The sequence below is a fragment of the Capricornis sumatraensis genome, chromosome X, assembly GCF_032405125.1.
Source record: "Capricornis sumatraensis isolate serow.1 chromosome X, serow.2, whole genome shotgun sequence".
Taxonomy (NCBI): Eukaryota; Metazoa; Chordata; class Mammalia; order Artiodactyla; family Bovidae; genus Capricornis; species Capricornis sumatraensis.
The window spans coordinates 44,270,991-44,500,362 of NC_091092.1; the positions used below are offsets into that span (position 1 = coordinate 44,270,991).

General features: G+C 41.3%; 3 protein-coding genes and 1 non-coding gene across 9 annotated transcripts in view; 1 reads left to right on the plus strand and 3 right to left on the minus strand.

Moving 5' to 3' along the window:
* CD40LG (CD40 ligand) overlaps positions 1–7,811 on the plus strand; it is an 11,720-nt gene extending 3,909 nt beyond the window's left edge. The window contains exons 3-5 of the mRNA XM_068963016.1: positions 2,722–2,779; positions 4,675–4,737; positions 7,435–7,811. Of these exons, the coding sequence (XP_068819117.1) occupies positions 2,722–2,779; positions 4,675–4,737; positions 7,435–7,811 (498 nt within the window). The remainder of the gene's footprint in view (positions 1–2,721; positions 2,780–4,674; positions 4,738–7,434) is intronic.
* A 10,503-nt stretch (positions 7,812–18,314) lies between these two features.
* On the minus strand, positions 18,315–134,954 carry ARHGEF6 (Rac/Cdc42 guanine nucleotide exchange factor 6). 5 transcript variants are annotated; one of them, XM_068962591.1, is made up of 22 exons: positions 134,790–134,933; positions 133,502–133,585; positions 103,146–103,230; positions 100,854–100,978; positions 99,054–99,255; positions 87,018–87,088; positions 73,013–73,107; positions 69,830–69,925; positions 67,903–68,025; positions 42,613–42,751; positions 39,811–39,870; positions 37,694–37,840; positions 34,144–34,230; positions 33,269–33,347; positions 32,147–32,292; positions 30,705–30,830; positions 29,104–29,124; positions 27,905–27,998; positions 26,721–26,810; positions 24,404–24,503; positions 22,325–22,379; positions 18,315–20,685 (listed from the first exon to the last, which is right to left on the minus strand). In XM_068962591.1, exons 5-22 carry the CDS (start codon positions 99,250–99,252, stop codon positions 20,545–20,547), a joined length of 1,869 nt encoding a protein of 622 aa, XP_068818692.1. In that variant the 5' UTR covers positions 99,253–99,255; positions 100,854–100,978; positions 103,146–103,230; positions 133,502–133,585; positions 134,790–134,933; the 3' UTR covers positions 18,315–20,544. The 5 variants fall into 5 exon arrangements, with proteins under 5 accessions (XP_068818692.1, XP_068818693.1, XP_068818695.1 ...); XM_068962592.1 differs by lacking the exon at positions 29,104–29,124; XM_068962594.1 differs by lacking the exons at positions 133,502–133,585; positions 134,790–134,933 and adding an exon at positions 124,433–124,551.
* Positions 134,955–203,233: 68,279 nt separating this feature from the next.
* Positions 203,234–208,231, minus strand: RBMX (RNA binding motif protein X-linked). 2 transcript variants are annotated; one of them, XM_068961885.1, is made up of 9 exons: positions 208,102–208,231; positions 206,677–206,805; positions 206,370–206,476; positions 205,768–205,939; positions 205,104–205,256; positions 204,710–204,824; positions 204,491–204,616; positions 204,307–204,389; positions 203,234–203,677 (listed from the first exon to the last, which is right to left on the minus strand). In XM_068961885.1, exons 2-9 carry the CDS (start codon positions 206,783–206,785, stop codon positions 203,367–203,369), a joined length of 1,176 nt encoding a protein of 391 aa, XP_068817986.1. In that variant the 5' UTR covers positions 206,786–206,805; positions 208,102–208,231; the 3' UTR covers positions 203,234–203,366. The 2 variants fall into 2 exon arrangements, with proteins under 2 accessions (XP_068817986.1, XP_068817987.1); XM_068961886.1 differs by having other exon boundaries at positions 208,098–208,212.
* On the minus strand, positions 206,557–206,628 carry LOC138072077 (small nucleolar RNA SNORD61). The gene has a single exon (XR_011144228.1). It is a non-coding gene; the product is annotated as a small nucleolar RNA SNORD61 (small nucleolar RNA).
* Positions 208,232–229,372: the final 21,141 nt, after the last annotated feature.

The following is a 229,372-nucleotide window of genomic DNA, read 5'->3' on the forward strand; positions in this document are numbered from 1 at the left end:
ACTCTTTACATGCAAGGCTTGGAAATGATTTGAGTTTCTCTGGTTCCTTGAGGCTTCTGGCCAGTATTACAGAATATTGGAAGGTGTTGCAAATTTAAATGTGAATAAATCCACTTTGAGATCAATGCTTAGCATATTAAATGTGCTTGACTGTGTGATCTTGAGCAGATGACTTCACCTCTCTGGGCCTCATTTTTCTCAGTTATCCAATGAGAGGGCTGAGATGTTCCGCCAGGCACTACCAGCTTCGACATTCTATAATTCTGGGATCAGTGGCCAGTTCCCCCAAAGGCATTGAGAATGGTTGTTGGTTTCTTTCCTCCCTCTTACTGAGAGTTTTATAGTTGTATTACCAATATCTCATGGCTATATTTCCAGTCAGATATGCAAAGCTTCCCAAATCAGCTACCAGGAGAAAAGCAAGGAAAAAGTCAGTTTGGTCTCTCTGCTTATACTTGCATGAAAAAAGTGGCAGCTCCCAAGTTTCATATTCTGAAATGGCAGACCTTCTCAGGCATGTCCACCAGAGTGCCTCCTGTGAAACAGAGGAAGCCTCTTGCCTCCACTGCTGCGGAGTAGAGTCCAAGTCAATGTCATCTGTATCTCCGATGCCCACGACAGTCAGACCTAAAATACTCCAGCTCCTCCTCCTCTTCCAATGACTGACCCCACTCCAACATCCATGCCATGAAACTTCTCATTCTAAAACAAAATATTTTGGACTTTTTTTTTAACCCAACAGGCCAACAACAAAATAATCCCAAATTGGATCATTTATATTCTTAGCTAATGTTAACAGGCTTCCCTTCTGGGTCACAATCTGACTATTCCAGAGCAATCCAAAGTTTAAATCTCAGGAAGGGATGTTCAAATTCATCAGATCCAATTATCAACCCAGAGCTGCTGCTTCTCCCCACAGTCTCTACCCAGCAGTCCCTCCATCTCTGTTGGAACACCTTTAGGGACAAGGAACTAATTACTTCCTGAGGCAGGTAGAACCGAGCTGTCACTCTGGGCAGAAGATGGGATTCATGGTTGACATTAGGCAAATGGAGGCAGCATTTTAACTAGTATAATTTCACATTAAATCTTCCTCCCCACCAACCGCCTGCTAGAGTGATCAGTTCCATGATTGTCTGCTGGCCAGTGCCCACGATGTCTTTGATAAGGTCAGAGCATCTCCTTTTCAAGTTAAAGATCAACCTATCCAGCCCTGCCAATCGAGTTCCCACTAAGAAAGAAATAACTCCTTCCAGATTTTCTAAAATCAACTTTAAAAAGTCTGTCAGATGAGGTGGGGAGTGAAGCAAGAGAAGGGGGAAGGCTCTGGGGCGTGTGGCTGGGGGAAAGTTCACAGAAAGGCAAGGCCGGACGCATAAAAGACAAACTTTGCTGACTTCACATTTTCATGTTGGCCAAGCCCTGACACCAGGGCAACCACCTAGTCTAAAAGTATCTCGACTTCGATCATCACACTCCATCTTTTGAAAAGACACGAAATACTCCTTTGTTGGCTTATTATCTTACAAACATTTTCCTGTCGCCGCACTTTCAAGCCACCACCCTTGAGCTCAAGTGGAAAGTTGAAGCTCTGAGCCCCGTGCAAGCATTTTGAGGTGCAGGTTGCCCATTAGGCTCCATGACTTATACTCTCACACCTGACACCTGAGCCCCTCAGCAGAAACAACATTAATTCCTTTTAAGGGAGGAAGAAAAAGGAAGGGTGCTGTGGAAAATTGACTCCAGTAACGGGAAGGACCACAAGCCTTTGATTATCCAAAGATGTGAAAATATTATTGCCTTCCTCCTTTGTGCTCAGAGCACAGGATGATGGTGTGGGTTAAGCCCTGCCTCAGAGTGTGATCTCATAGTTTCTACTCTCGGCTTCAGCCTCAGACTCCTTGGGTGACCTCATGTCTGCCAGTTAAGCCCACCAGACCTTTTATTCAGTATCTTTAAAATGGCAACAGCAGCCTTTACTACCTTCCAACCTGTGCAGATGATACTCTCTGCTAGCTTTCGTAAGGGCCTCTAACCATCCTGCAGTTGCTAGTGAGAAGCAACCCCTTAAGAAGTACCGTGTTTGCCTTGGAATCTCAGCTGCACTGAGAGATTACTTAGGTTTCTTCTATGTAGATTATTCTAAATAAGAACAGGCCACATGAGGCAACCAACAACAAGAGAATCTCTTCAGCCCATTGAAATGGACAACAAAATAAAAAAAAAAAGTCTGAGGGTCTTTTCAGGGTCTGGGATTTCTTCCCAATATCAAATTTACTATTTCCGTTTCCTAAGAGGTTTCAGACTAATTTTATTCTAATAGATACACACCATGTTTTATGTTTAGTAATATTCTATCTACCAGTTCCCAAGGAAGAATCAGCTCCCCATTCAGCATTATTTGTCAATATCTCTCAAAGCTGGGGAGGTTGGGGTCATAAGAGGGGTAGGGATGGCAACCTCTGGCCTGGCACAATAACAGAGCCCAAATTCTGTTTCCAGGTCTACCCCTGGGCTTTCTGGGCTGTCAGCTCATCTATCAAAGCCCTGGGCTCTGAATTACAGTAGGATGGAATTAATGACAAGATCAGAGTCTATACGATAATCCTCACCAGAAACAGACAACAGAGTAATGACAGATGTCAAATGCATGCAGCCTCCCTCTAAAGGCCCTGCCAGAGTTCCTGTAAAAATGACCTTTTGCTATGATTCTTATTTTAGGATATAATGCAAAACAAAGAAGTAAAGAAGAAAGAAAAAAACTTCGAAATGCACAAAGGTAGGTTGCTCTTTACCATTTCTATGAATACTTAAAAGCAAAAAGGAAGCTTTAGGCTGACTGTATTGAACGATGCCAAGCTGAATCAGGGAACCTTTAGCCCTGGAAATAAAGCAGGAACACGGCTGCGAAATCAACACCTTTGTTGGTGCCTGTTACTTGTAAAGGATTTGTGTGGACATATTTACAGGGAAGGCTGTGCTCTTTTAGTGCTGACAATACCAAGTATGAGGAAATTGTATTATTTTCAACACCTTACAGCAACCATACAGCCTAGTGCCACCTACGGAGGATAAGATGACCAGTCAGCATTTGGTAGTGGTGTCATTCATCACTCAACAATAACAGTTTTTCATGGGGAACCACAGCCAGTAGAACCTCAGGGATCAAGAAGTGATTCAGTATGACAGCCTTGTCCTTTGCTCTGTTCTTGATGTCCGAGCATCTCAAACATCCCAGAGTTGAAGGGACCTATTGACTGTCCTCAAATCTCACACCATCCCCAGGTCATGAATCTCCTTCACACTAGCACTAACCATCTTCCCTCTGAACAAACATGTCTAGACACCTTCTAGCTCATAAAGCAGCCTGGGCCATTTTTGAATGACTCTAATAATTAAAAGAAGGTTACTATATACTCAAGAGAAGTCTTTTCTTCTCTGGAGTTGAAATTTGTTCTTGTAATCTCCATTCACTGAATCGACTTGTGATCTTTGGGGCCATACTAAGCAAAATATATAATTTCTCTTCTACACAGCAGCTGTCCAGATGTTGAAAATGGCAATAATGGCCCCTGAGACTTTTCTTCTCTAGGATAAACCTCCTCAGTGTCTTCCACTGTTCCCCCTTTCCAGGATTTTTCTGTCCTTTTCTGGACACAATGACTTCCCTTTTCCTATTAGAATGTAGCACCCAAAACCAATATAATAATTCCTGGGGTGACCTGAGCAGCTGAGTACGGGAGAAATGGAATGTTGGTAGATGGGTGTTGTTAGAGAGACTACTATATCACAAAGTCAGTGTAAAGATGGTATGGCTTATACAAATTTAATATACACAAAGATATGCATTCATACATTTAGAGATACAGATACTGTTCTCTGAGGCAAAGAGCTTGCTTTAACTGTTGGTCTGAATGCAAGGGGTTGCCTGATTTCCATGAAGGCTTTGCTTTCAGAATGACTGTAAAATATGTTGAGTGGTACCAAATTGTCTGTTAATCGCCATGAAATTTGAGGAACCAGTTCATGCGGGTGCTGCCTAGCAGCATTTGAGAAAATACATACTTAACAAACCCAGTCATTTAGGTCACACAACTTGACTCAGTATTTATAGGACACCTACAAGGTGTCCAGCTCCAAGCTCATTACTGGAAAAAAAAAAAAAAGGAACTTCCACATCATGTCTGTACTTAGAAGATCAGCACAGCTAATTAAGGAGCAAGTCTTTTACACAAGCAATGGTTGGAAGTAGATATACTGTGGCCAGTGCTTGACCAAATCAGACACCGTAAGCATCTTACTAGCTAAGTGTGTAGGCATGACCTTGGGGCTCACGAAGATGACCAATGGATGGGAGCTTTCTTCAAAGTAAGATTCAAAATGTGTTTAAAGAGGATCACTTATCTTTAGCCTGTGTCAGTCTATGTAAAGCGAAGTCAAGTACTGAACTTCTCTTGGAAGAATTGGGCTCAGTGGAAATAATCAATTCGATTGTTTAGATTTTAGAAACAAACTTTGCCCTCTGTGGGAGGGATTTCAGGCCATCTTATGCTTCCTTTCACATAACCTGTTTAAGTACAGTCTCTGTGACCCAGGTGCAGAACTAGACCAAATTGTTTGGTGGCCAGTTTCGTGTTTCTTTGGCCTGACAGTTGGCCTTTGGTTTCATTTCAGGTGATCAGGAGCCTCAAATAGCAGCACATGTCATCAGTGAGGCCAGTAGTAAAACAACCTCTGGTAAGTCCAAAGCATCTGCGCATCAGTCATCTGAGTGAGGGGCAGGCCAGGAGGCTACAGTCAGGCAGCCTAACGATTAGGCTCCTCTCTTCCTTTGGGGCCCAATTTACAAAGCTCCCCAGACACGTCTCACACGCTTGCCTTTGTCTTCAAAGTGGGCTCAAATGCACAGATGGGACTTGAAGGGACAAAAGGCAGTGGAAAGCAATCCTGATGTTCTCATTAGGTTCTTGCTCTGTGGCTGATTCTGAGTGATGAATTACTGGGTGGAAGGACCATTATGCTGATAACATAGAAGAGATGGCAGGTAGTGACCTCTTGACTGGGAGCATCCCTCATTCTAACCCCTCTTCACTGTGTGTAAATGGGCCTCAAGGGGTATTTCCTGCCATCTTCCAATCCCTGTATGATTAACCCCCACCTCTTTGGGGCCAACCTTAGGGAAATTAAAGGTAAAATCATTCTGTAAAGATCAATAGGTGCCGGGACGTTAGATTTTCCAATGAAGTAACAATAGATGACATACTGGAATCTTCTCAACTCTGAATGATTTTTCTTTCCATATATGTTCTTCATGATTCTAGCCCTCAGATCTTTTTTCCCAAATCTGTACCTCATACCGGCTGGTGTTGGAGAATGTGGCCCATCTGATAAACGGATGGAAATATACACACTAGCATAAAATCTCCCATCTACATAAATGCAGGCCAAGAGCATTAGAGCAGTCTTTGAAAATTTCAGCACAGTGCTCTGGAATGGAGTTCTAAGCAGTGTGTATGTGTCTATGTGTGTGTGTGTGTATGTGTGTGCGTGTGCGTGTGCTTATGCATATGCATGTGTGTGAGACGCAGAGAAACAGATAGAAACCGAGAGACAGGAGATACAGCCTCATCTCTGAGGTGGCTTGGGCTTCTCAGTGGGTGTAACACATAGGTAGTTATCCCAGATCATGGTACAGGAGTAGGAGCGCTGGATAGAAAGGTTTTGAACACTAAGGTCTAAGAACCATGACTGCCACTTGCTAGGTGACCTTGGGCAAGTCCCTTTACCTATGCAGCAGTTTCCTGTCTCACTTCCTTCACGAGGTGACTCTGAGCATCAGATCAGCTAATATGGAAGAAAGTTATTCTGTCAAGCACTGTACAAATCTTAAGTGTCATTCCTTAACTGACTTCCCTGTAGCTGTCAGAAGAGTAACATAAAGCCTTTTTTGAATAACACTTACTCCCACAATGTTTTGTAATTCTGCCAGTACCCCTTTCTCAGAAAATACACTTAGGGGAGAATATCACAACCATATCGACATGTCCAGGGTGGTCATCCACGTGATACCCTCTCATCCGGATTGGATGGATGCCAGCTATAGAGACACCTCTTAGATGAATAGCTTGCCTTGGATAGATGTCACAGTGCTCCCACGTTCTGTCAAAAGGTCCATGATGGCTCTTGATCCTAGCGTAGTTGACAGTCTGCAACCCGGTAGGTTTGCAGAGGATCAGATGAGAAGAGAGTCACATTTCTTACCCCACCCCAGCCACAAATCTCTCAGACCTACTTGGTCATGCTGCTTTAATCCTGACCTACCTCTTACAGCAAGGACAAAAATTAGGTAAGGACTTGATAACAATAAACCTTGTGGATGGGAAGATAGGGAAATTGCCCATGTTTTCTCAATCTGATAGTCTAAAAGTGAACAGATCATAATGAAGCCTTTCTAGAGTGGTCTGGAAGCCCAAGCAATGTCAGGTATTTCAGGATGCCTTTCCTGATTACGGAAGGGTGAGTCTGAACAGGTGGCTTCTTGTACCCTGATAGGCCTAAGACCACCAAGCAGGAGTAAAAAAGAAACAGCTCAAGGAAGTAAATGCCTCAGTACTTTCAGTTCTCCCCACCCCACCCCCCCCAGCCTCGCTCTCTGTGGGAGCTGAGATTTGAAATCGGCTGCACACACTACTTTGAACCCACTCAACATCTCAGCCGAGAAAATGGCACATTGTTGGTGGGTACTCTGGCTTAGCCACAAGAATACAGGCACTTTCAAGTTGGTGGCGCCCACTACAATGGGAAATCAAAACACACAGTGAAATGACAGGTTTATTTTCATACTTCCTTGCCTAATTTTAGTCGTTGCTGTGGGAGGCAGATTGGGTTTGCAAGAGCCTGATCAGGTAGGAAGAAATGGGGGTCTTGTCTTTGCTCTATGCTGTGGCTGAGTGAGAGAGATCAGCAAGTCTTTGACTTTAGAAACTTCAAGGAAAGCAAGATATGAAAGTTGATATTAGCAAGGCTTTGAGCATTTTGGCATGCATGATTTATGACATGGGATTTTTTAAGTCATTTGCACCGTCTGAAATTCAAGGGTCAATTGGCTTTAAGAGCTTTTAAGGGGAGAAGGAAACTCCCTGTGCTCTGTTACCTGAGTTAGTCTGCACAGCGAGTCTCAGGGAGATTGACTTGCCCAAGCTTGAATAAGATCTGGATTGGAACCCAACTCTGTCCAACAGTGCAGCCCAGGCTGATTGGTCAGCCGTGGCTCCTCCATAGTCTCTGAGGGCTGGAGGGATCCTTTAGACTCCCTGACACCGAAAACTTGCCTTCTTGTATGAAGCCAGTATCCAGTATGGAACTCTATTGTCTGTGAGAATCTGAATCATGTATGCACAACCTCACCACGGCTTTCCCCCTTCTCCATTACAGTTCTCCAGTGGGCCCCCAAAGGATACTACACCCTAAGCACCAACCTGGTAACCCTCGAAAACGGGAAACAGCTGGCCGTGAAAAGACAAGGACTCTATTACATCTACACCCAAGTCACCTTCTGTTCCAATCGGGAAGCTTTGAATCAAGCTCCATTTATAGCCAGCCTCTGCCTGAAGTCCCCAAGTGGATCGGAGAGAATCTTACTGAGAGCTGCAAACACCCACAGTTCTTCCAAACCATGCGGGCAGCAATCCATTCACTTGGGAGGAGTCTTTGAATTGCAACCGGGTGCTTCGGTGTTTGTCAATGTGACTGATCCAAGTCAAGTGAGCCACGGGACCGGCTTCACATCATTTGGCTTACTCAAACTCTGAACGGTGTAAGCCGGGAGGCTGCGGCTGGGCTGATGCTGGTGGTCTTCACAATCCAGGAAAACAGTTAAGATAACTCCCCCGTTGAACTGCCTATTTATAACCCTAGTATCCTCCTGACGGAGAACTATTTATTATACATCCTAAGGCATGTAGGGCTGCAATGAGTAAATTACCAGGCAGGGGAAACCCCAACAGGCCCTGATCCATAAGAGCTTATATTCTGAAGCAGCAACTCCACTGACACAGACGTTCAGAGTCCTGTGAAAAGACACCATTATGCACAGCTCGAATTTGAGTAAACAGCAGAAAATTAGCCAAGTTTAGTTTTGTTTCTTTGCGTGCAGTGTCTTTCAGTGGAGGATGTATTTGATTTCTCAGTGAAGATGCTGAAGGGAAACGGGGAGCTTCAGCTCACATTCAATCATGGTGGATTCTGGGTCCCCAGGGCCCTGGTGGAGGTGGGGCAGACTTCAGGAAGTATAAGACAGTAGAGAACCAAAACCCTGCCCCCACCAGCCACCCTGACACTCATTCTCATCCTCTCTTTCTCTCCTACATACACACACACACACACACACACACACACACACACACTGAGTCAGGCTGTTGCTCATCAAGTATCTTATTTCAACCCTGTTCCTGTCTCCACTACTGTTGATGGGGTGGGGGGTGGGGGGGAAGAGAAGTTGGCTCTGAGGCTGCACACTCCTCCCTGAGAAATGACTGTATTTAAAGGAAACCTATTGTATCTACCTGTAGTCCTCATTGTTTCCAGAATGAACTTGTGATTATCTTATTTATTTTTTGAATAATAAAGATCTCTTAACATGATTGTTGTTACTTAGCATCTGAAGCCCCAGGCCAGGTTGCGGGGGTGCGAGTTTCGCGGAGAGGAAGAGTGTGGTGTTTTCAGAAACTTGGTTCTGAAGCTTGTGGCACCACAAAATATCTTGGTGACAGTACACTCCCTGGGGGGCTGTGATAGCCTCTGATGGATGACAGGAGAGCTTAGCCAGTGAGAAGCTTGCTCTGGAAACGTTGCAGGGGATTGCAAAGAGGCTGGGTTTTCTTCTCGATTAGTCACAGCTAAGTGAAGCTTAAATGAGAAGCAGTTGCTTATCTTTTTAATAGCTGTCAAAGTGGTTGCACCTTAGGTAAGAGGGCATGGAGCAGGGAAGCATTTGTCCCTCGGTCTTGTCACCTCCAATTGAGGGGGTTTTCACACAAGAAGCCCAGAGCGGCTTCATCTTCCTTACCAGTAGAGGGCCCTTCCTCTGGCAAATACAAGCAGAAAAATATTACTGTAGCAATAAGAATGAGGCTGAGGAGAGGTCGGCACAGTTCTTGGCTGTTGGTCCTGCCCTTTGGTCCTCTGGACAGCACAATCCCTTCTTGGCTGAGTGACTCAGAAGGCCTTAGAGCATGAATTTCTAACATGAGGCTGAAGAGTTGCTGGGCAAACTTGCTGGCTTGTGTACTTTCTCCAAGAGAAGTTTGGTCTGAGCCTGGGTGACATTGTAGGTTCAGAGATATGTCCACAGTGCTATCTTGTCCTCCAGAGTGAAGATCCTTCTACAGTGTCACTCTCACATGGGAGACTTGAAGGAAGAGGGGCAGCAGCTGTGGCAGCAAGAAGACCCTGGTCATGATCTTCTCACACAGAGGCCAGGCCCCCATCTTGCTGACGGGAAGGCTTGGCCCAGTCCCAAGAGAAGACAATACACCGGCCACGACTGTCCTCGCCTCACGGTTGCTGAGAACCCACTGTGGAGCACAGCCTTGGGTGGGCAAGAGGGTCATTAGAAGGAAATTCATGTCCAGGCCTTTCTACCCTCACATCCTCTGATTGAAACCTTGTCCCTGAACTTCACCCTGCCTTCTTCTTCTTTGGAAACCATGATGTTCCAGGCTATCTCCACCTCTGGGAACTGAGTGGCTAATAAAATCTGTTGTCAGAAGGAATGCTGTAGACACAGAACCTCAAAATTTCTAGGCTATCTCCACCTCTGGGAACTGAGTGGCTAATAAAATCTGTTGTCAGAAGGAATGCTGTAGACACAGAACCTCAAAATTTCTAGGCTATCTCCTCTGCTGCTGTGCTTCCTGCTGCTGCTGCTGCTGCTGCTGCTAAGTCGCTCAGTCGTGTCTGACTCTTAGCGACCCCATGGACTGCAGCCCACCAGGCTCCTCCATCCATGGGATTTTCCAGGCAAGAGTACTGGAGTGGGGTGCCATTGCCTTCTCTGGCCATGCTTCCTACTGTCCTCTAAATGCCACCTCCCACAGCCCCAGCCCAGAACTTTCTCCTAAGTGTCAGCCTCACAATCCAAGTGCCTTCAACCCCTCAGATGGCTTCCACCTGAGGTCAGCCTTACCCTTGCCAAGAACTCAAAGGCCCATCCCTTCCTGTTCTCCTCCTGTTTTCCTCCTGTTCTACCTGTTCACAGGGGGTCATCTGTCCCAGCTAAGGGGTCGAATAACCCCCTTCAGGCTACTAATGTCATGCCTTTGGTCCTGACCTGCCCCCCAGAGTGTGTCCCCTCTGCTCACATTTCCAAACGGTGGGCCCAGGGGTCAAAACCGAGGTATCCATATGGAGTCCTTGATCTTAACCCTGCACGATGGGACCCACTTTTAGCGTTGCCCATTCCACTCGGGACAGCCTTACCCCAGTCTGCTTCCCGAGCCACCAACCAGGCCTGACTTCTCACTGCACTCAATCCCACATCCCGTTCCCCCAACCCAACACGTCAACCTTATTTCTTAAATAGCTCTTAACCTACTTTTTTCTATCTCTACTGCCAGGATCCTAGTCTGAACTCCTACTGTCTGTCTTCTGGAAGTTACAACAGCATCCTAGACTCCCTGCCTCCACGCCTGCTCCCTCTCATCCATTCATCCTTCTCATCCATCATTCAGCAGCCAGAGGGAATTCTTAAATACAATCCTGATGCCCACCACTCCCCTCCTTTTTTTAAAAAAAAATATTTATTTATTTGGTTATGCCTGGTCTTAGTTGGAGCATACAGGATCTTTAGTTTTGGCATTTGAACTCTTAGTTCTAGCATGTGGGATCTAGTTCCCTGACCATGGATTGAACCCAGGCCACTGTATTGGGAGTGCCAAATCTTAGCCACTGGACCACCAGGGAAGTCTCATGCCCCGCTCCTTCTTAATAACCTGAGAATAAAGGCCAAAAATAATGAACTGATTTTTTTTATCCTGCCAATGTCTGTCCCAGTGTAAGTGCCAAACCTCAGCTCCTCTGCGCAAAGCTACAAATGCTTTCCTGCCTTAGGAGATGGGAGTGCAATTTTCTCTGCTTGTGACCCCATTTCCCTCCCCACTGTCCCCTGCACTGAGGCTCACAGCACTTACAAGATTAAGGCGTTTCCTCCTACGTTGGGAGCTGCTTAGGGACCAAGACTTTCTCTGTGACAGTAAGGAAGACTTTTTCCAAGACAGTAACTTCGGTGTCTACTGACGATCTGGCACAGAATTGGTTCTTTATTCTTTGTGTGGGAAGGAATTAGTGAATTAGTGCATGTAGCTGCTTCCAACCCAGGAGTCCATGAAATAATTCTGTGTGTTGGTGAAAGCAAGAATTTGCCATACTGTAAAAACCTTCATGACATCAAAAATATCTATAGGATGAAAATATACTCAGGGAGGAGAGAATGACTGAAAATTATACTGTCAATAAAAACAGATAATATATTTTTATTATATTTTGCAAAATAGTACATGATCATTGGCAAGATAGTCCATGATGTTGGTTACAAACTTCATGTAATATTTTCAAAGTTGTTCCAGTAAATGACAAGGACTTGGGTCCATTTCTGATCTACCTATATTAATAATATCCTGATCATAAATTATCAAACTGAATTTATTTTTGTAAATGTATCAGTCTGCATTCTCGCTAACGAATGGAGAGAGGAATGCTTGAAATGATCAGTGATTTTTATTTTCAGCAAAAGAGAAAATAAAGTATGAACAGGACTGTCTGTGTTCCTTGATAAGAAGCAAATGTCTACAAAAGGAACAGTGTGCCCCGGCAAGCTATCAATACAGGGGCCCCAGTTAAAAAGAAACAACATATAGATTCCTGGGCTCCAGGAGGGAAGACATTTTGTGTTGAATCTGACTATTTCCAGAGGGCCTGACCGCATTGTTAGAAGTCGCACTGCCTTAGGCCTTTAGAGCAGTCTGAAATACTTTGGAGACACCAAAAGGGAACATGATTTTCATTATTTTTCTTTTGCTCTGTGAAGCACATCTCCATTTTAAAAAATACCGGAAATCCTCAGTGTAGTGCAGTGGTTAAGTCTGGAGTCAGACAGAGACAGTCTTAATCCAGGCTCCACTGTTTTTCCAACATCATCACCACAGACAATTCATTTCATCTCCTCTGGGCCTCGGTATCCTCATCTGTAAAATGAGGAGATGCTAAAAATACCTGCTTTGCAAAGTTGATGAAGATTTGATGAGACCATTCTCAGAAAGCCCCCAGCAGAGTCTGCTCTCTGGAACAGATCATCCTATAAAGAGCACCAAAGGGGGTCCCCATGTGGTCCCCAGCCTGCATCCAGTGGCATAGGTAGACAGGATGGCACCTTAAAATGTTTGAAACTTCCGAGACCAAGGTGAATAGCAGCCCAGGTACACATGAAAGGTCTTGCCATGTAGTAAACCAAAGACCACACCCAATTTGAAGCAAAGTGAAAGCAAAAAAAAAAAAAAAAGGCAAGTCTAGAACAAGAACATATACCGAATACTAGAGCAGGTCTGTGTGTAGCAAAGACTTTCCTATAGTTTCATTGTCAAAAATGATTAACAATCAGAGGCTGAGGGCTGCCAAACTTTTCAGTAGTCTTAAGCAGTTCCAAGTTCCATCCTCAGGATATTTAGGAAGATTTTTTTTTAATCATTGATTCCCAATATAAAGTATGTCAGCTTATAAACTTCCCCCTTCCAAAATAAATGAGGTCCTACTATGTAGCACAGGGACCTATTAGTATAGTCAATATCCTGTGATAAACCATAATGGCAAAGAATATGAAAAAGAATATGCATATGTATGTATAACTGAATCATATATACCAGAGACTAGCACAACAGTGTAAATCAACTGTGAAGTGAAAGTCACTGAGTTGTGTCCGACTCTTTGCGGTCCCATGAACTATACAGTCCATGGAATTCTCCAGGCCAGAATACAGGAGTGAGTAGCCTTTCCCTTCTTCAGGGGATCTTCCCAACCCAGGGATCAAACCCAGGTCTCCCACATTGCAGGAGGATTCTTTACCAGCTGAGCCACAAGGGAAGCCCAAGGATACTGGAGCAGGTAGACTATCCCTTCTCCAGAGGATCTTCCTGACCCAGGAATCAAACTGGGGTCTCCTGCATTGCAGGCAGACTCTTTACCAACTGAGCTGTCAGGGAAGTCTGTACTTCAATAAAATTATTAATAATAATAAAACCTCCTCCTTCCATACCACACTCCTCTGAGTAACCCTAAGAGGCAATTCAGCAACTCTCAAGAAAACCATTTAAATATATAGCTGCTTTCCATTCTTCATTCCTGGAGTTCCACTGAGTTATCCATCACATTTTCCTGCTAATGTAACTCCACTTAAAGCCCAATAATTTTGGTCACTAAACTTATCTTCTGTACCTCTCTGATGGTAATTGCATGTGTTTGTGCATGCATGCTCGGTTGTGTCCATCTCTTTTCGACATCATAGGCTGTAGACCGCCAGGCTCCTCTGTCCATGGAATTTTCCAGGCAAGAATACTGGAATGGGTTGCCATTTCTTGAAATCCCACATGAAACCTTTAACACAACTTCAATCTGATTCACATTTCTTGTTACTATGAATTAAAGATGTGTATTTTTTGAAAGATTTTTTTTTTAATGTGGACCATTTTCAAAGTCTTTATTGAATTTGTTACAATATTGCTTCTGTTTTATGTTTTCTTTTTTTGGTCACAAGGCATGTGAGATCTTAGCTCCCCAACCAAGGATTGAACCTGCACTCCCTGCATTGGAAAGTGACCACCAGGAAGTCCCAAAGACTTGGTTTTTTATCCATCCACCCACCCATCCAACAGTGAGTGGTATGATAGGTTCTGTGCTTTGCATGCAATGGATATGACCCAGTCTCTGCTGTCAAGTAGCTTACAGAATTTTGCATCACAGGTGTGCAAACGTTGAAAGCCCACCATGAATGCTGCAACATGGGTCAGAATCAGTGTTACAAGGGATGCACGGGAAGGACATGTAACTAGGACAAGTGGGGGAAGGTGGGTTTCAGGAAAGGCTTTCCAGGACATGTGGCACAGATCGAGCCTTAGGGGATGCTGGGGGAGAGGGACCACATGGAGGAAAGGAGGGCCCAAAAGATAGAGTGAATCGCGTAAAAGCAAACGTGTGACGACAAATAAAGCGTTCTGGGGAGCAGGCAGGAGGAGTCAGCTCACAGCGGGCCTCATGGGAAAAAAATATGTTGATATACTGGCCTAACAGCACATGCTGAAGCCCAATCTAGAAGAGCATTTGTGCTCTCCTGGCAGAGAAAAACAGCTCTTTGAGCTCCTTAAATTCTTTTGTTCCCTTTTTTTTTCTTTTTTTTGGTTCTGTGGCATGTGGGATCTTGGTTCCCCAAACAGGGCTGGAACTTGTGCCCCCTGCAGTGGAAGCACAGTCTTAACCACTAAACCGTGAGGGAAGTCCCTAAGATTGTTCCTTATTTTGAGTTTGTCTGATATTTCCCCATGGTTAAATTCAGGTTACACTTTTTGGATGGAAAACTACACACCTGATGTGTTCTTCTCGGGTGTCCTATTTGGAGGCATGTGATGGTCATTGGACTCTCATTGTTGATGTAAACTGTGATCCCTCACTTCAGGTGCTGTCCAATATCCCCACTCTATCTAGAGTTACTATTTCCTACCTTGCAACTAGTAAGCACTCTTTGGGGAAACACTTAAAGACCATGCAAGTAATTTGCTCATCATCAAAGTTTCCCTCTATGTTTAGCATCCAATGGTAATTTTGGCCTGAATCGGTCTTTACTACGATGGCTGCAAAATGGGGATTTTTCCAACTCCAGAGTTCCTTTCTTGTTTACCAGTCAATACTCATGGTACTATAAACAAGAACCTTCCGTTTCTCCTCATTTATTTATTGGTATAGACTCATAGATTTCTACTTTTTCCAGTGTTTTCTAATTCATTACTGTATTCTGGTGCTCAAATTTTCCCTAGTTTGGCCAGTAAGAGCCTCTTTAAGTTCACACCTGGGTCTTTCTCACATGCCCCTCTCATATTTCTGAGCATCACTTTCTAGCAGAACAAGACGTTCCAGGCTCATTTTGTACCTTTCCTGCCTCAGACACAGAATCAGCCATTTCTCCAAGAAGCTCTTCTTCCTTTCAGTGCAGAATATAGTGTTTAGAAACCAAGTTGTGGGCACTAGGTGTGTCCATTGTATTAAGATGTCACTTCTCCTAGGAAATGTATGCATTTAGATGTACATGTATATGCACATACATACTAAAGCTGTCAGCCTTAGCAAATAAAAACTCAGGATACCCAGTCATATTTGGATTTCAGGTAAAAACTGAAAAAGTTAGTATAAATATATTCCATTCAAAATTTGGGACCTGATATATACCAAAACATTATCTGATGTACAGCTGAAATTCCAATTTAACTGGGTATCTTGTATTTTCTCTGGCAATCCTAATACATACAAACACACACACTACATGTACATAAATGGACACATACACATGCAGAGATATATATGCATATGCATTTTGGAAATCATGAATTCATACAGATACTTGACCTGAGTCTAAATGGAAAATGAAAGAAGTTGTTTGATGTACAGGGATGGGAAAGGGATTCTAGACAGGACAAATGGCATATTTGGGACTTAAGAGAAATTCAAGGAGATCAAACTTAACTGAGTGTGGTAGAGGCAAGACACCACATTTTAAAACAGATCAAAGATATAGTCAGATCTTTTAGATAATCATTCTACTGGCACTAAAGAGGCCAGACACCAAGAGGCAAAGAGATGCATGAATCTGAGGAAGAGATGACAAGCACCAGAAATAGGCAATGGAGGATGGAGAGAAATTCAGGGGCTACTGCAGAGTTAAAAATGGTAAGACTTGATGACTATATGTATAAAGGGTTAATGTATACATTTATACAGGGTTGAGGGAGAGAAAGGAATGAAGGATAATGCCTATTTTTCTGGTTGGGGCAACTAAGTGGCCATGGATGCCATTATTGGGATAGGAAACACTGGAAGAGCAGATCTGGGACTACAAATGAGGGGTCCAGTTTGGGACATGCTGACTCTGAGGTGCTGTAGGACATCCAAACTGAGATGTCCACAAGGTAGCTGCCATCACGGGTCTGGAGCTCAGGAGAAAGGTCAGGATGGAAAAATACGGACAAGGGAGTCATCTGTACTTTGATAAATGAAGTTATAGGAATAGACAAGATTGTCCAAGAAGAGGCAATAAAAAGAGAGAGAGGAAAAGAGCATTAAGGATCAGCAACATTCATGGGGCAGGCAGGAGGCAGATTCAGCAAAGGAGACTGTGGGGTGGTCAGAAAGATGAATGAATGCCAGGAAAGTTGGGATCATGAAAGCCAAGGAAGTAGAGATTTAACAAGGAGGCAAGGGACAAAGGTCAACATAGTGAAAGCTCTGGTTTTCCCAGTACTCATGTACGGATGTGAGAGCTGGACCATAAAGAAGGCTGAATGCCAAAGAATTGATGCTTTTGAATTGTGGTGTTGGAGAAGACTCTTGAGAGTCCCTTGGACTGCAAGGAGATCCAACCAGTCAACCCTAAAGGAAATCAACCCTGCATATTCATTGGAAGGACTGATGCTGAAGCTGAAGCTCCAATACTTTGCCACCTGATGTGAAGGGCTGACTCACTGGAAAAGACTCTGATGCTGGGAAAAGTTGAAGGCAGGAGGAGAAGGGGATGACAGAGGATGAGATGGTTAGACAGCATCACTGAATCAGTGGACATGAGTGTGAGCACACTCCAGGAGATAATGAAGGATAGGGAAGCCTGGCATGCTGCAGTTCACAGGGTCACAAAGAGTTGAGATGATTTAGCAACTGAATAACAAAGGATCAGATACTGAAGAAAAGTCAGGATGGATATTGAAAAGTGCTCCTTGCATTTGTCGATCAGAGCTCATCAGTGACTTCAGGAGAGTAGATGGCCAAGGTAGAAGCCAACCTGGCAAGTGTCATGTGTAGAAGAGGCAATGCGGTAGAAAGAACATGGATCCAAGAGGCAGACAGACCAGGGTTTCAAATCCCTGCTCCACACACACTAGCATATTGTTCAATCACTGTACCTTTCTTCACTTGTAAGACAGGTATATTAACAGTGAATACCTAATAGGGTTGTTTTGAGGGTTACAGGAGTTTAACCACGTAAAACAGTGCTGAGCCTAACACACAGGAGGTATCGTGTTATAGCTATTGCTTCAGTGTAGGAAACATAAACCACTGAAGCGATCTCAAGCAGAAAAGTGGTATCAGGTGCCTACAAAATTGATGACTACAGAAGTGGAAGTCAGGGGGCTTGCATTAGACTAATGGCTGTCAAGGTCATAGCACAGTGGTCGTGATCCAAATCTAGTTTCAGGGGATATGGCTCTTGCTAGAGTCTGTCACTCACAAAGCTGTGAGTACGTACAGAATGTAGTACAGAAGCCACAGACGTGTCCTTGGATCTCCCTGCCAGCCACCAAGCCCCGGGGAAGAGAGGCTCTGCCTAACTGAAGCCTTTCAACCTTGTGCAAAGGCATCTCCTTGGCAGAACTGAAAATGTATCAGAACCCACACTATATCCAGAATCCTAGCTGCAAGGGAGTCTGAGATAGTTATTTTTTAGCCTTGGGGTAAGGTAAGGGGAGGAATGAATGCTGAGTAGCAACCAATAATACCCAGTGCAGCTATCTTGTTTGGGGGTAAATATTTTCACCCTGACTGCTGAAACTGGCATTCCAACTGTGGTCAAAATAGAGCAAAATTGGCAAAATCCTGCTAAATATACAGAGAGATGGAAACAAGACTGAAGATCAAGGGATAAGTTTGAAGAGGAAGGTGAATATCTCTATCTCTAATATTGAAGAAAAATGGCAAGAAGAGGTACAGACAGTTTATAGTTTGGGGCCAGGAGGAGAGGGGTGATGAAGTTAAGGGAGGTTTTCCCTCAAGAGACATATTATCTCTGCAAAGTGGGGAACAAATATCATCTGCCCTGAGTGAAAAAGATAGAAGCTAGTTCAGGGGCCTGATGAGCATGGATAACTAACGAGGGAAACAGGAAAGGAAGCTAACACAGCATGAGAAATCTTTCCACACACCAGCTAGCAAATAAATAAATAAATAAATAAAAGAAAATAAAAAGAAGAAACACAGCACTTATTTTATAAAGCATTGTTATTCTTATTTATTGAAAATGTCCATTTTAAAAGTCTTCAAAATAAAAACAAGTTAGAAAATTTGAGCTTGTGTAAGAAGGGACATGACAGAAGAGGAACTGAAAGGCCTCGAAGGGTAGCAGTTTAACTACAGGGTTATAGGGACCCATTTATAGAGTATTGTAAACAACACAACTATGGAGACACTGCTGTCAGGCTAACATGGCTTCATTTCCTGTATAGGATTGTTGAGTGTGAGCGTGGACACCACTCTGCAAAAACTACATTACCCAGAGTACCCAGGGCCTCTCATCAGAAGGGCCACACCCCCAAAACATGCATACGGACACGTCACTTTAAAATAAAGACCTGTCAATATTTTAAGCAATCCTATATACCTTATCAACTAAAGTATTTGTAATCACAAAAAATGTTTCCTACAGATATCGTTTGCACATTTATTGCAAGCCATTGACTAACCACAGACAGGGCAGATGCTACGATCTGTGTTGTTGTTATTGTTGTTTTTCTTCTGGAAGTGAAGGATGGCATCTCTAAATCATTGGGCTAAAAACAGAACACAGCCATTCCAAGAAGTCTTCTTTGGTCTTCAGCTTCCAAAGACGGCTGTGTGTGGTTGGCTGAGATTGGTCTGCAGGAAAAGTCCATTTCCTGTGGATGATGTAATTTCTGCCATGTGGCAAGCAGTCAACAGCCCCATAACAAGTAGCTATGGGAGTTGAGACCCCTCCCCACCCTGTACTAAAAAGGAAAAGGGCTTAGCAAGCTGGGGAGTTCAAGTTTGGTTTCTAAACAACATTTGCAAATTATAGGTACCTACTGAACATATCTGGGAGACAACTTTGATCTGTCCATTGGTCCTTGACCTCTCTTTCCAGCGATCTCCCCCATGTGGTCAAATTGCCTCTCTTTGGGAGAGACAGTGGCAGGTTGCAACTTTCAACTGTGCTGGATTTGGATGTGTGCTGCTCTGCCATGACTGCCTTCTATACCTGGTTTATCACAGTTCTAACTTCTCAGATATTAGAAACCCTCAGCAAGGGTTTGATTCAATGAACAACTTGAGTAAACCAGTTCCAAATAATCAGCTTTGCTAGGAACCAGCACACAGCTACTAGAGGGGCCCTTTCCTTCCAGCTGTACAAACTGGCCCAACAGCACATATCTGCAAATCATGCTTAGAGTCCTACTCAAAGAGGCTGATGACTATTACAGCATCTCACAGCATATATGGGAGGACAATCAAGGGAATTAAAGCTGTCTGCTAGGGCGCCACATCACCTCAGTGTAGACTGAAGGATGAGAAGTTGCAACTTGAGTATGTGATGTAGATAAAAGGAACTGCTCACAGTCTATATTTTTAAAAAGCAAAAGCACACACAAACCAGTTTACACACTGATTGGGATGGTTGGCTTAAAGCACTGGGGAAATAGAAAACTTCTACACAAGGCAGAAGGCCAGGGACAAAACCTAGCATGCATTGGCAAGAGATGGGCAAGTCGGCTACTGAGGGGAAGATGCTCCAGTGCAGGTTGCTAATGGATTTGGTGTTGGCATGGGTGACCAGAGCTTCTGCCCCACAGAATGGAAACATAAACCAACATGAAAGGAGAAAGGGTACTACAGTTTTCTTGGTCTTATAGACAACACAGGGTAGTCATTTTAAAAAGCGGGTATTGAGGGTGGCACAGGCTGTGTCAGGGAAGGGCAGCTGGATCACTGGGCAAACATTTGCCTTTCACCTTCCCCAGTCAGAGTTCCAGAAATGTTGCCTTCAGTAAATTAGGTACTGAGAGGCTGCCAGGTAGAGGGAAGCATTAAGGGGAAAGTCAAGTTCACATTTTAATAAGCTGTGGCCAGCCACTTGGGGAGAGCTGCCAGCCCAACAAGAGTGACCCAAGGATAATGGCTGGTAAAGAGGCACTATGAATTGAAGGCCATCTGAAGACCCTGTGAGTCATCTGCCTACAATAGCTTCCCTTTGCTTACTGATGGAAAAGACTCTGGGGAGACTTCTCCCACCCCCTCTTGCTTTTTTACTCCTGTCAAAAAAATAAACAACCAATCAATAAGCAAACAACCACAAACACTCATCCAAACACACACACACACACACACACACACACAGAGACTAAGATATGAAATAAAAACCAGAGAAGTGAGCAAACTGAGTCAGATCACTCAGCTGGACATTTCCTGACACCCTACAGGCACCCTCTGCCAGCCGCACAGTGATGGTTATGGGAGAATGGAGGTCTTGCTACTGGACTCGGCCCGAATACACTCATCAGTTTGCTTCAACAGCCTCCGGACCAGCTTCTCTAGGTCCCTTCTTGATTTCAACTCTTCCTCCAGGCATTGCTTCATTCTTTTATTCTCCTACGATGGGAAAAGGCTGATTGGTTACCAAACAAACAGTCCCTGCCACAGGGCTCCTCATGCTCAACCTCCTAGCAGCCTTCACCACTGAGGACACTCTCCCTCCTCAAACTCCTCTCCCTCAGCAGCTTCTGGATTATTCTACTTCTCACTGACCAACCCCTGGAATATCAAGACAAATATTCTCTAGGGCTCTGGCCTGGGCCCTCTTCTGACTCACTCTTTTCACTTACTGTTTCTTTTCTTTCAACTCAAGTATCTATGAAGAGGCCACCCCAATTCTCTCTGGCACTGACCTCATCTCAGCTCAGGAGCACCAGGTCCACAGTCCCCAGGGCCAACTTGATATTTCCGCCTACACTTGTTATAAGGCCCTCAGGTTCATTATGTTCTAAAGTGAACCCAGTATCTCCCCCAACACCCAAACATCTCTTCCTCCTGTAGTTTCTGATTTTCAGGAAGGACACCACCATATCAAAGTATATACCCAGATGAAAAAGTTTCATCTGCCATCTCTGTCTCTTTCTCTTTTTAAAATAATTTTATTTATTTACTTTATTTTTGGCTGTGCTGAGTCTCCGTTGCTGCACAGGCTTTACTCTAGTTTTGGAGGGGGGGCCACTCTCCAGTGGTGGTGCACAGGTTTCTCATTGCAGTGGCTTCTTTCGTTGCAGAGCATGGGCTCTAGGCATGCGAGCTTCAGTTGCTGCGGCACATGGGCTCTACAGCACCGGCTCAATAGCCGTGGTGCACAGGCCTCGCTACACTGGGCCATGTGGGATCTTCCTGGCTCAGGGATCAAACCCATGTCTCCTGCATTGGCAGGTGAACTCTTTACCACTGAGCCACCAGGGGAGCCCTCTGAGTCTTTCTTAACTCCCACATCACAGCACCATTTTCCGCAGGCTCTAACTCGGCTATATACCTCCTTTACTCCCCGTCCCTCCTCTGCAGCCTCAGTGGCTCTCTCTCCTCAGCTCAGGACTTCATCACGTCTCACCTTGAGTTCTGTAATAGCCTCCTAAGTGAGCTTCCAGCTTCTGGTCTCTCTCCTTACAATCTAGCCTTTACCCCATCACCAAGTACAGGCAGTCCTCAAACTCAAGGAAGAGTGCCAGAGGAGCCCACAATTCATGACTTATTGGTTCTATTTACATGAAGTCACTCAGTCGTGCCCGACTCTTTGCGACCCCATGAACAGTAGCCTGCACCAAGCTCCTCCGTCCATGGGATTTTCCAGGCAAGAGTACAGGAGTGGGTTGCCATTTCCTTCTCCAGGGAATCTTCCCTACCCAGGGATTGAACCCAGGTCTCTCGCATTGTAGATAGACGTTTTAACGTCTGAGCCACCAGGGAAGTCCCATGAATGACATCTTTTCTTAAATTCTGTTTGCAAATGTCAGGGAACACGAAAATTGTAACCAAGTTTGGAACCCTATTTTAAACGCTAAATAGGTATATAAGCAAGCCTCAGAAATTGAAATCCAAGGCCACATGGTAAAATCGACAAAACTCACCTGGATGACACAAGGGAAATCCCCACCTCACCACCTTGTTCCTGGGTTTCTCCTGAGGGTGTTTACCCATGTGTGGTAGGGAAGAGGGAGCAGGCTTGTTAGGATCTGAGAAATTTCATTACCTGTTTCAGCTCTTTGACCTCATCCTTCAAGGCATAAACAGTATCGACAAGGCTCCTAGAACATAAAGTTTAGAGATTAATAGTTGGCATCGAAGTATTAAGTGATACTTAAGAAGAAAAGCAGCTTTATAGAAATACAGTTTCTGAAAACCAGTGACCTTTCTGGCGGACCTTTCTGGGGAGAGATGCTGCTATGAATGGCCCCTGTGTCCCTCATTTTTATGGGCTAACAACCACCATCACACCAGCTCGTTCCAATGCCGAGTCACCACACTTTTTCTATTACCTCTCTCCTCCACTGCTCACTCCCCAGCTCGGGTGAGTACGGAAAAAGCGACTAGTATATTGTACACCTGTAACTTATATATTCACTCAGTCATGTCCGACTCTTTGTGACCCCATGGACTGTAGCCTACCAGGATCCTGCGTCCATGAGATTTTCCAGGCAAGAGTACTGGAGCGGGTTGCCATTTCTTCCTCCACGGGATCTCCCCGACCCAGGGATCGAACCTGGGTCTCCCACATTTTAGGCAGACAGTTTACCATCTGAGCTACCAGGGAAGTCCAACTTATATGTTATTGTATATCAATTCTACTTCAATTTTTAAAAAGAAAAAAGTAAAAAAGAAAAGAAAAGAGACTAGGGCTGCTCGTAAAGTTTTGATTTCTCCCTTGGGGGAAGGAAGGTGCATCACCTGACATTCTGTAATGAGAGGTGGCACCAGGCCCTGCCTAGCCGATAGTATCTGCACGAGCACATTGCCCTTCTCACCAGCATACGTGACACAAAGTCAGGGCATTATTTCTGGAAGATTCCACATATTCCAAAAGGGATAAAGCACCTTGGCTGAGTTGTAGAAGAGTCATTTCCTCTCTCACTCTTTCTCCCTGGACAAGGACTTTGGAGATCAGAGTTCCACTTATTCTACAACTTACCAGTCCTCTAAACCTGGGTAACCAGTTTTCTTTTCACCCTCTCTTGGTCTCATTTTCTTTACATACAAAATGGGGATAGTAACCCATTCCCTGAAAGCCTCATAAAGTCGTTGGGTGGGTGAATGTAGCCATAATGATAGTAATTAAAGTATTACTATTATTGAGTTATTAACTATTACTATTGAGTAAATAACTATTACTATATGATCATCACTTATTGAGTGATTATCATGTGCTGAGCCTTTGTACTTCTTATTCCATTTAACCTCACAACAACCCTGAAAGTATTATTAATAATAGGGTTACTATCCCTATTTTGTATGTGAAGAAAATGAGACCAAGAGAGGGTGAAAAGAAAACTGGTTACCCAAGGTTAGAGGACTGGTAAGTTGTAGTTTATAGATGAGGAAACTGAGGCAGAGAGAAGGGAAGGAACTTGTCCCAGGTCACACAGCTAACAAGTACCAGAATCTGAACTTGAACCAGGGCTGTTCTTCTCTTGAGCCCAAGCGCTTTACCATTTGGCCATATCACTTCATACACCAGATGGAAAAATATATTGACGGTGCCAAGTGCTATGAAAAAAGCTGTCCTATGCAAATTTAGGCCTGACTTCAGAAATGACTCAAGTTTAAACAAGTATTTAACCTGATTTTCCCCTGGTAGGTCACCCTCATTACTGTGCAAAGGTAGGTCAAGGACATAACTTTCTCGAATCACAATTTTCTCATCTGTAACGGTGGTCAATCTCAATGGTGGTGTATCTCACTGGATTGCTCTAGGAGTTTAAATGAGGTCAAGTATTGAAAGTCCAGTGCCTGAGTCCATAAATGTGAGGGGCATTGCCATGGGCAGGGGAATTGGTGCTGTGGCCTTCCCAATGCCTCCCAAACCCATCTGGAGCAGTATTCCTTTCTACCCTGAAGTCCCTTCCTGTCCGGGGAGCTGGCTGCCGCCTCTGCCTCTCCTTTCTCCTTCCCTTTGTTGTGGGAGCAGCCCTCCCTGGGCTCCCAACTGTACGATCAACCAAGAGGGCCTCATGCTCTGATGAGGAGGGTCTGCCCTTCAGTGCTAGCTTGGTCTGCCGGAACCTTCTTTCCAGCCCCTGGAAACACCAGAAAAGGTTTAGCCAGCTCTACTCACTTTTCTTCAATGATGGTCTGGCCGTTGCTTCTGGTTTCTTCAACGATGAGTTTCTCCTCCTCGGGGAGTAAGACTTGGGGAACGGAATCTTTGCGAGCACCTACAGACAAGGGTAGCCAGAGGCAGAGGAGGGGGATTACTAGAGGAGACTATTTATTGGGGGTTTGTTCCTTTCTACGATTGTTTTTGAGGGGTCTTTGTTGACGGCATCTGGCTGACTGGCACCCCAAGAGCAGTCACATTTTCTGACGAAATCTTTCTGACATGAGAAATGAAATGGCCGAATACATTGTTTCAGCCCTGGGGGCAGGGGCACATTTTGTATCCAGAAACACTGTGAAAAGGCTGCTGAGAGATTATCCTCAACCAAGGCTCCCTCCTTTCCTGTTCTGCCTCCTCCAAAGCAAAAAGCTGGCCAGCAACCATTCCTCCCTGCCCATCTCTGGGGAATGGCACACCACACTCTGTGTGTTTTGTATTTTAGTAAAAATCATGCAGAACATAGCACTATATGGGGATGCAACATGCTTAAAAAGTCTTCAGAAGCATCATTCACCCCATTTGTTCTCCACCTTACAGGGTGACGCAGAGTCAGTGGAGACTATTTTGATCAAGGGTAGAGTAGGGGTGGGGAGATGATCACAACAGCTGCAAAGATGCAGGCGTCCTGACCACTGTCTGCTCACCATCTCCCTGCTCTGGGATGGAGAAGGTGACAGAGCAGCCATGGGACCTGACCAGACAGCTCTCCTGCACCTCCAACCTCCGCCTCCTTTCTGTATCCTTCCTCTGAGAGCTAGATCCCTTAATCTTCTGTCTCCTTGAGCCACTGGCTTCCTCTCTTCTGAGCCAATTCCCTTCAACTTCTGAACACTCACTGCCTTCACTCAATCTCCATGCTTTCCTCGAAGGGGATCTGTCTCTGTCTTCTGCAGGGCCCAGGACTTCATAGATGCTTAATAAGTGGGTAGCAGACTGGCTGACTGACCAACCAACTGGATGCAGCAAGAAACAGTAGGGATCAGTTTTAGGGGAGCAGAACTTTTGGCTGGAGAGGGATGTATGGTGTCGGTCACCATGACACCATGATGCTAAATGGCTTACTGCGTGCCAAGCACTGTGCTAGACACTTTCCACACATAAAAGGGAGGCCAGGGAGGAGGAGAGACAGTGTGACTCTTGAGGCCAGAATGCCTGCCTGCACCTCTGAGCAAATTTCCTGTGTCTATCAGAGTGAAGACAGGAGGAGGAGGCAGGAGGTGAGGTCAGATATCATAGAAGGGCTGCTGCTTCTAGTGTCTCCTTGTGTCCCTCTCTTTCCTGGTTTCTATGATAAAAACTGCTCTCACTTGCCTTTCCTGGCTCCTGGAATCTTGTTATTAGGGCTAGGCATGCCCAAAGCTGCAGCCAGGTTGGGTCTGAGAAGCACAAGGTGTGACACTCTCCCCTTCAAAGTCAAATGTATCAAAGTCCACATAGAATGCTTTTCCCATGATGCCCTTAGAGACATGTCACTTTGACAGCACCCCTCAGGGTGGTTCACTGAGGAAGCCCTGCCCACGCTCAAGCATGGGCTCAGTGGCTGTCCCAGTGGAGCCTTAGGGAGACCTCATGGCTTCTGCAGAGGCAAGACCCTGACACCAGGTATCCTTAATGTCTCTAATAATGAAAGGCCAAGGACATAAGCCATGTGACATGTCGTTTATAAAAGCACAAGGAAGAATCAGAAAACATCATCTCACTTTCAGGCTGGGAGAAATACCCTCAGCTAATAGGTCCCTGATAAATTGTAGACACTCTCAACAGGCCCTGCTAAGCAGCTACATTTCCAGATTTTCAGAGCAACTCTGAAACTTGAGCTTGGTGAAGCTCTGTTTGCTTAAATATGCAGCTGATCAAAGATAATATTTTGACTTCCTTTCCAAATCTGCCTATAAGAAGAGATTAGCATCAGTTCACAGACACAGGAACCCTTTGGGCTCTTTAATTCCTAACTAGTGTTGGTGAAGGTATTTGTGTACTTCAAAGGAAACTGACTTTAAAAAAAAATTTTTTTTTCATTTCTATCACCTCCAACTTTTTTTTATTCTTGCATCTCTCTTTCTCTCTGGGTGAAAAGAAATAGTGGGTAAACAAACCGCTTGGTAGCTAAAACCAGCTTATCTGAAAGATGCAGCCTTGTACCCACTCCTCTGCTTCAAGTCACCTGCTTTCCACGCCCTGCAGCCCATCTGGGTTGCTTTGCTCTTTTTCCAAGAGGCAGTGAGCAGTAGTGAAGAAACATCACTCATTAGAGAAAGTGGCTGGGGGGACCTACTTGAGCCATGGCCTTGTGGAAAGCTTGCGCTGGTACAGTAGGCTTCAATCACCTTCAGAATCTGAGCATCTTCTTCCAGAGCAGCCGTACCTGTCAAATGTGATGAATTGTGACTTTTCACAGAGATACACACCTCTGGACCCTTGAAATGATGCACGTGGGTGCTGGGCACTGGCCTCTCTGACCAATGGTGTTCATGCAAGGCAGGAGAGAAAAGCTGACCAGCTGTCATGGTGGAGCAAGAGTGACAGTAGCCCCAGGGAGCTCTGCGGTCAGCACCAGTGAGATCAGCACCGAGAGCGGTCTGCTCTGGAAGCCACTCAGAACACTAAATTAGAGGGTCTCCCAAGTGTCTCAGAGGCTTCAGGGCCAGCACTGGGCTTGGCGCTGGCCTCAGTTCTTAGCTGACACACCACACCCTTCCTCTCTATCAAATTTCAAGGCTCACCTTCTCTAAGGAAGCTTTCCACCAGTAACATAACACAATTTTTTCCCAACCAGCCAGGCTAGTCATTGATTCTCCCTCTCCTCTCCAAGCCCCTCCAACTCATCCTAGAAGTGACTATTAACACGCTCCTGTGCAGACCTAGGAGTGGGGTGGGGGATGGGGGATACAGAAGCTAAAGTCTAGCAAAGGTTTATCCAGACTATCTCTGACTGATACGCACAGCTCTGTCACCCATTTAGGAAGCGTCACTTACTCCTTCATATGTGTCCCAGAGTGCCTTGTTCCCAGCAGCAGAGGCAAATGTGTATGTACCCACTGGCTGACCGACTTTGCAGTCTGTCTCTAAATCCAGCCCTGTTTCTATATGACAGCAGGCAGATTCCTTGACTAACTGAGAACATCACTGAACATTAAACTCCCTTCAGGTCTACTGAGTCAGTCTCAGTAAAGGCAAATATCTCACGCATTCAGAAACTAAGAACGGAAAAATGTATCCACTGCAAATAGGTCCCTTTAGTATTTCTAAACCAGGTAAGGCCAAACAGTCAACACAAAAACCATACAGGTGAAAAGCAGCCGGAGACAGCTTATTTCAAAGTCTTAGAGGAGGCTAAGCCTTCACATGCGTTTTTCCCTATGGGAAAGATGACGCTGAGAATATACTGCTCAAATCTTCTGCTTTCAAAAAATTCCTCATCTATAATCAACTTTCGAAAAATAAAAAACACATACATACTTTTCCGGATGACATATTCCTCCTCTGATGGTTTTCTTTCAGTCTTTCTTTTATGAAGAAACTTCTTCATCGTTTTGGGGCTTTTACTAGACTCCTATAAGGGTAGAGATTTCTTCATGAATTAAGGTTCTCGCCCCTCCCACCCCCCGAAAAAAAAAATTAAAAAGAGCAAATGAAATTAAGTAGAATGGCTCTCTGATTTTTACAGTTTCATTTAGGAGGGAATCAAAATTTAATACTAGACACAGTAAAAGTGGCTCCAAGAATGGCATGGTCCAACTGCAGATGCAGGAGGCAAAGTGCCTTTAGGACACAATCTGGAGAGATGGTGATGGATGCCATTCCTAGAGAAATAACACTGCTCCTAACTGGGTTTATACTTCCCACTGATACAGTTTTAAAGGAATGAAATATCAATGATAACTCTTAGTGGGGTATAGACCACTTTTCAAAGAGCTTCAAAACTAATAAATTCTCCTTAGCCACAGTCCCACAAAGAAGAATATCAACTTCCACTTGCCAGACAGGAAAATTAAGGCAGAGAGACTAAGTACATTCCCTGTATTCAGAGAGAATAGCCAAATGAAAGATTTCCTGATAAATAATGTGGGGTTACACGTATGTACTGACAGCCAAGCAAGGCATATTTTTAATTAGCAGATAAAAGATATATGAATTGTTGGATTTGCCATATGAATAACCAGAAAGTCTAAAAAGTGCTCATTAAGTATCCGAGTAAACAGTGATCATCTTATTTCAACCTTCCATGCAATGTATATACAGGATGAATGGATAACAATTGCTACCTTAAAAATAAATACGACAAAGAATTTAATTTCTTCCTATTAGCCTCAGTGATCTCCTTAGAAAGCAGATAGACATGAAAAACTCACATGTGACAAAAATAACAGGAAAAATAGAAATAGTAAAAAAAAAAGCCCATGGAAAACAGACATTTTACATGCTATTTCTATTTTCCCTGTTACTTTTGTCACACGTAGTTTTTCATTTTTGTTCATATTTCCCAAGAGCCTACTTTTTTGAAGAAAGTACTTACATGTCAGAAATGTATCTTCATATTTTAGCTACCAATTGTAAAAAGGGACAAAACAAGCATAAAGGAAAGCTTCATTCATCAAAGATTACAGCACAGCATTAAATGATGTCACTGTACACCAAAGATATTGTTCTACCCTTACCTTTAAGATATAAGACATCCTCTAAAGTGAATATGTAAAGAAAGAGAAGATGAGCGTGAGAGGTCGATGGTTATAGTGACCAAATCCATTTATCAATAATTCTAAAACAACATTTGAAATGTTAGTGTTATCATAAATTACACAGAGAGAATATCATCATGTTTCCCACATTAGTTTCAGATGCCATATCGTCATGCAAAAGCCCAAGGAATACAGTTCTGTGAAGAATTACAAATGCTGAAAATTACTGAAATACACACTATATAGTAAGAACTTATTAATAACTCACTTCTCCCAGCAGAAACAAAGTGATCATGCCTTAGTTTTAATGGATTAGTTCTGTGAAGGATTAAGTCAACTTTACACTTCAAAGCTCACCTTAATTTGAATTTAGTAACTGACAATTACAAAATATCCATCATTAAAAAGGGGACTTAGGTAACTATGAAGTGGCACTCCTGGTTAAGGTAATCAGAGGAGAAAATTGGATGATTGCAGGAATCACTGATCAATTTCCAAAGCCAATCTCTGGGGCTGTTTTCTGGCCAAATTCTGAATAGAGGTACATAATAAAGATTCAGCTCAAGGATTATTTTCCTATCATGTCAGGTTGAAAAGATCAAAAAATCCTCTTGTATCCAAACATTGTTCTACTTTTACTGCACTAAGCATTGGAGGCAACAAGTGAAACAATGGCATGGTGTTTTAAATCAAAACAAACTCAAAACTGAGCTAAGTCTGCGTTACACATCAAAAACACACATTTGGTACAAAAATATATGCTGCCTTGGCACCATAATTCTGAGACACATCTCATAACTGTCACAAACTTAAATCTTCATGCGTTAATACCTATTTAAAGAACAGTTGCTAATAAATGAGGATCTTTTCTGAAAGCTGAAATGATGAGAACCATGCTAGGGGAAAAAAAAGTTTGGATGGAAAAGGTAACACTCCACACAGTTTCAGAAGATAGTGACTGGCATTTCCTGACTGCAACTTCGAGACAAGAAAAAAAAAAAAAAAAAAAAACTTGAAATCCCCATTCTACCCAAATATCAAATGTCCTCTAGGCTTGTTGCTTAGAAGCCTCTTTTTTAAAGACACTCCTTTCATTAAATTCTTTCTTTCCAACTGCAGCAAATAATTCAGACTTTCATAGTTCAGACCCAGGGTTTGGTCCCATAAAACTTTTACTGATTTGGTTTCATAGATCAAAATGATTAAAAATGCAGAACTGGGTCTGCTTGGTTAGCAATTCCACGCTAATGAAGTGACTTTTGTTTGAGATGTGTGTACATCATGACCAATTTATAGAATTATCATATCATCATAAAGGCAAACCAGGGGCCCTTCAGGAGGAGACTGGAGAAACTCAGGCAGTGCACAGAAAGCCTGTGGGTATTTAAGATATATGTGTAGACGGACAATGGGGAAATGAAAAATTAAGAAATTTAAAAAAAAATCACTGAGTCTGGCAACTCAAGACTGACTGACTGTATCACCTACCATCAATTCTAGCACATCCCCACAGAACTATTTTTAATAAGCTACAAAATCAGCTTGTCAGAAGCATTTTATACCATATGTAGCAAAATTACCTCTTTATAACCTAGTGCTGCTGATGGTCTAAGTGGAGGTGCAGGTCGTAGACAACTTAAGCTCCACGGTTTTATAATTTGAGGAGGCTCCAAGGGTCCTCGGGGCTGTCCAGTAGAGCTAAAAGACTGGGAAAATGTCTGATGAGATGGGAGCAATTGGCCATATGAACCCAACCCTGGGCCACACACTGAAAGAACAACAATAGCGTGGTTGGATCTGAAAAGCCAGGCCCAGAAAGGAAAAGATGGGAAAACAAGTCTCCAGTTGGAGAACTGGCATTCTCCAGTCAAGACCTGGGGCCTCAAAGGAACAGCACAACAATGACTCCACATCCCATGAGCCTGCCCTCCCTCTGTCCTGCAATTTCATTCAAGTCAGATGTTTTCTTTTTCCCCTGAAAGGGAGGAAAGTGGAATAACAGTCAACATTTAATGAGTTCAGTCATGTGTTTGGCACTCAATTAGGTGCTTACATAGGTTATTTTCAGAAAAGCTTAAGGCAAAGTTTAGCAAAGCGAAGTAACCAGTCAGCAATCGGCAAAGTCAAGATTTGAACCCAGATCTGATGCCAAAAGCCCTTTTTCTTCTCACGACACACTATGCTCAAAACTGGAATTTGGGCATCACAGGTTTGAATGTTAACAGACGACACAGCACATCTTCAGTCTCAGCAAGTACAGTAAAATCTCATCAATTCAAATTCTGTGAACTCTGTGATAAAGCAGAAGGAGGCAGCTCTCAAAGTTTACCGTTAAAGGTTAATGAAGAAATGTGATAGCATAGATGAGATTGCATGGAGATGTTTCAGTACTTAAGAAGGTAAACTATCTCTTTTGCCTTAGCACATTATCAGTATAAGCACGCTGTTGTTGTTCAGTTGCTAAGTTGTGTCTGACTCTTTGCGACCCCATGGATTGAAGCACCCCAGGCTTCTCTGTCCTCCGCTATCTCCCGGAGTTTGTGCAGATTCATGTCCATTGAGTCAGTGATGCTATCTAACCATCTCATCTTCTGTCACCCCCTTCTCCTTTTGCCTTCAATCTTTCTCAGCATCAGGGTCTTTCCCAATGAGTCGGCTCGGCGCATCAGGTGGCCAAAGGATTGGAGCCAAAGCATTGATAAGCATTAACGGTTGGTAAGTAAAATAAATCCTGTTTATCACTAAAACATCTTAGCAGGACTTCTGGTTAGAAAAACTTTGCTAGCAGTTCAGTTGGAGTATAACTGTCAAATAAGGCTGCATATCTCAAACTCTGTGTTAATTGGGATAGGCCTCCCCCATAACAAGAAAGCAGAATTAATGAGGTTTGACTGTACTTCTAATCCTACAAATCCAAACTATCCGAAGGCTAAGGGCATGCTCACCACTCTTGTAAGTCCTCAGTAGGCAGGATTTGACAAGAGACTCAATAATCCCTGGACAGGACAGACACGCTACTTACGGAGTGAGCACTACAAGATGACGATGATGTTTTGGATAATGAACTGCAAGAGGCAGGTCCTCTGATCAGCCTGTACAGATGCTCCAGCCAATCCTGGAAGTCCTGGTTGTTGCCGCAGTGGACCACAATTCTCTCTACTGTGTTACCTGGATCACCCGATTAGGAGCATTTGGAAACAAAAGACAAGGAGGACCTTGAGCTTGCCTCATTCATAAACACACTTCGTGCAGCTAGGACTTGGGTGTCTATCTTGAGAAGTTTTAATACCTATGAGTTAACCCTGTTGAAACTCTTCTATCAGGAACAGATAAGCCATGATAATAAAGATATAAATACTCGTATTTGATTTATAAAAACCATCCTTGATTTCTACTGCTTATAGAATCTTGGAAGTAATATAAAACTTTACTCCAAACAAACTCACAGTCCCCAAATTTAAGCACAGGGCCCATCTAGTTCATAGTCTAAAAGGAGAATAGCATACTGCTTTACCCAATATCAAAGATGAAGCCAGATCCAACTAAGACTGGTCTTTAGGCCAATACCAAATCTCGGGCTCCCTATTGGGCAAGAAGGGGTTAAGGTCTGGGGCCAGGATCCTAGTGTTAGCCATTGAGTTGTATCAGTGAAAAACGTGCAACCATTACATCAAACAGGTTTGGGAAAAGGGACAGCAGGCCAGTTGGGGGGGTGTGACCAAGGTGTGGCAGATTGCTCAATTTGTGAGGAAAGTTTCATGGCTTTTCAGCACTTTTTAGAAACACAAATCTTGCTAATTCATAGGCTGATGATAAAATTTTGATAAAAGTTCACATCTTTGGCTCCTCTGCCACCAGGGAATAGATGACAGAAGGGAGAGAAAACTGTATTTAAATCAGTCCATCTTGTTATTTCGTAGCTCTTATGCAAGAGAAGATTGAAACTAATGGCCAAGCTGAGGCTCATGAATTACCACGAGTCTTCCCTCCTCTTGCTGTAACCTAATTATCCAAGGAAATGGAATATACTTTACCATGTCCATGGAAAACTTGCTCATGGACTATATAACAGAAAATAATACTGTTTATTTATTTAAACCCCAGTTCATTTTGAAAAGCATTTGAAGAAGAGAAAATTACCTACCTGTGATTTCAAATGTAGAGTCATTCCCTTCAATTTCATCTAATCTAGTCACCACCATTCCTGCTATTGGTATTTTTCCCTACCAGAAAAAGAACATCCCCATTAATTCTGTGCTTATACATGTCTCTGTTTTTGTTGGATTTTCTGACCCTCTTAGGAACCACTGCTGAATTATGGTGAGACATATTTCTCCGGTGTGTCAATAGATAATGTGTTTCTCTGCTTTAAATTTTAATCAGACAAGAAAGCAATGGGAAAATGTGGGTTGTGTTTTGCTAACACACCATAAGTCATGAGGTCAGGATTAAATCACAGTTTACGCTTCTAACAGATTTTCAGGAGAGTCCGTCAACAAAGCAAAAACTCAAATTTCATGAAAATTAGTCATTGCTAGAGCAAGATAGGATAGGCAACAATAACTTATAATACTCAGTGTCTTGGGAGTCAACTGAAAGAAGCTGAATTTCCTAAGGAGTTGAATGACTTCCATCTCAGAAACTTGGGTCATATAACGTGACTATAATAAGACAATCACAGAGGCAACTGTCAGCTTTATATCTTCTCAGCAATAATGATATGATCTAGGCCTGGAAAATGCTGCTGTTAATTTACTTAGTTGCAGACTGTGATTTCTGTTTACACATTCATGACCTATCTCATAACCAGAGCAGTGGAGGTTCAGGATAAACTCATTATGCTAACACAAAGGTCTGTGTTCAAAGGAATATCTGCTCTCATAAATTGTTTAATTATACAAAGGGTCAGAACATTCTGCCTTTTCTGGCTGGAGCTCTTAACACAGACTGGAAACAGTGCATCTAGATGAAAACCTATTTTCATTATCTGTCTTGTTGCTCTATATGAAATCTACTAACCTGATAGATAAAGCCACTCATCCGAGGACTTGCAGATAACATTATCAAAACACTTGAAAATAACATGAGGTACCGCTCCTCTTTTTCCTGAAGTGGAGGCAGAAAGATTACATGTAAACAGAAATTGCACATTTTGTTTATTAAGAATTTCTGGAATCGTTTTTGTAAGATAGATCTTATATAAGGCAATGAAACACAAATAGTGATTTTTTTAAAAAAGATACCCAACTTAAAAGTACACAACTCGTTTAATTGTACTTTGAAATGTATATAAATCCAGTTTATCTGTCTCCTTCCTATACACAACGTGTGTGCTCAGTCGTTCAGTTGTGCCCAACTCTTTGTGACCCCGTGGACTGTAGCCCACCAGGCTCTTCTGTCCATGGAATTTTCCAGACAAGAATACCAGAATGGGTTGCTATTTCCTTTTCCAGGGGACTTTTCTGACTCAGGAATTGAACCCCCATCTCCTGCATTGGCAGGCGGGTTCTTTACCACTAGTACCACCTGGTAAGTCCATCTATACATAACAGTTAAATACAAATGACCATGCTTGTTTCCCAAGCATGAAGCCTGAAAAGTCACACTGTTAATGCCTTCTTGCCCATGATGCAACCATATAGCACAATATAAGTCTTGAGGTTCTCAAAGTGAAAATGATTTTACTTTGAAAAGTGGCCAAATAAAGGGGTTCAAGTGATAAGAAATTTATTATGCTCTAACACAAGGATCAACCTCTGCGATCTAATGCCTGATGATCTGAGGTGGAGCTGATGTAATAATAATAGAAATAAAGTACACAATACATGTAATGTGCTTGAATCATCCCCAGACCATCCTGCCACCCCTCTCCCATTCGTAGAAAAATTGTCATCCCCAAAACCCATGTCTGGTGCCTAAAAGGCTGGGGACCACTGCTCTTAACCCATGTGTTAAAGTCTTCCTAAAATTACTATTAATCAGTAACTACACAATAATTATTAAACCCACATAAAACAAAGAAGGAAATAGTGGTCATGTATGGATGTGAGAGTTGGACTGTGAAGAAAGCTGAGCGCCGAAGAATTGATGCTTTTGAACTGTGGTGTTGGAGATTTTTGAGAGTCCCTTGGACTGCAAGGAGATCCAACCAGTCCATTCTAAAGGAGATCTGTCCTGGGTGTTCTTTGGAAGGAATGATGCTAAAGCTGAAACTCCAATATTTTGGCCTCCTCATGCAAAGAGTTGACTCATTGGAGAAGACTCTGATGCTGGGAGGGATTGGGGCAGGAGCAGAAGGGGATGACAGAGGATGCGATGGCTGGATGGCATCACCGACTCGATGGACATGAGTTTGGGTGAACTCCGGGAGTTGGTGATGGACAGGGAGGCCTGGCATGCTGCAATTCATGGGGTCATAAAGAGTCGGACAGGACTGAGCAACTCAACTGAACTGAAAGGAAATGTTGGACACAAATGCTTCTCTGAACTCCTTGAGCAGATATGCAGTGAGTAAATGCCAAAGATGTTGCTGGGCTTGCACGTCCAGCCATTTTACCTACAATTATCCTCAAGCCCAGTTCCATCTCCCTCCTGCTTGAGAAGAGCAACGTTTCAAGGCTAATTTTTCTAACAAGTGTTCTGCGTTCTCTCCCATCTTTCTCTTGGTTGGCTTCCTTCTACAGACATCTTATCTCCTGCTCCTGCTTCCAGCCACTTCTCTTGTCTAACTCGCTTTTTCTGCTGCCTTTAGCATATGAAATGTCCTGTCCATTTCATAGGCTTTCATCTGCCCCCTGTGGCTTTATTTCTTGACGTTTTATTGCCAAATTACTGGCTGCTTTCTTTTTCTCCCCATTGATCCCTCCATAACTGCACCCTTGTCGCTCTCTCAAAGTCATCAATCACTGCCTTTTTGTGACATCTCATGGCTTCTTGGTCTCCATACTCTGAACCTTCTGCAGCCCTCAGCAGTCTGACCAGTTTCAAATGTTCTTTCTGGAATTTCCATGACAACACACTCCCCTAATTTCCCTCTATCTTCCACTTTCTTTTTCTGGCACTATTTCTTTCTTGCTTTACCCAAGAGGTTTATCCCAAAGGTATGAAAGACTGTTAGAGTCGCTACATTAACTTTCCCCAGGGTATCTGCATTTTACATAAGATTGCTTATTTTTCTGCTAGTGTTTTTTTATTGAAGCCTAGCTGAGTTACAATGTTTCAAGTGTATGGCAAAGTGATTCAGATATATATATTTTTCAGATTCTTTTCCATTATAGGTTACTACAAGCTATTGAGTATAGTTCCCTGTGCCATACAGTAGAATCTTGTTGTTTATCTGCTTTATGTGTTAATCCCAGACTCCTAATTTATTCCTCCCCACTTTCCTCTTTGGTAACCACATTAACCCAAAGTAATGAATCTCTGACACAGACCTGTCAGGGAGTAGAAGAAGATATTTAGGGAAGGAGAAGATGATTGTAGTCCCCAATAAATCATGCCAGATGATGTAATCAACCTTCTTCCCCTACCCTGCCCCCTTCCTAAAAGATATAATCCATCTTCAGGCCTTTGTGCTTCTCTCCGGACATTTATTTCCTAAGAAAGCATATCTATCAGCGACCTGTAAGCCTCTGCCTCTAATTCTGACCTCCTACCCACATTTCTATACCTTTTCAACATCTGCCTACAAGTCACCTCCATCTGTATACCGACCACCACGTGAAAGTTACCAGGTCTGAAATGACACCTGTCATCTCTTTTAGCCCATGGCTCCCCACTTCCTATAGGCTTCCAAGCAGGTCTCAGACTTGCCCCTTAAGTTTCATTCTCTCCACCATCACCTTCTTGGTGGGGGGGGAGATACTTACCACTTTCCAACCCAGCTGGCCTGTCTCCAGCCCCATCCCCTCCAGTTTAGTGGACAGTACGGCTGCCAGATGGCGTCATAAACAGCCCTTTCATTGTGTTTCTCTCCCAGTCAGGTCTGGCATGGTTTCATGCTGCCTGTTGCATCCATCTGAACTGCCCTTGCCTGACATCTGACATTCTTCACAACCTGCCTCTCAATCAGCTTGCTCTTGCACTCTGCCTGGGAGGTTTCCTCTGCTCCCAATCAAGTGCCCTGAAGAACAAAGGCCACCAAGTTCCTGCTCTCTCCTGAGACAATAAGAAACTCTCCCTTACAAAAATTTCCCCTCTTCTCTTCACGGCCCCCTCCTCGGGTCCTGTCTCCATATAGTCTTTCCTTGCTCTTTCCCTTCTCTGAACTTCTGTGGAATCTACTGCTGGGATGTCACAATCTGTCATGGACTATTTTGATTTGTTTTCTAGTTGCAGTTTGGGTTTTCATCTGTCTCTAATGAGTACTTTGAAGGCACAGATCAAGATCATGGCTGTTCTTTCCTCCTACCTCCCTCCCACAGCACCAAGCAGAGGGCTGGGCAAAGAAGAGGTCCTCAGTTTGTGATGCGAAAGTTCGAGTGTTTGACCTTGATGGGAGAAAACATAAAGGAAGAAACATATGGAAGAAGAGATGGAAGAAGTGGTATTGAGCTGTGAAACCTCTTACCTCACTTGTTCCACACTGCACCATGACCTGTGACATAAAGATCACATTTCCCAAGGTTTTAATATCCTCCCCTTCCCATGCCTGAATAGGTTCCGAAAGGATCTGCAGCTCCAGCTGTTTTCTCTTTCTGAGATCTTGGCACTGCCCCTACAGAACCAAAGCAGAACATAATGGAATAGGAATCTTCCGAAACAGACCTAAAACAAGACTAAAATAAGATGTGGTTTTTGACTCTCAGATTTCCACTGAGTCCCTGTTCTTCATCGCAAATCCCATCACCAGCTCCATTCTGGACAGGCAGAAAGGTCTACTACGTTAAATCGCTAGCCTTGAGCCCCCAAACATTTTGTAAGAAAGAGCTACTTCTCATTTGGTCAAAACATCAAGATAAACTGGTAGAAGGGGATTGCCTCTCCCTCCCCGCAAGGAGTATGGGAAAATAAGCAGAATTACATCAGACAGGGACAGCACATTCAGATCTGCTGCTTGGCATTCCTGTTGGCTCCACCCCCCCTCCATCTTGTCTATCTTTGCATAAATAGTGCTTTGAGTTACAAGGCAATCTTATTTTTCTAACTCAGTTTCCAACCAAATAACATCTTAATTTATACAATGACTCCAAGAGTTATTGCAAAAGAGAAAATTAAACTCTTTATGCCACAGTGACTCAAACTGATCTTATAATGAAAAATGTGCACTGTGCTACACTTTGTTTTGGGACCAGTAGTAGGTTGCTATAAAAAGCACTAAGTTCATTTTTATCCTTAAAAGGATTAGAAAAAGAGATACAACTGAATCGCACAAATACAAATTGAGAATACAAGCCAAGAAACAATATGTAGGCTATAATTACTATATATATATATATATATACACACACTACTATATTACTATATATATATATCACTGTTTCAGAAAATGCAGTTATCTTAATTTAACAGTATTCAATCCAAATTGAATATGAAAATAAGCATATGATTAGTCATATTCCTATTTCCAAATGACTGTCATAGCATTTTGGGATGTGTTTTCTATAAAATCTCTGCTGTCCCTTTCAGGTAAATGGAAGCTTGAAGAAATAAACTGATACGTTTTTGAAGCACCTGGAATGGGAATAAGTATACTGTAACTATCAAAGCAACTTGTACAACATGTAAAATGATTAGAATTAATTTGTTTTCAAAAGAGACATGTTATATTCAATCTACACAGGAAAAAAGAAAGGGGACACAAAGAACAATAACAAATGCCACAGGTTTCAGTGGCCTGTTCTATTAGGTTGAACCATGTCAAACTGCCAATATTTGACCATTTTTTGTCTACCACAGCAAATTTAAACTGATACCTTACGCTCTGGTCTTCAACTTGTTGTTTAACTGTGGACACGTCAGGTACAGATCTTTCAACAGCAACAAAAATGAGGTGACGGTGAAAGGTGCATAATAATCTTACAGCAAGAATCAATAACTGAACATTGATCCCATCACTTGGAATACTACGGAAATGTCTAAAATGAAGCTCAACTTAATCAATCACCCCAAATAACGTTTACTTTCCTCCTAAAATGCCACCAAGCGGTTTTACATCAGTGGTTTCAAGAGGACATTAAGCCATCATGCTCGAGATTTAAGATAAAGGTATCTTTGATAGCAATCTGTATACGGCAATTGCATTTTAGCTGTTTTTTTTTTTTTCCTTTTAGATTTGATGAAGGATTTCTTTTTCCTATGCAAAGAATAGACTCACACCTTTTGGCATAAGTAGATGAATCCAGTATTGATGCCAATCAGTGAAGGACGAGTTGCACAGACGTAAGGTGAGCAACACAGGGGTAAAGACAAAGAGACAAAAGGAAACCCCCCACCTACACAGCCATGCTTAATGTGGCAGAGACTTCAAATGTGAGTACTTTACACCCTCAGCCTGGCAACCTTTCACAGGTAAGCATGATGTTTGGAAGACAACATTAAATGACACAATCACTGCAATACGGTCACTAGAGCTTACTGTTTCCACTCCAAAGACCTTTGCAAAAGGAAAGAAACATTACACACAAGTCACTGTTTTAGAAACAAAGACTACGAAATAGAGAATAATAATTTTAAAGCATCACCTACCATGAGAGTTTTGAATGCTACGATTGCTTTCAGAATATCCTGGTGATCTGGATGCGTATCCTATCAAAGGAATACATTTTAAAACAGTATTAAAGGAGAACAGATCAGTGGTTGCCAGAGGGTGGGGTGGGAGGAAGGTGTGGCTGCAAAGAGATCAAAAAAGGACATTTTGAGGGATGATGGAACTGTTGTGTATTGCATTAGTGATGGTGGTAACTCAAATCTATACATGGGTTGAAAGTCATAGAATTGTACCTCAAAGAAAAAAATCAGTTTTGCTATATGCTAACGTCAAGATTAAAAAGTAAGACAGCACTTGAGCATTTGGAATCTCAGCACCTTTAATGATTAGGTGATGAAGAAATTAAGACAGTTTGGAATACATTATATATTTGGTAACATATATTTGGTTATTGAGGCAAGAGTTTCCATTTCCCCTTTTGCTATTATACTGTGGATAATAAATAATAATTATTTGGGGTCATCATTAGGTCATGTTGTTAGTAAATGATAAGAGGTAGGGAACTGTAGAAACTGAGTGGTGCTCAGAGAAAAATCAATCCAATCTCATAAGCTAAACCTCCTCCATTTTCTTTTAGCAGACTAAACCTGGAGGATGGGAAAAAATTCCAAGTTTATACCATGTGCTCCTTCTTCAGCAAGCTTATTTGATCTGCAATTTCACGGGACTTACAATCCCCAAAAATGAACAGGTTCAAAAATGGTTCTGAGGGGCTTCCCTGGCGGTCCAGTGGTTAAGACTCTGTGCTTCCAAGGCAGGTAGCAACAGTTCAATCCCTGGTTGGGGAACTAAGATCCCACAAGCTGGGTGGTACAGTCAAAAAATGAATTAGCTTCAGAACGAATAAACAGCCATTTTTTTAAAAAATGGCTTTGAGGGGTCCGCACTTGCATAACTCTTTATGAAAGAAAGTGGAGCTTCTTGGGGAGGGATCCAGCTAAGCTTTGAATTTCAGCTGGAGTAATGGGAAGATATCTGCTGTGCAACCAGCCTCCAGTGATAAAATACAGAGCTGAGTAGATTACAGGTCTAACCCAAGCCAAGAACAGCACTGCTTATGAAAAGAAAGGTTGTATTCCTTTATAAACTCATCCTCCCCCAAATCAGCTGACCACTGCGAAGTTCAAATATTACTCTATCATGAGCCGGCAGCCATGCTCAATGATCAGAAGGCTGGATAAAGTGTCTTACCAGATGGTGAATTTATACTTGGGGTATGTATAATCTCATAGTGGGAAATGAAAGGCAGCCAAAGGCAGGGGACCACCAGCACACGGAGAAGGAGTGGAAACAGGCTCCAAGACAGAGGATCCAGGCAGGAGGAGCACCTGGGATTTTATCTCCTCCAGTGAAGCGTGTATTAATATTTGCACTTCAGCACTGAGCAGTCACGGAACCTGAGGCTGCTCATTTCTGAATTTTTGTGAGAAACCAGGAGGGGCCAACCTCAAACGATTCAGCAAATTGGTTTAGCTTTTGGAAGGCCATCCAGGGCTCAACACCTTGCTGGGCTCTAACTGAAATTTCATTCTGGCTGGCATTACTCACTGGCTCCCCACTGCCTGCAGATTTCTGGCAGGTCAAAGAACCTGAGAATGTGGTTTCGCTCAGAGTACACACTTTCAATCCTTACAAATGCTGACATGACTGGCAGCATGCAACCTTTTTCTTTAAAGATATTCAAACCCTTTCAAACCTCAAAACCTTTCCCCAGACACAGGAAGAACAAGTAGGGTAAATGCAGCCTCCAGGCCCCCCTCACCCACCCACAGCCCCATCCCCCAGGCTCCTGCACACAAGAACCACTCAAGAAGCTACCCCTGTTGACTGGCTTTTAATAAGAGGATTTGGGCTCTTGAGGCAAAAAACGCAAGAGGACTTTGATGGAGATGTCTGGCTGCATAAAGAAAGAAACTGAGAGTGGACCCATTTATTCTTCTTTCAAGAAATACCAGAATCTTCCACTGTAATCTAGCCTCAGAAAGCTGAACGACTGCAGCGACCTAGGGATAAATGCTCCTGTCTATAATAATAATTAAAAAATTTCTGTGCATTTTCTGATGCTGTTTTGCTTTGTTTATCTCCCACAAGAAAGTTGGTTCATATATCAGAGCAATAGAAGATTTCTTGGTGAAAGATCTCTCTGTAGAACCACCATCTGAGTCAACCAGTGAGCAAGACCGAGGCTGGGAGAAGGGAGGGGAGGGAGAATAACCATGAATATTTAATAACAAAGAAGGAGTATCTTTCAGTTTTTAGATGAGTAAATCTGGGGGATCTAATGTACAACATGGTGACTATAGTTAACAACACTGAATTGTATACTTGAAAGTTGCTAAAAAAAAAAAAGACATAAAACGTTCTCACACAAAAAAAGTGGATGTGCTAATTAACTTGATTGTATGGTTATCATTTCACAAAGTACGTGTATAATGAATAATCACATTATACACCTTTTAAAAGTCACGTTATACAATCTAAATGTATACAGTTTTTATTGGTCAGTCATACCTCAAAAACAAAGCTAGAAAAAATTAATAAAAATAAGTCCAAAAATTTAAAAATCTTCAGAGAAAAAAAAAAAAGTCCCCTTCTTATCTTGCTGCATAAAGAGGAAAACTAAAAGCCTGGGAAGAGGAAAGACTGGATCAAGTAAATTTTGAAACCAAGATTTTTCCTGAACTCCTCACCAAGGCTAGTTTGGAGGCGGACTGGCTGCTGCCTCCATAGCAGAGGCCCATATTTTGTATGAGAGCTTAAAACAGTTCACCTTCCCTTACCTCCATATGCCGTTCCAACTCTTGCAAGAGTGTAACATACTTTTCCAGTCGCATGAAAGGTTTGCTGAGGCTTGTTGTTAAAATGAGGATGCCTGGACTGGATGCACCTTGATTTTCCATAAATCGTTCCAGCTCATCACTGGCAAAAGGACGAATATAGTTTTGTTATTGCTTAATATTCCATGTAAAGAGCTATGGACTGAACATGATTTTCCTGTATTTCACAGCATATAAAACCAAATAAATTTTGTGTTACCAGCCCAAATGCTGTCCAACGCATTTCAACTCAATTCCATCAGCATGGCACACAACACTGGGTATAGTGGTGAGCCAGGCACCCGTGACCCCTGGCTTCGTTTCCTCATCCAACAATTATTTATTGACCATCTACTAAGTGACAAGCTCTGTTTTCTGTTGGGAATACAGCTGTGAAGAAAACAAAAATCTCTACCCTTAAGGAAGCCTACACCCAGAGTCATGGGGTGTACAATCTATCAGATGATCTCAATGTCAGGTTCAGAAAGTCTTTTCTGAGTCACTGCAAACATTTATCTACTGGCTGGTGAGATGCCAAAGAGAATAACTCACCAAGTGCTTTCCATCACCAGAACATCACTTGCAATGTTCCAGAATCAAGTCCTAAATTCAGACAACAGCATGTCTCCACGACTAATCACAAAGTCACTTAGTCTAGGATCTGAAAACATGAAGCAGGTTACCCAAATAACTCGGCCAAAAATAAAATAAAGGACTGTAGGGAATTCCCTGGCAGTCCAGTGGTTAAGACTCCGAGCTTCCCTGGCAGGGGGTATGGGTTCCATCCATGGTTGGGGAACTAAGATCCCACATGTCAAGTGGTGGGGCCAAAAAATAAACCTCTTAGGAACCATGTCCTGCCAATGTGTAACCTTGGGTTTTCCCTGCCCTTCAGCACATTCTAGATTTTCTCCTTTCCTCCATCAGGATTCTGAGTCCTAGGGCTGCAAGATCATTATAGTTTACATTTCTGCAAAATAGAAATGAAGGAAATCTGCTTTATCACTTGACCCCTCTCCTTCCTTGCTCGCCCATGCATATCCAATCCATCACAAGCCTTCTTGTATCTGTTCATTCCTTTCCATTCCCACTGCCACTGACCTGGTTCAGGCCTTCATCTCATTCAGTCTAGTTCACTTCAATAGTTCAGTGGATCCCCTGGCTTCCAGGCTTTCTGGCTTCCGAAACCTCCTGCAGACCACCATTTCACTCCTGCTGCTTTCCTACTTAAAAACCTCCAATTGCCTGTGAGATCAATTCTTAACTTTTTAGACTCCCACTGACCCCACCAATCTTCTCATCACTCTCCAAAAGGAACCCTGTACTACCAAATGACCTATTTATTCGCCCTAGAATACATCTTACACAGCACTTTCTGACTATGGCATGTTGGAAATAAGTTGTATTGTGTTCAAAGAAACTCACTATCAGTGATAACATGCTAAGGGGTGGGGGTGGGGTGGGTTGCAGGTTAACCCTACTATAAACACTCTCCCTCTCCCTGAGCTTTTGCGACCAGGAGAGAAAAGAATGGAGTTTCAGTTGTTAAACAGAAACCTTGGATCACACAGAATTAAAGGAATTGTCAGAGAAAAAACAACTGGGAACTGCTACCTCCACGGCAGCTAGAGCTCATCTGAGTGCTCACACCTAACCATCAGTGCTGCCTGTTTTATTAGTTTCTGCAGTCTTGGTCCAGAAGCAGCCAAGGAGATGGAAGTGCCCTGGACTTGAAATCATAAAACAAATTTGGTGACCCTGGATCAGTTACCAACCTCAGCTGACTCATCTGTAAAACAGGGATAAAACCTACTTCCTACTAAAATCGTGAAGCCTAAATATTGAGGTTTATAAGGCTATTGCTTCATGCTAAGTCTTTGCATGCATTTGTTCTTGTTTAATATTAACTACAACATTTTCAAACAGGTGTTATCTTCATTTTACAGATGAGAAACATAAGACTCGGGAAGGGTGAGTGAAAGCAAGTAAATAGCTAAGTTGGGGTTCATACCCAAGTCTGTTGGAAATCAGTACCATCTGATGCTTGATGTGGAACACAGCAATGGCATGGGCCATATCTGAGGTCTAAATCATGAATAAAAGGAGGGTGGGGGCTGAGCTGACTTGAATAACACAGGGAGAACTTCTGTAAGAAATAGTCCTTTGGACCTAGAAATTATAGTACTAAGTGAAGTAAATTGGATAGAGAAAGACAAATATCATATGATATCACATACATGTGGAATCTAAAATATAATACAAATGACCTTGTTTACAAAACAGACTCACATAGAAAATAAACAAACTTATGGTTAAGCCATGAAATTAAAAGACGCTAACTCCTTGGGAGGAAAGTTATGACCAACTTAGACGGCATATTGGAAAGCAGAGACATTACTTTGCCAACACAGGTCCGTCTAGTCAAGGCTATGGTTTTTCCAGTGGTCATGTATGGGTGTGAGTTGGACTATAAAGAAAACTGAGCACCGAAGAATTGATGCTTTTGAACTGTGGTGTTGGAGAAGACTCTTGAGAGTCCCTTGGACTGCAAGGAGATCCAATCAGTTCATCCTAAAGGAGATCAGTCTTGGGTGTTCTTTGGAAGGAATGATGCTAAAGCTGAAACTCCAGTACTTTGGCCACCTCATGCAAAGAGTTGACTCATTGGAAAAGACTGTGATGCTGGGAGGGATTGGGGGCAGTAGGAGAAGTGGACGACAGAGGATGAGATGGCTGGATGGCATCACTGACTCGATGAACTTGAGTTTGAGTGAACTCTGGGAGTTGGTAATGGACAGGGAGCCCTGGCGTGCTGCGATTCATGGGGTCACAAAGAGTCGGACACGACTGAGTGACTGAACTGAACTGAACTGTTGGTTACTAAAGGGGTAACAGGATGGGGGAAGGATAAATTAGGAGTTTGGATTAGCAGATACAAACTACTATATATAAAGCAGAGGAACAACAAGGTCCTACTATACAACACTATATTCAATATCCTGTGATAAACCTCAATGGGAAAGAATATGAAAAAGAATATGTTTCTATATGTATAACTGAATCACTTTGCTGTACACTTGAAACGAACACAACATTGTAAATCAACTATATTTCAATAAAATTTTTTAAAAAATAGTGCTTAATGCAAGTCACTAGGGAAACACCTAGGTTAGCCTGCCTCTGGGTCAGATTGGCTTAAAATTAGAAAAAAATCATCACATATAAAATATAATTAGGAAAATAACTCGAAGTGGGAGAGTGCATTTGAGTAGAAATGTAATTTTGAGAAAATCGCGTTCCTAACTTCTTTTCAATTTGGTAAACAAGTCTTATTTTTCCTTTCCATGACTAAATAACTACCGCATCCTCAATGTTCTACTCAAATTGATACAAGAGTTACAATTAAAAGCAAATGTCAATGTGTATTTTACTACTTTCCATGCAGCATTCTAACTTCTAGGCTTGTCAAATATTACAAAAGAATTTCTTTAATTTTTCCAATATAACATGAGATCGCTATCTCAGAATAAAACACTGGTTATTGGGGGGAAAATAACATTTGACTATTGCAACAAAAGAACAAAATTATCTTAAAGCCACTGCCCATTATGATAAATAGATCCTCAAAGACATATTTTACATAGCCAAATAAATTTAATGCACAAATTAATATCATTATACACAAATATAATATGCAAATATATATCACTGTACCAAAACACAATCTGTCTTTCAAATACAGCTTTTAACTTTTATATAGCCTATTTGAAATGTCTTTTGAGTTTAACATGTTCTGTATTTGTGATGTGATACAACAGAAGCAGTTTTCAATGTGTGAATGTTGTTTGCAACTCAATATAACCTTATCTCTCAGAATGCACACAGTGGATGGGGCTTTGGCACATTCTGGGTTGGGCTGGAAAACTCAAGAAAATTATTGTACATTATAATAACAGTACAGGGCTTAACTATCTCATCTAACAGTGTTTCTGTAGAATCTCTGCATAGATTTCTACTTCAAATGATGATAACTCCATCTAAAGCAGCTAGAAAAGGGTCAGGCTTTTCCCCCTTTTGGCCTCACTCTCTTGCACCAGCCTTTCTTGAGAATCGCTGTAATCGGGAAAGTGGTGATGAGACATGAGGAGCTGGGAGGCTGGGTCTGGCCAGTGGAAAGTCCCAGGGATGCCACTCCCACTGTGTTGGGTGGATCTCACTTAGCCCTTTTTTCACTGATCCAGTCCCAGAACCTAGGCTGCCTGCTTCTTTTCTGTCCCCACCACTTTTTGTTTGTGATTAGTCTCACTTGCTCCCTTCCTTGGTTCCTCAAAGACAGAACAGAATCTAGTCTCAGAATTTTCCCTATGTTTTATGTCCCGGAAGCAAGTACACAGCTCTGAGCTTTTCTCAAAGTCTTCACTGCTGACAACAATGGTAAACAAGAGAGTGAATAAAACTAACAAGAGGAAAAGGACACGTGGTGTTTGTGGTAGCTGCCGCAGTCGAGCCGGAAGTGAGGTCCAGATCTGCTTCCATGCTCTCTCTTCTCTCCCTACTCTGTCGTTTCACACCGGGTCGCTCTCCCTCGTGAAAAAGAATGGATGCCACACTGAAGCATGGGAGAGAAGCGGGTATTTTTGTAAGGGTGAAGTTACCTCCCAGAAAGAAACAAGAGCTACAATAGGAAGCCAGAAGGGGAGAGAGAGGGGAAATCCCAAAAGACCTCACCCAGGGCAGAGCAAAAGACCGGGGCAGTCATTCAAATATATGTAAATATGGGGAACATATCAAGGTTGGGGTCTGCTTTATATCTCGAAATCCAGAAAATGGCTTACTGTACTTTTCACAAGGTACCAACACACGATCATATCATTTTAAAGCTGTTTGTGTGCTCTCAGTGCCAATCGTCATAAACATTTCTAGTATGCCACTGCCACCTGCCGGCAGAAAGAAAGATGTTCACCTGACTGGCTTGCTCTGACTCGGTGATAAGCGAGTGAAACTGAAAGTCGCTCAGTTGTGACTCTTTGCGACCCAGCGGACTACATAGTCCATGAAATTCTCCAGGCCAGAATACTGGAGTGGGTAGCCTTTTCCTTCAGGGCATCTTCCCAACCCAGGAATCTGACTCAGGTCTCCACGGATTCTTTACTAGCTAAACCACAAGGGAAGCCCGTGTGATTGTCCAGCTGCTAAATATCTACAGCTTTAGCCGAAATAAAACAATGTCCCTATTTCAGCTGAAACCTTCATGTAAAACAGGATTTTAATCTGAATTTTCATTCAACTATGCTTTGCCTCTAGTATGTCAGCATAAATTACCACAGGATGCCTAAAAATATAGCTGAGATTATACTAGAAACACCATTGAGGATAACCCCAAGTATTTTAATTTTCATTCCTTACATGTAAATAAGTTACTAAAATAAAAATTCAGTTCTATTGGACTCCAGTTAGGTCTTCCATCAATTCAAGGGATATTATAAAATTCTCAAAAAAAATCACTGAACTCAAGTTGCTCAGTCGTGTCCAACTCTTCATGATCCCACGGACTGTAGCCTACCAGGCTCCTCAGCCCATGGAATTTTCCAGACAAGAGTACTGGAGCGGGCTGCCATTTCCTTAACCACATGTAAAATAGATAAACAAGGAGCTATGATATAGCACAGGGAACTATATTCAATATCTTGTAATAACCTATAATGAAAAAGAATTAAAAAAACTATATATATATATAAAAGGCTTCCCAGGTGCCCCAAGTGGTAAAGAAGCTGTCTCCCAATGCAGGAGACGTAAGAGACTGCAGGTTCGATCACTTGGTCAGGAAGATCCCCTGGAGGAGGGCATAGCAACCCACTTCAATATTGTTGCGTGGAGAATCCCATGGACAGAAGTGCCTGCCAGGCTACAGTCCATAGGGTTGCACAGAATTGGACATGACTGAGGTGACTTAGCACACATGCGCATGCGTGCACACACACACACACACACACGTATATATGCTGAATCACTTTGCTGTAAACATGGAATATTGTAAATAACTATACTTCAATGAAAAAAATCATTAACCAAAATCAAGCCAATAAGATACAGTAATTTTCCTCCCAAAGTTGAGAATCTTTATATTAACTGTGGAACAAATTTTAAATCATAATGTTTGAAGGAATCTCTACTGTTATTTATATTTTAAACTCCTAACATGGATAAATACAGACTCAGAAGCATTTTAGCACACAGAAATACAACAGAAAATTCTTCAGTTGTGAACTTTCAAAGATGCGAACGTGGAGCTTACTAATGAAGACCTGTTGGAAATGCGGGCCAAGAGAAAGGATGAAGGGAGACAAGAGGAAGCAGAAATAACTGCAGAACTGAATAATTTCACGACGCAGGAAAAGGCAAGGGGATTTTCTTTATTTGAAGAGGCTCTGTTAGTCACAGGACCCAAACGCAGAACAGTAGACAAAGGTTGCAGCAGCTGTTCAGACTGCAATCCAGTGCTACCGCGGCATCTCTGACGAGAGGAAAAAAGAGCTGCTAGCCAGACATCACTGGATTGTTTTTTCAAGAGGGTGGATAGAGTTAAATCCATCAAGGATCCAGAACCTGTGCCATCAACATCAGGCATGAGTGAAACTGCAGCTTGCCCTCCGTCTCCTATTGCTCTACCATCTCCCGCCTCCTCTTCGTCCTCCAGCCAGGAACTCATCTTGCCTGTTCACTCGATGCCAGCTCCTGTATGCCAGCTGTCGTACTGTACTATTGTGCTTTTCAGAGTACTGTACTATAAGACTTAAAATGTTTTTATTTTTTGTGTTTGTATTTTATGTATTGTGTGAAATGTATTATAAACCTACTACAGTACAGTACTCTATAGCTGATTGTGTTAGTTGGGTACCTAGGCTAACTTTGTTCGATTTATGAACAAATTGGACTTACAAATGTATTTTCAGAATGGAAGGTGTTTGTATGTAGGGGACTTACTGTATCATATAATATTGCTTATATGTTAAATCTAGAAAAATGATACAGATGAACTTATTTGTAAAGCAGAACTAGAGACAGATAAAGAGAACAAACAAATGGGCACCAACAGGGGAGTGATGGGTGGGATGAACTGGGAGGCTGGCATTGACACATATACACTACTGATACTATGCATAAAATAGATGACTAATGAGAACCTACTATATAGCACAGGGAACTCTATTCAATACTCTGCAATGGCCTCTATGGGAAGGAAATCCAAAAAATAGGGGCTATATATTTACATGTACTTGATTCACTTTGTTGTACAGCAGAAACTAACACAACGTTGTAAAACAACTATACTCCAATAAAAACAATAATAAATAAATATAAATAATTTTTTAAAGACAGAAAATTCTCTAAACACTACAAAAATCTGCCATCTGAGGTACACCATTTCTTTCTGGTATTTATTCAGGATTGCTATTCTTGGATCAGAAAAAAGAGAATATGTACTCGTATAAATGGCAAGCTAACATGATGGGGATAAGTATTAAGAAATTTACCCTGTCTACACAGGATGTTTAAGTATCCATCACAGGAAAAATGCCTCTGAATCATTTTGTCTTTATTGAAGATAAGTAGTAAAGTATGAAAATATTCCTGGAAATAATGAAAACAAATTCAAGACTGGCGTTCCCTTGGGCAAGGGAGCAAAGGAGGAGCAGGAAATATTGGAAAGTGTGCACAGGACTCCAACTGCCGCTATAATTTGTTTCTCAAGCTGAATGGTGGGAATGTGGGTGTACTTTATTTTCTCTCTGCTCTTTGTGTGCTTGAAATATTGCATGATTTTTTTTTCTAAAAAACAACAAGTAGCTGGTAGAAGATGAATAAAGTACAAATGAGGAGTGACAGCAGCTACCTTGCCGGGTACTTTATGCACACTGTTTCATTGACTTCTCACACCAACCTGGCAAGGTAGGTGGCTTAATTTTCACTTTACAAGTGAGTAAACTAAGGTTTAAAAGTGAAGTGAATCCTGTTTACAATAGCTAGAACATGGAAGCAACCTAGATGTCCACTGGCAGATAAATGGATAAGAAAGTTGTGGTACATATACACAATGGAATATTACTCAGCTATTAAAAAGAATGCATTTGAGTCAGTTCTAAAGAGCTGGATGAAACTGGAGCCTATTACACAGAGTGAAGTAAGTCAGAAAGAAAAACACCAATACAGTATATTAACGCATATATGTGGAATTTAGAAAGATGGTAACGATGACTCTATATGTGGACAACAAGAGACACAGATACAAAGAACAGACTTTCGACTCTGTGGGAAAAGGCAAGGGTGAGATGATTTGAGAGAATAGCATTGAAACTTGTATGTGAAACATATGTGAAATAGATGACCAGTCCAAGTTTGATGCATGAAACAGGGTACTCAAAGCCAGTGCGCTGGGACAACCCAGAAGGATGGGATGGGGAGGGAGGTGGGAGTGGGGGTTCAGGTCAGGGGGACACAGGTACACCCATGGCTGATTCATGTCAATGTATGGCAAAAATCACCACAATATTGGGTGCAATTAGCCTCCAATTAAAATTAATCAATTAAATTTCTAAAAAGTGAAGTGAATCACCCTGGATAACACAGCTTTAAGTAGCAGAACTGTAAACTGAGACAATATAAAAGTGGGAAAAAGTTTAGGATTTAACAGCAAGGACCTAACAGAAGCAGAAGAGAATAAGAAGAGGTAGAAGGAATATACAGAAGAACTACACAAAAAAGGTCTTAATGACCCAGATAACCATGATGGTGTGGTCACTCCTAGAGCCAGACATCCTGGAGTGTGGAGTCAAGTGGGCCTTAGGAAGCATCGCTACAAACAAAGCTGCTGGAGGTGATGGGATTCCAGTTGAGCTATTTAAAATCCTATAAGATGATGCTGTTAAAGTGCTGCACTCAATATGTCAGCAAATTTGGAAAACTCAGTGGTGGCTGCTGCTGCTGCTGCTGCTGCTAAGTCGCTTCAGGGACTGGAAAAGGTCAGTTTTCATTCCAATCCCAAAGAAAGGCAATGCCAGAGAATGTTCAAACTACCATACAGTTGAGTTCATTTCACATGCTAGCAAGGTTATACTCAAAATCCTTCAAGCCAGGCTTCAGGAGCATGTGAACCAAGAACTTCCAGATGTACAAGCTGGGTTTTGAAGAGGCAGAGGAACCAGAGAGCAAATTGCCAGCATTCGTTGGAACATGGAGAAAGCAAGGGAATTCCAGAAAAACATCTACTTCTGCTTCACTGACTATGCTAAAGCCTTTGACTCTGTGGATCACAACAAACTGTGTAAAATTCTTAAAGAGATGGGAGTACTAGCCACCTTACCTGTCTCCTCAGAAGTTCGTATGCAGTACGAGAAGCAACAGTTAGAAATGGACGTGGAACAACTGACTGGTTCAAAACTGCAAAAGGAGTACAACAAGCCTTTATATAGTCATCCTGCTTATTTAACTTATATCCAGAATACATCATGTGAAATGCTGAGCTGAATGAATCAGAAGCTGGAATCAAGATTGCTGGGAGAAATATCAGCAACCTCAGATATGCAGATGATACCACTCTAATGGCAGAAAGTGAAGAGGAACTGAAGAACTTCTTGATGATGGTGAAAGAAGAGTGAAAAAGTTGACTTGAAACTCAACATTAAAAAAAACTAAGATCATGGCATCCAGTCCCATGACCTCATGGCAAATAAATGGGGAAAAAATGGAAACTGGCAGATTTTACTTTCTTGGGCTCCAAAATCACTGCGGACGGTAACTGCAGTCATGCAATTAAGACACTTGGTCCTTGGAAGAAAAGCTATGACAAACCTAGACAGTATATTAAAAAGCAGAGATATCACTTTGCCTACAAAGATATATATATAGAGAGTCAAAGCTATAGTTTTTCCAGTAGTCATGTATGGATGTGAGAGTTGGACCATAAAGAAAGCTGAGTGGTGAAGAATTGATGCTTTTGAACTGTGGTGCTGGAGAAGACTTGAGAGTCCCTTGGACTGCAAGGAGATCCAACCAGTCAATTCTAAAGGAAATAAATTCTGAATATTCATTGGAAGGACTGATGCTGAAGCTGAAGCTCCAATACTTTGGCCACCTGATGAACTGACTCATTGGAAAAGACCCGGATGCTGGGAAAGATTGAAGGCAGGAGGAGAAGGGGGCAAGAGAGGATGAGATGCTTAGGTAGCACCACCGACTCAATGGACATGAATTTGAGAAAACTCTGAGAGACAGTGGAGGACAAAGGAGCCTGGAGTGCTGCAGTCCATAGGGTCACAAAGAGTTGGACATGACTCAGTGAATGAACAACAACAAAAACTGAAAGGAGGCTGGTCCTCTTAATTAAGAGCAACAAGCTACACAAGAGGCCAGCTAGGCTGCTAGAGAGATCCAGGGAAAGAGACAACTAAGGCGGGCCAGAAGAAACTTCAAACACTGGTCTCAAAAAACTATCCCTAGAATGAGACCCCAGAAATAAACCCAGATACCTACGGTCAATTAATCTTTGACAAAGGAGGCAAGAGTATAAAATGGGGGAAAGTCAGTTTCTTCAGCAAATGGTATGGGAAAGCTGGATAGCCACATGGAAATCAATGAAGTTAGAACACTTCCTTATACCATACACAAAGATAAGTCTATATGGCTTAAAGACTTAAATATAATACAGGACACCATAAAACTCCTATAAGAGAACATAGGCAAAACATTCTCTGACATAAATTGTACCAATGTTTTCTTAGGTCAATCTCCCAAGGCAATAGAAATAAAAGCAAAAATAAACAAATGGGACCTAACCAAACTTTTAAGCTTTTGAACAGCAGAGGAAACCATTAACAAAAAGAAAAGACAACCCACAGAATGGGAGAAAATGTTTGCAAACCATGTGACTGACAAGGGCTTAATTTCTAAAATATACAAACAGCTCATACAACTCTATATCAAAAAATCTATCCAATCCAAAAATAGATTTGACATTTTTGTCAAATAAGTAGACATTTCTCTGAAAAAGACACACAGATGGCCAATAAGCACATGAAAAGATGCTCAACATCACTAATTATTTGAGGAATGCAAGACAAAACTGAAATGAGGTATCACCTCACACAAATGGAAAATAACAAATACTATACATATATCCTTATTCCTCATTCTTCTCTCAGTTTCATTAATAGACAGAAAATTATTATACTAATAATAATTATGGGAATGTATTATTGGGTTTATAACATATAGACATGATAGGCATAACAAAAGTAGCTCAAAAAGGGAAGTAGCGAAAAAGAAAAGGAAGTAGAAATAGAGCTATACTAGGAGCAACATTTTTATATCTCCCCAGAATTAAGTTACTGTTACTATGAAGCAGATTCAGGCAAGATGTATATGAAAAGCCTCAAAGCAAACACTAAAAAAATAATTTATGGGGTGGGAGAAGAGATTGACTCAGATGGGCATGAGGGATCTGCTGTGACAGAAATGATTTTGAATTGTGGTGATGGTTGTACAACTCTATACATTTACTAAATACAAGTTAAGCAAACTGGTTAAAAAACAAAATAATTTTAAAAATCATTAAAGGAAATTGGGTTTCGGCTCTGACATCCAAAGAGCTTAGAAGTTATCATTACCATTCTCACAACAAGAAAAACACTGAACAAACTGAAAATCAATTACTTTTCTTAGATCCACTGAGAATTGAGATCACAGGGAAAGCCACCAGCCCAAAATCTAGAAAGACAGTCAAACACAAAGAATTAAAACCAAGATCAACTTCCCTGAGGAGAAGCCACTGGTACTTTTGATACACTGCAAGAGTCTGAGCATGGAACTGGCTTGACAATTAAAAATTCCCAAGGATCCAGTCTTAGGGAGCCCAAAACTTTTGTGTGTTTTGTATCCATTAACCCAAGCAGGCTCTCACAGAGAAAATCAGAGAAAAATCCCTTTGTGTTTCAGAGAAGGGGAGAGAAAAGTGACCGTACTGAAATGCTCCCAGAACATTCTCCGTAACAAAGGCTTGCTCTCCGAAGGAAACTATGTTGTCAGAGACTTATCTGACCCTCTCTAATTGTCCTCTCATAAGTAAGAGGAGGAAAAAAGTCTAAGAAACATTTCTACAGATCAGAGGTCAGGGACACTGGTCTATTACATAAGTAAAATTTATCCATAATATTATAGAATGCATCCCCTCCATTACACCTTATACCAACCACATCAACATGGCTCCAATATAACAATGGTGGATTACAGCTGAGAAAGCTGCAAGATATAGACTCTGTGAAGAAATTCTTAAGAAACACAAAGATACAGAGGGAGGGGAAAAAACAAAGAAACTAGAAAAAAACTAAAGCCTCGAGTACTCACAGAAAGCACAAACAAAAGAAGAAAAAATAAGTAAGTGGGACTATATCAAACTCAGAAACTTCTGAACAAGTAAAGGAAACTATCAATAGAAAGAAAGGCAACCTATGGAATAGGAGAAAATATTTGCAAGTCATAATCCTTTAAGGGGCAATATTCATAATATGTAAAGAACTAAACTCAATAGCAAAAAAAAAATCTGATTTAAAAATGGGTTGAAGAACTGAAAAGACATTTTTCCAAAGAAAACATACAAATGACCAACAGGTATATAAAAAGGTGCTCAGTATCACAAATCATCAGGGAAATACAAATCAAAACAATAATGAAATACTACTCATGCCTGCTAGGATGGTTATTATCAAAAAGACAAGAGATGACAAGTATTGGAAAGGATGTAGAAGAAAGGGAACCCTTGTTCACTATTGGTGGGAATGTAAATTGGTGCAGCTACTATGTAAAACAGTATAGGGGTTCCTCAAAAATTAAAAATATATCTACCATATGACCCAGTAATTTCACTTCTGGGTATATATCCAAAAACAAAACAAAAAAACTCAATTTAGAAAAGATACATTCACCCCAGTATAGCAGCACTATTTACAATGGCCAAAATACGAAAACAACCTAAGTTTTCATGGGTAGATGAATGGATAAAGAAGCTGTTTTATATCTATATCTATATAACATTTCAGCCCATTTTTAAATCAGATTGTTTGGCTCTTTTTTTGCTATTGAGTTGTATATATATATATACACACACACTAATCAGCCATGAGAAAAAGAAATCCTGCCATATGCAACAAAATGGATGGACATTAAGGGCATAATGCTAAAGTGAAATAAACCAGACAAAGAAAAATACTGTATGGTATCACTTACACGTGGAATCTAAATAAAAAGTCAAGCTCAAAGAGAGAGAGAGAGAGAGAGAGAAACTTGTCATATATAATAGAATTCCCATTAGTGGGTCTCTCAGCAGAATCTTTGCAGGTCAGAAGGGAGACGGATGATATATCGAAAGTTGTTTTTAATTTTTTATAATTGAAGGATAATTGCTTTACAGAATTTAGTCACCTAGTTATGTCTGACTCTTGTGACCTCATGGACTGTAGCTTGTCAGGCTCCTCTGTCCATGAGATTTCCCAGGCGAAAATACTGGAGTGGGTTGCCATTTCCTTCTTCAGGGGATCTTTCCGACCCAGGGACTGAACCTACCTCTCCTGCATTGCAGGTCAATTTTTTACTGCTGAGCCACCAGTGAAGCCCTATATTGAAAGTACTGAAAGAAAAATACTGCCAACCAATAATATAATATCTGGCATATTATCCTTCATAAACAAAGGAGAAATAAAGACTTTCCCACATAAACAAAAGCTGGAGACTATATCACCATTAGATCTGCCTTTACAAGAAATTCTAAACAGGGTCTTTTAAGTTGAAATTAAAAGACAATAAACAGCAACACAATAGCATTCTTATTTATAAAGTCACTGGTAAAGTTAAATATATAAACAAATACAGAATACTATAATACTGTTAGCTATAGTACATAACTTGCTTTAATTCTGGCATAGAAATTAAGAGATAAAAGTATAAAAATAACTATAAAAAGATGCTAATGGATATACAATGTAAAAAGATGTATCTTGTGACATCAATAACATAAAGTGGAGGGGAAGTAAAGTGTAGAGTTGTGTGTGTAACTGAAGCTAAATTTTTATCAACTGAAAAGAGATTGTCACATTTTATGTAAGCCTATAGTGATCATAAAGAAAATGCCTATAGATGATACACAAATGAAAATAAGAAAGGAATCAAAACATGTCACTACACAAAAATCAATAAAACATGAAGGAAGACAGCAAGAGACAAAAAAGGCTGCAAGATAAACAGAAAACAATGAACAAAATGGCAATAGTAAGTTCTTCCTTTTCAATAATTACTTTAAATTTAAATGGATTAAAGTCCTCAAAAGATATAGAACGGCTGAATGGATTTTTTTTAGAGACCCAAATACATGCTGTCTAAAAAAACTCACTTTATTTTTAAAGACAAACTCAGGCTGAAACTGAAGAGATGGAAAAAGACATTTTATGCAAACAGTAACCAAAAGAGCACATGGGTGGCCACATTTATATCAGACAAAATAGACTTGATATCAAAAACTGTCAAAAGAGGCAAAGAAGGACAAAAAAGTATCACAGTAAAACGATTAACTAACCAAGAAGATATAACAATTAAAATATGTATATATGCAAACAACATCAGAGCACACAAATATATAAAGTGAATATGAACAGACTAAAAGGAGATATAGATAGCAACACAATAATACCAGAGAAATTTAATATTGCACTATCAATAATGGATATAACATCCAGATAAAAAATGACCTGAAAAATGTAGACCTAGCAAACATATACATATCAATCTGCCCAACAGAGCAGCATATGCATTCTTTTAGTGTACAGAGACCATTTTCCAGGTTAGGTTATATGTTATGTTACAAAACAAAACTTAACTTTAAAAATACTGAAATCATACCAAGTATCCTTTCTGATTCCAACAGAATGAAACTAGAAATTAACAGGAAATTGGAAAATCCCCAAATATGTGGAAATTAAACAACACACTCTTGAACAACCAAGGGCCAAAGAAGAAATCAAAAGGGAAATTAGAAAATATCTTCAGACAAATTATAATAAAAATACAACGTGTCAAAACTTACAGAATGCAACAAAACAATTCTAAAAAGGAAGTTTATAGTGATAAATGCCTATATTAAAAAGAAGAAAGAGCTCAAACAATCTGACTTTACACCTTAAAGAACTAGAAAAAAGAACAACAAACTAGGTCCAAAGTTTGCAGAAGGAAAGAAATAATAAAAATTAGAGCTGAAAAAATAAACAAAATTGACCTTTAGTAGACTAAGGGAAAAGACTCAGATAAAGAAAGAAAATTAAATAAGAGACATTACAACTGATGCCATGAAAATAAAAAGGATCATAAGTGACTACAGGCATGCCTCTTTTTATTGCACTTCACTTTATTGTGCTTCACATATATCGTGTTTTTTACAAATTGAAAGTTTGTGGCAACCCTGCGTCAAGCAAATCTATCAGCACCATTTTTCCAACAGCGTTATTTTTAAATTAAGATATGCACATTTTAAAACGTGTTAATGCATGCTTAATAGCCTATAGTATAGTATAAACATAACTTTTATATGCATTAGGAAAATTTCAGGTGAGTTACTTTATTGCAGTGGCCTGGACCAAACCTGCAATATCTCCAAGATATGTCTATTCTATGAACAATTATAAACTAACATACCGAATAACATAGAAGAAATAGACAAATTCCTGGAAACATACAACCTACCAACACTGAATCATGAAAAATTAAAAAAAAAATTTAACACACCAATAATGAGTAAGAAGATTGAATTTGTAATCAAAAACCTCCCAACAAAGGAAAGCCCTGAACTCAATGGCTACACTGCTGAATTCTATCAAACATTTAAAAATGAATTAACACCAATCCTCCTCAAACTTTTTCAAAAAAATTAAAGAGATAGGAACACTTTCAAACTAATTTTATGAGACCAGGATTATCCGGATATCAGAGCCAGAGAAAACACAAGAAAACTACAGACCATTATCCTGATGAACATAGATACAAAAATCCTCAACAAAATATGAGCAAGCCAAGTCTAATAGCACTTTTTAAAAGCATCATACACCATGACCAAGTGGGAAATATCCCTAGGACACAAGAATGATTTGACATAGAAAAATCAATCAGTGTGATACATCACACTCAAAGGACAAAAGATAAAAATCACATGATAATCTCAAGAGATGCAGAAAAAGCATTGACAAAAATCCAGCATCCTTTCATGATTAAAAAAAAACCAAACCACTAAACTAATCACAAACAGAAGGAAATTGCCTCAACATAAGAAGGCAATAGATGAAAAGCACACAGCTAACATACTCAGTGGTGAAAAACAGCTTTTTCTCTAAGATCAGGAACAAGATGCCTACTTTGGTTACTTCTATTCACATAGTACTGGCTGTCCTAGCCAGACAGGCAAGAAAGAATAACAGAAGGTATCCAAATGGGAAAGGAAGAAGTAAAATGATTTCTATTCACAGATGACATGATTTTATACATAGAAAACCCTAGAGACGCCACCAAAAAAACTGGTAAAATTGATAAATGAATTCAGTAAAGTTGCAGTATTCAAAATTAACATACATAAATCAGTTGCATTTCTAAACATTAACAATGAATTATCCAAAACAAAAAAAAAAAAAAGAAACAGAGTAAGAAAGGAGGGAAAAAAGAAAGTAAATAAGTCTCATTCACAATAGCATCAAAAGAACACAATACTTAGGACTAACCATAATGAAAGAGACCAAAGACTTGTACACTGAAAATTACAAAACATTGATGAAAAAATTAAAGAAGGAACAAACAAATGTAAAGACATCCCATATTCACATATCAGAAGAAATTATTTGTTAAAATGTCTAGACATCTAAAGTGATCTACTGATTCAAAGTTATCCCTATAAATTCTTAATGGCATTTCTTAGAGAAAAAGAAAAAAAAAATCTCCAAATTCATATGGAACCAAAATGGACCCCAAATAAGCAAAAGAATTTTGAGAAAGAACAAAGCTGGAGGCTTCACACTTCCTTGTTCCAAAACATATTACAAATCTACAGTATTTAAAACAGTATAGTATTGGCACAAAAACAGACAATAGATCAATGGAACAAACAGGAAAGCCCAGAAATAAGTCTATGTATATATATTTAATCGATCTTTGTCCAGGATGCCAAGAATATATAATGAGAAAAAACTGTTTTACAAATGGTACTAGAAAAACTGAACATGCACATGCGAAAAAAGAAAGAAAGAAACTGGACCCTTACCTCACACCACACACAAAAATCAACTCAAAGTGGATTCAAGACTTAAACCTAAAACCTGAAACTGTAAAATACCTAGAAGAAAACAGGAGAAATGCTTTACAATATTGGTCTTAGTAATGATCTCCAAGAGCACAGTTAGCAAAAGGAAAAATAGGCAAGTGGAACTACATCAAACTAAATGCCTTCTTCTCAGCAAAGGAAACAATCAAGAAAATGAGAAGGCAATCTATAAAATAGGAAAAAAAAATTGTAATTCATATATTTGATAAAAGGCTAACCTCCAAAACAAATAAGGAACTCCTACAACTCAATAGTAAAAATACTAATAACCCAATTTAGAAGTGGGCAAAGGACTTGAATAGACATTTTTCCTAAGAAGACATACAAATGGTATATGAAAAGATGTTCAATATCACTAATCCTTAGGAAAGTGCAAATCAGAACTATGATGATATTTTATAATAACTATAAATGGAGTATAACATTTAAAAATTTTGAATCACTATATTGTACACCTGTAACTTATATTAACATTGTACAACTATACTTCAATTAAAATATTACATGAGTATTTATTTGAGGAAAACAGATACATGACCCTTACTACATAAGATTGTATACATTTACGTAAAGAACTGGAGAAGGAAATGGCAACCCACTCCAGTACTCTTGCCTAGAGAATCCTGTGGACAGAGGAGCCTGGTGGGCTGCCATCTATGGGGTCGCACAGAGTCAGACATGACTAAAGCGACTTAGCATACATGCATGCATTGGAGAAAGAAATGGCAACCCACTCCAGTGTTCTTGCCTGGAGAATCCCAGGGACGGGGGAGCCTGGTGGGCTGCTGTCTATGGGGTCACACAGAGTTGGACACGACTGAAGTGACTTAGCAGCAGCAGCAGGTAAAGAACTGTAGAAACACACACAGAGATACACACACAATGAGACATTCCCTCACATCTGATTAGGATGGTCATTATCAAAAAATGAAGAAAGAGAACTCTGGTGGTGCAGTGGATGAGAGTTCACCTGCCAGTGTGGGGGACATGGGTTTGATCCCTGGTCCAGGAGGATTCCACGTGCTGCAAAGCAACTGGGCACCACAAGCACCACACCTGAGTCTATGCTCCAGAGCCTGTGTGCCACAACTACTGAAGCCCACGTGCCTAGAGCTGTGCTCCACAACAAAAGAAGCCACCGCTATGAGAACCCTGTGCACCACAACTAGAGAGTAGTCCCTGCTCGCCGCAACTAGAGAAGGCCCACGCAAAGCAATGAAGACCCAGTGCAGCCAAAAATAAATAAATAATTAAAATTAAGAAAGAAAGAAAGACAAATGTTGGCAAAGATGTGAAGAAACTGGAATCTTTGTGCACTGTTGGTGGGAATATAAATTGGTGCAGCCACAGTGGAAAATAGTATGGAAATTCCTCAAAACACTGAAAATAGAACTACTATTTAATCCAGCAATCCAACTTTTGGGTATTTATCCAAATAAATTGAAATAACAATCTCAAAGAGACATTTGCATTCCCATGTTTGCTGAGGCATTATTTACAATAGCCAAGTTGTGAAAACAACCTAAATGTCCATTGATTATGAATGGATAAAGAAATGTACTATGTACATGCTTATCTCTTTAAACAGAAGGAAATACTGTCATATGTGAAAATATAAATGAACTTTGAGGACATTATGCTAAGTGAAATAAGTCAGTCACAGAAACACATTACATGATTCCATTTATATAAGGTATCTACATTAGTCAAACTCATAAAAGCAGGAAGTAAAATGGTGATTTCCAGGAGCTGAGGTAAGGGGGAAATGGGGAGTTACTCTTCAATGGATATAAAGTTTCAGTTACAAAAGATGAAAAAATTCTAGAGATCTGCTGTACAAAATTGTGCTAATAATTAACAATGTTGTTCTGTACACTTAAAAATTTGTTAGGAGGATAGATCTCATGTTATACAGCTGTTTGTTTATTTTACACAATAAAAAAAGAAGGAAAAAAAGTGGAAGCAAAATTAAAACTTTCTCAGGCAAACAAAAACTGAGGGGAATTGTCACCAGTAGATTTTCTATCAACTATTTTTAAGAGAAGTATTTCAGAGAGAAGGAAACTTGGATCTACATAAAAAAGGAAGAGTGTCAGAGAATAAATGCAGGTAAAATAAAATCTTTTTTTCTTATTTTTAATAGAACTGTTCAAAGTAATAATTGGAACAATATATTGAGTGATTTTACATTATGAATAAATGAAATGAATAAGAATAATATGAGATGAGGGGGAAGAACTGATAATACTCTAAGTTACTACTTGTGAAATGTTAAGTGTTATGTGAGTAGTTGTAACTGCTGTCAGAGTAGTTGTAAATGGATATTTCAAGCTCTAGGGAAATCACTAAAATTCTTCCTAAAAGAGAAGAGAAAATGAAATCATACAAAATGTTTAACTAAAACCAGAGAAGGTAGTACAAGGGGGGTAGCAAAGAAAGAACAAGTGCAATGAATAGAAAACAGTTACAACATTTTAGATATTAATCCAACTATAATAATAATCACTTTAAATATGAATGGTCTAAATATGCCAGTTAAAAGATAGAGACTCTCAAAGTGGATTAAAAAACAAGACTCAATTATATATTGTCTATAAGACACAGATTACAAGCGAAAGAATGGAAAAAGACATATTAAGAGTAATCAAAAGATAGCTAGACTAGCTATGTTAATTTCAGAAAAAGCTGATTATCAGAACATGGAAAATTATCAGGGATAAAGAGAGAGAATTACATGAAGATAAAAAGGCCATCTCTCCAACAAGATAAAGCAATCCTTAACACAAATGCATTTTTAACAAAAGAACATCAAAACACTTCAGTGAAAAGAAAGTGATAGAACTGGAAGGAGAAATAGATGGCTCCGCTATTACAATCCATCCCTCTATCAGTATCAGTAAATTCAGCAGGTCAAAAATTGATAAGGATGTAATTGAAAAGAACAATATCATTCATCTAGTTGATCTAATCAACATTTATTGAAAAATTGATTCAACAACAGCAAATACAAATTCTTAAGTTCACATGAACATTTACAAAGAAAGATCCAATTCTGGGACATAAAATACAATGGAACAGATTTATAACAATAGAAATCAACAAATGGTGCTGGGACAATTGGATCAGTTCAGTTCAGTCACTCAGTCGTGTCTGACTCTTTGCAACCCCATGGACTGCAGCACACTAGGCTTCCCTGTCCATCACCAACTCCTGAAGTTTACTCAAACTCATGTCCATTGAGTCAGTGATGCCATCCAACCATCTCATCCTCTGTTGTCCCCTTCTCCTCCCACCTTCAATCTTTCCCAGCATTATGATCTTTTCCAATGAGTCAGTTCTTCGCATCAGGTGGCCAAAGGATTGGAGTTTCAGCTTCAGCATCAGTCCTTACAATGAATATTCAGGACTGATTTCCTCTAGGATGAACTGGTTGGATCTCCTTGCAGTCCAAGGGACTCTCAAGATTCTTCTCCAACACCACAGTTCAAAAGCATTGATTCTTCCACCACTCAGCTTTCTTTATAAGTCCAACTCTCACATCCATACATGACTACTGGAAAAACCATAGCTTTGACAAGATGGACCTTTTTTGGCAAAGTAATGTCTCTGCTTCTTAATATGCTGTCTAGGTTGGTCATAACTTTTCTTCCAAGAAGCAGGTGTCTTTTAATTTCATGGCTGCAGTCACCATCTGCAGTGATTTTGGAGCCCCCCAAAATAAAGTTTGTCACTGTTTCCATCGTTTCCCCATCAATTTGCCATGAATTGATGGGACCGGATGCCATGATCTTCGTTTTCTGAATATTGAGTTTTAAGCCAACTTTTTCACTTTCCTCTTTCACTTTCACCAAGAGGCTCTTTAGTTCTTTGCTTTCTGCCATAAGGGTGGTGTCATTACTGATATTTCTCCCAGCAATCTTCCTTCCAACTGTGCTTCATCCAGTCCAGCATTTCTCATGATGCACTATAAGCAGGGTGACAATATACAGCCTTGATGTACTCCTTTCCCGATTTGGAACTAGTCTGTTGTTCCATGTCTAGTTCTAACTGTTGCTTCTTGATCTGCATACAGATTTCTTAGGAGGCAGGTCAGTTGGTCTGGTATTTCTGTCTCTTTAAGAATTTTCCACAGTTTGTTGAGATCCACACAGTCAAAGGCTTTGGTATAGTTAATAAAGCAGAAGTAGATGTTTTTCTGGAACTCTTGCTTTTTTGATGATCAAGCAGATGTTGGCAATTTGATCTCTGGTTCCTCTGCCTTTTTTAAAACCAGCTTGAACATCTGGAAGTTCATGGTTCATGTACTGTCGAAGTCTGGCTTGGAGAATTTTGAGCATTACTTTGCTAGCATGTGAGATGAATGCAATTGTGCAGTAGTTTGAGCATTCTTTGGCATTGCCTTTCTTTGGGATTGGAATGAAAATTGACCTTTTCTAGTCCTGTGGCCACTGCTGAGTTTTCCAAATTTGCTGGCATATTGAGCACAGCACTTTAACATCATCTTTTTCCTCCACTAGCTTTGTTCGTAGTGATGCTTTCTAAGGCCCACTTGACTTTGCATTCCAGGATGTCTGGCTCTAGGTGAGTGATCACACCATCATGATTATTAACTCTTCTGTGTATTCTTGCCACCTCTTCTTAATATCTTCTGTTTCTGTTAGGTCCATATCATTTCTGTCCTTTATTGAGCCCATCTTTGCATGACATGTTCCCTTGCTATCTCTAATTTTCTTGAAGAGATCTCTAGTCTTTCCCATTCTATTGTTTTCCTCTATTTCTTTGCACTGATCACTGAAGAAGGCTTTCTTATCTCTCCTTGCTATTCTTTGGAACTCTGCATTCAAATGGATATGTCTTTCCTTTTCTCCTTTGCCTTTTGCTTCTCTTCTTTTCACAGCTATTTGTAAGGCCTCCTCAGACAACCATTTTGCCTTTTCACATTTCTTTTTCTTAGGGATGGTCTTGATCACTGCTTCCTGTACAATGTCACGAACCTCCATCCATAGTTCTTCATGCACGCTGTCTATCTAATTCTAATCTAAGATCTAATTCCTTGAATCTATTTGTCACTTCCACTGTATAATCATAAGGGATTTGATTTAGGTCATACCTGAATGGTCTAGTGGTCTTCTCTACTTTCTTATCCACATACAAAAAAATGAAATTGGACTTCTACCTCACATCATATGTAAAAATTAGCTCAAAAAAGGATTAAAAAGCTAATACTATAGAATTCTTAGAAAGGCGTATCTTCATAGCCTAGATTAGGCAATAGTTTTTTAGATGTAACACCAAAATATAAGCAAAGTAGATAAAATAGATGTATTGGACATCATCAAAATTAAACAAAATAAAAATTTTTGTGCTTCAAAAGATACCATCAAGTGAGTAAAAAGAAAACCCACAAAATGGGAGAAATTTTTTGCAAATCACACATTGGATAAGAGTATACAAAGAAGAATGTACAAAGAAATGTTGCCACTCAAAAATGAAAAGATGAATTAACTCACATAAAAAATGGACAAACGATTTGAGTAGACGCATTTCCACAGAAGATATTAAAATAGCCAAGATGCACAGGAAATATCATTAGCCCTTAGAGAAATGGAGGGTGACTGCTACTAGTAAGGGGTTTCTTTTGAGGGTGATAGAAATACTCTGGACCTAAATAGAGATGATGGTTGCACAACATAATATATAAACAACCACTGAGTTGTATATTTTTAAATGGTGAATTTATGGTATGTTAATCATATCTCAATAATGAGACAAGTAACCCAATTTAACAACAGGTGAAGGATCCGAATAGACATTTCCCCAAATGAAGGTGCACCGATTGCCAATAAGCACATGAAAGAGGTTCAGCATCACGAGTCATTAGGGAAATGCAAATCAATATCACAATAAGGTATCATTTCATACCTTTTAGGAAAGCTATAATCTATAGTCAAAAAGACTAATGATAACAAATGTTGGTGAGGATGTGGAGAAAGTGGAACCCTCATAAATTATTAGTAGGAATATAAATTGGTGCAGCCACTTGGAAAAGTCTCACAGTTCCTCTAAAAGTAAAACAGAGTTACTGTATGACCCACCAATTTCACTCCTAGGTATCTACCCAAAAGAAATGAAAACATGTTCACACAAAGACTTGTACATGAACCTTCATAATAACACCATTCACAATCCATATGTCCACAAGCTGGTGAATGGAAGAACAATATGTGGTATTCATACAATGGAATGCTTTTCATTATATGACAATTTAAAAAGCAGTGTACTGATAAGTGCAACAGCACTGATGAACCTTGAAAACATGCTGAGTGAAGGAAGCCAGACACAAAAGGCCATATGATGCGTCATTTCACTTATATGAAATGTTCAGAATAAGCAAATCTATAGTGACCTAAAGTATTTCAGTGGTTGCCTTGGTCTGGCAATAGAGACTCACTGCTAATGAATATGGATTTGTTTGGAGAATGATGAAAATCTTCTAATATTGATCATGGTGATGGCTGCACAACTCTGAATTTACTTAAATTAATTTAACACTTTAAATGGGTGAATTGTAAAGTATGTGAATTATATCTCAATAAAGCTGTTATATTAGAAAGGAAATGGCAATGTTTTATTTCTTAAGTACATAAGTGTTCATTTTATGATAATCCTTTAAATTTGCATTCAGAGTATTCTCTTTGTAGGTGAAACACATGCCTCCATAAAGACATTTTTTTAGAAGTCTGACAGACCTGGATTCTAATTCTGGCTCAACCACTTAACAGTTATGAGTACTTGGGCAGATTACTTAACCTTCCAATGTCTTATCTGTAAAGCAGAGATGGTAATAATAGTAACTCTATCATAGGCTTTTACATCATGCGCTTGGCACATTGTCAGTGTTATTATTAGCTCTAAGCAGTTGAGCCACTTGCCTAAATAATCTAGAGTCATGGCTTCTCTTTCTTTAAACTCCAACGTCCATATTTGCTATTTCATAAAAATTCACAACTTTCATCAGGGAAGTAAAACTGACCTCTAAGGAGGACCTACTGAATTCTACCTTCAAAATGCCCTTATAAAGCCAATCAAGCCCCTCACAAAACAGGACAAAACCAAAGTTTCCATCACTTTCTGAGGGTTGGTGTCAACTAGTGTTCCAGCCTGGCTCTGGGAGTTCAAGTCAAATTAAGAGAAAAGTCTTTTCTGTCTATAGCAGCCTCCAGAATCATGTTGGTCTGAATCTAGACTCTGAGTTCACTCATATGTGTGCCTCTATGTGTTGTTCTTCCTATTGTCCCACCTGGATTTCTAGCACACAGTTTCAAAGTCAAAACTGTCTTCAAGTCTATCCTACAGAATCCTGGTCCCAATGACTATATCAGTGAATGTGTCAAGGATGAGTTGTCAGAGGGTAAGGAAGGGCAGGAGAGACGTGAGCTCAGCTGGATCCCTTGCAAGGACTCTTAAAGGAGACAGTGTTCTGCTGTTCTCCATGAATCCAAAAGCTTATCTTCGTGTATAATTATAATCAGAGATCTTTGCTTAAAGTACGTGACACATAATTTCATGTCTATTTCTCTCAAGAGTCTACGCTCCATGAGGGAAAGGACCTTCTCTTCCTTGTTCACAACTGGATCCCCATCAGCTACTATAGGACTTTGCACATAGTAGGTGCTCAATAAATTCCTTGTTACATGAATGGGCAATAAAACCATATAACAATGAATCAATTTCTGGTATGATGAACAGGGATAATCAAGAGTTCAGAGGGAGACTCTAGATTTCCAAATAGGTAGTCTGAGGAAAGGGTATCATTGCAAAACAGCTTTTGGGGGGAAATGTTAATAATTTACCTGTGCTGGGTGAGCACATTTACAGCTGAAGGATGATTTGCACAATACGCCAGATACATAGATTTAAAATGAGGCATGAGGCTCAGAAGACAACCACCTACTTTGTGTTGGTTTTCTGGAAACCTGTAAGTAAAACAAGTGGAACACACAATGTAATAGAGAAAACAAGATAAAGAAAGATGATTTCTGCTAAACCTGGCAACATGCAAACCTTTTGAATTCTTTTGCCAAAGTTAAAAAGAAACTTCTATATTATAACCATTTTATCTATGAAATGCAAGTTCTTGGCCACTGCTTTAAACCCCAGCCACCAAACATAGCTCCAATACATAGAGTCAGATACTTATTTTGCATTAATAGGGGTTCTAAGATGCTTATTCAAATTACGATATTCAAATTTAGTCAGATACACTAAAAATACTCTTGATTAATTTACATGAAGTTCAAGTACAGATAGTTTAGTTAGTAAAAAAAATCTGCCTGCAATGCAGGAGACCCTGGTTTGATCCCTGGGTTGGGAAGATCCCCTGGAGAAGAGATAGGCTACCCACTCCAGTATTCTTGAGCTTTCCTGGTGGCTCAGCTGGTAAAGAATCCACCTGCAATGTGGGAGACCTGGGTTCGATCCCTGGGTTGGGAAGATCCCCTGGAGAAAGGAACAGCTACTCACTCCAGTCTTCTGGCCTAGAGAATTCCATGGACTGTATAGTCCATTGGGTCACAAAGAGTCGGACGTGACAAAGCAACTTTCACTTCACTTCACTTCAAGCACAGACAAAACTAACTGAATCCAGAAATGACACATCACAAAGAAGTGTTATGTAGTCTTGGTGGCAGTTGCTAGGCAAGGTGACACCCAGATGTTTAAAATTACAAGTCACCTATCTTAGTTTGCAAAAAACTCAGAAAAGCACAAGAAAAAAATTACTTGGAATTCCACCACTCAGAGATATCGATTATAATAATTTTGGCTTATTCTTTGGACTCTTCTATGTATTTCTCTATAAAATGGAAAACAAAGATGACAAATCTAGATGGCAATCTGCTCTTAGTCACCATCTTTCCATACCAATCATCTGGATCCCTATCAGCATTTGGAGTGGCTCTTGAGGTCTCCTTGGGAGGGCTCTCACCAGCTTCCTCTGTGGACAACCACTTGTGCTTCACCAAGTTCAAGAAACAGGCAATTGCCCCCAAGTTCCCTATAGACAACAAAAGTCAGCAATGTCTGAGATCCACCACTTGGACAACTAATCTTGCTCCAGAAGTAAATTGCCTGATGATCATCACAGTTCACTCTGCAGTATGAAGTTGAACACCTCAATGATCTAGCTAGCCTTCAGTGATGTATTGTGCTTCACATAAAGGCATTACTTGGAAAAGTAATTTGCTATGCACGAATTATCATCTAATATCCATAGTCAATTTAGACCTTATTTGTCAATATAATTTTTAAATAGAGCCAGAAGTAATTGACTAGATGTAGAACACTGATACGCAACTAGTGGTCTGACACTGCGAATACCACCACCTAGTGAATTTTCTCTGTTGTTGTTGTTGTATAGCTGCTCAGTCATGTCCAACTGTTTTGTGACCCCATGGACTGTATGTAGCCTGCCAGGCTCCTCTGTCCATGGGATTTCCCAAGCAAGAATACTGGAGTGGGCTGCCATTTCCTTCTCCAGGGGCTCTTCCTGACCCAGGGATTGTACCCCCATCTCCTGCTGTGCAGGCAGATTCTTTATCACTGAGCCACCAGGGAAGTCCAGATTTTCTCTGTATTGGGGCAATTTACTAAAGTTGTAATAAATGTATAAATGCATAAATACAAAGTGCCCATATCTAAGACAACAGTCAAAAGAAAACAAAATGCATATTAAAAAACCCAATGTTGCTAGCTATCTTAATGGCAATGTGAGATACTTACTTTGAACATTCTTCCAAGGCTTGGCAGAGCGTCTGTTGAAATGTACATACTTCCTCAAAGTTTCCCAATAAAGATGTAAACTCCACAGTACTCAGACTGAAAAATATATATATGCAGCTTCAATGAAAAGAACTTGGGGATGACATCAGCTATCTCTCTCTAGTCTGGTTAGGTGATAGTTTGCTAGTAACTGGCACATGGGACAAAAGAAGCAATTCTTATATTTTAACTTTTTCTTCTGAATTGACACCAACTCTGTGGTCTTAAGCAACTTTCTAAAACTTCTTTCTTTGGTTTCCTTTTCTATAACAAGAATAATGATCCTAAAGAAAATGAGTGTTTACAAGGGACATTAGGTATTTTACAAAGCAAGGAGTAAATGAGTAACAAGTGCTTAACATCTGAGCATTGACAGAGAACAGATTGGTGGTTGCCAAAGGTGGGGAGAGGGGGTGGGTGGAATGGATTATGGTGGTCAAAAGGTTCAAGCTTCTAGTTATAAGATAAGGAAGGCATAGGGATGGAATGTATGGCATGGTGACCATAGTCAATAATACTGTACTGCATATTGGAAAGTTTCTGAGAGAGTAGGTCTTAAAAGTCCTCATCACAAGAAAAAAATTGTGTAACTATGTGTGATGATAAATGTTAACTAGATTTATTGTAGTGATTATATCACAATATATACAAATACTGAATCATTACACTGTACATCTGAACTAATATAATGTTTACATGTCAATTGTATCTCAATAAAAAATAAATAAGAATCTAAAGTAGGTAGAATACATCACAGTTGGGAATAAGTGTAAAAACTTTTGAATTCTCTTCCCTAGAGGAGCTGGGACAGTAATTGGAAGATATTATATATGCCATATAAGGCACAAGGAAAAAGAGCAAACTCCAGCTTCTCTTAAATTAAAAGGCTTGTAAATCAACTCAAGGAAATCTGGAGAGGAAGTAGGAGGGAAGAAATAGTACTGATGTGTGTGTTTGTTTTTGGAATGGAATGGAATCAGACAAAGACAAACTGAACAATTTTATCCATCACCTCTGTACTAAGAATTTTCCCATCTTTTCTTCTCCTACCAGAAAAAAAAAAAAAAGGAGCCAACACTAGTATAGTGCTTAACACTGAGGTAAGCATTTTACAAATAACAACTTGTCTTAACCTTACAACAACTTTATGAGATAGATACTATTGCTGTCTCCATTTTACACATAAGGAAACCCCCACACAGAGAGGTTAAGCAAATCAGCCAAAGTCACAAAGCCCATGAATGGTGAAACCAGAAGTTGAACTCAAACATTCTAGCTCCAGAGTAAATGCTCCTAACCACTTTTTTGACAGAAAACTTTTCTGAAGATTGACTGAAAAGGCCAATGTCTGCCACACGTTATTTCTCCTTAATATAATAATACTAGGAGAGGGTTTACAGGAGAGTTATTTTTGCTGACAAAGAAAAGGAAGACCCAAACAGATGTTACCAGGAACCCCTAGAGTATAAAAAGCACCCAGTTCCTCCACTCTGATGCCCTCTTGAACCACAAGCTGAAAAACCCCTCTCCTGGGGGTCAAAAGTGAAACCGTTTAGCCAGCTTTCGCCAGCTTTCCTGGCTGTTGCTCCCCTAGAGGAGCAGGAACTTGGCTGAGCACTTAGCTGGACCCTTCAGGATTAAACAGTAAACAGTCTGCTTTGCTCAAATCATTTCGGGGTCTACAAGGCAGAACCAATGGAAAGTGACTGTAAGTGCATTTTGAATTTCCATGGAACAGTGTGGTTCAGGCTCGGTTCTCTCACCTCCTCTGCCCTGGCTCTTTTCCTTTCCTTGCCTTTGTCTAGTTCTTGATTGCTCATCAATCACTCCTTTATTTGAAACCTTGCCATCTCTGCTGTCAGCTTTAACACATCAGTGTCCCTCTCCTCCTCTGCCTGTCACCTCTAGAACACAGACCCACATTTCACTCAGTGGCAGGAGACACAGCGGGTTGAGTCTGGCCACTGACTAGACCATGTGATGGGCAGGGCAGTGAGCCTCTCTGGGATTTGGTTTTCTTATTTATTCAGTGAGGAAAGTCATTTCTTCCAGGGCACTAGACCCAATGATTCACTGAAGTTCCATTCAGCTCTAAGAACTATGATTCACAGAGCACTTCATATTTTACAAAATAATAACAAAAGCTACTTTGTTGTTGATCATTTAAACTCTGAAAAAACACAGGAGTACAAAATCCTTTCATACTGAAGTAGGATTCCCATAGTGTCATGAAAATAACCAAGTGGGAAACTAAATAGGATATTATGTCTAAGCAAGCATGATTTAGAAAAAGGGAGAAAATAGTGAAATACATCATTAAACTTATTTAAGCTAGAAGCCAACAATTTAGGCAATTGTTTGTCAAAAATATACTCAAACTGAAGTAAAAGAAGAGGGTTTTTGTCCTCCACTCTACTTATCAACTGCTAAATTTTCTATTTGACTTAAATCATAATCTCTAGGAAAGTTTAATCCATTAAAATAAAAACACACAAATGCAGTTGGACATTATTTGTTACATATGCCAGGTCTACAAACACCGAAAAAAAAAGAGTGGTCAACAGTTTTCTTTTGTGAAAAGTAAGTTTGCAATTCAGGCCTTCAGATTTCCATGACCAGAATAAGGTTTGAATATTGGATTGTGAAAAACATCCTAACATCTCTTTCTCATTCTCTTTGGCCTGGGTGAAATACTGGCTTGAATGGCTCTTAGGAACACTCACAAAACGCCACGCTTTTTCCACTCTCAGAGCATGGGAAAGAGTTTCTGCCCTGGCAAGCAAAGGTCACAGCAAGCAGAAGAATTTCCAGTGTCTGTGCTTTTTGCATAAAAACATCAGCAAGTCCTTTTTCTGGAAGGTAAAACCAAATATATCCCTTTAAAAACAGACAAGACAAAAATGGTGACAGACAGAAAAGCAGATCGACTCATTCCCGCCATAGCCAGAAGAGAGAGAAAGTCAAGCTCTCCAAAAGCAACATCTTGCATAATTTCTGTTGCCTTGACCATGTTCTTGGCAACCTGTGATCTGTGGAAATTCTTCTAAAGGGCAAAATCAATTATTCACTGACATAAGAGTAATGACTCCATATGCTGACATTATCTTGCTTTCCTTAGTGAGGGGTTTAAAATATAAAACTTACTTGTTATTGGACTGCAAGGGTCTTAAGTAAGTAACAAGAAGAGACTGAAGTTCTTTAGCATAATCTTTTTCAGTGTCCAAGATATTCTGTAACACCTATGGAGAAACAAAGATCAAGGTATTGAAATTGTCAGAAAAGTCCAAAATAAAATACAGTTTTAGATCTTTTAATCAAATTATAAGAAAGAAAAGTCTTATTTACTCAGGCTAGCACTGTGAGTAAGGAACACAAAATCTGAACGCATTCTAGCAAACTAATAATTGCATGACAACTGGTTATATTGCATAACTCACACAAACATGTTTTTTCAGAATTACCTTTATTTGGAGGGGCCCTATCATTTACATAGTATGGCTCAGAATGCTTTTGTGCGCTTTAAATTATTTTATCCTCAGTAAAAGTCTCAGCTAACAAAGGATCATCATTTCCATTTTATGGTTGAGAAGACTGAGACCAACTACCCCAAGACACAGAGATTCAATGTCAGGATAATTTCATGATAACTGATATCAAACACCAAAACAGATTTTTTTAAACGATGTTTTTGAGAAGATCTTTAGGTGACAAAATCTGAGGACACTGAATTTTTAAACGGGGTTAAAACTGGTTTTTTAATTCAAAGTAAAAAGTGCTAGTATAAACATTTCAAAGAGAAAAAGAAGCTGAAATGTGAGGAATTAAATGATGCTTACCAGTATTATTAATGATAGCCAAAAGAGAATCCTCTAGGCAAAATAATCAATAAATAGGTCCACAGTTTCTCTTCCCCCACCAGCCCTGGAGTCATGCCCCATTTCCCAGCCTTTTGTGGAGGCAGCTACAACCTTCATTACAAGCTCTTAGAGATCTACCAAGCTAATATTTTGGTGTACTTTCTCTCATATCTTCTAATCCATTCAACACAAATTTACTGAGTGTCTATGTGGTGACAGGGCTTCCCTTGTGGCTCAGCTGGTAAAGAATCTGCCTGCAATGCGGGAGAACTGGGTTCAGTCCCTGGGTTGGGAAGATCTCCTGGAGAAGGGAAAGGCTACCCACTCCAGTATTCTGGCCTGGAGAATTCCATGGACAGTCCGTGGGGTCGCAAAGAGTCAGACACGACTGAGCAACTTTCACTATGTGGTGACAAAGGCCATACCTGCCCTCAGGGAGTTTCTACTCTATCTGCAGAGGGAGACATTGAACGGGGTACTCATAAGACCATGCGAAGCATTCTTAGCCAGGAGAAGTCCCTTAACCTACCAACATGCCAGATGTGTACTCACAAGACAGTGCATGATGATCTGCTTTTGAAAGGTGGAATGGAAAAACCACTGGGAGGTCCAGGTAGCTGTGAGTTTTTTTGAAACAACTGAACTGAAGGGTAGTAGTCCAGGCTCTGCTACCAATGAACAGGTTGCTTCAGTTTTAAGGTTTCGCTTGCCTCATCTCAGATTGTGACATCTCACCTACCTCAGGGACCATTGTGAAGAGGTAAGGGAGACACTGTACATGGAGGTGCTGGGTGAGTTGGGAAACAGTCCCTTCCAATTTAAAGGATTAAAAGAAAGGTTCCTCAATGGCAGTTATTGAATTTCAGAACAGATTACTCTTTGTTGTGAGGGGATGCCCTGTGCACTGTAGGATGTTTAGCAACATCACTGGAATCTACCCATCAGATAGCTGCACGCCACCCCCTACCCAAGTATGACAATAAAAAATGTGCCCAGACCATGCCAAATGTCACCTAAAGGGCAATATCACCCCTAGCCGACAAGGACATAGGCTATGGGGTGGCCTCAAAAGTTAGGGCTTAAGTTGTAGCCCCTCCTGCCAGCCACTCATGTCTACTTTCAGTTTCTCTATTCCTTAAGAAGGAATGCCTACTCTAAAAATAAGCGTGCACCTAGGGGCCTGGAGGTACCAATGTGCTGTGAAATTAATCCAATAATGGAATAGAAATGCTACCCCTTATAGGAAGTCAAAGCACAACAAAGGAACTTAGAAACCATCTTGAGATGAATAAAAAAAAAAACACAACATAAAAAACTTGTAGGATGCAGTTAAAATAGTGTTTGGAGACTGCCTACATCAAAAAGGAAGAAACAGGACTTCTGGTTTCCACTCCAGCATTTAAGGCATTTGCTAGTCATCACTCCACCCTTAAAACAAGCAAATAGCTTTTTAAAAAAAATGGGAAAAAGAACTTTGCTTACATTTGTCAGGGAATTGAGGTCACAGGGGAAAAATGATACACTCAAAATTAGAGAAACAGACAAGCAGATAGAGATCATATATTGCTAGAGCAGAAAATCATGAGAAGCCTCCACAGGAATGGGAAGCAAGGTAGGAAAACCTGAACTGTAATTGATGAGTTGCTGGAGGCTCACTTTGCTGTACACCTTAAACTAACAACATGAACACTGTTAATCAACTCTACCCCAATATAAAATAGAGTTTTTAAAGAGATATATTTTAAAAAGTGGTGCTGGGATCACTGGATAAGTACATACAAAGAAAGAATTTGCACTCCAACTTTACATCATATTAAAAAATTAACTCAAAATGGACACTGGAGTTAAAATTACAAAACCCTGAGAAGAAAACAGAAGAGGAAATCTTCCTGACCTTGGATTTGGCAATGGATTCTTGGATGACACCAAAAGCACAAGCAACAAGAGACTAAAGATGGATAAATTGAAATTCATGAAAATTAAAAACGTTTATGTATCAAAGGACATTGTTTAGTCACTAAGTCATGTCCAACTCTTTTGCAACCCCATGGACTATAGCCCACCAGCTCCTCTGTCCATGGGATTCCTCAGGCAAGAATACTGGAATGGATTCATGGCAATGTATGGCAAAACCACTACAATATTGTAAAGTAATTAGCCTCCAATTAAAATGAATAAATTTATTTTAAAAATTAAAAAAAAAAAGAATACTGGAGTGGGTTGCCATTTCCTTCTCCAGGGGCTCTTCCCAACCCAGGGATCAAATCCATGTCTCCTGTGTCTCCTTTGGATTCTTTACCACTGAGCCACCAGGGAAGCTCAGCAAAGGACATTGTCAAGAAAAAGACAACCCACAAAATAGGGAAAATATTTACAAATCATGTATTTGAAAAGGGTCTACTATTCAGAATTTACAACTCAACAATAAAAGTAATCAATTAAAAGTTGGCAAAGGATTTAAATAGACATCTCACAAAGAAGATATACAAATGGCCAATATGCACATAAAAAGATAGTCCACATAGTTAACCACTGCTGCTACTGCTGCTGCTAAGTCGCTTCAGTCGTGTCCGACTCTGTGCGACCCCATAGAAGGCAGCCCACCAGGCTCCCCCGTCTCTGGAATTCTCCAGGCAAGAATACTGGAGTGGGTTGCCATTTCCTTCTCCAGGGAAATGCTAATCAAAACCACAATACTACTTCACACTTAGTAGAGTGGCTATAATAAAAATAAAAAATAGAAAACAAAAAGGGTTGGTGAAGATATGGAGAAACTGGAACCTTCATACATTGCTGGTGGGAAAGTCAAAAACTTTCTATGGAAAGTAGCTACTGTGGAAAACAGTTCGGCAGTTTCTCAAGAAGTCAGACATAGAGTTATCATATGACCCAGTAATCCATTACTAGAAAAAATGAAAAAATATGTCTATGTAAATATTTGCACATCGATTTTCACAACAGCATTATAAATAATAACCCAAAGGTCCATTAGGTGATGGATGGATAAACAAAACCTATTATATCTATACAATGGAAAATTAATCAGTCAAAAAAAGCAATGAGTTACTAAGACACAACGTGGATGAACCTTGAAAATGTTATGCTAAGGAAGAAGCCAGACACAAAAGAACAAAGATTGTATGATTCAATTTATATGAAACATCCAGAATAAGGAAAACCTAGAGAGACAGAAAGTAGATTAGTGGTTGTTAAGGGCTGGAGGGAGTGAGTACTAATGGGTACAGGGTTTCTTATTGAGGTGATGAAAATGTTATAAAATAAGATGGTGGTGATCACACAACTCTGTTAATTTACTAAAAATCAGTGAATTGTACACTTTAAAGTGGTGACTTTTGTGGTATGTGAATTATATTTCATTATAGCTGTTATCTTAAAGTCAAAGGACAAATTTCTCATCTGTTAATGGAAATTTTTCTGTTTTTTCTGAGTTCAAGTTCTCATCCAGTAGAATATCCTTCCAAACTCAATTTGTCCATCCTTACACCTCTCTGCCCAGCTGAGCTGTTGTTCACTGCAGTGTATCAAATAATCACTTTTACTCACACTCAGCCCTAGGATTCATTTTTTATTCTTAGAAATGGAAAGAGCTGCACTAGAATTCAACAGGACCACAGTTATTAAGAGGTAAAACTCATATACAGATTTCCTTTTTAGCAATATTTATTTGTCTACAGTATTCATATTGAAAGAAAGAGGCTGGTGGCCTGACTTCCCACTTATATCCAGGAGAGAATGAAGTCAGTTTATCACTTCCTTTGTTCACATTTTTCTGAAAAGACCATGTCTGGTAATGTACGGTCTCAAATTCTCAACCTTGCTTTCAAGCACCGTTGTCTGAAACTGTCATACTACCCAGATAATAATGTTCGTTAAAAAAAAAAAAAGAAAGAAAAAGCGAAAAAGAAAACAAAACACAATCATTGGCTGAGGGAATTTTTAAATTAGAAAATTTGAAGACATTATTTACATCATAAAGTGTGATTTTTTAAGACAATTAAACATCACTACTTTAACTTCAAGGTTGCTATAATTCAACCTCCCTCTCCCTGTTGAAACAGTTTTATTATTTCAACTTCCTTTAAAATGCAATCATCTCAAGTTCCCTTAAGAGAAAGGACTAAGATTTTGCAAGAAAGGTGCCAACTGCCCTGCTCCAATGGGTTTTTTGGAGTGTGCTAAGCAAAGCAGTATTCCAAGGGTTCTATCTGCGCTGCAATCACTCGTACAGGACCAACAGAAGTAGGAAGGCAGACACTCCTTACTGCCTTTGACTGAGTTCTGGAGAGCTGAATGAAAACATATACTAAACTCATACTGTTGCAAGTTTTGAGGGTGGCTGAATGCTGATTTCATGACTGCAATCACCATCTGCAGTGATTTTGGAGCCCCCAAAAATAAAGTCTGACACTGTTTCCACTCTTTCCCCATCTATTTCCCATGAAGTGATGGGACCAGATGCCATGATCTTAGTTTTCTGAATGTTGAGCTTTAAGCCAACTTTTTCACTCCCCTCTTTCACTTTCATCAAGAGGCTTGTCAGTTCCTCTTCACTTTCTGCCATAAGGGTGGTGTCATCTGCATATCTGAGGTTATTGATATTTCTCCCAGCAATCTTGATTCCAGCTTGTGATTCTTCCAGCCCAGCATTTCTCATGATGTACTCTGCATAGAAGTTAAATAAGCAGGGGGACAATATACAGCCTTGATATACTCCTTTTCCTATTTGGAACCAGTCTGTTGTTCCATTTCCAGTTCTAACTGTTGCTTCCTGACCTGCATATAGGTTTCTCAAGAGGCAGGTCAGGTGGTCTGGTATTCCCATCTCTTTCAGAATTTTCCACAGTTTATTGTGATCCACACAGTCAAAGGCTTTGGCATAGTCAATAAACCAGAAATAGATGTTTTTCTGGAACTCTCTTGCTTTTTCCATGATCCAGCAGATGTTGGCAATTTGATCTCTGGTTCCTCTGCCTTTTCTAAAACCAGCTTGAACATCTGAAAGTTCACAGTTCACGTATTGCTGAAGCCTGGCTTGGAGAATTTTGAGCATTACTTTACTAGAGTGTGAGATGAGTGGAATTGTGCGGTAGTTTGAGCATTCTTTGGCATTGCCTTTCTTTGGGATTGGAATGAAAACTGACCTTTTCCAGTCCAAAATCACTGCAGATGGTGATTGCTGCCATGAAATTAAAAGACGCTTACTCCTTGGAAGGAAAATTATGACCAACCTAGACAGCATATTCAAAAGCAGAGACATTACTTTGCCAATAGAGGTCTGTCTAGTCAAGGCTATGGTTTTTCCAGTGGTCATGTATGGATGTGAGAGTTGGACTGTGAAGAAAGCTGAGTGCCGAAGAATTGATGCTTTTAATATGGAAGAAGCATCAAAACCATCCTGTGGTGTGGGAGAAGACTCTTGAGAGTCCCTTGGACTGCAAGGAGATCCAACCAGTCCATCCTAAAGGAGATCAGTCCTGGGTGTTCTTTGGAAGGAATGATGCTAAAGCTGAAACTCCAGCACTTTGGCCACCTCATGCGAAAAGCTGACTCACTGGAAAAGACTCTGATGCTGGGAGGGATTGGGGGCAGGGGGAGAAGGGGATGACAGAGGATGTGATGGCTGGATGGCATCACTGACTTGATGAACATGAGTTTGGGTGAACTCCGGGAGTTGGTGATGGACAGGGAGGCCTGGCGTGCTGCAATTCATGGGGTGGCAAAGAGTCGGACACGACTGAGTGACTGAACTGAACTGAACTAAATGCTGATTTTACAAGCTAGATTGACAAAGGGGATTAATGAGTCCTTCGTTAAATAATGCAAAATGTGTTTGAATGATGATGTACTAAACAGTATTGCCCTTGCTGCGGTGTGATTAGTAGAAATGCTCATCACGGTGGATGCCTAAAATTCTTTCCCAAATTCACTTGGACTTTTATTGCTTTCCTCAATCTCAATAGACCAACTGATGAACTTTGGAGACTGGTTCTTTATTTTTAAGGCCACAGGGCATCTACTGTAAAAGGATTAAAAATGGAAGCAGACAGAGAAGGCTATGTGTTCCCAAACAGAAGGCCTCAGTGGTGAGTCAGAAGGCAGGGAGTTTGGCAGGCCAACCAACTTCAGAGCAGTACAATCTGATTGAGATGAAATCCACTCAAATACTAAAATAGACTGTCCAGACATTGCCTTTGCTTCCCTGACTCCTTCTTCACAAGGACAACGGAGTGTCCTTTTGCTCAATTAACCTTTGACTAAATTCAGAATAAAACAGATGGTTAGAAGCCATAGAAAAAGAGGTAGAGGCCTTTTGAACCTCATCCTAGGCTATTGATTTTCCAGTAAAATATATTTCCTCCATTTCCTGGAAAGGCTTTAGAGTGAATTCATTTTGATAACTCTGTTTTTCAAAGGGAACAAATCATATAGGTCTGAGGAAATTATTTTACGGGGCTAAAATGCAGAAACAAAGGCTGAATATAGAGATAAGTCCCAGATAAAGGAAAACTATAATGGCCTTAGGAAAACTTAAATCTAAGCCAAACCACTGTGTTATAGGAATTCTGAGATAATCATGATGCCTACAAAAAATGAGTTTGTGTTGGTAAACTACTATGAAACAGGAAAGGGCAATACATTTTGTATTTATACCATATTTGGCTTATATGACAGAAGAGCCACCTGCTTACATTCAAGTGCAGTGGTCAATTTCACTTCTCCAGGTCCTTGGTTTTCACACAACAAGCAGCACCATGCCCTGTAATTGACAGACTCAGCAAAACAGAATTGGACTCTGAAAACTCTCATCATCTCCCCAGCTTCAGGTGGAAAACATAGATGGATGAGTCAAACAGGAAGTAAGAAGGCAAAAAAGAATAGGGCATATGGAGAAGGAATAAATGGATAGATGGGTAAGGTAGTTTAGATTAGTGGTTTAAAAAAGAGAGAATGCACAGAAGTATTTTAGGGCAGTGAAATTACCCTGAACAACACTCTAAAGGTAGATAGATGTCATTATACATTTGTCCAAACCCCTAGAATGTCCAACATCAGGAGTAATGGCAATGTCAACTCTGGACTTTGGTGCTAATGATGTGTCAATGTAGGTTCATCAATTGTCACAAACATACCACTCCGATGGGACATGCTGATAGTGGGGGAGGCTATGCATGTGTGGGGGCAGGGGTATACAAGACATCTCTCCCTTTTGATCAATTTCACCATGAAGCTAAAACTACTCTAAAATATAAAGGTGTTTTTTTTTTTTTTAAGAAGGGTAGATAAGCACTAGAAAGGTAGAGAAAAAAATCTTCCCACCTTTCCTACCGAATGGAGGCACTGAAGACAGACTGGCTAGGCATCTGCTATGCATTACAATAAAGTAGAAGAAAGTTAGAAAAAATAAACAATACTGGGCCTTACTTATTATATTTGCCTATTTGGCTGTAGGGAAATATCTCTACAGATATACAGTTGCAGACAGAGGCAACTTCCAGAGTTTAGTACAGGCAAACCTCGTGTTATCGCACTTTGCTTCATTTCACTTTGCGGACATCGTGTTTTTTCACAAACGGAAGGTGTATGGCAGTCCTGAATCAAGCAAGTCTACTGGTGCCATTTTTCCAACAGCATTTGCACACTTCAGGTCTCTGTGTCACTCTTGGTAATTCTCCCAAGAGTCTACACTTTATTGTTATTATTATATTCATTGTGTGATCGGTGATCTTTGATATGACTACTGCAGAAAGATAACAACTCGCTGAAGGCTTAGATCATAGCATTTTTAGCAATAAAGTATTTGTTAATTAAGGTGTGTACATTGTTTTTTAAGACATAATGCCATTGCACACTTAATAGATGACAGTAAAGCATAAACAGGGACTTCCCTGGAGGTCCAGTGGTTAAGACTTCACGCTTCCACTGCAGGAGGCATGGGTTTGATCCCTGGTTGGGGAACTAACATCCTACATGTTGTGTAGCACGGTCAAAAATTTTTTAATTAAAATTTAAAAATTGGATAGGATTTCAAAGAAAAATAAAGTGGAAACATAACTCTCATATGCACTGGGAAACCAAACAACTCATGTAACTCAGTTTCTTGCAATGCTCTGGAATCAAATGGGTCTTCCCAGGTGGCTCTAGTGGTAAAGAATCTGCCTGCCAAAGCAAGAGACTCAAGAGACATGAGTTTGATCCCCGGGTCGGGCAGATCCCCTGGAGAATGGAACCCACTCCAGTAATGGTAACTGGAATGGCAACCCACTCCAGTATTCTTGCCTGGGAAATCCTATGGACAGAGGAGCCTGGCGGGCTACAGTCCATGGGGTCACAAAGAGTCAGACATGACTGAGCAACTGAGCACTCATGGAATCAAACCTGCAATATCTTTGAGGGGTACTTGTATCAGGTTTACTGTGAGCCTGGCCTATTTGTGGCAGCACAAAGGACCACATTCTTACAGTGGGCCGCACTTGTTGCAATAAATAAGGAATTTCACCTTCTGAGAGGCATTTTAATGGGAATGGAAGAGAATGCAGTCCCTTCTGCAGGGACAGGTTGTAGGCACACGCATTCTTGCTGGGATGAATATGCTCACATGGTTCTCCCTGCCTGACTCCCTTTCCAGCTCTTCTCTGCTTATCTAAGCCCTAACATGCCCTCAACCCTCTCTGCCATTCAACTTTTTCCTGTTGCTGTTGTTGTTTAGTTGCTAATTCATGTCTGACTCTCTGTGACCCCATGGACTATAACCTGCCAGGCTCCTCTGTCCATGGAATTGTCCAAGCAAGAATATGGGAGTGGGTTGTCATTCCCTTCTCCAGCGGATCTTCCCGAGCCACAGATCGAACTCGTGTCTCCTGTATCTCCTGCATTGGCAGGCAGATTCTTTACCACTGATACACCTAGGAAATCCAATATTTTCCTTTATTGATTTTTGAATTTTAGTTTAGTGAGTATCAGAATCGCCTGTGAGGAATGGAGAGAAGGCAGCTGAGGGAACTGTTTAAAAATGCTGTTTACTAGGACCTGTGGCCAAAGACTCTGATGTAACAAGCCAGATGTGGATCCCAGATATCTACAGTTTTAATGGTCTCCCTGGGGGCTTTCAAATGCAAAAGATTTCCCAACCACATCTGGAGCAACTCATCTTAGGACAGTTTGTCACTTGACATCATTGCCTGCCATGTGGCTTACACCACATCGGTCGTGTCTTCCCAGTGAGACCATGGATGCCAAGACCTAAGCGCTGCATGCAAAGGAAGCCTGACAACTAAGCTACATAATTTCTTCTTTCTTTTCTTTTTTTTCAGTTTTATTGCGATCTAATTGACAAATAAAAATTATATATATTCAAGATATCTTACTTGACATTTTGATGTATGCACACATTGTGAAATGATCACCACGATCAAGCTAATTAACACATCCATCACCTCACGTAGTCACCATTTTCTTTTGTTGCTATTGTTCTTCTTTATTTTTAATCCCTCCTGGCACATAACATCAACTTACAATAGGCAAAGAGAGCCACTGAGCAGAAGATTATTAGAAAAATAACTCATAGAAAATGATATGCTTTTGTTCAATGGTGAGAGACGTTTAACAAATGACAGTAAATTTTTAGGACAATGAAGGAACCAAAGTCAGGAGCAGCAAAAGCCTCCTCTAGGCTGCCATGTCCCTAAAGGATGCTAAACTCCCCTTCAAAACAACCGGCTAGGAGAGGCCAAGCCTCAGTGAGATACATTAAACATGCCTCATGGCAGATGTAGGTCTGAGTTGGGCTCCCTAGGTCACTTTAATCATACTGGAGAACTTCTAAACATTTCAGAACTGATGTGCCACCAGAAGCAAACTGAGGCTTAAATGGGTCTGAGATCAGCTGATAATCCCTCAGAAACTTGAAAAAGGTGAAAGAATGTGTGCAGACCTGCAAATTCCAAGAGGTCTCTATCCTGTCCAAGCTTACAGGATGTGACAGTTTTATGTGTCAACTTGGTTGGGTCATGAGATGCCCAGACTAAATAATATTTCTGGGCAGGTCTGTGAGAGTGTTTCCAGATAAGGTGAACTTTGAACCAGTAGCCTGAGTAAAGCAGATTGCCCTCCCCAATGTGCATCATCCAATCTGTTGGCCTGAAGAGAACAAAAAGGTGAAGGAAGGGAGAATTGGCTCTATTTGCTTGAGCTGGAACATCTGCCCAAGGCCTGGAATTTACACCCTTAGCTCTCCTAGTTCTCAGGCCTTTAGGCTCAGACTGAACTACACCACCACCTGTCCTGGGTTTTCAGCTTACACATGGCAGATCATGGGACTTCTCAGCCTCCATAATCACACAAGCCAATTCCTTACAGTAAATCTCTCTATATCTACTGGTTCTGTCTCTCTGTAGAACCTTGACTAATACACAAGACCAAAATAAAGAAAGCATTTAGACTAGCGAGGACTCGCTGAATGCAAGAGCATCAGAACATGTCTGATCACAGACAGTATCGTTAGAGTGTGAGAACAAAAAAATCTCCATGACGGAGAAATAATGAAGACATAGTTCCTGTTTTATTTATAGCTAAGTTTATATTTAAACAGGCTATGTATATGTATATATGTATACACACACCCACACATCAAAGAAAGTTTGGCATCAGATTCAGTAAGATGTTAATGATGATCATCTCTGAGTGGTGGAATTGCAGGTGATATTTATTTTCTTCTTTATACTTTTCCTGCACTGATTTTTTAATCATTATTTATATAATAAAAAATTCTTCCTGTTTTTAAAAAAATGAAGTAAAAATCAGACACTAGTGCTCTTATAGAACTAGCAACGGAAAACATCTACAACTAATGACTCTTAGGAAGAAGAGCTAATGTGAGATGAGATGGGGACACCTTACATATGGGTGAACTTGATTTTCCAGATCTCCAAATACTGTGGGTGAGTACTCAGGTATTCAACACAGATTGGGAGGGTGATCAGAACAATTGGAACATATTTTGAATTTGCTGCTGCTAAAAATTTGCCTAAATACTCAAAAACGTAGATTTTTTAAAAACACCAACAACTAGCCCAAATCCTTTCACATGCATATCTAATTACAATGGTAAGTCCAATTGGCCTCAATAATCTAGCAATATTCATACTACAGCTCCACAGCTCCTTCTCAGGCCATCCTGGGCTCCCCAAGACCTTTTGGGTTTTTAAAAATTAAGTTTGGTTTGAGAAAAAATTTAAATATATATATTTTTTTGGCTCAACAATTTAACTTCTAGGACTTCACCTTACAGATCTTTATACACTTTGCCAAAGTTACACACAGGATGTTCACTGCAGAATTGTTTATAACAGCGAGAAGTGGAAATAAGGTACATGGACTCCAACAGGAGGTGGGTGATAGAAACTGCAGTATATCTTGAGTTGGTATATAGTATAGATAGGATTTGAATAATGCCCATAAACTCAGCAGAGGCAGAGAAAGAGTCAAAGCAGAGTGATTGTATGTTCCAGACCAGCAGGGAGAAGCAGCTATTGTAACACTTTCATTCACCATTTGACTGCACCCTTCCATTAAAAATTTAATCATTGGGGTTCACCTGGAAGCTAAAAGAAATGGTCAGGACCAGAGGTGGGTGGAGGGGATTGTGTGAAGGTGGTCAAAAGGTACAAACTCACAGTTATAAGTACTAGGGATATAAAGTACAACATGATAAATACAATTGACACTGCTGTATGCGCTTTATGACTGTTGTTAAGATAGTATATCCTAAGAGTTCTCATCACAAGGAAAACACATTTTTTTCTATTTCTTTGATTTTGTAACTCTATGAGATCATGGATATTCAATAGCTTACTGGGGTCATCATTTCATGATGTATGTAAGTCAAATCATTATGCTGTACACCTTAAATTTACAGTGTTGCATGTCAATTTTTTTCTCAATAAAACTAGAAGAAAAAATACAAGGCAAATAAATAATTGAAAATATGATAACCTTACATGACAACTCAGAACACAAATTGTATAGATAGCATGATTACAACTACATAATGATATATAGCTATATATGTGTAGGAAATGCATCAAAACATTACCAGTTTTTTAAAACAAGTGATCAGGGATGAAGAGAGAAGGGAGCCTAGCTCTGCTGGGTGATATATTTTAACCTCAGAAATGTAAAAGGAAAATAGTGACAAAATTATCCCCTATGATTACTGTTCATGCTACAATGAAGCATGGTATGAAGTTCCTACCTGATTTTTCACACCAACTACGGTTCATGTTATCATTATGAAGCAAACTCACTGAAGAATGATATTTCATTTTTTTGAAACCAAATGTATAGAAAGATTTTAAAACTCTTGAGGGACTCCTCTGCCGGCCCAGTGGTTAGGACTCCGCACTTCCACCTCAGGGGGCACGGGTTCCATCCCTGGTTTGGGAACTAAGCTCCCACAAGCCACACAGTATGGCCAAAAAATAAAATAAAAACTGTTTACCCATGCACACAATGAAAGGAGTCAGCAGCAAAAACACACATAGTACATTAGGTGAAAAGTGAAACTATATTCCAGCTGTGATGAGGAAGATGACAAGGCTACCAAACGGGGAGAGTTCAGGGTTATGAGGACTTGACCTTTTCATTAGTGACTGGGCCAAGTCTGGAAAGAAGACATGGAGGAAAACAGAGTAGATTAAGGGAAATTATACAATTTCTTTTTCAACAGGAACTTATTTTGAGTATTGCACATGCCCTATTTAGAGCTTATATATTTTGTCATATCTGTGTTCAAGCCAGAGCCATTTCATTCCTCCCTCTGTGCCAAAGGGCAGTCTTCCCTTTGGGCTTTCCTCAAGAACAAGGTTGATAATATTTCCGAGGATATCATAGCAGATTGATTGATTCTAAAATAAAATCACACTATGCAATCATGTAAACTTTACTGCATTAAAGGAACTTGGGAATTCACCTCCTATCTGTAAGGCAAGCTCTAACTGCTGAATTTCCCCATAATGTTGACATATCGGCCAATTTCTCTTTTGTTGCAGTTTAAAAGGCCTTGCTCTGAATCCCCTTGAATTACTCAGTACAGTGGATGTAAAACTTCTAGACATCTGTAAGAAACCTACAAGTAGAAGAGTTCCATTATAATAAAGCTGACATTAGACCCTTGCAATACAACTTTCTCCAGTCTTCCATTGGTGTCGCCTCGACACTTCAGTGGTTCTCCATATAGAGTCAAGAAAATTTTTGTTCATCATCTGAACACTCACCACAGTATAATAATTCTTGGTAAGTGGAGTTGCTTCAAATCCTTTGACAGCCTTGGGGGAGAGAGGTCTCTCTGTGAAAAAGACATTTAAATTATATTAATATCACACAAGTCTAAGATGAACATTTTATAACATAGGTCAACTAACATATTATAAATATTGTCAAGTGGAAGGCTCAAAGGAAATGTACATTTCTAAACAAGTAAAGCTATAATCTTACTAAACTACAGATGGCCAAGTCACAGCTTCTTAATGACAGGGTCAAGGCAAGAACTTCAGATCCAGTTGGGCTGTTTCTTTACTCATCTGCCTCTCCATTCGATTTATTATAAAACAGATAAGCAAAGGAATGCTAACCAAATACGTTATGTTTGTAACTTGCAACTAACCATACAAGAATAACATAATACAGATAATAGCAGCCATTCTTTCCTGGGGCTGGCTGTTTATTGTGCCCAGAATAAAATAATCAGAATCTTGAATACACTGAAAACTAGCAGGAAATTCTTCTATGTATCATTTTAATATCATTATATTGTGCTATAAAATATTGTTTTTCTTTTACAAAGTTTGTCTTAGCTATTAAACTCATGACTAAGAGACATCCCAGAATGCTTTTTTTAAAAAACAAAGAAACCACTTAATAAAAATACAGACAGGGGACTTCTTTGGTGGTCCAGTGGCTAACACTCTTCACTTGCACTGCAAGGGGATCAGATTCAATCCCTGGTCAGGGAATTAAGATCTCACAAGACACCTTGTGCAGCCAAAAGAAATTTTAAAAATAAAAAGTACAAGACAGCAATCATAAATGTTTAACAGTGTCACTACAGACTATCTTCCTTACTCTCATTTTGTCCTTTGTATCATTGCTTTCTATTCCATTTTTGCCTTGCTATATTATATTGTATGCTGCTTTAAATTCCTTCTGAAGTATGGTAGAGTATACATAACCAAGTATTATCATCAGGCCTTGATCTTCCCTTTTCTAAAAGTAATATTTTCTAGTTTTATATCTATGACATTCCACTCCTAAAAAATGCAATATACAGAAAAGAAAAACCAACAATTAACCCATCACCAAGAGCTAACCATCATCCACAGTAACGTTTTGAAGTATATCTTCCTATTCCTTTTATCATGTGTTTGTGAACACACACACACACAGTGATCTTTCTTAATTCATCTACAGCTTAACTCTCCTATTTCATGAACATTTTTCCATTTAACCTTGATTTCTAATAATTTTTATATTTAAAATATCCCTTATGTTTACTTGGCAATTAACAGCTTTTAGGACATTTTATTTGATCTTTACAATGACCCTGTGAGGCAGAGATGATCTTCTCATTTTGCAGAGGTCACTAAGGTACAGAAAGGTGAGGTCAGCTGCCTAAGGGCATGAATTTGGGAAATGGCAGAGCCAAGACTGAAGCCCAGGTGTGTCTTGACAAGAGTCTGTGCTCCCAAGCAGCAGGACGTCCAGAGATGAAGCTACTGAAAGGCCTGGTCGATGGCAGGAGCAGTGGTTCCCCATCTACCTCGGAGCTCAGAGGGGCCATCAGTTCGATCTGGGATGGTCAGAGAAGACCTTGCTGGGCAGCGGGGTATTTGATCTGTCCCTGGATGGGGGCTAGAATTCAAAAAGGCTGAGAAGACAGTAGAGCGTTTTCTCAGCAGGGAAGATTCCAGGAGCACAGCTGTAGAAATGGCAACACTCAAGGCAGGGCTGTTCCTGCGACAGTGAACTGTCTAGCTGGACCAGGCTGTATAAAGTGGAAATACAGCAAAAACGCAGGAATGGGGGCCAATTCTCCCACTCCTCAGCAACAAAAAATGGGGCATATCTAGTTTAAGATCTGCCTGGATCCACATGGTGGCTTCGTGAGGCTTTACTGGATAAATCTGAGCAATTCAAAGCCACCCAGACTATTACTTGAGGTTATAAGTGGCAGAGTCAGGACATGAACCCAAGTACTATATTGCCAAGCTTGGTGTTCGCCCCCCACCACCACACTATGGTTTTTGACTCTTCAGCATACTTGAAATCAACAGTTACCAAATTCTTTTAGTTTTTATTAAGCAAGTTTTCTACAGTATAGCCCTGATGTTACTTAAAACTCAGTTGTTTTGTGTAATTATGACATAAACCAGTCTGATTAAAAATAGAACGTTCCAGAGAAATCAGCAAGATGTGGTCGCCTTTCGAAAGCAAGGCCAAAAGGAAGGGTAAAGAGTAATGGAAAGTCTGCAAAGATGCAGAAGAGGAAAGGAAAGCCCAAAGGAATTGGCCACTGCAACTGAAAAAAAATGGTAGCTATGTAAAGTAGAACAGGGAAACATGAAAGAAAACAGTGACTGCCATGGAGATTGCTGGGTGGCTGAACATAATGCTAAAAGAGCTGGTGCTTTGATGAGATCAATAAAATTGTTAACAAGGATTTACTGAATAGCCCAGGGCACTATATTCAGTGTATTGTAATGATCTATAACAGAAAAGAATTTTTCAAAATATAGAGATATATATATGTATAACCAAATCCCTTTGTTGTACACCTGAAATTAACACAATATTGTAAATTAATCACACTTCAATGAAAAAATTATAGTAAAAAAATTTTAATAAAATAGTCAAACTCTAGAAAGACTGACAGAGGAAAAAAGAGAGAAGATGCATATTGCCTATATGTGAAGTGAAATATGGGATATCACTACAGACTCTAGAGATACCAAAAAGATAAGAAATAGTATGAACAACTCAAAACACATAAATTTGATAATTAGGTGTGAAATGGAGCAATTTCTCAGAAAACCAAAACTACCACAGTTCACCCAATATTAAATACATCATTTGAAGAACCTTAATAATAAGTATGGAAACTGAATTTATAAATTTAAAACTTTGGAAAAAAGGAAATCTCCAGGCCCATATGGTTCTAATGCAGAGTTCTACCAAATGTTGAAAGAAGAAGTCATAGCAATTCTTCTCAATCTCTTCCAGAAAATAAAAGAATTCATTTTATAAAGTCACTATTACACTGACACCAAAACCAAAGACAGTACAAAAAATAAAACTGCAGACCCATATCCCTCATGAATTTCAATGAAAAAACCTTAACAAAGTTTCAGTAAATAGAATTCAGCAATATTTTATAAGAACTTTATACCATGGAATTCATCCCATGGATACAAGTTGGTTAAATATTCAAAAATCAATAGATGAAACCCATGTTAGTAACAGTCTAAAAAGAAAAATCAAATGATAATATCAATGGATGCAGAAAAAGCACAGGACAAAATTCAATACCCATTCAACAAAAACTTCCAGAAAGAAATAGGAATAAAGAACTTCTCCAACTCAATAAAGAGCATCTACAAAAACCTTACAGCTAGCATCTTACCTAGTAGAGAAAAACCTACGGCTGAATGCATTCCGAACCCCAAGATCAGGAACAAGGCAAGGATGCCTGCTCTCACTCAGCGTCGTGCTGGAAGGTCTGGATGTCTCTGCAGTCTGGGTGCAGAATGGGGAATCAATCCCGAGAGAAGAAGGAAAACAGATTTGGAAGGATAACCTTGGAAAGTCTTTAAAAATGTAGTCTTTGCAAACAACCGGCCCCATGAAAAAACTCAAGGGGTGGATGCAAAGAGAAAAACACCAGTACTAGGTTTCAGTGACAGTTCTTGCCTCTTGTTCCTCCTTTGCCCTCTACCCCCCAGCCCACCACTGCCTACTCTTACCACGTGCGGTCTTAGCTGAGACCCACTCTCAGTGAGACACGCAGAGAAGGAATGAATACGTGGAGGTTCAGAAGAGACAAGTTCAGTCCCTGGGGGTGGTTCCAAGTGACAGAAGGGGGGTCAATTTTCCCTCCCCAAAATGTCTCTTTGGCACGTGGATTATATTGGGCTGAAAACAATCAAGGCTCTAAAGACTCAGGAAGTCTTTCTCTTTTTTATTTTTTTAATATAAATTTATTCATTTTAATTGGAGGTTAATTACTTTACAATATTGTATTGGTTTTGTCATACATCAACATGAACCCGCCACAGGTTTTTACCTCCCCCTTAGATGTCTAGAGAATTTAGGTAGAAGGCTTGTTCCCAGAACAGAGCTATCAGCAGAGATAACTGCAAAGAAAGAACATGGGCTGGGGGTGGTGGGGACAACTCTTGGAGATCAGAGTCCACTCTGTGTTCCATGGTCTCTGCAAAGCCCAGCAAACATTTATTTGCCAAACATTTGCTTTTCCATCTCTATGTCAATTGCCTTCCTCCCCTTTGAAGTCTCAAACCACTACCCCCAACACCCTCTTTTATCTTTAGCTGAAGATGGTATTTAAGGTGAACGTTTCACCATTTTGGCAACTTACTCAGTTCCCCTGGGTCTCTCCCATGTAGACAGATTATTAAAAATTTTTTGTGATTTTCACTTGTTGATCTGTCTCATCAATTTCAAAAGAACCTAGAAGGGTAGAGGAAAACTTCTTCCTCCCCAATATAACCTAACCAGAACTAATATGAAAACATAAACCTTTTAGGTGGTGTTTCTAAGGCCATTAAAAACTGGTCAATTCAATTCAATCAACAAAAAAGAAATCAATCAATGCAGTGAAGAATTCAAATGGGTTATTTAGCATAACTCAAACAACAACAGTGTCATATAAGTATAGAGTAAGTAACCTTCCTAGGGCATTATGCTAAGTGAAATAAGTCAGAGAAAGACAAATACTATACTGTACAATATGACGTACACATGGAATCTAAAAAATAAAACTAACTAGTGACTATAACAAGAAAGAAGCAAACTCACTGATACAGAAAACAAACTATTGGTGACCAGTGGAGAGAGGGAAGGGGGAGGGGCAATATAGGGATAGGGGAGTAACAGGTACAAACTATTAGGTATAAAATAAGCTACAAGGATATACTGTACAACATGAGGAATACAGCAAATATTTTATGATAACTATAAGTATAACCCTTAAATACTGTGATCACTATATTGTATAATTTCTATAATACTATACAACTGGGGCTTCCCTTGTAGCTCAGTCGGTAGAGTCTGCCTGCAATGCAGGAGACCCAGATTCAATCCCTGGGCCAGGAAGATCCCCTGGAGAAGGAAATGGCAACACACTCCAGTATTCTTCCTTGGGAAATCCCATAGACGGAGGAGCCTGGCGGGCTACAGTCCATGGAATCGCAAAGGGTTGGACACGACTTAGCGACTAAACAACAATAACAAATATTTCAATAAAAAAAGTTACAAATGCTGGGAAAAAAAGAAATCGTCCTTATTCCTATGTAACAATCCTTTTCCCATTAACTCTCCATTCATTCCTCTCCCTTGCTAAGGTATAGATTCCTATGCCTGTTGGTGGTGACAAGTCAAAAAGAAATCTAGTGATAACTGGTTTTCTCTGGATGTGAAGGATCTGTGTGATACACCCTGGGGATTAAAACAGGAAGTGTAAATATAAAGCCCCATCATGCTTTTGGATTAGAATAAGTAGGAAGAGTCATTTCTTAATCTGCCTTAATACAATTTAATTAGCCATCTACCTAATCCCCTCATTTGACATCTATATTTACCTGCAAAGAAGAAGTTTTAGAAGGATTTATTGACCCTTTAACTGAAACAGCTGAAGAAAACAGAACTTGCTTAAAATATCTGCTCCAGTCATATTTGCCTCAATAGCCAGGAAAATTTTAATGCAAAGTCCTGATAAAACCTTCACCCTTAAAAAAAAAAAAAAAAAAAAACCTTCACCCTTTCTCGGTAACAGACAAAAATTTTAAGGGGAGATATAACCTACTGTGTTACTGAGATATAACTTACTGTGATGTAGTGGCAAACATGATTTTGGTGTATAAACAACAAGGTCATTCACAAGTTACCACTAATTTTGAAGAAAAAGACTGCAAACAGGATAAATGGCTAATTTTCTTATTTATAATGTATCTGGGTCAAGTGAACTGATGGAGAAAAAAGAGCTTCTGTAGTTTATATAATGACTAAGTTATTCATACGTGTACTTTTCAAGAAGTAAGATCCTTGAAAAAAATATTTTTTCCTCAAAATGGGGTTTATTTTTCTCATGTGACAGGAAATTGAAAGGTGGCCAGCAGGACTGGTGACAAGAGCTCCCTAATGTCACCTGTGCCTGAGTTCCGTCATTCTTGCGGAGAGGCTTTCATCATCATGGTCACAAAAAGCTATTCTATCTTCAGCCTTAAACTCATGTTAAAAGGTGTGTGTGTGTGTGTGTGTGTGTGTGTGTGTGTGTGTAACACATTATACTCAAATATTCCATTTCTCAACTTTCTACAGTTTTAGAGTGGTGGTTCTGTAAGTCCTCAGAAATCAACCTCCTCCTGAAGAGAGGAAGAAACTGTCTCCAGGGCTTCGGCCATAATTATCTCTAGACAAAAGTTGCAGAGGATTTCTCAAACTTAAAAATCCATTCCCCAAGTGCAAACTTACCAGAGCATGAAGTGCTCTTGTCAGTGGAACAAAACTCTGCACAGCTCTCCACCGCGGAGCCAGCAGAGTTGTCTGCGGGCTGAGGGTTGCCTGGGACTGGAGTTCCTTTATTTGATTTCTAAGACAAAAGAACCTGTAGCATCAGCCTGAATTGTACCCAGGCTACCGTAAATGAGTATTCCAGAATTCCTGACTCTTCCAGTGATCTCCATGTTACACATCTGGCCCAACAGTAAGCAGATAGAGATCACAGAAGTCCTTTGTTCCATGCCTGACTCAACTTTATAAAGGACCCAGAAGTTGTATAGCAGAGGGGTTGAAAACTCCAAGTTGAAGGTTTCATTTCTTTGAGCTACACATTTAATCTAGAAATCATTTTTAAAGACTCGTTAAAGATAAATGTTCTTTCCTAAGTGGACACATCACTATGGATTTTATGGAAAGACATTCCAAAGATAAGTATTAGTCACTCAGTCGTGTCTGACTCTTTGCGACCCCATGGACTACAGCCCACCAGGCTCCTCTGTCCATGGAATTCTCCAGGCAAGAATACTGGAGTGGGTAGCCATTCCCTTCTCCAGGGGATAAAACAGCATAACATTGAGTTTATATTGTCCCTCAGCAGCCTTCTAAGCAGGTTGTGGCCTTCTTACTGTTTTGTGCAGCAAGATTTGTGTGGTAAAGGATTCAAGCTGGCAAAGAGCTAATACCTACTTTCCCAACAAGATGTTTGCATTACACCGAGTTAATCTCCTCCGCAGTCCCTTAAATATGCTCCACTTGAACTACCACAGATCTTTCACGGTTTTCATTCTCCCCAAATAATCACTACAACTTATATTGTCCTCCACTCTCTTTTGGACCTATCCACACAGCTTCCGTGTCTTTGAGGGTTCAGCTCAAGTCCTATCTCTTCCAGGAAGCCTCTCCCAACCACTCCAGTCGCAGTGTACTCTCTGTCCACTGATGATCTGCTATCTATTGAACACTTCATCATCTACCACTTTGTAGTGTTCATTGGCAGTTTAATCTCCAGCTCTTACCTCTCTCCCATGCTCTAACTTCATCCTGCCAACCTGCTAGAAATCTTCAAAATGATAACCTGCTGGCGCCTCTACTTAACATGTCCAAAACAACTCATCATCTTCCAGTACCAATCACCCACCCCCAACACACACACACACACACACACACACACACAACCTCCTATCTTCTCTATTAAGGGAGTTCAGCATCTACCAAACATTTCCTATGTCTAAAGCACTACAGGAGAAGGCAATGGCACCCCACTCCAGTACTCTTGCCTGGAAAATCCCATGGACAGAGGGGCCTGGTAGGCTGTAGTCCATGGGGTCTCGAAGAGTTGGACACGGCTGAGCGACTTCGCTTTCACTTTTCACTTTCATGCATTGGAGAAGGAAATGGCAACCCACTCCAGTGTTCGTGCCTGGAGAATCCCAAGGACGGGGGACCCTGATGAGCTGCCGCCTATGGGGTCGCACAGAGTCAGACACAACTGAAGCCACTTAGCAGCAGCAGCAGCAGCAGCAAAGGACTACATTAGGCACTATGGACACAGAAAGATATACAAAGATGAATAATTTCTGTTTGACCTCCTTGTCAGGATGAGCTGGGTACCTCTCTTCTGCTCACCATTCTCCAGACTACCTTGTATTTAGAACTTAACATTCGATATGCTAGTAAGACCATCTCCCCACAAGACTATGAACACCACGAGGGCAAGAGGCATGGTTCAGGTTCATGTGCTTCACTGGTTCCCTCATCATAGAACTGATATCCTACTCGTGGCAAATAAACCTTTGCTGCTCAGCTAGGCGGATGACACTGCATGCCCTTAAGGAGCTCACCATCCACCTGGACCCCTAGGCTTGGCATTATGTTCACCTCTTCCTTTTCCTCATAGCTAATCATCAGCAAGTTTTCTTGATTCTGTTTTCACAGTATCTATTGCATCCATCCGGAGAACACAATGGCACCCCACTCCACTACTTTTGCCTGGAAAATTCCATGGATGGAGGAGCCTGGTAGACTGCAGTCCATGGGGTCACAAAGAGTCGGACACGACTGAGCGACTTCACTTTCACTTTTCACTTTCATGCATTGGAGAAGGAAATGGCAACCCACTCCAGTGTTCTTGCCTAGAGAATCCCAGAGATGGGGGAGCCTGGTGGGCTGCCGTCTATGGGGTCGCACAGAATTGGACACGACTGAAGCGACTTAGCAGCAGCAGCAGCAACTGCATCCATCCACTTTCTCTTCTTCTCCACGGTCATCAAAGTCAATTGCTGGGACCTCAGCAGTAGTCTTTACTGCTTTCCCCACATCCTCCTTGATTATCCCCACCACTTCCCTGCCATCCAGCCCCAACATCACCACTAGAAAGATTTCTCTAAACCACATGCAATCCCCTGCTTACAGCTTGTCATTGACAGCCTTCTTAAAGTAGCTCCAGCCACACCCCTTCTCCTCACTCACCTGACCCTCAACCCAAATCCTCCTACCACTCATTCCATGCTTCCCTACTTCCCAGCTTTAACTTAGTAACTGCTTCTATCCTCTGCCCATCAGAAGCCTCTTTTCATCATTCAAGACCGAAGTCAAGTGCTTCTTTCCTCTTAGGTTACTGTTAATCAAATAATTTCTTTACTCTTCCAACAGCTTTGTACATATAACTTTGTGTGACTCTGGCCTAACCTGTCATGTACACACCTATCCTGACTACTGGACTGAAAAGTCCTTGGGGGCAGAGTCCATGAGGACAGATTATTACAACCCCCTTCCCACCAAGTGGGCTTCCCTGGTAGCTCAGTTGGTAAAAAGAATCCACCTGCAATGCAGGAGACCCCAGTTCAATTCCTGGGTCAGGAAGATCCCCTGGAGAAGGGATAGGCTACCCACTCCAGTACTCTTGGGCTTCCCTGGTGGTTCAGGTGGTAAAGAATCCACCTGCAATGCAGGAAACCTGGGTTCAATCCCTGGGTTAGGAAGATCCTCTGGAGGTGGGCATGGAAACCCACTCCAGTATGCTTGCCCGGAGAATACTCATGGATGGAGGAGCCTGGTGGGCTACAGTCTGGGGTCGCAAAGAGTCAGACACGTCTCAGTGGGTAAGTACAGCACAGCCCCACCCAGTACCCAGGAAATACTCAACAAATAAGCTGAACAGAACTGAATAACCTGTCCCACAACATTCATTCATTTTACAAATATTTACCGAGCCAAATCAACAGAAGAAACATCTCTGCCCTTGTGGCACTTATATGCTAATGGTAGAATACAGATGGTAATGAAATAAATAAATAAATATACACTGTTAGAAATAAATGGTAAAAAAAAAAAACCCTACAAAAGGGAAAGGGGACAAGAGTAGTGGCAACAGGGTCCACTTTTCCCCTGGGTGACTGGATAAGATGCTACTTCGAAGCCAACAAGGGAGCAAAGACCTGAAGTAGGTAAGGGTGGAGGGACAGCAGGTGAGGCAGGAACCTGTCTGGAACAGGCAACCAGGAGGCCCGCATGGCTGAAGTGGGACAAGTGAGGGGGAGAGAGGTCAGAAAGAAGGTCAGAGGGGACACCAGAGGCCAATACTGGAGGCCATGTAGACTATTGGGATGACCTTGACCTTCACTGTTTTTGAGCTGGGAGCCATTATAGTACTCAAGTTACATTTTAATAGGATCATTTTAAAAGTACCTTCTCAATCATTTTAATAATGCTCAAGGTACATTTTAAAAGTACCCTCTGGCTATTGAGTTTAAATTACACTATAGGAGTGACAAGGACAGGGGCAGGGATGCCAGTTAAGAAGCTATTGCAATAAACTAGGTGGGAAGTGGTCCATACTCTTCCAGTCCTAGGCTTTCCCTGAGAGGCAGGCCTCCTGACCCCAGTTAGGCAGACCTATTCTTGACAGCTGGAAAAGAGTTTCTAAGGGTTAGGTTCCCCAGGTGCTCAAACAAGAGCCAGAGCTTGCCAAGTGTATCCTTAACTGAGTTGTAAACCAAAGAGAGTTTAGGAAAAACTCAAAGAGAAGGGATCCAAGACCAGGACAAACTTAGGGTGGTTGGTTCACAAGGGAGGAGCCAGACTATATGCTACAAGGCATCTCAGTAAGGGACACTATAAGGAGGGTGGCGTGCTGTCTGTTGGCTACCTACATCCCCTCAACAATGCTTGGGATTCCCAGGCCAGGCCAGGAAGCAAGGGCTGTTCCTTTTACTTTTCTGATGAAGGCATTGAATCAGTGAACAAAGTTACAGTGAATCTGTCAAATTATTTAGAGAGTCTAACAATCAGATTATACACATTGAAAGATGTAAAAGGGGTAAAAATCGGCTGTGAAAATCATCAAAACCAAGGAAATTCCAGGCAAAGCCCATGAAAATACTTCAGGGCTCAACAGAAACTCCTCGATTCCCAGTACTAAAAGATACTAAGACATTTACACACACACACATAATTATAAATCTGTTAGTAAATACTTATTCCACTAAAGGAAATGCTCTACCTTCACCTGACACACAACACAGAAAAGCGTGAAGCTAAATTTCAGCTCAAATACTTTAGGGAAAAGCTCCTAACAGTGGTTATCTGGAGGAGGAGATAAGAGGGGAACTTTCATTGTCTCCATTATCTATTTTGATAAGTTTTAACTTATAGTGAGCCTATAATCTTATTAAATAATAGTATTAATTTTGAGGTATTAAAAAAGCAAAAAAGACATCAACCAAAGGAAAAAATATACCAAGGAGCTAACTACTCAAAAGGAGCCCCTGGGTAAATAGTTTTGAAGCATGAAGAGCAATAATAATGTGAATAACTGAACCTTATTTTATCTGTATTATGACACATTTTTATAATGCCAGGGATTTTTGTTGGTTTTGTAATATAAGCAAGATTTAGTTTCTTGAAGAATAAAAGGCAAGAGAGTTACCTAAGAAAGTTCTAGAATGATTACTGATGAGCGATTAGATTGCATTTCTCTGGGTATCATCATGAAAAAGGGTAAACGGTTAGCAGTGTGCAATGACTTTAAGAGCAATCTTATTCAGAATCAAAGTGGCCAGACAGCTTCCTGCAGCCTTGTGATTGTTATTTCTCCTACATATCTCTGAGACATTTAGACTTAAGTTTGCTCAAAGAGCTTAGGGATAAAAAAAGGAAGCGAGCACATGGCCTCTCTTATTATTGTATTCTGCCATCCGTGATTCTTGGAGTAGCAGGAAGGACTTTATAGATGGGCTACATGGGCTAGAATTAGTAGCAGAAAGGGACATAGTTAAGGTGGAACAGTTGTCTAAGCTTTGAATTCTTTTGCTTTTTTAGTTTCTTGCCGCCTTGATGTAATCTAAATACAACTTGGCTTCAAAATATCTAATCACAGATTTTTTTTACCCCAGTTCTGTTCTAGTCTTTTTCACATATACCAGTACAAACAATTCTGTGAACCAATGAAAACTGCAAGATTTTCTGTCCAAAGACCAAAAAAAGCTTTGAGAGTCAAAAAAGCTTTGAAAAGATTGACTTACCACTGGATTTAATTTCTCGGACATAATTACTAGGGAACCAGCCTGTTCTCCCATTTAATGTGCCTTCCCACCAGCCTCCTTCTTCAACTCTAGTGACATAAATGATGTCCCCTTTACAGACAGACAGCTCGTCTTCATTAGTCTGCTTAAAGTTGAATCTCGCCTTTACTATCAACTGGTGACTTCCATTTTCCGTCATCTCCTGGAGAAATAAAAGTCACACCAGATTAGGTACTTATGTCAATGAGGCTGGGGCAGAAATTCTATGAATTTAGGCAAATAAAGTAGGGTGACCAAGGATAAAACCCCAGGTCTATCTCAGTCTTGAATCTTTAACTTAGGAATGGGCCTAATGTAGGTAGGCCTTGCAGGGGCACAGGCAGTGAGAAGAAGGGGATTAATAAAGCCCTCAAAATTGTAGGCAAACTTTTGCATTTGTGAGAATGTGTATTTTGGAGGGGGTCATGCCTTCATCTCCTTGTCCCCCACCAGTTATCTAAAGATACTACTTTTATTTTTTTGGCCACACCACTCAGCTTGTGGGGATCTTAGTTTCCCTACCAAGAATCAAACCCAGGCTCCCCTCAATGGAAGCATGGAGTCCTCATTACTGGACTGCTAGGGAATTCCTGAAAGATACTTATTTAAATGAGCTAGGAAACAAAGTAGATTAATAAACTATCCCACTCTGCCTGTACCCAACACTCAGACAAAGTCTTACATAATTACATGACCAAGATTAGGTACTAACCTCATCTCATAAAATCTGCCTCCCACCTCCCAATTACTAAGAATATCTTAAATTGGCTAAGGCTTAGTCATATGCAAAGATCAAATATCCCATAGTTATCCAAGTCAGGAGCTCTTAACCTGTCACAGGTCCCTGAGAAGATGATGGCACAATGTGCCTTTACCCAAAACAGAGACTAGTAAGTTCAGGGAGAAGATTTTGCATACAATTGGAGAGGGCCCAAGGGGTATGGAACCATACAGTGTTCATCAGCTTCTGAAAGGGATCTCTGATCTCAAAAGGTTAAGTGCTTTGGAAGTAATTAAAGTACTTTGGAACTAATAGCTCCTGACGGCTTAAAGCAAGTGGGTGGATTTTGACAAGGAATAAAGGTCTCAAAAGAGCAGAAGCTAGGGTGCTTCCTTCCAAAAGAAAGCTCCCATTAAGACCAAATGCAATGATAACTGAGCCATCCCAATACAGGAGCTCAATAGGAATGCAAAGAGAAAAAGAAAATGGCAGTGATGATGATGAGAGCAAGTAATATATATTGATTGCCTGCACTGTGCCAGGCACTATTTAGTTCTCTAATAAGCCGGGGGCGGGGGCGGGGGCGAGAGGTGGGGGCTGGTGATGGGGAAATAACAGCAAACTTCCCTCAGGAAGTTGGACTAACAACTGACATTTGCATAGGGTTCTCAGTTGCTCAATTCTAGAAAGGGATGGGTTTCCCTGGTGGCTCAGAAAGTCAAGAATCTGCCTGCAATGCAGGAGACCTGGGTTTCAATCCCTGGGTCAGGAAGATCCCCTGGAGAAGGGAATGGCTACCCACTCCAGTAGAAAGGGATAGAACTTTGAGGCTTCAACCCTGACTTTCTGACTCTGCAGCCCACATGCCTTTGATGCGTTCCCTTGGGCCAGCCTGAATGGGGGTGAGGTTCCAAATTCATTTTATCACAACACCGCAAACCAACAGGATGGTATGTCACCACCTATGGAGATGTAACCAAGATAGCCATCGAATTTTATGGATTTAAAAACAGGCCAGGGGAAGTGGGGACCATACTTACCACTGGCTTTGACTGCCTTTGCAGTCCTGGAGCTGTGCTAGAAACTGCTCCCTGTGGGTTTGTCTGAGAACTATTAGCAGCGCTAAGAGAAGAGGAACGTCCACATGGCCTTTCTGAGAGCTGATCTGTGAAAAGAGGAAAAGGCACCGTAAAGAGAGCCCCTTGTGTCAGAAAAACGTCTCCAGCAAAATATTATCTTTCACGGGACATTATCAAAGGCAATCTGACCAAACTTCTAACTGTTCCATGATGAACATGCTGAGCTTATTTCATCCCCCCTCCCCTCCATTGCAGTGGCCAACTTCTCTTTCTTAACCTTACTGGCCATTGTTCTCCAGTAGAATGAAAAACAGCGACACAACCACATTTTCTCTTAACCCATTTCTCTACAATACTTTGCTCCTGAACCCGTTGCAACAGTATGCCCTGTGATCCCCAGCAGAACTATATTGGGTACCAAACAGCTGTCTGTGGCTCTTATTACTTTGAAATATTTTAAATTTCTCGCTTTGTTTTTTGGCCCATAACTGAGTGGTTCTTTTCTTCCTCACATGGAGCAATGTGGCACATATAATGTCAAATCTCCCTTGTGCCTGGGGGATGGGAGAATAAGAATGAGAGAGAATGTGTGTCTGGGAAAGATGCAGTCTTGATACTAAAACCTTTTTTTTAACTCAAATTCAAGAGTCTTTTCCTTGAAACCATGTGAAATTCGATCAGCCCAGCGCTGAGTTGGGTGTTTTCAGAATGCCCAGAGCATACTAAAGGGAGGAGTTGGCTTCCTGACAAATTCAAATGAGAGTTCTTTTCCTCTCCATTTATTTTTAAAAGATATAAACTGCAAAAGTCTAAAGCCCAAACATTCCCTAGGCGACAAGCTCAGTATCCAAGTAATCTCCTTGATGCTGTGGGTTTTAACTTTCACCTCCTTGTATTTTATAAATATCTGTGGCAAGGGAAGAGACTGTAAAACTTGCTAGGAAAGTCTGGCAAAGGAACATATAATTTGTATGGCATAATGTTAGAATTATACGATCCTCCCTGCCCAGAACTGGGTAGTTGTCATGTGTGTTAAATATAGTTACTTGAATTAGCTGTACTTTCTGCTATACGCCTTGCAATAGCGCCAAAGCATTTTCTTCCAGAAAGCAAAAGAACAACTTCAGAGAAGTATTTTTACATTTATTGCTATTATATACAGCTCTTTTGACTAAAACTGTAATTACTTGATAGCTTCCAAGATGCCCCAGCCTCTTTGGCACTTGATTATATTGTCTGTTCTTGTTCTTTAATTGTTTCACATGGGTAAGTTGAGTCTCCCTAAATAGATGGTAATTTTCTCCAGGGCGGGGATCACGTCTTACACTTTCTTTGTAGCACCTGGCAGTGCTGGGCACACAGCGTGTTGACTTTTCAGTGTTTTGAGCAGCAAGACCCAAGTTGGAGCGTCGGGGCTCTCGAGTCAGTGAGATGTGGGTCTGAATTCCAGGTCTGCTGCTTACTTTCTGCTCGAACCACTATGGGCCTGACTTTCTTCATCTGTAATATGCACCTACTACTGACACCTAGTCCACCTACTCCCAGGCTTGTTTCAAAGATTGAATGGGACTACCGATGGCTCTTAGGACAGCCATGACCCATGGTAAGGGCTCAACGCATGCTAACTATGGTTATTACTGCCCTGCTCTCAGTAAGATACTGTATCATGGAAGGAATGAAGCTATCCTTTAAGGTTATCATCATTTGGTTCACATGCACTAGGATTTATATTTATTTCATTCTGCCAATGTGATGGGTACTAAACATTTAAATAAATGATGTTCTTTTCTCTCACTATGAACCTGAGGTTTCATTTCCAGTGCGAGGTTACTGAAAGGTTCCTTAACATGGACAAAGACATACTGAAAACTATGAGAAAAAAAAAAATGTCTCTGGTGGGGAAAGGGAAGTAACGGCTGCATTTTGTAAACTTTATGAAAAAAGGAACTGATCTTTTTCCTTTTAATTTTCTGCCTGTTATACTCAGGGGTCTATTTGATAGCTTTGAATGAAATTGTTTCTTGATTCTTACTATATTAAGGGCATTAGCAAAACATCTGTAATAGTTATGTTGAAATCCTAAAGTATGACGAATTAAAGCATCTGGCACCCACTGGGGTTCTTTTAAGGGGAAGAGAGAAATCTGTCTCAAGGGCACAGTTGTGGCCATAGTCGGATCCTAGAGGAATCAGAGACACGTGAACCCAAACATGTCACCCAGCCCCCCCCCCCCCCATCTCAAGCCCTACTTACCTTCTGTTGCTTTGTTGACAGCTAAAAGAGTGTGCAGAACCTTGGAGAAATTGACCCCTGCATAAAGGTCCTCAGGATCAAATATCTATGAGAAAGGAAATTGAAACTGTTAAGACACTGTAAGTATTCAACTCAACAAACCAAAGTATCAGAAGGCTACTTCCTCCAGCTCTCAGGGGAAAATAATGTAAAAGCCAAGACCCAAACCTCTGTACACCGTTGGGAAAAAATGAAAGCGGCAGCAAAGCCGCCTAATGACATATGGCAGCCATCAGTGAGTCAGAGAGAAGCAGTAATGGGAAATGAGAACTACGCTGAGTGCAGCGCCCACCAGGAAATGCACAGACCTGCTCTCCTGACCTGAACCCATCAATACTCTCGGCCCAGTTACCGGAAACCCTGTGCTGGGTTACAGTCAGTGCCCATCAACTACCGAAGGAGGGGGAGCCCTTGTGACACCCTTCCCTCAGTACACTTTATTCACTGTGCTCAGTTGGGCGCTGTCAGCACTGCCTTCCTCACTTCTGCCCATCCTCACTGTGGCCACACACTGGGTCCCAACTTCACACTGCCCAAACTTCCTGCCTAGGCCTGCCTCTTGCTCCCAGCCTCAGTGCCCAGTTTCTGCGGCTTGACCTTGCCCCTCTCAGCTCATCTTCATGGATCTGACCCTTGGCCACTCTGAGCCTCTAGGTTCTTCCTGGCCTTAGGTAACTTTTCCGGATATGACCTCTGCCCTTCCTGGTATTGCTCAACTGCTGGCAGCAAAACATTGAAGAAATACAATATTTCACACGGCCAGTTTCAACCATCATTCTGATATCCCCTGTCCCTAGGGAAGATACCAAGCAGTTACTGTTTTAAAGACAATTGTTCATTTAAAAGTGTATTCAATATCTTTTAATAACCTATCATGGAAGTGAATCTGAAAAGGAATAGATCTATAGATGTATAAGTGAATCACTTTGCTGTACACCTGAAACATTGTAGATCAATTATACTTTAGTAAAAAATAATTTCACAAATTTAAGAAAAAAATTTTAAATGCTTTCAATGTATTAAAGTGTATGGCGATGTCTTCTAGTCTCATAAATGTGTATTTGAAACTAGAAGTCTGCTCAAGGACAGGCTCAACCTATTAATCTGCCAGTCAATGATACAGATCTATATATGGTTTAGTGGCTAAGTCTTGTCTGACTCTCAAGACCCCATGGACTGTAGCCTGCCAGGTTCCTCTGTGCATGGGATTTCCCAAGCAAGAATACTAGAATGGGTTGCCATTTCTTTCTCCAGGGGATCTTCCCAACCCAGGGATCGAACCCACATCTCCTTCATTGGCAGGCAGATTCTTTACCACCGAGCCACCTGGATTCCCAGATCTATATACATATCTATTGTGCTGTGCCATGCTGTGCTCAGTTGTATCTGACTCTTGCTACCCAGGGGATTGTAGCCCACCACACTCCTCTGTCCATGGGATTTCCCAGGCAAGAATACTGGAGTGGGTTGCCATTTCCTTCTCCAGGGATCTTCCCAACCCAGGGATCAAACCCACATCTCCTGCATTGGCAGGTGGATTCTTTACCACTAGCACCACCCTCCAATGCTTAACCAGAGGCCCACTTTCTGGATGGAAATACACCTTAAAACATTTTGTTCCAGGATGTCAAGAAGTTTGTATCCTTTTTTTCCCCCCAGTGTGGTGATGGGAATAAAATGTACCTTTTCATGTGGGCCATGGTTGGTAATGAGCCTAAGATTCTGAAGGATCTGTCTTCCCTGATGGGAAGGTAGAGTCATTTGTTCCATTTCTAATCTGCATGTTTTCTGGGAGCTTTGTCAAAATCCAATTTTGTCTTCTTTGTGTACATATTCTTTAAGACCTAAAATCTGTCTCTTGAGTGAAAATATATAGTATCCATTTTTTTTCCCACATTTGGGAGGGAGGCCATCAGTGTAAACAATATATGCAAATATGGGCCTCTTCTGAGACCCACAAGTCTTTATTAATTTAATCAATGAATGTTTTGCATTCAAACTTAAAATGACTGATGAGCCCAATCACATCTAAAAATGAGATTCTAATATACTTCTAGCAGAGGGGAGATGTCAATATTACTAAAGAGTTAAAGGACACTACAATCCAAATATGTTCCTGAATGCTACAATCTAAAATGCAAAGGTTTCCAGGAATAAATGGATAGGCATTCTATTTTAGTTTGCCAAGACCTGAGTGAACAAGATGCAACAGACCCTAGAGACACTATCAAGTATCCCATGGGATTCCAAACTTATTGTATCTCCCTTAGAAGTGATATCAATGGGAAAGTGTTAATGACATGTAAGGACTTCCCTGGTGGCTTAGATGGTAAAGCGTCTGTCTACAATGTGGGAGTCCTGGGTTCGATCCCTGGGTCAGGAAGATCCCCTGGAGAAGGACATGGCAATCCACTCCAGTACTCTTGCCTGGAAAATCCCATGGACAGAGGAGCCTGGTAGGCTACAGTCCATGGGGTCGCAAAGAGTCAGACATGACTGAGCGACTTCACTTTCAACTTCACTTTAATGACATGTATGCCAAAATGGTAACAAAGCAAAAAACTCCTAGTGGGAGTGTAAGCATGTGTATGCACATGGATGTGTGCATTGGGTAGATGTGGTGGAGATGAGTAGTGTCTAAAATAATAAATGGATGTAAATATTAGCAGAAAAAGGCTGAGAACTGTGATAAAAAACCTCCACCTTTCTTTTGAGGTTGCTCCTTATCCAGGTTAATTGACCTCCTATAGGCGACCACACTGGCAATATTCACTTGTATTAGTTGTTGTTTAGTCGCTCAGTCATGTCCAACTCTTTGCAACCCCATGAACTGTAGCCTGCCGGGTTCCTTTGTCCACGGGATTTCCCAGGCAAGAATACTGGAGTGGGTTGCCATTTCCTTCTCCAGGGGATCTTCTCAACACAGGGATCAAACCCATATCTCCTGCATTGGCAGGCGGAGTCTTTACCACTGAGCCACTAGGGAAGCCCACTTGTGTTGGTACTTGGCCGAATTTGAGAATCAAAACACTGATCAGAAAATGAAACATGCATCAGCAAGAGGTTCTGCATCTGCTTGAGGGAAGTTGCGTGCACTATACACAGTTCCCTTTTTTTAGAAAACCTCAATACACTAGAATTTACCCACAGATGCTGTTCTGAAGCACTCGGAACTACATAGGAAGAAGTTGGAAGCGGCCTCTCTGGACTAGTAGAGAAGGCAAAGCCGGAGGGTTATGATTTCTGAGCCAATGGAAAGTTAGACAGAACCATGTCACCCTCCACTGCACCACACCCTCACGAGCCTCACATGGAATAATACTGAACATTCCGTCCCAGACCTTCTTCCTCGCTCTTGAGATTGGTCACCTACTAAAATGGAAATACTGTCTATAGAAAGTGCAATACTTTGAGCTGCTATCAGTCTTTTACACCTTAGTGGAAATGAGAGGTGTGAGACCAAGTTTAGAGATGATGATGTGGAGAAAAACTAAGGGCACTGGCACCCATCTGGGAAAAAGCAAGGGAGACGCCCCCACCATGGAGAGGGTATGAGGTAAGTAGACTCCAATACAAGTCACTTGCCTAGGATTAATCCCAATCATTTACATGTACAAAATGGAGAACCAATTCCCCTTTTCTATCTGCAAAGCACTGGGATGGTGAAAAGGTAACGCAAATTTCTGCTCAGATGCTATATGCGATTTCCCAATACAATGGCCGGATGACACGCATCTCTGGCTCTTCTATGAAAGCTTCATGCACCTGTTTAGTGTCTCTGGTATGAAACTGAGCTTCAGATTAGCTGAACTTTTAAAAAAAATTTTTTTTGGTCCACACAATGCAGCATGTGGGATCTTAGTTCCTCGACCAGGGATTGAACCTGTGTCCCCTGCACTGGAAGCATGGAGTCTTAACCACTGGACAACCAGGGAAGTCCCTAGCTGAACTTTCTTGATACTTATTTTGGTGCAGAAATTAGCTGCTTAGTTCCAGTTGGATCTGTGAAGGTCGAATGAACAGCAGGATTCCCTCCCTCCATTCACCACTACTGTGAGGCAGACAGGAAAGAAAAGATTGCTTCTTAGACTACAGCTCAACGGTTTCAAGGTCCCAGGCCTGCCATGGAATGAGGCAAGGTTCAAGAATAACAACAACAAAAAAACATTTACTCTACACTGGGTAAGCAATGGAGAGACAAGGAGTAAAGTTCATTAAAGATTTTAAGTATTTACATAGAGCTAGCCTAAGGTCTAATCCTACATCAGCAGCTGAAATCAGACAAGGCCCTTCATTTTTAAATGTTTCCCCACATTTTTCCATTTTGGATATCCACAATGACAGCAAAACCTATTTTCCATCCACTAAACACCAGGTGTTAATTCTGAACCATTGGGGATCTGCCAGTATAAGCTGCACAGAAGTTAATATTTATATGGCTTTACAAATAGATCCTTTTTGGAGGAGTTTTCAGTTTCAACATGTATGCTATTTTATGACATCCTCCCTAAACTGACAAAAGTAAGGAAGCGCAGAAGACACTCCCCCAACCATTTGGTAGTCTTACTGCTACAATTTCCTGACTTACTGAGCCCTTGCTATGTGCTATGGGCTGACACCATCCATTCATTGCCTTTGATCCTCCCAGCAAGCCTGTAATCTAGGTACAGTTATTTTCCCCCATTTTATAGATAAGTAAATGGTGACTCAAAGTAAGTAGTTAAGTCACAAAGCAAGAATGTGATGGAATCAATAAAAATATACAAGAAAGTGCTCTGAGGAGCATTTTAGCCCTGTATGCATACTCGAAGTTTTACTGTGTGTGTGTTAGTTGCTCAGTCATGCACTGACTCTTTGCAACCCCACGGACTGTAGCCCACCAGGCTCCTCTGTCCATGGGATTCTCCAGGCAAGAATACTGGAGTGGGTTGCCATTCCTTTCTCCAGGGGATCTTCCTGACCCAGGGATCGAACCCAGGTTTCCTGCATCGCAGATAGCCTCCTTACCATCTGAGCCACCATGTTTTCCTGACATTAAAAAGATGAGAATGAAATCTGTGAGTTTGTACATGAAAAGAAATCCCTTGCTGCTGTCAATACAAGGAGTACCTTTACCACCCGCAGCAAGTTGGTTACAACCTCTAAGTCAACTTAGTTCAACTAATTGTGACAAAGAGAAATTCACCTGTATGAGAAGACTGTCTCTGCAGGGGTTTGCTTAACTCCTGTGCTGTCTTTCTCATTTCAGGGGGCAGCCCTGACCCAGCAGGCACCTCATCGTGTTTGCCAGAAGGGGTTCAGGGCTGTACTAAGTTACTCCTGTTTGTTCGTCTGGTTCCATCGTCTATATACGTTAAGTGTTGGCTGACGGGGTGGGGGTGGGGGTGGGGGTGGGGGATCCGGCCCATGGTTACAGGACCAAGTGAAACCATTCCTCAGCATCATGCTCTAAGCATCTGCGTTAACCAGTCATAGCCCCCGCCACATCCTCGTTAAGACAAGAAGCCATACCACAAACCAGTTCAGAACTAGGTGATGCCTCTAATGCCATGTGGCTTCAGTACCACTCAGTGCATTTCATTTAAAGCTAATTCAGGGTTTGAGGGGATCACAATAGACTCCATCACTCAACTATTAAAGCCTAATCAACTGCAAAGCAAGTGATTCAGTGAGACCACATGTATATAGCTTATGCTTCAGGCCCATTTAAAAAAAGAAAAAAAACTTGTTTCAAATATTTTAGGAACATTCCATCTCTTCCTTGTTCTTCTTGTTCTTATTGAATAAGATCTTAAATTAACTTAGACCATCTTGAATCACATTCTCTAATCCTCACAGCTGAGCACACTGCCTCTATTAACCCCTGAACTTTGGAGGAAATGTCATTACGTCGTGCGACAGAGCAAGCACATCTGAGCTGCTTAGTCATATTTCACTGGGTGGCAGTGCTCCTGGTTCTGTAGACACGACCTGTGATGCTTCCACCCAGCTCCTCCTGAAAGCAGTCACCCAGTCAGCAACAAATAATCCTCTCATCTCAGAAACTGGACTCACTTTGATACTGGTATTCCACTTACTAGAATACAGGAGTTAGCATTTCTACTCTGCTTGGTTTTAAATGATAACTCTTCCAATTTGATATGGTGCAAAGCCTGCTCGCTACTTCTCTCCCTTATTTCCTTCCTTTCTCTACACTTCAGCCATTTAGAGAACAAGGTCTGACTTATGCATGTAGCTGCAATAACATCGGTGTGCTGAAAAGAACACCGACGTGAGGGTCAGGAAACCTTGACTCTAATCCAAGATTTGTCACTGTGGGGCAGTTGTGAGGACTCAAGGAAAGCAACACTACTTTCTTTGTGTCTCTGTTTCCCATCTGGATGGTGAGAGATGTCTTTGACCAAAGGAGCCCAGTAAAAGGCCTGCTGATTCATCCTCTGAACAGGGGCTCCCAAAGGCAGCATCTTGGCTGGGTCCCCAAGGTCCAGAATCTGGTCTTCAAATCTCAAGGCTCTTGAAAATAGACTCACATTAACCACATTCACAAAAGGCTAATACATAAAGTGAAAAGCCAACGTACTAATTTTTCAAAAAATGAACCATTAAGAGGATTGGATCCTTCCATTTTACGGTCTAGATCACTCTCTCCCAACAGAGAAATCTACATGGTAAGCCAAATTACAATCAGAAATTTGTTGGATAATACAGAATCAGAGCAAAGGGAGTCTGGAGTATCACAGCCTAACATAATTATTACCTGTTTACAGCTGATTTTTTTTTCAAAATGTCATTTTTAAATGGCTTATTTATAAATTCTGGCTCTATCTTCCGGCCAGTGCTTTGTGGGGCTCGCGTTGCAATTGGGGATGGCTTTGACCATCTATGTCCTTTTGTTTCTGTGGACTTATACAGAGTTACTTTAGATAACTAATATGGGCTTCTTGATGACTTGGACCTCATAATACCCAGAGCCAGGAAGTCCAGCTTCACAGAGCTCCTGTAAAATGAGCAAAGGTCTGAGCATAATTGTTACTGCTCACGCCTCATCTCGAAATCCCAAAATTCACTTCCAGATGGCTTCCTCAGCATCACTGACGTCACCACATCCAACTTTATGATCTCCATTCTTCCTTGTGAGCACATGTTTACGGCAAAAACCACTTTCTCCAGGACAGAAATTTATCTTCAGTTGAGTAGCAAGTGTTCAGGAAAGAGGGAAAGGAATGAGGAATGATATGGGCATCCTTATGGAAACAGTCGGAGAAGGCGATGGCACCCCACTCCAGTACTCTTGCCTGGAAAATCCCATGGGGGGCTGCAGTCCATGGGGTCGCAAAGAGTCGGACATGACTGAGCGACTTCACTTTCACTTTTCACTTTCATGCATTGGAGAAGGAAATGGCAACCCACTCCAGTGTTCTTGCCTGGAGAATCCCAGGGACGGCGGAGTCTGTGGGGTCGCACAGAGTCGGACACGACTGAAGCGACTTAGCAGTAGCAGCAGCAATGGAAACAGTGCCAAGATTAAAAAGAGAAAGAGAGAGGACAATTGGCTTTGGATAATCTCACCAAAAAGGGAGTAGACGTGAAAGAAAGGAAAAGACAAAATCTCTCTTGTCAATAGCACTTGCCAAGCCAAGGAGAGAAGCTGAAGACCTAGAACCAGCTGCCGCCCAGCCAGATGGCCACTGTGGCCCACCTCCCGCCCCCCACCGTCCTCCTGTGCCTCTGTCACTAAAGTTACACAAGCTGCCAGTTTTGAAGGGTAGGGCGGACAGACCCTCCAGACCCCTCCCCCCTCCGCTGAAGCATCTGTGCACCAGAGCTGGGGGTGTCCTCCCTGAGCCCTAAGTCCCCACCCCTTCAGAGAAGGCAACTTATTTCTTAGTCTTGCAGATTGGAACAAGGAACATATTTTCCCAGAGATACAGTGTCATTCCCGCCACTTAGTCTCCGTGACATCTGTAATTCAGTCACATTAGTTATTAAACAAGCAGCTGTGGGCCGGCCAGAAAACAGTCACCATGTAGTACCATATTCCTATGGGAAAATCTGCTATGTGTTCCTTACAATAACTTAATAACAAACTTTTGGAAAATCCATTTTTACACTGAAGAATGCCTGAACATGGGGTCCCAAATCAACATCCTCATCCTTTATACTTCTTCCTTGTCCTTTCATGTAAAGGATACATTAAAAAGATAAAAAAAACACCCTAGATATTCCAGGTACTATTTCTTTTAGAACTCCCCATGATGAATCCAGCCATAGGTATAAAGACCATGAGAAGAGGCTCGGAAAGTCTAAGAGCCGAGAGCTCCTGCTGGTTTAATTGTCCAGGCAGTGAAGGAGGGGACTCTCCTGTGAAGACAGGGTTCCCAAAGCCCTGCTTTCTATGATTTAGGGTCAGAGCCTGAAAACCTAGTAGAAGCAACTGCTTCGCAAGAAATTCCATGCACAGGAGAGACTAGTGTTACATGTTGTTGCTCAGTCCTTCAGTTGCATCCAACTCTGCAATCCCATGGACTGTAGCACGCCAAGCTTATATCAATAAATCATCACTCCCTGGTGAACTGGTAAGGTGGACTATCAGAGAAACTTAAATAAGTCCCATGAAGCCAGTTTTTTAAAACATCTTCATGTCTGGGCATTGGGGAAGGATGGACTGAGAGTTTGGGATTAGCAGATGCAAACGATTACTTATAGAATGGATATACAACAAGGTCCTCTCTCATCCCCTTTTCCTCCCGCCTTCAATCTTTCCCAGCATCAGGGTCTTTTCAAATAAGTCAGTTCTTCGCATCAGGTGGCCAAAGTATTGGAGCTTCAGCTTCAGCATCAGTCCTTACAATGAATATTCAGGACTGATTTCCTTTAGGATGGACTGGTTGGATCTCCTTGCAGTCCAAGGGATTCTCAGGAGTCTTCTTCAACACCACAGTTTGAAAGTATCAGTTCTTTGGCGCTCATCCTTCTTATGGTCCAACTCTCACATCCGTACATGACTACTGGAAAAACCGTAGCTTTGACTAGACGGACCTTTGTCGGCAAAATAATGTCTCTGCTTTTTAATATGCTGTCTAGGTTGGTCATAGCTTTCTTCCAAGGAGCAAGGGTCTTTTAATTTCATGGCTGCAGTCACCATCTGCAGTGATTTTGGAGCCCAAGAAAGCCTGTCACTGTTTCCATTGTTTCCCCGACTATTTGCCATGAAGGGACGGGACCAGATGCCATGATCTTAGTTTTTTTAATATTGAGTTTTAAGCCAGCTTTTTCACTCTCCTCTTTCACCTTCATCAAGAGGCTCTTTATTTCCTCTCCACTTTCTGCCACCAGGGTGGTGTCATCTGCATATCTAAGGTTATTGATACTTCTCCCCACAATCTTGATTCCAGCTTGTACTTCATCCAGTCAGGCATTCTGCATATAAGTTAAATAAGCAGGGTGACGATATATAGCCTTTACAAGCACAAAGCTGAGGGAAGGAGGTGGGCAATGAACACAGGAGACCCCCCTCTGGCAGTCTCACCCACTGCCTTCCTTAAAGTCCTCCACCCTCATGCCTCTCTTTCTTCTTGCTGTCTGCATAGATGGCACACACATAAGCTCTCAGTCAACTCCAATGTAATACTCTCTACTTATTCTGCAGGGTTTAAGATTAGCCCTGGTTTTCCCATTGGAAAGCCAACTCTTTGCAGCACAGTGTCCCCCAGCCCTGGTCCAGCATTCAATACATATGAGACACTCAATAAACCACCATTCATTGGTGGATTGGTAGGGTGGACTATCAGAAAAACTGAAATAAGCCCCATGAAGCCAGATTTTTAAAACGTTTTCATATCTGGTTGTGGAGGAGGGACGGACTGGGAGTTTGGGGTTAGCAGATGCAAACTATTACTTACAGAATGGATAAACAACCAGGTTTTACTGTATAGCACAAGAAAGTATATTTGATATCCTGGGACAAACCATAAAGGAAAAGAATATTAAAAATGTATAACTGAATCACTTTGCTGTACAGCAGAAATTAACATAACATTGTAAATCAACTATACTGCAATAGTCTTAAATTTTTTTTTCATCTCTGGATCCTCAGTGTCCAGAAGAGTGTCACATAGTAGGTGTTCAAAAACTGTTTGATGAATTACAGTTTAGAAGCTTTCACCAATTGGTGATTAATTATAATTGAGGAAAAGGCATTGTCAAGATCACAAGTAAAGGCAAAAAGAAATATGATTAGCAAAGAAAAAGAATCCATTTCCATATGACTTTTCAGGAAACATCTGTTATCTAAACTAACACACACCTGTGCTTATCCCCAAACTGAAGCCCAGTGACTGTGAGGTGACTAAAGATGCTTCAAACTCCACGGGGATGGATTTCAGTGATTCATGTGCCCGTGCAATTTCTGGTTTGTCTCAGGTGGTACAAATCTCCTCCCAAAGCACCATGATGTAGGCACTATAGAGAAGGGATGCTGGAAAGAACTGTGAGATGTCACTGTTTGGCTGGCTGGGTTATCTTTTTTTTTTTTTTTTTGAACAGTCTATTGTAAAACAGCTTAAAAGACAGCCACTAAGAGCCACATTAACCTGTTTATCCCTTGCCTTAAAACAGAGTCCAAGTCCCAGCAGGGCACAGTGGGACATGACAAAATATGGCAAAGTAACCCAGGAGAAGGAAGAAGCAGTGACAGGCCATTGGCAAGACCACAAATCACATGCCTGAAGTCCCTCTCACACCAGCTAATCTGGGTAGGAAGGATGTTGTGCCAGTTTCTCCCACTTTCTTTCTTTCGAGATCACCTTCAACAATTCATTTGGCAAAGACTTTTGGCATACTTTGCTTACTTCTCTATGTGGGTCACTTTTTCAAAATTATGCCCTTTTCAGAGATGCCCATCGAGGCCCAGCAGACATCAATCAACCAATTAATGAATAAGTTAATTAGTTTTCCTCCATCTGACCCCAAACAAGATCTGTGTCTAGGAAACCATCCAAACACAGGAAAGTGGGCATTCAGGAGCTCAGACATCCAAGCCAGCATGAACAGTGCTTTCTGTTAAAAGTCACGTCTCTCAGCCTAAGGTAACCTTGACTGTGACTGCCTACAAGATCAAGTCCACACGCTTCAAGCCAGCATTCAAAGTGCTTCTCAAGCTGGTCTCACCACTAGCAAGTATGTCATTTCTTACCATCACCTCTATGTATGCCCCAGAATCCTCTGCTTCCTTCACTGCGCCGCTCTCTGCTAGGCACCCTTCTCTTTATGAACAAGTTCCCTCAATCATCTGAATTGTAGCAGGTCTTCGGGGCCCATCCTCCACCACTCTCCTCCACAGGGTCTTCCTTCAACTCGCTACCTTAGTACACAATGAGCTTCTCTTTCCACTCTGTATTATGCTCTAGACTCTGGCAGCATGGCTACCCAGCCAGACATCCACTGCAAAACTCCATGACTATTTCCCGTACACATGCTGCCTTTTTCCACAATGCTCAGCACTTGCCACACAGACGATCCACAAACATTTGCTGACTATTCCTCTTTCCTTTCAACCTAAAATTTAAGTGGCTATTTCTTCCACCAGAAACACCTGTCCTTTGGGCCTACCTTCTCCAGAAGGAAAGGCAGGGGGAGGTCTTTTTTTTTTTTTTTCTCATAGAACTTGTTAAATCAGGGCTCATATATTTTCCATCACATGGGAAGACAGATGTTTGTTTTTGAAGAATATGATTGAGAGAAGAAAAAAATGCTGATAAAGCATTTATCTCACCCAAAAGAAGTGCGGTTACTGCATGGGACCACTTTGGAGAATCAAAGTTAGAGTCCTGGATATGCAAATCTCACACTTGAAATTGTAGTGAAATTGACAGAGTTTGGGTAACACAAGGAATAAGAAATGACCTGAGGACAGGAAAGGCAGAGAAAGTCTTCCATAAGACACTGTGTGACCTAATCTCTCATGTTTTTCTTTTTCTTTTCTTTTTTTTTTTAACTTTTAAAAACATGAAACAGGTGCTCCAGCTTGGTATAAAGAAACTGAGTAATAATACTGACTAGGAGAGACCCAGTTTTCCTATTAGCCTTATTTTCATCCACTAAAGAGTCACTTCAATAAATTAAGTCAGCTCTTGATAATCTACATATAGGCTGTTAGATATTCAAGCTATCTAAAATTAATTCTTAACAATTCATCCACTCATTACCCATTCAACAAATATTTACTGAACACCTGGTATATGCCAGGTACTAATGCATAAATTTGTTTTAAAATAAGAAATAAAACGGATGCTATATGAAATCTGTCAAGAAAAAAAAGTCCCTACAAGTATACACCAACTGTCAAGCATTATTTTTCATTCTGTTCTCTTTCCTTGAAGGTGATTTTTTAATCCCCAATCCATTCCCAAATACCAGCATATCTTCAAAGAATGCAAGTGGGTTATTTCACAGTAAAAATGCTGATTTACACTATCACAACACACATTTCTCCAAAGAAGTGGTTAAATTTCTTTGGTTAGTAAAATACCAAATTCTCTTGGTTTGCATACATTTCTCAGAAATCATTGGTAAGTAGCCCCAGTTTGCTGGAAACCTAGCCATGAAGAACAGACAAGTTATTAATACAAGACAGAATGTTCCTCAGTGTTGAGGGACTGCTTCACAGGGCCAGCTCTTCATAAAAGCTGTTCACAGCTTGACCCCTTAAAGATGTCTCTTAAAGTAATGCCCGTGCTTCCAAAGGGTAGGGAAACCTTCATGTTTTGTCTAGGGTGAGACAAGCAAGTCCTTATAACGCTTTCACTCTCTGCTTTGCAAACTGCTGCACTTCATCTCACCTTAATTTAATTCTTTCTCTTCCCCATTGCCCTATTCAATCTCTCAGTTGACATGTCTGATCTCTGTAATAATATTCAAGTCCCTAAGAAAGTACAAAGCTGGGATTTTACTCTATTTCTCTAAGCAGAACTTAATTAGGAAGGTAAATCTTCTGCCAAGAAGTCAAATAAAAATGACACGTGACTAGATGTCATCTGAAGCCACACAACCCTCTGTGTGGTAGGGTCCAGTTTGCCAGGGTCTGACAAAGCTGGGAGCTAATTAGACAGATGTCTGGTGTTGTAAGTCTTTCTTCCAGATGACAACAGAGGAAGTGGCAAGGTCAATGTTGAAATGTAGATAAGGAGCAGCCTTCTGGGCTGAGTGGACATACACCTCCTCTTAAAACGGAGCTAAGCAAAGGCCCTAAGCAATCCGGCCAGACCTTGTACTTCCCTTTGGTGCTAACCCCAGTGTCATCACCAATGGCTCTCCTACCTTATGCTGTGTTGGCAACGTCCTCACCTCTCAGACCGATCCTCGGGGGGTCGCCTCATTTATAGCATACAACCAAATTAGAATGGGCTGGAGCAGGGGAGAACTGGCCAAGATTGTGTGGTCTTAATAAAGGCCTGTATTGTGCTCTGTTGCCCCCAGAAACAGCCTGGATTCGAGTCAACATTAAAACCAAATTAGAGTTGACTTAGATTTAATTCCAACAAAATGCCTTCCTTTTGGTATTATCAACACACATTCAATTCAATTCAGAAACTATATGTTTCCTTTTTAAGTATTACATACCATGGGGGTTTTGTTTGTTTTTGTTTTTTGTATAGAGGCAGTTAATTATTTTTCCTCCTCAACTGTGCCCAATTCAACAGGTTTATTACTTATTTCCTGGGAGCAAAGGGGAAAGGTTTTGTCAGTCATCATCAAAAACAAAAAACCATTTGTTGAATTGTTTCATTCAACTAAAACAAGAAGCAAACTGCTCTGGGGTGGATTTTTAAATTTCAAGCTATAGTAATTATAAAAACGAATATCAATACCTTTGTTTTAGAAGACACACCTACTATTTTATCCAGGTAAACATGAGAAACTGAAAATATCCTTTTAAACATTCTCCTAGTTTATGCCTAGACTAGAAAAGAGTGAAAAGCTTTCCTGATTTTTCAGTTCCAAGAGGAATCCGTCCAAACCGTTTCTATTATTAGCACACAAAATGGTAGCTAAAGAAGTTACTGTGGTTAACAACTGAATAATTCATAGTCTCAGAAGAATTCAGTCGCTTTGTCTTCTCCAGTTCCTCTTTAGAACTGGATCCCCAAACATATTTCGTGTCCTGAGTTGTTATAAAGAAACCCATATACAAATTTCTTCTCAGAACTTAAAAATCAACCACACTAAGCACTAAAAACAGCAGCAAGACATTAGGCTGGAGACTTAACAGGAACTTTTATAACCAGTTCATAAAACTCTTAAGATTACACATATATTATCAGAAATTAGAGTTACAGCTTCCAGTTTCTATCCCATGGCTATCACTGGGCTATAACATCACCAAAATTTTAACTGTCTTTATGCAATCTTCCAAATAAAATATGTAAACACAGTAAATATGACCTACAGATAATTTTCAACACATTTCAACACCCTCTAATCTAAAGTCAAATTATTTTCTGTGATGCGAGACACTAAGAATTTCAAGTTCCGAAAAAGAAAAAAAAAAACCACTTCAATTAGTGAGTGAAAGAGGTTAATAATGTTGGCAGGATGGAGTTCTGCTGTTCACTAGGAGAACAGAGGTCAAGCCCACCACCACTTTTCACCGAAAATTCCCAGAAATGTTCAACTTTGTTTTATCTTTGGAAGAAAGATGTTTAGTATTAAAAAATATGTGGGGATTTTAACCTTCAACTTTATTTTCTAACAACTTTTTTCCAAAAACAAGCAATCTCTGTCAAATAAAGCATAGAACTGTGAAACAAGATGGCTGGATTTTCTTTTTCCTGGTTTACATTTCATCCTTGTCTAAATTCTCAGTGGAACAAGTGTAAAATGTCAGAACCCCAGGTGAAGCCATCATTCCCCAGAGGCCACAGTTTACCCTTTCCTGTCTCCAAGGGCTTTTATTTTATTTCATTATTTATTTCTCTGCACTGGGTCTTCATTGCTGTGCAGGCTTTCTCTAGTTGTGGCAATCGGGGGCTACTCTCTAGTTGCAGTGACTGGGGGCCTCTCATTGCGGTGGCTACTTTTGTGGGGCACAGGCTCTAGTTGTTGAGGCCTGCGGACTTAGTCACTCTGCAGTATATGAGATCTTCCTGGACCAGGGATTAAACCCATGTTCCCTGCATTGCAAGGTGGATTCTTAACCTCTGGACCACCAGGGAAGTCCCAAGGTTTTTTTGATGTTAAAATTTCTAAAGCAAATCTTTCTATTAAGCACGATTCCCTTCTTAAATAGAGTTTGCCTAACCTGTCAACAAGAAAGAAAGTGAACCTTTTTTGGATACTGCAATGTGATCATTTGTGAACACTAGTCTACTAGGATATATTAAAATTCCAGGGACTTCTTTGATGGTTCAGTGGTTAAGAATCCACCTTCCAATGCAGGGTATGTGGGTTCAATCCCTAGTCAGGGAACTAAGATCCCACATGGCCCATGCTGCAACGAAGACCCAATGCAGCCAAAAAACTAAAATACAGCTAAATTAGGAACTAATTAGATGCTAATGAGTGTTTACTCAGTGCCAGGCACTAGTGTGAAGTGCTTTACTTCTCTCATTTAATGCTAAGAGGTAGCATATATCTGGAGAAGGCAATGGCAACCCACTCCAGTACTCTTGCCTGGAAAATCCCATGGATGGAGGAGCCTGGTAGGCTGCAGTCCATGGGGTCGCTAAGAGTCGGGCACAGCTGAGCGACTTCACTTTCACTTTTCACTTTCACGCAGTGGAGAAGGAAATGGCAACCCACTCCAGTATTCTTGCCTGGAGAACCCCAGGGACAGAGGAGCCTAGTGGGCTGCCGTCTATGGGGTCGCACAGAGTCAGACATGACTGAAGCAACTTAGCAGCAGCAGCAACATATATCTAATAATAAGAAAGTAATATATATACCTAACATTACCTAACACTACCATGAAGAAAGGGCTTCCCTGGTGACTCAGTTGGTAAAGAATCTGCCTGTAATGCAGGAGACCTGGGTTCAATCCCTGGGTTGGGAAGATCCCCTGGAAAAGGGCATGTCAACCCACTCCAGTATTCTTGCCTGGAGAATCCCATGGACAGAGGAACCTGGCAGGTTACAGTCCATAGGGTCACAATTGAGCGACTAACGCTTTTCACCATGAAGGAAATTGTCATACCTCACAAGTGGCTACCTCAGGTCAGTTCAAGTCTAAAACTCAAGCTCTTAGCCTTTGCACTACTACACGACTTCTCAAGAACAAAGGTTCCCTGAGCAGGAATCAGACCTAGACCAAGGTGGAGAAAGTTAGAAATTCTGACCACTAGACCACACAGCATGTGCTGGGTTACCTGACCCCATGCCAAAAATGCCCGGATGGTTATGTTTGGCAGTCTGCTTTTTTATAGTTTGTGTCTCCTGCTGATTTCATTGCTTCCATGTTCACATAGATACAGACTTTCTACCATCACCAGCAAGTAGAATCTGGAGCAACCTCTCTTCTCCCTTTATCACAACTTTCCATTTAGATGCTGTTTTCCAGTTTACACAGTGCTTCCACATACCTTATCTCATCTAATCTAATTTGCTATTTCTAATCAGTTTGGGGATGAGCAACCAGATTACCCATAATTCCAACAGGCTTCGATAAATAAAAGCAATTAGGTTCTGAGTGAGGGCTTAAGGGAGACTCCTAGGAATGAAGTGCACATGTCCAAGGACAAAGAGCAGGCATCTCTTTTGCAGCCCAGACCTTGCTTGACCACTCAGTCATTCTAGCAATCATTCATTTAATAAACATTTACTGAGCACCTGCTATGTGCCACGTTCTGTCATGACTGCTGGCATTACAAGGATGATCAACCCCTAGTTCCTGCCTTTGAGAAGCCCCGAGACTAGTAGAGAGAGAAATGTAATCACAGATTACCACGCTGAGAATGGGCAGGCAGCAAAAAGGTAGCTGTGCACAAAGGATTATGGGAAAATGGATGCTAGCTGCCCAGTTCAGCAGAGATTTTCTAGACGATCCAAGGCTGATGAGGTTCTCAGCTTGGTGGCAGACTCTAGGGGTTGCTGGACGGCTGAACTCTAAATAAACCAGGGAAATAGTTCTCGACTCTGGCTACACATTAGAATCACTTGGGGAGCTTTCAAAACCAAATAATAAGACCACTTCGGAAAATTTGGGGGCAGCACTTACTCAGGCCAAGCATACACATACCCTATGACCCAGCAGTTCTATTCCTATGTATAAACCCAGCAGAAATGTGTACCAGAAGACATACACAGGGATATTCATAGTAGCATTGTTCATAGCAACCCCAAACTGGAAACAACCCAGATGTCCATCAACAGGTGAATGGATAAAGAAAATAGGGGACATCTACACAATGGAATACCACTAGCAATAAAAAAGAAAGAACAACGAAGCACAGACTCTAGGGCGCCTGGGCTCAGTAGCTGTGGCACATGGGCTTAGCTGCCCTGAGGCATGTGGAATCTTCTCATACCAGGGATTGAACCTGTGTCCTCTGCACTTAGCAGGCAGATTTTTAACCACTGAACCACCAGTTCCAGACGTGTTCAGTTTGTAAGGATCCAATGAACTTTTTACTCAGGACTTGTGCAGTTTCCTGAATTCATGCTGTACGTCAATATAAAGTTTACTTAAACATTAAAAAAAAAAAAGAAGAAATAGTGAGGAAGGTCTGGATCTCACTGCAGACCAATTAACACAAAAGCCCAGTGTGGGTAGACCCCAATATTTGTATTTTTTTAAAAACACCCCAAGCGGCTCTGATGTACAGCTATGTCTGAAAAACCAAGGCTAGATGTTCCCATATTCTCAATAACTCCTTTGGGTTAACAGCTTGGCACGTGGCAAAGGGAACAAATTTTGAAGTAAGGAACATCAGTGATTACATTCTGGCTCTGTTTTGCACTGGAAGTGTGTGGCATTTGTCTGGATCATCCTCAAACCTCAGTTTCCACCAGTGTATAATGGGCACAATATCCTCTCCCCCCTAGGATTGTTGTGAGGATGAAATGAAATAATATACTTAGAGCACCTAGCACGCAACCTAGAACACAGTATGTGCTTGAGAAATGGTAGGTACCCAACTCCTCTCTCTCCTTCAAGTCTAAGTTCCTAAGTCTCAGCCCAGTGATAAGCAGATCGCTGCAGACGAACAAAACTCACACTCTCTGGTTTCTCCTCCTGAATGAATTTCTTTGTAAAGACTGAAGTAATATTATACTTGGGCTAGTGATGTCAAATGAATGTCAGACATTTCTGGGCCCTGGGGGCTCACTCTGTTCAACACTGCTACCCCCAAAGATGATTGGAGAGGAGGCAGACCATAGGTCAATACCAACCACAGACCCTCCTGTGGAAAGCTGACCTCACCTCTAGTAACAGTAACAGTACCAGTCCTGTGAGCTGGCAAGAAAGAACAGAAAGAAACAGTAGCTTGGAAGACATACCATCCACGATATATACCAAATGAGACACTTTTGTATCAAATGTCACGTTGGCATAAACACAAAGCAGAATCATGGGCTGAGAGCAGAAGATTCGGGTGAGAGTTTTGATGACACCACCCGTCAGCTCTGTGACTTTGGATCACTAAACTTTTCTGTTTCTCTGGCCAATGAAAGCAATGCCATCTCTCCTACATCCTTTACAAGGGCACAGTGAGTTTTAGAGAAGATAAATAGAATGTTTTCCAAAACTTGAAGCAGCAAAAGAAGGCAAGATGAGATTTCTAGGCTGGAAATTTACTTTGTTCCAAACTCCAGTCACCAACCACCACCCTCCCTCCCCAAGACTGAGAACTCTCTGATATTAACTGCTTCAAGCACACCCAGAGACTCCACCAGCCTGAAGCTCGCTTATGTAAGAAGAGACTGCAGCACTGCCTGGCATGTAGCATAATACTTTGCTTAAGAGAAATCCTTGGAAATGCCTCAGCTGAACTACAAGGGCAGGCCCAGGCTTTACGTTTTGGAGACAGGCGCTCTCAGTCACGGAACACCAGAACTGTGGCTGGAGCAAATGATGTCATCGGAGCTCTTCTTACCATGGTCAATGTCAAAATTAAGATAGGAAGTTCAAGGACAAATCGTGGGGTTCCCAGGCAAATACAAGTTAGAAAAACAGTCTGAACCTCAGAATCTTGCTTTTAAAATTGTCTCCTCTCCTATAATGGTTTCTGGTTTATGTGAAGCTTTTCTTGACAAAAGGTACATAGTTGCATAGAAAAATATATTCCCTTAGGACTCTATTTTTTCTCCCACTACACATTAAGGAGAGACAAAAAAAAAATCATGTGAGTCACCCCTGTATCCAAAAACAATAACAAACCAAAAATAAAACTATAAGATTTTCGAAGAGACAGATAAACTTAAGGGCTCTCCACTCTAGAGCTGAGAAACGAAATCGCTCAAATACCTGTTGGGTTCCTAAATGACTGGAAAATGAAAACTCGAAATTAACCACAGGTACGTTAGAACACCTTGTAGATACAGGACTTTCCCCATCCACAAACCATTCCTGCGACAGACCTGTGTACTCAACGCCTAAAATATCCCCAAATGTACGGATGCCGGGGACGGTGGCGGGGGGGTGGGGGATGTCAATTAGTATAAAAGAAAAATAGTACTGTTGATTCCTGCCCTGGTTTCAGGGAAAAGAAGGAATCGCGTCTGATGCAAACCTCGCGGCCAGAGCCGGACAACTCGCCCCTAAGTTTGGCGCGTCCCCGCTCTGCGCCCTCGGCCCCCGCCCCCGCTCCCGGCACCCAAGCGCTCAGAGCCCCGCGAGGCCTGGCGGAGGACGGACCCCGCGGCCACGGCCCGGGGAGGAAGGGCGGCTCGTCGCCAACGAGGGTCCTTCGGCCCCACCCCAGGCCCTCGCGCGGTCCCCTTCCCCTGACCCTTCGCCCGGGCAGGTCACCTGGCTTGGCGGCTGCCCTCTGGTCCTCCAGTTTTTCGCTCGCTCTATCCGCGCCGCCGCCGCCGCCGGGAAGCCGCTAGCCCTCCCGAGTCACCGGGCCGGCGAGCGGGCGGCCGAGCCGGTGCCAAGGCTGCGGGAACGGTTCCACTCGGCCGGAGCTGGGACTCTGCCCTGAGCGCGGCCGCCACCAGGGCGAAACTGGAGGGCTCGGCTCGCCGGGGCGGGGAGGGGCGACTGCAACTTTGCTCCTGGACGCGGACGAGGAGGGGGCGCCCGTCTCCAAACTCTGAGCAGCGCCCGCAACCTCTCCAGACCAGGGGTTTTTTTAATTTGTTTTTTTTTAATGCCCCCCCCCCCGCCTTTTTTAATCTAAAGGGAAGCCAGATGCTGGCCCTCAAGTTCTTGTTTCCAAAGCTGCGGGGAGCGCGGGGCCGAAAGCGGGGTGCAGGAGACGCGCCCTGCTGGGTGCGCGGGCGGCGAGCCGGCCGAGGGCGCGCGGGGCGGCGACGGGCGGGCAGCGGCTGCCCTGGGAACCCGCCTTTGCGGCCGCTCCGCACCCGGCTCTCAGACCTCGCCGGCCCCCTCCAGCCAGGAGCCAGAGCCCGGGAGGGAGAGCGGCCTGGAGGGACCGGGCCAGCGGCGGGGAAGCAGTGACCCGGACCTGGATCGCCGAAGTAGGAACTGGAAGTGACAGCGGCGCAGGGCAGAGCAGCCGCCGCAGCCGCCGCCCGGTAGCCGTGGCGGCAGCAGAAGCCACGGAGCAGCGGCGGCGGCCGCCACACTGCGCATGCTGCTGCCGCCGGGTTCAACCCCGAGCCCGGGGCTGCCGCCGCCTGGCCTGCCGCGGGCCTCTGCTAGAGCCTCGGGCGGGAATCCCGGCCTCACTGAGCAGCCCTGCCAGGTGGCCCGCTTCCTCCTCCAGCCCCGGACGCGGCTTGGAGCCCCTAAACCCTGTGGTGAGCCGCTGAGCCACCCCAGAGAGGAAGCGCTCTCCAGCGGCCCTCCGCACCCCTCCCTTCCCCGAACTGTCCTGGATGCCCTTCCCGGACTTCTCGGATAACAGGCCCCACACCAAACAGTCTCTTCGAGGGAGAATGAAAAGGTTCGTGAGAGAAGGCAAATATTTCCGACCTTACTTGAAGTCCAATTTTTACCGAAAAGCAATGGAATCGGTAGATTAGGATGGCCAGTCATGGGTGTCATTTGATGTAACTCACGCAAATTCCAGTAGGAGTATCAGACTGGCTCGACAGAAAGAGGAAAAAAAAAAAGACCAAAAACTTACCAAAATCCTCTTTAGTCTTCTCACTAGCTCAAATTGAGCGGCTAAATATACAAAGCTTTCCCCAGCGGAAACTGATGGAAACGGCCAGTTAAAAACAGTGTCCAACAGTGAGACATTACCAATCCTTACTCCAGTCTCCTCATTTTTACAGATGAGTCAACTGAGGCCGAGAGAAGGGGACTCTGAGTTCTCGGAGAGAACGTCGCCGTTTCAGGGCCTGATACCCACTGCAGCTACTGCTTAGTTGCCTGGCCTCTGCCTCACTGCTCCAGGGAGGCTTTGCTCTCCTAGAGCTCAGATCGATTGTGGGAGATTTAGCCCTTGACTCATGATCATTAGTAGAGCTGCCTTCCTTCCAGAACTGCTTCCCTGTCGAGCCGGCCCTGGGAAATGGCAAATCGTCCATCCCACAGGCCCCACTTTGGGGAGAGCACCCATGCTGTTCCAGTGACAAGGCAGATGGAGTGACTCAGGGAGACAGGAGGCAGTTACGGGTGGGGGCAAAGAAAAAGCCATACTGATACCAGCTGGTGAGAGAGAAGGAGGGAGAAAGAGAGTGAAAGAAGCCCTAACTGAGCTTCATATACGTTCAGTGAAATCCTTCATAAACAAAACGGCGAAGTAAGGTTGGCCCAGGAGCAGAATAGGAGATGGTAGAGTATCCCTGGCAATGGGTTGTTCATAAAAGTGGCAGGTGAAAAAGAAGTGCCTACTGGGGATGAGGCTGGGGGAAGCCTGGCTGAAAGAAAAACCAGAGGACTAGAGCTGGGACAGACCAGTCCTTCCTGGGGCTTAGCCAGGACTGCGTAGTCAGAGGTACCACCCAGGCCAGTCCCAAATGATCATAAGAACTGTATCTGTCCCTGACTCCCAGCAAGTTCAAAGGCAGAAAAAAGACCATAGCTAGGACAGTGCTGTCGAGGGACTTATTGGTCACATTAGTGACACTCTACCTAGACATGAGGATTTTTCCATATGTTCTGGAAGATATTCTCTTGAGGCCTGAGTGTCCTCCCTGCCTTCTCCATTATGTAAATAAATAAGAAAGATACATTTGGTTCACAAAAATGGAAATACAAATAAACAATAAAGGCATGAGAAATGTCCAAACGCACATGGAATCATGAAATTACTATTACAACAATAAAGAAATACCATTTGCACCCAACATTTTAGCCAACATTAATGATAAATAATATCCAGGGCCACCAGAGACATGAGGAAGAAGGCACTTTCTACACTGTTGGTAGGATTAGAACTTCATACAGCATGTTTGTAGGGGAATTTGAGAGTATCAAATTGTAACACAGGTATTCCATTTCTATGAAGAAAGATGCTTCAAGAATAATCACAGAGGTACACAAATCTCTATGTGCATATACAAGGTGACCCTCTGGCATTTATCCCAAGAATACAAGATTGATTTAACATATGAAAATTAATAATGTAATAAACATTGCGGTATAATAAAGGAGAAAATCAATGGTCATCTTAACAGATGCAAAGAAAAGCATTCAAAAAAATCTGGCACCCCTTCATGACAAAAAACACTCAAAAAACTAGGAAAGGAATGGAACTCCTTTAACCTGATAAAGAGCATCTATGAAAACCCACAACTACCATTATGCTTAATGGTGAAAGATCAATTGTATTTCTATGCAATGAACAACCCAAATGTGAAATTAAGGAAACAATTCCATTTGCAATAGTATCAAAAGAAATAAAATACTTTGGAATAAACTGAATCAAGGCAGCACAGGCGTGTACACTGAAAATTACAAAACATTGTTGAATGAAATTTTAAAGACTTAAATCAATGGCAAGACATCCTGTGTTTATGGATCAGAAGACTTAATGTTGTTCAGATGGCAATATTCCCCAAAGCAATATACAGACTGAATACAATCCTTATTAAAAATTCCAGTTTGCCTTTTTGCAGAAATGTACAGGCTGATCCTGATCCATATGCTCACACAAGAGATCCAGAATAGCCAAAATTATTTTGAAAATGAAGAACAAATTTGGAGGACTCATGCTTTCTGATTTGAAAACTTACCACTCAGCTACATTAATCATTTCAGTGGGGGAAAGAATCATCTACAGAAAGCAAGGGAATTCCAGGAAAACATGTACTTCTGTTTCATTGACAATGCTAAAGTCTTTGACTGTGTGGATCACAACAAACTGTGGAAAATTCTTTAAGAGAGGGAATACCAGACCACCTTACCTGCCTCCTCAGAAATCTGTATGCAGGTCAAGAAGCAACAGTTAGAACATTACATGGAATAATGGACTGGTTCCAAACTGGGAAAGGGGTGTGGCAATGCTGTATATTGTCACCCTATTTTTTTAACTTATATGCAGACTCTATCCCATGGATGGAGGAGCCTGGTAGGCTGCAGTCCGCGGGATCGCTAGGAGTCGGACACGACTTCACTTTCACTTTCATGTGTTGGAGAAGGAAATGGCAACCCACTTCAGTGTTCTTGCCTGGAGAAACCCAGGGACGGGAGAGCTGGGTGGGCTGCCGTCTATGGGGTCGCACAGTTGGACACGACTGAACCAACTTAGCAGCAGCAGCATCATGTGAAATGCCAGGCTAGATGAAGCACAAGCTGGAATCGAGATTGCCAGGAGAAATATCAACAACCTTAGATATGTAGATGATACCACTCTAATAGCAGAAAGTGAAGAGGAACTAAAGAGCTTCTTGATGATAGTGAAAGAAGAGAGGGAAAAAGCTGGCTTAATGCTCAACATTCAAAAAACCAAGATCATGGCATCTGGCCCCATCACTTCATGGCAAATAGATGGGAAAAAAGTGAAAACAATGACAGATTTTATCTTCTTGGACTCCAGAATCACTGTGGACGGTGACTGCAGCCATGAAATTAGAAGATGCTCCTTGCAAGGAAGGCTATGACAAATCCAGACAGCATATTAAAAACCAAAAACATCACTTTGCCAACAAAGGTCTGTCTAGTCAAAGCTATGGTTTTTTCAGTATTGATGTGAGACTTGGACCATAAAGAAAGCTGAGCACTGAAAAGTTGATGCCTTTGAATTGCGGTGCTGGAGAAGACTCTTGAGAGTCCCTTGGAGTGCAAGATCAAACCAGTCAATCCTAAAGGAAATCAACCCTGAATATTCATTGGAAGGACTGATGCTGAAGCTGAAGCTCCAATACTTTGGCCACCTGATGCAAAGAGCCAACTCATTGGAAAATACCCTGATGCTGGGAAAGGTTGAAGGCAAAAGGACAAGAGGGCAGCAGAGGATGAGATGGTTGGTTATATACCATCACTGATCAATGGACAGTAATCTGAGCAAATTCTGGGAGATAGTGGAGGTCAGGGAAGCCTGGCATGCAGCAGTCCATGGGGTCACAAAGAGTCAGACATGACTTAGAGACTGAACAACAACAACAAACCATCAAAAATACCAACGTAACATTTTTCACAGAACTAGAACAAATAATTCAAAAATTTGTATGGAAACACAAAAGACCCCAAATAGCCAAAACAATCTTGAGACAGAGCAGAGCTGAGGAATCACACTCTCTGACTTCAGGCTATGCCACAAAGTTACAGCAATCAAAACAGTGTGGTACTAGCACAAAAGCAGATACATTGATCAGTAGAACAGAATAGAGAGCCCAGAAACAAACCCACTCACCTACGGTCAATTAATCTATGACAAAGGAAGCAAGAATATACAATGGAGAAAAGACAGTCTCTTTAATAAGTGGTTCTGGGAAAAGTGGACAGCACATGTGAAAGAAAGAAATTAGAACATTCTCTAACATTATACACAAAAATAAGCTCAAATGGATTAAAGACCAGATACTATAAAACTCCTAGAGGAAAACATAGACAGAATATTCCTGGACATAAATCACAGCAATATTTTTTGATCCATCTCCTAAAGCAAAGGAAATTTAAAAAATAAACAAATGGAACCTACAGCTTAAAAGTTTTTGTACAGCAAAGGAAACCATTGACAAAATGAAAAGACAATCTACTAAATGGGAGAAAATATTTGCAAATGCTGACTAATAAGAGGTTAATATCCAATATATATAAACAGCTCATGCAACTCAACATCAAAAAACAACCCAATTTAAAAAGTGGGCAGAAGACCTGAATAGATATTTTTCCAAAGAGGTAATGCAGATGGCCAACAGCCACACGAAAAGATGCTCAGCATTGCTAATCATCAAGGAAGTGCAAATCAAGTCAGAATGGCTATCACTGAAAAGAACACAAATAACAAATTTGGGGAGGGTGTGGAGAAAAAGGAACCCTCCTACACTGTCGATGGGAATGTAAATTGGTGCAACCACTGTGGAAAACAGTATGGAGGTTTCTCAAAAAACTAAGAATAGAACTACCATATGACCCAGCAATTTCACTCCTGGGTATATATATATAAACACACACACAAAAACACCAGTTCAAAAGATACATGCACCTCAATGTTCATAGCAGCATTATCTACAATTTCCAAGGTATAAACAATCTAAGTGTCTATCAACAGGTGAATGGATAAAGACAATGTGGTGTGTGTGTGTGTGTGTGTGTGTGTGTGTGTGTGTGTGTGTTATGGCTGGAATACTACTCAGCCATAAAAAAGAACTAAATAATGCCAGTTTATACCAACAGGGATGGACACTTGGATGGCATTATGCTAAGTGAAACAAGTCAGAGAAAGACAAATACTGTATGATATCATTTATATGTGGAATCTAAAAAATACAGCAAGCTAGTGACTAAAACAAAAAAGGCAGACTCACAGATATGGAAAACAAACTGCCTGTGGGGAGAGGGAAGGAGGGAGGGGGCAACATAGGGATAAGGGAATAAAAGGGGTTATTATGGGACTATATGAAATCACATGTGTGAAACTTTTGAAAATTAGAAAGCACTATAGAATTTAAAGAATTTTTCATGTAATAAAAAATCATTTTTAGGGACTTCCCTGGTGGTCCAGTGGTTAGGACTCCTCACTTCCACTGCGGGAGGCGGCGGGGGCCGGGTTTGATCCCTGATTGGGGACCTAACATCCCACAAGCCACACAGCATGGCCAATACTAATAATAACAATTTTAATTAAATTAAAAAGAAAGAAAATGGGGAAATATTTTTAGGAAGATGCTATCGAAGTTTGGGAGGCACTTCAGAAACACCCTTGTCTCCCAGGTGTCTCAGCAGACTTCCCTGATCAGTTGCGAGTGGCGTGAGCCTCTAGCGACCCTAGGACACTAAAGCCACATAAGAACACAAAGACGGAGGTCACTTACAGAGACCAGCTGGCCACTCAGAGGGTCAGAAGGCAGCAGCTCTTTCATGTGGTCACCGTGCCCCACAGTCAACACTCAAATTGTCAATGTACTGCTGCGTCTCTGCTTTCATTTTTCTAGATTTCCAAACTGACCGTTTCAAGCTGGCACTCTTTCTGTATATAAATAATAGTGTGTCCTTGGCAACAATCAAGCCCTGCTCTTTTTGCTTTTTAAACATTAACAGTTTCATAGTGTCAACAAAAAAAGTATTAAGTATGCCCTAAGGGAAAGGCTACCCACTCCAGTATTCTGGCCTGGAGAATTCCATGGACTGTATGGGGACGCAAAGAGTAGGACACAACTGAGCAACGTTCACTTCACTTCACTTCAGACTAGGCACTGTGCTAGGTACTTTAGTTCTGAGAGATACTCTACCTAAAGTGACAAGATACAGAAACAATTTGAGTGTTCATCAATGGATGAATGGATTTCAAGAAAAGATGTGGTATACACACACAATGGACTGTTATTCAGCCATGCAAAAGGAGGATATTCTGCCATTTGCAAAAACAGGGATGGACTTTGAACACATTATGCTAAATGAGTAAGTCAAAGAAAAATACTGTATGGTCTCACTTATACATTGAATCTTAAAAAATCAAACAGAAAAAAAGAGCTGTTATCAGGGGGTGGAGGCTGAGGGGTGAAAACTGACATTGTTTAAGTGTACCAACCTACAACGAGCAGTAAATACACCATAGTGGTCTAATGTCCACTATAGGGAACACAGACAACAATATTGTACTTAAGTGATGTGATAAATATCGCTACAATGGCAATGATATTACAAAATATCAATGCATTAAGGTAACACATTGTACACCTTAAATTTATACCATATTGTATGTCAAATACTTTCAATGTTTAAAATAATGTTTTTTAATTTGCAAATATTTGTGTTTAGGTCTATCTTCTAGCTACCTTGGGAACTTGAGACTGAATGGTCAGTATTTTTGGCTGCTGGGTGCACCCTAGCTCAGCTTTCAATCTCATTCCTCATGTATTGATTTTATTAATCTTCCCTCAGGGTTCTAGGAGTGCCTCAGTATGACTGTTATGCACCCCTTTCAGGCATAATTTTGTGTGCAACACTACCCAGTAATAATGGTATGAGTGAACAGCTATTATGCATGTGTTATGTGCAATGACATATGAAGTGCTTTAGATGCATTATTTCAGTTGATCTTTAAAAGAATCCAGTGCAGGGACTTCCCTGGCCGTCCAGTGATTAAGACTCCCTGCTTCCACTGCAGGGGACGAGGGTTTGATTCCTGGTCAGAGAACTAAGATCCTACATGCTGCAAGGTATGGTCAAAATATTAAAAATAAATAAACAAATCCAATGCAGTACCTATTACTCATGTCTCCATTATACAGATGAGGAAACTGGAGCAGAGAGAGGCCAAATAACTTTTCCCAGAATCACACAGAGCCAAAATTCTGACCCATGTCTGTCTGTCAAACTGGAGAAGGTATGTGCTTAACCATCCTGACAGATATTGCCTCCTCACAATATTCATCTGATGCTCAGACCAGCCTGAATTATCCAAAAGAGATCAAAATATGTTTGGCGACCTTCATGTAAGAAATGAAAATTATGTTATACTTTCAAAGAAAGATTTGTGTCCAAAGTGGCCAAAAATATTTTAAGTATGGGTGCTTAACGGAATAAGCATTAGTTATCAGAAAAATCCACTTATGTGAAACGACTCATTCTCCAACAATGCCAGACCCAGGAGGTGTTTCTGTATCACCTAGTATTCTTAGAACCATATAGAAGCTCAATATACCTTCTGACAACTTCAGAGTGCATAAATCATTGGCAACCACACCATGTTTTTGTTTAACAAATGAAAAGAAAATGCCATGATCTGTTCATAGCAGACATCATTCTATAAGGGATATAGAGTAGGTTGCACCTGCCTTAAAAGCCATACACACCATGTGCCCAGGTACACACACAGAAAGATAAAGAGAGAGAGAGGGAAGGAGCTAAAATTTGGCAATACGGAAATCTGGAATAAAATATTCTGAAACAAGCATAGCTTGATGCTATGGCTAACTTTCAGAAGAACTCTGAAGAAAGTAAAGTTTATCTGGGGAAAAGTTACTTGTACTAGTACTACTAGTAGTTAACTAACACTTGGAGAAAACTTTCTGTGTGCCATGCACTCTTCCAAGGATGTGAATTCTTTGAAACCTTATACCAATCCCATGAGACAGGTGCTGCTATTCTTCCCATTTTGCAGGTATGGAGACTGAGGCACAGAGCCATAACATGCCCAAGGTCACAAAGCTACTAGCAAGAGATGACTGAGATTTGAACCCAAGTAGTCTAATATCAGAAGGTGTGTGAAAGTGTCGCTCAGTTGTATCCAGTTCTTTGCAAGCTCACAGGCTGTAGCCCACCAGGCTCCTCTGTCCATGGGATTCTCCAGGCAAGAATACTGGAATGGGTTGCTGTCCCCTTCTCCAGGGAATTTTCCCAACCTAGGGACTGAACTCGAGTCTCCTGCATTACAGGCAGATTCTTTACTGTCTGAGCCTGTAGGGAAGAGTCCAGGCTCAAACCAGTACTAACATTTCTCCACAAGTGATACTACTAATGCATGTCTATACTTCTTACACCCCAGGTCCTGTGCTGAGTACTCTACCTACGTTACTTCATAGATCTTTGGAATTTCAAGCTCTTAGCTCTAAATTATTATGCAGTATCTCATTTGATCCTTAAAACAGCCCCATGAGGTAGTTATTATTGTGTCCATTTTACAGATTAAAACACTAAGGCACAGAGACATTAAATAATGTGACATACAAGCAAAAGTGTCACCTCCTTTTCAGCAACACCCCCTATACTTACTGCAAGGATCCACATAACATAAAAGAATACAGTGTAACTTAATATACAATTTCTACCTCAGGGCCAAGTTCTTTCATGGCTTCTGTTCTAAAGTGTTAGTAGGGAAAAGTGGTTATAATCTTTCCACCCTTCCCAACTCAAAAGGATTACAGTAACCCTCTGCAGCATCCAGTGGCCCACTTTGGGCTCCACTTAGTAGGGACACATACCATACAACCTCTGGCACCAAAAGCCTGCTTTCAGAGCTTGGGAGCTGTGTTTTTTTTTAATTTATTTTTAATTGGAGGATAATTGCTTTACAATATTGTGTTGGTTTCTGCCATACTTCAACATGAATCATACATATGTCCCTACCCTCTCAAATCTCCCTTCGACCTCCCACCCCATCCCTCCCCTCTAAGTTGTCACAGAGCCCTGGTTTGAATTCACTGAGTCATACAACAAATTTTGGGAGATGTTTGTAAGTGGTACCATATTTTGTCTTTTTTAAATTGATTTACAATGCTGTGTTAATTTCTGCTGTACAGCCAAATGATTCAGTTACACATATACAGACATTCTTTTTCTTAATATTCTTTTCCATTATGGTTTATCATAGGATATTGAATATGGTTCTCTGTGCTATACAGTAAAATAAAAGTTACCATATTTTGAATTTTGATTTTGTTTTGCTTTGGAATTGGTTTCCAGAAAAAAAATAAACAAACAAACAAACTAGCAAACCATGACTGGGGACCATCGATCTTAACCATGGTTTCCATAAAAATGCTTCCTCTGTTTAACAGTGAAAATAAGCCTTTTACCACGACACCATGTTCATTAGCAGAGTGAAAAATGACCACAAGGAAGGCAACCTGGGTGGGCTTACCTCCACTTGAAGGGCTTCGCATCCTTTCAGGAAGTCATTGATGTTGTTGGTGCAGTCAGCTTCAGTTTGGGGCTCCAGACAGTACTAAAGAAACACAGTCAAATATCACTTGGAGACTGTCATCCCAAGTGGGACACATCGTTGCATCATTCGCTGATAAGTAGATAAAGTAGGCTTTTTAAGGTGGGGCCAACATTACTGTCAATCCAGGAAGAGAAATTAACCACTGAAGGAAGTGATGCAAAAATCTAAACGGTTGGTCTTGTTCCAAATGTCACCAAATCCTTAGCCCCAAGTCATCTCCACTTATAAACTTTCTCATGCAAAGCATGGTGATAGCAAATTAGAGAGACCCTGCAAGTTTTTTTCATCCTGGTTCCTGCTTTCAACCTATCATTTCCCTCCATCCTCCTCATGATAATGTATTAAAATTATATTTCCCTCTTCGCTGTTCTTTACATTTGATCACATTTCTCGACATTTTCCATTTTATCACTGTTTTCCAAGTTTGAGAAATTATAAGTAAATCGGTATGTTCAATAAAAACACTGCCTCAAGGAGGGAAATGAACTGTACTCAGTGTCTCATTCCCTGCTGACCTTAAGAAAATAATTTATGGCTCCACTTTTAAACTTGATTAAGGTGCCCATTTTAAAAATTATTCTTACTGGTGATCATGGGTTTCCAACCTTCACAATTTTGGATTTTTAAAAATGAGTAAGGTTAGTTTCACTTTGAACACGTGTTGCATTCAAAACATATATTTGGTTTCTATTGTTTTAACAAACCCGTTGTGACATTTTGGATTATTTCTCCTGATTGCTAAATAGCCTCTCTTTCAATGGATACTTTATTTCTTTGAGAAGTAAATCCACAGTAAATTTAGTCATACCATCAATAAGCACCCTGAATATCTGTTACAAATCATCCCATTACTCCACAGACTCACATGAACCTCAGGTTCAAAACATGTCCTCGGTGCACAGGGAGGCACAACACGCGTCTCTGTGGCAGAGCCAGCTCGTGACAGGGGTGTTCTCCTTGTCCCCTGGCACCAGTGGTGTCAAAGGTTTTTACTGTACTAACCTCTAGTGGCCAATCACTAAAGGAAAACCTTTCATTTTCTGACTTTTTCCGACTATGAAAACAGTAAGAAAGAACGGTTAAATCTCAAAAAGAGATGAAAGCAGGAGTGTCCCATGACCCAGGCAACCGAAAATCTCCAGAGTGACATTACCGCTGCTCTCTGGTGGTGAGCAACCCTAAAGATACTGCAAATTTCCCTTACCTTTTCTACAGAGCCAGGCCTTAATCTGTTGATCAGTTTGCACAGCACTACCCCATTTTTCAACGAGGACTTCAAGAACTCCTCCGGATCACAGATGGTCTTTTTAGGGGAATCTAATACTCCCAAGGATATGAGCCAGGTCACGACGCGCTCTTCTGGATTCATTACTGCAGACTGAATGCTCCCGAGCACCTCTCTGGGGCAGCTGCAAGGACTAAGCCACATCCGCGATTGCATCTGCTGTTGTCTTCCTTTTTATGAGTTCTCTTCTCGTGCTTGCAGAGCAAAGCTCTAAAACAACGTTCCTTAGACAACGGTGGAAGCCACTCCAATTCTGGGATTTGAAAACCACAGAGCTCACACTCAAAGATGTAGAAATAGAATGAATGAGGGGAAAATCCGGGATAACACTGGGATTCTTTTTCAAAAGCTGCAAAACAAATTCATTAGGATTTTTTTTTAAAAAAAAAAAAAAAGAAGAAATACATACACACACTCACACCCCTCCCCCCCCTCAAAAAAAAAAAACCAACAGTGCAAGAAGCTGTAAGGGAAGGAAGTGAGCAGGATGCTGGGGAGGGAGGAAAGAGAAGGCAGTGAGCGCTCTGGGAAAACAGAGGCGAGCCAGCACTTCAGGGGACCTTGGAAATGAGATACTCATGGGCCAGTCTGGGAAAATGCTGTCAATAAATAGTCTAGCCCCAGTGAAAATCTGGCTTCTGTCAAGAGGAAGATGCCAACTGGCTCTTAGGTCAGACAGATCTGAGCCTCGTGGGGAGCTGTGCTGGCACAACAGGGCTCAGAGAAGGTAAGCTGGGAAAATTCTTCCAAGAAATGGCCGGATGTCCTCTTACTGTCTCACTGAGATAATGTGTCATGATCATTCCTCTGCAAAACACGTTGAATTGCATGGTGACAACGTGCCAAGCAGATGAAGACTGTGCCTGCTGTCAGCCATCACTCTGTGTAAGCACAAACTAGAAGAATGGCATTTTACTTTGCAGCCAAAAAGCTATGTTTAGGGAAATAGACTAAGGATAACATCTGACATCCTGTTTACTTGCATTCTTGAGCGATTCTTTTTCTGGACCTGGTTCCACTACACAATCCAGCTGCAGTGCCCTTAGCAAAGGCTCAGACACAGTCATATCAGCGAGTAAAAAGCACTTGGAAACAGAATTTTCGAGAACAAAAGAACACTTGTCCTCTGTCTATACTACAGTCTGAAGGTTGATGTTTCCCCAACAAGAAACACTTTGCCTTAAAAATACTGCTCTGGAAAAAAAACTGGTCTATAACAAGAGATATACACTATTCTTAAAACATCTTCATAACCAGTTATAATAGCCACATGATTAGGAAATTTATGATAAGGCCAACAGTATAGCCTGATTTGGGCAAATGCATGGTACTCCCTACCCTCTCCTGATGCATGGGATCATGCTAACTTTCAGAATCTTTTCAATACAGTGACAGGCATCTACTACCAAATAATCAGCTTAGATAATCCTGCTACATGTTTGGGGTACTTTCCTGGCAGTCCAGGGCCTAAGACTCCACACTCCTTATGCAGGGGGCCCAGGTTCCATCCCTGGTCAGGGAACTAGATCCCATATGCCACAGTGAAGATCCCACATACCGCAACTAATACCAGGTGCAGCCAAATAAAAATTTTTTTTAAAATCTGGCTACATTCTTTCAAAGCCTCCCCTTTTTACCTTGTCATAACAGTTGTCCAGACTTGACTATTGTCATTTGTTGATCTGTCTCCTCCACCAGAATGTAGCCTCCACTAAGGGAGGGGTCTTGTCTGCCTTGATGAACACTGTCCCCAGCAGAGTGCCTGGTACACAGCAGACATTTTGACTTAGAACCAACATGTTTTCCTTGCTAATGATTTTTGTACTTTTACTGAGATATAACTGACATAATGAATCACACATGGTTAAGATGTATGATTTAATAGATTTTGACATATGTATACATCCCATGATACAATCATATACACACAATTCAAAAAACTTTTCTGTCATCCCCAAAAAGTGTTATTGTGCCCTTTCAACCCTATCTTTCCTCCCTTCCCTTAAAGTCCCAGACAATGAACAACCTTTTTCAATCCTATAGATTAGTTTGCATTTTCTAGAATCTTGTATAAATGGAATCACACAATATGGAACTTTCTGTTGTCTGGTTTCTTGCAGTTAACATCATCCCTTTGAGTTTCATTCATGTTGTTGTATCTATCAATAGTTCTATAAGAAAGATTTGACCTCCAGATATTCAGTTTGATATAATTATATTTATGAGCAAAAGTATAGTCAATCAAAAGTTTTCATTGACTTTTGATCCATGACCAAATCTATGTAATGGAAATAAAACCAAAATCTATGTGTTGATCGATGAAATTCTTAAATGTAACCTGCTTAAATATACTTTGATATCTCACTTGACCAGTTTTCTCACAAATGCTCATCAGAATTGTATCCTACAAACAAACAAATCCGGCAGTATTATTGAGGTATCACTTACATTTTTTGTTGAAGAATAAAGCCTGGGTAATTTCAGGAACCCAGCCTTGTTCAAAATAGGCTTGAGCCCACTGGGGTTATTGGGGTGAAAATCTGCCTCATTTTAGACATTGGCTATCACAAGTGACTGTAAGCAACAGAGTAAAATCAGAAAGGCAAGACCATCTCAAAGCAGAAGAAATACTTCTACTAGTATAAAGATTGGAAGTTAGGGTTGGTTGGGCAAATGTCAAGAAAGCAAGGCATTCCAGGACAGTAGCAACCATACAGGCGAAATGACTAGCCATGGAACCCAGGGCAGTGAAAAGAAGTTAAGGACCTGGGGGAACAGAGTGGAAGGTTGAAAGACAGGGGATCACAGCAGCACAAAGCACAGGCTTTACATAAGAGTATGAAAAAATAAAATACTATGCAAAAGTTACCTTGTTAAGCTTGCAAGAAGAGAATGGCAGAAGTAAAGGTGGATACATGTATCCAGAACTTGCATAAAATTACCTCACTGACTCATTTAATTCAAGTAGAAGCCTAAGTTTTCTCTTCCATCATATGAATATTAGAGTGTATCCATTTTGGTGAACAACATTATCTGCTCCCCTTCTGCCATACAGAAATCTAGCAATTGTTTTATCTAAGCACACAGTCCAGTTCAGTCACTCAGTTGTATCTGACTCTTTGTGGCCCCATGGACTGCAGCATGCCAGGCCTCCCTGTCCATCACCAGCTCAAGGAGTTTATTCAAATTCATGTCCATTGAATCAGTGATGCCATCCAACCATCTCATCCTCTGTCATCCCCTTCTCCTCTTGCCTTCAATCTTTCCCAGCATCAGGGTCTTTTCAAATGAGTCAGCTCTTCACATCAGGCGGCCAAAGTATTGGAGTTTCAGCTTCAACATTAGTCCTTTCAATGAATATTCAGGACTGATCTCCTTTAGGATGGACTGGTTGGATCGCCTTGCAGTCCAAGGGATTCTCAAGAGTCTTCTCCAACACCACAGTTCAAAAGCATCAGTTCTTCGGTGCTCAGCTTTCTTTATAGTCCAAATATCACATCCATACATGACTACTGGAAAAACCATAGCCTTGACTAGACAGACCTTTGTTGGCAAAGTAATATCTCTGCTTTTTAATATGCTGCTTAGGTTGGTCACAACTTTCCTTCCAAGGAGTAAGTGTCTTTTTATTTCATGGTTGCAGTCACCATCTGCAGTGATTTTGGAGCCCCCCAAAATAAAGTCTGCCACTGTTTCACCATCTATTTGCCATGAAGTGATGGGGCCGGATGCCACGATCTTAGTTTTCTGAATGTTGAGATTTAAGCCAACTTTTTCTCTCTCTTCTTTCACTTTCATCAAAAGGCTCTTTAGTTCTTCTTCACTTTCTGCCATTAAGGGTGGTGTGTCATCTGCATATTTGAGGTTATTGAGATTTCTCCCTGCAATCTTGATTCCAGCTTGTGCTCCTTCCAGTCCAGCGTTTCTCATGATGTATTCTGCATAGAAGTTAAATAAGCAGGGTGACAATATACAGCCTTGACGTACTCCTTTTCCTATTTGGAACCAGTCTGTTGTTCCATGTCCAGTTCTAACTGTTGCTTCCTCACCTGCATACAGATTTCTCAAGAGGCAGGTCAAGTGGTCTGGTATTCCCATCTCTTTCAGAATTTTCCACAGTTTATTGTGATTCACACAGTCAAAGCCTTTGGCATAGTCAATAAAGCAGAGATCTATTTCTACTTTATTGACTAAGCACACAACATGACACCAGATATGAAATCGATTTCATAATAACTTTAGAAGATAGACACTGAACTTTCTGAAAAGATGTTTTAAATCTGAGTTTTCTGAACAGGATTGTAACTTTGAATTTCTATAATCTTGGTATTGTTTTCAAGAGTTATAACCAACCTAGATAGTATATTCAAAAGCAGAGACATTACTTTGCTGACTAAGGTCCGTCTAGTCAAGGCTATGGTTTTTTCAGTAGTCATGTATGGATGTGAGAGTTGGACTGTGAAGAAGGCTGAGTGCTGAAGAATTGATGCTTTTGAACGGTGGTGTTGGAGAAGACTCTTGAGGGTCCCTTGGACTGCAAGGAGATCCAACCAGTCCATTCTGAAGGAGATCAGCCCTGGGATTTCTTTGGAAGGAATGATGCTAAAGCTGAAACGCCAGTACTTTGGCCACCTCATGCGAACAGTTGACTCATTGGAAAAGACTCTGATGCTGGGAGGGATTGGGGGCAGGAGGAGAAGGGGACGACCCAGGATGAGATGGCTGGATGGGATCACGGACTCGATGGATGTGAGTCTGAGTGAACTTCGGGAGTTGGTGATGGACAGGGAGGCCTGGCGTGCTGCGATTCATTGGGTCGCAAAGAGTCAGACACGACCGAGCGACTGAACTGAACTGAATGAATATTGCTCAGATTTGTTAAAAAGTAGCCAGTATGTGCTCTATTTTGCAAACTATATTTTTTGCAGATTTTTCTTTTTTTTTTTTAAATCTTTAATTCTTACATGTGTTCCCAAACATGAACCCCCCTCCCACCTCCCTCCCCATAACATCTCTGTGGGTCATCCCCATGCACCAGCCCCAAGCATGCTGTATCCTGCATCAGACATAGACTGGCGATTCAATTCTTACATGATAGTATACATGATAGAATGCCATTCTCCCAAATCATCCCACCCTCTCCCTCTCCCTCTGAGTCCAAAAGTCCGTTATACACCGCTGTGTCTTTTTTCCTGTCTTGCATACAGGGTCGTCATTGCCATCTTTCTAAATTCCATATATATGTGTTAGTATACTGTATTGGTGTTTTTCTTTCTGGCTTATTTCACTCTGTATAATCGGCTCCAGTTTCATCCATCTCATCAGAACTGATTCAAATGAATTCTTTTTAACGGCTGAGTAATACTCCATAGTGGCTGTACTAGTTTGCATTCCCACCAACAGTATAGGAGGGTTCCCTTTTTTCAAGTTAAAATTATACATAGATTTCCTAAGATAAAGTGGAACATAAATTATAAGCAAATTTTTTAAAAATTATACAGAGTGAAGTAAGCCAGAAAGAAAAACACCAATACAGTATACTGACACATATATATGGAATTTAGAAAGATGGTAATGATGACCCTGTATGCGAGACAGCAAAAGAGACACAGATGTATAGAACGGACTTTTGGACTCTGAGGGAGAGGTAGAGGGTGGGATGATTTGGGAGAATGGCATTGAAACATGTATACTATCATGTAAGAAACGAAGTGCCAGTCTATGTTCGATACAAGATACAGGATGCTTGGGGCTGGTGCACGGGGATGATCCAGAGAGATGATATGGGGTGGGAGGTGGGAGGGGGATTCGGGATTAGGAGCTCGTATACACCCATGGCAGATTCATGTCAATGTATGGCAAAACCAATACAGTATTGTAAAGTAAAATAAAGTAAAAATAAAATTTAAAAAAAAATAAAATAAAAAGATAAAGCAACTATATGCCAATAAAAATTAATTTTAAATTAATTAACTTAATGCCCCCATTTTTTTTGAAATTTGAACAAAAGCTGTACTTTAATTAATAATATTGTACCACATGTTAATTTTCTTTCTTTCTTTTTTTTTTTTTAACAACGTGGTATTTCTTTATATTCTCAGAATTGGATTAGAAGTTTCAAGCCTTATTCATTTTTTTAAAATCACTAAGATAATAAACTTTCTAGACTTTTAGCAGTAATACTAGATACCAAATACATGGAACTGTACCAATATTTTGAGTGAATATGAGTTAAAAATGTAACATTCTATTCATATTAAGTCAAACATATGGAATCAAACTGTCATAAACTTTTTAGCTAGGCAAAAATTCATAATTTTCTAAAATATATATATTATACATATGTTATATATATGTATACAAAAGCTTTTCTACTATATTTGATAGATAAAGGCTTGAGAAAGAACATCAAAAGAAAAAAGAAAGAGACAGAGAAATTGGAAAACATAAACTAAATGAAATGGGAGCACTGAAGTTGATTTTTTCAACTTGAAATTACATATAGATTTCACCTAAAATAAAGTAGAACATAAATTATGAGCAAATCAAATTTTTAAAAAAGACAACTATCCTGTTATAAAAGTTACTTTTAAATTAATTAATTAAATGCCTCCCACAAAATTTTTTTAGTATAGTGCTCTTTTTTCAATTAATTAATTTATTTTGATTGGAGGATAGTTATTTTACAATATTGTGATGGTTTTTGCCATACAAAGAGCAAAGGTTTCTGGTTCTACTTCAGATCCTTAATACCACACACCTTGGGTCACTGAAACTGCCTCATCACTGGCTTTCCCCCTTCATCCTCTCATTTTAATGAATTCCCTTACAGAGCACAGTTTGGTTGATTTTCCAAAAACACCTCTGTAATAGTTTAATATTCCTGCTCAAAAACCCTCAAAGGCTCTGCATCACCTAAAGCAGTCATTTACAAATGACAACATACAAAAATAATCACCTCTTGTGATGGAGGGAGGAGAAAGGCATGAGAGTGGAACTTGTGCTGATTGGTAAATTGGTAATATCATATTAAAAATAAAAAAAAACTACAGCAAATAGGGCAAGTGTTAACATTTGTTGTTTCTGGGTACATTGGAACCCATTATGTTATTTTCTTTACTTTTCTGTGTTTGGAATAATCATAAATGATTTCTGGAATTTTAAATCTAGAGCACTTGTTAAAAAGATTTGGGGCTCAATTCCCTAATATCCCAGTTTAGAGGATCTGCAGTGGAACAAAGGAATCTGTATTATTAAAGTATCCCCTTGATTCTGAGGCAGTGGACCAAGGTCACACTTGAAGAAACAAGTTGTTTTATAACCTTATGCTCCACCAAAATGTCTGCAAACACCAGTGATAATTTCAGTATTCACAAGAACAGCTACCCAACTGCATGACCACTCACTTTCTTGACCTCCTGTAATCGATATAGTACCTCTCAGTCCCTCTTTTTGTTGTGAAAATGGATCTGGGGCCTTTCAGGCTGTGTTCTTTTGCCAGCAGGTTTGATATATGTTATCTAGTAGATGGTGGTGGAAAGACCTGGCAGGAAGAAGGGGCTTTACTTCCTGTTTCCTGTGTGTTTCCTCCATAGACTCCTGGTGAGACCACCCCCTTACCTACCCCACCCCCGCTGACACCTCATCCCCACCCACCCTACCCTCCTCTTTCCTAGCACCCACCTTCTGCACACTGGCTTCCTCAATGCACAGTGAGTGGCAATTTCCCCTGGCACCACCCTTGGGTGGTTCTGTAGCAGTGTTTCTGGTGCGATACCTCCCCTATGAATGGGAAACATCCTAGAGAAGCACATTTTCAGCCAGTTCCAGAGGGTGAATGTCCAGCAAGTTCCTCTGACTCAGCACACCACAGGCAACTTCTCTAACAAGGCCTGGATCTCAGCTATACAGGGAAAGAGAGATTATCACAGCTCTGTGTGTAGTGACTATTACATATTGTTTTTATATTGTCTGCCATTGTATATTATATCTGCTCTTCCTATATTCTTTTAGAGTTCCCTTGACTTCTTACCAGCCAATCTCTTATTACTCCAGTCCCCTGTTATCGTTAGTAATTCTTTATGTTAAACTTTTCCTGTTAAAATCCCCCTGTGCTTTCTCTGTCCTAATTGGACCCAGACTAACACGCTTCATCATCTTCACTGAACTCACCTCCACTTTAGCTAACCACTTGCAAGGTCACACCTTGTACTTGGTCATCGAACAAACTTCTCTGCCTCCTGCATCATGAATTCAAGCACTACATTTTCTAACCACAACCAACTGTCTTTTCAGCTTGTTTATTCAGTTACTCCCACTACAATTAGTCCTTAGCCACATAGCGATCCTCAAAGCATGGTTTTCTAAGATGATTATACAAATTTACATTCCCACAAGCAGGGTATGATTTCCCATCGCTCCATATCATAGCTAACACTCCATATTACAGACTTTTTAATTAAAAATTTTTGTGGGTGTGAAATTTACTCTTGTATGATTACTAATAAGGTTGAGCCTTTTTTTTTGGCTGCACCACACAGCTTGGGGGATCTTAGTTCCCCAACCAGGGATGGAACCCAGGACCCCTGCAGTGAAAGCACAGAGTCGTAACCACTGGACCACCAGGGAAGTCCGGAGAATTTTTTTATATGTTGATTGGCCACTCATATTTCCTCTTCTGTAAAATCTTTGTTCATTTCTATTGCCCATTTTTTACTAGGTTGTTTGTCTTCTTGTTATTGATTCATAAAATTTTGTCATACTGGGACTCCACGCTTCCACTGTGCAATGGGAAGGGGGGCAGGTAAGGGGTATCTGTGTTTGTTCCCAGGTCAGAGACCTTAGATCCATAAGCTGAAGTGTGCAACCAAAAAAAAAAAAAAGTTTGTCACACCTTGTGGATACTAAATCAATGTCAGTTATTTGTTTGCAAATAATTCATTCTGTAGCACATTTTAGGAAACGGAAGTCCTCAATTTTTTAAATAAGATACTTTATCTCACTCTCATATAAAACAAATGCAGAATTTGGCAGTCCAAGGCTAGCATGCAGCTTCCTAGTCATCAGAGATCCAGGATGCTACTTTTCAGTTACTTTGCCATTTTTAGCTTCCCACCTCATAGTTCTAAATGATTCTTTGTGTGAATTTGGATTAAGCAGTGGGTTTGTTGTTGTTGTTGTTGTTGTTGTGGCTGCACAACATGTGGGATCTTAGTTCCTGGACCAGGGATCAAACCCATGCCCCCAGCAGTGAAAGCACAGAGTCTTAATCAGTGGACCACGAGGGAAGTCCCCTCAATGGTTTCTTAGATATCACACCAAGGCCGCAAGCCACAAAAGAAAAGAAGAGATAAACAGGTCTTTCTCAAAACTAAAAATTTTGTCCTTCAAAGGACACCATCAAGAAACTGAAAAGACAACTCAGAATGGGAGAAAATATTTGCAAATCATATTTCTGATTAGGGACTTGTATCCAGAATATATATATATATATATATTAAATTCTTACAACAACAAAGAGACAAATAGCTAAAAATGGGTAAATTGTCTGAAGAGACATTTCTCCAAAGATATACAAATAGCTAATAAGCACAAGAAAGGATGCTCAACATCATTAGCCTTCAGGGAAATGCAAATCAAAACCACAATGAGATTCCAGTTCACACCTATTAGGATGGCTATGATAAAACACACACACACACACACACACACAGACAATAACAAGTGTTGGCATGGCTGTTGCGAAATTAGAGCCCTCATACATTGCTGGGGGAAATGTCAAATGGCACAGCTGCAGTGGAAAACAGTTTTGCAGTGACTCAGAATGTTAATACAGTTATCATATGTGCTAACAATTCTACTCCAAGAGAAATGAAAACATGTCCACATAAGATCTTGTACACAAGGATTCATAGCATCATTATTCATAATAGCCAAAAAGTGAAAACTCAAATTTCTATCACCGGATGAATGGATAAATAAAATGTTACAAGTAAATATTATTCATTTTACAAAAAGAAATTAAGTACAGACACATCCTACACATGGATGAACCTTGAAAACATTATGCTAAGTGAAAGAAGCCAGTCACAAAAGATCATATATCGTATGATCAGTTATATGAAATGCTCAGGATAGGCAAATCCACAGAGATAGAAAGTAGAACAGCAGTTGCCTAGGACTGAGGTGAGAATTGAGGGGAAATAAGGATTGACTGCCAATGGAAATGAGTGGGACTTCCAGGCGGGGAGGGGGAAGTGAAGAAAATATTCTAAAATTGATTTAGTGATGGTTGCCCAACTCTGTAAATATACTAAAACCCATTGAATTGTACAGTTTAAATAGGTAAGTTATACACTATGTTAATCATGTCTCAACAAAATTGCTATTTTTTAAAAGGCCATTGTGGGACTTCCCTGGTGGGCCAGTAGTAGGACTGCACTCTCACTGCCGAGGGCCCAGGTTCAATCCCTGGTCAGGGAACTAAGATCCCACAAGCTGTGAGGTGCAACCAAAAAATAATAATGATAAAATAAAAAGGCAATTGTGATGAGCAAAAAAAAAAGTAAATAAAACAGACTGCTTGGACACTAGTCATGATGTTTGCATTCCAACCAAAATGTCAGGATGGGGGACTAAAACTGAAACTCCCCACACACAGTTTAATAAGGAAAATGTATAACTTACTGAAAGACTGAGGGAATATGATGATCTCCTTTGTCCCCACCATCTAGATTTAATCATTGGAAACATTCTGCCATATTTCACTTGCCTAAATAGGCGCAGTGGCTATATTTTTGTAAATAAATGATTAAATATGTTGCAGACATCCTATCACCCTAAATCACCCTAAATACTTCAGCATGCTTCTCCTCAAATTAAGGATATTTTCAACATAAGCAAAATTCACTAATGCCATCCAATTTTCAGTTCATATTAAGACTTTCCCATTTGTCCCTAAAATGTCTTTCAGAGATTTTTTTTTTTTTTCCAACACAGCATCCGATCAATTTACCCCTCCTCGTGTTATAGAACTGAATTTGCCTCTAGGCAAAAATCTGAGTGACCATAAGGTTCTTCCCCATTTGTTTCCCTTCTCTTGGGGATCAAAGTCCTATACTGCTGGTTGTCTCAATTTCTGGAAAGAGTTGTTTCATATATTCTGACTGGTTTTCAAGTTGTTTATATTGGGAGGACAAGTCCATACCACATAATCCTTCATGGGTAGAAGCAGAGGTTGGCTTAGCCTACTTTTTTTTTTTTTTTTTTTTGGTGTGCACCATTTTTAAAGTCATTATTGAATTTGTTACAATATTGCCTCTGTTTTATGCTTTGGTTTTTTGGCCACAAGGCATGTGAGATCTTAGCTCCCTGACCAGGGATTGGCCTGCACCTCCTGTATTGGAAGACAAAGTTGTTGGGGTTTTTTTGGCTATGCTGGGTCTTTGTGGCTTTTGCGTGGGCTTTCTCTAGTTGCGGTCAGCGAAGGCTACTCTCCGTTACAGTGCTTGGGCTTCTCATTGCAGTGGCTTCTTCTTGTGGAGCATACGGGCGCAGTAGTTGTGGTGCGGGGGCTTAATTGCTCCGAGGCCATGGAATCTTCCCAGACGAGGGAATGAACCCTTGTTGCCTGCACTGGCAGGCGGATTCCAATCCACTGCACCACCAGGAAGTCTCGAAGGCAAAGTCTTAACCACTGGGCTGCCAGTGAAGTCCCTGGCTCAGTCTACTTTTAATTATGTCGTCTATATCATACAAGTGAGACCTAATATAGTTTGTTCTTGTTCACTTATAATCGCTCTTTAGATATTAAGGATATTGCTGCTATTGCTAAGTCGCTTCAGTCGTGTCCAACTCTGTGCGACCCCGTAGATGGCAGCCCACCAGGCTCCCCCATCCCCGGGATTCTCCAGGCAAGAACACTGGAGTGGGTTGCCATTTCCTTCTCCAATGCGTGAAAGTGAAGTAGCTCAGTCATGTCCGACTCTTAGTGACCCCATGGACTGCAGCCTACCAGGCTCCCCCATCCATGGGATTTTCCAGGCAAGAGTACTGGAGTGGGGTGCCATTGCCTTCTCCAATTAAGGATACTAATCTTTTGATATATATTTTTTAAATTGTTTCCTGGTTAGTATTTGCCTTTTTTACATTTTATTAATTTCTTAGCAATTATTATACAGAAATTTTAAATTTATACATAATAAAATATACCAATCTTTTTCCTTTATGATGTACATTTTTTATATCATGCCTAAAGTTCTTCCTCAAGGTCATTTTAGAAACTTATCCTAGGAAAATAATGACAAGTTTGGAAGATTATAAAATCACAATCTACAGAACAAAAAAAGTTAAGAAATTAGGCTTCATCAAAATTAAGAACTTTTGTTCTTTGAAAACCCATTTGAAGAGGATGAAAAGACAGCTACAGACTGAGAGAAACTCTTAGAAATCATATATGTGATAAAGACCTACTATCTAGAATACATATTAAAAAGTCTAAAACACCTTTTAATACGTTTAAAACTATAGTTAAAAAATAAACAATCCAATAGAAAATGGGCAAAAGACATAAACAGCTCTTGAAATAGGACATGTGGATGGCAAATAAACACATGAAAAAGATGTTAAATATCATTAGCTACTAGGGAAATGCAAATTAAAATCACAGTGAGATCTGACTACACACATATCAGTAGAGCTAAAATCAAAAAACAGTGACAACACCAAATGCTGCTAAGGATGCAGAGAAACTGGATCACTCCTATATCTCTAGGAGGAATGTATAATGTTGCAGCCACTATGGAAAAGTAGTTTGTGGGGAAAAAAAGTTGTGTGGCAGAAACCAATATGACATTGTAAAGCAATTATCCTCCAATTAAATATATTTTTAAAAAATCTAAAAAAAAAAAAGTTGTTTTTAGTTTGTTTAAAAACTAAGCATGTATTTGCCATCTAACCCAGCAATTATACTCTTGGTAATCTATTCCAGAAAAAATAAAAATATCAATATCTATACATAAATGTTCAAAACAGCTTTATTTGTAGCAGCCCAAACTGGAAATCAACCAAATGTCCTTCCTTCAACAGGCAAATGGATAAACGAACTGTGGTCCATCCATATCATGGAATCCTACTCAGCAATAAAAAGGAACAAATTATCGATACACACAACAGCCTACGTGGATCTCAAGTGAATGATGCTGAATGAAACAAAAATCAATCCCCAAAAGTTACATAGTGTATGATTTCATTTATATAACATTCTTGAAATAAAAGATACCCACAGGTCTCACAATGCCATAGGTACAATATACACTTTAAAAATATATATATATATTAATTTGGCTGTTCCATGTCTCAGTTGTGGCATGCAGGATCTTTTAGTTGCTGCATATGGGGTCTAGTTCCCTGACCAGAAATCAAAACCAGACTGCCTGCCTTGGGAGCTCGGAGTCTTAGCCGATCCTTCCCTTCGGATCATGAGGGAAGTCTCTGGATTCACTTTAGTATCTCACACCTTGATTGGGTTCTTTAGCACTACCAAGTAATCTTACTATATTTCTCTAGTTCACTTACTGTTTCACTTCATCAGAAGATTATTGAAAACACTGGCTTCTCTCATCAGATCTGCATCTTCCTCTCTATGCTCCTCACTGCCAGATGATAATCTTGCATATTTAACTGAGAAAATTGAACCAGTTATCTCCCCTTCTCCAAGTCAACCAAGCTATCTACATCTGTACTCATCTGCTCTGTCCTCCCTCCTGTTATAATCAATGAACTGTCGGTGCTCCTCGCGAAGATCAACCTCAACCACTCAAAGACTTTGCTCTTGCAATTATCCCCCCATTTCCTGCAACAGTATTATCTTAGTCTGCTACTATAATAAGGAAGAACAAATCTTACTCCATATTGGATCCATTTCTTTTCCTTTAACCTTTGTGTTCTATTGCTTTTGCTATAAGTTAATCACTAAAGAGATGTTGCCTATAGCTTCAGTTTAGTTTAGTTCAGCTCAGTCGTTCAGTTGTGTCCGACTCTTTGCAACCCCATGGACTGCAGCACGCCAGGCCTCCCTGTCCATCACCAACTCCCGGAGTTTATTCAAACTCATGTCCATTGAGTTGGTGATGCCATCCAACCATCTCATCCTCTGTCGTCCCCTGCTCCTCCTGCCTTCAATTTTCCCAGCATCAGGGTCTTTTAAAATGAGTCAGTTCTTCGCATCAGGTGGCCAAAGTACTGGAGTTTCAGCTTCAACATTAATCTTTCCAATGAACACCCAGGACTGATCTCCTTTAGGATGGACTGGTTGGATCGCCTTACAGTCCAAGGGACTCTCAAAAGTCTTCTCCAACACCACAGTTCAAAAGCATCAATTCTTCAGCGCTCAGGTTTCTTTATAGTCCAACTCTCACATCCATACATGACCACTGGAAAAACCATAGCCTTGACTAGACAGACCTCTGTTGACAAAGTAATGTCTCTGCTTTTTAATATGCTGTCTAGGTTGGTCATAATTTTCCTTCCAAGAAGTGTCTTTTAATTTCATGGCTGCAGTAACCATCTACAGTGATTTTGGAGCCCCCCCAAAATAAAGTCTGCCACTGTTTCCACTGTTTCCCCATCTGTTTGTCATGAAGTGATGGGACCAGATGCCATGATCTTCGTTTTCTGAATGTTGAGCTTTAAGCCAACTTTTTCACTCTCCTCTTTCACTTTCATCAAAAGGCTCTTTAGTTCTTCTTCACCTTCTGCCATAAGGGTTGTGTCATCTGCATATCTGAGGTTATTGATACTTCTCCCAGCAATCTTGATTCCAGTTTGTGCTTCTTCCAGCCCAGCGTTTCTCATGATGTACTCTGCATATAAGTTAAATAAGCAGGGTGACAATATACAGCCTTGACGTACACCTTTTCCTATTTGGAACCTGTTGTTTTATGTCCAGTTCTAACTGTTGCTTCCTGACCTGCATACAGGTTTCTCAAGAGGCAGATCAGGTGGTCTGGTATTCCCATCTCTTTCAGAATTTTCCACAGTTTGTTGGGACCCACACAGTCAAAGGCTTTGGTGTAGTCGATAAAGCAGAAATAGATGTTTTTCTGGAACTCCCTTGCTTTCTCCATGATCCAGCGAATGTTGGCAATTGGATCTCTGCTTCCTCTGCCTTTTCTAAAACCAGCTTGAACATCTGGAAGTTCACAGTTCACGTATTGTTGAGCCTGGCTTGGAGAATTTTAAACATTACTTTACTAGTGTGTGAGATGAGTGCAATTGTGCGGTAGAGTGAGCATTCTTTGGCATTGCCTTTCTTTGGGACTGGAATGAAAACTAACGCATTTCCAGTCCTGTGGTCACTGCTGAGTTTTCCAAATTTGCTGGCATATTGAGTGCAGCATGTTCACAGCATCATATAGTTTAAAGTAGACATAATGGTCCATTTCCCAGGACCCTGCCTCCTAAGCAATGAAGTTAAGATAAAATATCTTAGCTCACAGGAAACATTCTGACCAGGCCCACCTGTAAAAGGCTGCAGGAAAGAAGACATCAACACATCTCCTCTGGAGTCTGCCGGAACCAGGAAATATTTGCAACAACTTATTGTCTTTGAGGCTTCCCTGGTGGCTTAGATGGTAAAGAATCTGCCTGCAGTGCAGGAGACAGAGGTTCGATCCCTGGGTCAGGAAGATCCCCTGGAGAAGGGAATGGCTACTCACTCCAGTATTCTTGCCTGGAGAATTCCACGGACAGAAGAGCTTAGTGGGTTACAGTCCATGGGGCTACAGAGAGTTGGAGACGACTAAGTGACTAACACACACACATACACCTCCCCCTCTCTGTACAATAAAAGAAACTAGCATCCAAACCTGGGCAGGATATTTCTTTGGGACACTGGTCCACCATCTTCCCAGCCTGCTGGCTTTCCTAATAAAGCCACCACTGCTTGCCCCAACAGCTTGTTTTTCCATTGATTGACCTGTTGTGCTGCAAGTGATATGAGTTTGGACTCAGTAACACTGGGGTTGCCATAACAAAATACCACAGACTGGGTAGCTTAAACAGCAGAAAATTTATTTTCTCACAATTTTGGAGGTTAGAAGTCTGAGATCAAAGCTTCAGCAGTCTGGATTCTCCTGAAGCCTCTCTCTTTGGCTTACAGATGGTTGCCTTCTTTCTGTATCTTCACGTGGACACCTGGCTGTCTACACACATCGTGTCTGCTGTCTCTGTGGCCTTCTTTTCTCATAAGAACTTCAGTCATACTGGATTAAGACCCACTCTAAAGACTTCACTTTAACTTAAACGCCTCTCTAAAGACCTTATCTCCAAATATAATTACATTCCAAGGTACTGGGGTTTAGGACTTCAGCATATGAATTTTGGGAGGACAGAATTCAGCCCATAACAATCTCCATGTTATCAAACCCAGTGGTCAATTATAAAGACACATTAGTAGTTCTCAGTGGCATTTGAAATATCAGATTACTTTCTCCTTCTTGAAATCAAGGTCACTACGTATTGTTGTTCAGGTTGTCCACTGCACAAGTGCCTTATATCTAAGTAAGTGCCATTCACAATCATAGATATTTTAATTATTAGCAAAGTGTTCATATTTTTACAATTTGAGGACTCTAAGTTTAAAACCTGAAAGCTTTTTTCAACTGGTGATTTCAAAATCCATGTATATGATCAATTCAATACCCTGTTTTCTCAGTTCCTTGAGGAGAAATGAGTTTGGAGAGAATCACAGAATCAGTTTGTAGCATATTATCACAATTGAAATATCACAGTTATCACTATTGGTCATCCACATACAGGTGCCTTTGAAAGCATCGAAGGAACTTAGAAATTGTTTGACAAAAAACAAACCATGATGTTTAAGCCAAATATATTAATGATGCCGAACAAATTGTAGGGCCTATTAAAATTGAGACTAACCTCTTCAGTGTAAAAACATAAAACAGGGAAAGACTAACTCATTTAAACTGTATATCTATGGTGATCAATTTCAAGCTAAGCTTTTGTCTATATTGTATACAGTATCATATTTAAAAGAAAAGTTTACAATAATTAAAGACTATCATGGCTGTATTAGTTTCCTAGAGCTGCTGTAGCAAATTATCACAGAATTTGGTGGCTTAAAACAACAAAAATTGGACTTCCTTGGTGACAAATGGTGATTGCAGCCATGAAATTAAAAGACGCTTACTCCTTGGAAGAAAAGTTATGACCAACCTAGATAGTATATTCAAAAGCAGAGACATTACTTTGCCGACTAAGGTCCGTCTAGTCAAGGCTATGGTTTTTCCAGTGGTCATGTATGGATGTGAGAGTTGGACTGTGAAGAAGGCTGAGCGCCGAAGAATTGATGTGTTTGAACTGTGGTGTTGGAGAAGACTCTTGAGGGTCCCTTGGACTGCAAGGAGATTCAACCAGTCCATTCTGAAGGAGATCAACCCTGGGATTTCTTTGGAAGGACTGATGCTAAAGCTAAAGCTCCAGTACTTTGGCCACCTCATGCGAAGAGTTGACTCATTGGAAAAGACTCTGATGCTGGGAGAGATCGGGGGCAGGAGGAGAAGGGGACGACCCAGGATGAGATGGCTGGATGGCATCACGGACTCGATGGACGTGAGTCTGAGTGAACTCCGGGAGCTGGTGATGGACAGGGAGGCCTGGCGTGCTGCGATTCATGGGGTCGCAAAGAGTCGGACACAACTGAGCGACTGAACTGAACTGAACTGAACTGGTGGCAAAGTGGATAGGAATCTGTCTGTCAATGCAGGGAACACAGGTGTGATCCCTGGTCCAGGAATATCTCACATGCAGTGGGGATAGGGGGCAGCTAAGTCCATGTGCCACAAGTATTGAGCCTGAGCTCTAGAGCCCACGAGCCATAACTAATGAACTGCTGTGCCACAACTACTGAAGCCCAAGAACCATAGAGCCAGAAAGTCGCAACTGCTGAGCTTGCGTGCTGCAACCACTAAAGCCCGTGCTCCCAGAGCCTGTGCTCCACGACAGAAGCCCATGCGCCGCATCTGGAGAGTGACCCGCACTCTCAGCAACTATAGAGAGCTCGAGCGCAGCCCTGAAAACACAGCACAGCCAAACTAAATCAATAAAGCATTGTGAACAGAAAAACAACAAAAAGTTATTCTTCCATAGTCCTGGAGGCCTGAAGTCTGAAATCAAATAGGGCCCTGCTCTCTTTAGACATTCTAGGGGAGAAGCCATTCTCTGGTCCTACCAGCATTCCCTGCCTTCTACCCACATCACTAAAACCTGTGCCTCTATCTTCTTTTTGGCCGCACTGCGCAGCATCCTAGTTCCCCAACCGGGAATTGAACTTGTGCCCTCCCTCTGCAGTCGAAGCACAGTCTTAAACACTGGAACACAAGGGAAGTCTCTGCCTCTCCTTTATAAACACACTTGTATTGGCATATAGCAACCACCTGGAAAATTCGTAATAACCTGAAGGCCCTTAATCACCTCTGCAAAGATCCTCTTTCCAAATGAGATTATATTTACATGTTCCAGGGTCCTGGCTATTCAGACTAGTGGGCTTCCCTGGTGGCTCAGCAGTAAAGAACCCACCTGCCAATGCAGGAGACGAGTTCCACCCCTGGGTCAAGAAGTTCCTCTGGAGAAGGAAATGCAACCCATTCCAGTATTCTTGCCTGGAAAATCCCATGGGCAGAGGAGCCTGGTAGGCTACAGTCCATAGGGTCAAAAAAGTCAGACATGACTTAGCAACTAAACAACAATTCAGCCTAGTACAAATCTGCCTTTTCAGTATTGCAAATAATATATTAGAGAGTAATAATACAAATAAAAAATATAATCATGATTTATACTTAAAAAAACTTCTCCTGCCAAGGCAGGAGATGTAAGAGATACAGGTCGAGAAGATCCCCTGGAGGAGGGCATGGCAAAACACTCCAGTATTCTTGCCTGGAGAACCCCATGAACAGAGGACCGTGGTGGGCTACAGTCCGTGTCACAAAGAGTCTAACACAACTGAAGCGACTTAGCATGCAAACAATAAATATATAATTTATACATACCTATATATATATATATTTGCGATAGTTTGAGCATTCTTTGGAGAAGGCAATAGCACCCCAATCCAGTACTCTTGCCTGGCAAATCCCATGGATGGAGGAGCCTGGTGGGCGGCCATCCATGGGGTCATGAAGAGTTGGACACAACTGAGCATTCTTTGGCATTGCCTTTCTTTGGGATTGGAATCAAAACTGACCATTTCCAGTCCTGTGGCCACTGTTGGGTTTTCCAAATTTGCTGGCATATTGCGTGCACCACTTTCATAGCATCATCTTTCAGGATTTGAAATAGCTCCACTGGAATTCCATCACCTCCACTAGCTTTGTTCATAGTGATACTTTCTAAGGCCCACTTGACTTCGCATTCCAGGATGTCTGGCTCTAGATGAGTGATCACACCATTGTGATTATCTTGGTCGTGAAGATCTTTTTTGTATAGTTCTGTATATTCTTGCCACCTCTTCTTAATATCTTCTGCTTCTGTTAGGTCCATACCATTTCTGTCCTTTATCAAGCCCATCTTTGCATGAAATGTTCCCTTGGTATCTCTAATTTTCTTGAAAAGATCTCTAGTCTTTTCCATTCTGTTCTTTTCCTCTATTTCTTTGCATTGATTGCCGAGGAAGGCTTTCTTATCTCTTCTTGCTATTCTTTAGAACTCTGCATTGAGATGCTTATATCTTTCCTTTTCTCCTTTGCTATTCACGTCTCTTCTTTTCACAGCTATTTGTAAGGCCTTCCCAGACAGCCATTTTGCTTTTTTACATTTCATTTCCATGGGGATGGTCTTGATCCCTGTCTCCTGTACAATGTCACGAACCTCTGTCCATAGTTCATCAGGCACTCTATCAGATCTGGTCCCTTAAATCTATTTGTCACTTCCACTGTATAATCATAAAGGATTTGATTTAGGTCATACCTGAATGGTCTAGTGGTTTCCCCTACTTTCTTCAATTTAAGTCTGAATTTGGCAATAAGGAGCTCATGATCTGAGCCACAGTCAGCTCCTGGTCTTGTTTTTGCTGACTGTATAGAGCTTCTCCATCTTTGGCTGCAAAGAATATAATCAGACTGATTTCAGTGTTGACCATCTGGTGATGTCCATGTGTAGAGTCTTCTCTTGTGTTATTGGAAGAGGGTGTCTGCTATGACCAGTGCATTTTCTTGGCAAAACTCTATTAGTCTTTGCCCTGCTTCATTCCATATTCCAAGGCCAAATTTGCCTGTTACTCCAGGTGTTTCTTGACTTCCTACTTTTGCATTCCAGTCCCCTATAATGAAAAGGACATCTTTTTTGGGTGTTAGTTCTAAAAGGTCTCATAGAATGCTCAAACTGCCGCACAATTGCACTCATCTCACATGCTAGTAAAGTAATGGTCAAAATTCTCCAAGCCAGGCTTCAGCAATACGTGAACCGTGAACTTCCAGATGTTCAAGCTGGTTTTAGAAAAGGCAGAGGAACCAGAGATCAAATTGCCAACATCTACTGGATCATTGAAAAAGCAAGAGAGTTCCAGAAAAACATCTATTTCTGCTTTATTGACTATGCCAAAGCCTTTCACTGTGTGGATAAATAAATAAACTGTGGAAAATTCTTCAAGAGATGGGAATACCAGACCACTTGACCTGCCTCTTGAGAAACCTATATGCAGGTCAGGAGGCAACAGTTAGAACTGGACATGGAACAACAGACTGGTTCCAAAAAGTAAAAGGAGTACGTCAAGGCTGTATACTGTCACCCTGCTTATTTAACTTACATGCAGACTACATCATGAGAAATGCTGGGTTGGCAGAAGCACAAGCTGGAATCAAGATTGCCGGGAGAAATATCAACAACCTCAGATATGCAGATGACACAACCCTTATGGCAGAAAGTGAAGAGGAACTGACAAGCCTCTTGATGAAAGTGAAAGAGGAGAGTGAAAAAGTTGGCTTAAAGCTCAACATTCAGAAGACAAAGATCATGGCATCTGGTCCCATCACTTCATGGGAAATAGATGGGGAAACAGTGGAAACAGGGTCAGACTTTAATTTTTGGGCCTCACAAATCACTGCAGATGGTGATTGCAGCCATGAAATTAAAAGATGCTTACTCCTTGGAAGGAAAGTTATGACCAACCTAGATAGCATATTCAAAAGCAGAGACATTACTTTGCCAACAGAGGTCTGTCTAGTCAAGGCTATGGTTTTTCCAGTGGTCATGTATAGATGTGAGAGTTGGACTATAAAGAAACCTGAGCGCTGAAGAATTGATGCTTTTGAACTGTGGTGTTGGAGAAGGCTCTTGAGAGTCCCTTGGACTGCAAGGCAATCCAACCAGTCCATCCTAAAGGAGATCAGTCCTGGGTGTTCACTGGAAGGACTGATGCTGAAGCTGAAACTCCAATACTTTGGCCACCTCATGCGAAGACTTGACTCATTGGAAAAGACTCTGATGCTGGGAGGGATTGGGGGCAGGAGGAGAAGGGGATGACAGAGGATGAGATGGCTGGATGGCATCATGGACTCAATGGACGTGAGTCTGAGTGAACTCCGGGAGTTGGTGATGGACAGGGAGGCCTGGCGTGCTGCAATTCACGGGGTCACAAAGAGTTGGACATGACTGAGCGACTGAACTGAACTGATACATATATATGTCATTAATAAATATAGTATATAAATATAAAATAATAATATAAATAAGCTAATACATCTGGGAAGGCTTAAAATGGAAATGACTGATGATATCTGATGCTGGGAGGGATTGGGGGCAGGAGGAGAGGGGGACGACCGAGGATGAGATGGCTGGATGGCATCACCGACTCTATGGACATGAGTCTGAGTGAACTCTGGGAGATGGTGACGGACAGGGAGGCCTGGCGTGCTGAGATTCATGGGGTCGCAAAGAGTTGGACATGACTGAGCGACTGAACTGAACTGATTATGTAAGAACTGAGATATTGATACTCTTTGATGTATGAGGAACTAAAATATGGAACTGAAAAGCTGGTTACTAAAATCTAGTAAGCCTCTTGTTGAAGTACACCATATATTTGCAGCAATGTTGCTGTTGTTATTCAGTTGCTAAGTCATGTCTGACTCTTTGTGACCCCATGGACTGCAGCATTCCAGGCTTCTCTGTCCTTCACTATCTCCTGGACTTTGCTCAAAGTCATGTCCATTGAATCAGTGATGCCATCCAACCATCTCATCTTCTGTTGCCCCTTTCACCTCCTGCCTTCAATCTTTCCAAGCATCAGAGTCTTTTCCAATGAGTCAGCTCTTCACATCAGGTGGCCAAAGTATTGGAGCTTCAGCTTCAGCATCAGTCATTCCAATGAATATTCAGGGTTGATTTCCTTTAGAATTGAATATTTTAATCTCCTTACTGTCCAAGTGACTCTCAAGAGTCTTCTCCAACACCACAATTCAAAAACATCTATTCTTCAGTGCTCACCCTTCTTTATGGTCTAACTCTCATATCTGTACCTGACTATTGGAAAAACCATAGCTTTGACTAGATGGACCTTTGCCGGAAAACTGGTATCTCTGCTTTTTAATATGCTGTCTAGCATTGTCATAGCTTTTCTTCCAAGGAGCAAGCGTCTTTTAATTTCATGGCTGCAGTCACTGTCCGCAGTGGTTTTGGAGCCCAAGAAAATAAAATCTGTCACTATTTCTGCTTTTGCCCCATCTATTTGCGATGAAGTAATGGGACCGGATGCCATTTTCTTTATTTTTTCAATGTTGAGCTTTAAACCAGTTTTTTTCACTCTCCTCATTCACCTTCATCAAGAGGCTTAGTTCCTCTTCACTTTTTTGCCACTAAAGTGGTATCATCTGCATATCTGAGGTTGTTGATGTTTCTCCCGGCAATCTTGATTCTAGCTTGTGCTTCATTCAGCCTGGCATTTCACATGATGTACTCTGCATATGAGTTAAATAAGCAGGGTGACAATATACAGCCTTGACGTGCTACTTTCCCAGTTTGGAACCAGTCCATTGTTTCATGTAACTGTTGCTTGTTGTCCTGCATACAGGCTTCTCAGGAGACAGGTGGTGGAATTTTCCACAGTTCGTTGTAATCCACACAGTAAAAGGCTTTAGTGTATTCAGTGAAGCAGAAGTAGATTTTTTTGGGGGGGAAGGGAGCAATTTCATTCTCTTTTCTGTGATCCAATGAATGGTGGTAATTTGATCTCCAGTTCCTTTGCCTTTTCTAAATCCAGGTTGTATATCTGGAAGTTCTCATACTGCTGAAGGATTTTGAGGGTAATCTTGATAGCATGTGCTGCGCTGTGCTTAGTCACTCAGTCATGTCCGACTCTTTGTGACCCCATGGACTATAGCCCTCCAGGCTTCTCTGTCCATGGAGATTCTCCAGGCAAGAATACTGGAGTGAGTTGCCATGCTCTCCTCCAGGGGATCTTCACAGCCCAGGGACTGAACCCAGGTCTTCCTCATTGCAGGCAGATTCTTTACCATCTGAGTGACCTAGGAACCCAAGAATACTGGAGTGGGTAGCCTATCCCTTCTCTAGGAGAAGTCCCTGACCCAGGAATTGAACTGGGTTCTCCTGCATTGCAGGCAGATCCTTTACCAGCTAAGCTACCAGGGAAGCCCTGGTTATGTGTTAAATGAGTGTAACTGTGCTATAGTTTGAACATTCTTTGGCATTGCCTTTCTTTGGGATTGGAATGAAAACTGACCATTTCCAGCCCTGTGGCCACTGCTGAGTTTTCCAAATTTGCTGGCATATAGAGTGCAGCACTCTCACAGCATCATCTTTCAGGATTTGAAATAGCTCCACTGGAATTCCATCACCTCCACTAGCTTTGTTCATAGTAATGCTTCCTAAGGCCAACTTGACTCCACACTCCAGGATGTCTGGCTCTAGGTGAGTGACCACACCATCGTGGTTATCTGGGTCATTAAGACCTTTTTTGTATAGTTCTTCTGTGTATTCTTGCCACCTCTTCTTAATCTCTTGTGCTTCTGTTAGGTCTTTGCCATTTCTATTCTTTATTGAGCCCATCTTTGCATGAAATGTTCCCTTTGGATTTCCAATTTTCTTGAAGAGATCTCTAGTCTTCCCCACTATTTTGTTTTCCTCTGTTTCTTTGCATTGTTCCCTTGAGAAGGCCTTCTTATGACTCCTTGCTATTCTCTGGAACTCTGCATTCAGTTGGGTAGCAATAGTTCACCAGATACATTTGTGAATACTTCTAGAGCTCTCAGGATGTATTTAATTTCATCAATAATGGTCACCAATAGAGAATGCAGGTTCCCCAAATTAAAATGTATTAAGAACTACTTAAGGACTTCCCAGATAGTCTAGTGGTTAAGACTCCACCTGCCAATGCAGGGGACACTAATTCGATTTCTGATCTGGGAACTAAGATCCCACAGGCCACGGGGCAATTAAGCTCACGTGCTACAACTACTGAAGCATACTTGCACCCTATAGCCCATGCTCTGCAGCAAGAGAAGCCACTGCAATGAGAAGCCCGCACATAGCAACTAGAGATTAGCCCCATTCGCTGTAACTTAAACAAACCTGTGCAAGGCAAGGAAGACCCAGCACAGACAAAAATAAATAAATAAAGTAAAAAACATAACAAAAGACACTTTAAGAAAAGAAAAAGAACTACTTAATGTCTACAGTGTCAAAAGAAAACTGTCATATATAGTGATTATTTCTATAGACATAGAGCAAGTCAGTATTGAAACTGTCATAAAGATTTCTGTTTTCATAAAAACAAGATGTAAAACTGTTAAATAATAAATTATTATACTCTGACAGTTTTGAGTTCCTAATGTTGTGATTAAATCTTTGAGTTGTTTCTACTCTTGTGTTCAATATTTGATTTGTATAATTTATACAGAATGACCTTATAGTTTTATAATTGTTATATTGGAAAATAAATAGCACACTAACAATTATTTAACTTGAGGAAGAGATAAGGCTTCTTGTTTGTCTTGTTATTTGCTTTGTTTTGGTTTCACAAAGGAATAATATAGCTTAGCAGTTGCTCCACTTGAAACAGATTCTTCATGTGGCTTCCAGACTGCCCGATAGTTTTCCTCCAGCCTCACTGGTTTCTGTTTGTCTCTTTCACTGGTTCCTCCCCTCCTTCCATAAGTTAAATATTGGAGCACAGCAGGGCTCAGTTGTTGGGCACCCTCTCTTTTCTATCTATGTTCACTCCCTAGGTGATTTCATCTAGGGTCATGCTACATTTCCTCTCAGATACAGAAGACTATTTTTTAAAATTAAAATTAAAAAAAGAGATTTTACCCACAAGGCAACTTTCCTTTCCATAAGGAAATGTTATAAAGGTACAATAAGTAAACACATGTGGTGTTGACTCAGAATTAATTGAACAAATCAGTGCTTCCCCTAAAAATAGAGTGCCCAGAAACTAACCCATGCACATGTGGGAATTTGGTATATGTTAGACAAGGAGATCCAACCAGTCCATTCTGAAGGAGATCAGCCCTGGGATTTCTTTGGAAGGAATGATGCTAAAGCTGAAACTCCAGTACTTTGGCCACCTCATGCGAAGAGTTGACTCATTGGAAAAGACTCTGATGCTGGGAGGGATTGGGGGCAGGAGGAGAAGGGGACGACAGAGGATGAGATGGCTGGATGGCATCACCGACTCAATGGACGTGAGTCTGAGTGAACTCAGAGAGATGGTGATGGACAGGGAGGCCTGGCATGCTGCGATTCATGAGGTCACAAAGAGTTGGACATGACTGAGCAACTGAACTGAACTGAACTGAACTGAGACATGGTATTGGGGCTTCCCTGGTGGTGCAGAGGTTAAAGCATCTGCCTGCAATGTGGGAGACCTGGGTTCGATCCCTGGGTCGGGAAGATCCGCTGGAGAAGGAAATGGCAACCCACTCCAGTATTCTTGCCTGGAGAATCCCATGGACGGAAGAGCTTGGTGGGCTACAGTCCACGGGTCGCAAAGAGTCAGACATGACTGAGCGACTTCACTTTCACTAGACATGATATTTAAAACAAATAGGGTGGGAGGAAAACATATATTAATGCATATATGTGGAATCTAGAAAAATGGTGTATATGATCTTACTTGCAAAGCAGAAATAGAGACACGGACATAGAGAAAAAATGTATGGATACCAAGAGGGAAAGGTGACGGGGATGGTGGGAGAATTAGGAGGTTGAGATTGACACATATACACTGTTGATGCCATGTATAAAATAGACAGCTGAGAGGAGCATACTGTATAGCTCAGGGAACCCTACTTAATTCGCTGTGGTCACCTCAATGGGAAGGAAATCCAAAAGAAAGCGGATATATGTATACATGTGGCTGATTGATTTTGTTGTGCAGTAGAAGCTAACACAACATTGTAAAGCAACTATACTCCAATATAAATACATCTAAAAAAAAGAAAAGGAAGACTTCCCTGGAGGTCCAGTGGTAAAGAATATGCCTAATGCAGGGGTCATGGTTTCGATCACTGGTCCAGAAGGATTCCACATGCCTCGGGGCAGCTAAGCCTGTGTGCCACAACTACTGATCCTGAGCGCCACAGCCCGTGCTTCTCAACGAGAGAGGCCACCACAATGAGAAGCCCACAGATTGTGACTAGAGAGTAGCCCCCACTCACTGCAACTAGAGAAAGCTCACACGCAATGAAAACCTAGCACAGCCAAAATAAAACGAAATAAATATTTTAAAAAGAAAAAATCAATAGGGTGGGAATTCCCTACCCCACATTTCCACAGCAGGGGGCCCAGGTTCAATCCCTGGTTGGGGAACTAAGATCCCACATACCAAAACTAAATATCCTGCATACCGTGTGACATGACCAAAATAAAAATTAATTTAATTAAATTGAATCTACAGGGAAAATATTGACTTCTCCATAAATGATGTTGAGACAACTGACTATCCATTTGGAAAAGAGGTAGATCACCAACTCATACCACTAACAAAAATAAATTTCAGAAGAAATGAAATAAATCTTTATGTACAAAACCATGGGCTTCCCTAGTGACTCAGATGGTAAAGAATCTGTCTGCAATGCAGGAGGCACGGGTTTGATCCCTGGTTTGGGAAGATTCCCCTGGAGAAGGGCATGGCAACCCTCTCCAGTCTCTTTGCCTAGAGAATCCCATGGACAAAGGACCATAGGGCCACAAAGAGTCGGACACAACTGAAGTGACTTAGCACGATGCACACACGTATTATAGCAGCCATGGTTTCTGTCCCTTTTATGAACAGTGTACCCATTTTCCAGCTCCTGGGACTGCTGCAGCCAACAGCTTACAACTGCAGCCTTCTCCTTGGATTTGCTCTTAGCTGTTGGGGATTACCTTGCTGTATTAGTTTTTTATTGCTACAATTTTAGGGGCTTTAAACAATACTAGTTTGCTATCTTACAGTTCTGTAATTCAGAAGTCCAACATGGGTCTCATGGGACTAAAATCAAGTGTCAGTAGGACTGTGCTCCCTTCTTGATGCAAAATTCATTTCGCTGCCTTTTCCAGCTTTTAGAGGTTACTTACTGCTATGTTCTGAATAGTTGCCTCCTAACCACCACTAAATTCTTCTATTCAAACCTTAACCTCAAAAATGATGGCATTAGGAGATCAAGCCTTTGGAAGGTACTTAGGCTATGAGGGTGGAGCCATAATAAATGGGATTAGTGTCTTCTATTTTTTTTGCACACTACATAATCTTAGTTCCCCTCACCAAGGATTGAACCCAGTCCATGGCAGTGAACATGCTGAGGCCTAACCACTAATTCCAGAATTCTTGGGATTAGTCTCTATAAAAGACGCTCCCAGTCCATCCTACCATGTGAAGGCAGTTGCTATGAACCAGGAAGAAGTTGTGTTTTAAACTACCCAGTATATGGCATTTTGTTATAAGAGCCTGAACACCATTCCCTGGCTTTTGGCCCCCGTCTCCATCTTGAAAGCTAGCAACTAGTTGAGTCTTCACATCGAATCTCTGACCCACTCATATGCCTCTCTCTTTCACTGTTTAAGAACTCATGTAATTAGATTGGGTTGCCATGTCCTTCTCCAAGGGATCTTCCCCACTCAGGAATCATACCCAAGTCTCCTGCAGCTCCCTGCATTGCAGGCAAGTTCTTTACCACTAAGCCACCAGGGAGGCCCAGCTGGATTAGCACAATGGATAATCCAGGCTATTCTCCCCATCTCAAGGTTTATAGCTTTAATCACATCTGCAAATCATCTTTGGCTATGTAAGGTAACATTCACAAATTTCAGGGATTAGTACATGGGCACCTTGGTGGGGGTGGGTGTAATTTTGCCTAAGTTAGAGAAATACAATTAAAAACAAAATCTCTCCAAACTCAGAAATCCCTTCCACAGTGGTAGCAGAGAAAGAAAAACACGTGTTAGTCAATAGGCATTAAACCAGAATGTGATGTGGATCACAGGTAATCTACTAAGAGATTGCAAAGACTGAAAGCAATCTCACCCTTTTGTATGGCCAGGCAAATACAACCTATTATCCATGGTTTGTTTGTTTTTGTTTTTGTTTATTTTGGCCTTGCCATGCGACTTGTGGGATCTTAGTTCCCCAACCAGAACTGAACCCGGGCCCAGCAGTGAAAGTGCTAAGTCCTAACCACTGGACTGCCAGGGAAGTCCCTAAATGGTAATTACTTCTTCAGCAAAAGGACCTGACAGCACCATTTGTCACACAGTTAATCCTAACTTTACTCGGTAATTGGGGTGATCATCTGTGTTAGCAAATTTATCAAGTTAAAAAACAAACATCTCATATCTTTATGGAAAATTATGGTTTTGCAACTTGAGTGAAGTACCTACCAAAGTTAGGCTCCTACCCTCCCACAGAAACTAGGAGATAAGGGGGCAATCTCTCCTGAGGTTTATATCAAAGAGTTGGTTCCCAGGTCCATAAGAGAGAACTTCCTGGGTCACAAAGCTGGCAAAAAGTCTATAGTCTTCAAAAGGATAGCATTGAAACATGTATATTACCATATGTGAAATAGATCGCCAGTCCAGGTTTGATGCATGAGGCAGGGTGCTCAGGCTGGTGCACTGGGATGACCCTGAGGGATGGGATGGGGAGGGAGGTGGGAGGGGGGTTCAGGATGGGGAACACATGTACACCCGTGGCTGATTCATGTCAATGTATGGCAAAAACCACCACAATATTGTAAAGTAATTAGCCTCCAATTAAAATAAATTAATTAATTTTAAAAATAAATTTCAAAGAGCTGAGAAAGTGCTTATTATTACAAGTTTTCTAAAATAAGTGCTTAGAGAAAAAGGAGAAGGAAATCTCATACTTTATTTTCAACCAGGAGAATTAACCTTCTTGAAATAATACCATTTGCAGCAACATGGATGGACCTAGAGATTATACTAAGTCAGAAAGAAAAAGATAAATACCATATGATATCAGTTACATGTGGAATCTAAAATATGACACTTATCTATAAAAACAAGTTAATCTACAATGAACTTATCTACAAAACAGAAAAAGATTCACAGATACACAAAACAAACATGGTTATTGAAAGGGAAAGGGAGGAGGATAGATAAATTAGGAGTTTGGGATTAGCAGATACAAAGTATTATACATATTGATAGAATGAATAAACAACAAGGTCCTACTGTATAGCACAGGGAACTATATTCAATATTCTGTGATAGACTATAATAGAAAAAGAATATGAAAAAGAATGTCTATATATGTATAACTGAATCACTTTGCTGTACATTAGAAATTTTTTAAATTTTTATTGAAGTATAGTTGATTTATATGTACAGTAGAAATTAACAGTTACATGCATGTGTGCTAAGACGCTAAGTCGTGTCTGACTCATTTGTGATCCCATGGACTGTAGCCTGCCAGGCTCATCTGTCCATGGGATTTCCCAGGCAAGAATACTGGAGTGGATTGCCATTTCCTTCTCCAGGGGATCTTCCCAACCCAGGGATGCAATCCACATCTCTTGCATTGCAGGCAGATTCTTTACCACAGAGCCACCTGGATAGCCCAACTATGCTTTAATAAAATAAGCTTTAAAAAAAGTGTCTTCCTTTTTTAAAATATTTATTTATGTATTTAATTTTGGATGTGCTGGGTCTTCATCACTTTTCGAGGACTTTCTCTAGTTGCAGCGAGCAGGGGCTACTCTCTAGTTGTGGTGCGCAGGCTTCTCGTGGTGGCTAAAGCATGGGCTTTAGGCATGTGGGCTTCAGCAGCTGCAACACATGGACTCAGTTGTTGTGGCTAGTGGGCTCTAGACTGTGGACTCAGTAATCGCAGTGCGCAGGTTTAGTTGCTCCTTGGCATGTGGAATCTTCCCAGATCAGGGATCGAACCTTTGTCCCCTGCATTGCCAGGCAGATTCTTAACAACTGGGCCACCCAAGAAGTCGCTAACTAGTTCTTAATAAATTTTAATTTTGGGAAACTGCATCCCATGAGTGAAGTCCAAAGAGTCTTCCTTTTAAGGGCAATAAATTTATCCTGAGTTTCCATTGATTATACAAGTAACATCATATTTACATGATGTTAGGCCTTTCAATAATTGTTTCATCTTTCCAAATTTTTTTTTCAAATGTGAAATACAAAGAGACACACGTCCATCATCTAATATCAAAGTCTCATTATGAGACACCAGTTCAAGAATACAGATTGAAAAAAAAAAAAAAAGAATACAGATTGAAACTGTAGTGTTTCATGTACCCGATTCTAATGTTTTATGTCTTGAGGGCAAACCCATTTTATGGGCCGTTTTCATGTTGGTCTAAATCAATACTCACACTATTGTAACAGTCAATTGAATATCTATAGATAATAGGCATCCACCTTTGTTTATCCCACAATACTGAGACTTGTCTCTAAGTGTTAATCAGACCTGTCTTCTGCATTTTTTATCTGTAGATGCGAGCTTTCCATTTGTCTGCTAACTAGACAATTTTTAAAATTACATCAACCTTCCAATCAAACCAGTTGAAATATTCTGTGTTATATTTAGAGCTCAAGTACATAGATGCAAGACCCTGATGCTGGGAAAGATTGAAGGCAGGAGGAGAAGGGGATGACAGAGGACGAGATGGTTGGATGGCATCACCAACTCAATGGACATGAGTTTGAGCAAACTCTGGGACCTAGTGATGGACAGGGAAGCCTGGCATGCTGCAGTTCATGGGGCCAAAAAGAGTCAGACACGACTGAGTGACTGAACAACAACAATCAAAAATTATTAATGAGGATAGTCCCACTTGTACTCTGCCAATAATCGGACTGTGAGATTTTACACTGAGATCAAGTACAAACTGAGAGCACAAGTTAGAGTTGATTGGAAATATGTGATTTCGGGAACCATTAAGAGTGCAGAAAGAAAAAGTTATGTCATAATGTTTCTTTTTTTAGTAAATTTGATTCTTAAAGTAATTAGAATAAGCACTGCTTTGAGTAGGACAGCCATGTAGCTTCTGAGAATAGTAATCAATTTTCTAGAATATCTCTTTTCAATTGAGTTCAGTATCAATATCCATGGTTCTAGAAAAATCCTTTGTGAAAAACACAGTGCAGTTTTCCTGCAGTGGGAAGCATGAATCCAGCTAAGTTTCTCCTTTACCTTTATAGCCATATGGGTGATCAGCAGCACTTAAAAACGTTCAACTCAGCCCATTTTTTCACTGGAATACCTTTATACAGATGAAGTTTTCCAGTTGGTAGAGGTGGAAGACTTCCTCCGATGGGTCCTTCCAGGTCCTATATCATTGTCTCAAGGTTTCCAGGGAAGAGAGAAGTCTTTTTTAAAAAATCTTTTGCCCATGCCACATGGCATGTGAGATCTTAGTTCCCTGACCAGGGTTGGATCCTGTGTCCCCTGCATTGGCAGTGTGGAGTCCTAACCACTGGATAGCCAGAGCAACCCCCTGACTTCTATCATTTCATGGTTTACAAGTTATCATATTTCCAGGGATTTGATTATTATCCTATTTTCTGTGGTCTTATATATAAGTTTCTAAGAGTCTCGTAAATGCATCCTCCTATAAATATGAAATTTAAAGCTGTAATTCCTACTTTATGATTCTTGACTTTTAACATATCTAGTTTTTCTATCAGAAGCACTTAATTTAAAACAAGATTTAAAAGAAAAGTTAGATTTGTCTTTTACACAGGCTGCTGTTGCTAAGTTGCTTCAGTCCTGTCTGACTCTGTGCGACCCCATAGACGACAGCCCACCAGGCTCCGCAGTCCCTGGGATTCTCCAGGCAAGAACACTGGAGTGGGTTGCCATTTCCTTCTCCAATGCATGAAAATGAAAAGTGAAAGTGAGGTCACTTAGTTGTGTCCGACTCTTTGTGACCCCATGGACTATGTTGTATTAAAAATAATTTTTTAAAAATCTACCCTACCGAAACCGGAAATGAACCTAGGCTTACTAATTCAAACCAAAAGATCCTGATTAAGATCACCTTCTCTTTCTCAGGCCAAAGGAAGAGAAATTTTATTTAATTCTGTATGTATTTACTTACTTTTGGATACACCTCACAGCATGTGGGACCTTAGTTTCCTCACCAGGGACGGAACCCGCCCTCCCTGCAGTGAGAGTGTGGAGTCTTAACACCTGGACCTCCAAGGAAGTCTCAAAAGAAAGCTTTCCAAGTATTGCACATGATTATGAGAAGATTCAGGTAAAGCAGGCACAGGACCTGGTGGTCGCAGACCCAAATTCATAGAGCTGCCAAACTTTCAAAGGGAGAAATTCCATACTTGCCTGCAGGCATCACTCAAATTTTAAATAAGGTTCTAGGCCATGTTAACAGGGTAGATTGCTGAGTCTTAGCCAGGGAGTTTGATTCTTTCCTCTACACATCTGGAGGACTGAGGCTTACAGGAATCTGCAAAAAATTGCATACTTCCTGAACAACAGTAGAAATAAGGTGACTTCCTCTGTCCTAGCCAATATGCTCTAGTATCTCAAAAGGGGGAAATATATACATTAAGAGGGGTTTACCATCTCCAGAATATTGGCTTTTGAAGTGGGCAACATTTCAGGCCATCCAAACATCATACATACCATAAACAGACAAAATCTCTTACTTTTCACAACCATTAGTTCTATGAAATCCAGTCATCACCAGGTGCTTGGTAAAGTTAGTTAGGAGATTCTCCTGTGTTAACTTGGGAGAGACCTGTAAAGAATTCTGCTGACAAACAGCACATCTCTTGAATATGTTTAATATCTTTAATATGCACTCAAGGATTATTGTTAGGTAATTCCCACAGCCCAAATTTACTGCTACACTCAGTGCCCAAAACTCTGCAGGAAATTTGGGCTGTGGGAATTACCTAACAATAATCCTGAGTGCATGCTCAGTTGTGTCTGACTCTGCGACCCCTTGGACTGTAGCCAATGTTCCAGATGTTCAAGCTGGTTTTAGAAAAGGCTGAGGAACCAGAGATCAAATTGCCAACATCCACTGGATTATTGAAAAAGCAAGAGAGTTCCAGAAAAACATCTCTTTCTGCTTTGACTATGCCAAAGCCTTTGACTGTGTGGATCACCACAAACTGTGGAAAATTCTGAAAGAGATTGGAATACCAGACCACCTGACCTGCCTCTTGAGAAATCTGTATGCAGGTCAGAAAGCAACAGTTAAAACTGGACATGGAACAACAGACTGGTTCCAAATAGGAAAAGGAGTACGTCAAGGCTGTATATTGTCACTGTGCTTATTTAACTTCTATACAGAGTACATCATGAGAAATGCTGGACTGGAAGAAACACAAGCAGGAATCAAGATTGCCGGGAGAAAAAAAAAGAAAGATTGCTGGGAGAAATATCAATAACCTCAGATATGCAGATGACACCACCCTTATGGCAGAAAGTGAAGAGGAGCTAAAAAGCCTCTTGATGAAAGTGAAAGAGGAGAGCGAAAAAGTTGGCTTAAAGCTCAACATTCAGAAAACGAAGATCATGGCATCTGGTCCCATCACTTCATGGGAAATAGATGGGGAAACAGTGGAAACAGTGGCAGACTTTATTTTTTGGGGCTCCAAAATCACTGCAGATGGTGGCTGCAGCCATGAAATTAAAAGACGCTTACTCCTTGGAAGAAAAGTTATGACCAACCTAGATAGCATATTCAAAAGCAGAGACATTACTTTGCCGACTAAGGTTCGTCTAGTCAAGGCTATGGTCTTTCCAGTAGTCATATATGGATGTGAGAGTTGGACTGTGAAGAAGGCTGAGTGCCGAAGAATTGATGCTTTTGAACTGTGGTGTTGGAGAAGACTCTTGAGAGTCCCTTGGACTGCAAGGAGATCCAACCGGTCCATTCTGAAGGAGATCAACCCTGGGATTTCTTTGGAAGGAATGATGCTAAAGCTGAAACTCCAGTACTTTGGCCACCTCATGCAAAGAGTTGATTCATTGGAAAAGACTCTGAAGCTGGGAGGGATTGGGGCAGGAGGAGAAGGGGACGACAGAGGATGAGATGGCTGGATGGCATCACTGACTCAATGGACGTGAGTCTGAGTGAACTCTGGGAGATGGTGATGGACAGGGAGACCTGGTGTGCTGCAATTCATGGGGTCGCAAAGAGTCGGACACGACTGAGCGACTGAACTGAACTGAACTGAACTGAACTGAACTGAATGCATATATATGGAATTTAGAAAGATGGTAATGATAACCCTGTATGCAAGGCAGCAAAAGAGACACAGATGTATAGAACAGCCTTTTGGACTCTGTGGGAGAGGGCAAGGGTGGGATGATTTGGGAGAATGTCATTGAAATATGTATAATATCATATATGAAATGAATTGCCAGTCCAGGTTCGATGCTTGATACTGGAGGCTTGGGGCTGGTGCACTGAGATGACCCAGAGGGATGGTACAGGGAGGGAGGAGGGAGGGGGGTTCAGGATGGGGAACACGTGTATACCTGTGTCAGATTCATGTTTATGTATGGCAAAACTAATACAATACTGTAAAGTAATTAGTCTCCAATTAAAATAAATAAATTTATATTAAAAAAAGATAGGCTCACAGATATATTGTATAACAGAGGGAATACAGCCAATATTTTGGAATAACTGCAAGTGGAAAGTGACTTCTTAAAAATTGTACAAAACATTAAATTTTTCAAAGAATAGAATCTCCCAGCTGAAAATAATAATAATAAATTAAAAAAAAAAAGAATAGGGCTTCTAAGTTTGTGAAGTCTGCCATGTTTTAACAGCAGTTTTTGCCACTCTGTCAGCAATGTGAACTACTGGTACCACAAATCACCTTGCAGTTTTCCGTGATATTTTGTGTTTTTCACTTCTAAATAAAGTGAAAATCCTCCATTTTTTAAATTGCTCTGTTGCATGACAGATACCAAACATACATTTATTATTAGTGCTGTGTGCTTAGTTGCACAGTCATGTCTGACTCTTTGCAACCCCATGGACTGTATGCAGCCTGCCAGGCTCCTCTGTCCATGAGGATTCTCCAGGCAAGAATACTGGAATGGGCTGCCATGCCCTCCTCCAGGGGATCTTTCCAACCCAGGGACTGAACCCAGGTCTCCCACATCGCAGGCGGATTCTTTACCAACTGAGCCACCATGGAAGCCCTTTATTATTAGTCAATACATTATATATTTAAGCCCAGACCAAGGACTGTAGCTCTAGTAACTGATATTAACTCATCTGCTTGTGTTGGCTTAATTCCAAACAAACCATGAGCTTCCATGACTGTATGACAAGTCAGCACAGCATTGGAGGACATAAGTGGGTCACTTTTGGCTACAGTACATTGCCCATTGGTAAATATCATTAAATCTGCATTTATTTTCCTTTGGCCACCCCACACAGCTTGAGGGGTCTTAGTTCCTGGACCAGAGATTGAACCCAGGCCACCTCAGTGGGTGGAAAACGCTGAGTCCTAACCACTGGACAACTAGGGAATTCCCTTAAATCTGCATTTCTAACAAGAACAGCACATAAAACAAGTCAGAATTTTTTTTTTCAAAATTTGGACGCCTCAAAGCTGAAGGAGAGGCTATCATCAATTTCAGTTTTTCAAAAGCCTCCTCAGATTCTAAGGACCAAACCAGAAAATCTGGAGGTGAACCAGGCAATTGCTTCATCAGAAGATTTGTCTCCTCTGCAAAAACTGGAATCTACTGTCTACAGCTCTTTTGTACTCATCACAAAATTATCTCAGGTTTTTAAAGTAACAGATAGATCTGCAAAATGGGCTATCTCCCAGACTGCCACACTCTGTGGCCTACAGCTGACAACAGATGTCCTGTTTTATCTCAGATCAGCAATATTTTGATTTGTCCAGTGAGGCCTTATGCCCCTGTGAAGCAAAGAACTGTACCAAAGCCAAAGTATCAATCAATTTTATATTGTTCTTTGGTTTCTGAGATTAGTGACAAACCATATACAACATTAGTAGAACAAATTTCTCTGTTTTCCTGTAAATGACTAGAAAAAACAATAGGGGAGTCTCAAAACCCATGAGAAATTCTTTGCCATAAATACTGGGCTCCTGAGGACTTCCCTGGTGGTCCAACAGGTAAGAATCTTCCTGCCAATGCAGGGGACATGGGTTTGATCCCTGGTCCAGGAAGATTCCACACTTCATGGAGCAGCTAAAGTCAGTGTGCCCCAGCTACTTAGCCTGCATCCTGCACACACTGAAGCCCACATGCTGCAACTACTGAAACCCACGTGCTGCAACTATTGAAGCCCACATGCCTACAGCCCATGCTCTGCAACAAGAGAAGCCACTGCAATGAAAAGACCGTGCACTGCAACTAGAGAGTAGCCCCCTATCACCACAACTAGGGAAAACCCTGTGCAGCAACAAAGACCCAGCACAGCCAAAAATAAATAAAATAAATACATAAAAATTTTTTAAATGGACTCTTTCATAAGCAAAAGCAAATAAAGATAGATTTATCTAGAGGAACAGAAAGAAAGGAGGGTGAAAGGAAGGAAGGGAGGGAAGAAAGAGAAAGAAAGAAAGAGGAAAACGGGGAAGGAAGGGAGGCTGTGGATGTGAGCCAGGGCTTATGGTAGAAGATGCAGGACTGGACTCCCTAGTAGCAACAGGGGTGATAAGATTCTGGAAAATGTGAGGTCAGGTGATAGCACTTAAGCATGAGAAGCTTGGTGGGTATAATTACTGTAATGGGCACCAAAGGTACAATCTCACCAAAGTGTGCCTGACCCATGCATTTCAAATGAGATGATTCATAGAACACTGAATTCCTAGGGGCATGATTATTCTCTTTCATAGAGAGAGAATGAGATGGTTGGATAGCATCACCGACTCAATGGACATGAGTTTGAGCAAGCTCCGGGAGTTGCTGATGGACAGGGAATTCTGGTGTGCTGCAGTCTATGGGGTCGCAAAGAGTTAGACACGACTGAGAGACTGACATATAGATATAAATTAAATAAGCAGAAGTCTGAGGTTGCTATAGACTAAATGTTTGTGTCCCCCTCAAATTCATATGTTGAAACCTAATCCCCAAGGTGATGGTATTTGGAGATGGAACCTTAGGGAGATGATTAGGTCCTGAGGGTGGGGCCCTCATGAATGGGATTGGTGTCCTTACAAAAGATACCCCATACAGATCTCTCATGCTTTCTGCCATTTGAAGTTACAATGAAAAGATGGCTGTCTGTGAACCAGGAAGTGGGCTTTCACCAGACAACAAATCTGCTGTCACCTGGATTTTGGACTTTCCAGCCTCCAGAAGTGTGAGAAATAAACGTTTATTGTTTATAAGCTACCCAGTCTCTGGTGTTTTTATTTATAGCAGGTCAAACAGACTAAGACACAGGTCAACTGCTGCAGTGGAAGGTCACATCTCTTTTCCCAACTTCCAGAACTAAGACAGTTCTCAGATCCCAAAATCCATAAAGCGAAGGTAAGGCCAGGTTCCCATAAGGAAGGACCCTATAAAAACATGGCACGTATACCTGGTAGTGATTTCCTCAGTCTGAAAGTCAGGATCTATGACCATTTACTCAGCTGGGGAAAGGAGAGTACACTTTCAAGGTCTATTGGAACCAGGAAATAAATTGACACTGATACACAGAAGCCCAAACTGCTGTGTGGCTGCCCTGTTAGAGAGGGGTATACGAGGGTCAGATAATAATGAGATAAACAGTATCAGCTCAGGTCTGTCTCTGTAGGTCCAGTAGTTATCTCCATGACTCCCAGATGAATAATTGCAATGAATATATTAGCAGTTAGTAGATATCTTACATTAGTTCCTTGATCTACAAAGTAAGAGATATTATAATAGGAAAGGCCCTATGAAAGACCCTGAAACTCTCTCCCCCAAAAAACATTCCAAGGGTCAAAATGGTAAATTAAAAAAAAAGAAAAAAACCTCAAATCCCTGCACAAGCATGGGGATGGGAGCAAAGATTAGTGTCACTCTCAAAACATTAAATGATGCAAGAGTCATGATCCCAGGCTTCCTGGGTGGTCCACTGGTGTCCCCCTGCCAGTGAAGGGGACACTAGTTTCATCCCTGGTTAGGAAACTAAGACCCACATGCCATGGGCCAACTAAGCCCATGCACCACAACTACTGAGCCCACCACACTCTAAAGCCTGGGAGCCACTGCTACTGAGCCTGCATGCTGCAAGAGATTTCACTGCAATGAGAAGCCCGTGCACCAGTGCACTACACAGTGAAGAGTAGCCCCTGTTCACTGCAACTAGGGAAAGCCCGTGTGTAGCACAGCCAAAGAACCAGCACAGTCAAAAATACAAATAAATAAACTTTTTTTTTTTTACAAAAAGAGCCATGATCTCTATCATATGCCCATTTAATCAGTCTGGCATCTGCCCAGTAACAGTCCTAATTACACTTACTGAGCTGGACATGGTCTCTTTACTCGAGCAGATAAACAGGTGGCCACAGATTTGGGCAGATATATTCTTTTCACACACATCAGGAAGGAATATCAGAAACAGGTTCCATTCACATGGGACAGACAATTTCTTGTACTCTCTCTCATAATATAGCACAAAGGAAACTAAGCCATCTGGATACTTCCTAAAGCATCGGATCGGTCCACCATACAGATGGTACCATGTTAACTGGACGTGAGGAGCAAAATGCAAAAGTACCCTGGATGCCCTGATAAGACACACACTCTAGAGAGTCGGAGAGAAACCCTACAAAGATTCAGGAGGCAAGTTGGACCCTTTGGGTCTGGAAGCAACATTCTGCACTAGGAAATACTGCACTGGTCTGTTTATTGAATGACACAGAAGGCTACTCATTTTAAATGGGGCTCAGAGCAAGAATCCCAGGGACGGCAGAGCCTGGTGGGCTGCCGTCTATGGGGTCGCACAGAGTCGGACACGACTGAAGTGACTTAGCAGCAGCAGCAGAGCAAGAAAGGCCTCTGTAGCAAGCCCCAGATGTAGTAAATGCAATCCTGTTATTTGGGTCAGTGAAATGCATGATCCAGAAAGTTCCATGAAGGTAGAGGTATTGGTGGTTTTCAAAAAAAAATAAAAAAGCCATGTGGAGTCTCTGACGAGGCCAAATAGGAGCAATGCAGTGCTATTACTCAGTGTTCTGGAGCAGGGCCATGCCATCAGGAAGGAGAGAATTGTATACCATTTGAAAAGAACTCCTGGCAGGCTACTGGGCCCTAAAAGAGATTGAACACCTGAACTTGGGACATCAAGTGACCATGTTCCCAGAACTGCCTATCATGAGCTGGATCCTGTCTGATCTGCCCAGCTACAAGGTTGGGCACACCCAGCAGAAATTCATTCTAAGATGAAGTGGTACATCCAACTGGATTGGGATCAAACAGAGGAAACAAGGAAGCTGTAGGAACAAGAGGTCCAGACATTTATGTCACCCACCACTGTTGCACTGGGGTCTCCCCTTCAAATCTCACCTATGGGCACATGAAATGGAGCATCCCTTATGACAAGCTGCAAGCAAAAAAGAGCTCAAACTTGGTTCCTGGATGTGTCGGCTCAGTGTTTGGGTATAAGCTGAAAATGTGCAGCTGCTTCCCTACCATTCCGCTCAAGGATGTCCCTGAAAGACAGTGGGCAGAGCTTTTGATGGTACACTTGGTCATCCACTTTGTGTGGAAGAAGTGGCTTGAGGTTATGATATATATTGGTTCACGGCCAACAGTGAATGGTTTGGTTGGTTGGTTGGTCAGGAGCTTGGATGGGAAAGAAGGAAAGATTGGGGTCAAGGAGGTCTGAGGGAGAGGCATGTGGATAGACTTATTGGAATGGGCACAAAATGAAGGATTTTGTCTTTTCATAAAATGACCAAGGAGACAGGATGATCTGGTCAGTTGATGTCAGCCAGTCTGTCCTCTGCCATCCTAGTCCTTGAACAATGGAGTAGGCACAGTGGCAGTGACGGCAGCTATGCATGAGCCCATCAGCCAGGGCTTCACTGATGTACACATTGGCATGGCCAAATGTTAACATTCCAGCAACAGAGACCAACACCAAGTCCCCAGTATGGCACCATCCCTTGAGGATATCAACCATTTACTTGCTGTCAAAATGATTACATGACCCCTTCCCTTTGACAATGTCAACAGTTCATTTTGACACACAATGCAAAGTAAGGATTTGCCTTGACTGGCCCACAAGGTCTCAGGCAGCATCTCTATCTGAGGGCTCACAGAGCATCTGCTCTAGCCACACATGCCAAATTCCTAGTCCCATAGGGAGAAGCAAGTGAGGGGACAGAGAAGCCTGGAGTGTTACCTCAGTGGGTGTTCCTCCACCTGCAAACTAGGGGAATGAGGAATAAATAGCTCCCTCATTTTGGGTTGGGTTCCCCAGAAGCAGTTGCTGAAATGTACTTGCAATGAACTTAAGGAAGTTCTCCCAGGACAACCTGATAAGAGAATGGAGGAAGTGGAACAGGAAAGAGGAAGAAGCTAAACAAATATGTACTTTCTGGCAACATCTTGTGGAGGGTTGCTTCAGTGCGATCCAGCAGGAGAACACTGAATGGAAATTCTGCCTCAGAGCTTGTTCCTACTTGAGGCAAAGGAACTACATACACATACTCTCACAGCAGTCAGTCACTGAGTAGACTGTCCACGACTTGCAGATGGGAAGAAAAGGGCTTGTGTAGGGATGACTATAAACTCAGAGACAATGCCAGCTCTCTGCATGTACAAGCAAAGTGGCTCCATTAACCCAAAACCAGGCTTCTAAGAGCAGTAGAGACACAGGTACAGAAGCAAAGTGACAACAAAAGCCAGTGGAATTGTGCTCACAAATTGTTAAAAGAATTTGAGGCTTGCTAGAGTGGCTCATGTGGAGAAGGCAATGGCAACCCACTCCAGTACTCTTGCCTGGAAAATCCCATGGACGGAGGAACCTGGTAGGCTGCAGTCCATGGGGTCGCCAAGAGTCGGACACAACTGAGCAACTTCACTTTCACTTTTCACTTTCACGCATTGGAGAAGGAAATGGCAACCCACTCCAGTGTTCTTGCCTGGAGAATCCCAGGGACGGGGGAGCCTGGTGGGCTGTCATCTATGGGGTCACAAAGAGTTGGACACGACTGACGCGACTTAGCAGCAGCAGCAGCAGAGTAGCTCACAGGAGTCAGGAAAAAGCTTATGGTTAAGCCTTGAGTAACAAGGGTTTGAACTGCGAGTATCTAATTATATGCATTGGTTTTTTTTACAGTAATAAATACGACCTACTATACCATCTACCATTGGCCGAATCTGAGATGTGAAACCTCAAATATGGAGGAACCACCCAAATGGAGCAGATTTTCAACTGCTCCCAGGGTCAGTGCCCCTAACTCTTGAATTTTTCAATGATCAACTATAATTACTATTATCAGTTTATTATAAAAGGATACAACTCAGGAATATCAAGACTGACAAGATGCCTTGGGCAAGGTCTGTGGGAAGAAAGCAGAGCTCCATGCACATTCCAGGCATACCATTTTTCCAGCACCTCCATGTGGTTACTAACTGGGCAGCTCTCTAAACCCACCCTTTTGAGTTATTATGGAGGTTTCATTCCTTAGACATGAATGATTAAATCATTGGTCATTGGTGATTGATTCAACCTCTACCCCTCTTCCATCCCTAGAGGTTGGAGGTTGGTGCTGAAAGGTCCAACTCTCTAATCACAAGATTGGTTCCCATGGCAACCAGCCCTATCCTTGGGGGCTTTCCAAAAGTCACCTCATTAATAGAAACTTAGTTGTGGTTCAAAGGAGTTTGTTGTGAATAAGAAAAGATACCTACCAATGGTATTTTTCACAGAGTTAGAACAAATAATTTCACAATTTGTATGGAAATACAAAAAAACCTCGAATAGCCAAAGCAATCTTCAGAAAGAATGGAACTGGAGGAATCAGCCTGCCTGACTTCAGGCTCTACTACAAAGCTACAGTCATCAAGACAGTATGGTACTGGCACAAAGACAGAAATATAGATCAATGGAACAAAATAGAAAGCCCAGAGATAAATCCTCACACCTATGGACACCTTATCTTTGACAAAGGTGGCAAGAATATACAATGGAGAAAAGACAATCTTTTTAACAAGTGGTGCTGGGAAAACTGGTCAACCACTTGTAAAAGAATGAAACTAGAACACTTTCTAATACCACACACAAAAATAAACTCAAAATGGATTAAAGATCTAAACGTAAGACCAGAAACTATAAAACTCCTAGAGGAAAACATAGGCAAAACACTCTCCAACATAAATCACAGCAGGCTCCTCTATGACCCACCTCCCAGAATATTGGAAATAAAAGCAAAAATAAACAAATGGGACCTAATTAAAATTACAAGCTTCTGCACAACAAAAGAAACTATAAGCAAGGTAAAAAGACAGCCTTCAGAATGGGAGAAAATAATAGCAAATGAAGCAATTGACAAACAACTAATCTCAAAAATGTACAAGCAACTCCTGCAGCTCAATTCCAGAAAAATAAATGACCCAATCAAAAAATGGGCCAAAGAACTAAACAGACATTTCTCCAAAGAAGACATACAGATGGCTAACAAACACATGAAAAAATGCTCAACATCACTCATTATCAGAGAAATGCAAATCAAAACCACAATGAGGTACCATTTCACGCCAGTCAGAATGACTGTGATCCAAAAGTCTACAAGCAATAAATGCATGCAAACTAGTACAGCCACTATGGATAACAGGGTGGAGATTCCTTAAAAAATTGGAAATAGAACTGCCATATGACCCAGCAATCCCACTGTTGGGCATACACACCAAGGAAACCAGAATTGAAAGAGACACGTGTACCCCAGTGTTCATCGCAGCACTGTTTATAATAGCCAGGACATGGAAGCAACCTAGATGTCCATCAGCAGATGAATGGATAAGAAAGCTGTGGTACATATACACAATGGAGTATTATTCAGCCATTAAAAAGAATACATTTGAATCAGTTCTAATGAGGTGGATGAAACTGGAGCCTATTATACAGAGTGAAGTAAGCGAGAAAGAAAAACACCAATACAGTATACTAACGCATATATGTGGAATTTAGAAAGATGGTAACGATAACCATGTATGTGAAACAGCAAAAGAGACACAGATGTATAGAACAGTCTTTTGGACTCTGTGGCAGGGGGAATAATTTGGAAGAATGGCATTGAAACATGTATAATATCATATAAGAAACAAATCGCCAGTCCAGGTTTGATGCAGGATACAGGATGCTTGGGGCTGGTGCACTGGGATGACCCAGAGGGATGGTATGGGGAGGGAGGAGGGAGGAGAGTTCAGGATGGGGAACACGTGTACACCCGTGGCAGATTCATGTTGATGTGTGGTAAAACCAATACCAAAAAAAAAAGTTTTTTTTTAAATAAAAATTATTCATTATTCATTAAAAAAAAAGAAAAGATACCTTAATATCTCTTATCACTCAGGAAATTTCAAATGTTTTAGCAGCTCTGTGCAAGCAATGATGAGGAAAACCAAGTATATATTTCTTATTGTAAATCACAGTATCCCTGGAGGGAATCCAGGCAGAACAACAGTAATGACGACCCATCCCTAACACACATCAGTTTTTTAAAAATATAACTTTATTGGGAATTCCCTGGTGGGCCAGTGGTTAGAACTTCATGCTCTTCCTGTTTGTTCAAACTCTGGTCAGGGAACTAAGATCTCATAAGCCAAGTGGCAGAGCAAAAAAATGTATATATTTCTTTATTGATGCAAATTTACATATCATATAATTTACCCATGTCAAGTGTACAATTCCCTGATTTTTGGTAAATTTACTAAACTGTATGATTGTCACCATAAATCCATTTTAGAACATTTTCATCATCCCAGTAAAATCCTATTTACTGTTAATGCTTGTTCTCATCATGAGGCCCATGCAACCACTTTCTGTCTCTATGGATTTGCTTGTTCTGGACATTTCATATAAATGGTATCGTATAACACATGTGATACAGTATGTGTATCAATACATGTAGATACAATCTGCAAACTTTCTTATCTGGTTTATTTCACTTACCATCACATTTTAGAGGTTCAGTGGCATAGTGGCATGTATCAGTACTTCATACATTTTTGTGGCTGAATGACACTCTGTTGTATTACAGTTTGTTTATCAATTCATCAGTTAGTTGACATTTGATTTGCTTCTACTTTTTGGCTATAATGTAGCACCCTCCTTGGAACATTCTTGTACTAGTCTTTTCTTGGGTACACATTCACCCTAGAAAATAACTGCTGGGTCATATGGTAAACTTATAACTAAACATTTTAAGAAACTGCCAAACTGTTTTCCAATGCACATTCCCATGTACATTCTGCACCATGTACATTCCCATCAGCCATCTATGAAGTTTCCCATTTCTCTGTATCTTTATCAATAATTGTTATTGTCTACTTTTTTTTATTTTAGCCATTCTAGTGGATATGTGATGTTATCACATTTGGGTTTTAATTTGCCTTTTCATAGTAACTAATGATATTGATCATATTTTCAACTTCCTTAAGGTATAATTTGCATACCATAAAATTCATCTCTGTAACAGTTCAACAGTTTTTAGTAGATCTACAGAACTGTGCAATCATCACCTTCATGTTCATTTGCAGTTAATCTTCACTCCCAAACCTAGGTAACAGCTAACCTAGTTTCTGTCTATATAGATATGTCTTTTCTGGACATTTAATATAAATGCAATTATAGAATAGGTAGTTTTTGCACCTAGTTTCTGAATGTTTTTGAAGTTCATCCATGTTATAGCAGGGCTTCCTCATAGCTCAGTTGGTAAAGAATCCACCTACAAGGCAGGAGATCTTGGTTCAATTCCTGGGTCAGGAAGATCCTCTAGAGAAGGGATAGGCTACCCACTCCAGTATTCTTGGGCTTCCCATGTGGCTCAGCTGGTAAAGAATCTGCCCACAATGTGGGAGAACTAGGTTCAATCCCTGGGTTGGGAAGATCCCCTGGAGAAAGGAAAGGCTATTTACTCCAGTATTCTGGCCTGGAGAATTTCATTGTAAACTATACAGTCACAAAGAGTCGGACACGACTGAGCAACTTTCACATATTTAGCATGAAACAGTAGTCTGGTTTTTTTTTTCATCTCTATGGAAATACTATGGAAATAGTATTCCACCGAATGAATATATTTCATTTTATTGTTCTCCAGTTGATGGAGATTTTGGATTGTTTCTAACCATTGGCTATTATGAATTAAGCTGCTACAAACATCCATGCATAAGTCTTTCTGTGAACATGTTTTCATTTCTCTTGGATACATACCTAGGAGTAGAATTGCTGGGTCACATGGTAACTGTGTGTTTAAGTTTTTGAGGAGCTGTCAAACTGCTTTGCAAAGTGGCTGAAACATTTTATATTTCCAACATCAATACACAAGTGTTCCAATTTCGCTACATTTTTTGCTAACATTTATCATTTTGAGCTTCCCAGGTAACACTAGTGGAAAAGAACCCACCTGCCAATGCAGGAAACATAAGAGATAAAGGTTCAATACCTGGATTGGGAAGATCCCCTGGAGGAGGCCATGGCAACCCACTCCAGTATTCTTGCCTGGAGAATCCAATGGGCAGAGGAGTCTGGCCCACTATGGTCCATAGAGTTGCAAAGAGTCAGACATGACTGAAACTACCTAGCACCCATGCAAGTAATCATTATAAAATATAATTTGTCTCTAGGAACATTTTTATTACATTGTATGAACACATCTCACTTGCAACATATTTGTGTCTTTGAAACTAAAGTACATCTCTCATAGATAATACATAGTTTCATCTTGGGTTTTTAATCCACTCATAATATTACCTTTGGTTAAGTCACTTAATCCATTCACAGTTAATGTTATTATTGGCATGGTTGGATTTATGTTGGCCATTTTGCTAATTTTTTATGTATGTGTCATCTGAGGAGTATTCTGTCCCTCTTTTAATTATTGCCTTATTTTTTATTAAACACATTTTCTACTGTATCTTTTTCATTCCTTTGTTGAATAATTTCTCTATTTTTTGAGTTATTTTTCTTAGTGGTTGCTTGAATTTTTTGTAGTAACATAGATATTACCACTTGTGGCATTCTTTTTTTTTTTTTCCTGTGGTTTCAACTTACTGTTTTATGTCATTTATTTGCTCTAATATAGTTTCATTCCTTTTCTCCTCCGCTTGATACTATTGTCATATAGATCACATCTTTTTATGTTAAAAGCCCAATAATACAATTTTATAATTATTATTTTATGGAGTTGTTTTACAAATCTGTTTAGATGAGAAAAGGGAACGTACTTTAGATATATAATTTCTGTCTTTGTATAACTGCCTACATAATTACCTTTAGTATGCTCTTTGCTTCTTTGTACAGATTTGATTTACTCTCTGGTATCAAATCTTTTCACCATAAAAAAAAAAAACTTATTTTGATTTTTATTCCATTTAATTTAATTTACTTATTTTTTGCTATTTCTTGTGAAGTAATTATGCTAGCAATACATTCTCTCACTGGTTGTTTATCTGGGAATTTATGTTGCCTTCAGTTTTTATTTGTTTAATTGCAAAATGATCACCACAATAAACACAATAAATCTAGTTAACATCCATAACACATAATAATTTTTTTCCTTGTGATGTGATAATTTTTTCCTAAGATCTACTCTGTTAGCAACTCTCTTCAGTTTGAAGAAAAGTTTTCTGGATATTGGTTTCCCTGGTGGCTCAGCTGGTAAAGAATCTGCCAGCAATGTGGGAGACCCGGGTTTGATCCGTGGGTTGGGAAGATCCCCTGGAGAAGGAAAAGGCTGCCCACTCCAGTATTCTGGCCTGGAGAATTCCATGGACTATATAAGTCCATGGGGTTGCAAAGAGTCGGACACGACTGAGTGACTTTCATATTCATTTTCTGGATATAGGACTTTCATTTGACAGATTTTTTCTTTCAATACTTTGAAAGTGAAAGTGTAGAACTAACTGCTCCATTGAAGAGGCAAAGTTAAAATTTTACATAACCTCCTGCTCCTTGCAAAGTTTGGATCAAGTAGGTCTCAGAAAGTGGGGACTCACAATACCAGGAACTGGAGCTTATCTCACTCACCCTTGTCCTGCTCTTTGCAATCTCCCAGCCCCTGCAAACCCACAAACCCACAAACCCGCTTAATCATACCTGTCTGTGTATAAAAACTCTGCAACCCCTTTGTTCAGGGCTCAGAGCTTGGAGTGTTAACCCTCTGGGCCTGCCGATGTAATTAACATGAGTTCTCCAACTCTCCAAGTGTGGTGCTTGGTTTCTCGAGTACTGGTTTCTGCAACACCATCATCACAAGATTCCTTCATGCAATCTCTTACACCAACCTCAAAACCTTCCATGCCCCAGTGCCCAGTCCTTGGCAACTACTAATCTGCTTCTCATCTCTATAATCTTGTGATTTTAAGAATGTCATATAAATGAAACTATATATTATGTAACATTTGGGATTAACTTTTTTTACTTAGTACGATGCTCTGGAGATTTATCCAGTTTGTGGCATGAATCAAGTTCATTCTTCTTTGTTGCTGCACATTACTCCATGCTATGGAGGTAGCACTTTTTTGTTGTTTTTGGCTGTGCCAGGTCTTAGTTTCAGGATATTTGATCTTCATTGCGACCTGCAGGATCTTCAGTTGTGGTATGCAAACTCTCTGTGCCATGTGGGATCTAGTTCCCTGACCAAGGATTGAACCCCGGCCCCCTGCATTGAGAGCTTGGAGTCGTAGCCACTGGATCACCAGAGAAGTTCCCAAGATTTCTTTTTAAGGAGCTTTTTTAGTTTCTGAATTCAAATGTCTTTCGTGGTAAAAGGGCTATTCAGATGATCTATTTTATCTTGGTTGAGTTTTAGTACAGGCCCACCTCATTTCATTGGTTTTCACTTTATTTCACTTCGCAGATACTGTGTTTTTCACAAATGGTTTACGAGCATCAAGAAAGTCTATCGGCACCATTTTTCCATCAGTCTTTTCTCATTTCATGACTCTGTGTCACATTTTGTTAATTTTCACAATAGTTCCAATTTTTTCATTATTATATTTGTTACAGTCATCTGTGATCAGTGATACCTTATGTTACCATTACAAAAAGCTTATGACTCACTGAAGGCTCAGATAATGGTTAGCTTTTAGCAATAAAGTGTTTGTAATTAAGGTATGTACATTGTTATTTTAGACATAATGCTATTGCACATTGTATGGTTAGGCCACTCAAGATGGGTGTTCTCTTGCTCTCTGTATATCCCCTGCCCAACCAGTGCGTGCTTCACCTACACGCTACTCACATGACTGACCTTCCTATGTACTTTTCTCAGGCCCCAGCTAGTCATTGTTCTTGTCAAAGGGGTGGTGAGGGGCTTGCCCCTAGTTGCCCTGGTAACTAATGAGCCCACCTGATGTCAATTCCCCTATAACTGGAGATCGCCCCTCCATCCACTACACAGAGTGGGTGGGGTATCTCTGCAGGACCTTGCTTCTGTCATGTAAGCTCCCCCCATCCATCAAACCAGTGATGTCTCTGTCATTGACTAAGGGCTCTTTCTTTGGTCTTGAAGCTGGGCGAGCACAGGACTTGTAAGCCTGAAAGGGGCAGTCTAACACCCATTTAATTAACTACAGTATAGTGTAAACATAACTTTTATATGCACTGGGAAATCAAAAAACTGGTGTGACTCTCTTTATCATGATATTTGTTTTATTGTGGTGGTTTGGAACCTAACCTGCAATATCCCTGAGGTAAGCCTGCACTATATTAGTGTTCTCCAGAGAAACAGAACCAACAAGATATAGATATACAGAAAAAGATTTGTTTTGAGGAAGTGTCTCATAATTATGGAGGCTGAGAAGTCCCATCTCCACCTGTAAGCCCAGGAAATCTGGTGGTATAGTTCCAGTCCAAACCTGAAGGCCCAAGAATTGGTTGGGGGGAGCAATGGTATAAGATGAAAGTGAAAGAGGAGAGTGAAAAAGTTGGCTTAAAGCTCAACATTCAGAAAATGAAGATCATGGCATCTGGTCCCATCACTTCATGACAAACAGATGGGGAAACAGTGGAAACAGTGGCAGACTTTATTTTGGGGGGCTCCAAAATCACTGCAGATGGTGACTGCAGCCATGAAATTAAAAGACGCTTACTCCTTGGAAGGAAAGTTATGACCAACCTAGATAGCATATTCAAAAGCAGAGATATTACCTTGCCAACAAAGGTCCGCCTAGTCAAGGCTATGGTTTTTCCTGTGGTCATGTATGGATGTGAGAGTTGGACTGTGAAGAAAGCTGAGCACGAAAGAATTGATGCTTTTGAACTGTGGTGTTGGAGAAGACTCTTGAGAGTCCCTTGGACTGCAAGGAGATCCAACCAGTCCATTCTGAAGGAGATCAGCCCTGGGATTTCTTTGGAAGGAATGATGCTAAAGCTGAAACTCCCATACTTTGGCCACCTCACGCGAAGAGTTGACTCATTGGAAAAGACTCTGATGCTGGGAGGGATTGGGGGCAGGAGGAGAAGGGGACGACAGAGGATGAGATGGCTGGATGGCATCACCGACTCGATGGACGTGAGTTTGAATGAACTCCGGGAGATGGTGATGGACAGGGAGGCCTGGCGTGCTGCAATTCATGTGGTCGCAAAGAGTCGGACATGACTGAGCGACTGAACTGAACTGAATGGTATAAGTCGGTTCAAGTCCAAAGGCCTGAGGACCAGCATAGATGTCCAAGGGCAGGAGAAGATGGATTTCTCAGCTCAAGCAGAGAGCAAATTCATCCTTCCTCTGCCTGTTTTGTTCTTTTAAGGCCTTGAATCTATGATGCCCATCCACATGGATGAGGGCAGTCTTCTTTATTTAGTCTACCAACTCAAATGCTAATCTACTCCAGAAACACCTTCACAGACACCCAGAAATAATATTTTACCAGTTATCTGGGCTTCGCCTAGACCAGTCAAGTTGACACATAAAATTAAACATCACAGGTACCTCGTGGGTTTGGAGGAGTTGGTACATTTCTTCTGTTTTCAAATATGTGAGTGTCAAGTTGTTCCTAACATTCCCTTTTACATCTTTTCAGTGTGTGTAGGATCTGTAGTTCTATCCTTTGTTTGATTCCCAGTATTGGTATTTATAACTTTTAAAAAATCTTTGTCAGTCTTGCTAGAAGTTTATCAATTTCATTGATATTTTTTAGAGAATCACCTTTTGCTTCATTGATTTCTCTACTGTTTTCCTGTTTTTAATTTCAGTGATTTCTGTTCTTATTCTTTCCTTCCTTCTGTTTCCTTTGGTTTCATTTTGCTTTTTGTTTTCTGGTTGATTGAAAAAAGAACTTAGATTATTGAATTGAGACCTCTCTTTTCTAATGTAAACAGCATTTAGTGTTATAAATTTCTCTTTCGTGGAATTGTGAAATGGTGTAGCCACTTTGGAAAATGATGTGTTTTGTTTTCTTTTTTTACTCGAAATGGTAAGCAATGTGTTACCATATGACCCAGCAGTTTGACTCTGAGGTATGTTCCTAGGAGAACTGAAAACATGTTCACACACACCAAAACCCACACAGTATTACTTATGACAAGCAAAAGGAATAAACCACTCAAATGCCCATCAGTTGTGGAATGGGTAACCAAAATGCCTTATATCCATACAATGGAATGTTACTTGACAAAAAAGAAAGTTCTGATACAGGCTACAACAAAGATGAACCTTGAAAATACTGTGTTATCTAAAACAAGCCAATCATATATATTGTATGATTTTATTCACATGCAAGTAAAAAACAGGCAGATCCATAGAAACAGAGAGGAGATTAGTTATTTCTAAGGCCTGGGAGCAAGGAGGAATGGGAAATTGCAATAGGTATGGGATTTCTTTGGGGGGCAATGAAAGTATTCTTAAATTAGATAGTGGAAATGTTGTACAGCTCTGTGAATACACTAAAAACCACTGAATTGCACACTTTAAAAGGGTAAAGTCTATCTCAAGCTACTATATAAAAAAAAATTTCCCTTTCAGCATTGCTTTAGCTCAGTCCCACATAGTTTGATCTGTTTTATTCAATTCTTAGGTCTTTTTTTATTTCCTTTGAGAGTTTCTCTTTGATCCATGGGTTATTTAGCAGTGCTAAAGATTTATTTCTAAGTGCTCATAGATTTTCCTATTGCATTTCTGATATTGATTTCTAGCATGGTTCCATTATAGTTAGAGAACATATCCTATATGGTAGGCAGAATAATGGTACCCACAAAGATGTCTACATTTGATCCCCAGAACCTATAAATATGTTATGTTACATGGAGAAAAGGAGTTAAAGATGTAGATGGAATTAAAGTTACTAATCAGTTTACATAAAATAGAGAAATTATTCTGGATTATCCATGTGGGCCCAATCTAATCACAAGAATTGTAAAAAGAGGAAAAAAGAGGCCGAAGAGGTCAGAGATGTAATGTAACAAGGACTTCACCTGCCATTGCTGTCTCTGATGTTGGAGGAAGGGGGACACAAGCGAAGGAATCTGGTAGCCTCTATAAGCTGGGAGGGCTTCCCTGATAGCTCAGCAGTAAAGAATCAGCCTGCCAATGAAGGAGACGCAGGAGAACCAGGTTCAGTACCTGGGTCAGGGACATCCCCTAGAGGAATGGCAACCCGCTCCAGTATTCTTGCTGGAGAATCCCATACAGAGGACCCTGATGGGCTATAATCCATTAGGTCTCAAAGAGTCAGACATGACTGAAGCTACTGAGCACATAGAAGTTGGGAGTATCCTTCAGTTTACAACCTGTGAGTAAACATGGACCACAGTTCTGCAACCACAAGGAAATGGAATCTACCGACAAAGCAAATGAGCAAGAAAATGGATCTTCTTGAGCCTACTGAGAAGAATGCAACTGTCCTAACACCCCGACTTTAACTCGATGGGACTTGGACTCTACCTCCCCATGTTACAGTCAGAAAAGTGTCCCAGGCCAGAGAACTGGAGTGAATATGCGGCTCCCCTCATGTGTTTCTCTTTTCTCAGGGATTGTACTCCTTTAACACTTACTGAGCAATGCCTGAAAATAGTTGTCTCATATTTTATCCAGTTTTACTATTGCTTATGGTGGGAAAGTGGGTTCAGTACCAATTACTCCATCATGGTCAAAGGTGGAAGTCGCTTTCTTGACTTTTCTGTGTCGCACTTCAATATTTTTTAAAATGTTTTTTTAAAAGCTAAAGAAGATTACTACAACACACAGGTAGTTGGACTCCTCAGGAATGAAGGTTAATAAAATACCATTAACTGAAGTAAAAGGGTATAAAAAATGGATCTTTTAGGGAGAATCTTATAAATACCAGTTATAGCCTTGTGACTAGTTACCTAAGCAAGGGCTATAGATTCCACTTGAATTTTGTCCATTGCTGTATCATACTCTTGTTTCCTCCCAATACTTTATATAGAATGTTTGGGGAGAAAGTTAGCATTTTTAGTCCATATCTAGGAGAATACAGAGGTAAGAGCCCAGAAATTCTGCATTTGGAGTTCAATGCAATTATTCACAAAATTTGGGTTATCTTTCTTTGGGGTTGGCCGTGGAGCAGTATGGTACTTCCCTGGTGGCTCAGCGGTAAAGAATCCACCTGCCAATGCAGGAGATGCAAGTTCGATCCCTGGGTAGGGAAGATCCCCTAGAGAAGGAAATGGCAACCCCCTCCAATATTCTTGCTTGGGAAATCCCATGGACAGAGAGGCCTGGTGGGCTACAGTCCAGTCACAAAAAGAGTCAGACATGACTGAGTGACTGAACAACAAAATGGAGCAGTATATTTGGGGTATATGCAAAATAGTCAAAGTGTGTTAGGCAGAGACATTTTGGGAAGAGTAAGGGGAGAAAAGGGTATTGAACCATTCGACCTATTTGTTGAACTTTTACTCTGCCAGACTTTTAAGACACATCAATAAACAAACAGGTAGTTTCCTAATCTCACAGAGGTTATATTCTAACAAGGAAGGACAGAAAATAAATAATGGGTATAATAGTAGGTAAGAAAGTAATAAAATTATGGAGGAAAACTAGAGCAGGGTAATGGAGCTCAGGCCTGCTGGGCATGGGGAGAGATGGGATGGGCTTTGCATGTGTGCTCAGTCATGTCCGACTCTTTGTAACTCCATGGACTGTAGACTAGCAGGCTCTTCTGTCCATGGGACTTTGCAGGCAAGAATACTGAAGTGGGTTGCCATTTCCTTCTCCATGGGATCTTCCCAACCTAGGGATTGAACCCATGTCTCTTGTGTCTCCTGCATTGACAGGTGGATTCTTTACCGCCAAGCCACCCTGGAAGCCTGGGATGGGCAGATTGCAGCATTAAATAGGAGAGTCAGAGGCCTCATTGAGGGGATGAGATGAGCAAAGACTTGAGGGAAATGAGAGAGTTAATCAAATGGATGTTTTCAACCCAGTTAGGTTTTCTGCTTAGGGTCATCTAAGGCTAATATTAAGGCACTGCCTGGGCCGGGCTATTCTCTTGAGGTTCTGGGGAAGAATCAGCTTCCAAGCTCATTTGGGTTGATGGTATTATTTAGTTCCTTTTCCTTGCTGGCCTCTCTCAACTTCTAGAGGCTACTCTTCGGAGAAGGCAGTGGCACCCCACTCCAGTACTCTTGCCTGGAGAATTCCATAGACGGAGGAGCCTGGTGGGCTGCAGTCCATGGGGTCGCTAAGAGTCAGACATGACTGAGCGACTTCACTTTCACTTTTCACTTTCATGCATTGGAGAAGGAAATGGCAACCCACTCCAGTGTTCTTGCCTGGAGAATCCCAGGGACAGGGGAGCCTGGTGGGCTGCCGTCTATGGGGTCGCACAGAGTCGGACACGACTGAAGCGACTTAGCAGCAGCAGCAGCAGCAGCAGAGGCTACCCTTATTCCTTGACATGATCTGCCTCCATCTTCAAGCAAGTCATGGCATATGAAATCCTCATATTAGAATCTCTCTGACTGCCTCTTGTGCTAACAGCTAGAGAAAAAAAAAACCTCTGCTTTTAAGAGTTCATGAGATTATATTGGGCCTACTCAGGTGATCTCTCTTTTGTAAAAGTCAAGTGATTAATAACCTTAATTATATCTGCAAAATCCCTTTTATCAAGGAACATAATTGTGACTATGACATATCATGTCCCAGGGACTAGGCAGGGAAATCTGGGGAGCCATTTTGGAATCCTGCCTACCACAGATACAAAAAGAAATAGAAAACCTGAATAGATCTATGTCTACTTGATAAATTAAATTTGCAATTAAAAAAAAATCTTTCCACAAAGAAATTTCCAGGTCCAGGGGATTTCATTAATGAATTCTATCAGACATTAAAGAAAAGACAGTAGTACCAACCCTGAACACACTCTCAGAAAAGAGAGGAGGAGGAGGGGGAGTTCCCTGGTTGCCCAGTGGTTAGGACTCTCTGCTTTCACTGCCAGGGACCTGGGTTCAATCCTCTAGTCAGGGAACTAGGATTAAACAAACTGTGCAGCATGGCCAAAAAAGAGGACCAAACACTTCCCAATTCATTTTATAAGACTAGTTTATCCTTCATGCTGTTGTTTAGTTGCTCAGTCGTCTCCGACTCTTTCACGACCCCACGGACTGTATCCTGCCCAGCTCCTCTGTCTGTGGGATTATCCAGGCAAGAATACTGGAGTGGGTAGTCATTTCCTTCTCCAGGGGATCTTCCTGACCCAGGGATCAAACCCCAGCCTCCTGTGTTGAAGGCAGATTATTTACCTATTTACCGCTGAGCCAGCGTGGGAAGCCTGTTAACTCTTTGGTTAGGGTTTTTATGAAGGTATCATTATATAGGCATGATTACATCATTGACCACTCCTCTCCACTCCCTGAGGTCAGGAGGTGGGTCTGAAAGTTCCAGTCCTCTCACCACAGAGTTGGTTTCCTGGCAACTAGCCCCACACCCTTAGGGACTTTCCAAAAGTCATTCTATAAGCACAAACCCGGGTGTGGTGAAAACAGGCCTGCAACAAAAGAAAATCATCTCACATTTACCACTCTGGAACTATTTCAGGAACTGAGGACAAAAACCAAGTATTACAGCAAAAGATGCTCTTTTCATGTCTATCACTCTGGGGCTGCTTCAGAAGAAGCTGGGGATGAAGATTCAAGTACGTACTTCTTATCCCATCACAACATCATATTACGTTTTGTCAGTAAAGGACACTGTAGAGAGATTATAAGAAGAAAAAAGGACTTTTGCTTTCGGGGTGACATATGCTTGCCTGGCAGGCTCCTGCAGCATGTGTTTCTCCAGCCAGGGAAGCTTCTTCTGGTGGAGGTGGGTGTCTCCAGCCTCAGGCCCTACTGTGCTCAGAGCTCCTGCAGTGTGCTATGGGCAGCAGTTGCCCCAGAAACTCCCCTCCCTGCTCAAGTTTTACAGCTGGGTACCAAAAGCCTCCTTCAGTACCCTAAAGGCTTCCCAGGTGGCGCTAGTGGTAAAGAATTCGCCTGCCAATGGAGGAGATGAAGGAGACGTGAGTTTGATCCCTGGAAGGGAAGATCCCCTGGAGAAGGAAACAGCAACCCACTCCAGTATTCTTGCCTGGAAAATCCCAGACAGAGGAGCCTCGTGGGCTACAGTCCATGGGGCCTCAAAGAGTTGGACACGACTGGGCAAGCGACAATTTCACTTTCAGTACCCTAAAGGGTAGAGTTCTAGCAAGTTCTGTGGGTGTGGCACCACAGTGACTTCTCTACCATTCAACAAGCCAAAGCCATGCCTCCCCAACAAGGTCTAGATTTCAGCCCTGGGGTGGGAGTGGGGCTCTTCCTGAGTACTCCATCTTGGCCCTAGGAATAGTGGTTACTACATATGCTGTTAAGAGTTCTCTTTACTTCTAAGTAATCCCTCATTATTCTATCCATGTTAAATAATTCTTCATATCAAACCTTCCCTGCTCTGTAGGGCTGTGTAGTTTCCCTCTCCAAATAAATACTGAAATGGCCTGGAGATAGACCCGGAAAATTGACAACTCCAGACTCACAAAAACAGGATTTGGGGATTGATTCGTTCATGTCTTTGGGCTTGAGGGAGAGGAGCGACCCCACGTAAAGAAAGGCAATGCCAAAGAATGCTCAAACTACCGCACAATTGTACTCATCTCACACGCTAGTAAAGTAATGCTCAAAATTCTCCAAGCCAGGCTTCAGCAGTATGTGAACTGTGAACTCCCAGATGTTCAAGCTGGTTTTAGAAAAGGCAGAGGAAGCAGAGATCAAATTGCCAACATCTGGTGGATCATGGAAAAAGCAGGAGAGTTCCAGAAAAACATCTATTTCTGCTTTATTGACTATGCCAAAGCCTTTGAGTGTGTGGATCACAATAAACTGTGGAAAATTCTGAAAGAGATGAGAATACCAGACCACCTGACCTGCCTCTTGAGAAACCTATATGCAGATCAGGAAGCAACAGTTAGAACTGGACATGGAACAACAGACTGGTTCCAAATAGGAAAAGGAGTATGTCAAGGCTGTATATTATCACCCTGCTTATTTAACTTCTATGTAGAGTACATCATGAGAAATGCTGGGCTGGAAGAATCACAAGCTGGAATCAAGATTGCCGGGAGAAATATCAATAACCTCAGATATGCAGATGACACCACCCTTATGGTAGAAAGTGAGGAAGAACTGACAAGCCTCTTGATGAAAGTGAAAGAGGAGAGTGGAAAAGTTGGCTTAAAGCTCAACATTCAGAAAACAAAGATCATGGCATCTGGTCCCATCACTTTATGGCAGATAGATGGGGAAACAGTGGAAACAGTGGAAACAGTGTCAGACTTTATTTTGGGGGGCTCCAAAATCACTGCAGATGGTGATTGCAGCCATGAAATTAAAAGATGCTTACTCCTTGGAAGGAAAGTTATGACCAACCTAGATAGCATACTGAAAAGCAGAGACATTACTTGCCAACAAAGGTCCGTCTAGTTAAGGCTATGGTTTTTCCAATGGTCATGTATGGATGTGAGAGTTGGACTATAAAGAAAGCTGAGCGCCAAAGAATTGATGGTTTTTAACTGTGGTGTTGGAGAAGACTCTTGAGAGTCCCTTGGACTGCAAGGAGATCCAACCAGTCCATCCTAAAGGAGATCAGTCCTGGGTGTTCACTGGAAGGACTGATGCTGAAGCTGAAACTCCAGTACTTTGGCCACCTCATGCGAAGAGTTGACTCATTGGAAAAGACCCTGATGCTGGGAGGGATTGGGGGCAGGAGAAGGGGACGACAGAGGATGAGATGGCTGGATGGCATCACCAACTTGATGGACATGAGTTTGAGTGAACTCTGGGAGTTGGTGATGGACAGGGAGGCCTGGCGTTCTGTGATTCATGGGGTCACAAAGAATCGGACATGACTGAGCAACTGAACTGAACTGAACTTGGACTTGAGGGAAGTGCTCCTTGCAAATGAGAAGAAAAGATGCTAGCAATCCGTGGCATGCTGAGGCAATCACAATGCATCAAGAAGTGCCAACAGAAGCAGTGCTTTGGAGGATCAAGTAGCTGCTACGCCTAACCATTATACCAGTAATGATGACCATCAGAATGCGGTGTTGGGTGGATTTTTCTGAGTGTGTCTGAGTGCTTACAAAGAAACAAAATATAAGCTGAAGTCCATTAATTCTCAGTTCAAATCAAAGAAAATCAAAGAGCTTGCAGGACAACCCTAAAACAAACCTCTTACTTCTTGTAATCACAGGGCGGATAGTCCTGAAAACCAAAATCATAGGATGTTGAATTACAGTGACAGTTGAATTCAGCCTCAGGTTTCTCTTGTGAAAGGCAGTGATTGATAAGGAATGGGACCCTGAAACTTAGAATGGAGTTTGGACCTAGGTGAAACTGTTTGGACCTAGCTGAAACGAACAATTTTGAAGCTGCAAGCCATTCTCAACCTCCCTTACCAGCTGAAGCAGCTTGTCCTGCTATATCTGGAGAAATAAGCCTTCCGCTGCTTAAAATCCTATGATAACTTCACCTGAGGCAGATTCCTTGAAAGGGGGTGGTATTCTCTTTAAGACCCACCAAAACCACTTAAACTGCCATTAAATCCATAGCTATAGTCAAATCTCAGTCTACTCTAGGCAGCTAGATACACACTTAAAACCCAGGAAGAACAGTTTATATGCCAAACTGGGAGAGTGAACAGGCTAAACAGGGAAGGAACACCTTCAAATACTATGCTAGTTAGAAGCAATGGACTAGATATATATTTGCAACGTCTTCAAAACTTCAAAACTGGTGATCAGAAGTTGTAAGAAGCAGAGAGAGGTATACAATATATCATTTAACTTAAAATATATGCCTTTGATGGCTAAGTTGAAGATCTCCCTTGGTAAATGTCACATAGCACTGGAAAATGTGGGTTATTTTCAAATATCTTTTGATAGTGATTTCTACCATAATTCCACAGTGAGAAGAGAACAGACTCTGTGTAATTTCATTAACTTTAGACCATGAAATTTTTTCACCTTGTGCTATGTTCCTGGATATTTTCCAGTGTCTCCTAGTTTATAGTCTATGGGAACTTGAATAGAATTTGTATCCTACTGTTGTGTGAAAATTGTATTAATTATGTTGAATTGGTTCACAATGCTTTTCAGGTCCACTATATCCTTTTACTTCTCTGTATATTCATTCTATTAATTTTTGAGCATTTATTATTGAAACTCCAACTAAAACTCATAATTTATCTACTTATAAAATAATTGTAACATAAAGTGGAACTTCATGTAACCTTGTTCTCTATTTTCCAAGTCTCCTGTAAATGTGTTTGATAACACACATTTATCCTGTAAAAAGTATAATACTTTCATAATTAAAAAATTAAAATTAAAAAATGAATAAAACATATGCATATAAAACATTGATATATTCAGTAAGAACACACACACAAAGAATATAGATTAAATGCATTAGAATTGTTGCCACTGCTGGGCAGGGGAATGGGAGTGGGAATAAAAAGTGAAAATTAAACGACAAGGGTCCTGTGTGGACTAATGACAACAATTAAAAAATTGAGGAGTATGACTCAGGAGAGAAAGAACGAACATTGGCTTGCAGTAGGGACTTTCAGTCCTTGACAAGATGCTGGTCTAACATAACGTGCTGGCTCCCTGCAATTCCAGCCCTAAAGATGACACACAGAAGGAAATTTGACAGATAATGATGAAATCATTCTGCAGCATTTACCATGCGCCAGGCACTATTAGCTCATTTAATCTCCCCAGCCAATGCTATATTAATCCCATTATACAAATGAGAAAACAAGTACAGAGAGATTAAGTAACTTGCCTAAAGTCACAGAACTGGTGATACTGGAGCTGAAATTCTAACTCAGTCCAGATAAAACTGAGGACCACCAAGAGACTGGAAGGGGCGAGTCTGGGGTGGGGGATTGGACATCAGGGACAAGCGGCCTAAAATGGAAGAGGGGCGCACCAGGGACGAGAGAGGCCAGAGGAAACTTTCTGATTGTGTCCTTCTGTTCCCCCTTCTGTGTTGTTCTGGGAGAATCACGGTCTACTTTGTCAGCATAGCAAGACAGAACGGTGGTGTCAAGTGTCACACAGGGCGGCACCGGAGTTGCTTGGGAGCAGGGGGTATATTACACTGGCAGGTACACAGGCCGAGTCATCTCCCACTCCCACCCACACAGAGAAACCCCAGCCCTACGTCTAGAGCAAGTAAATAAACACAAGACCCTCAAAGGCAGGAATTTGACCAAGATTTCATTGAGGAATGTGAGTATCCCAAGAGAAAAAACCCAAAGGCAATGGCATCAGGACTTCCTGAGCACAGTACTCACAGTGAGGCTGTGAAGAAGCCCTCAGAGCTTACAGACATGTTAATTTCCTACTCATAATCATGAGCACCAAACCAGAAATCTTCACTCCTTTGAGGCAAGCCTTTACCATGGAAGAGACTTTGAAGTCGGAAAGTAGAACTAAGTAACAATAACCAGCGCTCCAGTGGTTAAGACTGGGCTTCCACTGCAGGGGGCGTGGGTTTGATCCTTGGTTGGAGAACTGAGATCCCACAAACTGTGCCATGTGGCCAACAAACAAGAAATCACTATGTGATACCACCACCACCCCATCCACTAAAATGGTTAAAATGGAACAGATCAACAGCAGCAAATGTTGGAAAGCAACCAGAACTTTCATAAATTGCTAAGGACTTCAGAGGTTAAAGAGTCTGCCTGCAATGCAGGAGACCTGGGTTCGATCCCTGGGTCGGGAAGATCCCCTGGAGAAGGAAATGGCAACCCACTCCAGTGCTCTTGCCTGGAGAATCCCATGGATGGAGGAGCCTGGTGGGCTACAGTCCACGGGGTCGCAAAGAGTCAGACATGACTGAGCGACTTCACTTTCACTTTCACTTTTCAAAGTGGTAGTCACCTTTGAAGAAAACTTGTTGGCTGTTTCTTAAAATCAAGCATGTATCATCTACTCTATTACTGCATCAATTCCACTGCAGGATGTTTCTCCAGAAGACATGAAAATGTATGTCCAAAACTTGCCCAAGAATATTCATAGCAACATTATTCCTGATAGCCCCAAACTGCAAACACACCAGATGTCCATCAATATAAGGGATAAACTACACACTGGAATTCTACCCTGCAACGAAAAGGAACACATTACTAATACAACTACATGGATGAGCTTCAAACATGTTTAAAAGTAAACACAGAAGGTACATTGATGTAGGATTTAATGTATATAAAGAAGTGAATTAAGCAAAAATACCCTGCACCAGTAGAAATCAAGTCAGTGTTGCTTCTCTAGTGGGTGGGAACTTCCTGGAGGGAAACGTTCTCTCCTGATGCACAAGTTTTGGCCTATTTTTCAGGACTAATCAAACTGAGCACTTGAAATCTATGCATTTCACTGTAAATATTTCAGTTCAAAAAATGTAAATACTGGGTGGGGCTTCCCTGGTGGCTCATGGTAAAGAATCCTCCTTCCAATGCAGGACACGTGGGTTTGATCCCTGATCCAGGAAGATCCCACATGCAGTGGAGTAACTAAGCCTGTGAGCCACATCTACTGAGCCCACAGGCCTTAGAGCCTGTGCTCTGCAACAAGAGAAGCCACCACAACGAGTGGCCCCCACTTGCCACAGTGAGAGAAAAGCCCGCACAGCAGCAAAGATGCAGCACAATTTTTAAAATGTAGATGCTACTCACTATTCACTGGAGATACACAAATTTAAGCCACAATGATACACTGATGGGGTACAGAATAACCAGAACTCATACTGTTAGTGGTAACACAGCTTTGGAAAAATCATCTGGCCATTTCTTACAAAACTTTCTGCTTTATGTAATATCCAGCAATTTCTTACCTGTTTTCATCTCTAACCATGTACAGACTTGCATAAGAACACCATTCATAGGGATTTTATTTGTAATAGCCAAGAGTATGTAAAAAAACAAAAAAAAATCCAGTACTGATACATACACACATGCCTGAATCTCAAAAGCATTCTGCCTAATGATAGCCTTATACAAGGACCTGTATCTTGCATTTATAAGTTCCAGAACAGGCAATTAGTCTGTATGTCTGGGGATGAAGGAAAGAATTGTTGAGGAAGGGCCACAAGGTAACGTGGTGAGGTGACAGCAACGTTCTCTACCTTGAGAGTGTGTATGTCTTTACCAAATCTCATATGCTTTAGGTTGAAGTCCCTTCAAAATTCGTTCAGAGCTTGTTGTTTTTCAGGTTGACGTGCAACTAAACAGAAATTGATGGGATGACACAGATATACCTATGGCTGATTCACGTTGATGTTTCACAGAAAACCAACAGAACACGGCAAAGCAGTTATCCAATTAAAACTAACTTAAAAAAATAAAAATTGATGGGATGATTTAAGTTTTCCTGGAACAACTGGTAGTACAGAGCTGAGGCTATTCAGGCTTCCCAGATGGCTCAATGATAAAGAATGAGCTTGCCAATGCAAGAGACTCGGGTTCATTCCATTGCTGGATCAGGAAGATCCCCCAGGAGTAGGAAATGGCAACCCAACCCAGTATTCTTGCCTGGAAAATTCCATGGACAGATGAGCCTGGCAGGCTACAGCCCCTGGGATCCCAAGTCAGACACAACTGAGCATGCACACACTGCCATGAACTGCCTGAGGTTATTTACACAATGAGTGTTAGTCACTCAGTCCTGTCCTACTCTTTGCTACCCCATGGACAGTAGCCTGCCTAAGCTCCCGTCCGTGGGATTCTCTAGGCAAGAATACTGTAATGCGTTGCCATGCCCTTCTCCAGGGAATCTTCTCAACCCAGGAATGGTAGAACCTGGGTCTCTTGCATTGCAGGCAGCTTCTTACCATCTGAGCCACCAGAGAGGGGGTTCGGTGATGAGTTTTCACCTGGCTATATAATCTACACGGTGTATTAGAAGGGGACAACAGAGGATGAGATGGTTGGATGGCATCACCGACTCAATGGACATGAGTTTGAGTAAGCTCCGGGAGTTAATGGACAGAGAAGCCTGGCATGCTGCAGTCCACAGGGTTGCAAAGAGGCAGACACGACTGAGTGAAATGAAATACATGTAACGGGAACCACAAAGTGAAGGCTGTTGCAGTGGCCTGACTCACCTCACAAAGGCAAACCTACAAAGCGCATGATTGCAGGAAACCACATTAAGGTGACCTTTAACATTGTTCAGTCACTCAATTATGTCACTTGCAACCCCGTGAACTGTTACTTGTAACTGGCCAGGTTCCTCTGTCCATGGAATTATCTGGGCAATACTAGAATGGGCTGCCATTCTCTACTCCAGGGATCTTCCCAACCCAAGGATGGAACCCTTGTCTCTTACATTAGCTGGCAGATTCTCTAACCACTGAGCAACCAGGCAAGCCGGGACACAATTGCAATCCTCCAACTCGGCTTACAGAGAAGGCAATGGCAGCCCACTCCAGTACTCTTGCCTGGAAAATCCCATGGACAGAGGAGCCTGGTAGGGTGCAGTCCATGGGATCACTAGGAGTCTCAGCAACTTCACTTTCACACATTGGAGAAGGAAATGGCAACCCACTCCACTATTCTTGCCTGGAGGATCCCAGGGGCAGGGGAGCCTGGTGGGCGGCCGTCTATGGGGTAGCAGTCAGACTGAAGCAACTTAGCAACTCGGCTTTATGGGTTTCCCAGGTGGTGCTAGTAAAGAATCCATCTGCCAATGCAAATGAGACATGTGGATTCAGTCCGTGCTGGGAAGATCCCCTGGAGAAGGAAATGGCAACCCACTCGTCTTCTTCCCTAGAGAATCCCATGGACAGAGGAGCCTGGTGGGCTACAGTCCACAGGGTCACAAAATCTGTATCAACTTAGCCCAACTCAGCTTTAGCAAGCTCACCTTCCCCTACGAGAAACAGGGGCCCCACAGCCAATGATCCCCTGGGAACAGTGCTTCGCTGCCTGTGAGGTACTATACTCAACCCACTGATTGCTTTCCCTTAAAGGACAATTGTCACTAAATTAGTTTTATCAAGTGCAAATAAACATGAACCCACACACACTAATCCTGTGCTGATTTAATGACATCCCCAAGGGACTTCGTTCAAAGTGGGACTCACTGCCAAATTGAATTAACCGACCTGTATTCTCCCAGGAGCCAGCAGGAAATACTAGAAACATTACAGTCAATCTTTGGTATTCTAGCTTTCAGGGTTTTGGTGTTATTGCTCCAATTTCAGGGTAAGGATTACATGAAATCACCTGAATTACCTCAATGCCCACCCGAAGCTCCCTCCCCTAAGAAGCCTAGCCATAGGCTACTTCAGTGACCATGTTCCCTGGCAACTGGCTGCAAGGGCAAACAGTGCCTAAGAACTAGGGTTTGGGGGTGGGGGATGTTTGCAGATCCTTATTTAAAAGCCAAAGTAAAATCCTTTATTATAAAAAAGACCCCAGAGCCACAAAAAATGCACGTCAAGTTTTATTATGTTCAAATACAAAACATTCCAAAAAGAGAAAAGCCATCTATTATATCTAAGTACTATATTCAACTACCAGTTAAACAAGGGAAACATGTTGTTCTGTTTCTTTTACAAGTATAAATCAAGACCAATTCTTTTCCCAACAGGAGCAGAAATAAGTCTGCTGGGTCAGTAAACTATTTGCCAAATAGCTGTCTGGTCATTAAACAGTCTTCAATTTAGTATTTGTTTTACTACGATTAGTCTATGTTCTACACTATCTTCAAGATACCTAAATAAAATCTCAAGAGCCAAAAGGTCCTTGGGACCATAGACCCAAGTAATTTCGATTACAGAATGATTGAGGAAGACAGCTATGTAAGTGCAATGGCTTTTTAAATTTGGTCAATACCCTCATGATCTGTGATTGGAAGAGCCTATCAAAATGAGGGTTAAATTTCTGCATATTTTCCACAACTGCAAATGATAAACATGACAGTACTGATATTTGCTAGGTAAACATTCAGGTGAGTTGGTTCCTTCTAACCCAACAACTCAAATCTGTTTCCTTTGAGAACATTAGCTTTTACACCATTGGCTCTAATCTTCAATGCAATAAATGATAAAGCTGTAACGATTTGTTTGCATGACATGAACTGGGGTAGGGGGTAAAGGAAGCTTACAAAACAACTATTCTCTTTAAAAAATAAAAACAAACAGCAAAAGCCAACCGGCCCAATTGTCTCCAGTTTTCAAAGTGTGCTTTCGAGCATTTCAGCTGTTTCCAGTTACTTTAGTTTCCAGATATTAGTCTTCCATTTAGTTTTAAAACTAAATCTCACTTTTGGATAAACACAAAGAAATATTTTACTTACTGAAAAATCACTTTACTGGATAAAGTTACCTCTTATGCCTTTCAGTTTTCTAATCCAACTTTCTGACAATCAGTAGTAATTAGGAAGTTCTAAGTTGCAATTGTCCCTATGACTTTGGGCTTCCCTTGTGGCTCAGCTGGTCAAAAATCCGCCTGCAATGCGGGAGACCTGGGTTTGATCCCTGGGTTGGGAAGATCCCCTGGAGATGTCAAAGGCTACCCACTCCAGTATCCTGGCCTGGAGAATTCCACGGACTGTATAGTCCGTGGGGTCACAGAGACATGACTGAGCGACTTTCACATCACTTCTACGACTTTAGCTAAAGTAAAGTCAAAGCTGAAAAAAGAACAAGAACTTCCTGACTACCTCCACTTACCCATTTCCTTAATTACTCCCCTTTCTCCATCTTGTCAATTACTTATTTTCAGAAACTGCCACTCCCTAGTTAAGAGTGCTAACCAACTGGGGTTGATGCCTTCCTTAGAGCCACAGGAACCCTGGAAAGCAAACATCTTGTCTGCACCAAACCAATTCTGATGAGTACTGCTTATGCAACTGTTGTGCCTTAAGGACAATCAGCAATTCTTCCGCTTCAACAGCTCTGTAAAATGAAAAGGTGCTATCAGGTCACAACATATTTACTGTTTCATTCTGGAAATAACCCAGGAAGCTCAAAAAAAAAAAAAAACCCATCAGAATTCCTGTTATCATTGTATGGTAAAACTGTTACTCAAGCTAAGGATTTAGTGGCATCTGTTATCAGTTCACCCTTTAGTGAAATTGGAACTGATACAGTATCCTTTTTAAAAAGGCTCAGCAAACAGTTTGAACTTCACACAAGTTTGTTCACTTAGCAAAACGCTACACTTTATCACTCCAGCCAACAACTGGTTCACTTAGCAAAACGCTACACTTTATCACTCCAGCCAACAACTGGTAACAAAGAACTAGCAAGCTGTATACATTAAATACATTCAATACAGCTATCTTTGAGAAAACCTTACTCCTATTTTATGTACTAGGTGTTACAGATTTACCCTGCTAATCCTAAAATTAACCCATTACAGATAACTTGCCAATATCAAGGCATGCAACATGGCAATGCCATAGTATTTATACCTATAAAAGCCACTGCTTTCAAAACTTACCTTAGCATTGCATTTCTCTTGTTGCCAGCTTTATCTAGTGTGAAAAAAATCAGCACTCCATGACCATCAAGACCATGACCAAAATTCTCAACCTGTAAAAATTAAATAGGTAACTAGTTATCTCTCTTAAGAAAATTCTTCAAAACTTGCCTATAACTGCCCTCTTTTCCAGAAAGAAAAGGCAAGTTCAGACTTGCAGCTTAACGTATTTCGTGTTCTACTATTTCTCTTAAGTGGTGGAAGCTTCACTGGCTTGGGATGGACTGGAATGGCTTAAATGGTTAAGTTGCATGGCTTATGGATTCCCATTCTGTTCCAATGGTGCACTGCCATGTTAAATCCATAAGTTGAACGGACAAAACTTATTTGAAGGAATTAAGTGCAGTGTAAGGATTTTTAGTTGGAGGTCTTCAAGTTTACTATATTCAAGAGCATCTTTTTCAACTTCATGGCTGGACCTGGGTCATGCTGCCTCAGGTTTTGCTTTTTAAAGACCACTTGCAATAGATTTTCTCCATAGAGTGTAGTTTCACAGAACTAAAAACAAGTCAGGCATCCAACTAAATGTCAGGTTTGCAATGGCTTACTGGGGGTAAAGAGAGGGGGACCCCAAACTTAAGCCATTTCCTATATTGACTAAAAGACTAACTTGAAAAACGTTAAAACATGAAGCATGTTTAAAGGTCTTCATCAAAAATAAGATTTAAAAAATACCCCCTCCCAAGCCCCAGATCGCTACTGGTAAACAGCTGTATTAAGGCCTTTAAGTGTCACACATGCTTTAAAAAAAGAAATCCAAGTGTTGAATTTGGAGGACTTCTAATATGCTATCGAACACTTTGTTTTCCAAAAGTTTTTTTTTTAATCTAGAAAGCATTTCCATTGCCATGAGGTACAGTATGTTTCACTGTACTATGAGGAAGGTAAGTGTTCAATTTCGACTTAGACGGAAAAACTAGTTTGCTTTGCTTACCATCTTTGCTGTTTCACAGGCATTTGATGCTTTAAATCTGATGTGGAATGCTGATAGATTCACTTTTTAGAAGTCATAAGCCTTTGAGAAGTTGGAGATAACTTCATTGCTTATCTATTTTCTCCTTTGCAATCAAGCTGTTCCTTAAAAGTGAGACACTACAGAGTTGCAAAAATTTGAAACAGTAAGAGCAAGCATCGTTTGCAGCTTCATGGTTGGTTTTGGCCAAACTTTTTATTTAGTATTCTGTAGTTGCTTAACACACACTTAAATGGTCTTATTGGGGAGGGGGAAAGGGGAGGTTCTTGTAGATTCCCAAGGAAATGTCAGAAAGGCAAAATATGGCCAGCATTATCCATTTGCTTTTTTCTGGGTTTACTGGGCGAATAGCACTTTTTTACATATATGCATCTGATCTCAGGTTTTTCATACTGAGAACATTTGAGATTTCAGCTTGAAGACACTCTGAAATCCTAAGAGTAGCATACCCCGACCACCCTCTAATAGCTAGCTTGTTTATATAGGCAGGAGGATTCATCTCTCCATTTTAGATGACTAGATATTTTGTGTAAGATAAACTGCTTGCCTCATCATTTACTGGGGAAAATCCTATAGGAAGTGGCCTTTAGGGACACTTTTACTTGGAAGATTACACCACTAGTACACATGTCAAGTCTTAAACACACTTAACATTCCATTTGCTTGTTGAAAGCAATGTCATAAAATCAAAGATTAAACATGTTTTACTTTCTTTCCTCACAAGAACATAAAAATTATGGAAGGGGAACTTAACAGGAAATTTAAAAAAAGCAACACAATCTTTCCTTTTAGTAGTCCTTGGGTAGTTATGATAGAACAGGTTCCACTTTTGTTTGTTTCTTTGAACAGGGATTTTGGTCCAAAGTTGTTTGTTTTTAATATCTGCTTCTGCCTCCCCCTCTATCAGATCGGCTTCCTCCACGGCCACCACCTCTTGGTGCTCCGCGGCTTGAACTGCTGTAGGAATCTCGTGGAGGAGGGTACCCCCTTTCCATAGAAGGGGGAAGCCCTCTTTCTTGTCTGCCAACCCGATCACGACCACTTGAGTAGAGATCACTTCGGCTGCTTGAGTAACTGTCTCGACTTCCACCATATCCGTCACGTGAGCTGCTGTAATCATCATAGCGACTGCTTCCACCATAAGATGGCGGGGGCCCTCGTGTAGGTGGAGCACTACGTGAGTTACCTGCAGGGTCAACGGTCAGGTAATATGGCAACACTATAAATTGTATATATACAACATTTAAATCTGAATTTACAGAATTCTTGTATTAAACGTTTACTGTCTTAACTGGGAGATTTTAAACTCTGCCATTGCTGGCCATTAACAGGGATTTGCTCATCTGCTGAGACACGGAAATGGGTGGGTTTTAATGTTTGTTTGAAAAGACTGAAGACGGTGTGTATTTCAAGAGGATATTCCAGACAGCTTGTTATTTTATAGTAGACACTCAGCCAACTTTCCAGTGATAAGTTGCAATTTTGAACTGTAGACTTTCCTTCATATTGCAATGGTAAACATTTGATCTTGTTAATAAAGTTTTTAAATTGTATTTTCACTGTTGGGGGAAAACACATAAGGCTGCCAATTTAAGCAAGCAAAATCCCCTCCAAAGCAAGCCAACAGCCTCAAAAAAAACTTAGAAAAAACAAAAGCCCCTCACAAGACTAGGAAAAGCCCAGCTGAATAAATTACCCCCTTAAAAGCAAGCAAACATCCCTTTAAAAGCAAGCACCACAACAGCCTAATAAACTGGCTCATGAACCTAAAAACTCAAGCTGGTGATAGTCGGAGACCCTCAACCAAAATCTTACCATAACTCTCATATGAATCTCTGTAGGAACCTCCACTTGGATGATCTGAATAGTCACGATCACGACCATAGCCATCTCTATCACTATATTAAAGAGAAATATGTGTAAGCCCCAAAACATTAGTTTTTACAGCTAAAAAAATTTTTTTACATCAAGCCATGGCAGCAAGAGCAAAGTCACATACCTATAGCCTCTTGATGGATAGTCATCACGTGAACTGGAATGACCATAATCACGGTAAGTGTAATCTCTTGGTGGTGGTGCATAATCTCTTGTATCACGAGAACTTGGGTAATCTCTGCTTGAATAGCTAAAGAAACAAAAGTAACTTGGTTCATACTTTTGATGAGCTCTCCTCAACCTGAAGTATTAAGAGACAAAAGCTACCATACTTTTCTGTTACCTGTCTTTAGTAGAATATCCATCATCTCTTGGGGACAAATAAACATCTCTACGAGAGGGCAAGGGTTCCCTTCGAGGTGGACCTCCGTAACTATCTCTTCCACGTGATACAGGAGCTTAAGGAAAAATCAATTTTAAAAATACACTCTGAGCAAAATAAAAATGTATATTTGCATTGAAGCAATGAAAAGCAGTGATTCAAACAAATATGACAATATGGATGTATATGAGGAAATCCTCTAAAATTTCTTAATTACACCAAAATTATCTTCAATGCTCTGCATTTAACTTCATGACTCCAAGTGATCTAGGTACAATTTAAATATCACTTTTAGGATTCACCTCAATCCTTGTGTTATGATGGTAGGATAGACTGTCATATACAGAACATTTACCTCTTCCTCCCATTCCACTGCTGCTTCGAACTGGTCCTGAAGGGGCAGATCTTTTAGGAGGAGGACCCCCACTTCGTGGTGGTGGTCCTCTTTTTACCGGAAGTGGTCCCCTGGAAGAACTCATGTTAAAATTCATGGAATAGCCACCATCATCTACATTAGAACAAAAAAAAATCATGTTAATACATGAAAAAGCTACAAAAGTTTTGCTTGATCAAGAACAAGACCATTTCTGTTTAGCTGGGGAAATCTTTAGTTGTTAGTCTACATAGAGACTGTGAGACATGTTAGTCTACATAGAGACATGAGTTAGTATAGATCAGAAAAGTAGAACTGAAAGGTTCTACTGAGGGTTCAAGTTACTTCAAAAAATCCCCAAATACCAACAATACCTATCAAGATTTTTCTATAAGTATTTTTCCCTATAGAATATGAGTTCATCTGGATGAAGAATAGCTTATTGTTAATTATGTCAAGGCATTGTTAATTTAACTGAGTACGCCTTCTATGTTTCCCTTAAGGAAATCACTTTGGTAGATGAATAAAATGTTTTCAATTTCAAAAGCCAAGGCCTTTAAAATAAAGATTTATTAACCAAAGTACACACTGATGTGTTACAGTTCTTAATTTATATACCAAGCCTAAATTAAACTTAAGTCATTACCCATGTGCCCTCCATGGGATGGAGGTCCCCTGGTTCCTCCACTTCCTCCTCTTCCTCCTCGAAGGCCTCTGGGAGGGCCTCTGCTTCTTGGAGGCGGAGGTGGTCCACGTCTACCACTTTCAAATGACGGTTTAGTGGCTTGTTCTACCTTGATGGCTTTTCCATCTAAGGACTAAATAATACCAATGGTTAATTAGAAATATTTAAAAGAGAACTTGCCGATCCACTATGCACTGACACTAGTATGTCCTTCAAAATGTTTTTACCTTTCTGTTTAACATTGAAATTTTTAAGGTATTATTTGAACTAAAACGTTAAGTTGGTAAAATTTAACAAGGCGAAACAATTACCAACTTATTAAGACAAATAACCAAAAAGAAAAGCTGAAGTATAATACAAAGTATCATACGTAACATTTAAAATTGAATGATTTTTTGGTTAAGAATACACTGAGTACAAAAGGTCCTTCTGAAATTACAACACACTGTAGCAGGGTCCTGGAAAGGTTTATACTCAAATTCAAGAGCAGCCCTACACTGGACTTGGGTAACAATGTGCTATTTTACATACTAGGAAACATTGTATACTGCAGATACTTTTACCTTTCCATTCATGTCTCTGGCTGCATCCTTAGCATCTGCTGGGCTTTCAAAGGTGACAAAAGCAAATCCTCTAGATTTGTTGGTTTCACGATCTTTCATCAAGAGAACTAAAAAGTAGTTTTCAGGAGGAAAAAGTGTTACTCTACTTGAAAACGAAAAACAAAAATTAATCTGTAAAAAAGAAAGCAAGCTCAGAACTTCTTAGAGGACAAAGCACATTATCATTTCATGTGATCAATGCAATCGAAGTCATCACAGCTCACCTTTTTAATTATAATAACCCTGCATACATTTTCAGATAACTCACCTTCCACTATTCGTCCATATTTGCCAAATACTGCTTCAAGGGCTTTCTCATTGGTTTCTGTATTGAGGCCACCGATAAAGAGCTTTCCTGGGCGATCTGCCTCAACCATTTTTCCCCCCTGGTTAAAATCTGTTGGGAAAAAAAAGAGTTACCCTCCCTAAAAAAAAGTTCAAGTTTACCCAATGTTATGTATCAGGGCTTATTTTTTGTTTACTAAAATCATTAACATAATACACGGAAAGCAATTCTTAAGCCTCACCAGAAAACCTGTGTAATTAGTTTAGTGACAGCAGTTTAATAAACTGGTTTATAAAGCCAACTTGTAATTCCTGTATCTTTAATCCACTTTGGCAGTCTTAAGTAACTACAACACTTCAAAAAGCGCATTTTACTTTAAACACTAGATTTACTGCATTTTAAAAATTAAATTGTTGTTGTTTAGTTGTTAAGTCGTGTCCGACTCTCACAACCCCATAGACTGTATCCCGCCCGGCTTCTCTGTCCATGGGATTTTCCAGGCAAGTATACTGGAGTGGGTAGCCATTCCCTTCTCCAGGGGATCTTCCCAACCCAGGGATCAAACCCCGGGTTGCAGGCAGATTCTTCACCGCTGAGCCACCAGGGAAGCCTTAAAAAATTCAATTATCCCATCCCAATTATCCTAGTGATTTTAAAAAACCTACTCAGTCAAGGTCACAGACCAAACGCAGGTCCCTCTGACCAATCCAATAAGTCTAGCTCCTTTCATTACGATTTCCTAGTAAATCTAAGCAGCAATTTAAAGTTTTAACCAAGTTATGACTCTCCGTCAGCAGCCCCTGCCCCGCTCACATTACCGACTTTTAAAAAGCATTAATATTATCTCATACGAAATAACGGAATGTGGAAGCGCGCTCTGTAACCCAGCACTCAAAGGCTGCAGTGGAACCCAATTAAAACCCGTCATTAAAAACCGCGTGGAAAATACAAAATGGCGACACTTGGATTGCGCCCAGAACAACCTCCCCGGGTCAGGGAGTAACTTTTGCCACCAGCCGCGCTTCAGAAAATTCAAAGGGCTTCCTCTCCAAGGCCCGCCAATGAACAAGGACCCCGCGCAAAAGTGCACGTGCCCGCCCGAGGCCAGGGCCATCCCCACGCAGATATCGGCGGAGGAGGCGCGGTCCCTCTTCGTCCCGCTCCAGTGTAACCTCCGCCACCCCCACCCCTGCAGGAGAAACAGCCAAACTTTCCGGGGAGGCACACTACGAAGCGCCCCCCGCCGCCGTCGGTTTCCCGTCGACACTCCCAGCTTTGCCTAAATAGGTCGGCACCTCCGGGTTCTTAAAATGGCGTCCGCCACCTTCACCTCCAGGGAGATAATCCCAAATTGTAACGTGGCAAGAATGGACGCAAGATACAAAGTAACGAAAAGGACTCACGTACTGGAGAGGTGACGACAGTCTCAAGCTCCTACGAGCTCGCCAACAGCGGCTTCCTAGCAGCTCGGCACGCGGGAGGGCAGCCGACCCTGAGAACGGAAGCTGTGAGGCGCTCGCACTACTGCGCAACGAGGGCGAACAAAGGAGACAGCAAACTTTATACGGCCCGGGAACGAGGCTCAAGGACCCGGATGGAGGCGGGGCTTAGAATTTGAAACGTGTAGGGAGGGGGAGAGGTTCCCAGTATCCTCACTGGCTGTTTCCGCTGTTAATCACTCTTCGCTCCTCCCCCGGGCCTTGTCTCTTCGGCCGGCCCCAGTTTCTAACCGTTTTCCCAGCCCCCACCGGTGCTCCACAAACCCGCGTTTTTGCTTTCTGCTAAAATGGTTCACAGACTGCATATAATAAAGAATTCAAATTTTTTGCGTGTTCTAGTGGTCCTGGCAAGGTGCTAAACTTTACAACCATTAACTCATTTAATTCTCGAAACAACATGATGAGGGTAGAACTATGCCAGTTTTGCAGAAAGGAAAAACAAAGAAGTTTAGATAATAAAATATATTTCCCCAAAATGCCTTTAACAAGAATTTTTGGTGAATGGGGAAAATTCTGATAAATGTCAAGTGGGGGAAAAAACCTGTATTAAACAGCGGGGAGATAACCCGTTTTATAGAACAATTACTGAGCACCTACTTAATTGCAGGCAGGCTCTGGGCTTGGCCGTGAGGGTACAACCCAGAATAAGCAAGAGGAGGTCAACGCGCTTCATTGGTAATGCTGCCAGATTTAGCAGGTGAAAATACAGAAAACCCCGTCAGGTTTGAATTTCGGATGCCAGATACTTTTTTCAGTATAATAGCTCTCAATATGATGTACTTATTAGCCATTTATCTGAAATGCAAATTTAACTGGAGATTTCATTTTTACCTGTCAATCCTACTCGTGGAGGGGATCACAAACATTTCTGATTTGCTAATTTCTTTAAAAACTGAAGAAGAAATTTAAATACAATTAACAAACAATTGCATGCTGTGATTAGGTGCTTTGATGGACAATATTTGAGAGACCAAATTCGATCTAACCCTCAGGGAAGGTCTACCTGAAGAAGTGACTTTGGAGGTCAGATCTGAAGAAGAAACGAAACCCTCCATGGGTAAGCTGGAGGGCAGGGGAGGATCAGAAGCTTTTCAGAAAAAGAAGCATAAAGTGGAGTGAAAGACCTTGCATGTTTCAAGGGACAAAAAGGGACCCAGGGTGACCAGAATTTAAGGGGCATTATATGAGGGAGCCAAGGCAGGCAGAACATTCAAACCCACTACAAGATTGCAGGGGGTAGGTGTGGAAGCAGGGACAACAATGGGGCTGTGCAAATAGACCAGCAAAGAGAAGACAGTGCCTTGAATTAGGGTTGTGGCAGGTGTATATGGCAAGCAGCATGGACAGGATTTGCTCATGAATCAGATGGAAAAGCATTGAGGTATAATTTGAAAAACAGGATAAGTCATGATGGATGAGTAAGTATCTGGTATTAGTAAGGGGTGGCCATTTACTAAAACAGCTGCAAGGGAGCAAGTTTGGGGATGTGGGTGGGGATGGAGAAATCTGATGCTCAGAGTAAAGATCAGGGCTAAGTTTGTTGCTTTAGAAATAGTAATAAAACTCATCAGAATGAATGAGACCACCAAAGAAGAGACTATAATGGGGAAAAGAGAAGTCCCCCAATCGCACAGTATTAAGTATTAAAAAATACACGTGGAGAGAAAGACACTGGAAGGAAATAGGCTAAAATGTTACCAGTTTATTTTGTGGGAGGGATAGAATTTGTGAACAGTTGTTACTTTTCTTCTACACAGTTACAGTTGGTCTGTCTGCCATGGTGAATTATGATTTATGCCGGGGAGGTGGTAGTAAATGATGCTCAACTCAGGTCATAGGTAAAAACCCCCAGGGAACTTTGGAACCAGCTCTGAGTTATTAACATTAATGGAGGGAATAGTGCTCAGTAGCATAAGAATATTTGTTCTTATTTTTTTCTTTTCTCAGCCAAATGATAAGTAAAGCAAAAGTCACGTCTACTTGTGTTCAGAATAAGTTATATATACTATTGTCTCTGCCAATAGTTGGGAACTGGCCAGGTTGGCATGAACCACTTAAATGTATGGCTCAGGAAGCAGAGTCTGCACCTCCAGGGAGAATTAGGAGAAATCCCTCCCCCTGAGGCCAGCAGGCACTCATTCTCTGTCTCAGATCCAGACAGAGGATGACAGGGCCTCTTCCAGTCTAGGGCAAAACAGGGCTGACTCTACCATAGATGGCTTTGTCCCCTTGGGTCTCAAGATGGGAACAGATCACGCAGGTTTTGTGGTTGGTGCTCAGGCATATGGGGATGGGGGGTGGGGAGTGGAGCGCTCTAGACTAGGGTAGACAGCACTTCAAAGGACCGCAAGAGAGAGGAAGGTGTGGTGGGGGATGTTTAGCTGAAGAATCTGTAAGAGAGGATCATTATGGCTGTAGCTTAGAATCTAGAGGTGAGACAGAGAGGACAAAGCAAGTAGGTGGAGAGGGAGGCAGAGGGTGTACTGATTTGATCAGAAGTGGAGGTAATCAGATTTCATCTAAAGAGATCACCATGGCTGTGCTGGGGAAGGGAGGGGCAGGAAGCAGGGTGTTGCTGATGTAGTCCCAAGAGAGAAGGGATGTGGGCAGGCTGAGAGTTAGCAACTCTGGTCCACAGACAGTCCAGTAAGCAAGTCTCACGCTGCCCCAAATGAATCTCTGAATCCCATCCTTCCCTCTCCTGGATCTTCTAGATTTTTCTCTTTACTTCTTTCTTCCTGTTTACTCCTTTGGATTATTATTAAACGTAGTTACAGTTTTCTTAACTCTGGTTTTTCCTTTGCCCCATTTGTTTCTCTCCAGATGTCATCTCAATGATTGATGGTCTGAGTCAAGTGATATTAAATTTGCCCCTATGTATCCCTGGAATATAATCAGTGCTAAATAAATATTGACTGAATGAATTACAGGGCTTCCCAGGTGGTACTAGTGATAAAGAACCCACCTGCCAATGCAGAAGATGTAAAAGACATGGGTTTGATCCCTGGGTAGGGAAGATCCTCTGGAGGAGGGCATGGCAACCCATTCCAGTATTCTTGCCCGGAGAATCTCATGGACAGAGGAGCCTGGCAGGCTACAGTCCATAGGGTCGCAAAAAGTCGTACTGAAGCGACTTAGCACACACACATGAATGAACTACAAGCTTTTTTTTATCCTCCATGGTACTTAGTATAAGATGGGTGTATAATAAAGTATTTAATGAATACTGATGGCCTTGTCTCAAATCCCAATTCACCTGAAAAGGGCTCACTTTTTTTTTTCACTGAACAAACAACAATAAAACAAAAACACTCCATAGTTTTAAAAACTTAAAACCATTAAATGGTTAAGAAATAACCTTCAGTCATCAAGCTAAGGGTCACTTTGTGATGAGTTAGTTAAAGGAAAGCTCTCCTGTCAGCCTTGCATTTTTACAGAAAGGGCAAATGTGAGGTCACTCTGCAGCCAGTTATGCCTGTTTTCCAAATTACAGAAAGATATCTTGCCACTTGTTCTAAAAATGTCTGTTATCTGGCATGAAACAAGGAGGAAGGGAGGGAAGAATTGTATGTGATTAAAGATTGGGAGGCTTTCCAAGACACTTTCCAGAAGATAGCCTACTTTGCTACAACAAGCAAGGAAAAAAACTTTGTAACCAGTGTACAGCTCTGATACATAGTAACTGGAAGGATGAGTGAAGATACAATTCTACTGTATCTTTCTCTACAGTGGAGGAGATGATGACTTTTAACCAGGCTTCATATTTGAGCTTCCCTGGTGGCTCAAACAGTAAAGAATCTGCCTGCAATACAAAAGACCCTGGTTTGATCCCTGGGTCGGGAAGATCCCCTGGAGAAAGAAAAGGCAACCCACTCCAGTATTCTTGCCTAGAAAACTCCATGGTCAGAGGAGCCTGGTGGGCTACTGCCAAGAGTTGGACACAACTGAGCAACTAATGCTTTCACATTTCATACCCCCTTAAAAAGGAACTGAAGCAAACCATAGGAAATATCTCAAAATGGTGGGGGCTGGAAAGATGATTGCATTTTCAGTAACTTGTGTCAAGGCAATTAGAGAGCCTTTGGAAGGGAGAAAGAAATCTGGATTTGTTAGGAGAACCACTGACCTAAATCCCCCACCCTGGCCAGACACCACAGTAACCATTTGTATGAGCTGTTTTACTACAGGAGGTCCTGGTAGGGAACATAGAACTGACAAGCCACCAGCAACCACAAGAATTCAGGAAAGGTCAAAAGGAGACGCCAGTCTGTAAGTCCTACCAACCTTCCAGGATCCTTCTTGCTGAAATTCATCTGGTTAAGGGATGCATTCACCACCAGGAAGGACCTGTGTCAGAATGATTGGCCAGAGACAACCCAGAAACTAATCCCATCACCATAAAACCCAAGACTGCAAGCCATGTGACAGAGAAGTTCTCCTGGGCTCCCTTACCCTCCTGCTCTCCTCCCAGGCACCCCTTCCCAAGAAAATTTCTTGTTTTGTCAGCATCTGTGTCTCCTCAGACAATTCCTGAGTGATAAACAAGAGACCCCACTTGGGCCCTTGAAGTAAGTGGTCCCCCTTCCTGCAATAGATTCATGCCACACTTTTTGAAAGAAAGTGTTAGTCAGTCACGTCCAACTCTTTTGCAAGCCCATGGACTGTAGCCTGCCAGGCTCCTCTGTCCATGGATTTCTCCAAGCAAGAATACTGGAGTGAGTTGTCATTCCCTTCTCCAGGGGATCCTCCCAACCCAGAGATTGAACCTGAGTCTCCTGCATTGCAGGTGGATTCCTTACCGTCTGAGCCACCAGGGAAGACCACATTTTTTACTCCAAAATAAATTCCAGCTCCAAGGTTTAAATGTAAAATGTAGAACCACTGAAGTACTAGAAGAAAAATGGGTAGATACTTTTATAATCTTGTCATGAGGAACATCCATCTGCTCATTCATTTAGCAAATATTTATTCAGTGCTTACTGTGTGTCAGCCTGCTTTGAGTGTTGAGAATTCATCAGTGAACAAAAAGACAATAGTCCCTGACCACCTAAAGCTAATATTTTAGTGAGGAGGGCTAGACAATAAACAATAAATCAAATACATAATGTGTGTTTGAAAATGAAAGATGCTATGAAACAAATTCTTTGGGATTTGAATGAAAACTGACCTTTTCCAGTCCTGTGGCCACTGCTGAGTTTTCCAAATTTGTTGGCATATTGACTGCAGCACTTTCACAGCATCATCTTTTAGAATTTGAAATAGCTCTGCTAGAATCCCATCACCTCCACTAGCTTTGTTTGTAGTGATGCTTCCTAAGGCCCACTTGACTTAGCACTCCAGGATGTCTGGCTCTAGGTGAGTTATCACACCATCGTGGCTATCTGGGTCATTAAGATCTTTTTTGTACAGTTCTTCTGTGTATTCTTGCCACCTCTTCTTAATGTCTTCTGCTTCTGTTAGGTCCATACCATTTTTGTCCTTTATTTTGCCCATCTTTGCATGAAATGTTCTTGAATAGAGAGACTATAAAAATATAATAAATATTACATATATGTTATATATATATAGTTGATTTTCAATGAAGGTGCAAAGGCAATTTATACAGGGAAAAGATAGTCTTTTCACAAATGGTACTGGGAACACCCATATATTCTTTTTGTCTTTATTTTTATTTGCTTATTTGGCTTCACTGGGCCTTAGTTGCAGCACACAGGATCTTTAGTTGCAGCGTGTGGGATCTAGTTCATTGTGGTTATTCAGGTCGTTAAGATATTTTGTGTATAGTTCTGTGTATTCTTGCCACCTCTTCTAAAGAAATAGAACAGAGTAAGCAGGGGAAGGGTGTCAAGGAGTACAGGAATGAAAGGGTACAAAATTAAAAGGGTGGATCTGAGTTGGCTTCAACCAAGAATGTGCCATTGAAGTAAAGATAAAGGAGGGAATAAGCCATCTGGGGGAAGACTGTGCCAGAAAGACTGAAGCATACCTGCCCCCTTCTAAGAAGAGCAAAGGGACCAGGATGGATGAAACTGAGTGAATGAACACAAAAATAGCAGAGCACAAGCCAAAGGCCAGATCGTGGAGGGTTTTGTAGGCCATTGGTAGAGAATTTGCCTTTGCTGGGGAGGAGAAATAATTTTCCCTCTACTCTTCAAGGTTCTTGGCTGAGATGTCCCCGCCTCCCGCTGTAATAAAAAGACATTAATAGAAGAAAAAGAAACAGAAGTTTAATAACATGCATACCTCCCATATACATGGGTGATAACCAGGAAAACTGAGTAATTCAGGAAATGACTCAAGCCATCATTTTATATCATTTTTTAATTGAGTATAGTTGATGTACAATATTATATGTTACAGATGTACAATATAGTGATTCACAAGTTTGAAAGGTTATACTCCATTTATAGTTATTATAAAATATTGGCTATATTTTTTGTGTTGCACAGTATATTCTTGTAGTATTGTGGAATCTGGAGTCGCAAAACACACCTCGGAGGACACTCAAGACAGTGGAGTATAGTTTATTACGCCAGCTGGTCCAAGGGGAATCAGTTCCCAACAAGGACCCTGATGTTTCTGAGAGGCCCAGTTTTATAACCCCTGCCCCCACACCCCTCTATGTGACTCGTTACATGTTAGCAACTTCTTTGTTGTAAAACTCAATCATGTACAACAATGATTATACATTAAGAGGAGATGTCTCCATGGTTAATCTAACAGGGGCAGCCTGACCTCAACTGCCATCTGTAGGGAGGGATGCCAGGAGACCTGGTTTTCATTAGCAATGGTTTCCTCACTCTTGGGCGGGTTCAGGCCCCGTTTACATCCTGTCTTTAAGATTGATGACAAGCTTCAAGATGGAGTCTCTCCTGCTTTCCTCACACTGGCCCCAACAGTAATTTGTATAGGTGCTTTACAATGTTGTGTGTAGCTTATTTTGTGCACAATATTGGGTTGGCCCCAATGTTCGTTGGAGTTTTTAAACTGAAAAATGGGTTTGTTTGGGTTTTTAAAGTAACTTTTTGGCTAACCCAGTGGTTTGTCCCTTTTATCCTCTACCCCAATCTTGGCCCTCCCCCTTCCACTCAAGCCACCATTTTAAATACCTCATCAGCTAAAACAGATGACTATCAAGCCAAGTACAGTAAACAAGAATATGATTGTGATGCAAATCGCAAGTATTCCACTCCCCATTGATAAGAGTTTCTAAAGATAAGATTATCCTTCTGTTTCTTCTGTATAGGGAGAAAGACATTTACAAATGGAGATTTTCCTTGTAAATGTAAATGTCTCTTACAAAAGGGTAACTTCTCCATGATTTTCAAAACTTTTCCTGTGTCTGCTGTTTCTTCAAATTTATTTATTTTAGTTTTTGGCTGTGCTGGGTCTTTGCTGCTTGGGCTTAGTCTTTAGTTGTGGGAGCAGGGGCTACTCTCTAGTTGCAGTGTGCAGACTTCTCACTGCTTCCCTCGTTGGGGAGCATAGGCTTTAAGGCTCTCAGGCTTCAGTAGTTGCGACACATGGGCTCAGTAGTTTCAGCTCCTGGGCTCTCGAACACAGTCTCAATAGTTGTGGCACGGGAGCTCAGCTGCTCCTAGGCAAGTAGGATCTTTCCAGCCTAGGGATTGAACCCATGTCTCCTGCATTGGCAGGCGGATTCATTACCACTGAGCCACTTGGGAAGCCCCCTGCTGTTTCTTGGTAATCATCTCAAAATATTCCTCATGGCAAAGAGGCATATTTTGACTTGGATGTGCCCATTTCTGCTCCCCTTCACCTTTTTGTTTAGTCGGTCAGTCATGCCTGACTCTTGCGACCCCATGAACTGTAATCCGCCAAGCTCCTCTGTCCATGGGATTCTCCAGACAAGAATACTGGAGTGGGTTGCCATTTTCTTCTCCAGGGATCTTCCTGAACCAGGGATTGAACCCAAGTCTCCTGCGTCTCCTGCAATAGCAGGCGAAAGTTTTACAACTGAGCCACCAGGGATTAAAATCAAAAGCCACTGGAGGGCTTTGACCAGAGAAAGGACACATTTGTCTTACCCCAGAACAGGATTACATTGCTGCTGTATGCAGCAGACAGTGTAGGGAGTGTCAACTGAAAAAAATGAACAACCTAAAAGTTGAGAATTTTGTTTATTTGGTGGAATTTTTGAGGACTTAAGCCTCTCACATCGCTCTGAGGAACTGCTCCAAAGAAGTAAGGGAGGAGCCAGGATACATAGTTTTTGCAACAAAAACCCAGGTAGTTGGAACATCACAAGATTTGTTGTTGTTGTTCAGTCCCTAAGTCATGTCCCTCCGACTTTGCAACCCCATGGACTGCAGCACACCAGGCTTTCCTGTCCTTCACTATCTCCTGGAACTTGCTCAAACTCATGCCCATTGAGTTGGTGATGCCATCCAACCATCCCATCTTCTGTCACCCCCTTCTCCTCTTGCCCTCAATCTTTCCCAACCTCAGAGTCTTTTTTCAAATGAGTCGGCTCTTTGTATCAAGTGGCCCAAGTATTGGAGCTTCAGTTTCAGTAATCACAAGATTACTGTTAGTTAAAAGAAAACCAGACATCTTAAGTTAATGAATCTAGTGCTTTTTCTTTGTATGGGAAGATACAAGAGTCTGGACTCATTGAAATCATTCTTTTACTATGCACCTTAACTATCCAGGGCTGGTACCCCATTCTTTCCCATCCTGAGTCCCCCAGGGTGCACATTTGGGGGCTCCCTCCAGTCTCACCCTTGCACGGTGGCAGTGGCTGACACCTTAATGATCACAGCATCTTTTGTTTGATAACAAGGCAGGCAATATTTTTCTTTCATGGGGGCAAGGCTGAGAGCAGGGAGACCTAGTGAAAGCTACTGTAATAAGGCCTTGGGTGCTGGGGACAGCTGCTGGTGGTGGTAGTGAGAAGTTGTCTGATTCTGGATATATTTTGAAGGTCGACCAAAAGGGATTTCCTGACATGAAACCCAGAGGCACGAATGAAAACACGGATTCACTTAACTATAAGAGCATTTGTTCATTCTCAAATTGCTTGGATGGTTCACTCATTCTTTTTTTTTAAACTGAAAACTAACTTTGTTCAACCATGGTTCTCAAAAGCCTTTGATATTTTCATAACTTTATTAAAATTTAAAAAGCTAAAGGAGTTCCCTGGTGGTCCAGTGGTTAAGACTCTGGGCTTCCACTTTAGGGGGCATAAGTTAAATCCCTGGTCAGGAGAACTGAGATCTCACTAGCCAAGTGGTTTAAAAAAACAAAAACTAAATGTATACATGAAAAAATAACAGAGAATAAGGAACTCTGTCAGCTTTATTAGCTGCAGTAAATCAATATTTGTAATTATATATTATAAATTAGAAATTGGGCATCCCTGGTGGCTCAGTAGTCAAGAATCCACGTGCCAGTGCAGGAGATGCAGGAGACATGGGTTCGATCCCTGGGTCAGGAAGATCCCCTGGAAGAGGGAATGGCAACCCACTCTAGTATTCTTGCCTAGGAAATGCCACGGACAGAGGAGCCTGGCAGCCTACAGTCCATGGGGTCACCAAAAAGTCAGAAACAACTTAGCAACTAAGTAACAACAAATTAGAAATTACATGTAACATAAGGTTAAAGCGTCTGCCTTTAATATGGGAGACCTGGGTTCGATCCCTGGGTCGGGAAGATCCCCTGGAGAAGGAAATGGCAACCCACCCCAGTATTCTTGCCTGGAGAATCCCATGGACAGAGGAGCCTGGTGGGCTACAGTCCCTGGGTTTGCAAAGAGTCGGACACGACTGAGCGACTTAACTAACTAACTAATTATAACAAAAATTTTCATTTTGAAAAATATTTTCTTCCAGAATTTTCCAGTCCATCTTTAAATATTACAGTTTCTTCAGTCTCATTGATAGATGCTCTTGTTTTTTCATTTTCTCCTCACCCCTTAAGTAATCTCATCCATTCCCAGGAAGCCCACTACAGTACTATCTCTGTGGTCTCAAGGGTTTTTTGTTTGTTTGTTTGCTTGCTTTTTAGGGGGCACCAGGAGGCTTTCAGGAATCTTAGTTCCCTGATCAAGGATCCAACCTGTGTCCCTGGCAGTGGAGTGCAGAGTCACCAAGGAATTCTCTGCCTCAGCATTTATATTTCTGTGGCAAATCTCTGTTTGCCTCCTCAACCTGAATGTTCAGCTTCCTGAGTGACATTACTACTCAGATACCTCCAATTAATTAACTCATTCTCTTGCCAAATATTCATGGGGTACATACTCTCTGTTGATCACTATGGTAGGAAACTGGTACACAATGGTGACTAAAATGTGCTTGGTCCCCACCCTCATGAAGTTTACATTCTATTACATTCTAGTTGGGGAGGAGGTTGTGAGAAAAACAAGAAAACAAACAATAAGTAGTGAAAACCTCTGAGAATAAAGTAAGCTGCAGCAATAGAGATCTTTTTTTTTTCTTTTTTTTAATGTGTGTGCCATGGGAGGAGACTTGCAATGGCCAGAGGAGATCTCTCTGGGGGTAGTGTCATGTAGGCTGTGAGTTTAAGGATGAGAAGCAACTATCCATGGGAAGAACATTCTAGATTGTTGTAGCAGGATGTGCAAAGGCCCTGCTGAGGAAAAGCATGAGATGTATAGGAAGCACTTAAAAGAAGTCACTATGGTGATTTAGGACAAACAATGACAGTTAATCCAGTTGGAAGGTTAGGACAGCATCAGATCACCCAGGATCCTGTAAGTCATAGTGAGTATTTGTGGAGTGTATGCTAAGGATGATGGGAGCCACCGGAGAGCTTCAGTCTGGGAGAAGCACTGGAGCTGATTGCTAGTTTGAAAGATAACTCTGGCAGCTCCATGGAGAATGAGCTTCAGTGGCAAGCATAGAAGCTGGAAAAGGAGTTTAAGGCTGCATGAGCTCTGATGTGGCATGGACTAGGGGTTGTGGACAGGATGAAAAGTGGAGCGATCAGAAAGATAGTTGGAGCAATTTGCTGGTTGTCCAGTGCTTAATGCTTCCCTGGTCAGAGAATTAAGATTCCCCCATGCCCTGTGATGTGGCCTATACATATATATATACATGCTGCTGCTGCTGCTGCTAAGTCGCCTCAGTCGTGTCTGACTCTGTGCGACCCCATAGACGACAGCCCACCAGGATCTGCCATCCCTGGGATTCTCCAGGCAAGAACACTGAAGTGGGTTGCCATTTCCTTCTCCAATGCATGAAAATGAAAAGTGAAAGTGAGGTCGCTCAGTTGTGTCCGACTCTTTGCGACCCCATGGACTGTAGCCTACCAGGCTTTTCCATCCATGGGATTTTCCAGGCAAGAGTACTGGAGTGGGATGCCATCACCTTCTCCGATATATATATACATACATACATATATATGTATATGTATATATATATGATAGTTGGGAAGTTGAAACAGTGCAGAATAGTCTACCTAAGAACTAACCCCTGGTGCTAGAATGCCTGGTTGGAAGCCTGGCTCTCCCACTTTTTAGTTGCATGTGTGCACGCTAAGTCATTTCAGTTGTGTCAGACTCTTTGTGATCCTATGGACTTTGGCCCACCAGGCTTCTGTCCATGGAATTTTCCAGGCAAGAATACTGCAGTGGGTTGCCATTGCTTTCTCCAGAGGATCTTCCCAACCCAGGGATCGAACATGCAGGATGGATACAGGCAAATCCGTAATTTTTCTGCACCTCACTCAGTGTGTGTGTCTACAAAATGATGATAATAATGGTACTTATAGGAAGTGTCAGGATGAAATGAGTTAATATACACAGCATGTTTACCACATTTTCTAGAGTACAGTAAGCACAATTGATATTGTGTGTTAACTATTAATTTTGATGACGCACTGTGACTGAGGGAGAAATCAATGGTGGTGTCAGGTTTCTAGCCTGAGCTACTGTTTGTCTCCTTGAGTCATTAGAGTGGCAAAACCTTGGTCTTGAGTAAAACTGATAATTTACGTTCTCCATGGCTACTGGAAAAAGTCACATAATTGGGCAAGTTGGGCCTATTGTAAAGTTCATGATCACAGACCCCAAGTAAGACTTCAGTATTGCCTAGTAATTTTATTACATATTTTTGGTCAATCCACTCACCTGCCTTCTGCAACCATTTTTTACAACCCTCCCAACTCTTCTTTAATCTCCTACCCCAGCACCACCTCCTACTTGCCCTCATACATTCAGTACTTGACCACAACTCTCATTTCACGGAGAAAATAGAAGCCATTAGATAGGAACTCCCTCATCTTCTGCTGACCAAATATACATATCTACCCATCTTCTCACCCACCCTGTCTTCCTTGCCTCTTGCTACATAGGATAGTGGTTCCCAAAGTGTAGTTAATCCCCCAGAACAGAGCAACAGAATCAACACTGCCTGGGAACTTGTTAGAAATGTGGATTTGCAGATCCCACCTCCAAACCTACAGAATCACAAACTCTGGTGGAGAAGGGGGCAGTGATCAGTTTTAAGAAGCTCTCCAGGGAATTCTGTTTTATTTATTTACCTTTGTTTTGTTTCTCTTTTGCTCTTGTTGTCGCCAGGGAATTCTGATGCACAATCCAGTTAGAGAACCAATGCAATAGAAGAATGATGCCTCTTCTTACGTAAGGCCATTCCTTCTATTTCTTCTTGGGATAATGTCCTCCTCTGCTCTCCTGGGAATTTTATGTCAATAATTGTCTCTTTTTCATCATGTATATGCAACCTCCCCTTCTCAACTGGAACTTTCTCATGCACATGAACGCATGCTCTGGGACGTCCCTGGCAGTCCAGCGGTTAGGAATCAGTGGTTCCCCTGCAGGGGGCAGGGGTTTGATCCCTGGTAGGGGAATTAAGATCCCACATGCCTCACGGCAGGGCCCCACAAAATCCTCTAACACAACACTGTAAATCAATGATACTCCAATAAAAATGAATTTAAAACAAAACAAACAAAAAACCAAAAAACATACTCTTGCCTTTCTCATATACAAAACTCTCTCTTTCAATCTTTCACCCCCTTCTAGCTACCAGGGGATAGTTTTTTCCTTCCCCAGCCAAATATCTTGAAAGAGTTGCTGCAGGTGTGGGATAAGGGGTAGTCAGTAGTCTTACGAGACTCCCACTGCTGATGGGAGGGAAAATCGGTGCAGTCATTTGGGAGGGCAGTTTGGTATTGAAATTGTGTCTATTGAAATTTAAATGAGCATACTCTTCCTTTTGCCTTCGTTGACAAAGTCAGTGTATATAAGGCAGTGTTTTGCAGAATTGTGAGTGACTTGGGGGGAAAAATAAAAGCACTTAAAAGACTATCAGTAGAAGAAGGTCAAATTATAATATAGTATGTGATATCTGTGGTGCATTCATTTAAAAAATGAAGTAGTTCATTCCATATATCATATTATACCATATAATATATGTATTGATATAAATGGGCTTCCCAGGTGTCTCAGTGGTAAAGAATCCACTTGCCAATGCAGAAGATGCAAGTTCGATCCCTGGGTCAGGAAGATTCCCTGGAGGGGGAAATGGCAACCCCTTCCAGTATTCTTGCCTGGGACATCCCATGGACAGAGGAGCCTGGCAGGCTACAGTCCATAGGGTCACAAGGACTTAGACATGACTGAGCAATTGAACATTGATACATGTAAAGCATATGCATATGTATATATACGTTATTATCATTGTTATTATTTTGCCTTCTTATACAGTTCATAGGGTTCTCACAACAAGAATATTGGCGTGGTTTTCCATTCCCTCCTCCAGTGGGCCGTGTTTTGTCAGACCTCTTCACTATGACCAGTCCATCTTCAGTGGCTCATAGCTTCGCTGAATTACACAGGCCCCTTCCCCACAACAAGGCAGTGATCCATGAAGGGGGATGCGAACAGTTGACTCATTGGAAAAGACCTGATGCTGGGAAAGATTGAAGGCAGAAGGAAAAGAGGGCGACAGAGAATGAGACGGTTGGATGGCATCACCAATTCAAGAGACATGAACTTAGGCAAACTGAGAGATGGTGAGGGACAGGGAGGCCTGGTGTGCTGCAGTCCATGGGGTCACAAAAAGTCAGACACAACTTGGCAACTGAACAACAACTGTGTTAAATTATGCTGTTACCTATAACAGTAATATATTAATATATAGAAAAAAGCCAGGAAGGACATATCAAGCAAATAACTATGGTTACCTCTGAAAGATGGAGAAGAAAACCAGGATTGGTGGCAGTGATCAAAGAGGATTTTAGTCTTGTTTGTAATGTTTAATTTTTTTAAGGAAAATATGTTTATATATTATTTATTTAATTAAAAATCAAGTAAAAGAAAGAGTTGTCAAAAAAGAGTTATCTATACCAACTACTCCATTTTATCACCTCTCACTCGATTCTCAACCCACTACAATCTGACTTTTATCCAGATCATTTCCCTGAAATAGCTCTCTTTCATGTTGCCAATGACATCTGTGTCACCACATCAAAAAGATAAAGATGTTTTCTGCTCTTTTACTTGGCCTTTTTTTTCTTCTTGGCCACTTTCTCCTTGAAGCACTCTCTTCCTTTGACTTCTAAGCTTTTTTATATTTAACGTTCTGGTTTTCTACCTACCTCTCTGCCTGCTCTTTTTCTAACAGCCCTGCACCTTATCCTTCTCTACTAGACCACAAATTTGTTGAATTATTTTAAAGACTTGCCCTAGATCATCTTCTTTTCTCATTCAGTACTCTCCCAAATGTGTGTCTGTGCTCCACAACAAGAGAACCCAACACAGTGAGAAGCCCATGCACCGTAGAGAGTAGCCCCCTCTTGCCACAACTGGAGAAAGCCTGCCTGCAGCAATGAAGACCCAGTGCAGTCAAAAATAAAGAAGTAAATAAACCACAAACAGATATCATCTCACACCGTTGCAATGGTTATTATCAAAAAGAACAGAAATAACAAATGATAGCAAGGATGTAGAAAAAAGCATGCAGTGTTGGTGGGAATTTAAATTGGTACAAAGGAAAAGGAAACAAGTCACTCAGTCGTGTCTGACTCTTTGCAACCCCATGGACTGTAGACTACAGGCTCCTCCATCCATGGGATATTCCAGGCAAGAGTACTGGAGTAGGTATCCTTTCCCATCTCCAGTGGATCTTCCCAACCTAGGGATCAAACCCAGGTCATCCACATTGATTGCAGATTCTTTACCAGCTGAGCCACCAGGGAAGCACAAGAATGCTGGAGTGGGTAACCTATCCCTTCTCCAGCAGATATTCCTGACTCAGGAATTGAACCAGGGTCTCCTGCATTGCAAGTGGATGCTTTACCAACTCAGCTATCAGGGAAGGAAAGAAATTGGTACAGCCAGTATGGAAAACAGGCTTTGCAGGTGGCTCAGCAGTAAAGAATCCACCTGCAATGCAGGAGATGCAGGTTCGATTCCTGGGTCAGGAAGATCTCCTGGAGAAGGAAATGGCTACCCACTCCAGTATTCTTGCCTGGAGAATCCCCATGGACAGAGGAGCCTGGCAGGCTACAGTCCACAGGGTTGCAAACAGTCAGACATGACTGAACAACTAAAGAACAACTACAACAACAACTATGTAAAACAACATGGAGGGTCCTCAAAAAATTAAAAAGAGAACTACCATATGATTCAGTCATTGTACTTCTAGGTATTTATCTAAAGAAAATGAAAACAGTAACTGGAAAAGATACATTGTCCCTTCCCCCACATCCTTTGCAACATTATTTACAATGGCCAAGATACAAGAAAGCAACTTAAATGTCCATCATGGATGGATGAATGGATAAAGAAAATGTGATAGACAGATAGATACACAGTCATGTATGCAACACACAAATGGAATATTATTCAGCCACAAAAAGAAGGAAATCTTGCCATTTGTGACAATATGGATAGACCTGAGGGCAATATCCTAAGTGAGGTGAGTCAGACAAAGAAACATAAATACCATATGCTGTCATCTATATGTGGAATCTAAACAAAACAAAAGAACAAAAACTGAGCTCATGGGTATAGAGAAGAGATTGATGGATGCCAGAGGTGGAGGACTGGGGGTGGGTAAAATAGGTGAAGGGAGCAAAAAGGTACAAACTTCCAGCTAAATAAGTCCCATGGGGTGTAGTGTTTATAACACAGTGACTATAGTTAATAACACTGTATTGCATAATTGAAACTTGCTAAGAGAGTAAATCCTAAAAGTTTCATCACAAAGATGAAGTATGTATAGTGATAGAAGCTAAATTAGACTTACTGTGCTGATCATTTCTCAATGATCCCCTTAATAAAGGGATATAGTGTACCCTTTGGATAATAAGTTAATATTGGTGCAGAAATATGACTCCTAGAAACTCAACAGTATCAAGAAAAAAAAATGAAAACTCTCCATTCTCACCATATCATAGAATATATAAACTATACGAATAATTACTTGAATGGAAAACTCAATCCTCAAAGTTTTAAACCTGTGAAATCAAGCTATTTTAATGTCTGCCTTGCTGTATGAAAGTCGTAGGTGTATCTAGAATGAGAAGACCCAGAGTCAACAACTGACTAATGGGGGAGACAGAACTATAATACTGTGAAAGTGACAAAGCACAAAAACGCATAGGGTGTAGTGGGAGCACATGCAAGGAGATCCAGCCAGTCCACTCTGAAGGAGATGAGCCCTGGGTGTTCTTTGGAAGGAATGATGCTGAAGCTGAAACTCCAGTACTTTGGCCACCTCATGCGAAGAGCTGACTCATTGGAAAAGACTCTGATTCTGGGAGGGATTGGGGGCAGGAGGAGAAGGGGACGACAGAGGATGAGATGGCTGGATGGCATCACCGACTCGATGGACATGAGTTTGAGTGAACTCCGGGAGTTGGTGATGGACAGGGAGTCCTGGAGTGCTGTGATTCATTGGGTCGCAAAGAGTCGGACACGACTGAGCGACTGAACTGAACTGAACGAATCCAACTCTGTGGTGTATCCGTGGGGAGGGAGTGGTATATATGTGGAGTAGGGGGGCGGGTTGTCAGGGAAGATTTGCTAGGAAAGGTAACTTTCCAAGAAACGTACAAGTAAGATTTCAGCCAAGCAAAAGGTGGAAGAGGGGGTGGCAGGATCAGCAGAGCCTACTAGATGAAGAAACAGCAAGGATCTATTTGTTCAGAGGCTAGAGAGAATGGCCTTTTCATGTAACTGAAAGTAGTTTTTTGGAGCAGAATCAGAGAGTGGCCTGACTGTGGGAGTGAAATTCTCATTCTTTCCCCCACCCCCCGCCCTGCTCCCTCCTTCCCTGCACTAAATTTTGATGCTAGAGTATGTACTCATGTTGGGGTGAAGGGTTAGGTCGTGCAAGTCTTCCTGAACAAAGGCAAAGAATTTGTACTTAATCCTTAGGGTAATGAAGAGCTAGGAGAAGATTTTTTTCCACTTTTTATTCTGAGGTAATTTTAGATTTACTAAAGTGTTGCAAAAATAGTACAAAAAGGTGTCATATACCTATTCACTGAGCTTCCTTTAACATGAACCTCTTACATAACCACGGTAGAATGATCAAACTAAGAAATCAAGATTGGTACAATACTATTAATATTAACTACACTACAGACTATTTGGATTTCACCAGTTTTCCCACTAATGTCCTTCTCTCTCTCTCTCTCTCTCTGTGTGTGTGTGTGCAGCAGGATCCAATCTGGGGCCCCATATTGCATTAATTTGCTCAGTAAAGGATTCTAATTCTATTTATTTATTTTTTGACTCTGCTGGGTCTTTGCTGTGCTGGGTCTTTGTTGCTGTGCGGGCTTTTCTCTAGTTGCAGCGAGTGGGGGCTACTCTATAGCTGTGGTGTGCGGGCTTCTCATCGCGGTGGCTTCTCTAGTTCAGAGTACGGCCTCTAGGGCACACAGGCTTCAGTAGCTGTGGCACGTAGGCTGAGTTGCTGTGGTTCCCTCTAGTGCACAGACTCCCCCATAGTTGTGGTGCATGGGCTTAGTTGCTCCGTGGTATGTGGGATCTTCCCGGATCCAGGATTGAACCTGTGTCTCCTGCACTGGCGGGCAGTTTACCACTGAGCCACCAGGGAAGCCCCAGCAAATAAATGATTTTAAAGAGGAGTGTGACATGATCACATTGGCACTATCAGTTCTGAGAGAAACATATTTAGATCGTGGGCAATGGGGAAGGAAAAAGTGAGCCAAGGTGGGAAGCCCAAGGAATAAGCTAATCTGCCCCTATCTATGAAACATGTGATGTAGTTTCTGGAGCTGACCTACCATGGCAGGTTAGTTCTCTTTTTGATGTTCCAATATGCTGATTTAGAAACATGGCTTAAATAGAGTATGATTCTGCTGGATCCCAGTATTCCTTTGTTCTACTCAATTTTGGTATGGGCACGTTGAAGTGAACTGGAAAGAGGATGGAGATTGTAGCTTGGATACCTTTAACTCCACATGGTTAGAAACATGGGGAAAAATAACTATTAAAACCTAATAGTTGCATTGGTCTGTTTTGTACATTTTCACTAATGTGTCCTGAAGCATCTGCTTTTGTGAAGTGCCATTCCTTGTGTTTATCTCCCTTTACAATGTTGTCTGAGTGACACTGCATTTTACAAATCCCATGGTTAAATCTATGTGCCTTTGTCAAAGATAGCTCCTAACCTGATATTTATATGCTTTGCTTAATCCTTTACCTGCTTGTTTCCAGAACATTCTTAGTTAATGTAGCTGGAATTGTAACTGCTACATTATAAAATGAGTTTATTTCTTTTATTACCAAACATTTTTCACTCCCTTTTAAAACATTTCTTTATTTTTGGCAATGCCACAAGGTTTGCAGGATGTTAGTTCTCCAACCAAGGATTGAACTTGGGGACCCTGCAGTGAAAGCATGGAGTTCCAATTACTGGACCATCAGAGAATTCCTTCACTTTCCTTTAATTCCATTAATTTAAGAACTATATTAGATATCAGGAGACCTGTTTTCCAGCCTTGACTTGGTCATCGATTATCTGTGTGACCTTGGACAAACAAATTAACTTCTCTTGGTCTCAGTTACTTCACATTAAATAAATACCCTGCCTACCTCTTAATCACTTGAAGTAATGGATAGGCACAAACTTTGCAAACTTTGCTGCTGCTAAGTTGCTTCAGTCGTGTCTGCTTCTGTGCGACCCCCTAGACGGCAGCCCACCAGGCTCCCTGTCCCTGGGATTCTCCAGGCAAGAACACTGGAGTGGGTTGCCATTTCCTTCTCCAATGCATAAAAATGAAAAGTGAAAGTGAAGTCACTCAGTCGTGTCTGACTCTTTGAGACCCCATGGACCGCAGCCTACCAGGCTCCTCCATCCATGGGATTTTCCGGGCAAGAGTACTGGAGTGGGGTGCCATTGCCTTCTCCGTTGCAAACTCTACAGCTACATAAATAAAGGGGGTATTATCCTTATCTATACTTACTCTTGTCTGTCCTTTGACTTCATCCTCTTTTGATTTCCAAATGAGGTAAAACACAAAATGTCTGTGACAGTGTAAGTGACTTCATATATTAATTCATTTTTTCATTTATTCTGAATTACAAAGGGCCCAGATGTGCGCTATGGATTTGAAGATAAGAAATGGATTCTGTGCTCAAGAAGCTTCCTTTCAGTAGAAGGAGAGAGACAAGTAAGCACATACAATTAGTACAGTGCTCATGCTCTACTTTTCCACCAACATTCATCATGGCTCAGGAGAGAGAACCCATGTCTTCCTGGAGTTTCGGGCATAGTCTACATTAAGAAACTAATTTCTTTGAAATGGAAAGATACCCCATGCTCTTGGATTAGAAGAATTAATATCCTTAAAATGGCTATACTATCCAGAGCAATCTAGAGATTTAATGTAACCCCTATCAAATTATCCATGGCATTTTCCCACAGAACAAATAATCCTAAAAATGCTGTGGAATCATAAAAGACCCAGAACTGTCAAAGCAATACTGAGGAAAAAAAAAAAAAAAAACAAAGCAAGCGACATAACCCTTCCAGACTTCAGATAAATCTACAGTAATCAAAACAGTGTGGTGTTAGCATAAAAAACATACAGATAGATCAAAGGAACACAATAGAGAGCCCAGAAACGAACTCACACACCTATGGTCAATTAATCTTTGACAAAGGAAGCAAGAATATACAAAGGAGAAAAGACAGTCTCTCCAGTAAGTGGTGCGAAAACTGGATACAGGATGCTTGGGGCTGGTGCACGGGGATGATCCAGAGAGATGATATGGGGTGGGAGGTGGGAGGGGGGTTCAGGATTGGGAACTCATGTACACCCGTGGCAGATTCATGTCAATGTATGGCAAAACCAATACAGTATTGTAAAGTAAAATAAAGTAAAAATAAAAATTAAAAAAAAAGAATAATTGTAGAACATTCTCTAACACCATATACAAAAATAAACTCAAAATGGATTAGAGACTTAAATATAAGACATGACACCATAAAACACCTAGAAGAGAATACAAGCAAAATATTCTCTGGCACGAATTGTACCAACGTTTTCTTAGGTCAGTCTCCCAAGGCAATTGAGTGACAAGGCAGAATACAAATTCCTAGAGCCTCTATAGCACAGAGAATATGCTGTATCTCTGGGCCCAGCAGAAGGCTGGGGCTGGTGATGATCACACACTGATAACACCAGGAGGGCTATGTCTTGTTGCAGAGAATGGGGACATAGCTTTCTGTGATGCTTCACTTCTTGAGGTTAAGAGACACAGCGTGGCAGGAAGCTTTAATGGAAAACCTTGATGGCATTATTGGAGTTGTAGAGGGTGAGGATGGTAATCTGCTGACCTCTGCTCTTTCCTGCTTCTCAGAATCTCTCTGGAGAGTGAGCAGAGGGGCGGGGGCAGGCATCCTGTAGAGGACCTGGAGGGCACCCCTCCTCCAAGCAGTGCCCAGAACCCCACCCCCCTGGGTTAGCAGAATCCACAGGCACTTGGCAGGCTGCCCAGTCCTGCAGCAGTTCCGGCCTGCTGGGTTATCCTGTTTTCCAAATCTTTACAGGGGCTTCTCCAGTTTTCCTGGTCAAGTTTAATCCTTGTACTAACAACATGACTAATTCTGATCATTAGTACATTTTCTCCATTCATTTCCCCAACAACCTTTCCTACCTCTTGGGTCCAGGAGTTAACTTGCTAAAATTTCTACCAG

Bases quoted from the DNA above. Each gene is read 5' to 3' on its own strand.
- ARHGEF6 (XM_068962593.1), bottom strand. From the start codon at position 134,954: ATGAATCCAGAAGAGCGCGTCGTGACCTGGCTCATATCCTTGGGAGTA. The intron at 42,752-67,902 runs GTAAATTATTAA...TCCTTTTGCCAG, and splicing joins AATGTGCTCACCCAGCACAG to TGATGAGCTGGAACGATTTA. The intron at 27,999-32,146 runs GTAAGTAGCGTG...CTACCCTTATAG, and splicing joins CATCTTGTAGTGCTCACTCC to GAGTCTAGTAAAAGCCCCAA.
- RBMX (XM_068961885.1), bottom strand. From the start codon at position 206,785: ATGGTTGAGGCAGATCGCCCAGGAAAGCTCTTTATCGGTGGCCTCAAT. The intron at 204,825-205,103 runs GTAAATGTTCTG...TTTTTCCTTAAG, and splicing joins CAGTGGAATGGGAGGAAGAG to CTCCTGTATCACGTGGAAGA. The intron at 204,390-204,490 runs GTATGTGACTTT...TCTTTAATATAG, and splicing joins TATCCATCAAGAGGCTATAG to TGATAGAGATGGCTATGGTC.